The sequence below is a fragment of the Homo sapiens genome, chromosome 9 (genome assembly GCF_000001405.40).
Source record: "Homo sapiens chromosome 9, GRCh38.p14 Primary Assembly".
Classification (NCBI taxonomy): Eukaryota; Metazoa; Chordata; class Mammalia; order Primates; family Hominidae; genus Homo; species Homo sapiens.
The window spans coordinates 13788980-14077337 of NC_000009.12; the positions used below are offsets into that span (position 1 = coordinate 13788980).

Here is a 288358-nt window from a genome sequence, read left to right on the forward strand (position 1 = left end):
GTTTGAACCATGCCAGTCCACTTATATTGTTTGTTTGTTATTTTTCAACCAAATGCTAGATGGAAAAGATACAGTATTCATGAAACCTGCCTATGTAGATGCAAGTTCCACAGGGCTGACTGTGGGACTTGAGCATGCACAGATTTCGATATACAAGGGCAGTCCTGGAAGGAATCCCCCATGTATACTGAGGGACCACTTTATTAACCTCAATTGTCCTTTAGTATCTTAAAAATAGATCAAAGCAGAGGTTGGCAGTTTAGAATGTCTACAGGTTATTACTAAAATAGAGTGAAAAATAGAGGGAAAAAATGACAAGGCTCCTTCTCTCTTCATATGATGGTATGAATGATGCAAATCTTAACAACACAAAGAAAGAGTCCTTCCAGAAAGATTTCTGATGACTTTGGAGCTTTACTTTTTTCATTATACTTTGCAGTGCCTGCAAGTACTATAAGATATTTGTTTAAAGAGAGGCTTGTGATGGCCTGCTAGAGTTTAATTACTAAGGTTACAAACAAATAAAGCTTTAGTGTATTGTAAAGCATCGATTCATGGTTTTCACAAATACCATGAAATTACATAATCAGAAAGCTTAGAGCCCAAAGCAACCTTTAAGGATCACCTGGTCTTGTCTCATAGCTTCAGAGAAATCAGGTATTATTTATGTTTGGTAGATAAAGCACCTGAACTTCAAAAAGGCATAGCGTCTTGCTCAATCTCACCCAGTTAGTTTAGGGAATTTGACCTCTTCTCTTTTGCTGCTAATACAATTCTTTGTATGGAATGAAAGTCCAGCCAACCTTAAATCCATAGAGATAGAAAACATATTAGCAGTGTGCAGAGGTGAGAAAACTGTTCCAGAACTAGATACTGGTGGTAGTTGCCTAACATTTGGAATGTACTAAATGCTGCTCAACTGTTCACTTCAAATGGTTAAAATGGTGATTTTATGTGAATTTTACCTTAATTAAAAAACAAAATCAAGAATAACGTATTGCTGTTCACCGTTCATCTTTCTGTCTCCTCTACTTCCTGTCAAGTTCTCTGAGTTCAAGAACTGTGCCTTATGTCACTTTGGCCCTCTAACACCTGGCACCATGTTTGAGAAAGTCTGCTGGACCTCTTCCCCCAAAATCCAACCAGCCACAATAATAAGTATCCTCACACATAGCAAAACCCTTTTTATTGCTGAGTTTATGACATTGCCATAATTTTTTGTCCAGTTTGCCTTACTCCACTGTTGAGTCAGATAAGATTATCTGAGACCTGACTGGAGTTAGCTCACCTCCAAGAGCGTAAATAAAAGAACATATGGTTCGTTGATAGGACCAGCAGTGCCAAGGATAGTGGCCTGCATGAAGTAGATTCTTATTAAATATTTGTCTTAGGGGTGAGGGATGAATCCCCTGGGATCACCAGGAGCTAGAAAGGGATATTTTTTCACAAGAGTACAACCCAGTTTAGGTCCATGAAAACATCAGGTTTGAAGGTCCTATCCCTGTTAGGTCATTTAGACCCCTGCTCATGAGGTAGCCCACAGGCACTATACCAGTCCCATAACCACTAACACTTACCAGAGAAATAAGGTTGCCAAAGCTCAGTCCTATATATTAATACCATCTCAGACAGTGGAGAAAGACATGCATTTGTTGTTTCAATATATATCTGTTCCTCACTATCAATGTTAATCTTCTCATGAAAACTGTCTCCAAATGGAAAGCTATTAATTCAAAAGAAAAAAAGTACTAATTGCAATGGAAAAAGATATAAATGGAATAATACAGTATGTGTCCTTCTGTGAGGGCTTATTTCTCTCAGCATAATACCCTCAAGATTCATGATGTTGTCAAATATCGCAGAACTTTCTTCTTTTCAAAGGCTGAATGAGGCAGAGCACAGTGGCTCACTCCTGTAATCCCAGAACTTACAGAGGCCAAGACACGTGGATCGCTTGAGGCCAGAAGTTTGAGACCAGCCTGGGCAACATGGTGAAACCCTGTCTCTACTAAAAATACAAAAATTAGCCAGGCTTGTTGCCACATGCCTATAGTCACAGGTACTTGAGAGGCTGAGACAGAAGGATTGCTTGAACCCAGAGGCAGAGGTTGCAGTGAGCCAAGATTGCACCACTGTGCCACTGTACACTCCAGGCTAGGCAACAGAGTAAGACCCTGTCTCAAAAAGAAAAAAAAAGGTTGTATAATATTATACACACACACACACATACCTCACATATTTTCCTTATCCATTTATCTAACAGTGGACATTTAAGTTGTTTCCACTTCTTGTCTATTGTTAATACCACAATTAAAAAAAAAAAGACATTGTTATGGTTTGATTTGTGTCCCCACCCAAATCTCATTTTGAATTGTAACTCCCACATTTCCCACATGTCATGGGAGGAATCCAGTGGGAGGTAACTGAATCATGAGGATGGGTCTTTCCCATGGTGTTCTCAGGAGAGTGAATAAGTCTCACGTGATCTGATGGTTTTAAAAATGGGAGTTTCCCTACAGAAGCTCTCTGCCTCCTGCCATCCATGTAAGACCATGACTCGTAGGGTCCAGCAAGATGGCTGAATAGGAACAGCTCCAGTCTGCAGCTCCCAGCGAGATCCACCTAGAAGGCAGGTGATTTCTGCACTTCCAACTGAGGTACGTGGTTCATCTCACTGGGACTGGTTGGACAGTGGGCAGAGACCATGGAGGGTGAGCTGAAGCAGGGTGGGGCGTTGCCTCACCCAGGAAGTGCAAGGGGTCGGGGGATTTCCCTTTCCTAGCCAAGGGAAGCCTTGACAGTCTGTACCAAGAGAAATGATACACTCCTGCCCAGATACTGCACTTTTCCCATAGTCTTCACAACCAGCAGACAAGGAGATTCCCTCGGGTGCCTGGCTCAGTGGGTCCCACATCCATTGGCTTGAAATCCTTGCTGCCAGCGCAGCAGTCTGAGATCAACCTGGGATGCTTGAGCTTGGTAGGGGGAGGGGTGTCGGCCATTACTGAGGCTTGAGTAGGCGGTTTTATGCTCACAGTGTAAACAAAGCAACTGCAAAGTTCAAACTGGGAGGAGCCCACCACAGCTCAGCAAGGCTGACTGCCACTCTAGATTTCACCTCTGTGGGCAGGGCATCTCTGAACAAAAGGCAGCCCCAGTCAGGGACTTATATATAAAACCCTCATCTCCCTGGGACAGAGCACCTGGGGGAAGGGGCAGCTGTGGGCACAGCTTCAGCAGACTTAAACATCCCTGCCTGACAGCTTTGAAGAGAGCAGTGGTTCTCCCATCATGGCATTCAAGCACTGATAAAGGACAGACTGCCTCCTCAAGTGGGTCCCTGACCCCCGTGTAGCCTAACTGGGGGACACCTCCCAGTAGGGACCGACAGGCACCTCATACAGGAGAGCTCTAGCTGGCATCTGGCATGTGCCCCTCTGGGACCAAGCTTCCAGAGAAAGGATCGGGCAGCAATAGTTGCTGTTCTGCAGCTTCTGCTGGTAATACCCAGGCAAACAGTGTCTGGAGTGTACCTCCAGCAAACTCCAACAGACCTGCAGCTGAGGGGCCTGTTAGAAGGAAAACTAACAAACAGAAAGGAATAGCATCAACATCAACAAAAAGGACATAGACACCAAAACCCCATCCATAGGTCACCAACATCAAAGAACGAAGGTATACAAAACCACAAAGATGGGGAAAAACCAGCTGAAAATTCCCAAAACCAGAATGCCTGTTCTCCTCCAAAGGATCACAACCCCTCGCCAGCAAGGGAACAAAACTGGACAGAGAATGAGTTTGGTGAATTGACTGAAGTAGGCTTCAGAAGGTGGGTAATAACAAACTCCTCTGAGCTAAAGGAGAATGTTCTAACTCAGTGCAAGGAAGCTAAGAACCTTGAAAAAGGGTTAGATGAATTGCTAACTAGAATATCCAGTGTAGAGAAGAACATAAATGACCTGATGGAGCTGAAACATGCAGCATGAGAACTTCATGAAGCATACTCAAGTTTCAATAGTCGATTGATCAAGCGAAAGAAAGGACATCAGTGATTGAAGATCAACTTAATGAAATAAAGCGAGAAGACAAGATTAGAGAAAAAAGAGTGAAAAGAAATGAACAAAGCCTCCAAGAAATATGGGACTATGTGAAAAGACCAAATCTACATTTGATTGGTATACCTGAAAGTGACAGGGAGAATGGAACCAAGTAGGAAAACACTCTTCAGGATTTTATCCGGGAGAACTTCCACAACCTAGCAAGGTAGACCAACATTCAAATTCAGGAAATACAGAGAACACCACAAAGATATTCCTCAAAAAGAGCCACCCCAAGACACATAATCGTCAGATTCACCAAGGATGAATTGAAGGAAAAAATGTCGAGGGCAGCCAGAGAGAAAGTTCAGGTTACCCACCAAGAGAAGCCCATCAGGCTAACAGCGGATCTCTCAACAGAAACCCGACAAGCAAGAAGAGAATGGGGGCCAATATTCAACATTCTAAAAGAAAAGAATTTTCAACCCAGAATTTCATATCCAGCCCAACTAACTTTCATAAGTGAAGGAGAAATAAAATCCTTTACAGACAAGCAAATGCTGAGAGATTTTTATCACCACTAGGCTTGCCTTAGAAGAGTTCCTGAAGGAAGCACTAAACATGGAAAGGAACAACTGGTACCAGTCACTGCAAAAACATGCCAAATTGTAAAGACCATTGACACTATGAAGAAACTGCATCAACTAATGGCCAAAATAACCACCTAGCATCATAATGACAGAATCAAATTCACACATAACAATATTAACCTTAAATGTAAACGGGCTAAATGCCCCAATTAAAAGACTTAGACTGGCAAACTGGATCTTTATCAACTCAAGACCCATTAGTGTGCTGTATTCAGGAGACCCATCTCATGTGCAAAGACACACATAGGCTCAAAATAAAGGGATGGAGGAAGATTTACCAAGCAAATGGAAAGCAAAAAAAAAAAAAAAAAAGCAGGGGTTGCAATCCTAGTCTCTGATAAAACAGACTTTAAACCAACAAAGGTCGAAAGAGAAAAGAAGGGCATTACATAATGGTAAATGGATCAATACAACAAGAAGAGCTAACTATCCTAAATATATATGCATGAATATAGGAGCACCCAGATTCATAAAGCAAGTTCTTAGAGACCTACAAAGAGACTTAGACTCCCATACAATAATAGTGGGAGACTTTAACACCCCACTCAATATATTAGATCAACAAGACAGAAAATTAACAAGGATATCCAGGATTTGAACTCAGCTCTGGACCAAGCAGAAAAAATAGACATCTACAGAACTCTCCACCCCAAATCAACAGAATATACATTCTTCTCAGCACCACATCACACTTATTCTAAAATCAACCACATAATTGGAAGTAAAACACTTCTCAGCAAATGTAAAAGAACAGAAATCACAACAAACTGTCTCTCAGACCACAGTACAATCAAATTAGAACTCAGGATTAAGAAACTCACTCAAAACCGCACAACTACATGGAAACTGAACAACCTGCTCCTGAATGACTACTGGGGTAAATAACAAAATGAAGACAGGAATAAAGATGTTCTTTGAACTCAAATCTACAAGAAAAAAATAAACAGCCCCATCAAAAAGTGGGCGAAGGATATGAACAGACACTTCTCAAAAGAAGACATTTATCAGCCAACAGACACATGAAAAAAATGCTTATCATCACTGGCCATCAGAGAAATGCAAATCAAAACCACAATGAGATACCACCTCACACCAGTTAGAATGGTGATCATTAGAATGTCAGGAAACAACAGGTGCTAGAGAGGATGTGGAGAAATAGGAACACTTTTATACTGTTGGTGGGACTGTAAAGTAGTTCAACCATTGTGGAAGTCAGTGTGGCGATTCCTCAGGGATCTAGAACTACCATTTGACCCAGCCATCCCATTACTGGGTATATACCCAAAGGATTACAAATCATGCTGCTATAAAGACACATGCACACGTATGTCTATTTTGGCACTATTCACAATAGCAAAGACTTGGAACCAATCCAAATGTCCAACAGTGATAGACTGGATTAAGAAAATGTGGCACATATACATCATGGAATACTATGCAGCCATAAAAAATGATGAGTTCATGTCCTTTGTAGGGACATGGATGAGGCTAGAAACCATCATTCTCAGCAAACTATTGCAAGGACAAAAAACCAAACACCGCATGTTCTCACTCATAGGTAGGAATTGAACAAAGAGAACACATGGACACAGGAAGAAGAACATCACACACTGGGGACTGTTGTGGGGTGGGGGGAGTGGGGAGGGATAGCATTAGGAGATATACCTAATGTTAAATGACGAGTTGATGGGTGCAGCACACCAACATGGCACACGTATACATATGTAACTAACCTGCACATTGTGCACATGTAGCCTAAAACTTAAAGTATAATTAAAAAAAAAAAAGAAGTTCTTTGAAATCAATGAACACAAAGACAAAATGTACCAGAATCTCTGGGACACATTTAAAGCAGTGTGCAGAGGGAAATTTATAGCACTAAATGCCCACAAGAAAAAGCAGGAAAGATCTAAAATCGACACCCTAACATCACAATTAAAAGATCTAGAGAAGCAAAAGTAAACAAATTCAAAAGCTAGCAGAAGACAAGAAATAACTAAGATCAGAGCAGAACTGAAGGAGATAGAGACACAAAAAGCCCTTCAAAAAATCAATGAATCCAGGAGCTGGTTTTTTGAAAAGATCGAGAAAATAGATACACTGCTACACTGCTAGCCAGACTAACAAAGAAGAAAAGAGAGAAGAATGAAGTAGATGCAATAAAAAATGATAAAGGGGATATCACCACTGATCCCACAGAAAAATACAAACTACCATCAGGGAATACTATAAATACCTCTATGCAAATAAACTAGAAAATCTAGAAGAAATCGATAAATTCCTGGACACATACACCCTCCCAAGACTAAACTAAGAAGAAGTCGAATCTCTGAATAGAACAATAACAAGTTCTGAAGTTGTGGCAGTAATTAATATCCTACCAGCCAAAAAAAGGACCAGACCGATTCACAGCTGAATTCTACCAGAGGTACAAAAAGGAGCTGGTACCATTCCTTCTGAAACTATTCCAATCAATAGAAAAAGAGGGAATCCTCCCTAACTCATTCATGAGGTCAGCATCATCCTGATACAAAAACCTGGCAGAGACAAAACAACAAATTGTTAGGCCAATACCCCTGATGAAAATCAATGTGAAAATCCTCAATAAAATATTGGCATACCAAATCCAGCAGCACATCAAAAAGCTTATCCACCATGATCAACTCGGTTTCATCCCTGGGATGCAAGGCTGGTTCAACATACGCAAATCAATAAACATAATCCATCACATAAACAGAACCAATGACAAAAACCACATGATTATCTCAATAGATGCAGAAAACGCCTTTGATAAAATTCAACTCTCCTTCATGCTAAAAAGTCTCAATAAACTGGGTATTGATGGAACGTATCTCAAAATAATAAGAGCTATTTATGACAAACCCACAGCCAATATCATACTGAATGGGCAAAAGCTGGAAGCATTCCCTTTGAAAACTGGCACAAGACAGGGATGCCCTCTCTCACCACTCCTATTCAACATAGTATTGGAAGTTTTGACCAGGGCAATCAGGCAGGAGAGGGAAATAAAGGGTATTCAGTTAGGAAAAGAGGAAGTCAAATTGTCTCTGTTTGCAGATGACATGATTGTATATTTAGAAAACCCCGTCGTCTCAGCCCAAAATCTCCTTAAGCTGATAAGCAACTTCAGCAAAGTCTCAGGATACAAAATCAATGTGCAAAAACCACAAGCATTCCTATACACCAATAACAGACAAACAGCCAAATCATGAGTGAACTCCCATTCACAACTGCTACAAAGAGAAGAAAATACCTAAGAAGCCAACTTACAAAGAATGTGAAGGACCTCTTCAAGGAGAACTACAAACCACCGCTCAATGAAATAAAAGCGTATACAAACAAATGGAAGAACATTCCATGCTCACGGATAGGAAGAATCAATATCGTGAAAATGGCCATAGTGCCCAAGGTAATTTATAGATTCAATGCCATCCCCATCAAGCTACCAATGACTTTCTTCACAGAATTGGAAAAAACTACTTTAAAGTTCATATGGAACCAAAAAAGAGGCCACATTGCCAAGTTGATCCTAAGCAAAAAGAACAAAGCTGGAGGCATCATGCTACCTGACTTCAAACCATACTACAAGGCTACAGTAACCAAAACGGCATGGTACTGGTACCAAAACAGAGATACAGACCAATGGAACAGAACAGAGCCCTCAGAAATAACCCCACACATCTACAACCATCTGATCTTGGACAAACCTGACAAAAACAAGCAATGGGAAAAGGATTCCCTACTTAATAAATGGTGCTGGGAAAACTGGCTAGCCATATGTAGAAAGCTAAAACTGGATCCCTTCCTTATACCTTATACAAAAATCAACTCAAGGTGGATTAAAGACTTAAATGTTAGACCTAAAACCATAAAAACCCTAGAGGAAAACCTAGGCAATACCATTCAGGACATAGGCATGGGCAAGGACTTCATGACTAAAACACCAAAAGCAATGGCAACAAGAGCGAAAATTGACAAATGGGATCTAATTAAACTAAAGAGCTTCTGCACAGCAAAAGGAACTACCATCAGAGGGAACAGGCAACCTACAAAATGGCAGAAAATTTTCACAATCTATCCATCTGACAAAGGGCTAATATCCAGAATCTACAAAGAACTTAAACAAATTTACCAGAAAAAAGAAAAACAATCCCGTCAGAAAATGAGCAAAGTATATGAACAGACATTTCTCAAAAGACATTTATGCAGCCAACAAACTTAAGAAAACATGCTTATCATCACTTGTCATTAGAGAAATGCAAATCCAAACCACAATGAGATACTATCTCACGCCAGTTAGAATGGTGATCATTAAAAAGTCAGGAAATAACAGATGCTGGAGAGGATGTGGAGAAATAGGAATGCTTTTACACTGTTGGTGGGAGTGTGAATTAGTTCAACCATTTTGGAAGACAGTGTGGCGATTCCTCAAGGATGTAGAACTAGAAATACCATTTGACCCAGCATTCCCATTACTGGGTATATACCCAAAGGACTATAAATCATTTTACCATAAAAACACATGTACAAGTGTGTTTATTGCAGCACTGTTCACAATAGCAAAGTCTTGGAACCAACCCAAATGCCCATCAGTGATAGACTGCATAAAGAAATGTGGCACATACATACCACGGAGTACTATACAGCCATAAAAAGGATGAGTTAATGTCCTTTGCAGGGACATGGATGAAGCTAGAAACCATCATTCTCAGCAAAGTAACAACAAGAAAACTAAACACCACATGTTCTCACTTATAAGTGGGAGCTGAACAATGAGAACACATGGACACAGGGAGGGTAACATCACACACCAGGGCCTGTTGAGGGGTGGGGGACTGAGGGAGGTATAGCATTAGGAGAAATACCTAATGTAAATGACGGGTTGATGGTTGTAGCAAACCAACATGCTACGTGTATACCTATGCAACAAACCTGCACGTTGTGCACATGTACCCCAGAACTTAAAGTATAATTAAAAATAAATAAAAATAAATAAAATTATCCTTTGCAAAGAAAAAAAATTCTGTAAAATTCAGTTCCTAGTCTACTCCTGACACTTACTAATAAAAATCTTTTTAATGTAAAATTTAAAAAACTGTGACTTGCTCCACTATGCCTTCTGCCGCGATTGTGAGGCCTCCCCAGCCATGTGGAAATGTAAGTCCATTGAACCTCTCTTTCTTCTCAGTCTCTGGTATGTCTTTATCTGCAGTGTGAAAATGGACTAATACAGATATGATACATTTCATCCCAACCCAAATCATACAAACAATTTCACAGATAGAATATATTCTTAAAGAATGAAAACAAGTTTATACAGTAAAAATTTAGAATTAGTTTGTATATAAGACATAATAAAGTTTGTTTTGCCCAATATATTGTTCTACCATTTTCTTCAATTTTTTAAACTTTGAGTTCATAATTATAATTATGCTTAACTTAAATTACTTAAAAATAAATGTTATAGCACAATTCACCTTTACAGCAAAATACAGTGTAAATATGAAAGTGCTTCAAAGCATGTGAAAATAGCACACACACATAACAGAGCCTTAGAAGATGCTACCTACCTCTTCATTCCTTTCACTCTACCTAGGTATCAGTAGTGTACCGGCAAATGTTTAATAACTGGTTCTCCAGAAAAAAAAATACATGCATACATAAGTTTATTAATTACTGTTACTGCTATAAAGACTGAATTGCACACAATTTACATATAATAAGAAAATATACAATACTCTTTTACTGTAACTTTCACAGGGCTAATTGATTCTCAAATAATGCAGTAATTGGAATTTGCCTAACTCTTGTATCTGTAGCCAATCTGTGGTTGTAATTGACAAAGGAGTGTAGGACAAACATGAATGTTTGTTAATATTTTATTTATATTTATGTTAATGAGTAAAGACAAAAGTGAAAGAAGACACATATAAAAACTTTCCATGATTATCAATTACAAATTCTTTTGCTGAACTGAACAATAATAGATTTTGAACATGGGAAAAAACTCCTCAATTTTTCTGTGTTATTTGCCATGTAATAGTGATTATGTATGTACAGCATAATATTTCATCTCATAGATACAATATATGTAAATCTATTAAGAGGATAGGTAATAAAATATAGTAAAATAATCAGGAAATGATAACTTTGGGGTGTTTATTACCTTGTTTTCAGTATAATTTTTTAAGCTGTAAGTTTATACATTAAGTTTTTAAATGGCAAAAGTTAAAATTAAACTCTCAGTTCAAGAGATTAAGAAATACCCCAAAAATCCCTAAGAAAATAAAAAGAAACGATAAGAAAAGTAGAAGCAAATTAGAAAATAGAACAATAGATAAGTAAATCTAAGATCAGATTTTTTAAAGTAACATAATACATTACCACAAAAATAGCAAATCTAGTGGAGAAAAAAAGAAGAAAAAATACATTTATAAAATTAGGGAGAAGGCAGAGTAAATAAGAGCAGATTCACAGGTGTTTTAAAATATTGAAAATCATGATGAAATGATCATTTATGGAAAAGTAATATTTATTCAAACTAAATCCAAATGGATACAGTGTGAACTGAAATACTACCTAGAAGAAACTTGAAATATTACAAAGAATGTCTTCTAAAATGTTTCTAAACCAGATGTGCCTTCCAATGAGACTTTCACATTTTCCAGAAATGTAATTTCCATACTGTATAAAATCTACTTCTGCTCATAGAAACAGATGGGAAGTTTTAAAATTAATTTTGAAAGGCCAGTGTAATCTTGAAAATAAAACCTTATAAGAACATAGAAGTAGCAAGAACATTATGAATGTTATTGTTGATTAGCAATAAAAAACAAAAATCCTAAATAAGCAAGTTGCAGTAATAAAATAATCCATTATGATTATAGACAATGCCAGGAATGAAAAGATAGTTCCTTAATGTGAAATATATTAGTAGAAACATTGTATAAATAGATCAAAAAAGGAAAAACAACCAATCATCTCAAAAGATAAGCAGTAGGCAACTGATAAAATGCAATATCAATTTTGGATTAATAGTAGTGACAACAATACAAAATTTCCAGCCAATTAAAAAATCTGTCTGTACTTCTTTAACATGAGTTAGACTACCCATCAAACAAAGGCAGATCCCACTATTGCTTAATATAATGTTATTGTGGGTCTCAAAGTTTGATTCCCTGGACCAGCAGCATCAGCATCACCCCGGAAACTGTTAGAAATGCAAATTCTGTGACCCCACTCCAGTCCTACTAAATCAGAAACTCTGGGGGTGAGGGCGGAGTGGGGGTGGTTCGATCTATTTTTAAAAGCCTTTCAGACAGTGAGGTGCTAGAGCTGGCACATACTGGCTTCTGAAAGAAGCAAGTTGTGAAAAATTTAGGGATTTTGTAAGCCAGTTATTAAATACAGACATTATTTAAAAATTAAATACATAAACTTACAAAGTATATTAAAACAAAAAATAATAAATACTTAAAATGTATTGCTACCTAATTATTTTTTCTATATGTTACTATTATCTAAGCTTGTGGAACTATTTAGCACTATTGTATCAGTATGGTAGGAATACTACACAGTTACGTGCTCTGCACTATCTTCCCAATTCTGCCTTCAGTGACTTCACATCGGTGGCTTGAAATTGCTCATGATGTGAATACTTACAGCACTGAAATTGGCAAACAGTAAAAATCAGGGTTTGAGGTTTTGTTTTGTAAATTGTCTAGATTGGGGCTGGCAAAATGTTTCTGTAAAGGGCCAAATAATATTAATATCTTGGATTTTGCGGGACATACAATCTCTCAGCCAGAGCTGCCACGGTAGTGTGAAAGCCACTACAGACAATCTATAAACAAATGAGTGTGACTATGCCCCAGTAAAACTTTATTTACAGAACAAACATTTAATCAAATTTTTCCCGTTGGCCATAGTTTGTTGACTTTTGACCTAGACTTTTAGAAATGATGAAGATAATGTTAATAATGCAAATTAAATTTAAAAGTATGATGTGAAAATACTCATTACATTGAGAAAAGCAGAAAAAAAATGAGGAATATTTTTCCAGAATTAGAAAATGCATTTGATCCTGCAATTATTGCCAATTAAGTGAAGTTTCAACATACTTCTTCATTTTTTCATGTTAGTCTTTCACTGTAATGTATGTAAAGAAAAATGTCAAGTAACAGTCACATTAGAATGTTCGTTTATCAGTTGCAACCATAGGTTGACTAAAGGTACACAATTTTTGCCAAAATTAACAAAAGCTTTCTGTATGAGTCAATTGGCTCTGTGGAATTTGCAAAGACGAATTTTGAGAATCACTATTGTAGACAATAAGAAAACAAAAGGAAATGAGATATTGCTATTGGTTGGAAGAATCAAAAAAATCATTATTTGTGGATGCCTGTATTTCCTGCATAGAAAATCCAAGAGTCAACTGAAAACTATAAGAACTAATAAGAAATTTTACCAAGATGGTCAGATTCAAAACAAAGAATGAAAAAGGCAGTAGGTTCCCTGTCAATCATGAAAAACCAGTTAGAAAATGCAAATGGGAAAAATAATTAATAATTACAAAACTCACAATAAATCTATATTTTATAATACAAGTAAGCTTCAAGAAGTGTGTAATATTTACATTTAAAAGTTTACCAACACTCATGAAAAAGATTTATGTAAATGGAGAAAAAATCAATATTTCTGAAAAAAATCCAAAGTTTATTGTTTTTTCAATCAGTATATCAACAGAATTTTTGGGAAACTTGACAGTATGATTTTAATATTTCCTAAAAGAATAGAAGAGCAAAAATTTAAGAGAGTAATTAACGGGAATAAAGGGGAAGGGTGTAAGACTTTAATAGATTTTAAATGCACTGAAAACTTATAATTTAAATAGCACAAAAATTGTCAAAGAATGGCTGAATGTGAAATCAAATACAAATAATAACTGAAAGCTACCACTCTTTGCTTAATTAGCAAAGTTCCAAATTTTTATAGTGAAAAAATATATTTGAAGGAAAAGTAAAGTATACAGAATTCTAGAAAGCAAAAGGGAGTTTTCCACCATACCCCTCATCTCCCCACCCCACCTACCTGCCATTAACACACCCATTCCCCAAGGTAGTCACTTGCGAAAGCTCAAAATCACGTGTTTTCCACCCATTCCACACATGTGCGCATGCATTATACTTATATATCTCTACGTATGTTCTTCATATAAATGGCATCATAGCATATACATTATTCTGTCACTTGCTCTTTTTAATTACTGGTAGTTGACATTTTTTATACTGATACATTTATGTCATCTTTTCTAATGTTATTATAGTTTTCAGCTGTATGTTCATACCACAACTCATTTATTTTGTGCTACTTTAATGAGTATTTAGGCAGTTTCCAGAGTGCTGCTACTGCTATCTATGCTGTAACCAATACGCTTATACATATACACATATACATATATATTTTGAAGAACAATCATACAGCCCAGTTCAGAGCAAATTCTTCGATGTGACATTACTGGGTCAAATGATGTGTGCATTTAAAATTTTCACAGATATTGCCAAATAGAATCAAAGAGGTTTTACAACAATTTTTATTTTTACCATCAGTATATAATGATTCATTTTTACCCTAAGAAATCATCAGTCATTTTGTCATTGCTGATATGGTTGGTGAAAATACGCCTGTAATTTTAATTTCCATTGCTTTAAAGTTAGGTTGAATGTCTTATCATATATTTATAAACTACTTTTTTCTGTGTGTTACTTATTCATGTTTCTAATTCTCTCTGGAATTGTTTTATTTATAATTTTCTTCCTATATCAAGGAAATTATCCTTTCATGCTAATGTGTTTTGTAAATATGCTTTTGTGCCTTTACTATGGTGAGTATTCTTGCATTAGAAATTTTAGTTTCAGATAATAAAATATAATTGCTCAAGCAGGCTTCCGCATTCAAAGATTATGTTTTGCAAATTATCTGTAATTTCTCCTGTTATTTTTATAGTTTCATTCTTGTAAATAACTCTAATTTATTGTTAATTTATGTTATATAAAATGTTACTTATAGATTCAACTTCTCTGGCACAACATTTGTTCAAATTCTTGCGAGTTGTTAAAAGAGATTTAATCATGATCAAAAATATATGCAGATTCCTGTGTCAAGGGGCTTACAGTCTAGTGGGGGAGACTTCCAATAACTACACATTCCCATCAGAATTGAGATCCATCCTAGAAGCGAAGGGTATATAATACCTTTAGTAAATAAAAACATACAATTGGCATCAAGGAAGCCTCCCCAAAGCATTTGAGCAGAAATCAGAAAGAATGTGCTCTAGTTAAGAGATTTGGTTGCATGGGGAAGGGAGCCTTCCAGACATAGCCTGAATGAAACTGTGTGGGAAGAGTATAGCATGTCCAGATAACTGCAAGGAGAACAGAGAGACCAGGTGGAAGAGCTAGGGCAACAGTGGCAAGAGATGTGCCTGCAAATGTCAGCAAGGGCCAGATCAGGAAGGTTGAAATTTATGGTAAGAATTCTAATTTTTATCTTAACAGCAAGAAGTGGCCTGTTAAGAATTTTAGGCTGGATGATGATATAATCACTTTTGTATTTTGCAAAGATTATTCTTACCACAATGAAGAAAAATGGATATGAGAAGGCCAATTTACCATAGCCCTCCTGAATAAGGAAACAGATAAAAGCTCTCTCTCCTTTATAGAATGCCCATTAAATGCCAAGCAGTTTACATGAATTATTTTATAGATTTGTAATAGTCATATGTTAGATACTGCATTGTTTCCTTCAGGCTAAACTGCTGCAGCAAGAAAACACTAAAATGAGGAGTTTCAAGAACAGCGTTTATTTTCCTCTCACAAAACAGCCCAACGAGTGTTTCCGCTCATGAGGCAGTGCTGTGCCATGCAGCCATTCAGAGATAAGACCCCTTCCTTCTTGTCTCTCCACATCCCAAATTGCATTATCTTGTACATGTGCTGAAGGCTACACCACCAAGTTTGGATTCCAGCCACCAAGATGGAGAGTGTGGACATAGGAGTCCCACTGTTTTAAATGCACTAGACCAGAACTGGTACACACCCTCTCTGCATATTCTACTGATGAGATTCTAACCACACAGAAGCTCATCGCTGCAAAGGAAGCTGGGAAATATAGTCTAGCTTTGAGCCCAGGAAGGAGATACAGAGGTTTATGAATAGTTAACAGCCTCTGCCCTAGTTAAGGATTGCCTATAAAAGCATGAGGAGAGTGAAGATCAGAGAAGTTAAATAACTTTCCCAAAGTCACACAGGAGAAAGTGGCTGGATCAAAATTCAATCACTCACCTATCTGATTCCAGATTTTTTATCTTTTACTATACAGCTGAATTTCCCACCTCTCTAACCTCCCTGCCTCCATACCCTCCTCTCAGCTCTTAAGAATTCATAATCTAAAGTGCGGGAACAGAATTGGCCCCCTTCCCTTGAACTCTCTACAGTGTGGGTTGGTAAGCTACAGCTATCAGGCCAATTCAGCCTGCTGCTTATATTTGTAAATAAAGTTTTATTGGACCACAGGCTAGCACATTCTTTTACATATCGTCTATGGCACCTTTTATGCCAAGATGGCAGTGTGAAGTAGTTTCAACAGGACTGCAAAGCTGAAAGCATTTATTGCTTGGCCCTTTACACAAAGTTTGATGACCCCTGCTGTAGACTACTTTTTGTTCATCAAAATGCGCTTTTTCCCTCAGGGAGTATTTGTTAAATACGCTGTAAACTTTTATAACATAAATAGGAAATTATGAGATCTCCACTTGCTCAACAAAGAGGCTGAATTGCAACTTACCAAATAAAGAAGGAATTCCAGGATGAAGCCATTTAAGAGAAGAAATAAATGTTAAAATAAGCATTTCAAACAGGACCAAAGAGAGGCAGTATCAGTGCCATGCTGAAAGGCAACAGAGTAACTGTAAGAATAACAGAAACACATTCTGGAGCCGTTCCCTTTATACAGTGTTGATAAAATTTGTTAATACCATATGTTAGTCTTATGGAGGGAGGCATGGTCTGACTATGAATTTTGGAATTTTACCAGCAAACTTGTAAGATCTGAAGTCGCAGATTTGCTGAACTGCTCATCTCCGTGCAGTCTGTGGCTGAAGGTTAAAGAAGGAGAACAAGAGGGAAGGAGTAAAGCTGTTCTGCGTGCAGCTTGAGTTGAGTGAGGCTGGACAGGACACGTTCTTGTCAATCTCAACAGTTTTACGTGTCAACATTTAAATGGAGGAAAATGCTGCTTCCTTTGTAGATTTTTTTGTTTAATTAAATTGGATTTTAACAAAGAGTGATCTGATTGGCTGTCAAGCTATCATCTAGCTGTGAGATTAACAGGACCATAGCCACTAACTGGGACTTGTTAGGTACATCATCATTCATCAAATCAGTATGCCCATGAAAGGGAAGAAAATAAGCAGAAAGATCTTTCTGTGGACCTAATTTTGCTCCCACTTTTTGGACGTGATACCTAATAGGTTCATTGTATTTCAGTCTTTGTGCTATGGCTTCTATATGGTTTGTCTTTAGTTCTTCACGTCAAATGAAAGCCTGGGGAACCAGGACTTCTTCATTTCCTTATTTCTGATGCCAAAACCTGACCCCAATTTAATGTGGGATACAGGGAAGCAAGGGAAATGGTATTCATTTCATGGATCAGAAGACTTGTGTAGCTGGACCCCCACCTCCCATGAGCCGTGAATTCTGATTCTTAAGATATCTATTTCCCCAGAATCAGAGGGCAGAACGAGAAATGTCCAGAGTTATTGAGAGATGAGTTATTTCCCACTTTGTGTCAAAAAGAATCCACTGCAGTTGCTGAACCCCAAGTGCCCATACTTCCAGCAAAGCATTTTCCTCAGCATATGGTACCAGGCCCTGAGTTGGAAGCTTGTAGTGTTTTCTTAAAGCTATGAGAAGTGATAAAAAGAATCCCAGTGTCCTTCATCCTCAAATGCTTGTCATAAATGCACTGCTTTAGGGGGAGCATATGCAGTTCTCAACACAACTCCTTTTCATCCTCTTACTTATTAGAGATCAATTTTTGTCCTTCGTTTTCTTCCCCAGCTCCCAACCCCTGCTTCATTGGAATGCTTCAGGGCTTGAATTATTGTAGCATAATTCATGCCCAGATGCTGTAGGGGTACTTGGCCTTCAGGTTTGTGCCTAGCTACACCAAAGGCATGAGTTATTACACAATAATTCACGTCATGTCATGTCTTATTGCTTAATTAACTTTCCTATCAGAGTAACACATTTTTGCATCAGCAAATGTGGTGCCCTCATATGACTTAAAAGCATTCCTTTATTTTATGCTAGTGGGTCAGGAATACTGTGGGACAATTTATTAGAGGTGAGTTGAATCTCAGGGCTAGAATAAAACCTATCACCTTTTACGTAAATAAAATGTCAAAACTGCCCTCTGGATTAGGGGAAATGAAAAGTCAGGACTGTTAGTCTTTGTACCATATTGAGAAGAGGAGTTACTTCCTAGGATTTGTACTGACAAAAAGTAGAATAGTTTTGGTGGGGTTTTTTTCCATGTCCAATAACATAACTGTTCCAATTTCGAAACATCTGCTATCCTGTTGTGTGTGTGTGTGTATGTTTTTTTTTTAACTGGTTTTAGGTCTGCAGGTGCAATTGCAAGGGATAAAACATCTGTGGTTTGCCTTAGAAAATGAAGAGAAATATATGCAAAACTGGCAGATGATATCAGCTGCCACTAAGTAACAACCGTCACAGTATTTATTCTATAGCCTCACAAACTCACAAATCGGGAATCCATACTTTAGGATTTTTCCCAGCTGCATGTTCCAAGCTTATGTTCTGTCCACAGATCAGGAGAAAACTGTACATTTACTTTTAACTTCTCAGACTCAATTCACTCTCCGCCTATCAAATAAACTGTTTGCTCCCCTGTGCCAAAGAGAAGTACAAGTTACATCCTCAATTCTGTAGGAAATTGCTTTGTGTTCTTTTATGTGATGGTCAGTCAAGAGTGGCCACAAGAGGAGACAGGAGAGGCTCAGGAAAGAAGAAACTTTATTATATTCACAGATCCTAGAGAGAGGAGGCACAGCACACCGTGTAGTGCTATGTGGGAAAGACACCAGGGTGAGCAGGAGGCAGAAGACAGGAGTGAGGGGAAAGTTTAGACAAGAGCCTTTAACTGAGATTTTCAAGGGAAAGACAAGGCAATGCAGCATAAAGAGTTTCACATTGGCTAGTTTGAATAGTTTTGGTGGGCTCTAAGCTATAATGGTGGTCTTAGTTGTCTGGTACCTGGCCCTGGGATGATTAAGGCAGAAAAATATTGCCTCCTGGAGTGTACAAACTGGACAGAAGAGGGATGGCTCTATATTAGTTTGCATATTGAAGTCATGCTCAGCAGAGTCCTAGCAGTCTTTAAAAATTGGCTAGCCCCCTACCTCCACCACAGGGCAGGCTATTCTGAGCAAGAAAGTATTTTTAAGATGTCGAAACATCGTAATATAAAAACTACACAAACACGCATATATAATATTTCAATGTAGGTGCAATAACAATTGTGGTTGATAAGACAGGTTTGTCTCACTTACTGGTGACCAGCAGGAAAAAACAGTGCTGAGGGGAGCTAGCTGGTTAGCCATAATGAGGTCGTGCCAGTCCCGAAGGTCCTTACTTTATAAACTTGAGGAGTACTAGGAATGAAGAGAAAAGTTCCCATTAGTCACTAAAATGGCCTTCAACTTTGAGGGGAGAAAAATTTCACTACAAGAGATCATCCTTAGCCATATAGATTCAGTGGAAGGAACACAGAATTTGAAATTAGAATTTGGAACAGACTTTCATCTGAACCCTAGAACAACCACAGGCTGACTACATGACTTTAGGCAAATTATTTAATATGTCCAAACCTCAATTTCTTTAACCATGATATAGGGCAAATAATTACTATCTTGAGGGTTTAAGATGATAATTAAATGAGATATGTTCAAAATATTGTAATTATCATAATTACCTTGATCACCAATAAAAGAGCATAAACAACTATTCTTTATATTCTTTAATAATGAGTTTATGCAGAAAGGGAAAATGGCCCATGAAAAACATTTCCCATGAAGTTTGATATTTATGAGCAAATGGCATGGTTCTATGAACAAACACTGACAATGTGAATCGGGCAGTGTTTGCTTGTTGGAGAGGAAGAGAGTCCACCTCATCACACTTCCCAAAGATCTAATGCATTGATAAGTTAGGAATATCAGAGGGGTGGCAACTAGGGAGACTGAATTTCTATGTTTGGGCCCCAAGTAAAAATGTAGGCTTCACCCTGAAGGCAGTGAAAGAGTGTGGTTATACTGAGGGTTATGATCTCAGTCCTTGGAAAAGCAGGCATTATGTGGAAGAAGAAAGCAAATAAAAATAATATCAGGAGACCAGGTATGTGTTGGGGCAGATCCTGTAGAGACTGAGAATTTGGCAAAGTGTCTTCTCATGTCTCAGTTCAGAATGAAGCTGCTTTCCTCTGAAATAATTCTTTCAGGGAGCCATAAATCTGATTAACCACCTAGTAGTCATTTATACTTTAGTATGAATTCTTACATTCAAGTGCATTCAACTGGTACCCTCCAAATACCACAGTGAGAGAAGAATTTTGATGGGAGGTATTGAAAAAAAGGGTTAATTCTGCAATACAAATAATTTTTAAGCTGTTTCTCATGCAAACTCCCATGCAAGAAGGGAATCACATAGTGGGAGATCATAATTTCCAGCTGCTAGAGACAGATGCATTCAGTTTATGGATTTATCCATAGCAAATATGGAGATTGAAGTCAAGCTGAGAAGGCAGCTGTTGCTGAGGAGATGGCCAAGTAGGAGTGAAATCAAAGATGTGTCCAATCCCATTGCTGGATCAGAGAGGGAGCATGTCAACTGGGGTGCAAGATAGAATGAAGGAAAGGGTGCTAAGGGCTCTAAATTTGGGAGATGAGTGCCAAACAAATGGATGCCGAACAGATGGTTTTTAATTACTAAGCCTGGGTCTTTCTGCAGCCACAGGTCTTTCTATAGTCACAACAGTACTATTGGTGATAATTAGCCCTCTGGGACATTGCAAGTGGGAGATTGTTCTGGATAGAGCCACTTGGTGGAGGTCTGCCTAACAGAGAAACTATTGAAGGACACTGGTCATGTAGGGAAGAATAAGACATCAAAAAACCTAGGATGGGGTCTTCAAAGTGTTAGTAACCTACAGCTAATTGAGTCTTTTAAAAAATAATCTCACTAAACAGGAACTCTTACATTAAAGGTAAGTGACCTTGGAGCTTGGGACTGCAATTGGTATTTAATTACCAAAGCTGGGTTTTGCTGACTCGTTTATTGGCTACATCTCATTTATCGGCTCCAAATATCAAATGGGTCCCAGCAATAATAAAGGTCCCTGACTTCCCTGGTCTCCTTTGGCCTGGAATAAGTAAGCTGGAGCAAGAGGACAAAATTGAGTGTGGTGTGAGATGACCTAAACAAGGCTCTCCAACTGAGAGATCTTGCTTCTCAATGAGAGTGAAAGCATTAGCTTCACAGGCAAGGAGAAGCTGTGTGCAAGGGAATCAGACACATTTAGCCAATCCCTGCTAACTCCCAGCTTTTCCTGCGAGTCAGAAATCTTAAAAAAAAAATTATCCCCAAGGCCAGTTGTCTATGTGTACAAATAAATGTGTATGAGGAAGTGTGTCCTTACACATGTATGATCACACACTGGCCCTCAAAGAAACTCAACAAACTTTGCTAATGCCATCTAACCAGAGATGGGCGAGCCAGCCGCTTCCTACCATTACACAAGGGCATTGGAGCAGTGCTTACCCTCTGGGGATGACCTGGTGGTGCCCTCCAGACCACAGCAGCTGCTGCCTCTGAAGCTAAGCGCTACCGTCTCATTTTCTTTGCATCATCAGCACACAGCTGCCCTCCATCATCCCACTGGGGAGGGAGGGGAGCGTCTTCTTAAAGAAGGGACATCAGCTGTGCCCACTCTCCTCTGGCTTCACCCACATTCCACAGCTACTCTCAATAGTGCTCACTCAACCACCTCTAACTGGCTCTTGGCAGCAAGTCCTGGCCAAGTTTCTAACCACAGCTGTTCCACCTAGAGCATAGCTGGTCGGTCAGAGAATGGCCTAAAACAGCTGCATAACTCAGGATAGGCTGGAGGAGAAGAAAAGTTTGTGGGAACCCAAGGTTTGGTGAAGATGTGTGCATTTGATAGGCACGTGCTTCTGTTTGTAGGTATAGATGAGTTGGAGGGGTGTAAGATCATGTGAGGACAGCTGTGTGCGTATCCAATGGGTGTGGGGATGGCCAAAGGTATATGTGGTTGATTATTTGTGGAATGGGTAATGTACGTACGGTATTAGATCTGGCTCTTAAAAATTAGCAAGCCAAGTTGAATTTAGGTATGTCAAGATGATCTTCCAAATATTTCTAGAGCACCATACATTTACGTTAGTCTCATTGTTTATAAGGTTCAGGCATGTCAAGTGAGCTGTTTAAAGAACATCTAAGCCTTTATTTATATAAATCAGGGCTTTTTAGTGTAGCCAAAGACTTCGGGTGTTGCTCAGAGGTTCCTGAGCCCTCTTTGAAGCCCTCTGCCTAAACTCACCATTGAAGATTAAGTTTATCCAGAAACACCACTTGTTAGAGCACAGTTGCTCAGATGCCTGATGACACCAGCCACATGGCTGTATAATGTTGGATGCTCAAGCCACCAATAGACATCCATCTGAACTTAATTGCCCCCTACCAGAATTTGGTCCTGGTTACCTTATTTTCTGCTTCCTCACCACTCCACAGCTGAAACTAGCGACAACACCCACTTTACCCTCCCACCCTGACCCTGACTCCTGCCCAATTTGAGTCCTGGTATCAAGCATGGTGTTAATTCTGGGGGACACCCACACTTGATCTTCTTTTAGATTCCATGTCCCCACTTGTTGATTGTGTTTTAGATCCAGAGCACATGGTTTTCATTTGTCCTCTAGATACTAACAAGCATAGAGCACCCTATCAGGAAGACAGGCACAATTCGTGAGTTGAATTTTTTGTTATAGTTTTTTGGCAATATGCTCACAAGCTATTGCAATGGGAGCATTTCTATAAATTGCAAAAATCAGTGAAAGTTGGCTTTCCCAAGTCTTTAATAGAAATCAACTGAAATAGTATCCAAGGTCATTTAGTCATTTAAGACTCCTCACATGATCTGACTGCACTTCCCCTGTCATTTCAGTCTGACTGAACTGTTGAACATTTGCTATGTTTAAGGCACCTGGCTAGGCCACTTCACTGTTTCTTATGATGTCAAAGAATCAGACAAGTAAAAGCATGCTGCAAATGGCATAGACAGGATTGATTCCTGTTGAAAGAATGGTAAGACATTATGGAGATGACATGGGAGGTTGACCTAAACAATGAATAGAAGAATTTTCAATAAAAATTAAAGAAGGGATGTTGCAGGCAAAGGGAAAGGCATGACCAACATCATGGAACATTGATAGGGCAGGATCTGTTTGATTATTGCCCATATTATTCAAAGAGCTTATGGTAAGAATTGAGATTGCAAAGGTACTTGGAGGCCACAATTTTAAAGGACTGTGGAGGCCAGTCTGAAGGTATTTGTCTCAACCTTGGGGAGTCATCGAAGTTAAAACATTTAGGAAAAATATGTGAGAGAGACAAGAAATTGTATCATGGTTACCAGTTAAAAGATGGTAACATGAAGTTGTGATACATACTGAGACTCCTTCCTAGGGAGTTACCAAGTAGAGGCACCTCAAAGCTGAAAAACAACAAGGCCATACATCCCTGACTGGGGACCTGCTAACAAGGTGACCTTTCAGAAGAATCAGTAGAGCAGCCCCCCTGAAGGAAACAGAGAGGGGAAGAGGAGTCATCTTTTGGGAAGAGGTGAGTTTGTGAATCAGTATTTACTTCTCTCCATGTGGAACGGGGCTGAGAGGGAAGCAGTTTGGCTATTTATCTGTGCCCAACCAAGCCAGATGTTCCCTGGAGAATCACTCATGAAATCTGAAAGCATCATTAGGAAGTGAAGATTGTTATGAACCTTTGCTGCACCTGAAAGTTAACAGTCCCAAGAAAATGCATAGAATATTTTGGGTGTTGAATCCTAAGAGAGAGTAAATGAGTAAGTCCTAGTACATTAAGGTTGCTACCCCCTCACAGTCTCATACAAATTGAGGCAGGTGTACCAATGATCCCAAGTTTTCTGTGGACCTAGCCCAGGTCACCAAATAAGGGGTGGGCACCACTATGGGTGGGCCATATTGATGAATGATGGGTTGATGTGAGGAGGATACTGAGAGCCACCCACCAGGAGGGAGAGAAGGAAGCTGTTCTACCTCCATAAGACTGCTGGCTGGGCATCAAAGACCACCTAAGATGTAATGCTGTGTAACTGGAGGCTGGTTACCACCACCCAGAAATTAGACCAGGTATTGGCTGACTTTAAAGAAAAGATTGCCAGCTTGCCATCTTCAACATGCTGGCAATCACATGAGTGAATTCTTTTCAGTCACCCTGACCTCTCTGATACCCCCATCAGCAGAACAGTTGCCTGAGATCAGAAGAAAAGAGGTAAAGAACCAATTACACTCTACTCCTCCTCAATCAGCTTCTAGCAGCCTAGTCATATCTAATTTAATTAAAGATAAGATGTTTTGAATAGAGTCTGAGATTTTAATAACTGGATTGCAAAAAATCAGTAAACTAAGCTGATGATTACCAGGAGGGGCTGACAAAGTTAAATTTTCTTGCTGCCCATAAAGGTGGGAACTCAACTAATATAGTTGGTAGCAGTTTGGAGAAAAAAAATATGCAGTTACATGTATTAGAAAGTTGAGGGATTCCAATGTAAGTTCTTAAAGTTACAAGCAGTAAGGATCTGAACTAGGAGGCTAGCAATGAGGAAAGATAAGGGATATAAATATGACTTCAAAGATAAGACTGAAGAACACGACGCATGAGTAAATATAAAGAAGAGAGGAAAAGAGACAAAGACCCCAAGTCACTTTGGATTCTCTTTGTTTTGGGGGGACAAGAGGGAAGTCAAGTAACCTTTTGCAAATTCCATAAAATTCTACATCTCATGGTACTAGAAAAAGGCACTTATTCACTTATACCCAAAATTGTGCATGCAATTTCAAGGAGGTTCAAGAATCCTATGAAGCCCATCCATGGACCCCTTAGGGAAATATGAGTTTCTAACCTGAGCAAATAAGAGGGTGTTGGTACCACTAAACAAAATAGGATGGAAGTAAAGTGAGTGGTTTATTAGTAGAAACCCCAAATCTATATTGCCACCCCAAAAGTGTCTTCTAACTTCCAGACCCACCTATTCAACATCTCTGCTTGATTATCCCCAGGATTCTCAAAACTATCACGTCAAAAACTGAGTAATCATCTGTTCCCCAATCTCACTCTTCCTCTCATGCTCCCTAACTTGATGAAGATACCATTACTCCCCACCCTAGTTGCTTAATGTAAATTCTTCAGTATTATTCTCGACTTTTTTATTCTCTTCTCCCAAAACCAATGAAACTCCAATTTATGTCACTTTACCTTCACTTCTCTCCATTCCCACCATCATTTGCCATGTGCATAACAAAGCTTCTTAGCATGTCTATCAGCATCCAGTTTGGTCGAGACCAACCTATTCAAACTACTCCAACTAAAGTAATGTTTCAGAAATAATCCGATCAAGTAATTTTAATACTTTAGTCAACTAATGGTTATCATGGCCCTAAAGATGCAGTCCATACTCCTTTAATTACAGGGTGGTCCCTGATCTGGCCCGTTTATTGTCCACCCTTGGTCTTTCTGTCCTCCACACACATCAGTGATACTGCACCCCTCACTTTCCTCAAAGCACCATGCATCCCCACAATTATTTTCTTGCACTCTCCTTCACCTGGCTAAATTCTACCCACTCTTTATGTCTCCAATAAGATGTCACTTCTTCAGGAAGCCTTTTTGGACCTTCCCCCAAGTCTGGCTTCCATGCCTCTCCTTTGTTCTCTCCTAGCACCCTATGCTTACTCTTAAAGTACCATGACAACCCTGTATTGTAATTGTCTGTTTGCTAATTTTATCTCTCTGGAGACTGTCAGTTCCTTGAGAACAATGATGGGTATTCTTTTCATTCCCATATCCCTAAGACATAATGCAGTTCTTGGAACAGTGTAGGTCTCAAAGAATATTTGATTACTGAATTAATAAATGAATGAAGAATAAATGGAAATAGGATAATGGGATGGAAATATAAAAAGGAAGTGAACTCAGGGGGAACTTATTTTCTCATGTTATATCTCCTGGCAAATAGTAGTATCCTCATTACTGTCTCCACACCTTTCTTCTTACCTCTTCTCCCACTTGGAATGTCTTCTCTCCTGTCCCTCCCACACACACCTATTCCTCCAAGACTTGCCTAACTCACAAACGCCCACATTGATTTCTTACTTCTCTGAATTTCCTTTGGAACTTATTACCTATGAAGTACATTTTGTCATGTGAACACAGTCTTATATTTTCATTGTTTCATTTGAGTAAGTTTTATCTCCACATGAAGATAAGATTTTTTTTTTATAAGATAAAAGAGGTTATTTTCTTCATCACAGTTACCACAGACCTGGGTGTTTAGTCACATGCTGGGAAAAGCTGGCACTTAATAATCCCTGTTGATTAATTAACATCATTAACAATCATCAATGTCTTTCTATTCGACAATAAGCCTTATGAAATTTTCCCACTTATTTTGTTTCCAATCCAGGAGTGAATCAGGGAGCCCAGCCCTGCTTGAGAAATAGATCTTTTGAAGACAGCTGTGCTACTTTTAATCCAAGCATCAAGCCTGGAAAATCCACTCATTTAGCAAACACTTATTAGGGTAAATTATGTGCTAAACCCCCTCCAATCCCATTACCACTCTCAGACTCCTACCCACCTGCCCTAAATGTTCACAGTCATGATGATTGGCAGGTTCCCTTGAAGCAGGGCCTGGACAGGGACTCTTGTGTTAGTGTTCTCAGGGGAAGAGAAGTGAGGGCAGCAGGATAAGGCAAAACAAGCTAAGCATGCATGTGGCCCAGCTAGAAACTAACTGTAGCCTGGCCCCACAGGGAGCTCTGGAGCATGAATTTCACTTCAGAATTGGCCCTACCTTGAGACAAGGGCTGACTTTTGTCTTCCCTTAATCAATGGCTATAAGCTGGTAATGTATACTAAAGGATATAGTGGCTCCTACTTAGCCAAGGGTGACTCTGTAGAAAAGGAGAATCTATAAGCTAACAGTGAACATTCTTAGAAGCTAGAGTGTTCGTGCATCAGCCTGGTAAAGGAGGTCTGGATGGGGCACCAAGAGCATCCACAACAGATGAGCACAAATATGTTGTTTATAAAGAAAATGCTCCATCCAGAGAATCTGGGAAATAATAAAGAAGAATCTTGAGTGAGAAACACAATGGAGGCCTAATTTTACAGAAGATAGGGCCTGCATGAGATGACATGAAGTATAGTTAGAAAGGTCATATATTGCTAGGGAACTGGTCCTTCTAAACAATTCTCTGTTTAGAGAACAATTACAGAAGTGTAGATAAAACAATTCTTCAAGAACGCTATTCTGTTTTTAATAAAAAAGAAAAATACGGAGATTCAGGGAGATGATTCAAGATGTGATCAATATCACGCTAAATAAAACTCTTCTAGCTTTGTAATTGACCTACTTTATTAATTACTTTATGTACGGCTAGCCTGGTTATCCTGAGCCTTCCATGACAGTATAATAGTGTGAGGGGAATCCCTAAAGCCCGGTCTTGTTTTGGTTTTAATTCCTAATAGTTTTCTATGTCTCTATCACAGAGTTCCCAGTTATCAGAAGATCAGAAGCCAAAGTTATTTTTTAATCATCTTTAAACTTTTGCTTTGGGGTTCCTTGAGAATGAATTATTCATCTCAGGTATAGAAAAATCATGTACCCAAAAATACAGACACTCCATTAGACAGAGATAGCTTTACTCGCTGCTGTGTCTACTTTTAATTCTGTCTCTCCCCTCAGTGCTCAGAACCAACTTTGACAGAAAGAGAACAGGATATTCATGGCCATTTACATTTGCCGTTGGCAAGTGACCTTCTCCTTTGGCAGAACTGGGTGGCTGTATGGTAGCATCTTTCACAATTCTGGCTAATCTTCCACTTACCAGTCTGTGTGTGCACACTGGCATGACCCAACCATCTATCCATTTCAGGGTGTGGTAGGATTATGTGTCATGGGACGAGGTTTCTCCTTAAGCTTCCTCAGGCCCCTGCATGCCAGCCAAACACTTTATAGGCTCAGAAAGAAATGTTCCGAAGTACACAGAGACAGCAGTCACTGCCCCTAAATTACAACAAAGAACATCCCATTAAAAATGTTTGTAGCTGGCTTATGGATAATGCAGAGTAATTAGCAATCAAATTGGCAATGTGATGGCACAGGATACAGAGGGAACTGTAAGACTGAAATTCACCATTAGCTGGTTTAAAAAAAGTTTTCTTAAGCTGCTCTCTAAAGTTGAAGTGTTTGTCTCAGGGATCTATGTGAAAAATCTAACAAGTAACCACAATGATTTTCATCCACCTACCTGGCAATGCAATAGGAAAAGGCAGGGATTAAATGAATGCCAAGGTCCCTTGGTATGCAGAGACATGTCTTTCTTATCTTTAAATTCAATGCCTGTGCAGCCCAAAGCCTGGTGTAAAGTAGGCATTACTATAAAAAACAGGTTCATTTCCCCTAAATTTTTAGGAACATAATGAATTATCTAGCCCTACTCTGGGTTACTAGATCTAGAAAAGCTAGTAGAAATGCCCAGTATAATTAAACTTTGCAAATGTCTACAGGAGTGTTTATATCAACCTTTCTAATTATTGACATCTTCTTCAAATATTAGAAACAAGAACCTCTCTCATAATGGAGGTTGGAATTGGTGGCCTAATTTTAGTCTTCTAATTGGACCACCATTTAGAATCTGGTTTGCTGAGAGATACTGGATGCTGCCAGATACCTGAGAATGTTAAGCACTGATATACCTTAATCAGGGAAGCAGAAGTATATCCAATATCTTACTCCCTGATCTGTCTTCATCACCAAACCCTCCACTTACACACAAAACATGAAAGAAAGGAGTTACGCAAGAGCCCTTAGAAAGAAATAAAACATTATTTAGATGACTTTCACAGTAACATTCAAGGTTATCTTAAAGAGGGAGATTGCCATTCCAATTTTGACCTCACTATTTTGAAGCTAACAGAATTCTTTGGGTTTTGTCCATTTTGCCAGTGATGATGACAGGACATACCAGAGGGGAATTCCTCACAATTTTCTCAGAGGTTAGCCAAGAAATAAACAAAAGTATCAGTCTTTTAGCTTAACTAATAATAACAACCAACACAAAATAAAAATAACAAAAATAGTACTTAGTAAAATTAGTTAGAAATTTAAAAACTTAATCTGAAAAAAATAAGACTTTATAGGAAAACAATGAATAAAGTGTAAAACTGAAACTGTGCATGGTAAATTTGTGTTTCACTAAAACTTAAATAGAAAAAACAAATGTTTTGCTTTCCATATTTTTATTTTTAAATTGGATTGCATGCATGTGTATATGGATAAAATTAAGAAGACATGAAAGTACAAAGAATAAAAAAATTAATCAAACTCACTCACTCGTATAGTTTGGCTCTGTGTCCCCACCCAAATCTCATCTTGTAGCTCCCATAATTCCCATGTGTTGTGGAGGGACGAAGTGGAAGATAACTGAATCATGGGGGTGGGTCTTTCCTGTGCTGTTCTCATGATAGTGAATAATTCCCAGGAGATCTAATGGTGGTTTGTTTTTTGTTTTTGAGACAGAATTTTGCTTTTGTCACCCAGGCTGGAGTGCAATGGCGTGACCTGGGCTCACCACAACCTCTGCCTCCTCGGTTCAAGCAATTCTCCTGCTTCAGCCTTCCAAGTAGCTGGGATTACAGGTGCCCACCACCACACCCAGCTAATTTTTGTATTTTTAATAGAGATGGGGTTTCTCCATGTTAGTCAGACTGGTCTCGAACTCCCAACCTCAGGTGATCTGCCCACCTTGGCCTCCGAAAGTGCTGGGATTATAGGTGTGAGCCACCATGCCAAGATCTAATGGTTTTAAAAACAGGAGTTTCCCTACACAAGCTCTCTTTATTTTTGCCTGCTGCCATCCATGTAAGATGTAACTTGCTCCTCCTTGCCTTCTGCCATGATCGTGAGGCCTCCCCAGCCACACGGAACTATAAGTCCTTTAAATGCCTTTTCCTGTATAAATTACCCAGTCTCAGGTATGTGTTTATCAGAAGCATGAAAACAGACTAACACACTCACTATCTTGCCCCCAGACACCCATTTTTCCTCACAGGAAACAGCAACTACACTATTAGCAGGTTCCTGTGTACCTTCCAAAGATAAATTTTAATAGAATCCCAGAAGTATAATTGTTGTGTCAAAGGGAGTGTTCATCCTAAATTTTAATCAATTTGGATTAATTGCCTATAGAAATTGAACTAGTTTACATTCCCACGAGCAGTGAATGAGTGTGTTGATTCCCAACACTCTTGTCAATGTTTTCATCTTCATGAAGTTTATAGGTGAAATTCTCTTACTGTAAATGACGTTGATCAGCTTTTCATATGTTTACAAACCATATAAATTTCCTTTTATGTGAACTGGCTACCTAGTTGTCTCAGGACCATTTATCAGTTACTCTAGAATTTTAAATGCCACGTTGAATACATACTAAATTATTTTATGTATTTTGGGTTTATAGATTTTGTGTTCCCTAATTGATTTATAGTTGTATTCCAGGACTATGCTGTTTTAATTATTATAGATATATAAGTTTTAATATCTGATAGGTGTAGAACCCTCTCATTTTCATTTTCAGCATTATTTCAGGAAAAATAATATTCAGGGACTTTAGAATCAAGTTGTCTAGTTAAAACATAACCCATCTATTGATCATCTATCTTTTTAGTATTTCTATGAGGAAAAAAATCTTGAGGAAATTTAGACCTGCATTGTTAAATTAGATAAAGATGACAACTGAAATAAAGACAAAATTCATAATTTTGCTTACCGTGCCTGGTAAAAGTTGATACGTGCCTCATTCTTGTAAAATTTCCTATGACATTATCTTAATACATTTCATTAAAATAGATTTTAATAAATTTTGAAAGTAGCTTAATGTCACATGAAGGGAAATTGATAAGATATTTGGTTAGCTAAATATAGGTTCTTCTAAAAATCATTTTAATAACAAAAACTGATTATCATTAGTATAATTCTTAATAAAATAGACAATGAAACTATTTTGGGGGAAAAAATGAGGAAAATAATGTTCCAACATGTAAAAATGATACAGTTACAATCTCTCCCACTAAGTTGAAGAATATATTTTGGTGGAAGTTTAGAGACTGATATAGTATAGATGTCTGTCCCCTCCAAATCTCATGTTGAAATGTGATTTCATTGTTGGAGGTGGGGCCTAGTTAGAGAATTTTCAGTCCTGGGGTTAAGTCCCTCATGAATGACCAGGTAGCCTCCCTGTAGTAATGAATTCACATGAGTTCTGGTTGTTAAAAAGAATCTGGCACCTCTCCTCTCACTCTCTTGCTCCTTTTCTTGTCATGTGTGTGCCAGTTCCCCCTTCACCCTTCAGCACGATTGTAAGCTTCCTGAGGCCTCACCGGATGCAGATGGTGGTACTATGCTTCTTGAACAGCCTGCAGAACTGGGAGCCTAATAAACCTCTTTTATTTATAAATTACCCAATCTCAGGCATTCCTTTAAAGCAATGCAAAATGGACCAACACAGAAAATTGATACCAGGAGTGGAGAGTTGCTATAAAGATGCCTAAAATGTGGAAGCAGCTTTGTAACTGGGTAATGAGCAGACATTGGAAGAGCTGGAGGTCTCAAAAGAAGACAGGAAGACAAGGGAGAGCTTAGACCTTCTTAGAAAATTGTTAAGTGTTGTGACCAAAACACTGATAGAAATGCGGACAGTGAAGTCCAGGCCAATGAGATCTCGGATGGAATTGAGGAAGTTATTGGGAGCTGGAGCAAAGGTCACCCGTGTTATGCCCTAGCAAAGAACTTGGCTACATTTTGTCCACACCCTACAACTTTGTGGAAGGCTGAACTTAAGAATGATGATCTAGGGTATCTGGTAGGAGAAATTTCTAAGCAGTAAAACATTCAAGAGGCGTTGAGGCTGTTTCCAACAACCTATTATCAGCTACAGGAGCAAATAAATGACTTAAAGTTAGAACTTATATTTAAAAGGAAAGCAGAGGATTAAACTGTGGAAAATTTGTAGGCTGGCCATGTGGTAGAAAAGGAAAGTGCATTTTCAGGGGAAGATTCCAAACAGACTGCAGAGCAACCACTTGCTAGAGAGATGAGCACAACTAAAAGAGAGCCAAGTGCTAATAGCCAAGGCAATGGGAAAAAGGGCTCAAAGGCATTTCAGAAGCCTTCAAGGCTGAGTCTCCCATCATAGGCCTAGAGGCAGGAAGGAATAGTTTCAGGGACCAAGCCTTGGCACCATTTCCCCCTGCCACCTGGGAGGCTGCTCCCACTACCCTTCTGCCACTCCAGGTCCAGCCATGGTGCAAAGGGCCCCAGCTATGGCTCAGACTGCTGTTTTGGAGAACTCAAGCCACCATAAGCTCTAGTGGTTTCCATGTGGTGTTAAGCCTGCGAGCACACAGAATGCAAGACTGAAGGAGGCTTGGCAGCTTCTACCTAGATTTCAGAGGGTGTGTGGGAAAGCCAGGATTTCCAGGAAGAAGCCTTCTTTGGGGACACAGCACCAGCAGAGAGACTCATGTAGGGCAGTACTGAGGGGAAATGTGGGATTTGAGCCCCCACACAGAGTTCCCATTGGGCAGTTGCCTAGTGGATTTGTGGGAAGGGGGCCACTGCCCTCCAGACCAAAGAATGGTAGAGCCACTGGCAGCTTGCCCTCTGAGCCTGGAAAAGCTGCAGGTGACACTCATCCCCAACCTGTGAGAGCAGTCATGGGGGCTGTACTCTGCAAAGCCACAAGGGTGGAGTTGCTCAAGGTCTTGGGAGCTCGACCCTTGCACCAATGTGCCCTGGATGTGGGACATGAAGTCAAAGATTATTTTGGAGATTTATTGTCTGATCTGCCATTTTGAACTTTTGTAGAATCGATTGCCTCCTTTTTTGGGCTGATTTCTTCCTTTTGGAATGGGAATGTTTACCTAATGCCTGTACCACCATTGTGTCTTGGAATTAAATAACTTGTTTTTAATCTTACAGGCTCATAGATGGAAGAAACTTGCCTTGAGTCTCAAATGAGATTTTGGACTTTGGACTTTTGATTGCGTTGATGCTAAAAATGAGTTAAGACCTTTGGGACCACTGGGAAAGGATGATTATAATTTGCAATGTGAGGAGGCATGAGATTTAGGGAGCCAGGGGTGAAATGATATAGTTTGAACATTTTCCCCTACAAACCTCATGTTGAAATGTGATCCCCAGTGCTGGAGGTGGGGCCTAGTGGGAGGTGTTTGGATCATGGGGATAGATCCCCTCATAAATGGCTTGATGCCTTCCCCATAGTGATGAGTTCATGCAAGATTTGGTTGTTAAAGGAAGTCTTGGACCCTCCCCCTTCCTCTCTTGCTCCCTTGTTTACCATGTGATACACCGGCTCCCCCTTTACTTTCTGCCATGATTGTTAGCTTCTTGATGCCTTACCACAAGCAGATGCTGGCACTATGTTCCCTTTACAGCTTGCAGAACTGTGAGCCAAATAAACCTCCTTTCTTTATGAATTACCCAATCTCAGGTATTGTTTTATAGAAACACAGAATGAACGAATGCAGAGACTAAAGTAAAATACTATTCTGTTGGCAATTATTTAGAATTTCAATTTCCTTTGTGTATTAACAAAACATTTCTAAACATCTTTATTTCAGTAAATCTAATAAAAATATATATCAGTATAAAACAAATTTTGTTTACGTTTTCTGAATTACAGTATTTTATAAAATAATCCAGCTATTTCAGTGGTGATCTCCTAGCTGATTACCATTATATAGGGAAAAGAATCCTGAAGTTAGAGTCAGAAGACCTGGCTTTGAATTCTTATTTTACTTTTTGCCATACAGCACAGATTTGGGGTTTTCTCAATCATTCAGACCCTGAGGAAGGAGATAATGAAATTCTTGTGAGAATTATATAACATCATGGTATAAAACTCTACTCAACACAGAAAAGTTGTTCAGAATGTTTACTGAATAAAGCAATGAGTGAATAAAGAAAGGAATGAATAAAACCTTTGATTTACATCAGCAAGGCATGAACTTCTTGCACTGGCTCACACTTTTGCCTCACCACAGCTGGTACAGTTTAGTAACTGTAAAAGAATCCAGCCAGTTGGCCAGTTCCAGAAGTTACAGCTAAGATTGTGAATGCAAGAAAAATTAACTTACACACTTTTTAAACTCTAATTTTTCCTTCATTAACATAATTTTCTAATCAACTAGGTTAATCTAGACTGAGAAACTTTTTATTAAAGTATAAATAATTCTCAGTGGTAAACTGAGATCATTCACCTCTGACACTGAACTCAATTGCTTTTAGACTAACACTGAATTTCATGACTGTGGACTGGCCCTATAAAGTTTATAAAATATTAATAAGGTATTTGTTAAAGAAATTAATACAAAGTTTTTATTTTATAGGTTCTTGGGATAAGGTTCACTTTAACAAATTTTAGGGGTCTTTTTGGATTTCACATTTTAGTGCATCAAATGCATATGATTTCAAATTGGCAATAACAGGGCTCTGACTAGGAAATCACCTACCCAAAGACCCTATTTCCTAATATAATCACCTTGGGAGTTAAGATTTCAATAAGAATTTGGGGGAGATGAAAACATTCAAACCATAGCACTAAGGTTACACTGCCCAATATAACAGGTTTAGAATAACCCGGATCATTCTAGACTCTAATTCCTGATGAGAGTGGAGCACCTGGGCTACTTCCAGTCCTAATCAGCTCTGCACTAGAGAGCCACGGGGCTGTCGAACATACAACTAAGCATTTATTACCCGGAAAGGCAGAGACAGACATCGAGAATTTTTTTTCCAACTAAAGACTTCATCACTGGGGCTTTACTAATCCATTCTTCACCTTCTTGCACCTTATTTCCTGCAGGACACACAGATTTTAAAGGAAGAGTAAAAACCAGTGATTATGTTTCTGTACTAGATATCTGAGAGGTTTCTATGTTAAGATGGAAGGCTGAAATGTGCCTCTCCTATTGCTTCATCTAAAACTTCACTGAAGGATTTGTTTAAAGACACATCTCAAGGACGGGGAGAACAAGAGAGCACACACAGCAACCAAATTTTATAACTGGAATCAGGCGGTCCAGTGGCCCCTGACTTAGCCAACACAAGAGTGCCAAACCCTGAGCTGACAGTGGAGAAAGCAGAGGACCAGTGTCATTCCTGCCGCCCAACAATCTTCAAAAGGTACAGGATATAGAAGCAGAAGGGATCTCTGAATCTAGAAGTGAACAGTCAGAAAGGGCTAAAATAACAACTTTCTGAAAGCTGTTTGAGAGCTAATAAGAGGTTAGTAGAACTAGCTCAGCAAGAAGTTAGCATTCATGAAAATTCTTTAAAAAATACCTCCTCAAACAGATACATTGCAAAATAAATACATTACAAAATAAATACACTGCAAAATAAACCCCTTCTATTGCCTACTTCTTGGGGAAAATTTCTAGGCTGAACTTCGGCACACCCTCCAACCCCCATCTTGTTGCCATTCTACCAGGTTTGTGCAGTACAAAAACTGTACAGCTTTATAGCCATGTGCAAGAACCTTGAGTCCCTGTATCCCCTCCCAATCTATCTGACTATGAAACTGTCCCTCCTTCACCCTGGCAGGGACACATTCATAATTGCATCAACTTTGCCAGAATAGAGTCTTGTAAACTCTCAGAAAGGGGTTGCCAGGGAACAACTCTGTTCAGTTCATCTTTTCTTGGGAGCCTTCATCTTATGGAGGGAATTAGGTTTGTGCTTTGTACTCCATGTGTTTATTTTAATTTTGTTTTCTATAAATACTCAAGAGTGCTTTCTAAAACAAGGACTTTCTATGACTTAATCACAGTGCATTTAACAAAATGAGAAAACTGAACATTGCTGATGCAATACTATTATCTAATACATATTCCAGATTTAAATTTTGCTTGTTGTGACAAAAAAATTTTCTTTATAAGCTTCTTTTTTTTCTGGATTGAGATCCAATACAGAATGAAGCATTGCATATCATCCTAAGAATAAATAGTATCTTGTTAGGATATCTTTACATATGGTTAAGCTATAAAGAAATTATAGAGGCTAGCACAAAAGTCTGTATACTGGTTACTTCCAGGAGGTGTTGAAGGTGCTGGGAAGGAGGGATGTGCAGGCATCTTCAAAGGTACCAAGAACAATTTATTTCTTGGGTGATAGTTTCACAAGCGTTCATTTTATCATTATTCTTCAACTAATACATATTCATTTTTATACTTTTTAATAAATAGTACATTTTATATTTTGTTTTCTTTTTAAGAGGTATAATTTAAGGGTCTGCTTTAGGCACAAAATAGTGTTACTTTTAGTTAAATGGGCTCATATTACTCAGCTTGATCCAAGTTAAAAATTTGATATGTTCTTAAGCGTCATCTTGGTGTCAAGAATGAAATATGGTGTTTCTGAAACAGCGTAGGACTGAGTTAACCTCGGTTCTACTACTGGCTAGCTTGGAACTGTGAGCCTCCTTTTGCTAATCTGAAAAATTATGACATTAATTACTTCAAAGCTTTAGTAAAGATTAGAAGAGATAATTGCATATAGCGTTAAGATACCTCATTCATACTATGTTATTTTAAAAACATACTTTTCCTCTCCCTACTTTGCCATTCTGTCTCGATGCATCAGCAAACAAGTTTAACATGTGGTTATAAGGTTTTATTTTTAGCTAAATTTTATTATTAGTTGTTCTTTATTTCCCATGACAATGACTTTTTTCACTCTCTAAGTTGTTTAGGAAATAAAATCTTTGTATACGGAGGTAAAATTCTGGTTCTTTTTCGTCATAATAGCTTTTCCTGAATTTTATGCTCTATTTCTCTCAAAGTTGCATTCAAAGCATAATGAATCTCTTGGCCTTGCTATACATATTTTCTGAGTTGTTTTACTTTTAGTATTGGTTCCAGAGTCAGTTTCTAGCTTTTTGAATTTATACTAAACTATTAAGTGGGGAGGTTCCCATTTTTTATTTTTGAAAGTAGGTATTTGTGAAAGAATGTAATTATCTCTGCCATGAAAGTCCTGTAGAACTCACTCCTAAAACTGGACACCCTTTTTGTACTTGTTTGTGTGTGTGTCGGTGTGTGTGTATATAGTTGGAATTTGTAGATTTTCAACTACTGGTTCAATTACTTTAATGTTTGTATATTTATTCATTATTCTGTTTTATATGAGGGTATCCATTTTGTCCAAATTTTTAGAATATTAACATAAAATTTTAAGCATACTACCATTTGTTTGAAAAACCTTCTTTTAGTAATTTAGCTGTTTTGTCCCTACCATTTGTTAATCTCTCTTTTCATTCAATCTTCTCCAATTTATCTATTCTAGCAGATTTTGAAAGAATTGAATGTTGATTTTTAATTAATATTATCAAAGAGCACAGTTAGTATGATACCAGTTTTCTGAAATTTGTTGATACTTGCTTTGTGGCCCGGTGTGTAATCAATTTTCACAACTATCTCCTATGTGATTGAGAAAAAACATTTATTCTTCAATTGTTATGCAGTTGCTCCTCAATATACATGGGAAATTAGTTCCAGGACACCCCCACGTATACCAGAATCCATGCCTACTCCAGTCCAGAATTCAGCCCTACAGAGCCCACATATACAAAAAGTCAGCCATTGGTTTACTCAAGTTTCACATCCTGTGGACACTGCATTTTTAATCCACCTTTAGCTGAAAAAAATCCACATGTAAGTAAATGCACACAGTTCACACCTGTGTTGTTCAAGGGCCAGCAGTATATGACTATCAGATCAAGCTTCTTAGTTGTATTTTTCCATATTTTTGTTTTTATTTTTTTTTACTTTTTAGTTTTACCTACCAATTAGTAGGATACAGGCCTCAAATTCTCTCAATTTAATTGTGAACTTGACAATCTCTTTGTAATTCTCCAATTTTTGTTTTAGATATTTTGAGCCTACGTTATTCATTAATTTTTAAAATACAACGTGAAAATCTGTGTGTTGTTATATTTATTGTGATTAGGACATTTGGATTTAATTTTTTCATCTTATTTTGCAGTTTCTACCTAGCCTCTTTGTACATGCTTTTTTTTTCTTCATCTTGTGCCTCATTTTGAATTCACTGGCATGTTTATTACATATTTCCCTCTAGCACATTAAAAGTATTATCAAATACTTCTATTATTTTAGGAGTTACCTTAAAATTTCAACATGCATTCTCACATAACACAAACTAAAGTTAAGCTCACTGTCTCTTCCCAAATGATCAAAAGCTCTCAGAACACTTAATTACTCCCTTTTGCATTCTAATCCAGATTTTTCATTATAATGTTTTTTTCACAATTGGTCACTGTGATGGTCTTAGTTGTTTTATCCAGCCAATGTTTGATCACATTTACTTATATGATTTCCCAATCTATTTGTTCATTACTCCATTTTGCATCTCTGTCCTTCCTTGTGGATTCAGTTCTCTTCATCCCGAAGTTTGCTGTATATCCTACAATGTTCCTTTTGTTCCTTTAGTACATGTCTGTTGGTATTAAATGCTCAATTTTTCTTTGTCCAGAAATGCTGTGTTTCAACTTGTTTGTCAGTAATAGTTATGCTGGAATTAAATTTTCCTTGATGGATCTTTGAAAATACTATTATACTGTTTTCTGGTTTCTATTGTTGCTACTCAAAAGTCTGTTTTCAGTCAGTTATTCCTTTGTAGGTAATTCGTCTTTTCTTCCTAAGTTGTCTCAAACATTTCTTTATCTCTCGTATTCTGCAGTTGTATTTATCCTGCTTGGAGTTCTTCCACCTTCTAAATTTAACGATTTAAATCTTTCATTAATTCTAAAAACCTTCAACCATTATCCCTTTGAATATTACCACTCCTGGACTCTGTACTCTTTTGTTCTAAATTCTCACTGAATATATATTAGACTTTCTCATTCTTTTCTCCATCTCTTATTCTTTCTGTCATTTTTCCATCATTCTGCCTCTGTCTGTGTATCATTATCGGTGATTTATTCAGATCTAATTTGCAGTTCACAAATTCTCTCTTTAGCTATGACCAATTTACTGCTTAAACTCTCCATCAGACTTTTCATTTTTGTGATATTTTCCTTTACTTTTGTATTTTTTATCCAAATATGCCCATTATGTTTGCCTGTCATTTTTGATAGTACCTTGTTTCTTTTTCATGTCATTAGCTCTAGTTTCTATTTCCATCAACATTTTGTCCATATATATGTAACATTTTGAAATTAATAATTCTAGTATCTGAAATCTTGGGTGTCGATTATTGAAATTTACAGATTCTGCTGACTCTTGTTCATGATGGCTTGTACCCATTTGTGTTTTATAATTTCTGTTAGTGAGTTTTTATTCATGGGGCCTTATCTGTAGTAATCTTTACCATACTAAGTTAAGGGCTCTTACTTCCAAGAAAGGCTTTTTGTTTGGTTTCCCCAAATGTCTGAGGGGCACTGCAACTGAGGACCTCTTTATGTTAATGCCTTGGGCTTGACTTTGCAGAAACCTTACAAGTGGTGTGGTGAGCTTTTTTCAGCTATCCAGATCTCTGACCAGGACAGATCAATTTTTTAATCTCCCTTTGCCAGAAAGAATTTTCAAAGCCTACCCTTACACTGAGTGAGATTCTGGCATTATACAGGAGGGTCTTGACTCTTCATTGCTCAGCCTAAGGTTTACTTTCTATCCCCAAAAGACTCTTTAAAGATAGATTCTTGGTTACCAAGATTGGCTAATTCCCTTTGAGTACCTGCAGATTTATGGCCTAGTTACTAGTCTAGTTTCATATTTTTTGTGACTTTGACCCTCAAAAATCTTGTTTTACTTTCTATAGGCTTAGCTGTGCACTTGAGAAAATATTTCTTATACTTTATTATTTATTTCTAGGCATTTTCAGATCATCTTAATAGTCATATTGTAGCAAATATAAACTTTTAATCATTTTCTTAACTCTCCGTTCCAAACCCCATTCTGTGGTAGTCTTATTCTTTTTCATGCCCCACTAACCCATCCCAGGTACAGCAGTAGCCACCACAGCAGGAACAATCATCTTCCCATAAAGGATCATCACATTCCTCTTAGGGTCCACTTCTCTACACTCTGACCTAAAACATTTCTTTACTGAGACAACAAGTCTTGATGATAGTACAGCTCCAACTCATCTGCATTTCATTTATTTCCCAAGATTCTTGTCAGCCTGCGGATGTTCTCAAATTCACAGACGAATGTGGGGAAAAGGGGGAGGAGGGCAGCAGTGTTGACGACCTTCAGAATAGACTTTAATGAGAATTCTTTTTTTTCAATCCTGCTTCATGTCTGCTAAGATATATGGGGATGAAGAAAAGTAATAAATTCTCTCAATTGTAACCAAACAAGTACAGTCATGGGTCACTTGACGACGGGGATACATTCTGAGAAATGCATCATTAGGTGATTTAGTTGCTGTGTGACATCATAGAGTGTATTTACGCAAACGTAGATGGTATAGATTACTACACACCTAGGCTCTATGGCATACCCCATTGCTCCTATGCGATAAACCTATACAGCATGTAACTGTGCTGAATACTGTAGGCAATTGTAATAAAATGGTATTTGTATATCTAAACACAGAAAAGGTAGAGTAAAAATATGGTATAAAAATATAAAATGGCACACTTGTATAGGGCACCCTTACCATGAATGGAGCTTGCAGGACTGAAAGCTGCTCTGGGTGAGTCAGTGAGTGAGTGGTAAGTGAACGTGAATATCTACTACACTACTGTAGACTTTATAAACATTACACTTAGGCTACATGAAATTTACACTAAAAATGTTCTTTCTTTAATAAAAAATTAAACTTAGCTTACTATAATTTTTTTTACCTTATAAGCCTTTTTAACTTTTTGACTGTTTTGTAATAACTTAGTTTTAAAACACAAACACATTGTTCCGTGTACAGAAAATGTCTTTTCTTTGTATTCTTATTCTATAGGCTTTTTACTATTTTTAAATTTTTATTTTTTTACTTTTTAAACCTTCTTGTTAAAAACTAAGACAGAAACACACACATTAGCCTAGGCCTACACAGGGTCATGATCATCAATATTACTGTCTTCCACCCCCATATCTTGTCCCACTGAAATGTCTTCAGGGGCAAGAACATGCACAGAGCTGTCATCTCCTATAACAACAACGTATTCTGAAATGTCTTCTGAAAGACCAACCTATGGCTGTTTTACAGTAAATTTCTTAAAAATAAGTAGATGGGGGACACTCTAAAATAATGGTAAAAAGTATAGTAAGTAAATACTAAACCAGTAACACAGACGTTCATCATCATTCTCAAGTATTATGTACTGTGCTTAATGGTATTGCCAGACTTGTATACTACTGGCAGCAGAGTAGATCTGTTTACACCAGTATCACCACAAATACATGAGTAATGCATTGTGCTATGATGTTATGACATCACTAGACAACAGGACACTTTCAACTCCATTATAATCTTATGGGATCACTGTTATATATGCAGTCTGCCATTGACCGAAACAGCATTATGTGGCACACGAGTGCACTTCAAAAAGAAGTGCTTGAGTTATGATTTAAACAGATAACATATAAAATGGAACTTTAAAATAAACATACATTCTAAAACCTTATCATAGACCCTCAAGAGCTCTTTTAAAAATCTAATCACGGAGGAAAGAAAATTAACATTAACATACATAATTTTCCTTACATGGACATGAAGATGGAAAGAATAGACACTGGGGACTCCAAAAGCAGAGAGGCAGGGAAGGGGACAAGGGTTGAAAAAATACCTATTGGATACTATGTTCACTATTTGGGCATAGGTTCAATTGAAGCCCAAACCTCGGCATCAACAATATATCCACGTAACAAACCTGCACATGTATGCCCTGAATCTAAAAATAAAATAAGATAAAACATGTGTTTTTCCTGACAGCTTGTCTCCAAATTCACTGTCAGTATTCTCTCAAAGGCCAGGTGTGGTGGCTCATGCCTGTAATCCTAGCACTATGGGAGACTAAATTGGGAGGATCCCTTGAGGCTAGAAGCTCAAGACCAGCCTGGGCAGCATAGTGAGACTCCATCTCTTAAAAAAAAAAAAAATTAAGTTAGCCAGGCACAGTGGAGCATATCTGTAGTCCTAGCTACTTGGGAGGCTGAAGGAAGAGAATTGCTTGATCTCAGAAGTTCATAGTTACAGTGAGCTATGATGTGCCATTGTACTCCAGCCTGAATGACAGAATGAGACCTTGTCTCTAAGAAATATGTATCTATATCTATCTAGCTAGCTATCTAATCTATCCTCTCAAAATTTTGGTTTTAAAAATTTGGGAAAGACCTGATGAATCTCCAGTACAGCATTAGTTTTGAAATTTACACAAATATATAGGAAATATCCTTCCTGAGGTGTACAAACATATATGAATGTTAGCAACATAAGAATGGTCACCCCAAGTATGTAACACAATATATATGTGTTCTTTCGTACAGACTGTAGTCACACCTGGATTCTTTCATACAAATTTACTCCAAACTCTTAAATCCATGCCATAAATTAACAATGAATGACTAGCTAATGAATTTTCAACACAAGGACTAAAAGGAATTCCTATCAGTTCTTTCAAACATGCAAACCAGTAAACCTTAACACCTGTCAAGAATCATAGGTCTTGCCAGGGAAAAGGAGCAACATATTTAATTAAGCACACCCCTCTCCAAAAATGTTTCCTACTCAAATAAGGGTAGAACAGTACTTTATTCCCAGAGAAGCTTCTAGAAAGAGTTAACTACATTTGTTCTCTTCTTCTTCAACTCCTACTCAGTTCTCCACCCAAAACTATAGTTTCTGCCTTCAATATTTCACTGACACTGCCCTGGGTAAGGCCAACACCAACCTTTGTTTTTGCCAAATCCAGTGAACATATTTCCATACTCATTTGTGATTATTTGCCCACCTGATTTTCATAATACTTCCCTCTCCTTCTCTTTCTAAACAAATCTCCTTTCTGTCTCTCCCTTAAATGCTGCTGCTTTCCTGGGTACTGACTTCTTTCATTCTCAAACTACATCATCTAGCTGAGAAATCTAATGCAAACCTAGCGTTTTAACTAAGACTTTCATATTGATGCTCACTAAATTTCTACCTGTAGCTAACATTTTTTTCTTGAAATCAAGACCTGCCCTCTGGATACTTTTCTTTATATGTCTGATAAGTACTTCAGGCTGTACAAGACCCAAAATGAGTTCATTATCTAGTCTGCTATACCACCTCATCCTGAATCCTTGAACTCTGTGTCTGAAAGTCAACAGGAACATTATCCTACCACCCATCAAGTGAGACATTTAAAGGAGAATCCACCTGTTTTACTCTCTAGAGGCAATTACTCATTGGAGCCTACCAATCCTAGCTCTGTAACATCATTTCCTCTCAACCATTATTTCTGCTGTCATGACTTAGGAACTCATTATATCTCCTATTGACTCTTGCAGCACCCATCTGATTCATCTTCATACCTCTAGCTTTGTACACCTACCTTTCACCAGTCTAACCTCTCTACTGCTGTCAGGGTGGTCCTTCTAACATGCAAATCTGAACACATCACTCCTCTGCTTAAAATTCTTCAGTAGTTCCCAAGTCATGTTTCCCAAACTTTTCTTTCCCCTAGAGGTTCTGATTCATTAGATCAGAGCTAGGACTTTAAGGTCCTATATTTTAATGAGAGCCCCAGGCGATTCTTATAATTAGGCAAGGCAACCTTGATCTAAATAATTAAGTCTCAACTTTTTGCATAGCATGTAAGTCCAGCCTCATCATTCCTGCCTGTTTTCCCCAGAACCCCTCGATACATACACTGAAGTTAACATTTAACTACACTGAGTCATATATAATTCCCCTAAAGTGCCAAAATGCCATGCTGTCTTACACCTCATCACCTTTGTGTGGGCTGCTTCTGCTGCCTACAATGCAGTCTCTGGCTTATTCATTGGTCCTGCGATTTTTGGTCAAAATATTACCTCATGTATGAAGCCTTCTTGGATTTTCTCAATAAAATTTAGAGATGCCTTCTCCTGTGTACCCATGAATTTTGTGTATACCCTCATTACAGCACTTTACTCTACTCCTATCCTTCTATTATAATTATTTAGATCTACATTGAACCATTAGACTAGGGGATTTTCAGGAATAGAAAGCTTTATCTTCTTATCCATAACATTTTGCACAGATGCTAGTATTAAACATTAGAGAAATTAGCAAATAAATGACCAAAAACCGCATTAATGAAAAGTATTGGCTTGGATCCTAGCTTCATTCTGGCAAGAACTAGGTGTCTCATCAAAGAACAAGTAGCACACCCTCTCATAACCTGTTTCCTCACATATAAAAGTGACAGATTTCACACATGATTTCTTTTGGTTTATTATTTAATATTTTATTATGAAAAATTCAAACATATACAAAAGTACAAAGAATGGTATACTGAACCCTCTAGGGCACACATCTACCTTTAATCATTATAGACTCCTAGCCAATATTTTCCTCTATACCTCCACCCACTTCTCCTTCTTCAGATTATTTTAATGCAAATTCCACCTATCTATCATTTAACCCCTAAATATTTTGGCATGTATTTCCAAAAATAAAGACTACTTTAAAATCTTTAACATAATACTATAATAACACCTCGGTAGATTGAATATCAAAGGTCCTAATTCTTAACACACCCCCTCTTATTAGTATTATTCATCCATACCTTGATTTGGCATCAAATATTTCCCTACTTCTTGAATCTGAGTTTGGCCATATGATGTGTTTATGCTGTGTCCCCACCCAAATCTCATCTTGAATTGTTGCTCCCATAATCTGCACGTCACGGGAAGGAGCTAGCGGGAGGTAACTGAATCAAGGAGTGGGTTTTTCCCATGCTGTTCTCATGATAACGAATAAGTCTCATAAGATCTAATGGCTTTATAAATGGCAGTTCCCCTGCACATGCTCTCTTGCCTGCTGCCATGAAAGATGTGCCTTTGCTCTTCCTTCACCTTCCATCAAGATTGTGAGGCCTTATCAGCCATGTGGAACTGTGAGTTGATTAAACCTGTGTTTTTGTATTAATAAATTTTCCTGTCTCGGGTATTTCTTCATAGCAGTATGAAAATGGATTAATACAGTAAATTGGTACTAGGAGTGGGGTGCTGCTACTAAGATACCCCAAAATGTGGAAGCAACTTGCATCTGGGTAACAGGCGGAGGTTGGAACAGTTTGGAGGGCTCAGAAGAAGACAGGAAGATGTGGAAATGTTTGGAGCTTCCTAGAGACTTGTCGAATGGTTTTGACCAAAAAACCCAGGCTGAGGTAGTCTCAGATGGAGATGATGAACTTATTGGGAACTGGAGCAAAGGTGATTCATGTTATACTTCAGCAAAGAGACTGGCAGCATTTTGCTCCTGCCCTAGAGATCTGTGGAACTTTGAACTAGAGAGAGATGATTTAGGGTATCTGGAGGAAGAAATTTCTAAGCAGCAAAGTGTTCAAGAGGTGATTTGGGTGTTCTTAAAAGCATTCAGTTTTATTTATTCACAAAGATACGGTTTGGAATTGAAACTTATGTTTAAAAGGGAAGCAGAGCATAAAAGTTCAGAAAATTTGCAGCCTAACAACGCAATAGAAAAGAAAAACCCAATTTCTGAGGAGAAATTCAAGCCAGCTCTAGAAATTTGCAGAAGTAAAAAGGAGCCAAAGGTTAATTGCCAAGACAATAGGGAAAATGTCTCCAAAGCATGTCAAAGGTCTTCACGGCAGGCCCTCCCATCACAGCCTGGGAGGCCTAGGAGGAAATAATGATTTCTTGGGCTAGGCCCAGGGCCTTGCTGGTTTGTGAAGTCTCAGGACCTAGTAACCCGTGTCTTAGCCATGGCTAAAAGGGGCCAACATACAGCTCAGGCTGTTGCTTCAGAGGGTGCAAGCCCCAAGCCTTGGCAGCATACATGTGGTGTTGGGCCTGTGGGTGCACAGAAGTCAAGAACTGAAGTTTAGGAATCTCTGCCTAGATTTCAGAGGATGTATGGGAACACCTGGATGTCCAGACAGAGGTGTGCTGCAGGGATGGAGCCCTCATGAAGAAACTCTGCTAGGGCAGTGCAGAAGGGAAATGTGGGGTTGGAATCCCCCTAGAGTCCCAACTGGAGCACTGCCTAGTAGAGCTCTGAAGAGAAGGCCACTGTCCTCCAGACACCAGAATAGTAGATCCACCAACAGCTTGTACTGTGTGCCTGGAAAAGCCACAGACACTCAATGGCAGCTCATAAAAGCTGCCAGAAGCAGGGCTGTATTCTGCAAAGCCACAGGGTCGGAGCTGCCCAAGACCATGGTAACCCACCTCTTGCATCAGTGTAACCTGGATGTGAGACAGAGTCCAAGGAGATCATTTTGGGGTTTTAAGATTTGACTGCCCTGCTGAATTTTGGACTTGCATGGGGCCTGTAGCCCCTGAATTTTGGCCAATTTGTCCCATTTGGAATGGGTGTATTTACCCAGTGCTGTACCCCCATTGTGTCTAAGAAGTAACTAATTTGCTTTTGATTTTACTGTCTCATAGGCAGAAAGGATTTGCCTTGTCTCAGATGAGACTTTGGATGGTGGACTTTTGAGTTAATGCTGAAATGAATGAAGACTTTGGGGGACTGCTGGGAAAGCATGATTGGTTTTGAAATGTGAGGATATGAGATTTGGGAGGGGCTGGGGTGGAGTGATATGGTTTGGCTGTGTCCCCACCCAAATCTCATTTTGGATTGTAGCTCCCATAATCCCCACATGTCATGGGAGGGACCCAGTGGGAGGTAATTGAATCATGGGGTGGGGGGGGGTTCCTATGCTGTTCTCATGATAGTGAATGCATCTCCCAAGATTTGATGGGTTTATAAAGGGCAGTTCCCCTGCAAAATATACGCTCTTGTATGCCACCATGTAAGATATGCCTTTGCTCCTTCTTCACCTTCTGCCATGAACTGTAAGCCCATTAAACCTCTTTTTTAAAATAAATTACCCAGTCTTGATTATTTCTTCATAGCAGTATGAAAATGGACTAATATATGTGAATTGCTTTCATCACAGGGTTGTTAGTGGACATCATCCGAGCAAAACTTGAAAAGTGCTTATATGACTGGGCTTACCTGTACATGTTCCTGCTTTTACATGAGAGGCACATGCCTCCAATATAACCACTGGTCCAAGAAAGATAGGAAATACATGGAGAAAACCTGGTTTCTATCTGAAGTTTGGAGCCACCCCAACAAAAAAAAGCCTGAAGAAGGGGCACTCCAAGCCACTCAAAAACACATGAGCAAGAAATAAATGCCTATTGCTGATGCCACTGATATGTTATGGTTGTTTGTTATTATGCTGAAAAAACAGACAATAAAAATTAACAATAATTCCTTAATATCAAATACACAGAATGTTAACTAAATGATTTTTTATGTACAGTTATTTATAGGTTTAGAGGTAAAATTTGCATATGATGAAATGCATAAATTCTAAGTATATCATTTATTGAGCTTTGACAAATGATATACAACTATGTAACCCCAAACCCTGTCAAGATACAGAACATTACATCTCTAGAGAAAGTTCCCTCAGGTCCCATCCAAATCTATTCTCACCCACCACTCACCCCCTCAGGCAAACACTGTTTTTGTTTTCTATACCACTAGAGATTAGTTTTGCCTGCTTGAGTACTTTGTATAAATGGAATCCTACAGCCTGTATTTTTGTGTGAGGTTTCTTCAACTCAGTATGTTTTTGAGGTTCATCCATGTTGCGTGTATCAATAGTTTGTTCCCTTTTATTGATGAGCAATATTCTAATGTATAGATATGCAGTGGTTTGTTTAGCCATTTTCCTATTAACAGACACATGAGTTGAATCCATTGTTGGCTAAGCTATGGTGCACATTTTTATAAGTCTTTTTATAGATATATATTTTCATTTCTCCTGGGAAATTACCTGGTTGGGAAATTTTTGAATCAAAGGTTAGGTGTATCTTTTGTTTTATAGAAAATGATGGTTCCTGTTTCCAAAATGATCGTACCATTTTACATTCCTACTCACAGTGTCTAAGAGTTCTGGTTACTCCACATCCTTGCTAATATTTGATGTCAATCTTCTTTACTTCGGCCTTTCTGGTGGGTATGTAGTGGTATTTCATCATGGTTTTAATTTGCCTTTCCCACTTCCCTGATGATGTGGAAAGCTTTCCTTATGTTTGTTGGTTATTCATGGATCTTCTTTTATGAAGTATCTGATAATCATTTGCCAACTTTTTATCAGATCATTTTGGCATATTATCATAGAACTATAGGACTTTTTTTATAAATCTTGAAAACAAATCATTTGCCAGTACATATTTTGAAATGTTTTCTTTCAGTCTATAATCTACCTATTCAAGTTTTAAATTGTCTTTTAGAGGTTAAACTTTTTATTTTGCAATCACTGTTTCTCCAATGGATAACATCTTGAATATCTATGCTACAGTATCACAACTACTGACAACCATATAGTCAAAACCCAATGAAAAAAATAAATAATATATCTTAAAATATTCAAATAATCTCCAAAAAGCTAGAAAGAAGGAAGAGGAACACAATATTAAGGAGATTAATAAAAATGAATCATAAAATATAGACCTAACTAGATCGAATGTCTTTTCATTTTAATAGACTCAACAATTCATGATTATCCTAGTAAGTTTCTCAGAAGAAATCAATAAGCTGGTTCTAAACTGCATATAGAAAGGTAAAAGACCTAGAATAGGCAAAAATTTTTTTTAAGTTGGAATACTTACCTTGTCTGATTTTAGGACTTACTTTAAAGCTACACTTATAAAAGCAGTACGATATTGACCTAAGACCTACAGATCAATGAGACAGAACTCAGAAGGAGTATCAAAGTATCTTTGTTAATAAATAAAATTGAATTACCCCTAAGTAATTATATGGGGAAGGGAAGTTTTTTCCAAAAGATGGTGCTGAAACAACTACTTGTCCCACAAGGAAAAAAAAACAAAATCCAAGCCGTTTTTTTTCCCCCGCCTGTGGCAACATATAAAAAAAAACAAGTATTATGAAATACATCATAGACCTAACAGTAAAAGCCCAAATCATAAAATGTCTAAAAGAAAAAAAGGAGAAAACCTTTGTGATATTGGGTAAGATAAATATTTCTTAAACAGGCCACAAAGAATACAAACATAAAAGAAAAAAATAAACTAGATGCATTCTATCTAAATTTAAAAACATGAGCTCTTAAACATGGTTAAGAGAGCAAAAAGGCCAGACACAGACTGGGAGAAAATATTTTCAAAACACACATCAGGTAAAAAGTTTATATCTAGAACATATAGAGAATGCTTAGAACTCAATAATAAGACCGTCCTGAATTTTTTTAATGGGCAAAAGATTTAAACAGACATTTCATGAAAGAGGATCAACATCCAATACATGTGTGAAAAGATACCACCAGGCATTAGAGAAACATAAATTCAAATTGCAATGAGATATCACTACACACTCACTGGAAACAAATATTAAAAAGGCAGACAATACAAAGTGTTGGTGAGGATGTAGAACAACTAGTATCTCATAACTTGCTGGTTTCATTTGCACAGTGATACAATCACTTTGGTAAAAACATTTTGGCAGTATCTTATAAAAAGTTAAATGTTTACTTATCTTAGACATTTATCCAAGATAAATATTTTGTGTCACTTGAGTCAAAATAACTTATGTATATATGAATGATAGTAGCAGCATTATTAAGAAGCCAAAACTGGAAACACAAATATCATTCAACTAGTACAAAAAAGAAATTGTGACATATCCATATTAAGGACTATATTCAGCAATGAAAAGGAACAAACTGCAGGTACATGCACCAACATGCGTGAATTGTAATAGCATCATACTAAGTGAAATAAGTCAAGCATAAAGGTGATAAGAGGGCAGATCAGTAGCTGCCTGTGCATAGTAATCATCTGTGGAGGTAATCAACTGCAAGTGGACAAGAAAAAACCTTTTGAAGTAATGGAAATTACCTGATTGTGATATTGGTTACACAACTGTACACAACTGCCAACTTCATCAAAATGCACAAACTGGGACAATGTATTGTACCTAAATTATACCTCAAAAAAGTTAAGAACATACATATGAGAAATGTAATAAATCATAATATCAACAATAAAATCCCCTAATTATGAGACTATTTTGTTTTCCTCATAAGGGAAAAAATAATGAATGAGCAAGAGTCGCACCCATTCCTTCTTTCTACTAGAAATAAATGAATCAGTCTGGATGAAGTATTCATCAAAAATGATGCCATGCTATAATTGAGCATAAGAAGAGTACAAATTAAAGTTATTTATGTCTAAAATTTCCTTCCAAAGCTTCAAATGATTCAGAGGAAAAGAGAACATTGACATAATCATGTGAAATTCAATAGCTTTTTAGTCCTGGTTTCTCCATTTGGGTTATCTTTATTTTGGTGCTCTCTGAGGTCCTTTGTCAAATCCTCAGCCTCTCTCAAAAACAGTACACACTCCCTTCCCCCAAGTACTATCTAGACCTGTGGTGTAAGGGAAAGCCATCAATTGAAAGCTTCAGTATAACACTTTCACCGTTATTAAGTCATTGCTTCATTCATGTGAAAAAAAATTTAGTCAGTGCTTGAGTGTTAGGGGCAGCATGAGGAGGAATGAGGCTGTTCAGGAGTTACCTATGTAAGTACCAAGTGTAAATTAATGTGGGGGGATATAAAAGTATGCTTATATAAAATATTAAACGTATATGTCTGTCTTTGTTGAACAGTGACTATATGCCACAATTCTCTCATTTAGTGTTCCCAACAACCCTATCACCTAGGTTTATGCTTTTATCCCCATTTTACAGATGAGGAAATGGAGACACAAAAAAAGTAAGAAACTTGTCTGACCCATGCATAAACCAAACCCCCTGCTCTTTCGGCTGTGCAGCATAGACAACACAACCCTAGCAGAAATAAGGAAATGAGTAAGTGAAATGAAAGAAGAGGCATTGTTCCTGCCTTTCAGCAGCTCACAATCTTACAGTCTAACAATATAAAACAGGCCCTTGAGAGCTTCGAGAATAATGAGATGCCACACTGCGTGCATGTGTACGAGTACGTGTCTGTATGCGTAACAAGTAGGTTACTGACAGACATGTCAAAAGAGATAGATAATGAAAATACAATGGCCACAATTTGAAATTAGATATGCAAATTAAAGCCATTTCTCCCTACCTAGGAATTTTTCTGAGTTGCTGAGAAAATAGCAAAAATCGGATTGGGAATAGTTTTGCTTTATTTTCAAAATTATCTGTAATATTTCTTCTATTTATTGTAAACACCTTAATGATAGGTAGAATGCCATTTAAGCACTTTGAAGTCCCACAATGTGTTATTGAAGCTAACATGAAAATATTGCTTAAATGCTAATTGTGTTTGTGGACATGTTAAGTTTTTAAGAAACAGAAATAAGCAGGCATTTGCATTCTGATGCTTAAAAACCCCTGTTTAGGCCGGGCGCGGTGGCTCACGCCTGTAATCCCACACTTTGGGAGGCCGAGGCGGGCGGATCACGAGGTCAGGAGATCGACACCATCCTGGCTAACACGGTGAAACCCCGTCTCTACTAAAAATACAAAAAATTAGCCGGGCGTGGTAGCGGGCGCCTGTAGTCCCAGCTACTTGGGAGGCTGAGGCAGGAGAATGGCGTGAACCCGGGAGGCGGAGCTTGCAGTGAGCCGAGATCGCGCCACTGCACTCCAGCCTGGGCGACAGAGCGAGACTCCGTCTCAAAAAAAAAAAAAAACCCTGTTTAGTGTTTTAATCTAATGTTGATGTCACCTTTTCTCTAACATGTCTATTCCAACTAAATTCATATTAAATTTCAAATTCATAAGACAATGCAGAAAGCACAGGGTGTGCTTGTCACACGGGTGGCTTCAGGAAGAGCCATTTTAACCTAAAACCTGAGAGATTAGTCTAGACCCAGATAAAGAAAAAAGACAGAAGGAAAAGACAGAAACAAGGAAAGAGGGAGAAAGACAGGGAAGGAGGGAGAGCAGGAAGGAGGGAGAGAAAGGAGGAGGGAGGGAAGAAGAAAAAAAGGAAGAAAGAAAAGGAAGAAGGAGGGAAGGATTCCACTTTTCCAGACTCCTGAGGTTGGAGGAAAGGACCTTCCACCAGAAGTTTGTTCCTTATGTATCCATCGCTTCTGAACTTCATCTTGGCCATGGACTCTTAGTCAAATCATTAACCTCTTTGAGCCCTAATTTTCTCATCTGCAAATTACAGGTAATTGCAGTGATTCCAGTCTTTTCAGGCAAGACTTAACTGTGACAATATGTGTGAAAGCGATTGAAAGCCTCTAAAATATCTTACAAATATTCATCTATTGGGGGCCTGTGTGTTTAAATAGCATTGCCACTGCCAAGTTTTTGGGGAATAAGCATAGAACTTTACCCTGTGCAAAACTAAACTCCCCTGATTCCTCTCTGCAAGCAGCCCGAACGTTGGGAGATCCAGCAGGAAAGGAAAGCAACCCTCAGAATCAGGATGGAACGTGATGCCAAAGATGGGAGGAGAGTGGAAGCAGGGAGAGCTGGACTGAGAGACTGTTTAACGTTCAAAACCAGTGCCAAGCTAAATTAGAAACAGGAGTCTACATACCTGTAACTTACCTCATCGGTATATAATTTGTAACCTGAGATCCCCTCACAGAGAAGTAAAAATAGCAAGGCTCTCAAGCAGACTTCTGCTCTGCTGAGTGCAAGGGCAGGGTGAGGGAGGGCCAGCACTGGGGAAAGATAAAAGGGCCAAGGCAGAGAATGCCAATCATGTGGTCTTGGCAAGAACACCTTCTCTCCTATACCCTGGGTGATGGTATGGAGAATATAGCCAAGAGAGGTGACATCAGGAGGCTGACAAGCAAACCTTCCAGGCAGAGGAGGACCTGTTGCCCTAGAGTCACCTGTTTTTGGTTTTTGTCATAGGTCGTATGACATTTCCTCAAAGGGAAGTGTCACTGAAGTTCTGAGCCTGCCTAATCCTGCCATGATCAAGGCAAGTTAACTAGTCCAGGAAACGCCAGTACTCAGGCAGGTGCAGAACAGATGAGTCTGTTTTCAAGTTTTGTAGCTGGCTCCCAACACCCTGGAAGAGATGATTTGCTGCATAGTTGTCTCACTCTCTGTGAACACATTTTTCCCTCACTGGGTCAGTGAGCTTGGGAATCTTCAGAGAACAGTTAGCTTCCTTCCTTCAATTTAGGGTATAGTCCCTCTCAAATCAAGTCTATGCCATTTTAACATCACCAATTGTGCAAGTGATAGAGGAAAGCTTTGTCCTTCCTTAACTCCTGCTACATGGAAAAAGTGACAAAGTAGAAAGGAGAGGAAGCTTATTTTTTAATTAATCACATCAAAAAAATGGGCATGTCTCTGCATTCTTTGTAATGATTATATATTGAAAGCTATTAATATAACAAATGCAATACTGAGAATTTCTAATGTGGAATCAACACCATCTTTGTAAAGGAAACCTTACTTGTATTATTTTTAAAAAGGAAGAAGAAGAATCATCATCATCATCATCATCAGAGATGTTAGATCTCGGAATGGTCCCACAATTTCAAATTCTCTAAAAAAAAAAACCAAAACAAAGAAACCCAACCCAAGATATTAAACTAAATAATCAGTGCCCATTGGCTAGGCAAATTGCTCTCTAATGTTTCAAATATGTTTTTGTGTTAATTTGTAAAACTCTGTTCATGTAAATGGGTTTTGTTCATTCGTTTTGCAAGAATTCAAATATTCTTCCAGTTACCATTTGAAGAGAAGGTAATTTTTGTTTCAAACTGCCTCCTGTTCATAAATAGGTTCATCAGGTCTTATTTATTACGAAGAATCAAGACAGAACTGCAAGCTCTTCATGGCTTTCCTAAAAGAAAGCAACCAGGAACAACACAACAGAGTAGAAACAAAGAAGAAGTGGGGCTATCCAAACCTGGCTTTGAATCCTGGCTTTGCTCTATAAGAAATGTAACACCTGAGAGACTTAAATAACTTTTCTGAGCCTCACTCAATTGCCTTTCCTATAGTAATGGGAACAGTAGTGCCTACCATACTGGGTTATTTTAATGATTTGGTAAAATGGCATATGTCAAAGCCCCTAGAAAGAAACTGTCCAATAGAAATATCACGCAAGCCACATATGTCATTTTCTAGTAGCCACATTTTAAAAAGGCAAAAAGAAACTGGGAAAATTAATTATAACAACATATTTTCTTTAATCCAATATATTCAAAATATTATCATATCAAAACCCAATCAGTAGAAAAGCTTATGTTAATGAAATATTTTACATTCATTTTTTTTCTATGAAGTCTTCAAAAGCCAGTGTGTATTTCACACTTACAATACACCTTAATTTGGACACTAAATTTTCATAGGAAATGCTTGATCTATATTTAGATTTCTTAAGATTTTCAGTTGAAAAAACAGATTCACATACCCAGGTTGTTCCAAAAGTACTTAAAGTTTTCCAAAAACTGAACCAAGTATCAGTGTTTTAAATTTAAAATAATCAAGATTAAACAAAATTTAAAAGTCAGTTCCTCAGCCACACTAGCCCCCTTTTAAGTGCCTAATATCCACATGTATCTAGTGGCTACTGCATTGGACCTTGAAGCCCTAGAGCAATGTCTGGCACTTAGTAAGTGCCCAGTGAATGACATATTTTCTTCTGCCCACTAATATCTTATTTTAATCCAAAATTTGCTTAGCACTGAAGTTTCAACTTTGAAAGTAATGTGAATACCAACTATGACAGGCTTTCCCTAGCCTGGGAACCAAGCACTGAGGTGGCATAATTTCCATTTGCCATTCCACAAATCACCCAAAATGATCTTGTGGAACTGCAACCATCAATCCGCTCTAGTTTTTTAATGCATTTCAGTACTCCATATTGTTCATACCACACCCTCATGGTTTGTCATATCTCAGATGACAAATAATAATATGAAAGTCTCCATCGCATGCAAAATATGAAAATACCAGTGAAAGAATCAGCTTCACCACTCAAACTCTACTCCTTTGGAAATCTGTGAATTTTGGGGCTAATCAAAATATCTATGTGCCCATAGCCAGAACAATTAGGCCAGATAAATAGACAGATAAACAGCATCCAAGTAGGAAAGGGAGAAGGGAAATTGTCACTGTTTGCTGATGTCATGATATTATACATGGAAAACTCTAAAGATTCCACCAGAAAACAAAAAAAAAACTGTTAGAATTGGTAAGTAGATTCAGGAAAACTGCAGGATACAAAACCAATATACGAAAATCAGTAGCATTTCTATATACTAACAATGAGCTACCTGAAAAAGAAATTAAGAAAACAATCCCATTCAGAATGGCGTCAAGTAAAATAAAAATAAAACATCTAGAAGTAAATTTAACCAAGGAGGTGAAAGATTTGTATGCTGAAAACAGTAAAACGTTGATGAAAGAAATCAAAGAAGACACAAATTAATGAAAAAATATCCCATGTTCATGGGTTGGAAGAATTAATATTGTTAAAATATCCATACTACCCAAAGCAATGTACAGGTTCAATGTAATGTCTATCCAAATACTCATAATAGTTTCACAGAAATAGAAAAAAAAATCCTAAAATTGTATGTAACCACCAAAAACTTTGAATATCCAAAGCAGTCTTAAGCAAAAAGAATAAAGCCAGAGGCCTCATACCACCTAACTTTAGAATATATTGCAAAACTATAATAATCAAAACAGCATCATACTGGCATAAAAACAGATACAAAAGTGCCAAGAGCACACAATGGAAAAAAGGGCAGTAGTTTTAGGAAAGCTAGATATCCACATGCAGAAGAATGAAACTGGACTCCTATCTCATACCTAATGCAGGGATTAAACACTTGAGCACAAGACCTGAAACTGCCACACTATTACAAGAAAATACAAGGCAAAAGCTCTACAACATTGGTCTGGGCAATAATTTTGTCAATATGACCCCAAAAGCACAGGTAACAAAAGCAAAAATAGACAAATGGGATTATATCAAATTAAAAAGCCTATGCACAACAAAGTAAACAATTACCAGAGCAAAAAGACAACCCACAGATTGGGAGAAAATATTTCCAAACCAAATATCAAATACAGGGATAATATTAAAAATATATAAGGAACTAAAACAACTTAATAGCAAGAAATCAAATAACTCTATTTTAAAAATAGGCAAAAGACCAGAATAGACATTTCTCAAAAGACATACAAATGGCCAACAGACATAGGAGAAATGCTCAACATCATGAATCATCAGGGATATGCAAATTAAAACCACAATGAGATATTATGTCATAACTGTTGGAATGGCTATTCTCAAAGGTGAAATATGGCAAGTGCTGGCAAGGATGTGGAGAAAAAGGAACCTTGGAACGTTGTTGACAAAAATGTAAATTAGTACAGCCATTGTGTAAAATGCTATCGCAGTTCCTCAGTAAACTAAAAATAGAATCATCATTAGATCCAGCAATCTCACTACTGGGTATATATCCAAAGGAACTGAAATCAGTATGTTGAAGAGACATCTGCATTCCCATGTTCATTGCAGCATTATTCATAAACGCTAAGATGCGGAATCAACCTAAGTGTCCATCAACGGATGAGTGGATAAAGAAAATTCTGTATACATACACAATGTAATGCTATTCAGCCTTAAAAAAAAAAAGTCCTATCATTTGTGACAATATGGATGAACCTGGAAGACACTATGATAAGTAAAATAAGGCTGAAAAAGACAGACAAACACTATATGATCTCACTTACATGGGGAAGCTAAAAAAGTCAAATTTACAGAAGTATTTAAGTCAAATTTATATAATGAGGGTTACCAAAGGTTGGGAGTGAGGGAATGGGGAAGACATTGACCAAAGGGTACAAAATTTCAGTTAGACAGAAGGAATACAAACAGCATGATGACCATTGTAAATAACAATGTATTATATATTTTTAAACTGCTACAATAATAGATTTTACAAGTGTTCACTAAAAATATCTGAGGAGATGATATATTAATTAGCTTGACACACAATCATTTCACAATTATCAAAACATCACATTGTACTCCATAAATAAAAAATATATAGCCATGTGCCAATTTAAGAAATCCATAATTCACCTTTATAAAACATCTCCTCCCTGGAATTGTACAAAGAGCTTTTTGAATGCCACAGCTGTTAGTCCAAAGCTTTCTGAGCCATGAATATCTGACCTGCTTTCAAGAAGGCAGGCCAGTAAAAGAACTAAACCCCACTCTGCTTTTTTTTTTTTTAATTCCTTAAGGATGTAGAAATCTGAGAAAAAAATTAATGGAAGATTCAAATGTTTGGACTAGATGTGTAATCACAGTCCATGGTTCTTGCACCAAGAATGTGCACTGAGTTGTGAGGACCCAGATACTTTCCCCAGATCTCCACAAAAGGCAGTGTTAGGTCTGTCAGATGATCCAAAATCCACGGCACAGTGGTTAATAACTTCTTAGGTGTAATGAATATCTGCTCTTGCTGCCTACCCAGTATCCCTTCCCCATACCATTGATAACATTGCCCTGTTCCTTCAGGGTAAGTAACCTTTTATTGGACATAGACTGCTGGGATTCTCAATTAAATTGTCCTTTCCTCTCTGTCAACAAGTATGTGTTTGGCCAAAACCAAGCCAATCAATTTCTCTCTTCTTGAAATTTGAATCTTGAACAAAGTGTCACAAGGATTCATAATGGCTAGAACTTTTTCTTTCTGACATCTTGACATCCTAGCCTTAAAGAGTCTATAAGTTCTGTCTCTAGATTTCAAAAGCTTCCTTGCTTCTTCTTTCCAAGGACTGGTCTTACTTCATTTCGAGCTTTTTATTCAATCCCATAGTTCCATAGCCTTCAATAAATTCCCTGTTTTTCCATTCCTGACATTACCTAGAGTCTGTTTGTTGCTTGAACCCAAACATTCCTATCTGAAATAATAGGTAATGTTCTATTATCAAACATGAATTCTCTCAGGCCCATGGCTGCTTGGCCAAAATGAACTTGCTGCTCTTTCTCCGATTATTCAGACAGAGAGATGCCTGTTAATGAGCTCATGAAGTTGAGTAACAGTTTCAGACAATTGCTTTGCAGACTCCCAAGGGCCCTAATTAGAATCCTTTATTTGTCTCCAACTGAGGCAACCTTCACTGTGGAGGTGGGGATTTTTGAAGGACATGAAGAAAGTCTTCAGATTATTTTGACCTGAGAAAAACCCTTTGGCGTGATTCTAACTGATAAGATTGTAAAATACAGCCATATTGCAAAATCAAGTATTACTGAGCTAGACCCCAGGCAAATAGTTTTTCCATTTTTAGGGCAAATTATCCTCAATATTAAATTCCTTACTGATGTTTCACCTCCTTGCTAATTTTTATTTTTCTTTATCAAGTTGTGTGGGCTTTTATATTTCTTCTTTGGCAGTTCTATGACTTCCTAAAATAATTGCTGAAAAAGAAATATAAAAGGCCATTCAACTTGATAAAAACAGTCAAGCTGCCTATACTATCTGAAACAAAAAATGTGCACAATGAAATGTAAATATTGTTGACAGTCAATGGCTTCTATGTATAGAATACAGTGTGACTGTTAATGATGGAAAAATATTTGTGTGCTCAGAGAAATACAGGCCAATTGTTCTGCAAGCATGTTACAAAACTACTTCCAAAAGTTATACATAGTACAGGGTATAAGCCAATTTTTTGGCAGTCTACATTACCAGGGATCATTTTTAAATTAAATCTCATAATTCTATTGCTGTCCTCTGCCACCATTCATATTTCCTCAGGAATGATTTTCCTCCAAAACATTATTACCAGCTCCCATATATCAGTTCTCTGTGTTGATCTTGAGATCAAGCCACAGGTTTTTCCCCTTCCTCATTAGCAAAAGACTTGCTTGGCCTTGGGATAACCCATCTCTTGCCACATTCTCCCAGTATATTGTTTATGCCTTTTTTAACAAGAAATATACATTTGGAGGTTCAATAAATTCTTTCAGGGCACTCAGGTCACATTTGAAATCCTAATGAAGTAATGTGCAGAGCTGAAGCCCAGTGACCTATAAAGGTGAGTTCAGCCTTGCATAGTTTTCCCCGGAGAGTAACAGCTACACAGGCCTGACTTAGGCAATGAAAGAATGCTGTCCATAATGTTTCCCATTACTCTTATGTATCTTATGCATTAGTGTCATTCTTAGGGACTAAGGTAAAATGACATTCTGATATTGGAAAAACACATTATGGAATAGTTTATCTAAAGCACTTTGTATAAACAATAAAATAATTAAGTATTCACCTACAAAAAAGATGCAGTTGTTTCATTATTATTTGTCAAAAAATGTGAAGGGCCTGAGATTTTACTCAACTTGCAAGCTTACAAATTAGCCTGGTACAGTTTCATGGATGCTGGCAGAAGACACAAGACTTTTGAGTCAGAGACAAAGACGTTTATTATTCACAGCACAGAAAGCAGCAAGAACAATATATTTGTAAATTTCCCTTGTCCCCCAGTATCACGGGAGCAACACAAATGGTTCTAGTGGGTTTTGTTGTAGAAGTAGAAGCTCATGCTTAGGGAAACCATATCTTTTATAATGGGCAGTATACTGTACTGTAGGGAAAGATGCCCTAAGTGACCTATGCCCAATTTTCTAAAAAAAAAATTAGAGATTGCTTTTAGATAAATAGTAACCAAAAGTAGACAATAGCTATTTAGGCTTAGTTCTCAATAAGAAATCTATTACTTAGCCTTCCCACCCAGGGCAACATCATCTAAAATGTAATTGTCACTAGAATCAGGAATCTCTATTTAAGGACAACTGCAGAGCTTTTTTTAAAAAAAAAAAATTCAAGATATTAAATATATTCTTTGTGAATGACTTAACTACCTTATAAAATGAACTATAAATGACTTACTGAAAACATAGATATATTTTCCACTTATTATGGGCATAGCACAGCAATCACTGTGCTGAGTACTTTCTATACATTATTTTATTAAATCCTTCTAAAATTACTGGGTGTTATTATCTTTATTGTTGACATGAAAAAAAACAAGACTCACAGAATAAACTGCTCAGTACATCTATAAATGGCAGGATCAGGATTTGAACAGTGGTCTGGCCAACCCCAAATTCAGGTGCTTATCTGCTGTACTACATTGTGTCTTCAAATAATTACCTAGTGCTTAAATGTATATGGACACACAGAAAAACACAATACAATATGGGGGTCTGTTGTAAACTATCAATTCTGTCTCTCTAAGGTATTGGTAAAACCCTTAATCAGGATCAGGCAGTGTCATATCTTAGTTCTGCTACTCAGAACTGAGCTGGAACTGAAGATCTTCACTTTAATCTCATTCCTATATGCTTAGGGCTGCAATGAGACAAAGATATTCCATGCAGATATGCCCAATAAAAATGCTACCATATATACTGGATTTTTAAAATGTAGATATACACAATGAAGTACTATGCAGACATAAAAAAGAATGAGATCATGTTCTTTGCAGGAACATGGATGGAGCTGGAGGCCATTATCCTAAGTGAACTAACTCGGGAACAAAAAACCAAATACTGCATGTTCTCACTTATAAGTGGGATCTAAGCTTTGAATACATACGGACACAAAGAAGGGAGCAATAGTTACTGGGGCCTACTTGAGGGTGGAGGATGGGAGGAGGGTGAGGATCAGAAAACTACCTATTGGGTACTATGCGGATGACCTGAGTGACAAAATAATCTGTACACCAAACCCCCACAACATGCAGTTTACCTATATAACAAACCTGCACATGTACCCCTGAGCCTAAAGTAAAAGTTAAAAAAAATGCTACCAGATCTTACAATCTAGAGAATAAGTTTCCTGTAGCTCATTGGCCAAAATCAACTTACCGATTTTTCTTAACTAGTACAAATTTAACTAGCTATCCAGTAATAGATTTAGATAGCCTGTGTTCCGGATCATGTTTTGATCATCTTTGACCAATAAATTCCCATCCCTTTCTGATCTACACTGGCCCCTTGCAAATGATCTCATGTTTGTCTAAGAGGTGGTACATCAAACGCAAAAGTTAACATTGTATTGGAAACAGGGTGAGGTGGGAACCAACGTCACAGGATATTTCTTCATAAAAACAATTTAATAGAAGCTGACCCTAAACCTTGATTAACATGGAGGGTAGCTCTTAAATTCTTTGTTGTAATGCCAGACCACTACAGGTCAACAGAAACAAAGCAAACATCCCTACAGGCAAAAAATGAAAACTATCACTTCCAAGAACAAGAGCCATGCCTTAGTAAGAGAAAAATATTCTTTCATCATCATGGTTAAATAGTCTTGCCTTCAAGAAAAAAAATAATGTTTACCCTTGAGAAAATGTTTATTTAATAGCTCAACTAGTAAAGGAACTAGCATTGGAAAGTTTGCAAAGAAACTTGCCTTTGTATCCATGCTTACCATTGCTCACGAGACTGAAATCCATCCTTCTTCTCTGCCTGCCCCCACTTTGGGGAACAGCAAGAAGTATTACCCTTTTGGCCAAAGTACAGGGTGCTATTCAGTATTTCCAGATTCACAAAAGGGCAAGACTTTGTGCTATGAAAGAAGTGGCAATGTCTCTAGGAAGTCTTTAGGAATATCACAGTGAGAGACTTTAAAAGTAAGCATATGGAGCATGAGTATAAACATTAAAGCAGGAAAGCCTGGAATGTGAGAGATCCCCGTAGAGGGTCATCTACTTGTGAAGAGCTAAGGCTTAGGGAGTCTTTCCTTTGAGATGGAAGAGAAAATTGAGTTAGCTAGACTTGTAGTCTTTGTTTTTTTCTATATTATAATATCTCTCTAAATTGTCCTAACCCTTCAGTAAAGAACTTTGCACGTGTCTATGAAATGTGATGGGTAAGACTTTTGGATACTGAAATAACAAGGCTCACCCCATTTCCTCCCAGACTTGAACGTAGAAGGGAATTGTGCCCCTCAGGTGGCTCTGAATCACAGACATCAGTTAGTAATGATTCTGGATCCTGCAATCCTATTCTGCGGGCAACAACCTATGAATGGTCCCAAGCCTGCTGGAGGCAGCTTTTGCAACAGGGCCTCACTGACCTCCAGGCTACATCCCCAAAGATCAAAATCCAGCTTTTAAAGTGCACAGTGTGCGGGCCGGGCGCGGTGGCTCAGGCCTGTAATCCCAGCACTTTGGGAGGCCGAGGCGGGCGGATCACGAGGTCAGGAGATCGAGACCATCCTGGCTAACACGGTGAAACCCCGTCTCTACTAAAAATACAAAAAATTAGCCGGGCGCGGTGGCGGGCGCCTGTAGTCCCAGCTACTCGGGGGAGGGGGCTGAGGCAGGAGAATGGCGTGAACCCGGGAGGCGGAGCTTGCAGTGAGCCGAGACTGCGCCACTGCACTCCAGCCTGGGCGACAGAGCAAGACTCCGTCTCAAAAAATAAAAAAAAAAAAATTAAAAAAAAAAAAAATAAATAAAATAAAGTGCACAGTGTGCTTATTATTGTTGTAATCCTTTCTGCCCCTGTTTGCCATTACATTCATTTGTGCCAACACTGGGTGTGCAAAGTGGTGAAAACCAGAAATGATGGGCAGCAAATGCCCCATTTTCCAATAGGAGATACTTTAAGGAACCATTTGCCCTTTGCCAGGAAGAAAATGACTTTCTGGAATACTTCTTATCGGTTCTCTGAGATAGTTCATTTAATTGCCTCATGTAAATCTGTGTGTATGTGTGTGCACATGTGTGTTTTACAGAGAAAGCATAGATTAATGAAGGAAATGATTAAGAAAAAGAAGACAACAAAAAGCTAACATTTACTATCTTTTTAGGTGCCTTATTTATATTAGCTGATTTAATGGTCATCTCAAACAATCACTAGTATGCCCATTTGAAAGACAAAACGAAAAAGGCTCAGACATATTAGATAATGTGCCAAAATTCATATGACTACTCAAGGCAAATGCACGATTTAAACTGAGTTCTGAGTCCGCACCCTTTGCTATTTTCCAAAACTGCATGAATGTGTTTTGTAAACCATAGATATAAAATATTCCATGAAGGTGGGCTCTGCTGAACATATCTTTGGAGAGTTTTTCAGGAAACTGAGAAGAGAGATTTGGAGCTAGCCTAAGGGATTAAATGATTTCTGACAGACATACAACAACCCCAGCCTCCCTACAGATTAAGGAAGTGCTTGACCTCCATAGCAAGTTCCAGATCATGACCAGTTTTCCCTCAAGCAAACCAATCCTCACTAAAAGAACTCCAGGGGCTTATCAGGTGACCTAAAATTTCTAACCCAGGACAGAAAAAGTCAGCAAAATCTAGGGCCAGAGGCAGGTATGAGAATGTCTAGGGCAGTATTGTTACCAGATCTTTTCCCTAGGCACTGAGAGTGTCACACAACTCTGCAGTTAACAATATTTAACTACTATCTACCAGGGTTCTGGGGATCATTAACATACAAATAATTGTTCACATTTTCTTGTCAACAGCAAATGGTGAAAACCAGAAATGAAGGGAAACAAGAAGACAATGAACAGGGTTTCTAAATAAAGGTGTGGGGGATGCGGAGGTGGGAGTGGGATGGGCGGCCAGCAGTCACAGGAGAAGCCAAGGAGGCACAGAGGCATTTTCTCTATTTCCCAGTGTACAACTTAAGACGTCAACAAAAAAACTGCCCATTATCCCCAGAATCTCTGCTCTACTCACAGTCTAACTTTCCACAGGCTGAGGCCTGAGATCAGGAGGTTATTAAGGAAAAGTGATGTTTACAGATCAAGCCTCCACACCAGTCTGGAAAGTAGTTCAGGAGGTTGTTGTCCCCAATGGTTCCAAGAGAAAAATTATAGATCCCTAGAGTTTAATGTTCTTGAAAAAATCCATGAAGGTATTATGAAATACACATGCCATAAAATGCTTCACCTGACCTCAAGGCTCCAGTTAGTTATGATATTTGTTGAGTGGTTACTATGTGCCAGGCATTCTGCTAGATGCTTTGTGTGCTACATAAAAATATATCATCTTCACCAGAAAACCTCAAGTGGGTATTAACGATTCTCATTTTATAGATCAGCAAACTGAGTCTCAGAAAGCTTAAGAACAGAGCAAAGAACCAATCAGTGGTGCAAATAAGTTTCAATCCCAGGTTAGTTTTAATCCAAAGCCAGCACAAGTTCCATTAAATCAACAACTTCTTGAGTACGTGTGTGGCATGGGCAGGGGAGGGTATGAAACAGCAGGAATTATCTTTAAGTTTTGCATTAAAACAAACCTTTAAGCCTAAGATATTAATAAAGGCATCTATAGTTGTGCATTTTCAAGCAGCAGTGGTCAGACCAAAAGAATTCTTTAGGAACAGCAAAGAATTATCCTGATGGCCCTGGACATGAGGCCAGCCAGGTGTGGGGGCTGAATCTCTTAAAGCATTTCAGCTGCACCCAGAAGGCAAAGAGCCAAGTATTTGTACACAGAGCAAAATATATCTTTTCTCTCCAATGCCTCTGTCCCAACACTGATCAGGAAGTTGACACCAGCTAATTTCCTAGGGAAGGTAACGAGCTCACTCCAGGACACTTTGAGCCCTTTCCACCCAGATGCTTGGGGCTTCCCTGACTGAGTAGTCCTCCCACTCCACCTGTTTGCTCTCATGAATCAATAGAGTTCATGGTTATATGTTCAGGGTTATGGACTCAGATGGCCCAGCCACCTCATATTCCTATCCTGGATGACGGTGTTCCAAGCACATCCCAGAATAAGTATCTTGAGGAGCACTTGTCCTCTTCTCATTTGTGGTCCTGATGTAACCGAAGGAGTCAGAAGTCCTTTCAGAGATGAACTTGCCTTATCTTGCATTTGCTCTAATCACACTGGACTTTGATTCCCAAACGTACCTCACAGTTTTCAATTCCTCGGCCTTTGTGCGCACCATTTCTTTCCGCTGAGTGACCAAATTCTCTGTCTCCATTGAATAAAATGCAAATACATTTTCCTTTTCAGCATCAAACCATCAGTCTTACTATGACAAACGCTGGATTAGAGAACTTGGCTTGGACCTGTGACCAAGCCTAGACCTTGCTATCCACCCAAGGGGATAGTTAGATACTGCTCCAGAAAACTGCAATCAAATAAAATAAAAAATGCAGAAACTGGAAGTCTGTTATTATAGTCTGTGGTGGGGATAAATAAAATGATTACATTTTTAAATTGGATTTTCTCTGATAACCAGAACTAGGGATCCTTTTTGAGTGACTTCTTTCATTTCTATCAAACCTAGAAATGTGACAGCTTTAGGTCTGCTTCCTAATTTATGTACAATTTTGCTCATGAATCTATATGTAAGATTTTTACCAGAAAATTTATTATTTTGACCTGTTATTGCTTCATAACCTTAATATTTTTAGAATTAATATCTAGGAAAAACGTATAATTGTGATATCATGGGTGAGTGCTACACTAAATGCCATACTTAAAAGTTTAAAGTAATAGCAGTTAACATTTATTTAGCATTCACTATTACGCCATGTACTGTTTTATACACTTTATACAGATTCATTAATTAATCCTATTGATTAATTTATTCCTATTCATTAATTCACTTATTGCCTAAGATTGGTACTAAATTATCCCCACGTGATAGCTCGGCACAGAGAGGTCAAATGCATTTCCCAAGGACATGCACAGTCCGACCTCAGAGTTCTTATTCTCAACACTACGTGACGTATGTCTTCAATTTTCAAATTCTCCAACACTAAATTATAATTTATTTTGCTTCTGCTAGCATGCCATAAAATCCAATGATGCCCAAAGAAGTATTAGTAACAATAAGCACAGTTTAAATAAAGTTTGCTTATTCATTCATTCTCACATCAGTTAACATCTATCCACTGTCTACTATAGAGTGGCCAGTCTGTGCCAGGTATACAAGAGACAAAAATGAGTAAAACAGAGTCCTGGTTTCAAGGAATTCAGTTAAGTAGTAGAACGCTAAGAAGTCTGAGGTCGCTAACCCATTGCTTTATGCTTCTTGCTCTCGGCAACATTTTCCTGCCTTCCACCTTCTCTGGCCCTTCTGACTTTAACATCACTCTAGGCAACTTGGTCATTTCACATTGTTAGCCATGCTGAAAAACCAAACTTTACATAAGAAGAACACAATTACTACCATACTATCAATTTCAAGGCAAATTCTCATCTAATTTACACTTATTTATTTACATGCCATGTTCATTGCAGCTTGATTTGCATTGAGTATTCTATTCACAATAACTTGCAAGGGAGGCATCATTATCCACTACTTTTCAAAGCAGGAATCTTGGGGAAGCTCAGGTAAGTTAGGTGGCTTTCCCAGGTCACAAGCAGCAGCGCCAGAAGTTATCTGACTGTAAAATCCAAACTCTTTCCACCAGACTGTGGTGCCTCTTCTTCATATATCCTTTACGTATCTGGTCTTTTTTTCCTGGGTGTGGTTGGGCTCTGAATGTCTGCTTCCCTTCATTCCTTGGTAAGTGGTTTGAGCAAAGTTCTATGATACCACATACATAACACTGGACTCAACCGACCACAGAGGCAACTGGAAGGTTTTCTTCGCCTGCTTTCCTGTTAAGGGTGGAGGGAGCCTGAAGCAGCCAGAGCCCTTCTTCTCTCATCTGACCCCACCCTGACCTCCTTGGAGATGTCCAGAGCCAAACCCACTTCCCAAGCATCAAGCAGCCTCAGCCAAAACCTGTGTCTATGTAAGGAGCATGTGTCTGTATCTTCCTTTTTTCAGGCTGCTATAATAAAGGACTATAAACTGGAGGGCTTATAAACAACAGAAATTTATTTCTCACAGTTCTGGAGGCTGGGAAGTTCAAGATTAAGGCACCAACAGATTTGGTGTCAGGTGAGGGCCTGCCTTCTCATTCATAGATGATGCCTTCTGGCATTGTCCTCACATGGCACAAGGGACAAATGAATGCCTTTGGGTCTTACTTATGTGGGCACTAATATCATTATGAGGGCTCCTATCTCATGACCTAATCACTTCCCAAAACCCCCATCTTCTAATACCATCACCTTCAGGGTTAGGATTTTAATATACAAATTTTCAAACCATAGTAGTTTCTATGTGTACAAGAAGGGAGATTGGCTATACGAAAATTCTTTTGCCCCCGGGATGGGGTATGCTCTACATCCTCTCAGCTCTTGAGCAGTAGCCCTGGCTTGCTCCCCCATCTTTCCTACCTCTTCACAGAACATACCCATCACTGTCACTCTCTCCTTGAGAGGCTGGGACCAGGAAGATCGTGTGAGGCCAACCCACCACACCTGCTTCCCCTATCAGGTATAGTAAAGTGGACTGGCTTTCCTTTTTATTGGTTTCTTACTACAAATTTTCCTGTCATTTCCTATTTCGACCTCTTTTATCTAAGCCTGGAATGCAGTCAGCACATGTCATCCTTATTCAAATTTCGTACTTCAATATGAAATGATTGGGCTGTTGAATTCAGTCTTTCAGACATGTTCTTAACAGTACGTAGCCTACTAATACAGCTGAAAGCATTGGCGTCTAGCCCTGGACATCCAAAATGGAAGACTGCTTCCATTCAAGAGAAAGGAGACCACTCATTGCACAAAGAGTAGAGAACGACCCTGTTATACCTTATCTTGAATCTGAATTAACACTGAATTCTGCTTTTCACCATGACCTGAGTCTCATTTTGCAGGACTCAGGCTTTCAGACATGTACTGACACACTGTTTCTTTTTGTGAGTCTGTGCTTTGCTACACATGCAAGCACACACACACACCCCTACCTTCTCTACAATACCTGTATATTGAGTAAAAGAATACCAGTAATAAGTAGCCACAACATTTCTTAAGTGCATGTGAGTTTGTAAGGAACTTTACCTGTATCATCTCAACAAACCCTCAAAGTGACATAAGTATCCCCTTAAAAAAAGGAAGAATTCGTTCCTTAACAAGGTCAAATAACCTGCCAGTGTAACAAAGACATGTACCAAAAAAAGAGCTGGGAATGGGCATTTCAATATAAACCTGTGCTTTTGACTACCACAGTGCACTGCCAGTCAAGCTACGAGCAGAATTACTTGCAAATGGAAAGTATAGTGTAAAAGCACAAGGGAATCAACCTTTATTGAGGACCTACTATGCCTCTGATACTGTATTTAACATTGTATATGCTTCAAACAATTTAAGCCTGCAGGATCAGGTATTAAGAGTATTCATGTGCCCAATGCTCATAACATTTGTAATATATTAATAAGAGGATGTTTGGAGTTCATACTCATGATGAAGAATGCTGTGACTAATTTCAAAGCTGATGTTAGGATTAGAAAGTTTATTGGGTAGAAGGCTTTCTCTGCTCCTGTATTTCTTCCACATTGACCTCTGGGATTCTGTGCTAAGATTCAGTCACATGAGGCAGGCTTCCCCTTGTTATTTCTGTAATGAATGACTAAATTATGAATGTTTTTAGAATATGCCTCATCTCAACAACTAGTATATTGTCTAAAACTAAAATGAGCTCAAATAAATATTAGATAAATAAATGAGTGAATATGTATTTCTGGTAAGTATTAACATGTTCAATCCCAACACCTTTGTGCAAGTTTTTGTTAAATGGGTCCCTTGATTGCCTGTATCAAATTCATCTCACACACTTGTTAAAATCAATTCATCAGCACCTCCCAGACCTCTTGAATCAGTCTCTGAATTGAATCTCAAAGGCCTACCTTTTAATAAGGCGTAGCATATAAATTGTTTAAATTTATATGCTAGAAGCATATAAAATTTCCAAAGCATATAAAATTTGTGACCTGGACTGTGGAGCAAATCAACTTAGTAAACAAATTTTCTTTGGGAAATACAGGCCTGGGGTAAGGCTAGGGCCTCAAGCTTTTGGAAGAATATTTTAAAAGGGTAAAGGTGAGCTGGAAATTGAACTACATCAACATCTAACCTGTGCCCAAGCTGGTCAACAATTTGGAAATTAGTGAATTGCCTTGATTTATTCTTAATTCTTTTTCAACCCTAATTAACATTTATTTGACTTTTAAATTAATTGTAATTTTATTAAAGGAATAAATATAATTTAAAATATCAAATTGTGCTAATAGGCTTAGCAATAAAAACAGTCCCCTCTGCTTCCTTTCTTACATATCCTCCTCCCTGAAGGTAACCACTTTTAACTTTTTTAAATATTTGCTTAAGAATTTACCCTTATTTATCTAAAACTACATGTATTTACTCCCATATCATAATTCATCACATTTAGATTTTCTTTTTATCTGTGTTGATAAATTTTTATGTATTTTGATAAATGAGAATTTTAGCTCTCTTACACTCACTCTTCTCTACCATATGGCTATAACACAGTATCTTAATTATTAGATAAGGCAAATATTATTCATTGCTCAGTCAAGTGATACATACTATGGTTACACACCCTTTATCACACACCTTTTTTTCCTGGTGTTAAGAGTTCCATCATTTTTTTTAAATTCTATTTGTTTATTCACATCTCTAATTAAACCTCTTTTCATCTACCAAACTTTTTGAAATATGCCCCTTAATCGCTTTTGAACACGATTAAGCTCATTAGATAATTTATCATTTCTCTTTTAATGGATATAATCCTATTTGAATTTTCCACTCGACTGCTCCAGTCTATATTTAATACATTGCTCTTTTGAGTTTCACTTTTGTTACCTGGGAATTTCTCTTTGCAAATTTTCTTTCCTTCACATCTGTATTAGATCCTGGTTCTGGTATATTTGTCTTTCTCGATTTACTCTTATCTTACTAGAAAACATCTTCCAGCAACTTGCTGAAAAAAAGTGCATTGGAATGAAAATTTTTGAGACCTCACATATCTGAGAATGCCTTTTGTCATTACATTAGACTTGTAATTGTTATGAGTAGAAGATTATGGATTGAAGATCACTTCCTTCAAAATTTCAAAGGCACCATTGTTATCTACTTTTCAACAAAGTTGTTGGGAAGCCAACTGCCATTCTCACAGTATCCTGAAAACCTGATCCATTTTATGTTTGAATCCTTTTTTTCGATTTTCTATTCTTGGAAGATTTTTTAAGCTTGTTTTTATTGTGAATGTCTTGGTGTCAGTACTCAGTGGGCCCCATTCATTTGAAGATATTTGTCCTTTGGTTCTCTTGTTTTGTTTCTTTGCTCATTTTTCTCTTACTTCTCTGCTTATTTTTTCATAATTTCTACTAGATCTATCCTCTAATTTCCTTATTCTCAGTCTCTTTTTGTCCGTCTATTTGTTTTATTTCTGAATAACATTATTATCCAAAGTTTAGTGATTTTTAAAATTTTAAGCTATTATATTTTTAATTCCTAAAAGTTCCAACTCATTCTCAGATTATCCTTTTTAAAAATACCGTGTTCCAGAGTTCAGATATCTCCTAGTTTTCTCAAAGATAAACTATGTATTTCTTTTTAAAATTTTTTCTTATGTTTGGAGATTTTTAAGAGATGGAGTTAGAAAGTTCCTTATTTCGAAATTTTGAAACCAGATGTCTTGAATCTGATTTTAAGAAATTTTACCTTAATTACAAATGGTTCCCAATCATTGTTCACTAATATAGTCACCTAAAAAGCTCAAGGACATCATTGGGCCTTATCTCAGATGTATCAAATCAGAAATCTCATAGGGGAAGATCCCGAAATCCGTTTTGTTTTGTTTGTGTCCCAGATGACTACAAGGCCAAGTTGGCAAATTGCTACATGGATATTTTGTTGTGTTCTTAACCCTTCTCATGTGATAGTGACTAAACCTTTTTATCTGTTTCTCACAGCAATATTCCCTCCAGACTAGCTTGTTCGCAATTTGGAACAGAAGGGAAGGATTGCAGGGATGTCAAAGGTCTATTGCATCACTTTGTTATTGAATGTACCCATGAAACTGCACGTCTCCTTTGCCTTACATTCTATTTGCCATAGGCCAGAAGTAAAGGTCTTCATCTAGTATGACTACATTTTATTTTTCTTTGTCCAGCGTCATCCAGTGCCACTCTTTTCCCTTTTATCCATAACGTTCCTTTGCACACGAATGAATATATATTCTGTATTCCAACCACAGCGATCGCCCTGCCTTCATTCTACCATAACGCATGGTATCATGTCTCCTTGTCTTTCCACATACTGCAACAATAAATAGATTACTATTCCTTGTGCTGCATCTTTCTAAAAAGTCCAGAATAATATGTGGGATAGATTAGGTGAAGGAGCTTCAATGTACATGGACCCCGTTTTCTGTTTGTTATATCCCCTCAACCCACACACACAGATCTCCAGCTTTGTTCATTCGGTTCTAATATGACACTCCCCAAAAATGTCCGCCTCTTTATCACAGTCACCTGGAGTTACAGCCGTTAAGAAAAACATGCTTGAAATCAATGTTTCTTATGAGAGACTAACGCTAATAAAACTGTACAACAACCAATTTTATTCTCTCCCCAGCCTTGCAACTGCTGGGGAAATTAAGACATTATAGTTATTAGTCTGATCTCGAAACTCCGTTATAAATAAAATGTGACAGCAGATTTAATTGTTGAGAATCAGATCCTTAGTTCCTTAGAACAATACTCTACCAGGAAATTTGCTGGAAAAACTAAGTGCTTTTATGGCAAATAGATCTGTCCTGCCTCCTTCTCATTGCAAACAGAGTCGAGTATGCATGTAACCTATTGTCAGCCCCTCACCCACTCACCAGGCAAAATTCCAGGGACATGAAGTCAAAGTTGTCATCCTATGATACACAACTGAATTACACTTTCCTTTGCCACACATAAAAGGGGGCAAAGGTGGAAAATAGGCTGGGCTTAGAAATAAAAAAGGACACTGTCATTTTGTAGGGAATTTGAGTTAAAATAGGGTCAAAATGAAATGACACTTTCAACGACCAATTCAGAGTCAATGAAAATACCAGATAGTGTTTGCAAAGCCACGGCCTCTTGAAAAGCATTCTAAGGAAATTGCTTAAAGTGTCTATATGTGCATAATTGTTTATTCTCAGAACTATGGGCCAGTTCTCTCTGAGCACATACTCAAATCACAGCACACAGTAACATATAGGCCTGGGGGCAGTCAAAAACAAAACATGCAGTTCTCTTTGTAGGTCAAATTCCAAAGCTAAGAACTTTGGGAATATGTCTAAATGTTCCCCCCCTTGAGAATAGAGGCCTTAGGAGGACATGGTCATATAACCTAGGGGTCATTTACAGAAATACCCCAGGACCCTGTAGGAGTTAAAAAGACCACCTAAGAGAGCCTTGAAGATGAAGTTTCCCATAAATGGGGGATTAATGAATTTGGAAGACAATGAAGTGCAAAGAGATGAGTCAACCTTTGAGCCATAACTTGAATAAAGGGGTAAACAATTATTAGGAAGTGAGCTCCAGATTGTTTGTCCACTTGGGTTCACCATCTCTGGTGCAGATGTGGCCCCTTCCCTAATGTGATTACTAACAGGTAATCCAGCACCAGGCAAGTGTGAGTTTCTGACAATTTGCAGAATTCTTACCAAGCAGGAACTAGAAATCACATGGGAATTTGAGTGAGACCTGGCTATTGAGGACCTAAATAAATCCTTATGGAATCAAATCAATAATATATATATGCGTATCTAAATTTTCATATTAATAATTAATTTGCCTATATTTGCAAATTGTATAACATAAGAAGCTATAAAATGTATATAAAAATTAGTGTTTATAACATTTGTAACACTGTCCCATTTAATCCTCACTTCCATGTAGTTCCATTTTACAGATGGGAAAGTTGAGGCCCAGGAAAGGTTAAAAGGAATGATCTGAGATCCCGTAGCTGAGACCTGAGATTCCAAATAAGTTTTTAATCTCAAAATCAAAGTGGTTTTTTTAATCAAGGAAGAAAAATTCTATTTGAACCAATTCTAAGTTTTTCCATGCTTTTTATTACTTATACCTTCACCTCACATCTTTTCACATGAAAATAATTTAACTATTTAAATAATTTAAGTATTTAGGGCTAAGGGAGACCATCCACATTCCCAAATATCACACTACTAACACTGTGTTAGAGCCATCTGCAAAAAAATGGCCAATGTTATGAACTGAGTCTTCATCTTTTACTGAATGTCAAGTGTTAAATTCCGTGAGAAGCGGCATCTTACAGAATGCACAGCATTTTCAGCATTTCCCCATTATGGATTCCAAGTCTCTGCATTAATGCAAACATAGGGTCTGATATCCTTTAATATTAAATCCCCACTCTAGCCATCTCTAACAGAAAGTGGCCTTTGGGTGCCTGCCTGAAATAAATGGGGCTGGACAGGCACATTGGTCTTTTCTGGCACCCCAGAAACCAGAGATATTCCTCCCACAGTGATTTTGTGTGCAGCACTGAGTGCATGAATCTTGGATGTTGTTTCAAAAGGAACCATGAGCCATTTATTCTTAGCCTGAAATTGGCAGGCTTTACATTTTGGAGAATTTTTAATAGGACTAGCAGAGGAACCAACATTAGGGATTATTTTCTCAGTGTGGGGTTAGATGTGTAATGCATATGTTTGCCCTGAGGACCCCAAGCCACATACTGTAAAACTCTGTTAAAATGCCTTTCTCTGCAACTATTAACATTTTCCTGTGCACATTGTTCATTTATAATAGTCCCAGCCAAAAGTTTAGAAAGCTATGTTCCCCCATAGACCATTATTTTTATGCTAATTAATTAGCAAAACCAATATCTCAGCTATGAGATTCCAAGCTCTAGCTACTCAGTTTGGCTGAAATCTGTTTTTCTAATTATTGACTACTTTCTGCTACTTTAAGTCCGCCACCTAAGTTCTTGGACAGAGCTAGCTTCTGGGAGCAGGGGATGTCTCCAATGGCAACACAGTTCCACACTGAGTGGTGGAGTGGGAGGGAGGGATTGCAGCTGTTGGAGTCACTGTGGATTTGGGAGGAAGTAAGAGGAAGAAAGAGAGGAGATTTGTAGGACAGACTTAAAAAGGAAAAGACTAAGATCTTTTGACAAAATTTCAGTGAGGTGCAATTCTCTAAAGTTGCTAATACACTTCAACACTCTTAAAGGGAACATAGTATTAAAAACATATACAACAAGGAGATAATGAGTTAGACTCATCTGGAAAATAATTCTGTGTATATATTCTTGTGTTCTTAGGCTCTTGATTCTTTGATTTTATTTCTGAATTCCTGGAGCTGACTATATTTTTATTTCCAATTTGACAGGAATTTAGGCAGATTGTTTTCTCATTATTTCCCATATTTACAATTTACATTGCCTGTCTGATTGCTTACATTTGGGCATACAGATATACAGATATGAATATACACACATATAAATAGATACAAATAGATATAATCTCTCATGGATTTTCTATCTGATTATGATGGTTTTTATAAGGGTAAGAGGGAACAGAGCAGCTACTAATACTCTGAGCATAAACCATGCCTCATGGGCTATGTGTTCCATCTCATTCTAACTTTATAACAACCAAAGAAGAAAGAGTGATTATCCCTAGGTAACAGATGAGAATAATGAAGACTAGAGAGGTTACATATGTGACTAAGGTCCTAGTATGTGGTAGAGATAAGACTTGAATACAGATTTGTCTAGAAGAACACTGAGGCTCTTTCTCCTAAAACATGTTTCTTGGAAAAAGACTTGCACAACACGTGTATGCCTGCAGTTTGTTCTTAAAAGGAAAGTTCTCCTTTTAATTCCTTATTATGAACATTTACTTTTAACTCCTAAGACCACTCTCTGAGTGTGTACAAATGTATCATTGTCATAAGACATTTTTACACCTGTCAAATGGGAAAGGTCATTTCTTAAGAGCAGCCAGCTGTAAGTCAGGGGTTTTAAAATTAAAGAAGGAATTATGGGGCGTGACAGGCAATAAAGAAGGGGATTGTGTGGGAGAAACAAAACAGTTTGAAAAAGAAGAATCAGAGACCAAAGTTATATTTGGGGGATAGGAGGCAGGGTTGGTGTTTGGTGGTTTGTTTCTTTTTTTGCTAAGGGCAATTTTTCTCAGGAATCTATCCCACCCTTCAATATTTGGTGCCTTTCTAGGCACACATTAAGATCAGCGATTCCCTAAGTTCACAATATAGCGCTACAGCAACTAATTCTCCAATAATCTGATAATTTACTCTGTTAGTAATAATAACCAGCAAGGACTAAAGAGCTTAACTCCTTATTTTCCTCACTTCCAGATGATTTCCTTAGCTTTCAATAGAACCTTGAATGCTTTTGTCAGGAAAAATAATTCAACTGGCACCCCTTGAGGAATCGTGGAGGAAATTTTGCCATCATTTGCATTTTGAGTATTTCCCGAATTTTAATTATCCGTGATTGAACCACTAGTATGATTTCACCATCTTATATTACAGGTTTAGTATGATATACTATTTTTTATATTGACCCCTACTTTTACTGATATAGTTTTGGTTCTATTTGTTTTTTAGATGATAGCTGAGTGGTTTATTGAATTGTCTCAGCTTGGAGGAGTAAAAACATGTTATTGTTTTATTTTTCTCGAATCATTGCCCCTGGTACTATGTCAAATCTCTCTAACCCCTGAAAAAAGTATTGAATCCCGTCTTGGGCAGATTTCAAAAATCTCTCAGGGGCTTTTGGTTATTAAAGTTGCAATTGTCCATTTTCAGTTTTTAGTTATGAGCCAGTATAAAATTTCTTTCTCTACTCCATTGAAACATATATATTCAACCACTGCAGCCCAGGTTACTGGCATCAGACTTGAAGAAGGAGAGGGCAAAATTGACTCTTACTCTTTTCCCTAATCCTTGACCTTGGAATGCAGGCTATCTTATCTGTTCCATCCTCCTCTCTACATTTTTAAGGCCCCATTCTGTAGACATCCTCTTGGAGTTAACAGTCTCTGTTCTCTGGTAGCTGTGAGTCTTTTTGTGCGGGCACCAAGCAACTCTAGGCTCAATCTCTTCCAAATATCTCCAGTTCTGTTCCCCATCAAAACACCATATGACGCCTGTAATCCCAGCACTTTGGGAGGCCGAGGCAGGCGGATCACGAGGTCAGGAGATCAAGACCATCCTGGCTAACACAGTGAAACCCCGTCTCTACTAAAAAATACAAAAAATTAGCCAGGCGTGGTGGCGGGTGCCTGTAGTCCCAGTTACTCAGGAGGCTGAGGGGGAGAATGGCGTGAACCTGGCAGGCGGAGGTTGCAGTGAGCCGAGATCGCGCCACTGCACTCCAGCCTAGGCAACAGAGCGAGACTCCATCTCAAAAAACAGAAACAAAAACAAAAACAAAAACAAAAAAAACATATGACATCCTTTATTTTAACACTTCAGTGGTTTTTAGTATATTCACTCTATTGTATAGTCATCACCACTATATGTTTTAAAAGAAAGTTTTATATCACAACTACAAACATTTTTTTAAAACGCATCATTTGCCCTAATTAGAAGGTAATAGAAGAAAATTACAATGAAAACAAAACTGTGTTATTCATTCTTTGTTACTAAATAGTGCTGCCCATTGAAGTCTTTGGGCTTGAGATATATTCTTATTGCTAAGGAGAGATGTCATTGAGGGCTACATTGATATTGAGCAAGTGAGATTTTCTCCATTCTTATGAATCATCAAAAAGATTAAAGGTGAAAAAATGTTTTTCAAACGTGATTTCATAATTGAATTACTCAATGTCAAGTCCACTTAAAAATCACCAAAGACATGTGTTGTACACTTGAGGAAAACATTGTGTTGGGTATTTCCTGCTGTGTTTAGAGATGGCCCTCCTTTTTCCAGGATCCCTATGCTTTCCTCATTTTCCTTAGCCCTTTTCATGTTTGGATCTCTACAGTTACACCATTCTAGCCATAGCAAATGGCACGTGGGGAATAATTAAGGAACCCAGCCAACAAACAGAACTGAGGCCCCAGACATAGGGCCCCAGTTGAGTTGTCCCAGCATTTCCAGCCATTCCCACCACCCCAGCCAAGATCCAGTAATTACGGAGCAGAGGCGAGTGACCAATTTCACCATTCCTTAATTATCGACCCACAAACTTGTAAGTATAGTAAAATGGTTATTGCTTCTTGGCACTGGATTTGGGGATGATTTATTATACAAAATTAGATACCAAAACCAAAAATTCATAGGGTGACTATTTACCCATGTTTTCCCAGAACAGTCCCAGTATACACCTGTCGTCCCAACATAATTATGATTAGTGCTGGTTTCATTCACCCTTTAAGGCATCCCAGTTTGGATGACAGTTATATGTTCACTCTTCTAATATGCCATGTTCTGTACTCAAATTATGGTCTTGCCAAATGTCTAGTCTTCTAGTATCTTAAAGTTTGCATAACAGAGAGCCGAATGTTGCTTGCTTCTGAATTTGGACCACCAGTTGTGACTGAGCATACATATTGCTCTCAAGAAAAATTCAGAATTCTTTAAGTTTGCCTGAAAGAAAATAGATGCTTAAAATATATATTTATAAAAAGATTTCTCAACCGGTGACACTGAAAAGACCACATACCAAAATGTTATTTACATTGTGGTACCTAGTAACAGAAGAAACAGGTGTAAAGGAGAGAAAACAAAATTTTGTTGCCATGTTTCAATTTTCATTGCCACACATTATTGAAAGAACCCAAAGCAATAGACACTATTTTCAAGACTATCAGGCAAACTACGTGTTCAAAGACAAAGAAGGAAAATGTTGTTCACGTTTACTAAAAGCTGTTCCTTCTTCATTGCATCTATATAGCAAGCACAATTACATGTGTTATTTAATTTTCATGGCAAACCTGTGAGATAGGTACTACTATCAACCCCATTTTACAGATGAGGAAATGGAAGCTTGCAGAGTTAAGTAGTCTGCACAATCAATGCTGATAAATACAAGAGGCAGGATTTATACCCAGGCAGTCTGATTCCAGATCCTGTTCTCTTAGTCTTTAGCACTTACCGTCTCTCTATTCAAATATAACATAGAGAAATTAATTTGTCTGCATCAAATCAATTTGTAAGTATCATAAAATGCTAGATATGATATAATTTTGTGAAGAAAATGATTCTGTATTTTCTCATTATTTCCTTCTGGTGAATCTATTTCTCTTCTATTACAATCTGATCAGTCTTACAGGAAAGCAAAATCAAATATTACTGGGTACATTGTCTGTGGTAAATAACAATTTTAAGATGCTAAACCTACCAGTATTTAGCAATATTTCACTTAGATTATATACTAATTATACCTACATATTATGCTGCTTAGGATGTATATTATTTATAACAAGCCATTGTTGAAGAGTGATTAGTTCTACAAGGGCTGGTCCTTGGCTTGATATTTGTCAATTTTTTTTTCCTTTTCCTTTTAGCTGACATGTAATAAGTATACATTTTTATGGAATACAGAGTAAAGTTGCAATACATGTATAAAATGTATTATGATCTAATGAGGGTAATTAGCATATCTATCACTTCAAACATTTATCATGTCTTTGTGTTGGGAACTTCAAAATCTTTTCTTCTAGCTGTTTGAAAATATACAATAGATTATTAGTAACTATATTCAGCTTATATTGCTACAGAACACTAGAACTTATTCCTTTCATCTAGGTATAATTTTGTATCTGTTAACCAACTCCTCCTTATCTTCTTCTCTCCATTTTACCCTTTCCAGACTCTAATAATCACAATTTTACTCTCTACTTCTGAGCTCAACATTATTTTAGCTCCCACCTGAGTGAGAGCATGCAGTATTTATGTTTTTGGACCTGACTTATTTCACCTAACAGGATGTCCTCCTGACTCATCTATGTTGTTCCAAATGACAGGATTTCATTCTTATGGCTAAGTAGTATTCTATTGTGTATTTGTGTGCGTGTGTGTGTGTGTGTGTGTGTGTGTGTGTGTGTGTATGTAATGTATGTATGTATATGGCACATTGTCTTTACTCACTTAAGTTGATTCTATGTCTTGGCTATTATGAACAGTGCTGCAATAAACATGGAGGTGCAGATATCTCTTCAATATACTGATTTCCTTTCCTTTGGATAAATACCCAGTAGTGAGATAGCTAGATCATATGGTAGTGTTATTTTTAGTTTTTTGAGAAACTTCCAAACTGTTTTCCATAATAGCTGTACTAATTTACATTCACACCAACGACATATGAAAATTCCCTTTTCTCTGCGTCCTTTTCGGCATTTGTTATTTTTTTAAATAGTAGCCATACTAACTGGGGTAAGATGGTAGATTATTGTGGTTTTAATTTGAATTTTCCTGATGATTAGTGACGTTGGGCATGTCTTCTATACTTCTTGGTGGTTTTCCTGTCTTCTTTTGAGAAATCTCCTTTCAAATCCTTTGCCCATTTTTAAATCAGATTTGGTTTTTTTCTGCTGTTGAGTTTCTTGTATATTATGAATATTAGTGCCTAATTGGACAAATAAGTTAGAAATATTTCCTCCCATTCTACAGGTTGTCTCTTTACTCTGTTGATTGTTTCCTTTGCCATGCAGAAACTTTTTAGTTTCATATAGTCACATTTGTCTATTTTTGGTTTTGTTGCCTGTTCTTCTGAAGCCTTGCCCATGAAATCTTTGCCCAGAACAATGCCCTGATGTGTTCTCCCTATTTTTTTCTAGCAGTTTTATAGTTTTGGGTCTTATATTTGAGTCTTTATTTTGAGTTGATTTTCGCATATGGTGAAAGACAGGGGTCTAGTTTCATTCTTCTCTATGTGGATATCCAGTTTTCCTAGCACCATTTATTGAAGAAGGTATCCCTTTCCCAATGGATGTTCTTAGCATCTTTGTCAAAAATCAAGTTAGCTGTAAATACGCAAATTTATCTCTGGGTTCTGTATTCTGATCCTTTGGTTTATGTGTCTGTTTTTATACCAATACCAGGCTATTTTGGTTACTATGGCTTTGTGGTATATTTTGAAGTCAGATAATGTGATGCCTCCAGCTTTGTTCTTTTGCTCAGTGTCTCTTTTGGTTCCATATAAATTTTAGGATTTTTCTACTTCTCTAAGAAATGTTGTAGGTATTTTGATAAAGATTACATTGAATCTGTATATTTCTTTGGGTAGTATATTTTAATAATACTAATTCTTTTTGTGTTCTCTTCAATTTTTTCATCAATGTTCTAATACTTTCATCGTAGATATCTTTCACCCCTTGGTTAGATTTATTTCTAGATTTTTTTGTAGCTATTGTGGATTTTTTTTCAGTTGGTTTGCTATTGGTTTATAAAAACACTACTGATTTGTGTATATTGATTTTCTATCTCACAATTTTCATGAATATGTTTACTAGTACTGAGTTTTTGATGGAGTTTTTAGGATTGTCTATACGTAAGATAATGTCATCTATAAAGTGGGACAACTTGACTTTCTCTTTTCCAATTTGGATACCCTTTATTTCTTTCTCCTGCCTAATTGCTTTGGCTAAGAAGTTCAATACTACACTGACTAAGAGTCATGAAAGTGAACATCTTTGTCTTATTCCAGTCCTTAGAGGAAAAACTTTCAGCTTCTTCCTATTCAATATGAAGTTAGCTCTGGGTTTGTCATATATGGCCTTTATTATGTTATGTCTCTTCTATACCTAATTTGTTGAGAGTGTTTATCATAAATGGATGTTGAATTTTATCAAATACTTTTTCTGAATCTATTAAGATGATCATATGGTTTTTCTCTATTCTATTCTGTTGATGTGATGTGTCATATTTATTGGTTCACATATGTGGAAACTTCTTGCATCCATAGAATAAATCCCATGGTGTATTAGCTTTTGATGTGCTGTTGGATTAGATTTGCTGGTATTTTGATGAGGATTTTTTAGTTTATGTCCTTTTAGTTTGTTTTCTGTTGCTTTTAACAGAATACTCTGAAACTGGGTAATTTACAAATAAAATATTTATGTCTTACACTTATGGCAGTTGAGAAGTCCAAGGTCAAGGGGCTGCATCTGTTGAGAGGCTTCTTGCTGATGGGAGTTCTCTTCAGAGTTCCAAGGTGGCACAGGACGTTAAATGGCCAAGGATGCTGTATGTACTAGCTCAGGTCTTTCTTCCTCTTCTTATAAAGTCACTATTTCCACTCCTATGATAACCCATTCATCTATTAACCAATAGATCCATGAATTAATTTATTCATGAGTGCAGAATCCTCATGACCCAATCACCTCTTAAAGACGCCATCTATCAATACTGCCACATTGGAGATTAAGTTTTAACATCAGGCGGGGTGCGGTGGCTCACACCTGTAATCCGAGCCTTTTGGGAGGCTGAAGCAGGTGGATCACTTGAGTCCAGGAGTTCGAAGCCAGCATGGGCAACATGGCAAAACTCTGTCTCTACAAAAAATTTAGCCAGGTATGGTGTCATGCACCTGAAGTCCCAGCTAACTGGGAGGCTGAGGTGGGAGGATTGCTTGAGCCCTGTAAGTTGAGGCTTCAGTGAGTCAATCATGCCACTGCACTCTTGCCTGGCTACAGAGTGAGACCCTGTCTCAAATAAATAAATAAATAAGTTTTAACCTGAGTTTTGGAGGAGACAATGATGTAAACCGTTGTATACATTCATCTGAAATATGGGCCTGCCCTTTTCTTTTTTTGTTGTGTCCTTGTCTGGTTTTGTTATCAGGATAATTCTAGCCCTGTAGAATGAGTTAGAAAGAATTCCCACCTCTTCAGTTTTTTGAAATAGTTTGAGAAGAATTGGTGTTAGTTCTTCTTTAAAAGTTTGGTATACTTCACCAAGAAAGTCATCTCATCCTGGCCTTTTCCTCGTTGGGAGACTTTTTATTAACGATTCAATTTTGTTACTCATTATTGGCCTGTTCAGGTCTTCTATTACTTTCTGGTTTAGTCTTGGTAGATTATATGTGTCTAGGAATTTATCCATTTCTTCTGGATTTTTCAAGTTGTTGGTGTATACTTGTGTACATAATAGTCTCTAATGAGTCTTTGTATTTCCGTGATATCGGATGTTGTGTCTCCTTTTTTGTTCATGATTTTATTTGTGTATTCTGTTTCTTAATCTAATGAATAGTTTGCCAATTTTGGTCACCATTTCAAAAAAAAAAACAAGTTTTCATTTTTCTGATCTATTATTTTCTCTTTCCCTACATGCATACCTCACTTTATTGTATTTTGGTTTATTGCACCTCACAGATATTGTTTTTTGCAAATTGAATGTCTGTGACAACCCTGCATAAAGCAAGTCTATTGGCACCATACTTCCAATAGCATGTGCTCACTGCATGTTTCCATGTCAGCATTTTTTAGCTATGAACTTTTTAATTAAAATACATACACTTTTAGACATACTGCTATTGCACATTTAATAGACTACTATAATGTAAACATAACTTTTATATGCACTTGGAAGCCAAAAAACTGGTGACTCCCTTTATTGTGATATTCACCATATTGAGTGGTCTGGAACTAAACTGCAATATCTTTGAGGTATGCCTATATTTCAGTTTTAATTCTGCTCTGACCTTTATTATTTCTTTCCATCTAATAATTCTGGGTTTGGCTCCTTCTTGCTTTTCTAGTTTCTTGAGGTGCATTGTTAGGTTATTTGAAATCTTTCTGCTTTTTTGATGTAGGTGTTTACCACTATAAACTTCCCTCTTGGCACTGCTTTTGCTGTATCACATAGGTTTTGGTATGTTGTGTCTCTATTTTAAATTGTTTCAAGAAATTTTTGATTTTCAATTGTTTCATTGACCCATTGGTTATTGAGAAGCATGTTATTTAATTTACATGTATTTTTACAGTTTCCCAAAGTTTCTCTGGTTATTGATTTCTCGTTTTATTAAATTGTGGTCTGAGAAAAAACTTGATACAATTTCAACTTTTTTGAATTTGGTAAGGGTTGTTTTGTGGCCTACCATATGGTTTATACTGGACAATGTTCCTTGTGCTGATGAGAAGAATGTGTTTTCTGCAGTTGTTGGATGGAATGTTCTGTAAATGTCTATTACCTCTACCACGCAGTTTAAGTCTGATGTTTCTCTGTAGACTTTTTTGTATAGATTATCTGTCCAATGCTGAAAATGGGATAAGTTCTCAATTATTATTGCATTGGGGTCTATCTCTTTAGCCCTTATAATATTTGTGTTATGTATCTGGGTGCTCTTGTGTTAGGTGCAAATATATTTACAATTATTATATCCTCTTGATGAATTGATTTCTTTGTCATTGTATAATGACCTTTTTATTTTTCTTTACTTACAGTCTGTTGTGTCTGATGTAAATATAGCTACTCCTGTACACTTTTGGTTTCCATTAGCATGGAATGTCTTTTACCATCCCTTCACATTCATTCCATATGTATCTTTATAGGTGAAGTGCGTTTTTTTGTTTTTTTTTTTTTTTTTTGAGATGGAGTCACTCTGTCGCCCAGGCTGAAGTGCAGTGGCGCGATCTCGGCTCACTGCAAGCTTCGCCTCCCGGGTTCACGCCGTTCTCCTGCCTCAGCCTCCCGAGTAGCTGGGACTACAGGCGCCTGCCACTGCTCCTGGCTAATTTTTTTTTGTATTTTTAGTAGAGACGGGGTTTCACTGTGGTCTCAATCTCCTGACCTCGTGATCCGCCCGCCTCGGCCTCCCAAAGTGCTGGGATTACAGGCGTGAGCCACCGCGCCCAGGTGGTGAAGTGTGTTTCTTGTAGGCAGCAGTTAGTTTTTAGTTTTGTTTTGTTTTGAAATCTACTCAGCCAGTCTATACCTTTTAATTGGCAATTTAAACTGTTTACATTCAAGGTTGTTATTGACAGGTAAGGACTTAATCTTGTCATTCTGTTAATTTCTTCTATTATTTTGTGTATGTTTGTTTCTTTGTTCCTTTCTTCCTTTCTTTGTTCCTTTCTTCCTATCTTACTGTTAATCTTTGCGGTTGGGTAATTTTCTGTAGTAACAACATTTGATTCCTTTCCCTTTCTTATTTGCATATCTGCTCTGAGCTTTTTACAGGCATACCTTGAAGATAATACAGGTTTGGTTCTGGCCCACTGCAATAAAGGAAATGTCACAATAAAATGAGTCACATTAGATGTTTAGTTTCTCAGTACATATAAAAGTTATGTTGATCCTATCTTGTAGTCTATTAAGTGTGCGATAGCATTTTTTTAATTAAAAAATGCCAACAATCACCCGACCCATCAGTAAGTCATAATCAATTTGCTGGTCAAGGTATCTTGCCTCATTGTTGACAGCTATTGACTGATCAGGGTGGTGATTGCTAAAGATTGGGGTTGTTGTGGCAATTTATGAAAATAAGATACAAATTAAGTATGCTGCATCAATTCAGTCTTCTTTTCACAAAAGATTTCTCTTTAGCATGTGATGCTGTTTGATAACATTTTACCCATAGAACTGCCTTTAAAATTAAGGTTGATCCTCTCAAATCCTGCCTCTGATCTATCAGCTACGTTTATGTACTATTCTAAATTTGCTGTTGTCATTTCAACAGTGTTTACAGCATCTTCACCCATAGTAGATTCCATCTCAATAAACCATCTTTTTGCTCATCCACAAGAAGTAACTTCTCATCCATTCAAGTCGTATCATATTGCAACAATTCAGTCACATCCTCATGCTCTACTTCTACTTCTCTTGCTATTCCTATAACATCTTTAACATCAAAGTTACATCAAAGATCACTAATCACATACTACCATAACAGATAAAATAATAGAAGTTTGAAATATTGTGAGAATTACCAAAATATGGACAAGAGACACAAAGTGAGCACATGCTATTGGAAAAATGTTATCAATAGACTTGTTCAATGCAGAGTTGCCATAAACTTTCAATTTGTAAAAAGTGCATTATCTGTGAAGTACAATAAAATGAAGTATGCTTATACTTTTGTGTGATTTCACGATGGTAACTATCATCCTTTCACTTCCAGATGTAGAACTCCCTTAAGCATTCCTTGTAGGGCCAGTCTAATGGTGATGAATTTTCTCTGTTTTTGCCAGTCTGGAAAAGACTTTAGCTCTCCTTAATTTCTAAATGATAGTTTTCCTCGGTATAATATTCTTGGCTGACAGGCTTTTTGTTTGTTTGTGGTTTGTTTTTGAGACATGGTCTGGTCTGACTCTGTCACCCAGGCTATAATGCAGTGGCACAATCTCAGCTCACTTCAACCTCCACCTCCTGGGCTCAAGTGATCCTCCCAGCTCAGCCCCCTGAGTAGCTAGAACTAAAGCACACACCACCATGCCCAACTAATTTTTGTGTTTTTTGTAGAGACGGGGTTTTGCCATGTTGCCCAGACTGGTCTCAACTCCTGAGCTCAAACAATCTGCCCGCCTCAGCCTCCCAAAGTACTGGGATTACAGGCATGAGCCACCATGCCCAGTGTTTTTCTTTCTTTCTTTCAGAACTGTGAATATATTATTCCAATCTGTCCTATCCTATAAGGTTTCCACTGAGAAATCTTCTGTTAGTTTGATGTGAGTTCCCTCATATGAGATGCTGTTTTTAGAAATCGCTCCATCTTTGACTTTTAACAGGTTGACTATAATGTGCCCCAGAGAAGATTTGGGTTAAATTTATTTGGGGATACTTGAGCTTTCGGTATCTGGATATCTGTGTCTCTTCCCAAACTTGGGAAATTTTTAGTTATTTCACTAAATAGGTTTGCTATGTCTTCTTTGACCTTTGCTTCTGAAACTCCTGAAATACAAGTATTTGTTCACTTAATGGTATTCAGGATCCCAGGTACACATGGTCACCAGTGATGGCACATCTGGGGAGATCAGTCTTTGGGCCTCCAAGCAGCTTGTTTAGATGTTGGCACAGGTAGCAGTGAGCAAGGTAGGCAGGCAGGTTTTCAGGGACCTAGGCAGCATGCATGGCATCAAGTGGGGGAAGTTGTAGCAGTGAGCCAATCCTTGGGCCGCTGGGTGATTTTTTTGGCTATAATCCGTGTTAGTAATATCTGCAAGTTTCTCAGTGACCTAGGCTATGGTTGTTTGTGGAGGCCACCAGTGGGCCATCGGTGTGTTAGGGGGGGCAGAGTCACTGTGGGTGACAATGGCCCCAAGCAGCCAGACTGGGAAATGTACACTTCAGCTCCTTGTAACTGGGGACAGCTTTCCTGATGTGCTTGACTGCCTGTTATCCAGGGTGTAGGGCACTCCATGGGTTCAAGTGCCAGGGATGTAGCAGCACCACTGGGTCCAGCTGGTCTCATGACACTGCAGCCTTCTGGGTAGATGTGAGAGGATGCTAGCAGAACCTTGGGTATGTGGAAATGCAGTGGCTATGGGACCCAGGGCATGGTGTAGTCTGGTTGTTCCCCTGATCTCAAAATAGCGCTATGCTACAACAGCCTCTGACCTGGGCAGGTTAGAGGGGCCCCACGACAAATTTCCTCTCTGGAATAATGCAATTGTGTAGACTCAAGGCACCTTCCTATCCCACTGCACATGTCTGGTAGAAATACAGACTTCTGTGGATCTCCTGCTTACCTTTCCCCCATAGTAGGGAGTCCCCCCCTTGACTTGGAACCAATCCTGGCCAGCTGCTTCACTTCCCTTTATATGCTGCTCTCAAGTTTCTGTGCCTCAAAGGGTCTTTGTCATTTCTTTCCTGTATTCTAGTATTCTCTCTTAGATGCTCTAGACATGTGGTTATTTATGTTTTGCTCCTTCTCTGTGAAGGAGGTAAGCACTGGGCACCTGTAGTCAGCCTCTTGATCTCCAATTTTTTTTAACAGCAACTTAACTGATAGGATATTCTCCTCATATTGTCTAGGACACTGAAAGTGATACAAAAGTTATATTTGAGGCCGGGTGCAGTGGCTCATGCCTTTAATCCCAGCACTTTGGGAGGCTCAGGTGGGCAGATCATCTGAGGTCAGGAGTTTGAGACCAGGCTGGCCAACAAGGTGAAACCCCGCCTCTACTAAAAATACAAAAATTAACTGGGCGTGAAGGTGCATGCCTGTAATCCCAGCTACTTGGGAGGCTGAGGCAGGGGAATCCCTTGAACTGGGAGGCAGAGGTTGTAGTGAGCTGAGATTGTGCCACTGCACTCTAGCCAGGACAACACACAGAGAGACTCCATTTCAAAAATGTATGTATATTTGAGTCTTAAAATAACAGAGATAGAAGAGTGAGAAATTATAAGGCAAGGCCTCAAGAAATTGCATAGTTGAAAGAAAATATATTTGTCCATATACAAATTGGTTAAGTATAGCCCACCTCAGTGGAAGGTGGTATGTCTAGAATTACTGGAAAAAGTGCTTATTAGTAATTTACAGGAAGAAAAACAGCCTTCGTGTCTCTCAACATTAGGAAGAAAGAGTTCATCTTCAAACCTGTCCACCCCAAATCAGGACATCACTCTTCCCAAGAAAAAGAACCAAATACAGAAGTATACATCCCTTTTCATTGCTGTAACATGGGACAGGACTCTCTTTTGGCCAGAACAAAAAGGCAGAACACAGAGGACTTGCATTAGAGGCAGAGAGATAATGTCAGGCTGTGCAGATAGTAAAAGAAGCCAGACATTCTGTAGAGTAACACAGCTGAATAACAACAGTGATATTAAAATAGAGAGCCTTCTATGGCCATGAACAGTACTAAGTGCTTGAAATATAATAATCCATTAAATCCTTTTAACAACCCTAGGTGTTAACGATCCTTTCTGTCCCCATTTTATAGATTAAAAAACTGAGATATGGGAAAGTTAAGTAAATTGCCTAAAATCAGAGAGCCAGGATTTGGTCTAGATAGTCTGTGCTCATAACCACAGCATTATGCTAAACAAAGAACAGAGATTTCTCTAGGAAAGAACAAAGCTATTATTTTACCTTATATAAGGTTATTTTCTATTTAATCCAAATTCATGGGATGAGGCATAAAGAAGATGGAGGGGGAGATTAGAAATAAATATCAGGACCTTAGAGAACCATATCTGTAATGCATTCTGTAGGGTTACTTTTACGTACACAATATTTTGTGTGATCCATGATATGGACCCTTCTCTCTGGCTGTGTTCTGTATTTCAGAAAGTGATTCAGAAAGACCTCTAAGTCATAATGATTCCAAGCTTAATTCAAGCCAACCATCCAGTATGGTTTGCTTTTAAGTTCAGATGGGCAAACTGTATTAAGATGATGGGGAGGAGAGGAGGGAAATTATTTTATTCATTGTCGTGATAGATATAATTAAGTTGTAAATAACTCAGAAGTACCAAGGGAGAACTGCTGCAATCCTAAATAATGATTAAACCAAGCCTAAAAGAGACCAAAAAGAATCAGGCTTTCTGAACAGAACAGAAGGCTACACAGAAACTGTCTTTAAATGTGAGAGCAAACATATACATAAACTGGTGACATTCAACTTCAGGATGAATTCCTTACTCCAGATTTTGTAAAGCACAGAAATGCAGTGACTTCGTATTTTTAATTTTTTAAAGAAAAAAATACATAGCCCTGGAGTGATTTTAATGCATTCTTTCTCTGAGACTGGGACTTGATTAGATGGCAATTCAAGGTCCTGCAAATGCTGATCATGATGGAACCTAACTCCTCTACATATAGCCACAGCAAATGTTGGCAGGCACTCTGATGGTAGGCACTGCTGTTCCATTGCTCCATAGGCCATTATTACAACCCCAACAGTGCCAAGAGCAGATGTGTTTTTTTGTTTGTTTTTTTTTTTTCTGTTGTTGTCGGTGGCATGGAGTCCTATATCCCATAAATGTAAACTAGGTTTAATTTGGACTTTTAGTTAGAAAAGAAAAAGTTGGTTCTTAAGGGGAAAGATTTCTAAGGACCTCCCTTCAATACTGTATAGCAAAAACACAGAACATGCCATATGAACCTCACTTGGGAAATTTAAATAAGGAGCTTTAGAAACATAACGTGATTTGGCAAGAACGTAATTTGAATGTGGTTGTGAGGTCCCACTAGCAACATATGCTTTTACTAAGCTGTACTATTCCTTTCTTTCACAGTCTGAGCTTTTAAAATGTTACTTTATATTTTCTATGATTATCATTCAGAACCAAAACCAAAGTAGTTAACTCTGAATAAAACTATCCTATTATAAAATTAGAGCTCATCCTGAGGAAGAGAGGTAGGGGGGAATGTTTAAATGTGACCCCTTTCTCTTCTCTCCACCCCTTCCAAATACACTCATAAAAACTAAAACCGTGATGGGGGGGGAATGGAGGAAAAGTCTGTTTATGATTATGAATTGAACTTTGAACCATTCCTATTGTTCCTGCCAAGGATTTTTGAATGCTAATGTAAAAAGATATATATAAAGTAAGATCTGCTAAGGTATTTTAAGAGTCTACAGTAATGCACCAAGCTTTTTTCCTTGCTTCATTGTTAAAGATAATATGCCTTTCTAACAAAAATGCTTTCAAGATGTAACCATATTTTGAAATGAATATCATAATACATCCTTTGCAAGCCTGGAATTTGGAAACAAAGAACTTGCTTTAATCTGTTTTTCTTCTTACCTGATAAGCAGGATGACAGTGCTGCTGGAGGAGGTTTAGACCTGTCCCCAGTCTCATTTGCTTTTCTTCCTCTTTCTTCATCGTGTGGGCCCTGACAACCTTTCTTTCTGAAGCTACATAAATTAAACAGGGCTAAGACTATCAATTTTTGTACCAGCTCCAAAACAAGCCAAGACAAGAAAGAATCCTCCAGTTGATCGACAGACTTCCAGTATTTCTGCTAAACTGGTAGAGCGGTGAAGTCTCCATGCTTTCCTCTCTAATGAAATAACATCAGAGGTTGGATCCTTGGCTGTCTTTAATTTTTTCCCTTTTACGTAGCTAAAAAGATATTTCAAATGATGTAGAAAGACAAAATAAGCCAAGTTTATATTCTCCTTTATTGTTCATTCCTTCTATTTCACAAATGCTTCTAGTCTTGGGGTATCAGCTCCCCTGAAAGTCAGATCTAAGAACCTCAGCACACAAGCCCTGAAGTGGCCTGAAGTTCACAGGAAACCAGTGAACTGTGCTGCCTGAAATGGTCTTCAAACACTGATGAGTTGATTTTTCCTTTATGAGGTCTGGATCAACAAAATAACTTGTGATTTTTCAGATAGGTACATAAAGGATGGTTTATAATAGGTAATCAAAGGAAAAGGGTGGTATGATTCAATTTGCAAAGTAAATGATACATCAGTAGAGCCATCTGATTAGAAGACATAATTAGTGAAGGCAATAACATGAAGGATCTACTAGCTCCTAAGAAAAGACTCAGCAGATAGAAGGGTCCCAATATATTTTAGTTGAAACTGGATCTTAGATCTGACTTTAAAATCTAGGTTTCTGTGTGGACCTTAAGAAAAACTTCTATCAGCTTTCCTAAGAGAGGTTTTGGTAAAGATTTCCAGCCTTTAGAGGAAGGCTTAAGGATCCAATTTTTTCATGAAGAACATTAACCACCATAAAAACCTTTCTATTGTCAACACCCTTCAGCCTTCTAGAAAGAAGAACACTGCTATGAATTGTAAAGCCTACCAATCTTCTCCAACAGTGTACAACATTGCATTAGAGGAAATTTGATCTCAACAGAATAAATCTCTATTATTTCCAACAGACATAAGAATTTACATATGGTAAATTTCTAAGATTATGTGGGGGTTTTGGCACCTTTCTCCTACATTCTGCCTAATTAATGGTGGTATCTGGGTTCCAACAAAGCCCTCCTCCATGGGAAGCCTATGGGCCCCTCTTCTTATTCCACTCAGAATCAAAACATTCGCAATATTATTTCAAGATTGTGGAATTTCACAAAACCACTGCATTACCAGACAATTATGCATGCAATATTGTCTAATTGGCTAACTCCAGGAACAAAAGATGGACAACTGTTACAGTTATATTCTGATGAATTCAGGCTAAATGTGGCTTGAATCAAGGAATATGGTGACCCTAAAATTATAATGTTAAAAACAAATATGCAAAACTAGTAGTTTTATATCTTGTTCTTTCCTCTCATATCTGTGGACATTAAAAAAAAAAGCCTATGCAGCTTTTCACTAGTCTGAAATGGTATAGGTTGGAGAAGATTTTAGACATTTTGGACTTAATAGACAAAAACAATGCAGTTAAAATGTATTAAGCAATTTACATAAATTACCAAAACATTATCAAAACTACTCTATGAAGTAAGTGCAAATGGTATCCCCCTTTATGAATGAGAACACTGAGGCTTTGAAAAGTTGAGTGAACCAATCACTTACAGCTAGTAAATGACAGAACTGTCTCTGAATCAAGGTTATTTTTATATGTGTTTAGACTCCTGAAAACAGTGACTTGGAAAGTGTGTTTGTACAAATGAATGTGTGTATGTGCACGTGCTCGTTAAAGAGAGAGGGAGAGATTGAGAGACTCACCCTTGCCCCTCTTTGCTTTCTTATTAGTACCATCTATAAAATACCAAGTCTTTCGACCCAGCAATCCCATTACTGGACATCTACCCAAAGGATTATAAATCATTCTACCATAAAGTCACGTGCACACATATGTTTACTGCAGCACTACTCACAATAGCAAAGACTTGGAACCAACCCAAATGTCCATCAATGATAGACTGGGTTAAGAAAATGTGGCACATATACAGCATGGAATACTATGCAGCCATAAAAAAGGATGCGTTCATGTCCTTTGTAGGGACATGGATGAAGCTGGAAACCATCGTTCTGAGCAAACTATCACAAGGACAGAAAACCAAACACCACATGTTCTCACTCATAGGTGGGAATTGAACAATGAGAACACTTGGACACAGGAAGGGGAACATCATACACCGGGGCCTGTTCGGGTGTAGGGGGCTAGGAGAAGTATAACATTAACAGAAATACCTAATGTAGGTGATGGGTTGATGGGTGCAGCAAACCACCATGGCATGTGTTTACCTATGTAACAAAACTGCACGTTCTACACATGTAACCCAGAACTTAAAGTATAATAAAAATAAATAAATAAAATAAAATAAAATACCAAGTCTTTGGCGAACTGGAACCCTGGGCTTATAAACTATGCGCAACATTGCTTAATTAATCCCTATTCCCCATGGGGTATTGTGTTATGACTTATGATAGCACTGTCCATAGCAGCTTCATGGCAGAATGAAACCCAGAGGAAGAAAAACCTCTAAGAGAATTTAAAGCAAACAAACAAACAACAACAAACACCATCACGGGCAAACAGCATAATCAAGAATATGCTTCCTTGACATTCCCTCCTTAGCATTCCCTAAGTACCCACTGTCCTCTGTGAATTTCACATTTCTCAGTGTGGGCAAGAACTGAGTATTCTGTCCTTCTACCACTTATTCCAGAGAAATCAGTATTTAGTAGATACATATTCACCATTCTTGCCAACCATAATGAGAAATATGTCATAGCCAGTTGACTATGACAAAATAAAAATAGAATGTGTCAAAATTGAAGAAAGAGTCTGGTGTGACTTACATTTTTACCTTCACAGAACATGACGTGTTCAAAGTACATTGGAGTATCGTGTTGAATGTCCAACAGGAATCATTTTTTGTACATCACTACACCTGAAAATGACAAGGGAAGCAGAAAGAAAAGGGTTAAGAAGAATTAAGACAGAAAATGAGATGAAACAATGATAAGGCATCACTCCGATAGGCAAGACACAGGGTAGTATAGAAGACAATAAGTGAATTTTGGAGTAAGAACTAGGTGCAAATCCCCCCGTTAATACCTATTAGTTGTGTCTCATTGAACATATTAGTTCACTTCTCAATATCACTTCTAACCTCAAAAATAGGAAATGACAATACCTAATTTGAAGGATTGTTAGAATTGAACAAAATTTCCCTTATCCTCTGTGGGGAAAGTTGAAATTTTTCACCAACATTCATTATCCTTTTCTTCCATAGCAACTGAGTTGTAATTGGAGTGTAGCTATCCAGCTAAAAACTACATGTTCAATCCTCCTACCTCTTATAGTGTAGTGTGGCCATGTCATTGAGTTCTTGACAGTGGAATGTGAATGAAAATGGTATGTGCTTCTTCCCAGCTTGATCTATTGAATCTTGCACACACATTCTCTATATCATTTCATTCTTTCTGCTGGCTGGAATGGCCATCCCAAAAGCAACGCCGAGGATAATAAAACTGCATTAGCATATGCCCCAGGAAAATGGCATAGTGATGAGAGCTGCTGCTGAACTGTAACATCTTCCCAAGGCTATTTTGAGGCCAAAAAAGCCTATGTTCTTTAAGGTATTAAATTACCATTGAGTTTGTTTTTACAGTAGTTTAAACTACCTTAACTAATATACCTGGGCAATTTAAGCATTGCAAGTAGTACCATATAAAGCATAACTTCTACCTTTAGGAGCGTGCAATCTAGTTGAAGATTTAAGGTGAACACACAGGAAATTGTACCCCAAGACAGTATGTGGACAAGGGTGAGCTAATGGCATTGGAAAAGATCATTATATGTGTTGAACAAATAATTTCATTTTCCTGTTGGTCACCAAATAATTCTACACTTCCTATTTCTCTTTGTATCTGCATGGGACAGTATGTCTAATGATGGCCAACAGGATGTGGAAGAAAGTCGTATATGTCAGTTCTAAGCCTGGCTCTTCAAATGCCCAGTGAAATCCTCATATTGTCACTCCTTGTTCTATTGACTGCAGAATCTCCATCAGAGGCCTCTGAGTGGGCCTATGGGATACCATGGTGGAAGGATCCAAGCTCCTCATTGAGGAGGGCAGCCAACAGAGCCACCTGCCCAAGAATATTGGTTCTGAAGCTTGCCTAAAAAAGAAGTCATCTTTATAATGCGATAAGCCACTGAGACTTGGGGTTGTTTGACATAGCCATCAGCCTAGCCCGTCTGATGTAATGATGGAGATAAGTGATCAGAAAAAGAAGCAAAGAAAATTCTTGTGTGTGGGAATGATTGGAGGTGGTTTCTTCAGGGGTTAGTATTTGAGCTCATTTAGTTAGTAGAAATGATGGAGGAGGACAGATGGTGAATGTCGTTAGTAGTTTCAGATTTTACTGTGGTCATTTTCCCATCTTCTCCAGACCAAACATTTACTCAATAAAGCATTTTCCATTTAACTTCTCAGATGTTATTAAGCCAAGAACCCCTTCTTTTCAAATGGAATCTCATATAAAATCCTGATATTTAAACAGATACTACTTTAGATACTCTTACTGAAATAAAAACAGGGCTAGTTCTGACTTCTTGGCCACTTTCTTACTAATTACATGCCCCTAGATCACTCCCATGGAACCCCAAAATGTTGAAACAGAATTTGAGCATCAGTGTATCAGAATACACTCAGATGTAATATAATAGGTTTGCTCTAGCTCTTCATGGGGGAACCGCAGTGTGCAATGGATTACAGAGGATGCATCAGCAAACTGTGGAGTTGAGCAGAAAGCCAGTCTAATTACCCAGGAGAGACCACCCTTAAACAGCCTCATCAACAGAAGTAACATACCCAATCTGTCTGTTTCTCTACTACATACATTCACTTTTTAAAACTAAAGTTCCGCATGATTCTTTCCTATGAGAATGATAATTTAAAACTGAAGCTAACATCCTCTCAAAAGTAGCCAGTCTGGAGAGGATTCTGGGAAGAAGGAGCAGGAAACGCCAGGAATCTGTCTCCCCACATAGACAACAATTACACTGGCAGAATCTGTCTAATGTAATTATTTTGGAACTCTGGAGTCTTGCAGCTTTTACAGGAAGGCTTTGATAATAAGTTGCTTAGTGACAGATCAATTCAGCTTTTAGCACAGCAGCTCCCCACTCTCACCACCAGCCCTGTAACAGGCAACTGTGCATGTGATCCTAGAGCAACTTGTATACACCTTAAGGAATCCAGGGTGGGCAAAAAACTCTATCTTCCAACTAGTAAGGATTTGTGCTGTCATTGCTGCTACTGCTTTCGATCACAGAAGTGTAGATAAAGGGGAGGGAGGTCATTGTTGTTTCACCTCCCCACAATCCCTTATTGCAAGCCCCACTCTTTTTGGGTGAAGTGACTCCAAATAATTTAAAGGGAAAGTGCCCCTCTTTTGTTTCCCTGCTTCATTTTTCTTTTTCTCATTTGAAAGCCAGACACTGAATCCTAGGACATTCAAAAGCAACTGCATATACGGGGAAAATTAAGAAGTGATCATGCATGACTAGGGAAACGCACAGGGTCAGAAAAGAGCTGAGGAAACCTTAGGTTTATACCTTAGACTAATCTTTGGCACAGAGGCAGACTACAACAATAAAAATAAAACCAAAAAAAAAAAAAAATCATACTCTGGGTAAGGAGAATCTGATTTGCAGAATTACTTCATTATTAGATTCAAATATCCAGTTTTCAACAAAAACAATTAGAAGCACACAAATAGACAAGTATAACCCATTCAAAGGGACAAAAACTAAATAAACAGAAAGTGTCCATAAGAAAGACCTGCAGAAATTCTGCTAGATTAAAGATGCTCAAAGAACTATAGGAAAACATGGAGGATGTTAAGAAAATGATGTGTCAACAAAATGGAAATAGCAATAAAGATAAAACCTAAAAAGAAACCAAAAAGAAGTTCTGGAGCTGAAAAGCACCATAACTGAAATGAAAAACTTATTAGATGAATTCAAGGGCAGATTAGAGTAAGCAGAAGAAAGAATAAACAAATCAACAAGACAAGACAATTGAAATTATCAGGTGTGAGGAACAGAAAGAAAAAGATTGAAGTGACCAGAGCCTTAAGAGCCTGTGGGACACAATGAAGTAGACTAACATATGCATTGTGGGAGTCCCACAAGAAAATGAGAGAGAGAAAGGAGAAGAGAGAATATTTGTAGAAATGATGACTGAAAATGTCTCAAATTTGATAAAAGACATCAATATAAACATCCAAGAAGCTCAACAATCTCCAAGTAAGATGAACTCAAAGATACTCACAATGAGACACAATATAATTAAACTTTCAAAATCCAAAGGCAAAGGGAGCATCTTGAAAGTGACAAGAAAGAAACAACTCTCCACGTACAAGGGATACTCAGTAAGATTATCATCAAATTTCTCATCTGAAATTTTGGAGACCAGAAGGCAGTGAGCCAATATATTTAAAGTCCTAAAAGCAAAACAAAACAAAATAAACAACAAAAATCAACAAAAAATTCTATACCAGCAAAACTCTTATTAAAAGTGAGGGGAAAATTAAGACATTCTTAGACAAGCAAAGCTAAGAGAGTCCATTACCATTAAACCTGCACTGCAAGAAATACTCAAGGGAGTTCTGTAGGGTAAAATGAAAAGGATCAAGACAGTGATTCAAAGCCATATGAAGAAATAAGGTATCAGTAAAGGGAAATACATGGACAATTATAAAAGCTATTATTATCTTAATGACTTATAATTTCACTTTTTTATATGATTTAAGAGGCTCATGAGCTAGTATTATTATAACCTTGGATTCTAACTGCAAATTTTGTTTTACACATGGCTGAAGAGAATAGTACATTTAAAAGCATTATTAGCTTATATTTTAGGGCACACAATGTATGCACATATAATTTTGTACATACATGTGTGCACATATAATTTTGTGCACACAACTGAAATGGATAAATGGAGCTATTAAAGGATCATCATATGTTATTGAGGTTAAGCTGGTATAGAATCAAATTAGAGTGCTGTAACTTTAGGATGTTAAATGTAATCTCCATGGTAACCACAAAGACAATACCAATAAAATACATACAAAAGGAATAAAAAAGGAATTTAAACATTTCACTATAAAAAATAACTAAACATAAAAGAAGACATTAATGTGGGAAGTGATGGACAAAAAGGCTATAAGCCATCTAGAAAGCAAACAACAAAATGGCAGAGGTCCGTTTATACCAGATATTAACTGAAGTGTAAATGGATTAAACTATCCAATCAAAAGACAGATTGGAAGAATAAATAAAAACATATTATCCAACTATACGCTACCTACAGGAAAATCACTTAGGATCCAAAGGCATACATAGATTAAAAGTGAAAGGGTGGAAAAATATATTGAATGGAGAAAGTAACCAAGAGATAGCAGTAGTGGCTATGCTCTCATATCAGACAAAATAGACTCTAAATCAAAAAAGTTTATAAGAGACAAAAAAGATATTATATATTAACAAAAGTTTCAATACAGCACAAAGATACCATCAACATTTACACTTCTAGCAGCAGACCATCAAAATATATGAAGCAAAACCTGACAGAACTACAGGGAAAAATAGATGCTTCTACTATAATACTTGAAAATTTCAATACCTTTCTCTCAATAAGGGATAAACAATCAGAAGATAAGGAATAGAGGATTTAAAGAACACAATAAATCAGCTAGATCTAAAATTATGTGCAGGAACACTCTACTCAACAACATTCTTCTCAAGTGCACATAGTATGTTTTCCTGTATAAATCACATCTTAGGCCAGAACTTGTCTCAATAAATTTAAAAAGATAAATATACAAAATATCTTCTCTGACCCCAACAGTATAAAGTTGGAAATCGATAATAGAAAGAAAATTGGAAATTTCAAAAACTTGTGGAAATTAAATGACACAGTCTTAAAGAACCAATGAATCAAATAAGAAATCATAAGGAAAGTTACAAAATACTTAGAGACAAATGAAACTGAAAGCACACATACCAAAACTCATGAGATGCAATGAAGTTTACACTAAGGAGGAAATGTGTAGCTACAAATGCTTACATTAAAAAACCAAGATTTCAAATCAATAGCATAACTTTATAACTTATGGAAGTAGAAAAAGAAAACACTAAACCTAAAGCTAGCAGAAGAAGGAGATAGTAAGGATCACAGCAGAGATCAGTGAAATAGATAATAGAAAAATAAGGTATAAAAGAATCAATAAAATCAAACTTTGGTTCTTTGAAAAGATCAACAAAATTGATAAACCTTTAGCTAGATAGACTAAGAAAAAAAGAGAAAAGGCTGTAACTACTAAGATCAGAGGCAAAGTGAAGACATTACTAGTGATTCTATAGCAATAAAAAGGACCATTAAGACAGTATTATGAACAACTGTGTGCCTATAAATTGGATGACCCAGACAAAATGGACAATTTCCTAGAAACACAAAACCTACCAAGACTAAATCACAAAAAATAAAAAATCTGAATAGTCTTATAACTATAACTAGGAAGGAGATAGAATTAGTAACCAATAATCTCCAATAAGTAAAGCCCTGGATCTAATGGCTTTACTGATGAATTGTACCAAATATTTAAAGAAGAACAAACACAAATTATTCTCAAAATGTTCCCAAAAAAATGAAGAGAATGGAACACTTCTTGACTCATTCTACCCTGATACCAAAGCAAAAAACACTACAAAAAAGAAAACTACTGATGAATATCCTTTATGAATATTGATGAAAAAATCTTTACCGAAAGACTGGTAAACCAAATTCAGCAGCATATTAAAAGATTATACACCATGTCCAAGTGGGATTTATGCCTGAAATAAAAATGGTTCCATATATGAAAATAAATGTAACCTACTACATTAACAGAATTAGAGAGAAAAAACATATGATCATCTGAATAGATGCAGAAAAAGTATTTGACAAAGTTCAACCCCATTTCATGATTAAAAAAAAAAAAACCACTCAAGCTAGAAATAGAAAGAACTATTTCAACATAATAAAAGCCATATATGGAGAATTCACAGGGAACATCTTACTCAATGGTAAAAGACTAAGCACTTTTTCTCTAAGATCAGGAACAAGACAAAGATACTCACATTTGCCTTTTCTATTCAACATAGTACTGGAAATTTTAGCCACAACAATTAGATAAGAAATAAAAAGCAAAAGAAATAAAAGATATTCAAATTGGAAAGAAACGAGTAAAACTACCTCTATTTGCAGACGATATGATCTTATATAGAAACCCTCAACATTTCACACACAAAAGAACTGTCAGAACTATTAAATGAATTCAGCAAAGTAGCAGGATACAAAGTCAATACTCACAAATTAGTTGCTTTTCTATACATCAACAATGAACAATTTGAAAAGGAAATTTTTTTTTTAAATTCCATTTACAATAGCATCAAAAAATACTCAGGAAATTACTTAGCTAAGAAAATGAGAGACTTCTACAATGAAAACTACAAGATACTGTTGAAAGAAATTTAAAAAGATATAAATAAATGGAAATATAGCCTATGTCCATGAATTAGAAGACACAATAGGTTAAGATGTCCATAATACACAAAGCAATGTACAGATTCAATGCAATCCCCATTAAAATCCCAGTGATGAAATTTTTGCAATCTACCCATCTGACAAAGGGCTAATATCCAGAATCTATAAAGAACTTAAACAAATTTACAAGAAAAAAATCAAACAACCCCATCAAAAAGTGGGCAAAGGATATGAACAGACACTTCTCAAAAGAAGACATTTATGCAGCCAACAGATACATGAAAAAATGCCCATCATCACTGGCCACCAAAGAAATGCAAATCAAAACCATGATGAGATACCATCTCACACCAGTTAGAATGGCGATCATTAAAAAGTCAGGAAACAACAGATGCTGGAGAGGATGTGGAGAAATAGGAACACTTTTACACTGTTGGTGGGACTGTAAACTAGTTCAACTATTGTGGAAGACAGTGTAGCGATTCCTCAAGGATCTAGAACTAGAAATACCATTTGACCCAGCCATCCCATTACTGGGTATATACCCAAAGGATTATAAATCATGCTGCTATAAAGACACATGCACACATATGCTCATTGTGGCACTATTCACAATATCAAAGACTTGGAACCAACCCAAATGTCCATCAACGATAGACTGGATTAAGAAAATGTGGCACATATACAGCATGGAATACTATGCAGCCATAAAAAAGGATGAGTTCATGTCCTTTGTAGGGACATGGATGAAGCTGGAAACCAACATTCTAAGCAAACTATCACAAGGACAGAAAACCAAACACCGCATATTCTCACTCACAGATGGGAAGTGAACAATGAGAACACTTGGACACAGGGTGGGGAACATCACACATCGGGGACTGTTGTGGGGTGGGGGGCTAGGGGAGGGATAGCATTAGGAGATATACCTAATGTAAATGACGAGTTAATGGGTGCAGCACACCAACATGGCACATGTATACATATGTAACAAACTTGCACATTGTGCCCATGTACCCTAGAACTTATAGTATAAAAAAAAAAATCCCAATGATGTATTTTGCAGAAACAGAAAAACCCATCCTAAAATTCATATGGAATCTCAAAAAACCCCAAATAGTCATAATAATCTTGAAAAAACAGAACAAAGCTAGAAGACACGCACTTCCTGATTTCAAAACTTATTACAAAACTACAGTAATCAAAACAACGTGGCATTGGCATAAAGACAGACATATAAACCATTGAACTAGAATATATGGTCAAATGATTTTGACAAGAGTGTTAAGACCATTAAATGGAGAAAGGACAGTCTTTTCAACAAACAGTACTGGGAAAACTGGATATCCACATGCAAAAGAATGAAGTTGGACCCTTACCTAACACTATAAAAAAAATTAACTCAAAAAAGATTAAAAACCTAAATATAAGATATAAAACTATAAAACTTTTAGAAGGAAATATAGAGTCAAAGCTTCATAACATTAGATTTGGCAATAATTTATTGGATATGACACCAACAGCACAGGAAACCAAAGAAAAAAATAGACAACTTGAATTTTATAAAAATTTTTAAAATTTGTACATCAAAAAGCAATAATCAAGAGTAAAAAGACAACCTGCAGAATCAGATAAAATATTTGGAAATGATATATCTCATAAAAGGAATTAATATTCAGAATATATATAGAACTCCTAAAACAACATAGAAACAACTTGATTCAAAATAGACAAAGGATCTAAATAGATATTTCTCTAAAGAATAAATACAAATGGAAATAGCACATAAAATGATGCTTAACATCACTAATCATTAGGGCAATGAAAAAACAAAACTATACTGAAGGCTGGGTGCAGTGGTTCATGCCTATAATTCCAGCACTCTGGGAGGCTGAGGCAGGAGAATTGCTTAAGCCCAGGAGTTTGAGACCAGCCTGGGCAACATGGCAAGACCTGTTTCTACAAAAAAATAAATAATAAATAATTAAATTTTTAAAAAACGACAATGAGATCCTACCTCACCTCTATTAGGCAGCTAAAAATTAAAAATTTAGCATTTCAAGAGGAAAGCTTCTATTCCTCAAAATTCACCTATATGAATCACTTTATTACCTAACATCATATAAATGAATTATATCAATTTTATATTATTAATAACGGTTACCATTTATTAGTTGCCTACTATTCATGAAGTCAGGCATTAACCTCTAAGCCTTTCAGCAACCCCAGAATTAAACATTAATATCCCTAATTTACAGGTGGAGCTATTCATGAAGTCAGGCATTAACCTCTAAGCCTTTCAGCAACCCCAGAATTAAACATTAATATCCCTAATTTACAGGTGGAGCAACTGAGGCTCAGTCAGAATTCCTCTTTACCAGCCTCACCCAGCTTGCTTCTAAGCAATAAAGTTGATATTCAAACCAAGCTTTCTCATTTCAAAGGTTATCCACCTTCTATTGAACCAGAGTTGCCATCTTTCTTTCCACTCAGGGAGAAATATATTTTGTAGGTGCTCACAAAGCTCATTTTCAAAACACATAGTAGTATTTTCTGTAAGACAAGCCTGACATAGACCTGTGCTATATCTGTGAAAATTGTCCGAATGAAGTACAAATTCTGTCATTTGTCAATGTCAGAGTGATGACCACAGGCCCAAATATGAAAGCTGAAAAATATAAAGATTATTTCCATTGTCATTTGCTGATGTGCTATTGCCCTAAGTCTCCCCCACCCCATCCTAACAGCTTTTAATACCCTAAAGTTTCTTACTAGTGTATTACATTTTTAAAGGAAGAGTTCTTGGCTGTGTCTCCAGAAGAGACTGCACAGAGTCACTGACCCACAAATGTCCTTCTTAAATTAATACTGATTGTTTGTCTCATCAATCCATAAGACACGTTTGGTTTGTTCTAGTTCCAACATTTCCTTCTCACCAAAATTTAGATTCCTTTCCCTAGAGACTTTAGTTGAAACTCTACCCCATATTATATCTAATTCATAACAAACCCTCTCAGTGCAATCTGGGATTTAACAATTAGCTAAGATCCATATTTCAAAAATATGTAAGTTGATGGAATAATTCAGTAGTCTCCCAGACTTGAAATTTAAATCTGAGCAGTTGAACTAGACTATCATTGACTGGGTTCTTTTGAATGCCAATGGAATTAGGGGCCTCTATTTGTACATGCCCTCAAATGAATGGTTTGGGGTTGGTTTGCTCTTGGTTCTCTAGTTCTTTATTTATGATGTTAGGTTGTTAATTTGAGATCTTTCTAACTTTTTAATATGGGTATTTACTGCTATAAATTTTCCTCTTAACACTACCTTAGCTGTGTAGAGATTTTGTTATGTTGTATCTTTGTTCTCATTAGTTTCAAAGAATTTCTTGATTTCTGCCTTAATTTCATTATTTACCTAAAAGTCATTCAGGAGCAGGCTCTCTAATTTCTATTTAATTGTATGGTTTTGAGTGATTTTCTTAGTCTTGAGTTCTATTTTTATTGTGCTGTGGTCCAAGAGAGTGGTTGGTATGATTTCAGTTATTTTCCATTTTCTGAGGATTTCTTAATATCTGATTGTGTGGTTGATCTTAGTGTATGTGACATGTACAGATGAAAAGAATGCACACTCTTTTGTTTTCAGGTGGAGAGTTATGTAGATATTTATTAGGTTCATTTGGTACAGTGTTGATTTCAGGTCCTGAATATCTTTGTTAATTTTCTGCCTCTCTGATCTGTCCAATACTGTCAGTTGAGTTTTGAAGCCTCCCACTATTATTGTGTGAGTTTACATCTCTTTGAAGGTCTCTAAGAACTTGCTTTATGAATCTGGAGATTTATAAATTCAAAGGTGACATTTTAAAGGTTGTTGGGTCCCTTAAGAATATGATAAAAACTGGCTGGGCACAGTGGCTCATGCCTGTAATCCTAGCACTTTGTGAGGCCAAGGTGGGCAGATCACCTGAGGTCAGGAGTTTGAGACAAGCCTGGCCAACATGGCGAAACCCCATCTCTACTAAAAATACAAAAATTAGCCCAGTGTGGTGGCACACGCCTGTAATCCCAGCTACTCAGGAGGCTGAGGTAGGAGAATCGCTTGAAACCAAGAGAGACAGGTTGCAACAAGACAAGATCGTGCCACTGCACTCCAGCCTGGGAGACACAGCAAGACTCCATCCAAAAAAAAAAAGAAAAAGAAAAGAAAAAAAGGAATACGATAAAAACTATGATTTATTTCCCCAGAAAATTTGCATATGCACCCAAAGTTTTGGCAATAATTTCATGGAACTCATAGAGCCACTGAAGTTTCTAATTCCAGGTTAAGATCCCTTGCTTTAAAAGAGAAACTCAGACAAAATAATTTGTTCGCATTCTTTTTCTTATGATGACATGGAGTCAGGAGATTCCAATTTTTAGTGACATATAAAATGAGAATTATATGAGAATGACTCTGCTATTAGCTGTCACAACAACTGCGTTGAGGACCTGGGTATGTACTCTTCTACATTGGAAGCCTTACAGACCAATTCAGAGGACAATGGTCTCCACCCAGCAAGAAGTTACCTAGCACATTTGGTGGAATATTCATTCACTCATTCATTTCACAGATCAACTGATACTTACTGAGCACCTTAAGCACCATGTCTTTAACAATATATTGAGGATTCAAAAATGAATAAGACAACCCCTGAATAAACTCTGTTGTCGGCCCTTCCTCTCCTCCACATTTTTGCCCAGTCTTATTGCCCTCTCCTACCAATTTCAAAACAAGAAATTTGTCAAATTTATGTCAGATGAAATAAGGAAAATCTTGAAGGTTAAAAAAAAATCTCAGGTGTGCATAAAGGCAAGGCAAAGTTCTTATTCATTTTCATATAGCCCCCTTGCATTTAGCAAAGTACTATGAAGAGAGCTGAAAAATTTGATTGAGCTGGACTTGTGGAGTGAGAAGTGTATAAGGAACTCAGGAAGGATAATAGCTCCTATAAGCCTTGATGTCTCAATGTGCAAGAGGCAAATAATCTGACTTGTCACACCTACATGAAGATCTGATTATATGAGGGTAGCTTATTCTTCGTCAATAATAGCGGAAACCAACTGTTCTATGTTTATGGGACACTATGTGGATGACACTGTGCTAAGTAAATGCTTTATATGAATTATCTAATTTATTGTTTATAATGCTAAGGATTAGACATGACTTTTTTAAATTTTTTTCTGAAATTCCAGAAAACAAACTGAGGCTTAGAGAATTTAAACTGGTTTTGTCAAAGTAGTAGAGATATAGATATTAGAATAGGGGTCAAAGTAGGGAAATCCAAAGCATTCTAACCCAAAGTGAATGCTTATAACTTCACCACTCCAATAGTTTCCTACCCTTAGCAGAGCCCAGAGAGAATACATCAAACATATAAATTTTTAAATTAGGAATTAAGCATGGAGGAAGAAAGTCTAGACATATAAGAGTTACCTATACAGTGTATGCATATATACATTTGTCTGTGTGTGTACACACTGGCATGTGTGTAAGCAGGAAGGAGGGGAAGCTTATAGTGATCTGAAGACAAGTACTACCAACATCTAGTAACATCTGAAGTGAGTAGAGCCAGAAAGAAGTGAGAACAAAGAGCACAGGAATACTACGTACACAAACACCCACTTCATCATTTTCACAATTGTGCTGAATGCTACCCCTTCAGGAGAGTAAAAGCTGTAGCCAGACTGACATCCAGGCGAAACATCATTTTGAGACTCTCCTGGAGCAAAAATAAACGATACCATTAAAAAGTAGACAAGGAGCATGAACAGACACTTTTCAAAAGAAGACATACATGCAGCCAACAAGCATATGAAAAAATGCTCAACATCACTGATCACTAGAGAAATGCAAATCAAAACCACAATGAGATACCATCTCACACCAGTCAGAATAGCTATTATTAAAAAGTAAAAATAACAGATGCTGGTGAGGTTGTGGAGAAAAGGGAACACTTATACACTGCCAGTGGGACTGTAAATTAGATCACCCATTGCGGAAAGTGGTGTAGTGATTCCTAAAAGAAATTAAAATGAAATTACCATTTGACTCGGCAATCCCATTATTGCGTATATACCCAAAACAACGTAAATCATTCTACCATAAAGACACATGCATGCATATGTTTACGGCAGCACTATTCACAATAGTATAAACATAAATGCCCATCAATGGTAGACTGAATAAAGAAAACATGGTGCATATACACCATGTAATACTATGCAGCTATAAAAAAGAATGAGATCATGTCCTTTATAGCAATATGGTTGGAGCTGGAGGTCATTATCCTAAGCCAGGTAACACAGGAACAGAAAACCAAATACTGCATGTTCTCACTTATAAGTAGGAGCTAAGTAACGAGAATACATGGACACGAAGAGGGGAACAACAGAACCCGGGGGCTACCTGAGGGTGGAGGGTGGGAGGAAGAGGGAATCAGAAAAAAATACCTATTGGGGACTATGCTTATTACCTGGATGATGAAATAATCTGCACACCAAACCCCCATGACACAGTTTACCTATATAGCAAACCTGCACATTTACCCCTGAACTGAAAATTAAAGTTATAATAGCATTTAAAAAAACCTGTCTTCAGCATATTCTATCCTTCCTTGCTCCAATTCCCATCTCTCAGATCCCCTAAGCCCCTGGGAAAGGGCTTAATTCTATCCACACTATTCTAACTTCATAACATAATCCTTATTTCCATAGTCTAAAACTGAGGTCATAAATTACTGATTGTGCCTCTTTAAGTCTCACCCTCTTCTCAGTACCACGGAGCATATCACATTACTATGGAAACTAAGGAACCACAGAGAAGTTGGGGGAAAATATCCATTTTAATGCCAGAATCAAAACAAAGCTACTAATTCCCGTTAAACCCCCTTGGGGTGACAATGGTAATGAAATTATTTCTTAGAGAATTCCTTAGGAAAGAGCAAGTCACAAAAATTCAAATGGTAGTCTTCAGTTCTCTCTGTGGAAACTGAGTGGCCACTGTTCAGTATGTAAGGATCCTCATTTGTCACAAAGTTGGCAGAAGGTGCCAATCAAAGACCTTGGTTTTTTCTTTCCATTTTCTAAAATAAAATACAATCGGTAACCCTTAATTAACATTCTTTGTCAATGTCTTTCCTCAATCCTAAGGGTAAAGCTATAAGCTTCTCAACTCCCCTAAGCACTGTTAAGGCAACGTGTACCAAGTTGGAAAGTAACTCTTTGTTTGGATGTAATAAATTGCACATTAAATAATGATCAAAATGCTTATTAAAGTCTACATAAGAAATAACAAGCAATATCAATTGCATAGCTCTTAACCTTCAGTAATTATGTCATTTGTAATCAATTGCCTTTTTCATTAGTCATATTATATTCTGGAGCTGGTTTCTATTACCTAATTGTTTATCTTCAATAAATATGTTTTAATAAGCGATTGTGTTTATACTCCATGAAATAACAGTCTTAATTAATCTATGTTGAATACTCATTTGGGAACTTAAATTCAAAGACCTGCCAAACATTCTAAAAGCATGATTCATATCAAGATGAATAATAAAAGTTATACAATGTGCTAAAAAATACATATTTCAGTGACTCCATTTTACAGGAAGGCTGTGTAGAAGCTATTTTTTTTCTAATCTTGTGATATTTTAGAGAAGAAAGGTACATTTCCTAAGACTTTATGACAACATCCCTGAAGGTTTCCTATATGCTACTTACCAGGGCTGTATCACTAAAACAAGAGCCCTTTTTTTTATTATTTTTGGTTTTTCTACAACCAAACTAGACAAAGATACTTTACAATAGCACAAAAAGAAGACGGCTTTTACCATATGATAGTTTTGGACAGCAGCACTGTAATATAGTTAGAGGTAAAATATCAAATTTCATTTAACAGAGAAATATTAACCAATGGCAAAAGTACATGGTTCATTTTTCATTTCTCAAAACTATTAGACTGAATTGTCTGACTAGCAAAATAGATTAATCAGAAAACAGTTTTTTTAGTAACTGGACTGACTTTTCTCAGACCATCCTTAGATATTGAAAACTAACTCTAAAAGACTAAGAAACTTAAAAGGAACCAAAAATACGTATCTAGTCTTCATTTTTTTCATCAGATAATCAAATCTTTTTTGCTTCACTCTAAAGAAGCTGAGGACATTATAAGACTAGAAATGTTCTAGAATTACTGAACCAAAAAATAAATGTCAGCGATATTCCCATGGGGAACATACTTTTAAGTTCATTTAATCATATCATACGTACATTGACCTAGACAAATTACATGCAGTTGATGACAAAATTAGCCTATAGAAGACCTTGAAAAAGTGGATGTAAATAACCGAGGAGCTTGACATGACTAGAGAAAAGCGTGTCCAAGTGTGAAAACGGGCTATGTCCTAAGTACACTAAGGTCTGGGCAGAGCAGAAGTCCTTGGGCAGATCTTTCAGCCTTTGGAATCTCATTCTTAAAACATGACATTTCTGAAATCCCTGAGTTCATGGAACCATTGCCTTTCAACACATATTTTTAAAATCTCTAGAACCATCAAATAACTTCTAGTGATTTCTGTGAGGTCATGTTAAGGTTAGCATAGAAAAAGGACCACCCACATAGCCAAACCGGCATGTCTCTTTTCAATTTTCATTGTCAAAAGGACAAAGGAACTGTTTTAATGAAGTGTTTTTCAGTTGTCTTTTGTTTCACATTTTACACAGGAAAAAGGAAAATGTTTCTTCAGTTCAGGGCATCTGAATCATATTTCCAAGGGGACAGGCATTTTCAGGACAGTAAGTACTAAATTATAAATAACTTTCAATAAATTAAACTGTAGTCTGGCTTTTTTTTTCTTCCTTGGAAACATTTAGCCTTCAGAAGACTTAATTGTTCTTCAAGATAAAATGACAGTTGCTTCTAAAGTATATAAGGCAACTGGGCATATGTCAGTTATAAAGCAGTGACGAGATAATGTGGCACAACATACTTCAGCGAGAAACTCCACTGAACCAATGAATGCAAATGTATTCTAGCTTTCTGACTCGTGTCAACTGATCCAACTTGCAAAACTGGATAAGCTCTCTATTAGTGGTTTGAAGACCATAACAATCTTTGTTATAATTCAATGCCATCTTCTCACATGTACAGTGAAAGGAACAAATAAGGCAGTTATCCTGATGATCAGGGGCCAGAAAATAAACTGTATCTCAATTGTGTAGATATTTTCGGTGAACATGTTTAGGCTTTGTATTCATTAGTTAAATTTTTTCTATTTACTTTTCATCACAGATATGGTCCAGAGTTCCACAGAAAGAAGTAAAATGAATGCAACAGTCTGTACTTTCATAGTTATACAGAGTCTAATGAATGGAGTTAGATGATATTTATAAAAAAACAAAACTCTGATTTGCCCATCTTTCTCAATTCTACAGGAAAGTGATTTTAAGAGACAGTTTTCTCAAGAGTTGATGATTTCCCATATAATCCTGCATTCGAAAAAAATAATAGGACCAAAGAGGGCAGTAATTGAGACAAAGAATTAAATCACTTATCTGAAGATTTCTGGAATCAAAGAGGGAAATATTTTTGGACTAGGGCCTTTCTCTTACTCTTAAAATCCTCTCAAATAGCGGCCCCTCCATAAAATTGGTCATGATTAGATGCTTCTAGGAGTAGAGAAGAGAAGAGAAAAACGAATTTGTTCTCCTCTTCTACAACACAACCAAAACTTACCTCTGTGTTATTATTTCATAATATGCTCCCAATCAGTTTTTCCCAACTCTGTCATAATTCCCCTTTCATGCCTATAACTCAACTCAACTTATTATAATAAGAGAGGAATCTTTATATATATATATATACTCAAATTTAAAAATGCTTTTAGATATAGGCTTAGCTGCTTACTTACAAAAAAGAGTAGGAAGCATGAAGTAGCAGCATACAAAATCAAAGAGGTGGTCAACTGGGAAACACACACCAAAATAGAAGAAATATAGCAAAGCCAGCCGCTCCAGCATTTCAGCAAGACCCCACTCCCTGTATCCTGGGTTATAACTCTTCCTGAGTATTGCTGGCCTTTCTTATAAGGGTGATTGGAACAAGGAACCTAGCTGTATTCATCTTCTTACCTCTACAGCAGCATTTAAGTTCCAAGACTAGAAACTTAATATTTGATGAATGAATGAACAAAGGAGTGAATAGAATGGCAAATAACATGAAAGAAGATAGCAGGAGAGTTAGAACAGGAGAGGACAAGACGACGACAAAAGTTTCCGTTGTTTCCACCAAGAGCAACACAACTTTGCCTGAGAGCCTGAGCAAGTTTTCTTCACACCTGGCCATCATACAGTGTTTTTACAGACAAAAGATCAGCACTGCTTCCCTCTGTTTTCTTCCCCTGCTTCCCTCCCTTTCTTTTCAAACTAGGAAAGTTTGTATAAGTATGTTACTGCACAGACCACTGGGCAAATGGCCAACTGTCCTCTGGGGAAAAGCCAAACCTGATTCTCATTTTAAAGCGATACTGACTTTTATGGCCCGAGATTACTGTAATCAGAGAATATACATTGAGCTTGAACTCTCTCAGACATGTCCAAATCTTTACACTATAGAAGGTAGATCTTTCCAGTCTGAAATTTTTAAGTCAATATAATCATATGAACCCTGTTGTCAATATATGAAAAATAAAGAGATGTTCACCACGGGACCTTCATCTGCAAAGTCTTCTCTGACTTCCCTCAACTAGATTATAATCCTTCCTTCTTCTTAAGTCCAGTAGCACTTTAACTACATTCTCTTATAGCTTGCCACTTTCTACTTGGTGTTGTTATGCGGATGCATGTCTAATCAACTCAACTAGAGTCATGCTACTTGAGGGCAATAGCCCCTGCAAAAGCTTGAGAGTGCTTTATTCTTGTCTATAGAAGGCCCTCATAATTTTTGTTTATTTATATATAAGTAAATCTATTCTGATTGTAGTTCAGTTAAACCATTGATCAAAAGAACCCCTACCAATATCTTATATCCTAACATGTTTTGAGTTAACCATAATAGTTAACTCTCCTCGAGGGCTCATTTTATGCCCAGTGATACACTAAGTGCTTCTTTATTTCCATTTTTCCATGTTAACCCTCACTGGAACTCTCTTAGGTAGTCTTATCCCCTTTACAATTGAGGCAGCTGAAGTTTAAAGAATGAATTAACTTGCCCAAGCTCACCCTACTAGGGAATTGGCAAAACTGGGATTGAACCCAGGACGTTTGTTTCCAAATTCCACATTCACGGCTATTGTATAATCCTACTTCCTCGTCAGCTGAGTAAGGCCTTCCGGTCCTTATTCCAAAAATCATTTCTTAGAAGAAAACTAGGCTCAACAGGCAGCCAGATGCAGCTGTCAGAAAAAGCAAGATACTTCCTCACAAAAAGAAACACATTCTTCCAGGGCTTTAAATGCTGCCTCGCACCAGAAGTCCCAGTACCCTTGAAGGGAGGGTGACAGTAAGTCAGGCTTAAACCCAGGGTGACCTGGAAGCCCAGATAAACTGCAAGCTCCTGTGATACCCGAAAGGCTATTGTGTTGGCAATTTATCATCTAGGAAGCCGAGTTTTTGTTTTTGCACAGGAAATGCACTTCAAAGCTCCTGCTCTAACTGAAATACATCTTTCATAACTTAATTTACCCAGATTTATTTTTCATGAGCCATGTACTTTTTTTCAGAGAGATTTTTTTTTAACATTTCCTTATATGTAATTTTCTTAAATATTCAAGGCCTTGAGCTATTGTGTAGAAAAAAATTATGCTTAAGAGAGGTTAGAGTCTACATTTAGGCTCACAGTTAACATCGAAACACAACAGGTATGAATTATTACCCAATCTTTCAGGCTCTAACGTGTCTTCTTGCTTAATTGGAGCAATAAGTCCTAGGATTCACTGGGGATTTTTTCCTGATTGACGTCACCCGTCATTCTTGAAGCAAGATACTTACAAAGAGATCCTCAAAACAATGGAATATTTATTCATGTGCACTAACATATCCCCAGGTGTCAGGAAATCTGCAGCCCTGGGAATGAATCTTCTTTGTCCCAAAAAATGCCCTGTGGGCTGTGTTACTTTCTTGCTTTTTATTCAAAGCTTCGAATGAATGAAATGTTGGTGAAATTTTGAGGAGGTTCAGATTTGTTTTGGTACAGTGGGATGTGGCTTTTTTTTTTTTCTTTTTGCCTTTGCTCTCTCTTCCAGGGAATACCTGAGACTCTCTGGCCTTATCAGTGTCAAAAATTACTTTCTTAAAAAATCTTTTTTGGACTCAAGCCAGAGTTGCCTTTTAAGCATTTGAGGGGTGAGAGGTTTTGTTCCCTGTTAAAGGCCTTTTGAGCACTGCTGAGCACGTGGAGTAAGACTTTGGGGTTTGGGATTCCTTGGTAGAATCTCCAAAAGAACATTACCCAGGAAGCAACACAGTCACCCTGGGCATGAGACAAGAACAGGAACAGCACAGACATCATCAAAAAAAATTCTTTTTGCATAATAAATTGAATAATAAGATAATTTTGAATATTTACTATGTGTCAGTCACTGTTCCAGGGCCTTAGTTGTGTTACCATGTTCAATCCCAGTAATAACGCTCTGAGAGGAGGACTCTTCTTACTCTCATTTTACAGATGATTTAAGTAATCACCCAAGGTTACACAAGTAGCAACTGCTGGAGCGAGGATTACAAAACAAAAGTAGAGGAGATGCCATGTTAGAAGTATTATCTGTTTGATCCCTTTCATTCACTGTTAAATTGACTCACGGAAGGAGGAAGGAAATACATGAAGTGTAACATGAAGCTTTCTCAGTTACTTATCCACCATTTTGTCTTCTCTTTAAAATGTAAAAATAGACTCTCTTGCCTGCTCCCTCACCAAGCCCCACTTAAGTCTAGAATGTCTTGGGTAAGTTTTATTGAGGTGATTTACATTTTGTTTTTAGGAAGACCAGAAATTGTCCACTGCCAAGACATAATGAGAGGTTGTATTTGCCTAGAATCTTCCTTGATGAGGTGCAAAGGTAATTGTCAGATAGCACTAACTGGCTCTTTGATATCAGTTTAGGAAGTGCTGCACAATGTTGTTCCATTCCTTTTGCTGTGGAGGATGATGAAAAGTTGAGATCTAGAAGGGTACTTTTTGGAAGATTGGCCAACTACTTGCTCACTTTTTTCAAAAACAAATAATCCATTAGCAAGCACAGTAGTCCCCCTTATCCACGATTTCAACTACCTGTGTTCAACTGCAGTCCAAAAATAGGTGAGTACAGCGCAATATTTTCAGAGAGACCATATTCATATAACCTTTATTAAAGTATATTGTTATATTTATTATTATTGTTGTGAATCTCTTACTGTGCCTAATGTGTAAATTAAACTTCATCATAGGTATGTATATAGGAAAAACACATAGTATATAGTCAGGTATTATGTACAATTTCAGACGTCTACTGGGGGTCTTGGAACACATCCCCTGCTGATAAGGGGGTACTACTGTATACTTGGAATCCTTGTAAGTCCAAAGTCCAGTGCTAGGCTTTAGGAGGGAAAGAGGAAAAAAATCGAAAAAGACAGAAAGGAAGAAAGGAGGGCAGGGGGAGAGAAGGAGAGGAGAGGAGGAGAGAAAGAGAAAGAGAGAAAGAAAGAGTAAGAGAGAGAGAAAGACATAGAGAAAGAGAGAAAGAGGGAGAGAGAGAAAGAGAGGGAGAGAGAAAAAGAGAGAAGAGAGAAAAAGAGAAAGAAAGAGTAAGAGAGAGAAAGACATAGAGAAAGAGAGAAAGAGGGAGAGAGAGAGAGAAAAAAAGAGAAGGAGAGAAAGAGAGAGAGAGAGAAAGAGAGAAAAAGAAAAATAGACAAAGAGAGAGAGAAAGAAAAGAAGGAAAGGAAAGGAAAAAGAAAAAGGAAAAAGGGAAATGGAAAAGGAAAAGGGCAGAGTGGAGAGAAGGGAGCAGAGAAAAGAAAAACTCTTTAGAAACATCCACAAGAATCTGAAATACCTTTTCAGCTCATTACTGCTCCCCCCTCATTGAAAGTAATTCCAAAGAAATCCTTCATTAGGCCTATAAATTCCCTTGTGATTGGATACATTTTGCATATTTGTTTGGCCTGTTATCAATGAATATAGATAGAAAACAGAAGACAACAGATGCAGTCAGCATTTAATCTTTAAAAATCACTTTATGTTCTCCAGAACCTTGTGCATTTGTTAAATAATCCCAGGCTGCCTTGAAAATCCTGTTTAGTAAACTTTTATAAAGTCTTTCAATATGTTTCTTAGTCATCTTGTTAACATACAATGGCTCTTGCCTTTGGTGGGCATTTTCAGAATTGACCCAAATTGTATCTCAGGGAATTCATCTGAGGAGTAAAGGACAAGTTATCTCCTATACAAGGAGAAAGAATGCAATTAGAAAATCAAAAATTATCTTGTGTTCTTTGGCCTTGTGTCAAAAAGTATTTTTAAATTTATATTCCCTTTCTGGAAAATTTTAAAGTTCAGTTTTTAAATAATACTTTTATCTGTCAAAGGAGGTCTAAAAAATGAGACTGAGAGACTTCATATAGATCATCCAGTAGCATAAAACTTGGATTTTATCAAGAGGGATTTTACCAATATGTTCATATTTTCCCAAGACAGTCACAGTTTATGTCTATGGTCCTGGCATAATTATTTATGTCACCTCCTTTCGCTCCCTAAAATGTCCCAACTTGGATGATGAATTTCATGGTTACCTAAATTTTATATTGGAATATATGCATACAGCAAACATACTGTAGTAGAAAATATGAGTGCCTTGGACTATGGTATTAGTTAAATGATCTTACACAAGTTATTACCACTTTTAGCCTCAGTGTCCACATTATAAACTGGGAAATATAATCATCCCTTAAAGGGTTGAATGAGGATCCAAAAAGACAAGGTCTATGAAAGTGCTTTATAGACTGTAAAGCTCTCACAACTGTTGGCAATCTTTATTATTCTAATTCAGTTTTCAATAAATTATGCGGAAGAAAGGACCAGGAAACTACAAAAGCTGCACATCTGAGGAAGTAAGACTTTGTAAGAAAGAGCTGAATTTGTCTTCAGACTGGACAAGAAAAAAAACCTTTATGTTCAACTTCTAGGTCACCAATCTGGCCATTCAGAGATTAACAAACATTAATAAATGTATAAAAAATTGTGTTGAATGTTGTACAGGCTACCAATTTACTATTTTATTGTTTATCAATAAACAATTTACAATATCTTTATTCTTAAGAGTGTGAAAGAACAGATTAGAAGTGAGTGATGAGTAGTGAAGAGACTTTTCCAAGATTACATCTCTAAAAGAAGTAGAGTTGTACCTTGATCCTCTGCTAAATAAATATCTGAAGTGAGCTCGTTTGTCCAAACCACGTTTCTATAATGTGCTAACGTTTAATTTCCTGATTTTTCCTGTATTTAGAGACCTAAATTACTGGCACATTTTGATTAATCTGAAAGAATAAAGTGAAGGAGATCTCATAACTACCCTTTTAGGTACCTGAACTAGGTCACATTTTGATAACAAATTTAATCAATGGTGCTGTTTGGGGTACTTTACAGAACCATATAATAACACATTTCTATCGCTTCTCAACTGCCTCAAAGACTTAACAGTATGTTATGTTTTTGCTACTGGCCATAAAAGCTGATTTCACTATAGTTCATGATATAAGCCCATCGATTTAATTTAGCATTAGGAAAACAGTGTGTCAGTGTTTCTTCACCAGTTCAAACAGGTTAACAAATATGTGGCTTGTCAGTTTTCTGAGAAGGTTGCGTATTTTTTTTGCAATCCAGCACCACAGGTCATTGTGATTCTCTTTTTAACCAATCGGTGCTTTTAGAGAACCTCTCAGCAACAAGTAAACCAAAGTAATAAGGGTTTAACTTGCATTATTTTGGTCAGCAGGCCAAACTTAAGCCAACTATCAAACTTGTTTTAAAAATAAAAAGCAAACAAAACAAACCAAAAAAAAAAATAAGATCATGAAGAGTATCCTTTCCAAACTTTTAAGATTATTTATTTTGAACCCTAAAGGGTTTTTGTTGTTATTTTATTTTGACTATAAATTCTTTCTGCTCAAGAACAGAGTAGTAAATTTGGCTCACTGTCCCAGAAAAGGGGAGAATTTCTGGCAGTGAATCATTATAACAACACAATTTTTCCAGCTCATGCCTACCCATTCTCTAGATTAGAGTGACATTTGTTTGTAAAGCAAATCTAGGTTCCTTTTAATGAGAGGTGGTAATGCTCCATGATAAATAATCAGCTTAAGGATTAACCCTCTAAGCAAGTGGCTTATGGTGAGTCAACTGCCAGCCTAGAAATAGATGAGAATCTTAACATTTATATTTAGTGATTTCTTCTGTCATTATTGTGTTGACAGGAGTTATAAAGTGGAAAAGACACACAAATATAGATTCTAGAGACCTAAACCATTAGTGCTAGTGGGAATAATCCTAGACTCCCTCTGAAAGGCCAGATCTTTCAAAATCTGACCCCATCCACATGTGAAACTCTACCGAACTCACCTCCACTGACACAAATTTGTCATTCTTCCTTGAGCACAACCTGCTTTTTCACATCTTGGCTCCTTTATACATTTATTCTTCAATACCTTGAATTATTTGTCTGCCTAGAATATTCCTACAAAAACGGCTAAGTGTAAATATCATCCTCTCTACAAACCCTTCTCTGATTTCTCTACTTCCAGAGGTAATTAATCACTTCATCTGTAATATTAATTTATGGTAGCCCTTATCACTTTGCAAAAAACACAGAATCTATCTATAAGTTAATCTCCTTTTCTAGACTATGGGATTTTTGAATCCAAAGATATCATTTTAATAATCTGTATTTCCATAGCATAGCAAAAATTTTGGTACATAGCCGGAAAACAAATATTTGCCAAATTAGGAAAGTCATGATTTGTATCATGTGGTAGCATAGTACATAAAGCACTGGACATGAGATCAGAAGACTTGGGTTACTTTACTCTTTGCCACTTATAAGTTTTATGAACACAAGAAAACAACTTTATGCCAATAAATTTGACAACTTAGATAAAATTTAAATTTTTTTATAAGAATTACAATACTCCAGAACTGATGGAAGAAGAAATAGGGGGAAATTACATATTTATATATTCATATATATGAAAAGACATCTCTAGTAAGAAAATTGAATGAGTAAATTTTTTAATCCCACGAAGGAAATTTCAATGTTTTGCCAGTGAATTGTATCAAACATTTGAGGAAAAAATACCAATCTTACACAAACTTTTTCAGATAATAAAGTTGTTTAGAACACTTCCTAACTCATTTTATTGCCCATAATATTACCCTGATACTAAAACCTAACTAATACATTATAAGAAGAAAATACTAAAGACCAAGGGGATATACACAAAATTCTTTAACAAAGTATTAGGACACCAAACACAACAATATATAAAAAGGATAACACATTATTCCCAAGTGGAGTTTGTCCCGGGAATGCAAGGTTAGTTTAACACTAAAAAAATCAACTGATATGATGCATGATATTAATAAACCAAAGGGGCAAAAGTATATGAGCACTCAATAGATATACAAAAAGCATTCAACAGAATTCAACAGCCATTTGAGATTTTTTTTAAGAACTCTCGGAAAACTAGAAATAGAAAACAGCTTTCTCAATCTGAGCAGATCATTTAGAAAAATCTACAGCTAGTATAACTAATGATACAATATTTAAAAATGTTTTTCTAAGATTGAGAAAAAGGCAAAAAAGTCTCCTCTAACTGCTTCCATTCAACTCTGTACTTGGTGTGCTGGCAAGTCTAATGAGGCAAGGAAAAGAATTAAAAGACAAAGCTTGGAAAGAAGTAAAACTTTCTACTCCAGTGTGAGCCTTAGTTTCTACAATTGTAAATTAAGAAGTTGGGGTCTTAAATAGTTTACGTTCCAATCTATGTTATACTTCAGTAAAATTATAATCAGTTCAGTCACTGAAATCAGGGAGAAATCAAACATGACATCTTAAAACAATCATTTTTCAGGTAATTTATAGATTCAATGCCATCCCCATCAAGCTACCAATGACTTTCTTCACAGAATTGGAAAAAACTACTTTAAAGCTCATATGGAACCAAAAAAGAGCCCACATTGCCAAGACAATCCTAAGCCAAAAGAACAAAGCTGGAGGCATCATGCTACCTGACTTCAAACTATACTACAAAGCTACAGTAACTAAAAGAGCATGGTACTGGTACCAAAACAGAGATATAGACCAATGGAACAGAACAGAGCCCTCAGAAATAATAGCACACCTCTACAACCATCTGATCTTTGACAAACCTGACAAAAACAAGAAATGGGGAAAGGATTCCCTATTTAATAAATGGTGCTAGGAAAACCTGCTAACCATATGTAGAAAGCTGAAACTGGATCCTTTCCTTATACCTTATACAAAAATTAATTCAAGCTGGATTAAAGACTTAAATATTAGACCTAAAACCATAAAAACCCTAGAAGAAAACCTAGGTAATACCATTCAGGACATAGGCATGGGCAAGGACTTCATGTCTAAAACACCAAAAGCAATGGCAACAAAAGCCAAAATTGACAAGTGGGATCTAATTAAACTAAAGAGCTTCTGCACAGCAAAAGAAACTACCATCAGAGTAAAAAGGCAACCTACAGAATGGGAGAAAATTTTGGCAATCTACTCATCTGACAAAGGGCTAATATCCAGAATCTACAAAGAACTCAAACACATTTACAAGAAAAAAACAACCCATCAAAAAGCAGGCAAAGGATATAAACAGACACTTCTCAAAAGAAGACATTTATGCAGCCAACAGATACATGAAAAAATGCTCATCATCACTGGCCGTCAGAGAAATGCAAATCAAAACCACAATGAGATACTATCTCACACCAGTTAGAATGGAGATCATTAAAAAGTCACAAAACAACAGGTGCTGGAGAGGATGTGGAGAAATAGGAACACTTTTACACTGTTGGTTGGACTGTAAAGTAGTTCAACCGTTGTGGAAGAGAGTGTGGCGATTCCTCAAGGATCTAGAACTAGAAATACCATTTGACCCAGCCATCCCATTACTGGGTATATACCCAAAGGATTATAAATCATGCTGCTGTAAAGACAAATGCACACATATGTTCACTGCAGCACTATTCACAATAGCAAAGACTTGGAACCAACCCAAATGTTCATCAATGATAGACTGGATTAAGAAAATATGGCACATATACACCATGGAATACTATGCAGCCATAAAAAAGGATGAATTCATGTCCTTTGTAGGGACATGGATGAAGCTGGAAACCATCATTCTCAGCAAACTATCGCAAGGACAGAAAACCCAACACCACATGTTCTCAGTCATAGGTGGGAATTGAACAATGACAACACTTGGACACAGGAAGGCGAACATCACACACCGGGGCCTGTTGTGGGCTGGGGGCTAGGGGAGGGATAGCATTAGGAGATATACCTAATGTAAATGACGAGTTAATGGGTGCAGCACACCAACATGGCACATGTATACATATGTAACAAACCTACAGGTTGTGCACATGTACCCTAGAACTTAAAGTGTAATTAAAAAATTAAAATTAAAAATCATTTTTCAACAATCTCTCTGGAAAATTGTCTTCATTGAAAACCTACTACTTATTTCTGTTCTAAGCATTAAACAGGATAAAGAAGAAAATGAAGGACTCTCCTGCTTGAACTTATAGTCTAAGTATTGATGCAAAACTAACAACCAGTTTACAAGTATACATAACTATATATTTGTGCATTTAAATATCCACGTTTCCATCTGCCTCTAACAATTATATTGGGTCAATAGCATATTGCACATTTCTTTGCATTAATCTAACCACTTTTTTTAATTCATATTTTTGTCTTGGCTCATACTAGGTTATTTTCCTCTCTTCCCTTATGCTTTATAAACATTTAGAATGATACAGAATATATTTTCTAATTGTTAGAATTTAAATGAGCAGGACAATGAGAGCTGGAGTAACTGATTTTTAGAGGAACTAACTAATATGTCTTGAGCAAATACCATGAGTGGGTAAGAAAACTAAAACTTGTTTGAGCTCTTACTATGTGCTGGAAATCTTTATATATATATATATATAATCTCATTTATGCCTCATAGCAACAGTACGAGGAATGACTGTATGTCTGTTTGTATTATTAACATTATCATCATCATCATTACCATTTTACAGAAGAGGAAATAAAGATTCAGAAAGATTTCTGAAAACTTCCGCACAGTCACACAGCTATTATAATAAATGACAAAGTCAGAATTTCGATGCAAAATTCTTTTTTAAGAATATAGAGGTGAAATAACATGATGTCTCAGTTTTCTTGTAAATGCTTCAGTGGAAGAGCAAGGGGAAGAGTGGTAGTAAAGACAAATAGATGAATCAAAGTCTGAAAAATATTTATAAATGCTAAAGCTGGGTGACCATTGTCGAGACCACTCATTGTTATTCACTCTACTTTTATCTACAAATGAGATTATTCATAATTGGAAAAAATGGGAAAAATCTACTTTTTTTTTTTTTTTAAAGAAGACGAGTTTTCTCTGTTCTGCCCACTACTCTGCATAGCCTTCATAAAGCCTTGAGCTGAGTTTTGAATAATGTGGAAGGTTTGATTAGACAGAAAGAAAGGGAAGACAGAAAGGCCTAGGAACAGAATAAAAACGAGAACAGATTTTCTATGAAGTAAAGGGAGATGACTTTTTAAAGAAGAAGATATGAGCTGTGGAAGAGAGGAGAAGATGTAAAGTAAGTTTGGGAATGTTGGCTTAAATTCAATTATTAAGAACCTTGAAAGCCAAGCAAAGAACAATAGAACTTTAAAAAAAATCTTTATTCTAAGCTCCATCTTAATCCATCACTGAAGTATATATTGAGAATATTCAAAGGCCTAAAAAAATTTTAGATCAAATACTATACTAGCAAATATCATTAGAACAAAAAAAAAACCCACACATATCTTTTCAAAAAGGGACTTCAGTGTGGCAAAACCAGATTAACACCCCATTTGTTACAAGTCATTCTTAATTCAACAATATTTCATCATAAATTGGCCTTCCCTTGGAGTTTACTGTTGACCTTCTCTTGGAGTTTACTGGGTTTTTTTGTTGTTGTTTTGTTTTTGTTTTTGTGTTTGTGTTTTTGAGATGGAGTCTCACTCTGTCGCCCAGGCTGGAGTGCAGTGGCGCGATCTCAGCTCACTGCAAGCTCCACCTCCCGGGTTCACGCCATTCTCCTGCCTCAGCCTCCCCAGTAGCTGGGACTACAGGCGCCCGCCACCACGCCCAGCTAATTTTTTGTATTTTTGGTAGAGACGGGGGTTTCACCGTGTTAGCCAGGAGGCGTTTACTGTTTTTGTGACTAGTGAAAGGTCTAATAATGTCAACTCCTCGTAGGTTCTGAATTTACCAGGCTTCAGCGGGAGAAAAAGGTTGGTGTATCTGGAAGAAGTTTTGAGCCAGACAGACTAGAGACTGAATTCCATGACTTCCCTGCCATAAACCTGAACAGTTATTTAATAGCTCTTCATGTGTAAAATGGAAATGATAATGCCTCTCTCACAGTTGGTACACTTAAATAAAGAAAAATAGCATATGGAAAGTTAACCTATACGACTTAGTACAGTGCCTAGCATCTTGAACTGTATCCTTTCGCTTTGACCCAGTGTCAAACATTCTGATCCATTGTTACATTTGAGAAGCTGCCCGCTGTGCAGCTGCCTTCTGTAAGGAATATTATGACGGTCTGATCACAAAGCATCCCATCAATCTGCTTTTTCTTCCTCTTTTGAAATGTCCCCACACTGCTCCCTTGCCCCCTTGTAGCCAGCTAAGGAGGGCCAAATACACCTGTAGACAAATTAGAACATCTCCTCCACTTCCCAAATCCCACCCTACTTGAATGCTTGCCAACCAGAGGCTGTCTCAGTATTTCCTCTTTTTAGTCTATAAAATGTACCCTCCTTTCTAAGACCTTTGTATACCTGCTGAAAGGAAAATGACCACACATGAGTTCTGGATGCACGGTTATAAGTAAATAGCTTTCATTAATTTTGCATTGGACTTTGTTTTATCTTTGACACATTGTATGGCAGACCCACTGACCAGGGTCTGAAAATGGACCTATCACACTGAGCACAGTATCATGGCATGAGCAGTCCAGGGTATTATCTTTCTACCAAAAGAGGTTCTGAAGTCAAAAGAAGTATCCAGTTTGTTTGGCACTGTACACTAATATGTATCCATATCTTAAGGAATTATAGCAATCATGAGTATACTGAAGGCATTTGGTGAAAAACCTTTTGTTTAAGCCAATATATTTCAAATTTCTTCCGCATCACAGAATGCCCACCCCTCCATAATGCTATAATAAACTAATCACCACCTTCTTCATTCTGAGGTCACCTTCACATGGCTTAGTAGTGCATCCAGATATTACTAAGTAGCTAGTTAGAATAACAGGGGTGAAAACAAAGGCAAAATCAAGTTTATAAAGGAAGAGAGAAAGAATTATGAGAGAAAATAAAAGACAGTGGAATGAATCAAACAGCAAGGACATATATGGCATAAGTATATTGGAAGCAATTGCATGAGTCTCTTAATTCAAAATCCTTTTAGGGTTAGGGATACCATGTTAGAACCACTGAAATGTCAGTTACTGTAGTCAAGCAGAATTTGAGCCCCTTTCCCTAATATTCCTCCTAAAATAGTTTTGGTCATCCTTTAGTCCTATGTGGGGGTAAGTTTCAAATTAGAGCTTTAAATGTTGTCTGGCTTTGAAGAGCACTTAAGCTTATAAAAGAAATAAACTGGTACATTGCAGTGTCAAGCTAAATAGATGATTTATTGACACTTTTTCGGAACTACTCTAGGTTACTTTTTGTGGCATATATCCAAATGGAACAGCACCAAGGTATTTATATAGGCTCCAATTTCTGCACTTCTCCAATATCTGGCATGAAGTGTTTTTATGTTATATAACCTTTTCCCCTGAACTAGCTTTTGCTCGTCCTTTAAGCTGAAAATTGATCAGTGTCTGAGTATTTGGGTAGGCATACTACCACTAAGCAACTTACATGCTGGAGACAAACAGCCTGAAAATTCCTTTGCATTGTACTACTTTGAGCAAATTTAGGAGACTGGAGAGCTGACCTGTATATAGGTGGGTGTAAAACAAGAATCTGGCTGTATTAGAGTTCTCCAGAACTCTATGTAAATAGGACATGTAAAGCTATATAGGGAGGTATTTATTGTAAAGCATTAGCTCACAATTATGGAGGCTGAGAAGTCTCATGACCTGCCGTCAGCAGGCTGGAGGCCCAGGAAAGCTGGTGGTGTAGTTCTAGTCCAAACCTGAAGATCTGAGAATAAGATATGCTGATGTCCAAGGGTAGAAGAAGATGGATATTCCAGCTCAGGAAGAGAAAACTAATTTTCCCTTCCTCTGCCTTTTTGTTCTATTCAGGCTCTCAACAGATTGAATGTTGCCCACTCGCATTGGTGAGGGTGAACTTTATTCAGTCTACAGATTCAAATGTTAGTCTCTTCTGGAAACACCCTCTCAGACATATCCAGAAATAATGTTTTACTAGCTATCTGAGCATCCCTTAGCCCGTTCAAGTTGACACACAAAGCTAATCATGATACTTGCTTAGCTGTATGTGTGCTCAAGGTCCTTCCCAACAAAAATGCTCTTATTACTCCATCCAGGGATACTGCATCCTCAGTGCAGGTTCTTCCCTGTACAACGGTGCCAGACTAGATGGGAAGAGGACAGTGAAATCTATAGCACCTTCTTCTTGCTAAGACATGTGTCTGAGAGGCTGCATAATCTCAAATAAGTCAATTTCTCCAAATTTTCACAGAGATGTCACAAATGACCTGCAGCCCAGTTTCCATTCATTCGTTCATTCACTCAATCAATTAATATTGTCTCGGTACCCATTGGGTAAAAAACATTGTTCTAGCTATTGTAGGAGACTAAAAAAACAAAACAATGCAGCCTAGGGAGATTCAGCATGCACATGAATATAAAGTTTAAAGGGGTAAAAGAAGCAAAAATGAAATACTAGGAATGGGCTTCAGATTGTGGGTCTCATCTCTCAATTCTTCGTGGTAGGCCCCTTTATTCTCATCCTGTCTTGATCTTGTTTCCTTTCCTGGATTGAACATAATACAAATCACTTCTCCTAACTTTGATCACCATCCCCTCTTCTCTTTCTCATAAATCTTATCAGGGATTAGGAACATGGTCTCCACTTGCCTTTTCTTGTCCCTGACCAGCACAATTACAGCTTGTTTATCATACCTTTATCCCACAGTATAGGCTCTCCACTGTCCTGTGACCTAGACCAGTGATCTGCAACTTTTTCTGCAAAGCGCCAGATGATAAATATCTGGGGCTTTGTGGGCCACACAGTCTCTGTTGCAACTGCTTACCTTTTTAGATATCGGCAGAAGCAAGCAAAAATTTGTATTTCATATAATTTTTAACATGTCATCAAAAATTCTTTTTTAATTTTTTCCAAACATTTTAAAATGTAGAAACCATTCTGTTTAAAAAATAAAGAGTACAAGGGCAGTTTTGTTACATAGATATATTACATACAGGTAAAGTCTAGGCTTTTAGTTTAACTATCACTTGAATAGCATCCATTGTACCCACTAAGTAATTTCTCATCCCTCACCCCCCTTCCACTCTTCCAAGTCTCCAATGTCTATTATTCAACATTCTCTGTGTGTACATGTTATTTAGCTCCCATTTATAGATGAGAACGTGGTATTTGACTCTGTGTCTGAGTTGTTTCACTTAAAAGATAATGGCTTCCAGCTTCATGCATGTTGCTGCAAAAGACATGATTTCATTCTTTTTTATGGCTGAACAGTATTCCATTGTGGGTGTATGATGTGTGTGTGTGTGTGTGTGTGTGTGTGTGTGTGTGTGTGTGTGTGTGTGTATTAGACACATTTTCCTTATCCAGTCATTCGCTGATGGACACTTAGGTTGATTCCATGACATTACTATTGCGAATGATGCTGTCAAACATACAAGTGCAGGTATCTTTTTGATATAGTGATTTCCTTTGGGTAGATACCCAGTAGTGGCATTGCTGGCTTGCATGGTAGTTCTATTTTTTGTTCTTCGAGAAATCGCCATACTGTTTTCCATAGAGATTGTACTAATTTACATTCCCTTATCAACAGTGTATAAAATAATGTAGGAACCATTCTTAGCTCCTGGGTCATGCAAAAAGGCCCACAGATTGCTGGCTCCTAGCCTAGAATGTATGTAAAGAGTATGTATGTATAGAGTGGCCCCAAGCCATAAGGATACAGGCAAGATGAGGAGAGGAAGAGAGAAAGGAAAAGCAATGGATAGGAAGGTATAATACTTAAATCTGCTAGGAAGTTAAATCTTATAACAAGTGCTCTGGCCCAGGGTTTGTGAAATTTTCATACAGGCATAACTACTATGCCTGTTCTGTGAACAGGCAAATGTTCTGTGAACACTGGTAATCGTTTTCGTAAAGCCAGTTGTAAATGTGTGTAGAAGAAAATGCTACCTGTTTACCAAAACTCTGTTTCTTTTTCTCCTGGTCAGGCAAGTAGGCTACTTTTCCCAACCTACCTTGCAGTTAGCTGTGGTCATGTAACTAGCTGTCACAATGAAATGGGAGCCCAAGTGAGATCAATCACTTTTAAGAAGAGGGGAGGCCTCCTCCAGCTTCTCTTTCCACCTTCTACCAACTGAATGTTATGGAAGATGGAGTTCCATTAGATGGTGGAGTCACACAAATGAGGGAGCCTTGGTCCCTCAAGAACCACATATAGAAGAGCTGCTCACTGACCGGGAGTTAACCTTATTTATGCTAAGGTATAAATTACTAAGAAATGTTGATTGTGTGACCATTACTTATAGAATAAAAAATACATATTCATAGTTTTAAAAAGTTATGACTTAATATGAAGAAAAAAACAGAACTTTTCACATCAATTGTGTTCAAAGAGCTATGTTTTGGGACACACAAAATAAATTACTGCCTCCCACCTAAATAGAATAGGAGCAATCACAGGAAGAAGGAAAGACCTATTTGCCTAACATATCCACAGAACTTAATATCAGGTTTTTACTGTTTTTAAGCCCTTAATGGGTCTGAAATTTCTACTCTAATCCTAACTCTTCCATTCTTCATTTTCAGAGACATGAAATTTTAGATTTTGAAAGGACTTGAATGGCAACACGTCTAACCTCTCTCCTTTAGAGAAAAACATGTTGTCAATATCAATAATATAATCCTCAAATTATATTGAGAATTATATCCCTCAGTCTCCTCTTTACCAGGCTAACTATCCCCAATTCCTACGGGATTTTTTTTTTTGCAAATGTATTTTAATCCATTAATCTTTCTCATTCTTCCTTCACTTGTTCACTCTTTCTCAGGTTACAAAGTTCAGAAAGGGACATGAGATTCTAAATAAAGACATAACCAACAAGGCCAGCCAGGCCTATGTATAGACAGAGTTGAAAGCTGCCAGCCTGGTTTGATTTGAGATGCAGAAAAGCTCCTGGTTCTCTTCTTCTCCAGCCCCAATCACCCAGACAAAAATAGTCCCCCTATCTTGCTTGCCAAGGACAATTTTCCCATCATTGGAGGGCCTTTGGGAAAAGGGGCAGAAGAAAGGCAACTATATTTCTTTTAAAAATGTGCTTGTCTGTATGCTAGATACATTATATACATTACTTCACTTAAACTCTACAAATATCTTAAGAAGTTACTAGTGCATATATCATAAAGAAAGCAATTAGTAAGAGATAAGAACATAAGCTCCACAATCAGGCAGACCTAAGTTTGAATTCCAGCTCCAACATTTACTGGCTGTGAGACCTTAGCTAATTTGTTTACCCTCTCAAAGCTTCAAGTTCCTGACCTAGACAGTTTATTCAACCTACAGCGTAGGATGATGTCATGAACAAGCAAGATAATCTATGTGCCTGTTCCACTGCCTGCCTCCGGACAAATACTCAGTATGTGTAAGCCAGTATTATTATCCCCATTTTACAGATAATCAAGTTGAGTCAGAGAAGTGATTTGCCTCAGAGCACAGAGCTAAGAAGTAGCAGAAACATCTGAACCCAACTCTCCCTCCAAAGCTTGTTTGTTCCACTACCATTTCCAAAAGACTTCTCATGAATTCATATGAATGGCCCAGGAGAAGCAGCACAAAAGTTCCACCACCATAATTTTAGAGTATCCAACTTAGGAACGAAGTATGTAGCCCTGATATGTAAGTAAGTAGGTAAGTATTTAGAGTTGGAAAGAATGAGTCAGAAGACAAGTTTCCAAGAAAATGTGGCTCAATTTGAAGGAGGGAGCAAAAAGGCCTCAAGGGAGCTTTACTGTTCATGGCCACTGGTTATGGACACTGGGAACATTTGAGAATTGTGCACCAAAAGTAGGGTGGGGTAGTGTTGAGAGCCCGCTTCACCTAAGATGCAAGAGCTCGAACAGGAAATTAAAAGTTAACAGAGTTCACACTCTGATCTGCACTTGCTTTGGAAAAAAAAATCTCAATTTTATAAATTGGTACAAAAGAAATATATCAAAGATAGCCAGTTATATAGTCAAAGAAAAAGAAGACAAAAGGAAGCCTGAAGGTAAGCCTGCTTTGTTCATTTTCATAGTTTCAGCAGTCAAGCTAGAGCCTGTCATATGCTAGATTTGCTATTTCATTTATGCCTTGGAGTATACATTGTACAGTCACTCAAAATTTGGTGACAAAGTTCTTGTCTCTAAAGCGGGACATGCAGAATCCCAATCACGGTTCCTTCACTTGGTGGCAAGTTGCCTCATTCTCTGTGCCTCAGTTTCCTCATCCTTACAATGAGGATAATAAGAGTACCTACCTCATAGGGTTGAGTAGGGAGTCAGTGAGTTAAAACATATAGCAGAAGGTGCTCAACAGATTTTTTTTTGTTTGTTTTTGAGATGGAGTTTCACTCCTGTTGCCCAGGCTGGAGCACCGTGGCAAAATCTTGGCTCACTGTAACCTCCACCTCCCGGGTTCAAGGGATTCTCCTGCCTCAGCCTCTCAAGTAGCTGGGATTACAGGCATGTGCCACCATTCCCAGCTAATTTTTGTACTTTTAGTAGAGACAGGGTTTCACCATGTTGCCCAGGCTTGTCTCGACCTCCTGACCTCAGGTGATCCACCCACCTCGGCCTCCCAAAGTGCTGGGATTATAGGCATGAGCCACCACACCTGGCCTGCTCAACAGATATTAACTGTTGTTATTCTCTCATCTAATCCTCACAATCAGTCAAGAAACTGAGACTGAAGTTGCTCAGTGGCTTGCGTGAATCTTCCCCAGATAGCAATCAGAAAGATCAGATCCCAAAGGCAGGATTTATGTCTCCAAGCATCATCTTCCTCCTCCTTGCCATGCTACTTCTGTGATGTATATTCTGTGATGTGTAAGAAAAAGCTCAATAACCTATCAGACAGTGCTTTCCAAATAATCTGAAATTTCCTTTATTGCTTTACAGTCATGACTGGGACTTGGAGATTTGTCTTGACTGAATAGCTGAATGAGTATCTTCATGTGGCCAAATGTCGTTAGTGACAAAAGGTCAATACATCAACCTACTTGCTCATAGTACAGAAAAGAACAATTAAAATAAGTGGGGTGGGCAAATACAGAGCATGTGCATTTTCTCCCTAAGATACCCTGGACAAATTACTTGTTGAGCAGCAACTGCTAACAGCAGTTACTCATACTGAATTAAAGAAGCCATCACTATACTCTTTTGTCATCCTCCCCACTAAAAAAAAATACTGAAGTGGTAGATGAGCCCTGCCTAAAATAATGAAGGACCCTTCATTATTAAATAATCATTTAATTATTATTATAATTAATAATAATCATTATTATCATTTAATTATTATTAATAATAATCATAATTATTATTAAATAATCAATTTCAAATCTTTGAATGGGTCATTGTTTAGTAAAGGGAATGGTTATTGAAAGCAGGGAGATGAATAAATGGAACTAGCCCAGCTCTCCATAAAAAGTTAGTTACTAGCTTATTTGTGAAAGAATCTGCCAATCAAATTATAGACAGTTAAAAAATGTTTCTTTCTCCCTATTGCCAACTGAATTAACATTTGCCCTCAAAATGTACATGTGTGCATGTTTGTATTTGTGTGTGAGCCTACAGCTGTTGGCTGGACATGAATAAACAAACAAGCAAGCATGTCTGCAAGCCATTTCCACTCATGCTGGTAGAAATACCTTGAAAAGATGCATGCTTGGGGAGACCACATCGCCTCAACCCATTGGGAAGACTTGGAGTGCCAATCCTTTGTAAAAACTGTAAAAAAAAAAAAAAAAAAAATTTTCATCTCTGTTCTATGTAAAATCTGGAGCACTACTCTGGACAAACTAGATCAGAGTTCAGGAAGTTTTTAACTATAAACACATAAAATTTCCATCTTCATAGGTCAAAACATGTTGAAGACCAGCCATTTATAGGGTTTTGTTGCATAACATTGCTAGGGTAATGGAGAGAAGTCCTGGGGTAGATCAATCCCGAATAGAAGGGAGGGTTTCTCAAATGATAGATGTTAGTAATTAGAAAAAAAAAAAGTTATATTGTAGAGAAACATATACCTGTGCATATAAGATCTAGATTAGCAACTGGGTATCCTTATGAAAGACCTTCCATGAAAGAGTTTCATAACCAGAAGCTCTCTTAGACCACAGAAAAACTCATGCTCAGTAAAATTTTTAATGTCTTCTGATATGTAGAATTTTTTTTTCCCCAGAACAATCATCAGCCTTCATATACCTTAAAGTGTATATTTTTTTAGTCAGTGTTGAAGGACGTGAATAGAAGCAGTTCAATTTCAATACACGATCCCTGATTCTCCCAAACATTCCAGGGTTATAATTTCTAATGGTAAGAAGAAATAAAGTCAGATGAGTTAAAGCATATCTCTACTGAACAAAATAGATGGTCAAACATTTTATTTACTTTTCTCTGGAACTTCAGTGTTTTCACAGGATCAGACTATTTACTGAAGATGCCATCCCTCATTCACCTTTATTTGGCACTGGATTTTATTAAAAAGGGAGAACAGATGACCTACTAGGCTTGAGGTATGGTCAGAGTTTTCTTAAGGAGTCTTCTTCACACAATTTAAAAATCAGATCCAATCTGATCATTCTTATCACTCAGCAAAGTAAAGTGAAAACATTTTGTCAAAATTCAACCTCTTAGATGAAGGAGCCAGCAAACCTGGTTTCTGCCTCCATGCAATTAGGTGGCTCAATTTGGAAAAGCCCCACCATAATGGCTCAGAGGACTCCCCATTTTGGTTGATGCTGCTTTTCTCTGAAACACAAAAGGTTAACCCCACCCATAGGTTGGCACATCCCTAAAGTCTCAGCCACTTCTAGAGGTCTCTCAATGACAAGTTCTTGCTCAGAGTGAAAACCAGCTGTAGGCAGAACAAGGATGGCAGGTGCAGGGGGAAATGATCACCCTAAGTACATGGTGGCAAGAACATGAGAGCTACGGACTTCATGGTGGAGGAATGCAGGCATTTCTAGATACCGTAACAGCCTCTGCAATGGCAAATAATTATGTTTGTGATCGTCTGAAACCCTGAAAATAAGGCTAACCAAGTCAGGGTTGCCTAAGGGCCACAGACACAGAACTCCAGCCAGTGTCAACATAAGGCTGGTAACTGTGATCACCACAGGCATGAGCAGGAATAAGAACATCCACTGTGTAACATGCACCCAATACCACAGACCTAATACCCAAACCCCCACATCTGCCTGGCTTTCACTAAGCCCTGAAATAATGGATTTAAAAGATCATAAATCATCTTTCTTAGACTGGAGGTTGCACAGGGAAATTCCTAGATGAACCTATTAGTTGAGAACAATCTGAAACCTTTCACCAAAATATGTAAACTGTAATATGTGATACCAAGAAAAGTCGTGTACCCTATTTTTGGTGCATTGTATTGCACTGTATTTATACATGCTTAACTTTCCCATTTGTCAAAGAGGTTCTTAAGAACAATAACAATGTCTTGTGTATCTTTATATCACCACACCTGCATAGAGCCTGACACATAGTAGAAACCCAATATATATTTACTGACCGAATGGATGAAGAATAAGCTTTATAGTAGTGCTAATAAGATGTTTTATGTTGACATTGAATACACATTACTTTATTTTTCCTTCAAAGATACAGAGAGCTCTGACTCCAAAGTAGGAGACATGATTTGTACTTATTACATTTTAGCCTAAGATCTACTATATGGTACCAAGTATATTGAGAGCTAGGAAAAAAACAAAAAGAAAAAGAATCACTACCTGTCAAGATATACCATCTATGGATAAAGAATATCATCCCATCTCACCACAGTAAACAGTTCAGCCTCTCCTATCTGTGCTCCTAGATGGCTTTCTACTCGCGGAAGAACAAAATAAATGATATGAAGTTAGGCAAGGTCCCTAAAGAATCTAAACTAGCTCTTAGCAATACAAGCCTCAATAAGGTCTTGAGGAGCTTTATAAGAGAGAAACAGTAGATTCTCTCCAAACAACTTTCCAAACAACTCAATTTTACAAAGTCAGTGCTTTCTGAATACAGTGAACACTGATACCAAAGGAAACAAAAAATGTGACAAGAACATTATGGAATAAGGCATAAGGGACACTAAGGTTATGAACCCAAAGAAAATTATACAATAGGAAGATTATATTTCTTTCAGTTCAGAGCAGGTAAAATAAGTTCAGGGTAAAACAAGAAAACCAACATTAAATCAAAGAATTCAGTAAAATGAATAAGCACTTTGGAGATTCAGATTTTACAGTTAAGAAAGACCAAGAATATTAGCCAAGTAAAGATAAGAGACTGCCAAGGAAAAGTAATATCCAGTAAAAGTACAGAGGGAAAAAAAACAGTATTTTACTTTTCCTTCCCATATTGAAATTTTTATAGAACTTTAAAAAGCATGTTGGAAGAAATTTACTTTTCTTTCCTTAATTATATAATTCTGGAAAGACACAGTCACTGTCAGCAATATCTGGAAGTATTGCATTAGAAAAGTCCATACTAGAAATTTTGAAAGAAAGTTTTAAAATGTCTGGAGAGTTTAGCTGTGGATACAGAAAGAAAAGATCATTTTAGCTCCAATGCTAAATTATTTTTCAACCTATCATGTTATCAACTGTGTATATAAAAGATAATATGAACCAAACAAGTTAAATGACATGTTCACATTTCTGTGCTCATTGACCTTTCAAGAATTTTGTAAAAAATATTGTAAGGATAATTCTTGATTGCTCTAATTCTCCCACTAATATTTAATATCATCAACCAAATAGTTCATGGTCCTGTCTTCCCATGCATGTAATTGTCTATTTCTATGTGGACACGAATTAGTATAGACTGATTGTTTTATTGTTCACATCAACAATGTTAACCAAACATGTTTGAAATGCTGGCCCTAAACTAAACACAAATTTCAACACAGCCACACTAATCAAGCCTGACTACATGAATTATGCAAAATATAAAACTGAAACATGCTTTTATATTAAATAACTAAAGTTCACTCTCTGTCTATAACCAATAGTATCAACAGAGTAAACCTGAAAATAATCATAAATGTTTCATGTAGTTTTAATCTTGGGAGAAGCAAGAGAAGTTTCCACATGGCTATCATAAAATAAATGTCAACAACATATGGGCAAATGAGACCAGACCCAGTATATGTGTAATTCTCTTTATTAGCAAAAATTAACCTAGGTTAGATCTCTTAGGTTAAGTGGTAGTAAGAGCTGGTAAAAGCAGTAACAGAAAACAGGCATAGAAAAGTAGAAGAATAAAAATGGGAACAAATCAAGAAAAGTCCTGCAGAGAGTGTGATTTAGAAGGCTAATATTTTCTCAACAGCAAAACAGATTATAATCTTGACAAATTTTCTGTTGTATTTTTTAGCATCTTTTATTAGAACATCAAAATTTTTAAAATAAATTTATTCACTAATATGTTATCTCATAAAAAATATTGAATACTGTCATCTCTCTTTCATAATAGAAAAAAACTTACATGTGGAGATTTCTGTGAGCATCTACCCTAGACCTGAGTCTAAATAAAGGAGAACAAAACAAAAAACCAAAATAAAAAAATCTCAGTCTTGAGACAGTTATTTTTTATTAAGTGACCATATAAACACATCTGACTTACGTTTTTTGTTGGTAGCATCAAGCAAATTCCCTGTACATCTTTTTCTTCAAAATACTCTTTGATCTAAGAACAAATTTAAATAGTATTGAAACTAGTATTATTACAGATACAAGGCATTCTTCCTTGGTTTCTGTGATTCTTTTTAGTATTGCTGAATAAACATTAGTAATGTCTATGTCTTGAGGAAGCTGAATTTGAATAGAAAATTACTAGCTTTATTATAATCACTTACAGACTTTTAAATTATGCTGTCAATATTTTCAATAATACATTTCACTTGTTTTAAATGTTTGGTTAGATAACCACCTCCTTTCTCCTCTTGCTCCAGCTACTCCTAATTCAATATAATCATTGAATAGGGTATCATGGTTCCTCCCAAACAGGCAAGAATTAAAGTCACAATCCTTAGGCAAAGACTCATTATTACTGGCTTGTTGGAATTAATCACATTTAAGGCAGCCATTTAACCTGATAACCTTCAACCTAATTGTCTCAATCATTCTATTCTCTTCATACCATAGCTACTTTCCCCAAAACTGCTACAAATCTGAACTGATGACCCAAGTTCTGTCTGTTGGCTGGCATCCACGGCTATTTCTATGCAAAGAAAACACCATGGGGTCATTTCACTACATTTATACTTAGGTGGTTCCAAGAGAAAAGTTTCCCCTCAATACAACTTCACCAGCAAAATATACCTGACGTAGTTTAGTACTGATATAATTGGCAAGGAAATTAAATATCTTTACACGTGTTAGTAAAACTACATTTTTTCCAGTTTGACTTCTCCATTTATACCTTAAAAAAGGAAAGACCCTGGAGTTTCCCTTGAACTGTACATTTTAGGTGTCTTGTATTAGATACTATTAAGGGAAGAATAACTGATATAAGAATTCTTAAGAATTAAACTTACATATTTTGGCAGAAAGGATCTGGACTTAGTGTCTAAAGCCTTAAGGTTGAGCTCTTTTCACTAACAGACCCATGCTGGGCTTCAATTTCTACACTTTTTGAGTAGTTTGAACCAGATGTCTCTGAAATTCCCTCCAACATCCTAAGCTCATTTAAGACTTTTGATGTGATGTAATGATTTATTTTTTTAAAGGTAGATGATCATAAACTCCTCCCTTGAGCCCCACTTTTCAGAGAACTTTCTTTATATAGGTAACTCCTATCAATCATTAAGGGAACAAAGAGATACAGTGTACATAGAACAATTGATATTCCAAAACTTTTTATTCTGATTTTGAAAGGCAATTGGAGACATAACTCTCCTGTAAAGATCCAGGTTGTAAAACAAAGTATATTATAGTCTTTATAGAGCTCTTATAAACTGTTCTTCCTCTCCCTTGGACTGCACAATTGATGACAATCTGAGATCTAGCAAAGTGCCGGGGCATGTTACTGAAAAACCAGGGTTTCGGTCTAGGTCCTGCTGCTCACCGCACAGAAAACCAATCACTAAGATGACAAGTATTGCCAAGGAAGAAGACTTTAATCGGGTGCTGCAGCCAAGGAGATGGGAGTTTGGTCTCAAATCCATCTCCCTGACTGACTAAAACTAGGGGTTTATATAGCAGGGAAGACATGGTTCAAAAGCAGTCATAGACTCCTCCACATGCAATTCCATGAACTAACACAGATAAGCACACACATTAAAAAATGCAATAAAAACAGGCACCAGAACCAAGCAAATCCTCACACTGGAATGGGTGCATTTATTTTTCACAGTTATTGTTAATTCCATATGAGTTGTTTGTGTATTCAGAATACTTGTTAAATTCAAAAAGAAAGAGGCCCTCAGACCAGGATTAGCAGTCAATGGAGTATAATGGCAATGAGATAGTATGGAAGTTGAAATTTGAAATTCTGCTGCAAAATGGTCCTGGAAAGCATTCAAGCAATTATCCAGCTAAACCAAAAAGAAAAAGAATTTCTACCATACAATTAAAAATAAAGGCAATGTTGAGGTAAATGGTCCAGATTGCCTTTCATATTGATTAAATTGCCTTCATGAATATGAAACTCTGCTTTGTCCACAGCCAAAGACTAATAAAATCACAGGATGTCAGAAGAGAAGGAACTATATAGATCAACTTATTCCATCACACCATTCTGTAGATAAGAAACCTGAGAGTAGTGTTTAAAGGATTTTAAGATGTAGAACAGAACCCAACTAGAACCTAAGTCTTAGAACCTTCTAGCTAGTTCATTCCAATTTACACAACATGAGTTAACTAATAGCTCATAAGGAAGAAAGATTAACATTAAGGGAAGAAAAGTTACGTTGAAAAACAAAAGAAGGAAAATATGGTTGTTTCATTTATATAGTTTGTTATCACTTTGAAACCATTATGTTAAATACACTTAATACAAAGTTTTAGAAAGTTTTATAATGCCACAAAGAAGAAATGCCGTATGCTGAATATGTTCTAAAAATGCTAATCTCTAAATACAGACTTCTTGAGGATTTGTTTTTCTGTGTTGATTGATATTTTATATCCATTCTTTAAAAACCAACTGGCAAGAAACACAAAATCTTTAATGTCTGGAATTCTGATTTTTATATTTTAGTAACATTTATTATAAATATTCAATTAAAATAATTGTCTTTATTTAAAACTATATCTTTAGAACAGCTGTAAATAAGTAGACAAACCACGACACCTTTTTTTCTTTTTTTTTTTGAGACGGAGTCTCGCTCTGTTGCCCAGGCTGGAGTGTAGTGGGCACAGTCTCGGCTCACTGCAAGCTCCCCAGGCTCACGCCATTCTCCTACCTCAGCCTCCCGAGTAGCTGGGACTACAGGCGCCCGCCACCATGCCCGGCTAATTTTTTTTTTTTTTTTTTTTGTATTTTTAGTAGAGACGGGGTTTCACTGTATTACCCAGAATGGTCTCGATCTCCTGACCTCATGATCTGCCTGCCTCGGCCTCCCAAAGTGCTGGGATTACAGGCGTGAGCCACAGCATCCAGCCCAAGGCACCTATTTTTAACTCACCCTAATTAAATGTCCCAAACTCCCTAATGCATTTAAAGAGAGTATAGAGAAAGTGAGCAAATGAGTGTGATTGTATATGTGACCTCTAAACTTTGAATAATGCATCCTCAGATGTTTGATAATGCCTATTATGGTCCTAAATGCTAAATGCACTTAAAAAGGAAAAATAAGACTGTCTGAAGAATAATTGTTATGCCCAAATACTGTTAAAAATTTTAAAGTTGATGTTGCCCAGGAAGATACCAAGGAGAGTCGAGCCCTCCACCCGGCTCACCCCAGTGTAGGTGTTCTTATCACACTTGTCTATGGATCTTCAACGAGGAAAGGAGGGGACATGGGATCTTCCACTACCAAATCTGGAAAGCTCTTCAACATTATAGTCATCACGCCTATTTTACAAGGAAGAGAACATTCACAATTTCGTATCTAATGACAAATAGCTCAGTGGCTAAGATCGAAGCCTTCCACCTCCCAGGACACATTCAACCTTTTCTCAATATATCTCATTCTCATATTTTAAAAATATAAAGTCTTATAAGTTGGGCAGTACTTTTCCAATAAAGTCAAATTTTTAAATTTTTTTATTTCATAGAAAATCTGAGAAAATCAAACACAAAATGTTTTTGTAAAATATACTTTCATGTCATAAGTTTAACATAAAAATCTAATCTGATTAATGATACCTCGCTACATTTGTCATACTGAGGCTAAAGCCTTGGACTTTACATAGAAAAGTTGTAAATGTGGATATTTAAAGGAAATGTCTCTTCACTCTTTAAAATATCTTATTTTAACTAGAATTCAACCAAGGACTCACTGGAGCAGTTAATGGAATATACTGTACTTTATTTCCATAATCGAAGCTTTTTTCTTACCGAGGTTTCCATCTCTGTTCCTCTCCTTTGGTTCTGTTCCTTAGTTTATTCCCTTCAATAACTCCCTCGCTCAGTTATAAGATTTTTTTCTCTATCATCCAACTCCATATCTTTCTACCTCCTTGTCTTCCCATTTTATTGTTGTAAACAACCTTACGAAGAACATTTTCATCTTCCAAGGACCCTTCCAACAATCAAATCTTCCTCTTTTGTGGGAATGCTGCCAAACCACTATCAAATCTTAACGTGTTGCTCATCCAAGTTCCTGCCTAGTGCCACCTGTGATCCCTTCACAATTTCTTCCCTGAACAGAAGCTACTACTTCCCATGCAAACTGCCTCCAGCCTGGACAAGCAACAACTGAACCAACAAACCAACCCAAACCTGTGTCTGTTTATAGAGCTACGACATCAGCCATGTCAGGAAATGGAGAGTCAGAAAACAATCTCGGTTATTGACTTACAGTAGGTGCTTGACAGGACTGTTTCTGAGTACCCAAAAGGTATCAAGCACACAGTCCTGACAACAACTCTGTAAATAGAAATTTTCTCCATGTCACAGTTGAGGAAACTGAGGCCCAGAGGTCCTTGGAGTGTAATTTTGGCCAGTCTCTGTATTATTTTTATTTATTTATTTATTTATTTATTTATTTATTTATTTTTTGAGATGGAGTCTTGCTCTGTCACCCATGCTGGAGTGCAGTGGCATGATCTCAGCTCACTACAACCTGTGTCTCCTGGGTTCAAGCGATTCTCCTGCCTCAGCCTCCCAAGTAGCTGGGATTACAGGCACCTGCCACCATGCCCAGCTAATTTTTGTATTTTTAATAGAGATGGGGTTTTCCCATGTTGCCCAGGCTGCTCTCAAACTCCTGAACTCAACTGATCCACCCACCTCAGCCTCCCAAAGTGCTGGGATTATAGGTGTGAGCCACCACACCTGTCCTGGCCAGTCTCTTTAAATGGAGTTAGCCCACCACTGAAAATTATGAAAGAGTTGTATAGCATTTCACTTTAATGTCTCCACAAGCCATGTTAGTCAGGACCGCCTCCTGCCATCCACAAGGACACTCTGCCCCTCCTCCTCCTGTCTCCTCTCTGATTCTCCGACCTCCACTCCACATATTCACCAAGGGCTCTCTTGTATATTAACCTTTTCTCACTAGACCACTTGAGACATTCTTTCATAGGAAAGTGATACCATTATTCATGCCCCACCTTTTAAAGATAGATTAGCTGAGAAATCATGAAACTGGCCTTGCTTTCAACTAATCAGTGTTGAAACTGGAATTAAAACCCATTGAGATGAATGGAACACACAAGCTAACACTGAAACTTCGTATTCTTTCAACTACTCCATGGGACAGTTATTCGCATCAGTTCCTTTTTATATCACACAGAAATTTCCTTTTGAGGTTTTCTTTAAAGAAATTAAGAGCCATAGCAATTACTATGTTAAGAATTAGAGTAATAATAAATAGCTATCATTTTATGTAGTAAGTATCAAGCATGAGCTATGTGTCTTACAAATATCTCATTTAATCCTCATAAAAATTATTATGTAGGTACTTCTGTTATATGTCACTTAACGATGGGATATGTTCCGAAAAATGTGTCCTTAGGTGTTTCATTGTGTGAACGTCATAGAGTGTATCTTCACAAACTAGATGGTATACCCTCCTACACACCTAGACTATATGGTATAGCCTATTGGTCCTAGGCTACAAACCTATACAGCCTGTTACTGTACTGAGTACTATAGGCAATTGTAACCATAAGTAAGTATGCGTATATCCAAACATAGAAAAAGTACAGAAAAAAATGCCATATTATAATCTTAAGAAACCACTGTCATATATTTGAACTGTCATTGACCAGAATGCCATTAATTGATGTATGACTGTATTATTTTTATATTATGAATGACTATTTTTTTGCCTTTATTTTCTTAAGTATATAAACTTCACTATTAAAGAAGTGTAACTCTGACAAGATCTCTTTGAAGGCAACATGCAGAATCTCAAAAGGCCACATGTAGAATATTCAAAAAGTGTTGAAGTTTCAAAAATCTTCTAATATTTTAAATGCCTAATAGACATAAAACAAAAGGTAAGTGGAATTTAAAACATATTCAATTTGGGGACAATTCTTTTGAACAATTATATATAATACTTTGATTTTTTCACTGTCATAAAAAATGTCAACTATCTACCATAAATGTGCAGGTAAACTGGCTGAAGGAGAAGTTTGTATTCTGCATTTATTACCAGATGAGTTCAATTTCTGTCCTCCCTAAAATCATGGTTATCAACCTTAAGTTTTAAAAACAGAACACGGACTTTATGAAAACAAAATATTTGAATGAGCATTAAAAACATTGTTCATATTTATACATCCACAACTCACATTGCCTTAAATATAGATTAGATTATACTAAGGGCTCACCTTACAGCTGTTTCAACACAGGCCTAGTGAAATGTGTTATTGTGAGTAAAGGGGATGGGTAGAGGTTTTAATACTGACAATCAAAATTGAGACTGACATAGTCACCAAGTAAAGAACATGCCATAATTTAAAATTAGTCAATGAATAATTTTTTTAATTATTGAAAATACAATGGGCTACGAAGATACATGCTTGATATATTTCCAGTCTAAATGCATAGCATGACGTCTTTGGCTGAACCACTTAAAACTGCCATGTTAAAGATCAAAACGATCACTTCTCCGCCTTTTGGCTAAGATCAAGTGAAGACTGAAACATATTAAATACTATATTTATAAAAATAAATTAATGAACAAATAAACACAGAGTGGAGAAGGAAAAACCTCTTCCTTACAGTACAATGCCAATCAACAAAAGTAAACAGAATGATGGAGTTAGAAAATCCCCAATGAATGCGTGAACGTTTGAGGAGGATTAGGATATTTACATGGTTTCAAAGTAACTCTCCACAAATTCCTTATTACTTATAAAGGATAACTTTACAATAGAATTTTAGAGTGGAGAAACTTGGCAGATACCACCTGAATCAGTGATGCAAGTTACCACCAACACTGGGACAAACTAATATATTTTACCTCCTGTTAGGATTATCTGCGAAGGGCAAAACAGCACCCATCACTTCTGTGATATTTTTTATAAAAAGCATAGCCTGACTCTAATCATAAGGAAACATCAGGCAAACCCAAACTGAGAGTCATTCTGCAAAACAACTGGCCTGAACTCTTGAATAACAAGGTCAAGAGAGACAAAGATAGGCCAAGAAACCGTTCTAAATCAACAGAGACTACAGAGACACAAATATAGAGCATGACCCCAGGTTGGATGCTGGGCCAGGAAAAAATTTTTCTAAAGGATGTTGTTGAGACAATTGAGAACATATGAGTTTGGACTATGAATTAAATAAGAGCATTGTATTAATGTCAGATTTTCTTATTTTGTAATGGTTCTGTGGGTAGAAAAGAGAATATCTCTTCTTAGGAAATCTTTTCTAATTTCTTCTTATTGTCTTACGAAATACAAATTATAGCATTTAGAGGTAAGAGGGCACAATGTCCCCAAATTATATCAAATAGTTCATAAAATGTACAAATACATGTAAATACATAAAGAAATGATAAAGTACATGGGGCAAAATGTAAACATTTTATGATTTATCAAAATAAGTACAAAGAAGCTTATCTTTAATATCATATGGCTCAATCTAACATCCACATGTTTATTGACATATATAATCAACTAAAAACCACTTAGGGACTAGAAACACTTACTAATATGATCGCAATTAAAAATACCTAAGAACAAGTATGTGAACCTGAATGAAATACAAATCAGTATATAAGTATGCTGAATACAATTGTCATAGTTGACATTCTCACAGCAAACATTGCATTTTTGAAATTATATTCTTTCAATAGCTTTTTGGCCCAAGACATAACACAGGAAATTATTTGAATGCTTGAGTGGGACATCTCCAAAGGACCAATCACATCATCACTGATATTGCATCTCACTTTTTACTTGAGTTTGTTGCATGGAAAAGTAATTCATCTCTTTGAATATGTTTCATAAGAAAAACAGAACTCTTCTAATTCTCTTCCAAGAAACCCTGGGGCAATAGTAAATTCTGCATCCAAAATTTGAAAGGAATTTTTTACAACTTGAAATCCCACCGTCAAAGTGTAGCCTGGAAAATATTTTTATAAAACTAAAGGTAGAACAAATAATGTAAAGAAAAAAAATCCGGATGCATTCGTACGCTAGCCAAGCAACATCAGATTATTCAGCACTGTACCTATTGATCTTCTTAATAAGCCAGACCCTGACACACTGCACCACATGGCACTTAAGATTCAGGGTGGACACACTGCAACATCATTAAATATTTTCTAAAATGATCATTCATTTTGTGGATGGATTTAATGCTAAATCCATCCGAGCCCCCAAAATGGAATTTTAATCTAATCCTAGTAATAATGCATTTTTCTCTAAAATCTTCAAAAACTAAACAAAATCAAGCCAAAAATGAAAATTGTTTAAAATAAAAGTCACCCATAATCTCGGCATGTAAAGATAACACCATCACTGTTAAAACTTTGGTATGTTTCATACCAGCATAAACCCATACATGACTCCATCCATCCATTTGTTTTTATATACAAAATAAGTGCTTTGTATACACAGTCTGTACGTTGTTGGTTTTCCAACTCCAAACATTTTCATATGTTTTTACGTATTTCTTTCATAACAATTCAAATGAAGATGCTATGGAAAGTGGACCAATATCTTCAAGACACAGAAAAGCAGCCAACCAATGGTGGAGGTGTTTAAGGACAGTTCCCAAGGTTTGTTCACCTGTGGGAAAGTCCAAAGTTGAACCTCAGTGTTAAGACTGCACAGGAATGAGAAGGTTCTTCTTCCTTCTCCTTCTCCCAGTAAGACCGCATGGTGTACTGATCCTTACTGTTAGGGAATGCACCGTAACTCTGTTTGTACTGGGACATTCACATTCTTTGTGTGGTCTGTCTTGGCCCTAATCTCAATTACCTGGTGAGACTAGAATGACAGTTTCTAATTATTTTTTTCAGTGTAAAAAACCCATAGACCTATATGACCATTTCTCCTATTCCATTAGTCCTATTTCCATTAGCAGTTGCTACTAAATAAACTGCCCATACCACAATCTGGTCTTAGCTCCTTTCCAATAACACCTCCCTCCCGTCTGCATCTCATACACCAGTCACTCTGTTCTAGCCACTGCTGCCTGAACATGCCATTTGTTCTCCCTTCCCTATATATCATTCCTTGCTCCAAAAATATCCTTTGATCACTTCTCTGTATATTGAAATTACACACACACATACACATATATACACACACACGCACTTATGTGTATCGTGATCTTCATTACCTTTCGTCATCCTCCCAATGTGAACTATATTTCCTTCCTCTGTTCTCAAACATTTGTTGTATCTCAATGCATTTTTTTCTTTCAAGCTTGAGTCAGATTTTGTTTTTGCAATTTTTAATTGTATCATTCCCCATAGAGAAACTTTCCTGAGGGCACGGCTGTGCTTTAGTCTTTCCTATTTCATGCAATTTTAAAATAGTATCATGATCATATTAGAAGTTTATCTAATATATGAACTGAAGAACTAAAACAGGAGAATATCAAGAGGCTTTGGACAAGCTAAACAAAGTAAACTACGGAAAATCTGCTATATTGTGGGTCAGTTAATTATTCAAAGAACCAAAACATGGCTGAGATAATTGTACAACTTTGTGTTTTAAGGGGAAGACTGGCCTCAGCATATATTTGTTTTATTCTAAATTTTAACTACTTCCAGAAACAATATTGGCCCAGAAGACATCAACTTTTTCCGAGTTTGGTATTGGCTTCACCAACCATTAATATGTTTCACTTTCCAGTGCCCCTATACCAGAAGGACTACATAATGTACAAAATGAAAATGTGGGGCCATTTGTTTAAGGTTATTCAGGGCTTCAGGATGTTCACAGCAGAGCATTAAACCAAGTACAGGGCCCTTCTAAGCACAGGAGTCTGCACAACCACACATGTCATGTGAAGCCAGTGCTGTCTGTATAAAATGTCTGTCTGCAGTTTTCCATTCTTTCAATTGAGGTAAAAACCAAAGATTCTCACACAAAGTGAATACAGACTTCCTAAAACAATCCAACAAGAAATGGAACAGAAAGAAGGGCCCAGAATTTTCAAAATATTCCTAGACCTATTATGCAAGTTTCTTTCTTGACCTGTGCACAGAATTCTCTGGGTTATATTTCCTTTATATATCTACTTTTAAATTATATTTTTGTAGGTTCCCAGTCATGCAACAAAATGCTTGCAAACCTTTTCCAAAAGGAGAGTGGGGGTGCGTTATTACATTCCAGAAACAATATTGGCCCAGAATATTTTGCTTTTGCTGATGAATATTTTACTTTTTTGGTTAAGGACTCTGTTCATCTAAGTTTTAGCTATTTTTTTTTAAATGGGCCTTCTCCGACCATCTCAGTCTTCAACACAGGACAATTCCTTTTGCAAAAAAGTGAAATGTATAGAATTGACTCCAGTCCTATAAGACCCATTACTTTCAAAAGCATTTTATCTCAGAGTGCAGCCTGCAACATGAGCCTTTCGGTGGGGTGGGGACTAAGGAGGGAAGTGGTGGAGAGGGAGGATGAGGGAGATCAAGGCCAACGGGAGAGCCCACCAGAGCTATGCTGGGTTATAATTAATGGCATGAGGTTACAACCTGCAGCTGACTTCGGTTACAGTAAAAGGTCAACCTTCTGCTGCAATTTGCATTTACTGATTTGGAGTCTGCTACAGTCTTCTCTTTCCCTCACTCCCTCAGGGTTGGCTGTCTAGCTGATCCCTGTTGCATGCCTTTCTTTATTCCAACAAAGATTCTTTTTTCACCCTTTACACAAACATGCATCCACACCCATACCTCCACCCTCACCCACGTTCCCACAGAGGCACACGGATTCAAAGACTGGACACTTCCACGGCTTTTATTGTACATCAGGGGATCCGAGGCTTTTGGATGCTTCTGCCAAAACCGACTGCATTCTTCTGCCAAGTCCTCTCCCTCATCCAGTGACATTTGGAAGGACAAAGGGGGCAAATTCAAATAGGCCTTATTTCCAAGTGGATAGTACATTCTCTGGTGAGCATAAAGCAATTTTGGTATCAAAATCGTTTCATCTGAAATACTCAAGGGCTTGAGGAATCTATCTCTGGTGGAACTGAAAATGGGGAAATGATATTGGAATGTAGGAGAGGGTAGGGAAGTAGCTAGCTGGAAAAATCCTGAAGCTATATGCTGCCAGAGCTGGTGCAGACATTCCCCAGGGAGCTGGGTATTTAGGAGACTGGAGATCTCTCTCACCACACCAGGTTCCCTCACCATGCTTTACTCTGAAACCACTGCTCCTCCACAAGACAGGGACTGCTTGCAGACATCAGCCTCCTGTCAACTCCCTTGCCTGCTCTTATGCTGGCAGGTGTACATATCCCTCTGCTTCTTTTCATTCCCACTCCACACCCTCCAATGAGTGCCCTGCCTTCTATAGCTCCCCGTAGCCTTTATTCAAATCACTGCATCTTCTATCCCAAAGATTCCCAAAGTCCAATCACTTGTGTAGCATCTTTCATGACTTGACATTTTCAGTTATCACTGACTGGTATTGTTATCAATATTTTTATTTTAATGACTCACTTTCCTTAATACACACATTTTTAATGGAAAGTTTTCATCACTGCTAAATGGAAACCGATATCACTTGCAAGCAATAGAACAGAATATTAAATGCTAGATTAGAATAATAAAAAGGCATTCATTCAGGGACCTCTAAAAGCCATCTCGCCTGTATCTATGGTACCCATACCCCTCTTTGAGAAGCACTGCTCTTACCAAGGCCTACTTGAGACAACTAGCTAGTCTAATCAATTTATTTGAGGAGAGGTGTATCCATCAGTTGTATTTTTACCTAGTATCCTTCACAGATAAACAGACACATATGCCTGGATGCCTTCATGGTCAATCCAGAAAGGAAAAAAGTCAAAATTCTCAGAATTTAGCTCCTTTGACTGAAAACTCTCCACCTCCCTTCTCTAAGCTTCTCTCAGAAAGACTGAGGAATGAATGAATGAAGACATCTATGTTGCAATACTGACCAGAGCCAGTGGAAAGTACATTTTGGATCTTATAGCTATGCAAGCTACCCATAAATATTGGGCTTTTCATTTAATTTGCAAGTATTTACTGAATTCAAATGAGGACTTAGACCTGGTACCTAAGATCTCATTAGAGATTCAGAGTGAGAATTCACAGCTTAACAAGAGAATTGGGCTTAGGAAATCCAAACCCCTTTAGTTTTCTCAAATTTGGTTACATTCACAGGTGAATAAAAGGAAGATCATTTCAAAGTTCAATTCATGTGCAATCTTCAGATTTAAAATTCAAATCTCAAGTTCATCTCAAGGCTTCCTGCTACAATGGTAGTCAACATAGTGACACCAAGAACAGCCTGATCTTACTCTCAGCATCCAGACCTTTCAGGGACTGGGATAGCTGGCTGATGGATGGTTTACGGTCGGAAAAGGTGGCTGCACACATGGATGGGATACACAAGGTGGCTTGTAAAACTTATGAGCCATGCTCTGTAGTGTGACCTGGGTGAAGTATGGTTAGGCTCCAGAGGAGGGATAATTAAAAGCAATTAAGTGCTGCTGGAGAGATGGCAGAATTCAGCTCAGACTTCACGGCTGTGCAAACCCAGTCTGGGTGAAGGCCAGAAGCCCAAAACCCTCACCTTATTTACTTAAGGAAAAAAACCAACAGATTATGAAGCCATGAGTGCCATCAATAGGACAACATTTAATAGGGTCTGAAAAATATTTTTGCGCCCCCGTGCATCCCAAGGAGCTGCACTGTCTGCCTATCAGAGGTACACCCTGGGGTTCCTTCACTATGTCCTCATACAATGCCAATGCAAAAGAAAAGAGTCATTCACATCTCAATGCATTCTTTTCTCTAATTTCTTGGCCATCACCTTAAAGAGAAGAGCCTCAGGGAATGAGAGGACAGAGGAAAGTGGTCTGGAGAAGAAAGTGGGAAACACAATATTTGAGGACAGAGAGAGTTCTGTGTAGAAACGCAAGAGGTGGGATTCTGGGGTATAGGATAGGACAGAGTCAGAAGAATCCCGCAAAACCAACGGGTGGGTGCCGCTTTAGGATCAGGGCCAACATAAGCCTAATGGAGTGCCTTGGTTTCCTAGGCAACTGGGAATAATAATACTCAGAAGGTGGTTACAGGCACCTGGTTAAGTGCTAGCCTCTCTAATAGTCATCTATAATTACCATTTTATTACTCTTAATATTATAACCTACTTGATATGTTCTTAATTCCTCTTATAACTGTCTTCTTTTTCTTTGGGCAGAAATAACAATTGTTATCATGTCATCCCCTCCACAATGAAGTAAGGAAGCATAAGTCCTGGATTAAGATTAAATGTGCTCAAATGTATGCAGAAAGCAAAAACACTAGGAATTCTGAGTAACCGGGCTCTTCACTGCCTGTATCCCCCCAGGAAAACAAAAGCAAAGCTTTTACACACAGGATGTTAGTTATTACCCATCTCCACCTGCTTAATGTTGAAAGGGTGGGGGGAAGAGGTGAGTTTTTCCCCCACCCTTTCAACATTAAGCACTTGGAGATGGATAATAACTAACATCCTGTTTGTATATCACAACCATGAGAATATATTGTTTGTTGTATTCCTTCTAAGAAAGGCAAAAATAAGATTTTATCTAGTCCTACCTACCCCAGGCACCTCAAAGAACTTCAAAAGCTTTCAAGAAGTGTCAACAGAGAACAGAGTTTATGTCTTATAAGCATAAATGAATTTCCTTCTGAAACGAACAGGAACAGTCTTACATGAGAAGGCTATTTTCAATATCAATTATATATGGATCTATGGGAGGATGTATATGAATATATACATATATGAAGCTAAGGGAAGCCTGTGAGAATAAGTGGGTCTGTGTTTACAAATTGAAGGAAAAATAGAGAAATAAAGTCACTTTTGAATGTGTCTTGTTGTCTTGAAGAAATAAAAAGGAAAAGCACAATACAATTCAATCAGGACTCTATCAACCCCAAGTCCTCCTTACTTTACCTACTAAATGTTTCTCCAATTCATCCAGCTCTCTTTATCTTTCACTGTCAACATCCTACAAAATGGTACAATTGATTCTTTCATATTATATTCTAAATGCTTCCTAACTCATGTCTCCACAGTTACTCTGATTTTACTTATAATCAATTTTCCACATGCCTGTTGGAGAGATACATTAAAAATTCAAACCCGCTCATGTCATTCCCTTGATTAAAACCTTTTCTGTACACCTCAAATTTCTTAAAGGCCAAGACTCTCCAGAAAGCACAGCATGACCCAGGCCCTGTCTACCTCATCAGCTTCCCATACACCCTTTGCTGACCACTTGCTGAGCTCCAGCCCCCTGGACCTGGCTTGCTCTATCTCCCATTCCCTATTCCCCTTCACCTAAAACTCACCTCCTCAGGGAAACCTTCTTGACATCCCATCCCTGGTCAGGTCTTCCTAAAAGTAGCTTATACTTCTCCATCCATAGCACATATTACAATTTAGAGTAATTATAAAATTAATTATTGAATATCTATTATTCCCTGATAAAAGACCTATGAGAGCCAAGATGGTATTTTTTTGTATTCCCATTTCCACAAAACCTAGAGAAGTGCCAGGTACCTAGTAATAGTCACTACTTATTGAGTGCTTACTACATGCCAGGCACTGTTTTAAGAACTTACGTGCATTAATTAATATAACCCTCATCACAGGCCTATAGGTTAGGTGCTACTCTTATCTTCATTTTAGACACAGGGAGGAGAAGAAATTTGCCAAAGATCTTGTAGCTTTGCACAGTGGAGCTGGAACTCAAATCCAGACAGACTCATTTTATCTCTTAATTACAATTCCACATTACCACATAGTTGGCATTTAGTAAGTATTTGTTAAATCAATGTGTTTGTTTGACAAAAGATATTTTCCAAGTAGCTATGGTCAGACACTATACATGATATGGGAGAGCAAGCAGCAAGGAAATAGAGAGTCCAACCCTCATGAGGTGTGTACTTTAATTCTTAGTTGTGTTAAATGCCCTTTTATTTTTTCATCGTTGTCGATTCTTATTTTTCCAGCACAGTTCAATTGTTAATGCTGTGCAGTATTAACTGTTTCACAGATCTGTCCCAGAAATTTTGTCTTTGGAGAGTTTTGTAATTGAATGCCATATTCGTAATAGTTCTGAGCTTTTTTGAGCCTTGCACATTAAAAAAAAAGAAGGGTGGGGAGGAGACAGGAAATTATAGAGTGCTCATTGACAAAAAGAAGCATAATAGTCCATCGGACACTTCTTTTTTTAGTGCCCTAAAATTGATAAGTGATATTGAACAACACTGTGGACGAACTTGTACACCTGTTTGCAGAAGATGCAAGAACAATTTAGTTTACACTCAGCAGAAGCTCAGAAAATTAAATTCCATTATAATTTTATGATAGCATTTTTATGTCCGGAGTTCTGTCCCAGAGCACTACCCAGAGAAGTGCATGGCCACTATAAATAAGAAGACCTTTATTAGTATAGTTTGCAACATTTTTGAAAAGCTGAAAAATTATGAATCCTCTTTACCAAAAACAAGGATCTACGGGTTAAAACACAAACATACATAGCCACACCTCCAGATTCAATTTTGCATTTAATTGCAGTGAGTTGATAAACCTGAGGCCAATTTATGGACTCAAAGGACCCCAAATTAAGAATTTCTGATCTAGAAGAATACACGTTTACAACGTTAAAGTTTAATAGGCAAATGAGTCATTAAGTTGACTCAAAAACAGTGGAGTTTTTTAAATGTAGATTCTGATTTAGTAAGTCTGAGTTGGGGCCTGCGATTTGGCATTTCTGAGAAGCTCTCAGATTATGTCACTGCTGCCAGTCCATAGATCATATATTGAGTAGCAAGGCCTGAGATAATCTCTCAAATGTCAGTGATCTCAGTTCGGCTTTTGATAAGACTGGGGAGTCAAGGATTTGAAATTGAGTTTCCTGGTCAGTACCTATAATCCAAATTTTTAGAAGCATTCGTTAAGAAGTAATTCATTTGCTGTAGACATTAAGGTTGCTAGAAACACTGAAAACATGACATGATTTCTCACTCTGTCCAAATGCCTCAGCACTTGTGCACAGAAGTGGCCTTCAGGAGAATCTGCATACAAGGCTAACATTGTCTACATGAAGAATTTGGATTTGCTCAAATACTTGAGTACTTGGTAAAGGCACGAGTGTTTTCTGCCATAAGATAGGGTATTCTTTGGCAGCTGTAACCAAAGGTTTTGGTATTAATCCAAAAAAATTAATATATTAAATCATTGATAGACACCAAATCAATAAAGTAAATTGAAAACTAAAATTGCTTTAGTTGTAGGTGGTGGGACGTGGAAAGGGAAAGCCAGAGATTTCTGGAAACTCCCCAGCTATATTTGTACCTTGAGGGTGCCTCTTGAAAATCTTAAGTAAGCTCATTGGAAACATGTCTTGAAAAACACTGCAGAATGACCTGAAATGAATGGTTTGGATCTATGTTACTAACAGGTCACCTCAAGAGTGTGAGTATCCATTTCTGAAGGTTTGCCCAATATATTCACTTCAGGGATTGAAGAGTTAAAGAAATCTGGATTTGAACCATCCTTTTCACACTCAGATCTGCTACTCTAAAAGTCTATGAGTCCATTCTTTTCTAACTTAATTAGGACCTGGAATTTAAGTGCAGTGTCAAGCATTTTGATATTTGTCCATCCTTCCCTCTCCCAGGGTGAAGAGGCTTTTTTTTTCATGGCCAGAAGTCACTGGTAATGAGTTAGATAATTATATTCTATTGTTGAGAACCTAGACCTGCTCATTCTTTTCCTCACTTTCAATTGTGTGTGTGTGTGTGTGTGTGTGTGTGTGTGTGTGTGTGTGTGTGACAATATTAACTTCACTTAACTGCTGGAAATTGCAGGGAGCAGACAACTGCAGCTGAAAGAGGTGAAACAAAGAAAAGAAGGAAAAAAAGAGGAGGGAAAAGCTTTGCTGCAGAGTTTTTTTCTTAAGGGAGGAAGAAAAAGATTTTGTATTTCATAACACAGAGCATTAAAATGATGTAGCCCCACACAATGAAAACCTTGTGTTTTATTAAAGTGAAAAGCCTTGCTCAAGGCCTCCATTACTCATTTCCGGATGGAATGGCAAAACTTCAAGTTTGAAAAGACTCAAGTAGCTACAATCAAACTTTCCCTGGTAGCAGCTGATAACACAGCACTTTCCAGAAATCCATTTTGTAGATTCTGCAGATCAGCTATTTTCAGGACTCTCAGAGGCTGAACTCTGCACAAAAGGGGTAGCAGCACAGAAAGCCTGGAGATACTTAGTGCTGTAAGAATGTTTTCCACTACTTTAGGGTGGAAACTGATGGGAAATTCAATGGGTGGGTAAAAAGGTCACTACCATAATGCGAAGACCAATGTTTCAGTATCTCCATCCCACAACTCAAAAGGACCAAGGCAAAAGTACCCAAAACCCTGTTACCCCACTCACCTTCCCCTTCAACCAGAAGGACGGGGTTCAGAGACTCAGGGGTAGACGTCAGGTAGCAAACAGCAAATCTCCTGCCAGTTCCTCATTTATGCTGGAGAACAGGCACCTGGTCTTCATTAACATTGCTGCGGTAGTTAATGCGTTGCAGGTGTGAAAGTGTGTGGCTGAAATCTGACAAAACACCTGTCTTTTGTGGCACCATTAGATCTGCCTAGTGTGGGACACGACCCCCTCGGGTGTGCTTTCTCCTGCCTTGAAAGCCACAGTAAGCATTGTCCTGTAATTACAAAATCAGAGTCATCATTGCTGGGAAGAATTCCTTAACAAATTATACCTAATTAGTCTGAAATTACCTTTAATTCATGGTGAAACCATAGGCTTAACTGTGTTCTATAACACCTTCCTTTTTATCTTTATGCAAATATGATTATACACTATCAAACTGGCACCACCAGGCATAAAAAACAGCTGCAGCTAGTTCTTTGGTTACTAAATGGGAACTGGACGCATGCCATTGATTATGTTTTCTGAAATGCTGCATCAAAAAAAATAATAATAATATCAGCCAGTTCCTTCTCTGTGAATTCTAGTTTTCTTCCCCACCCACAGAATCCTACTTGAAAGCTGTGAGATTGATCTCCCTTGCCCAACCCCCTACCTCCTCACCACATTTTCTGCAGAGACGTGTGTACATCTTGCTGCCGCCCAATCTTTTAGAATGTCATTAAGTGTCAAAACATACCTCATTTTATTTCTGATCACAGCTTCTTATGATATGGCTTATTTGGCTCTCATTCTCATCTCAAATCTTCACAAAACTTTTGATTCAATGCAATTTGATTCATGTACTGTGGATTAAAAAGTTACTCATGTAGCAGGCATTGATCTACGAGATTTACATATACTCTGTTATCTAATCCTGGCTGCAGTCCTATCCACTATGTACTACTATTATTATCCCCTTTTTGCAGATAAGGAAACCAAGGCATAGAGATGTTATATATCTTACATGAGGTCAGGAAGCTAGAAGAGACAGAGCCAACAATCTTGCTCAAGCCATCTGTTTCTAGCATGCTCTTATCCCTTCTAATAGGCATTCCCAATGATGTCCAAGGTCTTTCTAATTGACACTGATTACTTTCAATTCTCCTATCACACTTCTGAGCACAACATTGTAGGAAAATTTTTCCAGTTAGTTGGCATATAAAGGTGAAAAGTTTCATTGTCATCAGAGAAAGAAATCATAGCTGACTCCTCCGTTGAATCCATACAATTTGTGTAGCAATTATATTTCCTCCTCTACTCCAATGAAGGCATTTTTAGAACCAAAGTCATATTTTCTGTTTCTTTAAAAACAAAAACAAGCTGAGTGTATCATAGGTATTTTAAAATATGCATGTCTTCTAACTGGATCATACTTAGGTAACTTTTGCTCTGATACGAAAAATGTTTGAGATGCTTTCTCAAATTAAACCAGAGTTTAATTCTTCAGAAAGCAATTAAAAATATTAAATGCTTTTAGATTTTAAGGTCTGTTGCTTCTTTCTGCATCTTCTAGAGAAGTTCCTTGAAAAATTAGCATCGGCTTTACAACAGTCATTCCCATCCTACAAAGAATGACAGACCATATTATTCCTAAGTACGATCCAGTCCCAGGTTCTCTGAAGATTGTTCACTTTGAAAATGAACCCCAGACCACATCTAGGTTACTTTCCAGATAGGATTTTGCAAGTATATAAGAGATTAATTTTCTTGAACAATTTCAGGCTTGGTATGCAAAGTCAAACATGTAATCAGGTGCAGACGTTGTACCAGACACCTCAGTAGGATGTCTTGAAGTTCCCCTGGAATGTAGTGGTGAACTGGTTAAAAAAATAATTATAAGACTAGCGGTAAGGTTTTGGCTGAATACTACTTTTGTCCAGTATCAATCAATTAAAATGAAAGAATTTTTATGGTTGTTCAAACAAATATCCGGGTCCATCTGTGGCTATTTTATTTATGGCATTGCTGTTTTTCACCAACAACAAGTTGGCTAAAAATCAGGTTTTAAAATCTTAATTAGAATCAAAACATGATCTTCTCATTTAACGCCTCCGTTCAAGTTCATGTTACTGCTGTGTAGAAAACGGAGTCTGCTTTCTGGAGGCAGATCCTGACTCCTGCACCATGGTAATCTACACAGCCGGCCCACAGCTGAGGGATGAGCTGTATTTCTTTAAGTATTTTTATTAGGCTGATTCCCACAAGTTTAAGAACACTGTAATCGGAGACACTGCAAGGCCACATTAAAATAAGAGGAGGAAACTGAACTCTCATTCAACCCGTTTCCATGAAGTTTAGAATTTTCAACTCATTTCAAAGCAGAGGATGTTCCTTTTCACATCCTTCATGTTTTGTAAACACTGCAAGTGCTACTGGCTTCGTTTTCATTAGTAGGAGCCACCAGCTTATGTTTATTATTTTTAATTATTAGACCTTCTGCAAAGAGAACACTACTGCTGACAATTTATATTAGTGATGATGCATCCTGATTGGTCAGAGGTGTTATTCCCTCCTTCTTTCCTCACTAGTAATGTTTGTGATTATTTATAACCTCCACATTTTGGTGTGTCGTGTTTTTCCCCCAAACAATTTTCTGTGACACCAGTTAACAATGCGTAATTACGATAACCAAGGCTGGGTCTATCTGATGCCGAAGCATCCGGTTGGAAGGCGAAATTTAGTCAAACATCTGAATGTTTGAGCTGCATAGGGCCAAACATCTGGATGTTCCCAAATATTTTCTCAAATATTTGGAAACATCCACAGATTTCTCCTTGTGTAGACAAAACATCCAGATGATTAACTGAATGCTTCTCTTTTCATCTGGATATTTGGCCACTGAATTTTCTTTGGGTTCTCTATATAAGAATATCTATCCAGCTGTTTTACATAGCCATTGCTACACCAAAACAAGAAACACAGGGAAAAAACACATCCTATTGCTCCAAGGCAAGTCTATCTAGTTTTCAGTAATTGTGACAAACACCACACTGAAGCATAAATTACCTCCAGAAGGAGAAATCTTTCTGTAGTCTCCTCTTATCCACGGTTTTGATTTCTGTGGTTTCTGTTACCTGCGGTCAACCATGGTCCAAAAATATCAAATGGAAAATTCCAGAAATAAAGAACTCATAAGTTTTACATTGCTCACCATTCTGAGTAGTGTGATGAAATCTCACACCATCCCACTCCATCCCGCCTAGGATGTGAATCATCCTTGGTTCAGTGTATCTGTGCTGTCTACACTACCCACTTGTGAGTCACTCAGTAGCAGTCTCAGTTATCAGATCCACGGTTGAGTTATCACAGCACTAGTGCTCAGGTTACCCTTGTTTTACTTCATAGTGGCTCCAAAGTGCAAGAGTAGTGATGCTGGCATATTGTTATAATTGTTCTATTTTGCTATTATTTATTGTTGTTGATCTCTTTCTGTGCCTAATTTATACATTAAACTTTATCATAGGTATGTATGTATAGGAAAAAACATAGTATGCATAGGGTTCAGTATTATCCATGGTTTCAGGTATCCACTTGGAGCCTTAGAATGTATCCCCTATGGATAAGGGGGAACCACTGTATATCCTAAAAGCTAGGAAGAAAAGAGTTCAAGTGTCAAGTCTCAGAAAAGGAAATTACTTATCCAGTGTTAACACCTTGCAGTAACTATTTTTGTTGGCACTAATAGTAACTTCTGAAGCTCCAGTCTCTGTGTTCCTTCCCCAGCCATGTTCTTTGGGCTCCCTTGAATTGTCCTCCAACTAGAGATTGACAAAGTTAGACTAGAAGCTATTAAAACATTCAAAACTCTGGTTAGATGATACTAACTCAAAACTGTACAGATACATAACCTAAAAAAATTGCAATTTTTGTAAGCAATAGCCTCTCATCCAGAAGCTGGTAGCCACACTACAACATGTGAACTCTTCCTGAAATAGTATATAAAGATTTATACAAATAGGCATTTTGTGCAGAGGAGGGAGAGTACCTAGAGATTTCTCTAGTCTCTCAAGGGCTGTTTTTCAATGAGTACCTTCTCCTTAGTAGGCATATTTTTAATACTTTCTAAAATTATTTGTGAGTTGGGAGAATCGATGCCTCTTATTGTATGTGGTTGTTTGTGATGAGTTCTAGCAACATTTTGTTTCCTTCGTTGGGCTGGTTTCAAAGATAACATGAAAAGCATTTAAAGATATCAAAGACACTTTATGTGTAGTCACCCCCAGCATATACTCCCTCTTAGCCAAGGATTGTTCAATTGCAAGAAACTGTTAGCCACTCAAGCTTGTGAAGAACAAGGAGTTTAGCTTAAGGAGTCAGAGTAATCTCTTGGAAACAGATGGCAGGACATACAAACAGGCCTCACAAGGGACTAGAACTAGGACCTGCGATGCCCAGAGGCACAGGGGAGCCACTCTTCTGGTCTCTGCCTCTCTGAGACCACATGGTCCCTCATCTCTCGGCCCTCTGCACTATTCTGTAATTCATCTAATCTCTCTGTCTTGGTTCCTCACATGTACAATGAGGATAATGATAGTATCTACCTTAAAAGTTAGATGTGCCTATCAATGAGTTAGTCCATACAGCGTGCTTAGAAGACTGCCTGTCACATAATGAGCACACAATGAATGGCATCCATTGTTATTGTTACTATTGATTATTCTCTTTGCAGACCAAACTCTCCTGCCTGCTCAGCAGTACATATGGCTTTTGAATAGCCACACTCAAATGACAGCCCCTGTTCCCCAGGTTTGTTTGTATGATTCTCATTCTCATAGTTAACTAACTGCTGATTCTGAATCCCAATTTGAAATTCTCGAGAGAGGATCTAATGAGCCCAACTTTGGGCAGGTGTGTACCTCTGGCCCCATCAGCTGCTGCCCTGCCCAGAGATGCCACAGAGCTCACTCACCCCTTCATGACCTGGTGGGCAAACTCTTAGGGAAAGAAGAGTGGGTCAGGGACGAAACAGAAGGCATTCTTATGCAGATAGCAACATTTTAAACTTGCATTATATGGCATTAAAGTTAGAACACATAGCTGAGCGTAAAGGAAATAATCTATGATCTCTCTACTTAGGGAAAATTTTATTTTTAATATTTTAGTACATATTTATCATGCATTTTATACATATTTTTACCTATTTTATAAATGTAAAATGATACTCTGTATTTTGTTTGCAGTTTTTTTCTCACTAACAAACTGAAATTTTCCATTAACTATTTAGTATTATTCTACAATATGTTTCTTAATGACAGGATGGCATTTGTTTAAATACATATAAAATAGAATATATTATAATAGCCCATCTTTGAACATTTAGATTATTTTCAATTATATAACTTATAACTGGTGCCCTCACATAGCATCTTTTGCATAAATTGTTATTCATATGGTTTTTTCTTCACTTTTAATTAAACAAGAAATAAACTCATGTATGGCACTTTATTTTCCATTTTTACTTCTATTGCATTATCTAGGAGTTTGTCTATTTTTATTTGTTTTTATCAAAGAGCCACTTTTTGGATTTATTATCAGTCTATCAATCATTTGGGCTGGCTTCAATGGTGAGCTGCTAATTAAGTTAAAAATAAAAGTCAAAGACACAATAAGATTCAGGACATGATGAGGATATCTATGGAATATATAACTCTTTTTAAAAATGAACTTAATGATCTGTTTTGTTTAGTTCAAACTTTCTGAGACTGCAAGCCTACTTTGCAAGAGGAAAATCTCCACAGCTATGTCATCTACCTGCTTATAGGGTGTAAAATTCAATCTATGACTAACAAATCAATATTGTAAATTATATTACTTGGATACTCATTTGTCTTACATTTATTTATTTAGCCTGCTCTGTGGGTCAAATAAGAGGAGAATCTTAATAAACAGTCTTACTACTATTGAACCTGACCATTTCTCCTTGTTTCTCTGACATTTTCCACATAATTTCTTTCACTGATATATTCAGATTCTATTACAGTATAAATTAATTATAGATTGAAACTTTAAATACTTACACTGCCTTTATTTGTCCAATATATTATTACTTGATGTAAATTCTATTCAGTCATATACTAATATTGCTAATCCTTGCTTTTATGTCTGAACGTGACCAAGATATTTTTGCCTAAACTTTTATTTTTGTACCTTTTGAGTTCCTTTAATATGGCAAATATATATATATATGCTGTTTTAATTCTGTCTGATATCTTTTTTGTTCTGCTCAGAATTTAATTCATTTATAACTAATCAGAACTGATCAGTTTTGCTAAAAGTTTAGTCGTGACTCTCTTAGAAATGAACACATATTAAGATTTTATTTAACACCCAAGCAAACCAGACAGATGTCCTAATCAGTTCAAAAGAGAATCTGAAGAACAGATACATTTGATCAGGAATAGACATTAATGTACAAATGGGAGCAAACTGGTTTCTTGAGGGGAAGCTGGAGGTAGGTCAATTGACCAGGTCAGGGCAGAATTTGTGTTTATAGACAAGAAATATTTAGCATTGCTATCAGTTACCAACAACTTACAGTTGTGAACTAACTCAAAGACAACTAGCGGCTAGAACTAGATAACTTACAAGGGTGTCCTGTATGGAGCCAAGCATAGTTTTTCATTAAAGCTCATATTTCCCTGAAGTTGTTTTTCGGTCATTCTGAATGCTTTCTGTTTTTTCAATTCTTTCCTATTTTATTTGTTTTCTATTTTATTCAAGTTATGTTTCTCCCTCTCTTCCATCTAGTTATTTATAGGAAATTAACCTCTCACTATGGTTGAACTGTTCGACTGTGCATTCTAATTTATTTTCCTCTAATTATTAACTTTAGATTACAACTTTTACTTCTTCCTACTAGTTTTTGTGATATAGTCCAGAACTTGAGGTCTAGTTTCTTGCCTTCAAATAATCACTGTCACTTTAAAATATGCATATTTTCAAGTACTAACATTTTATTGTTTCCTTAATTTATAATTATTAAGATTTATGTTTTACAGTGATAGCCCTCATCTTTCTATATTTCATTACTTCCCTGTTCTTGAGTGTGTGTGTGTGGGTATACTCATTTCTTAGTCAGAAAAGTTTTGCATATATTTCTAAAAGAAACATATGTGTAATTCATGTATTGGCAGTCATTGTATATCCAATAAAGTGTTTCTGGTACCTTTGTATGTCAACAAAACCTATATATATTATAGAAATCTTTGGTGATAGTCTTTTTTTTCCCATTTAAAACTCTGAGGAAATCACTTCATCGTCTTCTAGCTTCTCATTACAAAGGGAAAATCGAAATCTGAAACTGGATGTTTTTTATTCATTCACAGATGACCAGTCTTGTCTGCTTAGACGCATGTCAGATGGGTTTTTCCCCTTGAACTTTAAGACTTTCATCAGCATATATCTATTTGTTGTTAATTTCATTAATATTTTTTGGGATTTTTTGAGCTCATTCAGTTTACAAAACCAGACCTTATTCATTAGCCCAGCCAAATGTCATTTAATTTTTCTGACTATTGCTTTCTTTCTGTTTATGCTGATATCCCCTTCAGTAACAGTCACTCTCATGATGTCAGTAATATATCCTCCAAATGACTTACCTCAGCTTTGATTGTCTTTATTTTTTTGTCATTTACCTCTGCATTCTGAAATATTTTTTACCAAGCATATATTCAATACCCTTCATTTGACTTACTATGATGTTATTTCTACTCCTATTACATTTTTAAACTCTGTTCTTAAATGTTTACTTTAAAAACATTTTTTCCCTTGGAACTCATTTTAAATTTCTGCCTCTCTGCAACCAGTTCCAATTTCAAATCTGTTTATTGTATTATCATCTCATCTTACAGGTTTTATTTTATGGAACCCATGTTTTTCTAATATTCATAAGACCACAAAATGGTGTATAAACTGTATTTCTGTTTCTTTCTATAATTTTTTAAAATATGCTTCTGTCTGTGAATAGTATGATCCTGGTTGTGTATGTGCCTGTGTGTGCCTATATGTGTATCCAAAAATCTGAACCCTAAGACTAGAGGAAGAGGACAAAGTCAGCCAGCAAGATCATTTGTGTCACACAAGTCTAGAAACTCATAAGTTCATTAACACATGTACTTCTTAAAAAAAAAAAAAAAAGGAGAAAGAGAGAGAGTCCCAAGGGAAGACTAAAAACAAAAGAAATGGTTGAAAATCTTTTCAAGGATGTTCACCTCATATATCCAGCCAAAACCCACCTTACCCTAGAGGACTCTCCTCAGGTAGATTTACTCCCTGGAGAGACAAAACTAGTGCAATTCCAGAGTCAGGGTCCTTGGGCATAGTTGAGGGTGAAGCTGAGGTATCGTTCTGAAAATGGGGCTGAGGATCTAGGCTAGGAATGCATATTGAGCTATGAGACTCACGTTACCCATGCAAGAGACTGGAAGTTTCCTCTCTGAAAAATGGCTCCTTACAAAGACTCAGATCATGACACTCAGAGGCCACCAGCTGACAGGCCCTGCCCCTGCACACAGAAATTCTGATCTTCATTATAAATATGAACATACAGCCAAGGCTCACCACACATTTGAGAGAAGTCTCTAACAGGAAAGACTGGCCAAAATAAACAAATAAGACACGCTTGCAGGAAATAAAGACAATACAGTGAGCAAAGAAAGGTTTAAAAATTTTTTTAATATAGTATTAATAGTCTCATAGTAACCAGAAAAGATTTTTTGCGTCATGAGATAATAACACATTGCTATTTTTTAAAAGACTTTTCACAGAACAATTAAATAAAAATGCTATAAAGAAGGGATGATAACTGAGGAAATCTTCAGAAAGTAAAGCAAACCCACAAGAAAGGATAAAAAATAGGAGAGGAGGGAAAAAGTTAATAAAATCTGAGGAAGCGTCCGGGAGACCTAACATCTAAATAAGAATTTTAGAAGGAAGAAAATCTAAAAGTTGAAAACTAAGAAATTATCAAAGTAATAATACATAAAATTTGCCACATCTAAAATAAATGGCTTTCTGGATTATGAAGACCCAAGTGCACATCGTGATGAATAGACCCACAACAAAGAATATCTTTGTGAAATTTCACAATACTATGGGTAAAGAGAAGAGCCCAAATGCCTCCAAGGAGAAATAGCAGATCCCCAAAGAAGGATGAAGAATGAGAAGAGCATTTGACATAGCAACATTGGAAGCTAAATGATAAAGGAGCAAGGCCTACACTCTGTCAGCAATGATTTTCAAGCCAGAACCCTGACTCCAGCCAAATTTTAAACCAAATGTCAAAGTAGAATAAGGATAGTTTCAAGCAGTCCAAGTATCAAAAAATTGTTCTGTCATGTTCCTTTTTGAAGAAAGCCACATAGAAACATACTCCATTACAACAAAGGAGTAAATCACAAATGAGAAAGATGTGGAAATCAGGAAACTGGAGGTTCCACACAGTTAAAGACTAAGGGAATTCTAGAAAGAAAAAAAAAAGTGGTAAAAGAAGACCCCAGGATGACAACTGTGCAGAAAGCCCAGAGGAAACTCAGTCCAGATGTGGGGCATGGAGGGCTCCAGGAGCTACACGCCAGCACCGCTTGGTTGTAATGAGGAGATTTGCATTTCATTTGGAGAGTTTAGCAATAGTACACAGAAACTAAGCAAACCCACAGAAAGGAGGCAAGTCTTAGCTCTAGCCAAAACAAAAAGTTGTACAAGAAAGGTTATGATACAATGTAGCTCAACTGTGAGCATTCTTTATATGATCGTAATTATATAAATACTGACGACTGATAAGATTAAGTATTGATATGATTATACTGAGGGAGGTGGGGTGTATTAATTAGTTCAGGCCACTTTAACAAATTACCATAGACTGGTTGGCTTAAACAACACACATTTATTTATCATAGTTCTGAAGGCTGGGAAGTCCAAGATCAAGGTGCCAGCAGATTTGGTGTCTGGTGAGGGCCCTCTTCCTGGTTTGTAGGCAGCCAGGTTCTTGCATCCTCACATGGGAAAGAGCAGAGAGAGCTCTCATGTCTCTCCTTATAAGGCCACTGCTCCCATTCGTGAGGGCACCACCCTCACGACCTAATTATCTCCCAAAGCCTTCACCTTCTAACTTCATCACATTGGGAGTTAAGGTTGCAACATACAAATTTTAGGAGGATGCAAACATTCAGTCCATAACACAAGGGAAGGAACCTAATTCCTATAATAGGAAATAATATCTAAACTAAAAAATTAGCAGTAGAATGTGTTAGTTAAATATGGAGACAGCAATAAGAGTTATGTGATTGCCTTAGAAGGATGAGGATGGGGATAAGGAAAAGTAGACAAGCATTATAAGTTGTTCAGTTGCTTTTTAAAACTAGAACTAAATATATTACTTTGATTAAAATAAAACTTTAAATTTAAATTTATAATAAAGGAACACAATCAAAATATATTTTCCTTCAGATTATTCAAACTATATGCTCATTTCTTTATGATTCAGAATTATTCACAAGATCTTTTTTCCCCCTAGTTTCTCATACTGAAATAGTAAAAAGTTTATTCAGGGCTGGTATTTCCCTCAGAAACAGGGTGGGAGAGTCTTCTCGGCTTGCAGTTAGAGGATATCTTCCAGATTTCAAGTGATGGGCTTTGGGCAATATCAATGACCCAGTAGCTTGAAGGACATAGGAACAGAGATGGGGGTCTGGAAATCCTGGAAGGTGGGGAGTAGGAGGTTTTAACATCAAGGATTTCTTCTTCATTTCTAGGAAAGCTCCTATTTCAGGGTTAAACCAATTGTGGGGCAGCTTCCTTCCAGGAGTGGAAATGATCTCCGTGATTGTTCGAGAAAAGGTTTCTTTACTGTCTTTGTTGGCCCTGTGCTTCCAATGCCCTGAAGCCTCTAGGCCCATTCCTCAAGAGCAACTCCACGCCTCATCAATAAATGAGCCCTCTTAGGAAGCTGCCTCTCTGTAACTACTGCCACTGCAAAAGCTGGCTTTTTGGTATTACTGCCCACATTCATGGATTTGTGGGTCAGATTTCTCTAGGCAGCTCCCTGCTGCATCAATTAAGACATCTCAGCCTCAGGAAATGACTTGTCCAGAGCCACTGCCACAGCGCCTCTGGAGGCTTCAGCTCAGTTCCTCCAACCACCCAGAACTCTGACCTCAATTCTGCTCACAGTCAGTGGGAAAGAGGATCCAAATTCTGCTTTCTCTGTCATCCTAAACTCTTGTCTACAGTATGGGTCTCTCTGAGTCCTAAAGTTGTCCATAAGCCCCAAGATTTCTTCCACTTGCTTGTCACAAAATCACAAAACGTCCTTATAGCATGCCACCGGGGGGTCCTTGCTTTTGACCACCATTGAATCCAGTAGGAATTCCTCAGGTTTTCTGACATTTGAATAGCTCTATTTCCCAGCTGTCAGTGCTAGTGAACAGGTTTTTTCATGAATTTTTAAATTTTCTAGATCTTTTCCACGGAGGAATAGCTAAATATTGTCAGCCTAAATCAGCATACAGCAAGTATCAGTTAAAATTAGGTTCACTCGCCAAGGTCGCGCCTTTGCGCTCCAGCCTGGGCAACAAAGCAAGACTCCGTCTCAAAAAAAAAAAAAAAAAAATTAGGCTAAGCAGTTGCATGTTACAGAAACTCAAAACAAGGGTACTTAAATGAGATTAAGGTTTACTCCCCCCTCACATAAAGAAGTAAGGAGTTCAGCAACCAGAGAACCAGAGTCGATGTAGTGACACCTTTTATATCATTGCTCTGCCATCCCTACGAAATGGTGCTTGTACTCATGATCCAAAATGGCTGCCAGGACTCCATCCAACAAATCTGTTTTCCGGGCAGAAGAATGGAGGAAGGAGCAAGAAACTGTGCTCACATTTCCTTTAGAGGACACCTTCTAGGGCCACATCCAATTCTACTTATTTCTCATTGGTCAGAGCTTCGTAATGTGGCTTCATTGAGCTTCAGAAGAAGTTGAAAACCAATATTGGAGTCATTAAAAATCCTTGGATATGAAATGAAAAACAGTGATTCTAAGGAAGCTAAATGTATTTGATAAAAAGTTTTTTTAAGGACAAAATAAAAGAAAAAATAGAAATTATAAAAAGTATGCGACTTCTGGGATTTACAGGCTTCGATCTCTCTATCACGAGATTAAACTACAGAATAAAATCAGACAATATAAAGAAAAGCAGAAAGAAAAGGGATGGAAAAAGTATTGCTTTCACAAGAAATCTAATCTTCTATTCTTAGTGTCTCTTCATTCTATCTATTTACATACATATTACATAATTTCTGTTAAACCCAATTCTCAATATTAGAATAATTTTTTACAACTTAGTGTCTCCCAGGCTTGAGCAAAAATCCTAGCACAAGGGAGAAACCTAGTAAGTTTATATTAAATGGACGGTTGGATAAGGGGATATATGACTGTCGACAGCATGAGTTTAGCAAAACACATTGCCATGCACTAGTTATCAAGTATTAACAAAGCTTCTATTGTATGCATATTATAGTAATGATTATGACAAAGAAAATAGAATCCATGGATTATGCTATCCTGGATCTTAAAGTAGAATCTGTGGAGTACTTTTAAACCAACATCAGGAAGCAAGTATAATCACCAGTCTAACTTTCTACCACCAAATGTCTGACATGAGCCAACAGCCAGCCATGAATCCATATTACATATAGGTTACAATGAATACATTATAGAATTCAATGGAAATAGAGAAGGTGCCAGAAAATGTAAAGTCTGTTTACTAACCTCTGGTTATTTTTTACAAGACTGATAGATTCTGATAAACTTCAACCTCATAGCATGAGACATCTGTAATGACTTTCTTATGCTGCACCCAGTTGTGGGGCGATTGCTGTGACCTTTGAGTACGCACTTAGATCCTAAGATGTTTACAATAGTTCTCAAAGATAAAGTTTCACAGCATAGGTTAATTTTATCCTTAAAAATTATTATCCTTCCTTTGATTTATCTTTCCTTGTACTCTCATTAAATGACCTAGCTCTTCACTGGCCCCAACAACATCTTAGCAGACTCAGGGCTCAAGCTTCATAGGTGAAAACCATCACCCTAACTCTGTGATGCACCTTATGAACTCACAAATCTCCTTTCTGCCAACTTATAGGAGCTAGGTGACAAAACTAGGAATAGAGACTTCTAGGAATTGAGACTTCTGAACAAACTAGAAATGGAGCCCGAGTCATCAGCATTTTCACCTGTGGCCCTGATAAGTGGCACCCTCATCTGACCCACACAGCAACCCAAGTACAGCATATGGGTCAACCACACTCTAGAAATGGTTTCTGCCTCTCCTGCAGCCTGATACTTTGATTGCATTGTGGTTGCTCTAAAAGCCCTAATACAGAGGTCTGTGGATTCTTCTCTTTACTATGCGGTTTGAAACTGGGCAGAGGGGAGGAGACTTCGGAAAGAAAAATTGCCCAGTGCGCCGTGACAGCTGTATAATTAGGCAAGGCAGGCCAGTGCTTACAGCATTTGTCATTCAGCAATTGTTCACACTCCAGGTTCCATAGCCAGGTGCTTCGAAGAATGAGGTGATGATAATGTCTTTATGTGACTTGAGCCCAAAGGACATTCAAGCTCACATAGGCGAAGCAGGAACCCCAGCAGAATAAAATGAGCACTGCTTTACTTTCTTAGTGTTCACCAGTCTATTTGTCATAAAAAGTAAATGCACTTTGGTAGGAACTTTTAAACATTACTAAAAACACGTTCAACCAAAGGAGGGCTGTAGGAAAGATTTGTAAACATTTGTTCCCAATTTTTTCCCCAAAATTTGAGATTTGTGATTTGTGACTCCCTTTGTGAAAAGAGGGATTGAATGCCAATGAATAGAAAGTGGACTGGAGGGATGGAATCTGCATAAGAGTTATTGAAGCAGCCTGCGCTTCTTTGGTCTTCTATTTATCCAGAAAAAGAGGAATCTCTCCCATTTTTAAAAAGCTTAAATGTCATAACTCTGACTGTTTCGTTAAACTGTACAATTCTCCCATGAATCGTGATCTCCTAGCACCCTGTGTACACAGAAGAAGACCTCGGTTTCTCACAGTTAAAATTCAAATAACCATGTCTGCAACACAGGTCGTTTTTACCCTAAACCATGTTATCTCTTGGACTTATTTTCAATTTGTTTTTTTAATGATGCTCATCCTTTTTATTGTCTACTGGTAACCAAGATTACCTTTCCTCCATCTTGCCTTCTTTTACTCTCAGTTTAACTGTACATCATGCAGTCATCCACTGAACTTTACTAGACTCCTTGTAGTAATGCCAGACTGTGCCTGAGGATCTGTGGATCACAGTGCAATTGTTTTGGATTTTAATCTGCGATTGACTCCTATTTTGAGAAGGAACCCAGCTCAGCCTCATCTCTTAAAACTGTCCTTCTCCACCTTCAATGGTAGGCTCACAACAGCCTCTGTTTTTACTATGTGAACTCTGACTCTCATGCCTGATGGGCATCAAATCCAAGGGTATGAATCAGGTTCTCTGGAAGGGAACTGAGGATGCTTGAGCATCTGAAATGAGACTGGAACTGGCTTATATAAATTTGGGAGCTGTAAGGCAGCCGTGCATGTAAAGATGCCGGAATAGCCGGTGTACTGAGAGAAATGATGAAGTGCAAATACAGGAGGCAATACAAGAGACATGCGGCCACAGAAACGCAAGAAAAGACCAAGAGGACGCTGACTAGGCTCTGGACTGCATTCCAGTTGCTTGTTCCAGTCCTTCAGGGCCAACCACTCTTCCTATTCATGAATTCTGAGAGATTCCTCTCTGATCTAGTAACAATATCTAAGGTTTTATTAATTCTACTTCAGTTAATTGGAGTAGGATGCCGTTGCTTCTTGTGACAGGGAGGTGAAAGTTTTATTATTTGAAAATTTCCAGAGAGGAAATTTTCTTTGTTTTGAAAAATATCTTGATGAACTGCTTGGACTAGAAGGTTAGATCTGAGGACACAGCAGGTGTTAAAGCAACAAAGGAGAACACTTAACTCGTCTGCATAAACAGGATTTTTTTTTCCTTCTGAAAGAGAGGGAATAAAGAGAAGAAGCAAGCAGAGGAAATAACAAAAATAACTAATAAATGGTTTGAGGCTGAATGACTTTTCAGAGTACGGACAATGAAAATTCCCTGGTGGTGGAGTTGTTAGACCATTTTAAGGATGGTGACATGTAATGTTCAGTTTGAAATTCTTTGTTGCTGCCATGAAAACATTCAATTTGTCTACATCCCACCCGCCTATCCTCTGCGCCGATGTCTGCTTTGTTTGCATATGAATTTTTGTAGAAATTGAGCAATGAGCTGTTTCATAAATGTTTATTTTGGTACAGAATGTGTATAGCAAATGGGAGAGCAGGGGCCCAGATGTATAGGTAAGCATGATCTCTTGTTCTGATCTTCTATTTTCTACATAGTGTGAAATAAAGATTAAAGACCATTTTATTAGAATGCAAGGGACTGATGGGGTTCGGGGCATGCCACCCCAAAGTATGGCACCTTGGCATTGGAGAAAACCACAGAAGCAGGAAGGTCTCTCTGACCTTCTCCTGCCCTCTCACCATAAAACTTAGAAAGAATTCTCTGACCTTCACCAGAAGTAGGTCGTAAGACCCTCATGTAAGAGCTGCCCACCCAGAAAAGAGGAATGTCCTTATCTCTGAAGACATGGGAACACAGAGTAGAATCTGAACAAACAGGCCTTGCTAAGTCCCCGGTGAAACCCCAGTTTATTATCGTTAGATCATACCCCTTTTATCCAAGCATACTTTTCCACAGCTCTCCACTTCATCAAACTTAGCATAAAAACATACTGGCTTTCCCATTTCTGTGGGGTCTCATTTTCTTATGGCTCCCACATCACATAAAATTTATATTAAATAAATTTGTATATTTTTCTTTTGTGAATCTGTTTTTTGTTATAGAGGGCTTGACCATGAACTTAACATGGGAAGAAAAGATACTTGTCTCTTAGAGGACTGTAAGTCCCTCGTAACCCTGCATTACATGTGCAACCCCAAGAATCTTGATTCAAATGTAGCCCCTCCTCTGCTCATAAGTTCATTTTGGATATGTAAATCTGAGTTAAATCTAAAAGCAACAATCCAAACACATTACTTGCAACGGCTTTTGAGGTCTTCAGGTGTATAGGGTGTAATCCGCTAGAGAGATAAACAAGATGAGTACCACAGTTAAAATACATTTACTCAATGGTTCCATGAACTTGGAGCAAAGATATGTTAGATTTGTGATTTCATTTCTTAAAAAAAGTTTTACTTTTGCTTTTCAAAAAGATTCAGACTAGCATTCCTTTAAATAGCAAACTCATCTAATGCATTTAAAATATGATTTAGTTTTGCAAAACGAATTTACAAGTAACTTTTCAGGCATCCATCTATTTACTAAAGAGAGGTATGTCTGTTATGAAAAGCACTGTACTTAAGTACCTTAAGGAATAATCCCAGTCCATTATTTCTTAGCCTATCTAGTGGGTGTTTGTATTTGTTTTATAGCTTTTTCCCCTCTTTGATTTACATTTACGAGACAACTGGAGACAGATGATGTGAGATGGTTTTTATTTTTATGAGCGAAAGGAACCACATCAACCACAAGTAGCAGAACACTGCCACGACTGAATTATGAAGGTCTCCCCAGCAGAGGGAAAATTAAAAGGGCATTTTGTCCCTACTTTCACTTGTTATGGTGAAATCATGCCCTACAGATGTCTACCAAGCAATTCAATTGTAAGTATGCAGCTGTGGTTGCATCTTCATTCACTTGCTTAAGTTACCAACACAACTTGAAACTAATTTAAATGTATTAAACTTCCATTCAGCTTTTGGGTGTTCATTTGTGATTATCTGCTGGCAACTGATATGGCTCTAATTAATCAGACAAAATAATGAATAATGGCCTAATTCATCTTTTTTCATGACTCCCTGAGCATATACCGTCATGAGACTATTGAGTTAAAACTTAGATATGCCCACCCTTCCTAAAATTAAAGTGGGCTTCGAAACTTACTACCAGCTACACAAAGCTAGGTACAAATATATTTAATTGACCAGAAAATCTAACCCCATAACTATTACTGCCCTATCTTGCCTACACACACACACACACACCCCTCCATTTCTCAGAGGGTGCTGATTGGCAGCACATGAGCCAAACCTAGCCCACAGATGAGCTTTATTTGGTTTGCATGTTAGAAATCACATTGTTATAAAAGCCTATGCATTAACATTTGAAAATTAGGAGATTTCACATAGAAATTCACATTTCTAACTTCTCTTGAAAAAAAAAAAAAGAAAATCTGGCAAGACTGGATTGGAATTCCACAGGGCAATTATCAGCTGGAGCTGAGACATAAATTCCCTCGGTTGGGACTTTAGGCTCTCTCAGCTTTGCCGCAGTCCCCCCATACTCCATTACCTTTCTTTCACCCAGTCCACAGCACACATTTACCCTCCTAGCAGATGTTTGAGTTTGTAATTCCTGTGCTACATTGTTCTCCTTCTCTGTGTTTTTGGAAAGCACCTTCTCTTTAGATGCACTAAATGCTAAACTGCTTCCCCCACCTCAGGAAATCTGAGCCTCCATTTTCACTTTCAGTGCTTTTACATATTTAAATAGGTATCCCTATATATAACTTAGCCTTAAAATTTAGGTGTGTGGGACTTTAACACACAGACTCTAATAATAAACATATTTAGGCATTTTTCTCCCTGCAACACAAGTTTTCATCTAATTTATGTTAATCGAATGAATTTTAAAAGTAGCATAATTGTTTAAAATTGGTCTGCTTGGGGAACTAACATTGAGGTAGAAAAAAAATCACTTCACATATAGCTGAACATCTCATTTGAAGAGTGTTGTTTCTGTGTGTAACAAAAAGTAAACATGTTTATTAAAAATATGTAAGAGGCCAGGAGCCGTGGCTGATGCTTATAATCCTAGATCTTTGGGAGGCCGAGGTGAAAGGATCACTTAAGCTCAGGAGTTATGCCCAGCCTGGGCCAACATAATGAGACTTCGTTTCTACAAAGAATTTTTTAAAATTATCTGAGCATGCTGGCACGTGCCTGTAGTCCCAGCTACTTGGGAGGCTGGGGTGGAAGGATCATTTAATCCCAGCAGTTCAAGGCTGCAGTGAGCCATGATTGTACCACTATACTCCAGCTTGGGCAAGACTCCATCTCAAAAATATATATATTTTTAATATATATAATATATACACACATATATATAATATATACTTATATATAATATATACTTATATATTATATATACACGTATATATAATATATACTTATATATTATATATATATTATATATATATACACGTATATATAATATATAAGTATATATTATATATACTTATTTATATATTTATATAAGTATATTTATATAAGTATATATAAGTATTATATAAGTATTATATAGTAGTACATAAGTATTATATAAGTATATATAATTATATATATATATAACCCTAACCCTAACCCTAAACCTTACTTTTATATATATATATACTTATATATACTTATATATATATAAGTATATATAATATATACGTATATATATTATATATAGTGAGTGAGACAGGAATGTATATGAATAAAAGAAATATATGTATATATATACAGGAATATAAGGAATATATAGAGAAACATATATGACTCATATATATATAAGAGAGGTCTGTATTAATAATAGTGCTATGTTTGGAAACTGATGGTTGTTATTTTTAGAAAAAACTCAGTGTATTCAAATGTTGGATATAGTCAGTGATGTTAGGGTTTTGAAGCTATACAATTATAGCTATGAAACACCTCTCCTATTGACATTCTCTGACAAAAATAATAATAACCTTGTCGTGGTGCATCTGAAATACATAATCTCCATTTCTTTCTTTTCCCATTGAAAGAATTGTCCTATGATATATGCTTTCCAGAGAGTTCTCTTATTGTTTCTTGGCAAAACAAACTGTATCAGAGGACATAGTTTGTATCACAAAAATGTTATTTTTACTCCAATTAAGGGTTGTAGTATTTTATGTCAAGATTGCCCTGGTATATTCAAAGTATGCCTCATTGAGAAAATTTTCTCTTTGCATAACTCTTCAGGTTGTTATGTACTTAGTAAAGTACAAGTGAATGACATAGCAGTATGTGAGGAACTCCAAATTCCCTAGAAACCATCTCCTTACTTTTTTGTCACCAGAAAAATGGTGAAATACACTATTACCCTCCTTTTTCAAATAAGACTAAGATTCTGAGTAATTTGCTGAGGTCATATGGCAAATTAACGGAGGAGACTGGTTCTCTGGCTTTAAGGCTCAGTGTGTGTCTAGATCTGGATCTTCGTTACCTCCTGATCTAAAACTCTTCATAAACCAGTCTTAAGTAAACTTGTCTGCTCCGAAGGGTTACAACTGTTGGTCCCATAGACTAATGCAGAAAAAATGGACTGTGTTAATGTCATCTCTTTAAGCTTCAGTACTCTCAGCTGTAAAATGGGTGTGATGATTCTTCCTTACTGTGGCAAGACTTAAATTTAAGACAATATACTTGTTAAGTCTCTTTGTTATAGTAGCCTAACCTTGCCCTAAGACAACAGTTAGAGTAGTTATTACCTACTACTAACTCACTCGTTCTCAAGCTTGAGCATGTGTCAGAGTCACCTGGAGGGCTCATGAAAATGCAGATTATTACGTTCCATCTCCAGAATTTCTAACTCAGTAGCTCTGGAATGAGACCTGAGAATTTTGGTTTCTAACAATTTCCCAGGTGACACTGATACATCCTAAGCACACACTTTGAGAATTCTGCCCTAACTAACATTGTCAGTAAATCGCTAAGTATAGCCTGGCAGTGTAGACCCTCACAAAACTCATCATCATTTCATTATTTATTGGCCATCCTATGCGCAAATACAAAATGACTTACGGGCCTTCCAAAGGAATCCTAATAAAAGTAAGGCTAAAATAGCAATATAAAAATGTACTTTAATCTCCGCTTTATTCAGTAAAGCATACATTTGGTGGAGTAATAAGTTATTAACTTTTCACAGCAATATATTGATTTCACCGCTGTTTTCTTTTTATCTATAGATAATTCTGTGAGTTCCCAATTCTAGTGATTCAATGAAACCCATAAAAATAGGTTCACCTATTTACTAAATATAGTTCTTTGATATAGATGATCCTTGATTGATTTTTATATTATATGAGAGAATAAGTAACTCTGGCATTCAGAAATGACAATATTCTCCTATCTTTGATCAAATTAGAAAGCCATGTGCATTAAAATGGGTTAAAAGGAAAAACTTGCATGTCTAAAGTTAAAGCATGACTAATGCGTTGAAGAAATTGTTCAACACAGTTCATCCTGGTAAAAATATTACTTCTGTAGCCAAGCCAAGGTTAGTGTCGGGTTAGGTTATCTGCAATTCAAGTGCCAGATGTGCGTGTGTGTGTGTGCACGCATGTGCGTGCTTGAGCACGTGTACGTGAACTTCCCACTAGAGGGTTATAGACACTCACAGGAATGACTTTACAGAAAGTTGTCCTTACATAGAGCTAAGTTTAATACTCTTTGGGTAACTTTGTCCCCACTTCATTTTTTCCCTATCTTCTCTTGACACTCGTCGTTGAGCCAGCTACTGTTTTTCTCCAACCTGCTAGGTTTTCAATAAATTTCCTGTTGTGCATTGGGATAGCAGTGTTCCTGGAAAATTGCTTTTCGTAGGTGAGCTGCACCAGTATCTCCCATATACACTTTTTAAAATAATTTAGAGACAAGTAACAAAGTGCTTACAGTGCAAAAATTTACTCCAGAAGACTCCAAACCATTCACTGACATTTTACAGTTTAATCCCAGCTTCAATTTCATAACTGGTGCTCAAAACAGAAGAGGCGCACTGAGGTGTACACTTGAAAAGACATTTAAAGCCTTTCATTTGGAGATTTCAAAAACATTAACCAACATACTCAAATGCCCTTAAAATTCATATGGAGAACTAATACACTATGTTCTTTAAAAAAAAAAAAAAAAAAAAAAAAAAACCTTGTGGAATTAGAGCTGAGAATCCTTCAATAACCAGTTGTGAAAGTAAAAAACATAAGAATCAGAATTGTCACGGGAGCCTGTGATTTGTAAGAAAACCTTGAGAGTTCAAGTAGTTCATTTTCTAGCCTTCAAACAGTACTCTATTAAAAAACTGCCAATTTTAAAAAATATATTTTTTGGCCTCTGTATCAAATTGTCTGATGGATGGTGTGTAAGCAAAATGACAATAATCATAGTTAGCACATAGACACCATTTTAACACTTTTACATGTATTTAATTCATTGAGGCTTCATGATACACCTGTAATTTAAGTGTATCCCCATTTTCCAGTTGAGGAAGCTGAGGCTCAGAGAAGTTAAGTAACTTGCCCAAGGTCACAAAGCATGTGTGTGGCAGAGCCAGGATATGAACACGAGCATTATAGGTCAAGAGACTCTTGCCATGGAAGCCTCTTGGGGAGTGGGGAGAAGAATCACAAAAACTCCTCCCGAAATTGCATCATGGAAAAAATAATCCGATACATTTAAAGTAACCCTAAAGCTCTAATTACTTCTTCGTTTACTTGATTGGTGATCAAATTCCCTTCTAGCCTTCTGGGGAGGTTACTAAGAAGCTATGACACAAACACCACCAGCTACCCACAATCTGTGTTTCCTTTGGTGACCAGTCAGCTTCTTTATATTGTCTTCTTAAGGCCCAAATAAGGGCAAGGATTAGAGGCCTCCTGGCCTCCCAGCTGCTGCTCTCATACTCCCTGTCCTCTGGATCTCACAGCTCTGGTGGTCCAGGAGCAAAGAGAGAAAAATCACAAAGATGAAATTCTTCCCTGAGTTGAGAATAATGAGAAAGGTGTTGTGTCAACAACACAAACAAGGAAAAGTTGCCCTGAATCCCATCATTTATGCCCCCTGAGATCATCTGTGTAGCTCACAGCATACAAAAAGACCTGATGTTGAGCTCAGTTCCTGCCTTTGATGACACACAAATAGAAGTCAATTTTACACATTCACTGATTCTCCACATATTTATTGACAGTCTAGGGTAGGCTGGGTACTAAGATGGTTAAGATCCAATACTCATGCTTGAGTTCTGAGTTTAGACTGCTCTATGCCTTGGTTTCTTCCAGCCGGAAACAATAACTCTATACCCCACTTCTCCCCAGAGGTGCCACTCAGATTTCTGAGATATGAAAAATGTGGGAAGGAAAGTTCCTGCAAAGCCCCAATCCTTAGAAAAGCAAACTTCGCCGCCACAGTACACAGCACACACTCCAGAGTCGCCCATTGCCAACAGGCCAGCCAAGACACAGACTCCACCGGAGCGCTGGTGTCTCCAACTAATGGCCCGCTTTCATTCCTCTCTTCCCTGAACACTTTTAAACTTTTTTCTGGAGTCAACCCAAACTCAGCAGAGTTTCCAGATCTGTGGAAGTACAGCATGCAAGCAGCCCATTTCCTGACAATGCTGCAAAGCTTCAGGGAACACATTTTGTTATTTCCACATTTATGAGTCAAGCTGAAGCCCTGAACCTGACTCCTGACCAGGCTGTCCCCCACCTGGGAATGCTGCAAAGCTGAGGGGGGAAGGAAAATGGCACTGAACATGCACAGAGAAGTTAATAAAAATAAATGTTCCAATGGCTGCCTAGACAAAAACATTGGCATCCAAGGGGTCTCTAAAAGGGACTGAGGTGTGAAGATCATTTTCTGAGCCCTATTCAGGTTCTTCCCATGATAACTTGTTCTGGTGTGATTGCAAAGAAAGCAAAGTTTCAGGAAATGTGGCTCAAACTAAATGACACATTCTCTAAATGAACCTTTTCTTTCTTAAAGCAACCTGAAAAATGAAGCAAAGGGACTATACATTATTTCATCAATAATAAAAATGTTTAAGCACTTAATATGCACACAGCATCATGCTAGGCACTGTGAATGGTACAAAGAGAAATGTAACCATTGAACAAATTATTTTCAAATACCTACAAGGTGTCAGACATTGTATTAGCTATCGGAAATGAAAACACAGGTAACGCATGGCTCTAGCCCATTCTGCAATTTTTAATCAGTTTTAAAGCAACAATGGGAAAAAGAAAACTGGTCATGCTGACTGCTGGTATTTAGGAATAAGGAGAAGTTCTTAGATCTACTATACTTTTTCCATTTTCTTGAGAAATAATGTTGATTGGTTGAGGTGGTTTGTCAAGAAAAGAAAGTCGTCTTTTAGTTGATAAGGTAATTAGGAAGGAAGGAGTCCACTCCACTTCCAAGCTGTAACTAAAATTTTCAGTGGAGGAAAACAAATTTATAAAGATGAGTCAAAACCAAAACTGAACACTGATAGAGTGCTGGTTCCTACTGAACTTCACTGCAACAATACAGCTGATGCTGTCAGTAAGGATGGTGCTGCCTCATATTGCAAGTTGGTGTTTGTTATAGATATGTAATGCAATGTCAAGTAGGACTTTTCTTGTTGCACTGACATTTACCTAAGACCCAATCTGAGCACCTGACAGTAAATTTATCACATTCTAATTTCAAGGAAATTCCCTAAGAGTTATTGAGAGGCACCAGAGCAGAGCCAGCCCTGCCAACAGCCACCTCTCTCTCCTCCCACTCTGGTTCCTATGAAAAGACGACTGAGAAGTGAGAAGTGTGGGACTTCCCACTCAGAAGTGGGAGTGCAGCATTACTCTATGCAGTTAGTTCCTCCCTTCTTCATTGCAAAAGGGTTGTGCAGTGCTACATTTTAGTGCGAAAGAAACCCCTTGCAGGAAGCTGTAAGACAGTGAATGGCTGAAGGGCAAGAGCTATTATGGTATATAGGAAAATAAGCTGGAATCAGAGTTCCCCAGTCAGGAAACTGTGGAGTGAGAAGCTTCTACAGAGACTCTTGAAGAACCACATAGGCAACCCACAACAGAAGGAACACTTAAGATATCTGCAACGCAGCCGGGTGCAGTGGCTCACGCCTGTAATCCTAACACTTTGGGAGGCCGAGGCGGGCGGACCACCTGAGGTCGGGAATTCAAGACCATCCTGACCAACATGGGGAAACCCTATCTCTACTAAAAATACAAAATTAGCCAGGCGTGGTGGCGCATGCTACTCGGGAGGCTGAGGCAGGAGAATTGCTTGAACCCAGGAGGCTGAGGTTGCGGTGAGCCGATATCGCGCCATTACACTGCAGCCTGGGCGACAGAGCGAGACTCCGTCTCAGAAAAAAAAAAAAAAAAAAAAGATACCTGCAACACAGAGAGGCCATTAATGGATACCATAATCACCCAGCGCCTTCCCACCTCCCACTTGGACAAGAGGGGAAGAACACAGAAGAGAAAGAGGTAAGATGATCTTATAATTTGTTGTGCATACCAAGACAAATGGTGAGAGTTGCTATTAATAACTACACCAGGACAACAGGCATAAACTGGAACTATCCCTGGAAAAGTGGCTGGGCGCAGTGGCTCATGCCTGTAATCCTAGCACTTGGGGAGGCCGAGGTGGGTGGATCACCTGAGGTCAGGAGATAGAGACCAGCCTGGCCGACATGGTGAAAACCCATCTCTACTAAAAATACAAAAGTTAGCTGGGCATGGTGGCGGGCACCTGTAATCCCAGCTACTCGGGAGGCTGAGGCAGGAGAATCCCTTGAACCAGGGAGGCGGAGGTTGCAGTGGGCCGAGATCGTGCCACTGCACTCCAGCCCAGGTGACAAGAGCAGAACTCTGTCTCAAGAAAAAGAAAGAAAGAAAGAAAGAAATACACAAAATACACAGTAAAAACACACAAACAGTAAATGAAGTTCAAAATCCATCCTTCTCTGCTTCTCAATGGGGGATCTGGAGTGAGCGACTTAACCTCTCTGAGCATCAGTTTCCATGTCTGTAAAACAAGAATCATATAATTGCCTTAGAGAGTTGTGAAGTGATATAAAAGCATCTAGAGAGATGCTTGACAACAAGGGCTAATTGTGTTGTGGTCAACAAAGGCTAGTCTTCAGTTTCCCTCTCCTCTACTCTGCCATCATAACACTCCAGAGTTCTCTGGAGAAAGAATGAGATGTGCTTAACAGACAAGACATAGCACAATGAACATTAATTTCTTTCCTACTGACCCAGATGCTGAGCTGCTGTGCAGCTGGACTCTTGACAGTGCCCAAACTCTGTGCCATTTCATGTCCATTTTTTGCTTTCCTACATGGTCTAAGACCTTTGAACCAAACTCATTGTGAATGTGTTTGTGTGTGTGTGCACACGTGCACACACACACACATTAGGGGCAGAGGAAGGAGAAAGTTCTAGGACCCCAAAAATTATACCCCCCCCCCCAATGCTCACACCCCCGCCCAACTCAGAAAAGAAAACAGGTGAAAATGATTTAATCTCAGGAATGGTAAGAATTAGTTCTTGTGGGGTTCAAGCAAAAGGAAATTCATATATGCTTTCTTTCTCCAACAAAATCTCAGGCACAGGCAAAATGGATTTAAAATAAAATCAGGTTGAGTATATAAAGAAAAAAAAAGGTAAGCAAACAAACAAGGCACAACGTTCAATCAGAGAACTATGTAGGGAAGAAGTAAATCCACCTTCCTCGTGTGGGAGATAGGAGTGGGTATTTATGACCACATAGTAATGAATGAGTCTAAACTCCTCTCTTGCATCCATGTGATTTCTTTAGACATTTCCCAGTAGAATATATTTGATATTGTGCAGTGGCCATTCACCTTCTCACCCAATAACACGTGTTGAGCAACCTCCATGTGCCAGACACTATACCAGGTGTTTTACATATTTTGGCACATTACAGTACATATATGGCATTGTAGGGCACAAGAGAGAAAATGGTTGACTGCATCAAGGTAGGATTTGAAGCAGAAGCAAATCCTAAAAGAAAGACCATTATAGTATTAAAAGGTGAGAAAACTTGGATTAATGTCTCTAAATTTTATGAGAAAAATGACACTGCCCAATTCATGCTCCTTCTTATTTTAAGGGTGTCACGGGTATTAGCAGGTTAAGGTATATTACTGTAGCAAATATTTGATGACCAAAATGGGACAATATTATCTGCTTCTGCATGTGCTTGTTTCTCTATAGCAGAAATGGGGCATAATAATAGGTGATTATGCGATGCTCTGCAGAACCCCACTTGGGCCTTGAGTAATGCCCATTCAGATAAGAAAATTGAGACCCAAAGAGGTTAAGTAATGCTAGCACAAAGCACTCTGAGATGAGATACAAAACCAGCCTCTTCTATTAATTCCCAAAACCTACTCCACTGGGAAGGTTGGTAAAAGTGTGGGGACATTATGGTCATCAAAACTGAAGCTGGGGATTACTATTGGCATTTAGTGAGCCAGGGCCAAGAAGGTCAAAACTCACGTTATGCACAAACATGCCCACATATCAAAGAAGAGAGATTCAAGGGAGAAGAAGTGTATGTGTTGCTCAAATGCCAACAATATACCAGATGAAGCAATAGGGGCATCATATATAATTAACTTAATATTTAAAACAACATGTGAACTCTTTCATTAAAAATGTCAAGAGCTCCCTGCTGAAATATTTTTCTGAGTTTTAATCAGCGTCCATGATCAGACTCTTTCCAATGGACTAGGCATGTCTGTCTCTCAAATTGATTTCACAGGACATTTTAATTTTTTAAAAAGTATTTAAGGGGAATCGTCTACTTTCACCATCATTTCATAAAACAACAAATGCTGAAACATCAAACAAGCAAGAAGAACATAATCTCAGGAAAAAAGACAGTCAGTATGGAATGCATTTAGTGTTATGAAAAGCTCACTCAGTTGTTCCAGTTCTTCTCATTCTACCACAGGGCACCAACAACCTCACCATGGGCTGCATCCAACCTGTGGATCAGCTTTGGTGACCACTGACCTAAACGTCTTGGGCAATTTGCTCTTGGCAAAACCACTTTTTAAAGAGTGGGGCCAAAAAGTCAAAGACTGAGCTATGGCTCAGGCAAAACAGGAAGATCCAAAACCAGTGACCCAGAGCAAAAGAAAGGGAGTTGAGAAGGAATGACAAAAGGCAAAAAGAAAGTAGCCATCTTTGAGAAAAGGGTATCTGAGGTTTCCTAGAGCTTTCCTCTGCTTTTTAATAGGATTAGTAGAATCAGAAACCCTTCTTTTGGAAAATCCATGCCTCAGGAGTACCATTTTCTTTTTTCTACACTTTGTCAGAAGCCTAAAGTCCTTCCTCTCACAGTCTTTCGTGATTTCCATTGGTTGGTTTTTTTCTTCCTTTTCTATTAGCCCTTTTGTTCCTCCCTCTTTCCCCAACATAATGGCAATGTTTTCTTGGCCATTTTGTGGTAATCTTCTGGCTCAGCAGTAGCTTCTTACAAGTCTGCAGTTTAGTGAGAGGTAGAACAGAGGTTACTAGCCACAGAATGGAAAGTTCACAGGCTTGGGAGTAAGTGGAGGAGGCTGGTTTTTCCTCCCAGCTGAGAATGCTTCATGGTAGCATTACTTAACCTCTTTGATCCTGAGCTTTCTTATCTGCAAGATGTGTTTAGCATTACCTCATCCATTGCAATGAATACTAAATAAGACTATAGATATTCAGCATAACTTGCATTCAATAAATGTTAGCTGCTTCTTCACCTCCCTTTTCCCTGTCTTCTACATTGTTCACAATCGTTCTGTCATTTGCCTGTGTGACAGGTCTTTCCCAGTCTTTCAATTGATTCTTCTGTCATTTTATACTCACTGTGACTGAAGACAAGCAGGCTACAATCCAAAGACTCACCCAAGACCCTCCATCTGTATGATTTTCAAGCACAGCTAACAACTCACAGTCTGCTTCCTCTCGCCTCTCAGATATTTTCCCACATGAAAGGTCCTCAGCTTCATCTCAACATACTAAATGATTGTTGTCAACGGTCCATTCAACCACAAGCCTCAGCTGACGTTGTCTCAATATGATTTTGTCTGGATTGACTTGTTGGGATTGTTTTTGTTTGGTTTGGTTTTTGTTTGGTTTTGCTTTCTTTTGGATATTGGATAAAACCTCATTTAAAAGAAATATCTATTAATTCAACCGAAGGGAACTAACTCTTCTTTCTGCCTATATTTCTTCTAATAAGAAGAAGTAAATGTATACACAGTTCTTATGGAGGGGAAGTAAATCTTGGCAGTTAGCCAGACTATATGAGTTTCAATTCCAGCTCCACCTATGTTACTATGGGAATTACTCAATTTCTCTCTGCCTCAGTTTTCCTGTCCATATTATAGTGATAATAATAGTATTTGACTTATGGAGTCACTATAAGGAATCAAAAGCTAATACAAGTGAAATGTTTAAGACATCACCTGACACGTGGCAGTGCTCCAAAATTATCACTATTATTAATCAGTAGCTTTTCAACAAACAATTAGTGAGTACCCACTAAGTCTTAGGCATAGTCCTAGAGACTATAAAAGATTAAAAATGGATCACCTCCTCTTCTTAGCTTTCAGAGATCTTATAACTGGGAAATAAGAGAACTTATTGAAGTTGAAGGCTATTTATTAGCTTACAAAGCACTTCTCACAGTCATGTGGTATAATTACTATCCTCATTTTTTGCAAGGAGCAAATTAGGTGCCCTGACCTGTGGCACTTAGCAAAAATGCATCACGCCAACACTGTTTCCAGGATATTTTACTCCAGAGACCCATGCTATTTAACTTCTAGAACATCAAGGCTCACAAGATGTATCAGAGAGTATCTCACATTTTTTTTTAAGAATTTACTTAGCTCCTAATAATTCAAGTAAAGCCATAGGACTTATGCAGATAGTATCTCTGTCTCCAATTAAGAGGGTCTAAGTAGGCCAGGGCATTCTCCCACTTCAGGAAGGAGTACCTGGAAACATGAACATTGCTCTTTCTGGAGCCACTAGAAAAAGCCCTCCTTGCCCACTCTCAGTGTGAAACTGCAATCAGCTTTCTAAGGGAGCTTTAAAAGTTTCAGATCAATATTAATATTGAATAATTGAGCCTTTACATGATTTCTCTCTATGGGAACACATACATGTATCTATGATGACAAAAGAAAACACCACTGATAAAACAGACAAGATCCATGGGCTGCTTCTTTTGGTGTCTCCAACAAATGTTTTTACCACCCTAGTAACTCTTGCATCTAGCACAGTGCCTGGAGCATAGGAAATGTTCAATACATAGTTGCTGAATTAATGAATGAATGACGGTGTTCTATACAAACTATTTAAAAAGGCTTTGAAAGTCAGTTTTTGACATTTATTAAAATGAGAGACATGGTGAACTTTTAAGAATCTTCGTGGAATTGCAATGGTTAATTTTAAACTTTCTTTTCTTTTTGTAACTGCGAACAGAGAAGAAGCATGGTACAACTGAGAGAACACTGGAATAGGTGTTGGAAAACCTAGTCTTCAAGCCCTAAAACTGGGTTATTTTGTGACATGGAGCACGTTAAGTTATCCTCTCAGGGTCTTGGTTTTCAGTTTTGTAAAGTGCGAAGAGCTGCAGTAGGTTACTTCAGCAATCCTTGCCTGTGCATTTCAAAATACCATAACTTTTATATGTGTATAACCTGAAAAATCGGGATGAAAAGTATTTGATGAAAGTGAGCAATAGGCAAATGATGTCCCATGTGCACCTCCATCCTTTTAAGGGCTCCTTCCCTTATGGAGTTGCCCTTCCTACCTGAGGTCCTTGCCCATCAAAACCTGCACTCATAAGGGGTTTGGTTTCACGTTAGCTATCAATTGCTGCATAACAAATTACCCTAAAACTTAGCAGCTTTAAACAACAAGCCCTTATACTCTCACTGTTTCTGTGGGCCAAGAATTTGGCACATCTTAACTGGGTGTCTGTGGCTCAGGGTCTCTCATGAGGTTGTCAATCAAGCTGTCAGCCAGGGCTGCAGTCATGTCAAGGTTTAACTGCAGCTGAAAAATCTGATTCGAAGATCACTCATGTGCCCATTGCCAGGGCTCAGCTTCTGGCTATGTGGACCTCTCCATAGACTGCCTGAATGTCCTCATGACATGAGAGTCGGTGTTCTGAGCGAGGAGAGTTTGAACATGCCCAAGATGAAAGCCACAGTTGTTACAGAAATAATCTTGGAAAAGACACTCCATCACTTCTGCCCTATCCTATTTGTCAGAATTGGGTCAACAAGCCCAGCATACACTCAGGGTAAGGGCATTAAACAAGGCAATACCAGCAGGCAAGGACCGGTGGGCCATCTTAGAGACTGCCTCCCATAGCTCTCACTTACACACTACTATGAACCCTAGACATGTGGTTCATCAGGAGGTATTCATTTTAATTGGGAGATATTAGTCTCCCAATTAAACAAGACATTAAACAAGGCAACACCAGGAGGCAAGGACTGCTGAGTCATCTTAGAGATTGCCTGCCACAGCTATCACTTACACACTCGTACGAACTCCAGATATGTGGTTAGTCGGGAAGTATTTGTTTTAATTGGGACATATCAGTCTCTGTCCACTCAATGAGAAAATTCAAGCCTATTTGATGAAAGGCAGAAGTTAGCTAGTAAGGTAGAAACAAAGGTGGAATGGGAAGAGAAAGGATATGGCTCACATTAGAAGGGAAACTGTGGCCATATATATTGAGTCCCATCACATGTTAATCATGGTGATGGGCACCCTGATGGCTTTGGCTGACCCAGCTCTCCCCATGTCTCACATATAACCTTGAGAATCACTGTAGAACGTGCTAAGAGTGCAACATGCTGAGCTAAGGAGAAACTGCCTGGAACAGCTTTGTTCCCACCCCTCCTAGAACATGATGTCCTACAACACTTTGGCCCAGTGATCCTAGTGTCCCCCCAGAGTATAAAAACCCAACACAGAATGCTTTGGAGATACCTCAGCTGCAGCATGATGTGGATCACATACAGATGAGACCCCATCTGCCCTGGGCAGCTTTTCTCAGCCTTGGGAAATGAGCGTGTGGTGAATCTGAGGCTTCTGTTGTTCCTTGCTGTTTAATCCGTGAGTAATAAAGTTGCTTTGCTTAGCTTGTATGAGAGTTCTGTCTCACCAGACTCATGTACGTGCTAGAGTAACCCGTACATGGTGAACCTGTTTCATAACAGGGTCAGATAAAATTTAGTATTCCCTGAGATACAATATATTTGTTGTTGGCTAGTTCCTGCAAACTTCCATCACCCTACAAGGAGAATTAACTGAAAAAATTGTCTCAACCTATTTGAAGACCAGAGGCAGGATATCATAGTGAATGGAGCATGGGCCCCTTGTCACCTTGCAATTGTAGATGTGTCATTTAAACTCTCTAAATCTTAGTTTCCCCACCTGAAAAAAAAAGAACTGTGTCACTCAAACTATCTATCTCACAGATGTATGATGGAAATGAATACTTATTTCTGAGAAAGTTCTTTACAAACAATAGCACCATCCAAGGGAAGAAGATACTATGATTATGCAATTTTTCTCAGGCACAGTGAGAGAACTAACTCTTGACCTCTCTATATTTTACAACAAATATGTGCAAATGCTTAGACATTTACAGAAACCATGTTATTGCTAAAAATCATGAGCCTATCAAGGATGCTTTACTCATGAGGATTAACTAAATTATGCTATCAAAACAATCCCAAAATTGGAGCCACTTAAAATGACAAAACATTATTTCTTTCTCGTACTATATGTCCATCCCACATTGACTGAAGCTCTGCTCTGTGACATCATAATTTGATGGTGGGTCCTGAACTAGTGAAGCAGCCATTGGCCCAGCCAGCCTGGAGAGGTGAAAATAGAAACATACACACTGGCTCTTAGGCAGCCCAGAAGCCGCATAACCCATTCCCTCTTTCACTTCATTGTCCGAAGCAAGTCATACAGCCAAGACTAATTTCAGAGAGAGAAAGAAGTACAATCTTCCCACGTACCCATGAAGAGAGGGGCTCTGTGAGCATCAGGAGACAGCAATAATGTCTTCCACAGTGCCTTCTGAGAAAATAGAAGGTTTGTGTTTTCAAGCCACAGGAGACAATTAACCCGTAACAGAGTTCTAATCTGTGGGCAGGGCTTCTAATTTATGAATCATTTAAGATTATTTTTTTCTGCAATGAGTGATTACACCAAAATTATTTTTTATTAAAGAAAACACAGGGCCTATTAGGAAATGTTATCATCAATACTTCCTGCAGTGTGTCTCTAACTCATATTTCTGCAGAGAGAAGTCTGAAGTGGTGCTGCGGTGCCTGTGTGCATTCATCTGTGAATGTGTTCTTGGGACACTGGGAAGTGGAAACACGTGATTGGCTTAAGGTCAAGTTTAGTCAATGCTTATAAATTTCTCTTTGCAAGGTTAATGACTTAGCCCCTTCTAATTTAGCTGCACTGAAACTTGTTATAAATTTGTTAGCTCAGTTGCGTCTGTTTTAGGTCGGCCTTCAAATTGCAGGCTGCTCTCACTCCTTCCCCAAGCTTCCTCCTGTAAGGTTTCTTTGCGCTACGTCAATCCAAATGAACACTGAATTTAGGCTTCATTAGTTCTGGCTTCTACTCCCAGCTCTTCCATTAGCTAACTGTATTGCTTTGGAAAAGTTGCTTTACCTCTCCAGGCCTTATCTGTAAAACAAGGGAGTTGGCAGGGAAAAGATCTTCTAGCTATAACTACGTGTGATTCTAAGTCATGCTGTGAAGGCAGATAGAGAATATGTTTGTTTCTTCCTCTTTTCTGAGTTTATCAACAACTGGAGGAGCTATCTCAGTGCGAGCTTGGCCTCCTAACATACAGCAAAATGCCTTTGAAGATCAGTCACATTTCAGCACCTCCCGATGCATTATTTCCTCGGTTCCCTCCTTGAGAGCATTGAAGTACAGACCTCAGCCATAAGGTGCAATTTGTATGCAGTGTACTTTTTAATACCCTTTTCCTTACTTAAAACAAAAAAGTATACACACAGGTTGCAAAATATTCCTCTACTTATATTATCTTATGCTTTTAAGGGTTTTTGCTAGGATGATGATGTTGTGGATTTTAACCACAGGTTAAGTAACTGCTCTAGCTTTTAATTACTCATCGTTCTTAACATTTTTATAGTCACATATGTAACATTCAATGGATTCAAACATTCTGGAGCACCAGCTAGGAAAACGGGGTCATATTCCTTCACATGGTTTTGTTGGTATGAGGCCATTGAAGAAATGATTTCAGTAAGAGAAAAGTGTTTCTCAGGTGCCCAACTATAAATAGCTTCCTAAAAAATGTCTTTAAGGACAAGTTAATGTTTCGCTTGGAAATGCCTTCAGCACCTTAAAAATGTTAATCTCAGATTCACAGTCTTTTCTGGATTTTCTCAGCTCCAATGAGTAACTTGGAAATCCTAAAGATTTTGAAGTCGTGTACATTTTGATTAAAACCCTAGTCACCGAGTAACCTTGAGCAAGTTATGTAAATTCTCTGAGCCTCGGTTTCTTCATCAACAAAAATGGAAAGGTACCTATCTAATGAATCGTTGTGATGGTAACTAAAAAGTAATCTGAGTATACATTATCCATGACAGATGACCAACATCTTCATTCCCACAAAACTGTTGGGATGAGGTTTGCGTTATGTATGTCAGTACCGAACTTACATCAAAAGATTAGGTCAGACATTTAAAAAGCATGAAAAACAGGTATAAATTGGTTTAGGCAAATCTATCTCATAAGTAAAGAAAATGATTATTTGAATTTTGTCAAAATTCAGCTGGAGTGTTGTAAGCTTCCTGGTGATCACTGAGTTAGTAATCTTCTCCTACGTTCTGCTTCATTCTTTGACTTTATTGTTTCAATGGGCTACACAGATCCAAAAGTGAGGATAGGAGACTTCTATTAGGCTGGCCAGCATGAAAAAATACTGCATATGCAACTCTTTTTATTTTATTTTATTTGAGACAGAGTCTCGCTGTGTCACCCAGGCTGGAGTACAGGGGCACAATCTCGGCTCACTGCAACATCCACCTCCCAAGTTCAAGCGATTCTCCTGCCTCAGCCTCACGAGTTGCTGGGATTATAGGTGTGTGCCACCACGCCCGGGTAATTTTTGTATTTTTAGTAGAGATGGGGTTTCACCGTGTTGGCCAGGCTGGTCTCAATCTCCTGACCTCAAGTAATCCACCCCACCTCAGGCTCCCAAAGTGCTGGGATTACAGGTGTGAGCCACCGTACCCAGTGTCTTTTTATAAATTTTATAAACAACTTTAGCAATCAAACATTTCTTCATCATTCAAATGACAACTCCAAGATATGTCCATCACCTGTTTATACCTATTATATCTGAATTAAGCCATACATCTTTTTATACTTTCAGTATTTTTAAGTAGAAATCTTGAGAAAATACTGAACAGAAGGAAATTATGCTGTACTGGAGTTCTATCTGTACTTCAACTTAGCATCTATAAAATGTTCTTTCTTGTTATCCACTGGTCAGTTTATAATTCAATTTTGTTTTTATTCTATGCCTATGGTTCTTTCCTAATATTTTTTTTAACTTTAACAATTTTCTGAGGAAAAGAACCAAGCTCACTTTTCCTAAGTTTCAGGTCTTTATAAAAAGCTCAATTCAGGTACTATTTCTGAGTTTCTCTTCATTCCCATGCATTAAGATTTCTTGATTTCTTCCTTCAAAAACAGTTGTCCCTCTTGCTGTTTTTTTGTTTTTTTGTTTTGTTTTTTTTTTTTGGCTCCTCTTCCCAAATTCAGTTTTATTTTCTCAGGCCCCAAACAAAGAACACAGAACCTTAGAGCTAGAAGAGATCTCACATATTATCTAGTCTTCCTGCTACAGATAAAGAAAGCAAGGCCCTGAGAAATTACATGAACTATCTTCTAGCTCCCAATCCTTTTCAGTATGAACCCCTCTTGACCCCCCTTCTTCCTGTCAAAATAGAAGAAAGAAGAAAGAAAAAATTAGTTGTTTTAACTTGGGCAAGTAATTTTGATTCTTCGAATTATTTTCTCATCTACGAAATGTGGGTGTTTGGGTTGATGGGCAACATGAAGAGGAGTCTGGGGAAATTAGATACATGGCCTATGAATCCTTTTCCAAGTTATAAAACCTACGATTAAGGTATAATGGAGTCATTTAATCTATCTACCAGGAAGTGGAGGGATCTGACAGGCTTATTTCCTTTCTTCCCAATGCCACCTTACAGCTGTGGTCTTGTGGTAATATGGCTGCTACAGTTAGAAACCAAAATTAGAAACCAAGCAACCACAAGAGGAAAGGCTCTGGAACAATTCTAGGCCCTGACCCAGCATTTCCAACCAAAGACACTGCAGGCGTCCACGCTTTGCTGCACATATGGTCTCTAGTCTGCAACTCTATGAACAGTGGGCAATCTCCACATACCTCAAATGCATACCTAGAAACCTTCATGCTCACTTAACTGAGACTTTTCAACAAATCTTAGAGAAAAAGAAAACTAGATAACCAGTTACTTAACTACGGACTATAACTCAACTCATAGCAGAGTATCATCAACAGTTCTGCTGCCATGATCCAACATCAGAGAAATACTCGTTTTTCATCAGAACCACTGATATGAGCTTCTCTGACATTGAGCTATGGATTTTATTGTTATTTTAAAGAGAAATTACTGTCAAGCACATGAATTTTATAACATCTGTTTTCATTCTGAAACCCTTTTTCCCAAAGAAGTTTCCTTTTTTTCTCAAAGAAGTAAGAATTACCATAGAAGACCCAAGAATTCTAAAAACTTCACAAACTTATACATAAAAATTAAACAAGTTGTCAAAGTCATGGATTTGGGGGTGAAAGGGAGGAGGTTGCAAACTAGTCATACTGATGACCTAACCTTAGGAACACCAAAAGAGAAAAGTACCCACTGGATTCTTCTCTTCCTATCCAATTATATAATAACATAGAGATAAATTCCAAGATTCACTTCAGTTTAGAATTCTTTCATGATGATTCCCAGGTTGTCTGAGGTATAAACCATTATGTTCATCCCCCAGAGAGCCACAAGGAATTAGAAAAATACAACAGATCCCTGGAGTCAAGAACTCTTAGCCCTTTACCCACAAATGACACTCAGCTGGGTCAATAATACTTGCTTTCTAAAAAAATACAGGGATGTGATATTACTCCTTTATTAAAACAACTTTTTGAGCTGGCCTGTTTATGTGATTTTTTTTAAAAAAAACAGTGTGTTGGTGAATTATGTTACAATTAGTGAAATTTCAGGAAGGAAACCACTCAGGACTCATATTTTATGACTGTGTCACTTGAAATATTATGGCTAGAGTCTGATTTATCAACAATCTGCTAGAGGGATGATAGTCTTCTTCTGTATTTTTAAGAGTGCAAAAGGAAGACTTGAGTAGTTATTATGTGGCCAGCAACTGATTTATATTGCTTCCCATTGCAGTCAAATAATCTTGAGCAAAAAGGGGGGAAAGGGTAATTGTAACAGTACAACCTCGCTGTAAAACATAGAGTGTTCTCTTTATACGGAGTTTCTCAATGTGAAGTTTTGTGTGACATTTAATATTGTGGCTGGACTTTCATGTCAGCTGAAATCAAAATTCTCACGTAATTACAAAAGGTACATCCTGTGGTTCTCAAGCCACAAAATGATGGCCTAGAACAGAAGGGAAAATATACCTGGGGGATGGGAACGTGTGAAATCCTTGCTTTTTTTTTTTTTTTTTTTTATCATAGCTAACAAGCAAAAGAAACACCACCCCGGCACCCATGGTTTTGACTCAAACATGTAATGTGTGGGTTCAGAGGATGCTACCGAAATCCCACTTATGTCTGTTGCCGATCATGTTTCTCTAATGGTATGTTTTAGACATAGAGCTCTATGACTAGGGACAGGCTTAACTCAAACTACACTGAGGTTTGGAAGAACATGCCTGCCAGGAGCCTAATGTACTTAATACAACAGGGCTGGGTCAAGAAAGTGTCATTTGGTATTGCTACAACGATAGGAGGCACAGGCTATTTTAAGAACAATATGGTTTGGGGTGATCTCTGTGAAGTTTATGAGTAGTCAGAGAAGAGAACATAAAACTTGCTCTACACATGTAATTAAAATACAGGGTAACTAAATTCATGTGCAAGTAATAGGAGAGCAGAGTGGAGCCAGGGGATCATAATCAGCATCCTGGTTGAAGTGAAAAGCAATTTGTGGTGGCGCTTTCAAATTCCTACTTTAGTGGACAGATTTGGAAAGCTCACGTATAGTCTTCCTGGCTGGGTGGGTTTACTATCATAGCCCTTTCATTTTAAAAATGTCTCTAAAAATAGCAGTTGGGTTTGGTTTTGTTTTTTTTCTCCAGGAGAAATCACACCATTTTATAAACAAATCACTGTTTCATAGAAGCAAACATCTAACAGCTAAGCTGCACAGTAATCGGTGTTTCTATTCTCCTTCTATGTGGGGTGGGGAAGGTTACTGGGCCTGAAACTCCAGCATTCAGAGATGGCCTCCCACACTTCCATGGGGCCTATCAAATTCCAAAGCGTATTCTACATGTGGATTTGTGAAACAGAGACAATAGAGTTGGGGAGGAGACTTTACGAAATAACAGATATTACTAACTACCCTGCAGTTGGCTATTCTGTGGTCCAAACATCTGTATGATGGACTGAATTATTCACTTTGTCCTGGAATATCAGGAACCACCCATCTCTCCTGGCCAGATGGGGCAGTTGGGATGGCTTAGACTGTTAACCATGCACCATGCTACTACCAATTGGCAGACTGCCTACGTGACCAAGACTTGGCTCCACACAGAAACGTTCAACTGTTATTCCTAATAAGCCCTATAAAACAGACCCCAAACAGCCACAGACCAGATTTATAAGGTGGTTGGGGACGGGGAGATAGTAGGATTTGAAGAGATCGTGAAAGAACAAAAGATCTTCCACATGGGTTTGGATTATAAGTGATCTGTAAAAAGAACAATCATGCACAGAATACTATCTGTGGACCATGGCCTCCAGAATGTCAACATCTAAACCATACATGCATATTTTGGGGAAAACTATCTCTCTTGTTTTTAAGTGAATTGTTAGCTTGTACCATGAACTATATCAACTTGCAGAACATTAAAGTGAAAAGGGTATTAGACCCCATCTTAATTAATGTCATCGTTTTCCCCTAAGGGGAAAAATGTCCAAAGACACAGCACAGTCAACTTTTAATACTGTGGACCAATCCTGTGTTCTGGAGATAGAGCATAAATGTGAAGAGACAAGCATGGGCTCTGGATCAGACAGATTCGGCATGGTGTCCCATCTCTGCCACATTCTAGACGCTACTTCCCCTCTTAGAGTCTCTGTGTCTATGCCTCCTAGGTCAGAATAAGATCAGATCGAGGTCAGCAATGGCTGCCTCTCTCTAAATGTGGCACTAGCCCCTGCTCAGGCAGCATTCATAACAAGAAGAGTGTTTGCATTAGGTAAGATGAGAAGATTCCAAGAAAAAAAAAATAACTTTTAGTGGATTGGCAGAAAAAGAAAAAAAAAAATCCATCAAATATTCTGGTGCTTAAGTTTTCCCTAGATCCCTGGGGCTTCTAGAGCCTACCTTCTAGGACCCACTGGGGCAAAGAGAGACTGAGGGGGTGGGATTCCAGGACACTCCTACCCACCTCTACTCCCACCTTCAACTAGAGCAGCTTTGTGTCTTTCTCTTTCACATATTGGGCTCCTCAGCTGTACCCCATTAAGAAATATGTACGTTTATGTACATATCAATTATCCTCCCACCTTCACTCAAAATGCTCGTGGTGAGAACAGCACAGAACTGAATATAAAATAGCTGGGCAGTCTCAGGCAAGTCACTTGCCATCTCTGGACCTTGTACATCTTATCCCTAAAATGGGAGGTTTGGATCAACGACTCCTCAGGTCTCCTTCTGGTGCTAACAGCCTCCCCTCCACCTGTCCTCCCCGTAATGTGCAGCCACCAGCATAGTGAGAGGAGGCATTTTCCTTTCCCTTTCCTGGTGCAGAGAAGCCATTCTCCTTCCCAGCGAACACATTAGACTTGGGCACGAGCCACTCCCCTTCTTCTTTTTCTTCATTTGAAGTTCCAACTTCTCCCAGGATAACAAGCCTCTCCAATCTGACTGACTTAAAAAACCTTTTCTGTCACTCACTTCTTCATGCTAGGGTGAAGTTTTTTCTGCGCACCTTTCTCCCTCCCCTCAAGGGTTGTGAAGAAAGGGAGGAGAGGAGTTCTTGTTTCTCGCTCGCTCTTTTTGTTTTGGTTTTTTGTTTGTTTTCGTTTTCTGTTTGTTTGTTTGTTTGTTTGTTTGTGACAGTCTCACTGTCACCCAAGCTGGAGTGCAGTGGCGTGATCTCAGTTCACTGCAACCTCCGCCTCCTGGGTTCAAGTGATTCTCCTGCCTCAGCCTTCTGAGTAGCTGGGATTATAGGCGCCCACCACCACACCTGGCTGATTTTTGTAGTTTTAGTAGAGACAGGGTTTCACCATGTTGGCCAGGCTGGTCTCGAACTCCTGACCTCAGGTGATACGGCCGCCTAGGCCTCCCAAAGTGCTGGGATTACAGGCATGAGTCACCACGCCCAGCATTTCTCGCTCTTTTTGACTTGCCCTAGTCTGTCTAATATTGTCCTGGCAAAGAGAAAAGGAAGCGGGGCTAACTCAGTGTGTTGGGGAGACAAGCGGTTTTAAGCAATCCTGACTACACTTGCCATAAAATGCCAGCTGTCCATGTTTGTTGAACTCTGAGACTTGAATAATATTGTGCACTTTATCTTTATGGCCTCTTTTATGCTAACAGGCCTAGGGGTAGCAAAAAAGGGCAATGTACTGTAGTCTGCTAAAAGCTTTGCCATTTGATTGCTTCATAATTTCACCATTCATCTAATTTGGAGTGCACATTTGTGCAACAAACCTGTCTGTCACCCTTAACAAGCTCTTTGGTACAGACCGGAACAATCTCCCATAATGTAAACAACCTTCTCCTTCAGCAGAGAAAGAAAACACACAACAGGTTTTCAACACTTGCAGAAGTAATTGCCTTGGACTTTCCCACCCCTGGTATTGGATTTCTCAAGTCCCAGGACTCTTCATCAAGGAATATCTTTTAAAACATTTTCCCCCTATTCTTTCTTCAAAGCAATTCCATACACATTTTCTTAACACCTTCTATGCATAAGCCCCCACACTAGGAAATGCAAGCTATGGGACCCTCTGTAAGATCTGGGCTTTGCTTCCTGGAGAAAGTCCCTTCTGTAGTAAAGAGAGCACATGCTTTAGAGTATGACAAATGTTGTTTTGACTTTGAGTCTTCCACTTGGTAGCTGTGTGACCCGGGCAAGTTAATCATTTTCTTCCAGCCACATTTTCTCATTTCCAAAATGAGGTCTAGATATTAGCTGCTATAGATTGGGGGACACCAAAAAGGACGTTAAATGTATGTGCATACACATAATTAATAATATAAAGTGAATTAAATACATTTAAGTGTCATCTACTGTCTGCTCACCCAGCCTACAATTTCCTATCTCAATTCCTTGAATCAGCCACCTTTTATTTATTCACATACAAATACACACAAACACCAAAGGAAAGAGAGAGTAAGGGAGAGGAAAAGAGATGTGGATTTCATTTCGCTTCTTCAGCAGCTTCCCTTAGGATAAAGACCTTTCCTCAATTAATGAAATTTTCTAATTTGCACAATGTAATAGCTGACACAATTGAATTGAAGGAAGGATAGAGAGTAGACCATGCCACATTTCCATCAATCTGTAGAAACATTTAAAGGTCTATAAGAATTGAAATGGTTTAAATTGAAGAAAATTCTCAAAAGGGATCTAACAAGTCACAAGAAGGAAATCTGGGGGCTACCATATCAAAAATGACAATGAACATTGTGATTTAAAGTTGAAAATAAGCTTGATTTTTTTTTTTACTGCTTTGACAAGATTGACTATTGGCTTTGATGTCATATTAAAAAAATTCTACAATAAAAATTCCATAAGAGTTATGGGACCATTTCTTAATTATAACCATCAAAAGTAGGTAAACAAGGCAAGCACCTTCTTTCTAAATGACTGAGTAGAAAAGCTAATGACAGATAACATTTAAAACATAAGGACCTGAAGAACTTCTTTACCTTCTCTTTTATGAAAGAGTTCAAGAGTGATGAGATAACGAGTGAGATAATGAGATGTGAAATGGATAAATTATAGGAAGGTAAAAAATGGCTAAAGCATTGTAGAGAAAAAAACAATATATTCTAATTAGCTGAGCCTGGAAGTTGGCATTTAAGGGAAGCTAAGGAGCTTATAGGGTTATTTATTTGGGTTTTTCATTTTGTTTTGTTTTAGATATGCTGAAGACTGCAATTTATAAAATTATGTGTCTGTCACTCCTACCAAACCATGAGGTCCTGGGGAGAAATGAGACACTATAATGAACCAGGGTCTTCAACTAGGCCCAGCCTACAGGATGCATTTAGTGATGATGATGACAAAGACAACAATGAAAGCAATAAAAAAAAAAAAAGAATAGCTAATGCAACTGGAATAATAACAGTTAACATGTATTCAGCTCCTACTGTGGCCCCAGACACATTTCTACGAATTGTATATGATGTATATACATATGTATATACATACATCCTAATTAAATACTTAGGTGATCCTCAGTAGAGACAATATTAGTTTTCCAACACATTTGCAGAATATCTTCTTTTTTTTTTTTAGAGACAGAGTCTTTCTCTGTCCCCCACGCTGAAGTGCAGTGGTGCAATCACAGCTCACTGCAGCCTGGAACTCCTGGACCAAGAGATCCTCCCACTTCAGCCTCCTAAGTAGCTGAGACTACAGGCATGCACCACCATGCCTGGCTAATTTATTACTTTTTGGTTTGTTTCGTTTGAGACAGGGTCTCGCTCTGTGGCCCAGGCTAAAGTGCAGTGGTATGATCTTGGCTCACTGCAATCTCCACCTCCCGGGCTCAAGTGATCATCCCATCTCAGCCTCCTGAGCAGCTGGAGCTACAGCGCACCACCATGACCTGCTAATGTTTCTATTTCCAGTAGAGACAGGGTTTCGCCATGTTGCCCAGGCTGGTCTGGAACTCCTGGGTTCCAGCAATCTGCCCCGCTCAGCCTCCCAAAGTGTTGCAAAGTGCTGGGATTACAGGTGTGAGCCACCACGGCCAGCCTCTTTTTGTTCTTAATAATTCATGATTCCTTGTCACTCCACCCTTCAAAGAGCCATGGCTGTCTAACTCAGATTACAGAAAGTCTTACGAGACAGAAGACCATGGCTCAAAGAGGATATCCCTGCCAGAGGAGAAGAAAAAGCTAGTCTGTTCAGCCCTGAAGACTGTGAAGCCAAAACTTCAATGGGGGCTATCCATGAATAGAGGGATTGTGTGCAATTTTACTTCTCTCTTGTGTACTTACTTATATATGCCTATATGAAACAAGGAACGTGTATTACTTCTAAAATAAGTAAAGAAAGACATTATGGAGCCATTTTTTTAAAGAGAATGATATGCTACAGTCCATGAAATGAATTTCAATCAACAATAAAATAGTTAATGCTAAGACACATTACAATCAGTATTACAAAAGAAAAACAAGAAGCAATGTCATTATGAACACTGAGTGTCACTTGAGATTTCTGTCTAGTTTGAGGCCTGAATGCTCTGAGCCCTGAAAATAATAATAAAAATGATTTTGAGAAAGTAAAACAGGACCTCTCTTGAAAGGTTAAGAAAGCTGGGATGAAAGAAGAATTGAGGGACAATTTATCAACAAATTCAAATTGTCATAAAAATGATATTGACCAGCTGTTCACCACCTCCATTTAGGACAAAACAAGACAAACATATATCAAATTGCCATGAGTTTGTTGTTCAACAGTAAAACAACCTTCTCGAACATAAATGTGATAGATACTGAAATTCATAGCTCTTTATCCCTGGAAATACTTCAAACTAATATATATGGGCAACTCTTGAGGGTCTGCATATACAGTTTTGCACAGAAGCTAGACAAGTTACATTCTTGCAAGTCTAACATCACTCTAATCCAATGGATTTAAACTATTTGAACCATGATGAGAGGCCTTCATGTAGTGCTGTATATAAAACAAAGTTTCTCCTATTGTATTTAAGTTAACTCAACCATAACCACACAACACCCAACTTATGAAACAGTTGACCAAAATTTAGGCTTCTCCAGAATATTTTCTCTAAAAGAAACTTTGCAGCAGACAGATTTTAGAATAATATTTGACCTCCACTTAGGTTTTCTCTCTTGCTAGACTATAATGAGAACTGGAATTATAATTGGACATGATGGAGTCATTCAACCTGAACCCATTAAATTGATGATGCCAAAACTGTGGTATTCTGGTTCCTTGGGGAGGGAAGGGGGTGTAAATTAAAAGAAGATCTATGTTCCTGTACCAATGAACTCAATAAATCTAGTTTCCTGTGTTTTATATTTATTATATTTAATATTTATGCAATGATTTTTCATTAAACATACCACAACAGGCCAAATATATATATGTGATACTTTACAGCACTCAAACTTTTCTATCTGTGCCCTTACCTGATCCTTGCAACAACATTAAGCAGGCTCCATATTTTATCATTTTAATGATTCTGGAACTAAAGTTCAGAAAAGTTAAGTGATTGGCTCACGTTTATTCAGCTAGTAAGCACTAAAGATTAAACTGGGGTCATATGACTAATCCTTCAAGTCTCTTTCTGTTTCACCATTCTTCTTTACATTCTCCATTCTTTAGAAGTTCACAGTATAGTTGGTGACACACAGTCAAAATGGTAAAGAGTATCAATATGTAAATAACCCCGTGAGGCCATGCAAAAGTCACAGGAACCCATATAATCAAAGAGCGAGATTGTGGCATAAGTTACAAGGGCTGCTAGAATCTAGACAACAAAGAAATCATGGTGACCAGAGGAGGCAAAGATTGATTAAGGAAATGACGTCATATGCTAAAGTATGGATAAAGTTTTTTAGACTAAGAAGGGAAGGAAAAACATTTCAGTTAAAGAGAATGGCAGAAGCACTAAGTGGGAACCTCAGTGGTAGCTTCAGAGGACTATGAAGAGATTAGCTGGAGTGCAGGGTCCACACAGAGTCAGGACGATGTATGGCAGGATCTGGGAGAACCTTGAATAGGGTAGAATTAATATTGACTAAATATCATTTTACTCTAGGCACTTTATAAGCCTGACATCATCTATTTCTGAAATACTCTCAGGGTAATTACCATCCCTATTTTCCAGATGAGGAAATTGATATTTCAGCCATGTTAAGTGGTTTGTCCAAAATCCTGTAGCTACCAGTGTGAATTACCAAAAAATGGTCACAATTTCCTGTCCTAGAAAGCATTCCCCTTTTCAATATGCTTTGCCTCTTATCCCAAACAGAAATGTAGACTATGTCTCCCACCCTTGACTCAGGACTGGACTTATGATAGAAATGTGTCAGGAGTAGCATGGTTGCCAAGGCTAGGACCTAAGACACCTTGCAACATAGGTTTTTGTCAACTGGGAATGCAGCAGCCCTGTGAGCACAAAGCAGCTGGCCTAGACTCCTGGAGGATGAGAGGCCACATGAAGGAGAACCTCAGTGCTACAGCCAAGAGCCAGCAGATACTGCCAGAGATGAGTGGCACTTACATCCATCTGGGATTTTCCAGTTGACCATCCCTCCAGCTAACTGCAGCTGCATCAGTCAGACTGAGTGAGACTGGCAGAGGAAACACCCAGCCAACACCCAGGATCATGAGAAGTCATCATTCTTATTTTCAGGTATTTCTTTTTTTTTTTTATAGCAGCATGATTTATAATCCTTTGGGTATATCCCCAGTAATGGGATGGCTGGGTCAAATGGTATTTCTAGTTCTAGATACCTGAGGAATCACCACACTGTCTTCCACAATGGTTGAACTAGTTTACAGTCCCACCAACAGTGTAAAAGTGTTCCTATTTCTCCACATCCTCTCCAGCACCTGTTGTTTCCTGACTTTTTTTTTATTATTATACTTTAAAGTTTAGGGTACATGTGCACAATGTGCAGGTTTGTTACATATGTATACATGTGCCATGTTGGTGTGCTGCACCCATTAACTTGTCATTTAGCATTAGGTATATCTCCTAATGCTATCCCTCCCCCCTCCACCCACCCCATAACATTCCCCGGTGTGTGATGTTCCCCTTCCTGTGTCCATGTGTTTTCATTGTTCAATTCCCACCTATGAGTGAGAACATGCGGTGTTTGGTTTTTGTCCTTGAGATAGTTTGCTGAGAATGATGGTTTCCAGCTTCATCCATGTCCCTACAAAGGACATGAACTCTTCATTTTTTATGGCTGCATAGTATTCCATGGTGCATATGTGCCACATTTTCTTAATCCAGTCTATCGTTGTTGGATATTTGGGTTGGTTCCAAGTCTTTGCTATTGTGAATAGTGCTGCAATAAACATACGTGTGCATGTGTCTTTATAGCAGCATGATTTATAATCCTTTGGGTATACACCTAGTAATGGGATGGCTGGGTCAAATGGTATTTCTAGTTCTAGATCCCTGAGGAATCTCCACACCGACTTCCACAATGGTTGAACTAGTTTACAGTCCCACCAACAGTGTAAAAGTGTTCCTATTTCTCCACATCCTCTCCAGCACCTGTTGTTTCCTGACTTTTTAATGATCACCATTCTAACTGGTGTGAGATGGTATCTCACTGTGGTTTTGATTTGCATTTCTCTGGTGGCCAGTGATGATGAGCATTTTTTCATGTGTTTTTTAGCTGCATAAATGTCTTCTTTTGAGAAGTGCCTGTTCATATCCTTTGCCCACTTTTTGATGGGGTTGTTTTTTTCTTGTAAATTTGTTTGAGTTCATTGGATTCTGGATATTAGCCCTTTGTCAGATGAGTAGGTTGCAAAAATTTTCTCACATTCTGTAGGTTGCCTGTTCACTCTGATGGTAGTTTCTTTCTAAGCTTGATTCTTTCTATCATATGACACCACTAGTGAAATTGAAAAATTTCCAGTTATTAATTGGGAGCTATTTAAAGTATTTGAGCTACAGAAAGAAATGAAGAGAATACTATTCTGAACAATGAAGTTGGCATCCTAAACTTGCAGAGAAGAAAGTTGAGGTACTTAGTAATTATAACAACTTGGGTTTTAGTTACTGAGTATCATAAAGGTGGTTTGAATTGAGAAGGCAACCTTCCCGCCTACTAATTTCTCTCTCTCTTTGTTAGTAATAAAAACCTCGTCAGGAAGAAGTGGCACTGTCTGTCCGTGCAGCTCTAGTCGGCTCCTCAACGTGGAGCCATGGGAGGCCTTGGGAAGAAGAATTATGAACGAGGCTCAGCCACCAACTACATCACCCAGAATAAAGCCCAGAAGAAGCTCCAGCTGAGCCTGGCTGACTTTAGGCAGTTGTGCATTCTGAAGCGCATTTATCCCCATGAACCCAAACACAAGAAGAAGGTTAACAAACGTTCTACAGCAGCCCAAACTTTTTACCTTATCGAAGACATCAGGTTTCTCCTCCATGAACCCATTGTCAACAAGTTCTGGGAATACAAGGTGTTAATCCGGAAGCTCCTGAAGGCCTATAGGAAGAGCAAGTGGAAACACTGTAGAGTATCTAAAGGACAATAAGCCCAACTACAAACTTGACCGCATCATCAAGGAATGGTACCCTACGTTCACTGATGCCCTGCGAGACCTGGACAACGCCCTCTCCATGTGCTTCCTCTTTTCCACCTTCCCACGGACTGGCAAGGGCCATGTGCAGACCATTCACCATGGAGTTCATGCACTACATCATCGCTGCTAGTGCCCTGCCACAAGGTCTTCCTGTCCATCAAAGGCATTTACTACCAGGTCAAGGTCCTGGGACAGCCCATCACGTGAATCACCACTTATGCCTTCTCCCATGACCACCCAACAGACATGGACTACAGGGTCATGGCCACCTTCACCGAGTTCTACAGCACCCTGCTGGGCTTCATCAACTTCCACCTCTACCAGTGGCTCAACCTCCACTACCCACTGAAGCTCGAGGGTCAGGCCCAAGAAGAGGCAAAGGCCAGTGAGGGCACCCATGCATTGGACTCTGAGAGCTCCATGGAGAAAATGGCTGCCCTCACTGCCAGCCTGGCCCGCGTGGTGGTGCCTGCCACAGAGGAGGAGCCCGAGGTGGATGAGTTTCCTGCCAATGGGGAGATGTCAGCACAGGAGGAAGAACGCAGGAAGGAGCTGGAGGGGCAGGAGAAGCACAAGAAGTTTTCTGAGGGCCTAAAGTTCTTCCTGAACCAAGGGGTGCCCCGTGAAGCCCTGGCCTTCGTCATCAGTTTTTGGGGGGAAGTGTCCTGGGACAAGTCTTTGTGCATCGGGGCCACCTATGACATCACGGACTCCCGCATCACCCACAAGATTGTCAACTGGCCTGGGCAGCAGACCTCCATCATTGGCAGGTGCTACATGCAGCCCCAGTGGGTGATTGACTCGGTGAACGCTAGGCTTCTCCTCCTCATGGCAGAGTACTTCCCTGGGGTGCAGCTGCCCCCACACCTTTCACCTTTTGTGACCAAGAAGGAAGGAGATTACATCCCACCTGAAAAACTGAGGCTGCTGGCTCTGCAGCAGGGAGAGGACCCAGGAATCCTGAATGCACCCGAAGAAGAGGAGAAAGAGGACGACAACAATGAAAATGATGGTGATGAAGGGGGAGAAAATGAAGAGGAGGAGGAGGAGAAAGATGCAGAGGCTGGTTCAAAAAAGGAGGAAGAGGCCCAGCTGGCAGCCCTGGAGGAGCAGAGAATGAAGGGGAAGACAGGCACCTTGAAGGTGGAGGATGAGCAGTGACTAGCCCAAGAGGAGGAGAGCGAGGCCAAGCACCTGGCCATTATGATGATGAAGAAGTGGGAGAAGTACCTGTACCAGAAGATCATGTTTGGCAAGAGGCGAAAAATCCGAGAGGCCAACAAGCTGGCAGAGAAGCGGAAAGCCCACGATGAGGCGGTGACATCTGAGAAGAAGGCCAAGAAGGCAAGGCTGGAGTGAGTGCCAGTGGCCCCTCACAGGGCTGAGGCCAGCTCCTGGCAGCTGGACGTGGCAGAAGCAGGCCAGAGGACCTAAGTGTGATGGACATAGTCGCTTCTCTCCTCCTCCTTTCTCCAGCCAGCCCTGACCCCTCATGCTCTCTGAGGGCAGCCCTGGCCTCTCTTGGATGGAGCTGCCCTGCCGGTGCCTAGGCAAAGAAGAGGCCTCTGTGCCCAGCCTGATTCTGTGCTCCCAGGAGCCAGTGACAGGAGGTGCAGGGGCCCACCCAACCCCTTACCTGCTGCCCCCATTCACCCTGGCTTTCCACAGCCCCCTGCCACACAGTTGGACCCATGATTCTCACGGTGCTGTGATGGGGTGAGGGTGGGGGGAGCATTTGTTATTAGATGACTGGATTTTGTGCCAAAAAAGAAAAAGAAAAAAAAACCTCAACATTTTCTGATGACATGGGCCATCAGGAATAAAAGCTACATTTCCAGACCTCCCTTGTAGATAGCAATAGCCATCAGACTAAGTTCTGGCAATTAAATCACAGCAACAGTGTTAGACAGGAGCATTTTTGCCTCATTTCCTTGTACTTTAATAGCACTTCCAGCCTGAAATATAGATATAAAGGCACATCCTCTGCCACCATCCTGGATCAGGAAGATAAGAACCACACATTAGATACAGTAGTGTTGAAAAATGCCTGCATCCCTGATGACCCCACGGTGCCACCATGCCGATCCTTCTACCTTTGCATTATTTTTGTGAAAAAGTGAACTATAATATTATCTTGATGAAACTACCATAATTTTGGAGTTTTTGTCACATTCAACTCAGCAGATAAATTGGTAATTGGTGCAGGAAAATTCTGGGAAGGAAGCATCAGAGGATTTGGTTCTCCCCAGGTACAGGAGACAAAGATGATGTCCAAAAATGAGAGAACTTTTTAGCCTGGATAATTCAAAACACTATAGTATTTTCCCTTTTATGTATTCAGTTCCCACTCCTCCCCTTAGCCAACCAACACATCAGGGAGTCTTGAATCATGGGAATTTATGCAGTCTTCTCATTCTGTAGTTTGAACCCCATGAGTACCAAGTCACACTAGTTGCCCATTCCAAAATGCAGCCAAGTAGGAAGAAATTCATAGTATGAGTAGAATGGCCATAAAAAAAAGGTTGGCCAAGATCAACACTCCAATCCTTCTCTTACTTGGAGTAAAGTTGCTCTTATCCCGGAAACACTATAAACCTGTACAACTGAAACCTGTACAATGAAAAAGTGTCATTTGGGATAGAAAGAAATGGTGCTCAAGATGCCTGGTATACATCAGTCAACAAACAAAAGACACAAAACTTCTGCCTTCATGGAACTTAGATTCTGCCAGGGAGAGGCCAATAATAGAAGAATAAATATAATCAGTAAAGTAAATGATATGGTATGTTAGACAATGATACATTCACTGTAAAAAGAGGAAAAGAGCAACTTGGGCAAAGCAGAAGTGTCCTCAGCAGGAGTTTGGAGGGAGCAATGTTCATTTCTAAGGATACATATTTCATTAGAAGGTAGGCTAGCTGGAGTATATAGAACTTTCAGGAAAAGAGGTTTGTAAACATCCACAAAAGAGATGAACTTACTGCAGATAATGTGTTCAATCCCTTTAGGTCGGTGAGATAGCCTGAGTGGTTAAATCAAATATGGGTGAGATCCACATATAATGGTTCCCAGTTTAGAAAACTAAGGAGCCCAGTAGAATTAACATTATCAACAGTACTGCTTAATAATTAAAGTCACATAATAACTATAATCAGTTGAACATAGCTCACATTTATTGAGCTTTAACTACATGCTAAGCACTGTGCAAATTGATTAAGAGAGATGAGCTCTCAGAGGAGATGGTACTTGAGGTAGAGGGAATCCTATTGAAATACTTTTTTTTTTTTTTATTAGACGGAGTCTCACTCCGTCGCCCAGGCTGGAGTGCAGTGGCACAATCTCGGCTCACTGCAACCTCTGCCTCCTGGGTTCACACCATTCTCCTGCCTCAACCTCCTGAGCAGCTGGGACTACAGGTGCCCGCCACCGCGCCCGGCTAATTTTTTTGTATTTTTAGTGGAGACAGGGTTTCACCATGTTAGCGAGGATGATCTCAATCTCCTGACCTTGTGATCTGCCCACCTCGGCCTCCCAAAGTGCTGGGATTGCAGACGTGAGCCACTGCGCCCGGCCTTGAAATACTTTTTAAAGAAAATAATCAGAAACATATTCCTAATTACCACAAAGAAAGTATGACTTGCTGTGTGTGTGTGTGTGTGTATGTGTGTGTGTGTGTGTGTGTATACTTGCACAGCCTTGTAAATACTGGGGTACTCTACATGCCCTGAGCACCTGAAAAATTTAGTAAATATTTAGACGTCAACTGGTTAAAATGACATTAACTAAAACCTTTTTGAACATGCTATTGGGATAGGGGATGGGTTATGGTATAAATTTACTGGCTGCTATTTAAATGAAAAGAATTACAATGCACTTAATGTTCATTCTAATCAAGTGATGCTAGAAGATTGAATTTCAGACTGTAAATGTGGTGTGCACATTTGTCTCTGAGTGAGACTTTGCATCCCAGCTGTTGAAACATTTGTGGGAAGGTGAAAGTTTTGTGGACTAATAGATTCCTGCAGTGGGGCACAAGCTTAATGCAGCAAAAGATGTTTTCACTGAAAAGACAAGTCATCTCATCCTTCATAGAGACACAGTCATTCTGGGTACACTTAAGCAAAACTTATTCTCCCAGGAAGAGTCTGTGACAGTAGAGAATATATATCAGTAAGAAAAAGCAGTTCATCCTTCTGAAACACAGAGGGTAACTTAGGAAAGTAAAATTTTGTACAACTCTCAAGATACTACCTGATGCTGACAGCTAGTATCTTGAGAGTTGTATAAGAGTTAATGTTTAAAACATCAATTGTTTATAAGCAAGTGTTTAATTATCATGAAATGTTATTTTTATGTATGGCAGGAGTAGGCAAGAAAGAACAAATGAGATTTTTAATAAATTGCTTGTTTCTTTAGATATTATGCTGAGTTAACCCTACCTTAAATTGTTATAGCATAAATATAAATCAATCCAAAATTTTAAGGAACTTACAAAAAATTCAAAAAGTTAGTAACTTCGAGAATTAGGATATGATCCCAGGATATCTGACCCTGAAGGCAGTGTGTTTAATCAGTGTCCTTGCCAATACACACACACACACGCACATACACACACACACACACACACACACACACAGAAAGAGAGAGAGAGAGAGAGAGACTTTATGGAACGGACCAGGTTACTTTGTTACTTTTGAGCTTATAAGACTCTTGCAGTGGATAATTTTTGGACTGTTCTTTGGATGGCCAGCCTCTGCTCCCTCTTCCTTTTAATAACAGCACCCAGACTTTTCTCTTAGAAACAACCTTCTCCCAAACGTTAACCCATGAACTTCAGACTGACTTCTACCCCAGGTTTAGGAATAGGATGCTTTTAGTCCTGGACAGAGTATTTCATTCCCCTGGCCACAGGGATTGACTCATTGTTGTGCATGTAAATCAATCTAAGCCAGACCCACTAAGACATTTTCTTGAGCTACTAGGAGAAAGACATGTTCTCTTTCCACCAGGACATGAAATTGGAGGGGATTAATTCGCCCATCATGCCACCATATGGAGCCTGAGAATGAAGCCAGACTTAGAAGAGCAGAGAAAATTTGGAGTCACTGAATTCAGCCATGTCCAAAGTCAGCTCCACCCCTACCCCACACATTTATGTGAACTCATAAAACACATTTTATGGAAGCCAATTGGACTATGTTTTCTATTGCCCCCAATACCAAGACTCCCAAGGGAATCAGTGTTCCTTTACAGGCAAGAGAGAGACAGGCTTGCTTGTATCAGCAGAGCACGGTGTGGAGCCTTAAAGACGGACATGTGGCAGAAAATGTGATTTCAGGAGCTGACAAAAACACTGTACTAAGTAATTCCTGAACCTTAGGCTCTTCACTGTATGGTGAGACCAGGCCTCAGCCCTGTCCCCATCATCTCCAGTTTTAGGTTCCTGGAGTTTCAGAAAACAGAACAGAGAACTCAGATATCCTTAGTGAGAAGATAAAGAACATCATCAAGAGGCAAGAGCTTTGTTTCGTGGCCCAAGACTTTTAATCTTTTCCTACTTCTCTCACTATCTCTTTCACTCTATCTCTCTGTCACTCTGTCTCTCTGTCTCTCTCTCTCTCTCACACACACACACACACACACACACACACACAAAACCATGAAACCCCTAGCCCCAGAGTCCATGATAAAGGAACTTTGTGAGGAGACGCCACACCTTTCCTGTTTCTCTCTTTTATCTCCCAATTGTACATAGAAAAATATCCCAGCATGAGTTGGCTGTAACATAATCCGGGCTAAATGCGGAAATTGCAAAACTGAGGCTTAAATAGACACCACATCCTTAGCTCAATCTCACTGAATCTCTTTAAAACAAAATAAAAAGGAAAAGACAAAGACAAATCATACCTGGGGGAATGATTGCCTAAGTAAACTCTTGAGTTTGGTTGGTCTGTCTTTTGTCATTTTAGGCCCAGACTGCCTGCACTGTCAATGTACTTTTGTTGGGAATTATCAATAGCTACATAAACAGAGCATATCTTTTCACAGCAGCAATAACACACACACACACACACACACACACATACACACATACACCTCCCCCACATTAATGCTTTCTGGTTTTTCTATTGCTCTGTCCGAGATGGAGACAAAAGATTTTTGAGGACTGGATGACTTAAAGGAGAAATGCTGCATTTCCTAAAATGAGGGCATTGTACTGCCTTTTCTGTCCCACTATTAGCATCTGAGCCTTCAAACAAAAACGCAGGCAAACAAAAGCCAAGGGAACCAGGGCAACCATCTCCCAAGGGTTAAAACTAGATCAAAATCAAATGGCACACTTCACCATGTCTTCTGCATGACTGATACTGCAATCGATCTGCAGCGGTTCATTTTCTCTCTGGAATCTCTGCCTACTGAGAACAAATACAAACACATGTGGAACCAATAGGAAGCAGACTAAGGGCTTTAAGAGTTCTGCGCCAACCTGTGTCAGAGAGCTCTCACTTAGCAGATGGGGCAATTAATAAAAGAGTCAAACGGTCCAACTGTGTCAAGGTGCCTTAAGTGCTAACAATCCCCTTTTGTCTTCCCACTGTAGAGTACAGATGGATTCCAATTCAGAATAAGAACTGTATTGTGCCGTAGTTTACTCTTGTACAGTGTCCCTGTATTAACAGAGGCCAGGTGTCCTATGTCTCCCATTTTAAAGACAAACATGATACTGATTTATCCCCCTGCCAGCATTTTAAGTGCTGACATGACCACTAATCTGGGGGAAATTAAAATTTATAAGTAAATTAGCCTTTCAAAAATATCTGAAAAGGAAGGATTTGCCATCAAAGTATTGCCAGTTTGTGTACAAGCCTTGCTGCTCATTGATTCTAATCACAAATATATGATTCTTGCCCTTCAGCCGACAGCTTGGGTTTATTGAAGTCACTCAAGACTGAGCATCCCGCAGGTGCTACTTTATTTTTTTAAGATCTAGAAAATGAAAGGTCAGGGTCAGAAGTGGTTGCAGGAGTCAGAAGTGGTTGTACATGGTTCTTTTTTTTCGAATATGAGCCTTAGTGTTCTGGTGAATTTTCAGCTCACTGAATTGCATTCTGCCTCAGCCCCTCACCCCGTCTTCATTGGCTCCCTAAGCTACTGCAGCCACAGACAGTAACCAGTGATCTTCCTCTCTGAACCAGGCCCAGAATAGTGGAAATGTGTCTGCCACTCCCAAGCCAGCTGCATGAAACTGAGAATGTGCTTCACTGCCCAAACTGAATGCCAACCCCGAGAGACCTGGCGTGCGCTAGTTTAAATGGGCAATCCCTCATAATTCTTTTCCCATAGACATCAAAATACCACGAGGAAAAGAGCACATTAGATGTTCCATTGTGTCCTCTTTAACTCTCCACCTTTGTGATATATGAGATAGACTCCAGGAGGCCATGGGCTGTGCAGGGGCCTTCTCTTGGAATTTCCCCTTCAATCATCGTTCAGTGAAATCTGCATCTGGAACAGGCAGATAAAAAGCAAGCTCATCTACTCACTTACATAAGTCATCAGAGGCTGTAGAAAGCTCACGTAGATGTTTGTTGTTGTTACTGCTGTTGTAATGTTAGGGGTGGTTTTCCCATGTGGGCTGAGGGTCAAGCAATGATTTACTTTGCTAAAATAAAAATCAGAAATTTAATTAAATTCAACAAACATTTCTTGGGCTCTAACTCTAGCTGGTTCCAAACTTCAGTTTCAAGACCTATTCAGAGTAAGTTAAGCTTTTAAGCTGAAGGGAAACTTCTAGATTATTTTGTCAAATGTCCTAATTTAGAAGTAAATTCCAGAGAAGCCAAGCAATTTGAGAAAAGTCATAAATCTAGAGGCAGAGCCAAGGCTGAGCCGAGCACAGTCTGTTGACTGGACCCAAATGACTCCAACACTCTTTCTTCTACACACCCGCATATGTTAGGTTGATGCAAAAATAATTGCGGTTTCAGGCCTTGAATTTTAAATCATTATAACTAGGCTCAAATACAACTTTGAATTGAAATAGGAACAATTACAGTCAACACATTTTTGCCAACAAGAAATAGGTTTATTTCTGCAGCATAAAAATCCATGCTTTGGGATTGGATGAACTCTTAGAAAGCATTTTTTGCATCCTGCTGGTTGCAAAAGTGTTTTCTCTGCAAAAAGTTGTCGAGATGCTTGAAGAAGTGGTAGATGGTTGGGGAGAGGTCGGGTGAATTTGGTCCCTTCAATTTGGTTGAAGCAAAACTTCATAGCCCAATTCATTACACTTTTGAAGCCTTGGTTGTACGACGTGTGGTCAGGCATTGTTGTGGAGAAGAATTGGGCCTTTTCTGTTGACCAATGCCAGGTGCAGGCACTGCAGTTTTTGGTGCATCTCATCAATTTGCTGAGCATACGTCTCAGATGTAATGGTTTTGTCAAGATTCAGAAAGCTGTAGTGGATGAGACCAACAGCAGACCACCAAACAGTGACCATGACCTTTTTTTTTTTGGTGCAAGTTTGGCTGTGACAAGTGCTTTGGAGCTTCTTCTCAGTCCAACTGCTGAGCTGCTCATCACCGGTTGTTGTATAAAATCCACTTTTTGTCGCATGTCACAATCCAATCGAGAAATGGTTCATTGTTTTTCCATAGAATAGGAGAAGATGACAGTTCAAAATGATGAATTTTTTTTAATCTTCATTCAGCTCACAAGGCACCCATTTATCAAGTTTTTTCACCTTCCCAATTTGCTTCAAGTGCTGCATGACTGTAGAATGGCTGACGTTGAGTTCTTCAGCAACTTCTCATGTAGTTGCAAGAAGATCAGCTTCGACAGCTTTGAAGAGAGTAGTGGTTCTCCCAGCACACAGCTTGAGATCTGAGAATGGGCAGACTGCCTCCTCAAGTGGGTTCCTGACCCCCGAGTAGCCTAACTGGGAGGCAACCCCCACTATGGGCAGACTGACACCTCACACGGCCGGGTACTCCTCTGAGACAAAACTTCCAGAGGAACGATCAGGCAGCAGCATTTGCGGTTCACCAATATTCGCTGTTCTGCAGCCACTCTTGCTGATACCCAGGCAAACAGGGTCTGGAGTGGACCTCCAGTAAACTCCAACAGACCTGCAGCTCAGGGTCCTGACTGTTAGAAGGAAAACTAACAAACAGAAAGGACATCCACACCAAAAACCCATCTGTACGTCACCATCATCAAAGACCAAACGTAGATTAAATCACAAAGATGGGGAAAACACAGAGTAGAAAAACTGGAAAATCTAAAAATCACAGTGCCTCTCCTCCTCCAAAGGAAAGCAGCTCCTCACCAGCAACGGAACAAAGCTGGATGGAGAATGACTTTGACAAGTTGAGAGAGGAAGGCCTCAGAAGATCAAACTACTCCAAGCTAAAGGAGGAAGTTTGAACCAATGGCAAAGAAGTTAAAAACTTGGAAAAAAAAATTAGATGAATGGCTAACTAGAATAACCAATGCAGAGAAGCCCTTAAACAACCTGATGGAGCTGAAAACCACGGCACAAGAACTATGTGATGAATGCACAAGCCTCAGTAGCCGATGCGATCAACTGGAAGAAAGGGTATCAGCGATGGAAGACGAAATGAATGAAATGAAGCGTGAAGAGAAGTTTAGAGAAAAAAGAATAAAAAGAAATGAACAAAGCCTCCAAGAAATATGGGACTATGTGAAAAGACCAAATCTACATCTGATTGGTGTACCTGAAAGTGACAGGGAGAATGGAACCGAGTTGGAAAACACTCTGCAGGATATTATCCAGGAGAACTTCCCCAATCTAGCAAGGCAGGCCAACATTCAAATTCAGGAAATACAGAGAACGCCACAAAGATACTCCTCGAGAAGAGCAACTCCAAGACACATAATTGTCAGATTCACCAAAGTTGAAACGAAGGAAAAAATGTTAAGAGCAGCCAGAGAAAAAGGTCAGGTTACCCACAAAGGGAAGCCCATTAGACTAACAGCTGATCTCTCCGCAGAAACTCTGCAAGCCAGAAGAGAGTGGGGGCCAATATTCAACATTCTTAAAAGAATTTTCAACCCAGAATTTCATATCCAGCCAAACTAAGCTTCATAAGTGAAGGAGAAATAAAATCCTTTACAGACAAGCAAATGCTGAGAGATTTTGTCACCACCAGGCCTGCCCTAAAAGAGCTCCTGAAGGAAGCACTAAACATGGAAAGGAACAACCGCTACCAGCAACTGCAAAAACATGCCAAATTGTAAAGACCATCAAGGCTAGGAAGAAACTGCATCAACTAACGAGCAAAATAACCAGCTAACATCATAATGACAGGATCAAATTCACACATAACAACACTAACCTTAAATGTAAATGGGCTAAATGCTCCAATTAAAAGGCACAGACCGGCAAATTGGATAAAGAGTCAAGACCCATCAGTGTGCTGTATTCAGGAAACCCATCTCACATGCAGAGACACACATAGGCTCAAAATAAAGGGATGGAGGAAGATCTACCAAGCAAATGGAAAACAAAAAAAGGCAGAGGTTGCAATCCTAGTCTCTGATAAAACAGACTTTAAACCAACAAAGATCAAAAGAGACAAAGAAGGCCATTACATAATGGTAAAGGGATCAATTCAACAAGAAGAACTAACTGTCCTAAATATATATGCACCAAATACAGGAGCAGCCAGATTCATAAAGCAAGTCCTTAGTGACCTACAAAGAGACTTAGACTCCCACACAATAAGAATGGGAGATTTAACACCCCACTGTCAACATTAAACAGATCAACGAGACAGAAAGTTAACAAGGATATCCAGGAATTGAACTCAGCTCTGCACCAAGCAGACCTAATAGACATCTACAGAACTCCCCACCCCAAGTCAACAGAATATACATTCTTTTCAGCACCAAACCACACCTATTCCAAAATTGACCACATACTTGGAAGTAAAGCACTCCTCAGCAAATGTAAAAGAAAAGAAATTATAACAAACTGTCTCTCAGACCACAGTGCAATCAAACTAGAAGTCAGGATTAAGAAACTCACTCAAAACCGCTCAACTACATGGAAGACGAACAACCTGCTCCTGAATGACTACTGGGTACATAACGAAATGAAGGCAGAAATAAAGATGTTCTTTGAAACCAACAAGAACAAAGACACAACATACCAGAATCTCCGGGACATATTCAAAGCAGTGTGTAGAGGGAAATTTATAGCACTAAATGCCCACAAGAGAAAGCAGGAAAGATCTAAAATTCACACCCTAACATCACAATTAAAAGAACTAGAGAAGCAAGAGCAAACAAATTCAAAAGCTAGCAGAAGGCAAGAAATAACTAAGATCAGAGCAGAACTGAAGGAAATAGAGACACAAAAAACCCTTCAAAAAATCAATGAATCCAGGAGCTGGTTTTTTGAAAAGATCAACAAAATTGATAGACTTCTAGCAAGACTAATAAGAAGAAAAGAGAGAAGAATCAAATAGACACAATAAAAAATGACAAAGGGGATATCACCACCGATCCCACAGAAACACAAACTACCATCAGAGAATACTATAAACACCTCTACGCAAATAAAATAGAAAATCCAGAAGAAATGGATAAATTCCTCAACACATACACTCTCCCAAGACTAAACCAGGAAGAAGTTGAATCTCTGAACAGACCAATAACAGGCTCTGAAATTGAGGCAATAATTAATAGCTTACCAACCAAAAAGAGTCCAGGACCAGATGGATTCACAGCCGAATTCTACCAGAGGTACAAGGAGGAGCTGGTACCATTCCTTCTGAAACTATTCCAATCAATAGAAAAAGAGGGAATCCTCCTTAACTCATTTTGTGAGGCCAGCATCATCCTAATACCAAAGCCTGGCAGACACACAACAAAAAAAGAGAATTTTAGACCAATATCCTTGATGAACATTGATGTAAAAATCCTCAATAAAATACTGGCAAACCGAATCCAGCAACACATCAAAAAGCTTATCCACCATGATCAAGTGGGCTTCATCCCTGGGATGCAAGGCTGGTTCAACATACGCAAATCAATAAACGTAATCCAGCATATAAACAGAACCAAAGACAAAAACCACATGATTATCTCAATAGATGCAGAAAAGGCCTTTGACAAAATTCAACAACCCTTCATGCTAAAAACTCTCAATAAATTAGCTATTGATGGGACATATATCAAAATAATAAGAGCTATCTATGACAAACCCACAGCCAATATCATGCTGAATGAACAAAAACTGGAAGCATTCCCTTTGAAAACTGGCACAAGACAGGGATGCCCTCTCTCACCACTCCTATTCAACATAGTGTTGGAAGTTCTGGCCAGGGCAATCAGGCAGGATAAAGAAATAAAAGGTATTCAATTAGGAAAAGAGGAAGTCAAATTGTCCCTGTTTGCAGATGACATGATTGTATATTTAGAAAACCCCATTGTCTCAGCCCAAAATCTCCTTAAGCTGATAAGCAACTTCAGCAAAGTCTCAGGATACAAAATCAATGTGCAAAAATCACAAGCATTCTTATATACCAATAACAGACAAACAGCCAAATCATGAGTGAACTCCCATTCACAACTGCTTCAAAGAGAATACCTAGGAATCCAACTTACAAGGGATGTGAAGGACCTCTTCAAGGAGAACTACAAATGACTGCTCAATGAAATATGAAATAAAAGAGGATACAAACAAATGGAAGAATATTCCATGCTCATGGATAGGAAGAATCAATATCGTGAAAATGGCCATACTGCCCAAGGTAATTTACAGATTCAATGCCATCCCCATCAAGCTACCAATGACCCAATGACTTTCTTCACAGAACTGGAAAAAAAAACTACTTTAAAGTTCATATGGAACCAAAAAAGAGCCCACATTGCCAAGTCGATCCTAAGCAAAAAGAACAAAGCTGGAGGCATCACGCTACCTGACTTCAAACTATACTACAAGGCTACAGTAAACAAAACAGCATGGTACTGGTACCAAAACAGAGATACAGACCAATGGAACAGACCAGAGCCCTCAGAAATAATGCCACATATCTACAACTATCTGATCTTTGACAAACCTGACAAAAACAAGCAATGAGGAAAGGATTCCCTATTTAACAAATGGTGCTGGGAAAACTGGCTAGCCATATGTAGAAAGCTGAAACTGGATCACTTCCTTACACCTTATACAAAAATTAATTCAAGATGGATTAAAGACTTAAATGTTAGACCTAAAACCATAAAAACCCTAGAAGAAAACCTAGGCAATACCATTCAGGACATAGGCATGGGCAAGGACTTCATGTCTAAAACACCAAAAGCAATGGCAACAAAAGCCAAAATTGACAAATGAGATCTAATTAAACTAAAGAGCTTCTGCACAGCAAAAGAAACCAGCATCAGAGTGAACAGGCAACCTACAGAATGAGAGAAAATTTTCGCAACCTACTCGTCTGACAAAGGGCTAATATCCAGAATCTACAATGAACTCAAACAAATTTACAAGAAAAAAACAAACAACCCTATCAAAAAGTGGGCGAAGGATATGAACAGACACTTCTCAAAAGAAGACATTTATGCAGCCAAGAAACACATGAAAAAATGCTCATCATCACTGGCCATCAGAGAAATGCAAATCAAAACCACAGTGAGATACCATCTCACACCAGTTAGAATGGCAATCATTAAAAAGTCAGGAAACAACAGGTGCTGGAGAGGATGTGGAGAAATAGGAACACTTTTACACTGTTGGTGGGACTGTAAACTAGTTCAACCATTGTGGAAGTCGGTGTGGCGATTCCTCAGGGATCTAGAACTAGAAATACCATTTGACCCAGCCATCCCATTACTGGGTATATACCCAAAGGATTATAAATCATGCTGCCATAAAGACACATGCACACATATGCTTATTGCGGCACTATTCACAATAGCAAAGACTTGGAACCAACCGAAATGTCCAACAATTATAGACTGGATTAAGAAAATGTGGCACATATACACCATGGAATACTATGCAGCCATAAAAAATGATGAGTTCATGTCCTTTGTAGGGACATGGATGAAGCTGGAAAGCATCATTCTCAGCAAACTATTGCAAGGACAAAAAAACCAAACACCGCCTGTTCTCACTCATAGGTGGGAATTAAACAATGAGAACACATGGACACAGGAAAGGGAACATCACACACCGGGGACTGTTGTGGGGTGGGTGGAGGGGGGAGGGATAGCATTAGGTGATATGCCTAATGCTAAATGACGAGTTAATGGGTGCAGCACACCAACATGGCACATGTATACATATGTAACAAACCTGCACGTTGTACACATGTACCCTAAAACTTAAAGTGTAATAATAATAAAAAAAATAAAAAGAAGATCAGCTTCGATGATTGCTCTCAAATGGTCGTTGTCAACTTCGGATGGCCAGCCACCATGCTACTCATCTTCAAGGCTCTTGTCTCCTTTGCAAAACTTTTGTTTGTTTGTTTGTTTTTGAGACAGAGTCTTGCTCTGTCACCCAGGCCTGATTGCAGTGGCCTGATCTTGGCTCACTGCAACCTCCGCCTCCTGGGTTCAAATGATTCTCTTGCCTCAGACTCCCAAGAAGCTGGGATTGCAGGTGCACACAATCATGCCCAGCTAATTTTTGCATTTTTATTAAAGATGGGTTTTTGCCATGTTGGCCAGGCTGGTCTTGAACTCCTGGCCCCAAGTGATCCACCCACCTCAGCCTCCCAAAATGCTGGGATTACAGGTGTGAGACACCATGCCCAACCTCCTTTACAAAACTTCTTGAACCACCACTGCATTGTACATTCGTTAGCAGCTCCTGGGCTAAATGCATTGTTGATGTTGTCAGTTGTCTTCACTGATTTACTACCCATTTTGAACTCAAATAAGAAAATTTCTCAAATTTGCTTTCTGTCTAATATCATTGCCATAGTCTAAAATAAACATAAAATAAACAGCAAGTAATAATTAGCAAGAAAAATATAACAAAAAATGCCCATTAAAATGATGTATAACATAACCACATTTATTTAAGAATGTATTCCAATGTCAAATGGAAACTTCCAACAATGCAAAAAACACAATTACTATTGCAGTCAATATTACCAGATGGTGTTCTACTTTTTGTAACACACAAAGTCTCATCCTGAGGCCCTGTCCCTGCATTTTTGGGAGTGGGAAGGCAGAGACTACTCTGATAATTCTTCTTTCAAGGAAAGGTTGAGAACAACTCACCCATAGTTTTTTTGGAAGGAACAGCATTCATTTTTTCCCTGAGATCTTTTCCCTTTGTGAGGAGAAAACAGGGATCAGAAACATTGCCCATTTTCAAACTAGAGATCACATCTGTTATGGAAGATACTGTGACAAAACAGCATTTCCACACAAAAAGTCATATTGTTGCTTGGCTGGCCTCACAATAATATTCTGTCGTATAAATGATTCACTATTTAATTCCTGCCCTACTCAATGGCTCCCCACAATTTTCAAAAGAATATTTCAACATCCTAGCTTAGCATTGTTTATACATGAAGTGAGTCCTGCTTTCTACCTTAGCCTCCTCTGCTTGGCTGGAAGTGTTGCCCATCAAAATCTGTTCTCCTTCTTCTATAATAACAGAGTTGAGGCTAGGGGCATAAGTTAGAGACTGTATTTTCTAATATCCTCTATATCTAGGACTAAGTTGTCCCAATGTGAGCCAAAAGGGTGAGCTTTAGAGCAATGGACATTTTCTCCTCCTATGATCTTTTCCTTTTCCCATAGGTGGGAACATAATGGGAAAACTTCAATCAATCAAATGAGGTAACACTCAAGGAAGAAGCGGATCAATGAGGAAAAAGGAGCCTGGGTTCTTGAATGACCTCATGGAGCAGAGTTGCTTGTGAGCCTAAACCATCTGGACTGTTGCATCGGAGAGAAATGGCATTCTCTCTTATGAAAGCTGTTTAATGCTTAGGTCTCTTTGATACACTAGCTTAGGCTTTGCCCCAACTCACACATACCCTTTTGTCATAGGTGGGGTTCCCTAGCAATCAGTCTCTGAGACTTTGATACATATGCATGCAGGTGGTTTAGTAGCGAGTGCCCTCCTTAGTATCATGGATAAGGACAGTAGGATTTGGCAGAGGGAGAATGTAAACCACTTGAAGTGGTAACAGAGGCCACAGATGACCCTAGAGGAAGTTTTAGATTTGAAATGGCCCTTCAGATTTGTTGAGGCAAGAAGGCCAGATAGTCATACCTCCGTAGTGACCAGTCATTATATACAGATGGCCTTGGCGAGGAGAGGAAATATGAGTGAGGACGCTGTCTTTGGCTAAGAGAAATACCTAACTAGGGGCTCAGTTGAGAGCCTAGAGCCATCAATATATCCAGTAGTTAGGGATGAGTTCCTCAGCCCAAAAGGGGATCTTGGTGACACACCACAGCACCACAGCCACTTCAGTTTACATCTTGAACTCCTCAGATCCACTTGATTCATATAATAATACATTCTTGAAACAGCAAATTGTGGATTCTGGTTGGCCTCTTTCCTCAAGGAAACACAAACTTCAGCCCCCACACTGCTGCTGGTGTCAGTGGTTGAAACTGGTTCACATCATTTCCTCCTCTATCACCTTTTCCAAATTCCTCTCACTCTCTGCAAACACCTCTGTCGATCTCCATCGCTTCCATAGTGGGATGACTCAGAACTTCAATCCTAAAAGATCCAAGCCCTGGTCTCCAGGCTGTCGTTAGGCTTTTGCTGTAGTACTTGTCCCTTGGCAGGGGAGTACCAAGAAATAGGCTTTTGCTGTAGTACTTGTCCCTTGGCAGGGGAGTACCAAGAAATAGGCTTTTGCTGTAGTACTTGTCCCTTGGCAGGGGAGTACCAAGAAATGCTCCATGGATTACGTGGGTGCAAAACATACAGTTTTCTTCACCCCTAAAGTAACAGCAGCCCTACCTCCACCTGATGATCAGGGTCAAGTATCCACGGCAGAATGGTGACTCCTTTTTTGCCTACTGGTTTGTTGGCATAATCAAGCCTAAGTGACCAGATGGCAATTCTTGCCTAATAATGGAACTTTTGTTATATCCTCCAGCGAAAGTGCTGGTTCTCGAAAACCAGAAATTGTAAACACACTGATCACAGAGTTGTGCAGGGAGAAAATGCAAATTTCCCAAGTGGGTCACTAAGAGTGACAGTAAGAGAATTCCCTTCCGCTTCTACTCTTCTGTTCCTGGACCAATGTATTCTTTCTATTGTGAACAAAACATTAAATCATCATTGATGTAGAGTAGATACCACATCGTATAGGATGGGGCCACATTCTCATGAGGTATCATCTCCAAATTGGTGCCCACTTCGACTAAGCCAATCAATAAGTTGATTAGGTTGGCAACTTCTGGGGTTGGTGGCAGGATCAATGGATTCCATGGCCATATGCCCACTACAACACTTCCTTTGCCAAAAAAAAGCCCTTGGTATTATATAGGATTCTTTGTTGGTGTACCATATACCCTAATGATGACAAAGACCTTGCATAAGTCAAATTCATACACAAATATACAAAAATAAGTGATGATTCCAATCAACATGAATAGTTGCTTCTCCCGGGGTGGAAGAGTTCTAATGTAATCAACTTGCCACCACTCAGTAACTGATCTACATAAGGGAAGGAACTATGTCAGCAGCTGAGCATTGATTGGGGTTGCTGACACATTAGAGATTAGCCAACAAAAGTAGCTAGGTCAGCCTTGGTGAGTAAGAGTCCATGATATTGGATCCATGAAAAGCCTCTTCCTTGCCATCATAACTACTCCATTATGCCAGCACTGAGTGGCTGAAGAGAGAGCTAGCTAATGTCAACTGCTGAAATCCTTCTGTCTATTTAGTTATTTATTGCTTCTTCCTTGATGGATGCTTTATGGAGGCTTTCACATGTGAAATAAGGACATTTACTCTTTTTACTCACTCCTGTAAGTTTTTACATATGCCTCTTCTCCAGATCATTTTGTTCCACATCTTCTAATATTTCTTCTTCTTGGCCCCTGATCAACCGATGAAGCTATTCACCACTATCCATGAGTTTTTCTCTATTTTTATATTGGACCACTTTTATTTTCATACAAAGTGCTTGTCTAGGTGTGCTGTTAGAATCTCCACTCATTGACAGAGTCCCCTCTTACTACTATCTCCATAAAGGTTATCCCTGAATGGGACTGTAATGCAGCTATGATCCATTTTTGACTTGCACCCACATGTTGAGCTGATTCACACATTAACCAAAATTGATCTTTTCCTCTGCTTTCAGCTTCTGTTGGAGATCTGGCATCTCTTTCAGGATTTCAGGTTCAGAAACCATCTGAGGTCTAGAGACTGGGCAAGGGGCTTGGCTGCTGTGTTCAGCCTTTTGATCATCCATCTTTGATTTCTTTTGATTGTGTAAACTGAGTAAGCTCTTGTTGGCCCTCACCCCATTTATTTTGCCCCCAGGGCCGCTGTAGTCTATTAACCATCTCTCAATTCCGTTTTTGTCTCCATTATGCCAGCACTGTTTTGGAAAAAAGAGCTCGGAGTCGCAGGGAAAACGAGCACTCAAACAAAAGATTTATCATGTCAACCACTAAAGTCCTTCTGCCTATTTAGTTATTTCTTGCTTCTTCCTTGATGGATGCTTTATGGAGGCTTTTACATGTGAAATAAAGATATTTACTCTTCTTGTGAAATGTTACTCCCATTCTATTAACTTGGCTCCCAACCAAGCTAACACTTCAACCTTGCCCCTCATTATAAAAAATATCCTTGCCTCTGATAGTCAAGGGTCACCACCTGACCTCTATTTCTTGGAATTCTATTACTCTCATTGTTATCAGTCTACTCAGTTTTCTAACAGCATCCCCTACCATCAGTCACTGCTGAGTTTCTCTGCCATGCTGGAACCTGTCTCACCAACGTGTTCCTGATCACTTAAGTAAAATGAGTATCCACCAGGTCATCCTGATGAAGATATTAGCCAGCAGGTTTCCCAGCCTTACAGAGTATTTCCATTTGAGCATGACTGCCTCTCTGAGCCTTATGTTCCCTTCTTGCACCATCTGCCAGGGCACAACAACAGTCAAAGGTGTAACCAAGAATCTCAGAAGGAGAAGTTGAGCTATGGTCCAGTTGTGTCAGAGGCTTCAGAAGACCTTACTGACATCTCTTGAAATGGGATGAATATTCAGAATTTTCTGCCTTAAATTAAGGGGAAGAGGTCTTTGTACCTTTATATTTTGGATGTATACTGTCCCAGGGGAAGGTGTGTAAACTTAGACAAGGCAGCTCCCTTTGGTTGAGGGCAATTTCCAAAAGAAGGTAAGCGGAGATTTCACAGCCATCATCACTCCCAGCAGCTGGAAGGTTGCGTGTTACAATCTCCAAGTGGCAGAGTGGGTCATACACTAGAGCACCCATCTCAGCAGTATTCACTACACTTCACACAAAGATGATCCTCAACAGCAATTGCCAAAATCATCCCCTCCTATCTTGGCACCTGCAGCTTTCCCATCTCAGCTCTTCTCCATATAGCTAACTCCTACTTACTCTTCAAAACAGCTCAAATATTGCTTTTCTGTCTTCCCTGACCCCTCTTAGCCTACTCTGCTTTACTGTCTCTCCTGTTTTGCTCCCACAGTAACTTTTATCATCATTTTATCACATTATATTGGAATAATTATTGAAACCCACTTTAAATAGTAAACTCCTTGAGGGAAGGGACAACTTCTTGCCCTCCTTTACACCCCTCAGGTTGACATGTTGCCTGGCATATAGCAGGCACACATCCAATGTGATTTATTAAATGTGTGAGTGGGTAAATGAATGACTGAATACATTAATGAATGTTCACATACGCTCTCATTTTATTTCCAAAAAGAATTTGAGGCAGCCAAGTTCCAAAAAACCCAACATACTGCAGCTTATGGAGTAGTAGCTCAAAATATGCGAAACCTGGCAGAAATGCACGTCTCACTCTATAGAATGGCACACTATTGGGGTATAAATATGAATCTTGGAAAAACCCTGATTTCAAGCTACAGATGCCCAGATTGGTGACAGCAGGGTATCTTCTCACAAGGACCAGAGATCCCAGCCAATAGCACTTTCAAGAATGTGCAAGCAAAGAGTTAACAGTCTCACAGCTGCCTTTCATTGGAGGTGTTAATGAGGTGACAGGGGGGAAGGATTTTAAAAAGAAATTGCCTTCAGTCATTCCAGTTAAATTCCAGTACAATGGAAAGGCACGAAGCTCTCTCCACTCCTCCTCTCTCTCGACCCCTCCCCTCATCTTAATGGGGTCTGACCTTAGCTCTGTGGTTGCATGCCTCAGTCCACAAAAGACTTGGAACGGCCCCCTTGGTTTCCAAACCTCAGGTTGCCTTGGGGAAGTTACTAAAATTTGGTTGCCGGAGATACTTAGGTTAGAGAAAATGAGTCAAAAAATAATGTGTGGTGAGACAGTCGTAGGATGTCATCTGCGAGAACAATCAGGAACCCAGGCATGAAGTCATTCCAATGTACTTTTTTACTTGTCTGTTTGGAAATTCTGTTTCTCTGGCATGAATCAGGAATAGACGACAATGTTTTAGAAGGAACGGATACTTTTCTGAGTCTTTGAAAAAGATCCCAAGCATGGCCAAAAGACAAAATGGCCACTCCAGCCAAAAGTTTTCAACGTCCCACAGTAGCCACCTCACAGTGAAGTTAGAGATAAAAGGATGCTGCAGTGGGTAGGTATGGATATGGAAGGGAAGTGCTGGGAAGGGCAGGGTGTGGTCCCTTTAAATGATAAGCCAGGGAAGTCCCGGGTAGAGGAGGGCGTGGTCCCTGGCTAGGGCTCCAACGGGGGGGGGGGGGGGGGGGGGAGCCCTGGGCCCTGTGCCCACGGACCTAGGTGAAGACAGGCATTTTTATTTGCATTTCCCAAGGCTACCCTGGCCTGCCACGCCCCCATCCTGGGCCTATGAAAGCTCGGAGACCCTAGCCGGCAGACACACAGGTGGCTGGACGTATAGAGGAGCACATCAGTGGAGGAACACGTGGGTGGCTGAATGTCAAGAGGAACGCCCAGACAGACACCGGCACGCGGGCAAGCCATCCACCCGGGGAATGAAGCAGAGTTGGGCGGGGCAGTCAGAAGAGAGCTCGGGCCACTGAGCAGCCCGATTCCAGGGGAAAACCTTCCCACTCCATCCCCTTCCACCTTCCCCCATCTGCTGAGAGCTACCTCCACTCAATAAAACCTTGCACTCATTCTCCAAACCCAGGTGTGATCCAATTCTTCCAGTACACCGAGGCAAGAACTCTGGGATAAAGAGAGCCCTCTGTCCTTGCGACAAGGTAGAGGGTCTAATTGAGCTGGTTAACACAAGTCGCCTATAGACAGCTAAACTAAAAGAGCACATGGTAGCACATGCCCACTGGGGCTTGAGGAGCTGTGAACATTCATCCCTAGACACTGCCCTGGGATCGGAGCCCCACAGCCTGCCCATCTGTATGCTCCCCTAGAGGTTTCACCAGCAGGGCACTGAAGAAGCCAACCACTACCCCATCACACGTCCTGCAAGCGGGACAAGGGAACCTTTCCCGTTTCGGTATTGCTTATGGCACCAATGATTTCAATTTCTGAGGAGACTACTCCCTTGAGGAAAACATCTATTGTTGACGCCTATATGATATATAGAGAAGGACGCAGGCTAGGGAGTCAAAGAGATACATGTGTGTATAAATTTGGGCAAGCAGAAACTGTCTCATTTCTCACCTGTAAAATGGGGCTTATGATCCTACCTTTAGGATTACTGCAAGGCTGAAATGTGATAAGATGTGAAAAATATTTAGCACAAGACCTAAGGACATAATCAAAATTATTATCAATGAGGAGGATTTGCCAAGGAATTCTCGGCTCGTGGCAGAAGATGTATGCTATTTATGTGTACAATACTGACATACCTTATGTACCATGAGTACAGGAAGAGGCTCCTTCATTTTCTTCGGACCTGTTAAGAGAAAAAATGAGAAGAAATCCTAGTTGTTCAACCAGGATGTATCACTGCGTTCAGAAATTACTTAATCTCTTTGAGCCTTGATTTCCTTCTCGATAAAATGGGGCTCTTATGACCTACTTCGCAGGGTGTCTATGACATTTAAATGAGTTAGCAAATTTAAGCAAATAGTACAGTCCCTGGCTCAAAAAAACCTCCAGTCGCTTACTAATGATTTGTTCCAATGACAAATAGCCTTCAATCTGACTTTTATTTTCTAGTAAACAGATTCATAATTATTAAACAATATCTATTCCAGCTCCTCATCAACATCAACATGTGTGAAGTAAAACTTTTTCATGGTCATCAAAAAATTTGTAGAGCTTAGGCATAGGCCAGAGCAACGGCTATGCAAGCAACATTTTGCACATTTTACAGAGCGGATCTGGATTCTAGAATGCTGAGAGGGGAGAGCAAGAAGCCTCTAGACCAGCTATTTGCTTTTCCATTTACTAAAAACAAACAGCATCAAGAACAATCCATAAACGTTTAGACCAGCAAAGGAAAAATATTACCTTTTTTTGAAATGGTGGATAAATCAGGAAATCCTTTTGTCGTATGTTAGTTTAAAATTAAAAATAGAAGAATTTCTGTAACTTCCATCCAATTTGCTGTGAACCTAAAACTGTTGTAAAAAAAATAAAGTCTATTTTTATTAACAGAAGAGAACTGGATCAGTTCAGGCATATTTTCAAAACAAAAATAGAACTTTAATGTATCTTATTTTTAAATTTTTGTATCAGATGAAAGTGTATTGAAATCCATTTAACAATAAATAGATACCTTTGAAAATAATAACATTTGAAAAGTACTTGCATAGTTAATATTTTATTTTGTCCTCATTACAATCCTGTGAAACAGCTATGGTGAGTTTATTATTCCCCATCTTTTTACAAATGGGACTTGGAAAGATTAATAATAGGACCAAGATAACAGCAAGTTGTCACAGTAGTCAAAATCGCCATTCACATCTCCTTACTTCTTCCCCCAGCAAATCACAGTGCATTTCACACAGAAGGAATATAATGTAAGGAATTGGCTACAAAGATACTGGAAGGGCTGGAGAGGAAAAATAGGAGAAGACACACAAGTAGAAAACGATGCGTATTCTTGTGGTTAAAATTATTGGAAGGAGAAAAGAAGAATGAGACTGAAAGAGAGAACGAGATGTTCTTAAAGTCTGGTGAGAGGTCTTGGTGCCAATTCACCATCCAAATATATGGTTTCTCAGGGAAACTTAATACCCACATCTTGTGACACTGGACCTAGCCTCATTATTGATTTTTGCCTTAGAATAAAAATACAGAAAATTAAAAAATTACTTTTAAAAAAACAACATAGCAACAGAGAACATACACAATTTAAAAGGCATTCCTGAGAACTAAAATCATTCATGGCCTCCTGTTTCGGTCTGGTGCTGCAATCCCATCAGCTCTCCTGAGCAAGCTGTGGTGGGCCCAAGCTAGGAAAGAGGACTAGGACCCACTGAGGTACATTGGGAAAGTGGGGGTCTCTGGATGTACCTTGTTTCAGGAGCTCCTTGATCTAGGAATAATGCAGTGTTGAAGGCCTGAGTGCTCTTAGTGAACCCATAAAACTGAAGTACAAATATTCTGGGTGTTAACCATATACTCAAGCACAGACTGAAATAAAAATTGTAGTCGTGATGTCATCAAATGACTGGGATTTTCCACAATTATAATTGTTATTTATTGACTTTACTATTTGCCAAATATTTTGCTGAATGTTTTCGTGTATAATCTCATTCGGTCCTCACCAAAACCATATGGGGTAGTTATTTTTACTATTCCCATTTTAAAGATGGGAAATTGAAGTTAAGAGGTTAAGTGCCTTTCCCAAAGTCACACAACTAGTGGAAAGAGGAACTGTGATATGAGCCCAGGCAGTTTAATAGTAGGGACACATTCATAACCAGTACCATTTTCTTTCTTTCTTCCTTCCTTCCTTCCTTCCTTCCTTCCTTCCTCCTTCCCTTCCTTCCTTCCTCCCTTCCTTCTTTCTTTCCTTCTTTCCCTCTTTCCTTCCTTCCTTCCTTCTTTCTTTTCTTTCTTTCTTTCTTTCTTTCTTTCTTTCTTTCTTTCGTTCTTTCTTTCTTCAGGGCCTTCCTCTGTCATCCAGTCTGGAGTGCACTGGTGCCATCAAGGCTCACTGCAGCTTCAACCTTCCAGGCTCAAGCAATCATTTTCCCGCCTCAACACACACCACCCCCACAACCCAACCAGTAGCTGGGACTACAGGTACATGCCCCCAGGACTGGCTGATTTTTGTATTTTTTGTAGAGACAGGATTTCACCATGTTTCCCAGGCTGCTCCTGAATCCCTGGGCTCAAGTGATCCACCCATCTCGGCCTCTCAAAGTGTTAAGAGTTACAGGTGTGAGCCACCACATCCCACCCAGTGCCATTTTTTTCCTTCATTGGAAGGGTGACTTTTCCTTCCTAATTCCTGTTCTAAACCCCTCAGTCCTTCTTGGCATGAAATACCTACTGTTGTTTGGCCAGGGAAAGTCATAAAGAGTATAAACAACAATTTGCTTTCCAAATACTTTATACTCATAGATATCCCATCAATTACAGTTCTTTATACCAAGCAATGGGTCACTTTCTTTTCTGCACACAGTGCACTGTTCTTTCCCAAAAGGGACATGGCACGTAACTGGCACAATTGACTCATGACCTTTTTAAATATTTTGTTTTGTTGCTGTTTTCCTCCTGGAGGAACTCACCCCTAAAGCAACATTATAGCTCTGACTTAGAAGTTTGAATTAGGGAATTTAAAATGTCATTTTATAAACGCACCTAGGGTCAATTCAGTCTTAAAAAAAATAGACACTAACATTAAGACTAAATAAAGGGTAAGATGGGATGGCAAGCTGACATCTCAGGGTGTGAACGCTTTCAACCAGCTTCACAGAGTCTTGTTTTGTTTTGTTTTTTATTTTGCTATCTCCATCTATGTTCATTTGTGTGGAATATTTAAACAGTAATACATTTCCTAAACTTTTGTTAATACAAAGGAATTTCTAACTCCTATCCAAAACCATTACAACAGTAACTAAGATTGTATTATGTCAATGAATGTGTTAGCTACAAATTATTAATTTTTTCTAGGCATAAATAATGGACATAAATTTGGAGAAATCCTATCAGAAAAGAAAACAGAAATTTAATAAAGGGAATATGCCACCTTCCATTTAATATAGGACATTTGCCAAAACAAGATAAGCATGCTAACCAGAATTTCAACACTTTCTAGGTGTTAGAAATGTTCACCTTTATTGCTAATATGTAAGTCCTCCTCTTTCACCTCCTAAGCTCATGCCAAGGCTGAGAGCTACACTGCAGTGATTGGGGAGCTACTATCCTGGCCTTGAAAGATAATCACCCTCTGCACAGCTAAGCATTTGGCAAAGCCATGGATTCAGGAGCACCGAAGAGCTCTGAAATAGTAATATTTTAATTATTGCTTTTTTAAACATATGCTTAAATTGCATTTTCCAGCTAAGAAGCAGTTTCAACTATCATTCATATCTCACTCACAAAAGAAGGTTCTCAGGCCAACTTGGCAGCTTTGAGCAATTCGGCTGATCTGGAAATCTTTCAGCTCCCCAGTTAGAATCCTTCATGTTCAAATCCAGGTGTCAAAACTTTTACTGAGTGACAGAACTACTGCTTAACGGCCACTCTCACCTGCTACTGTCACTGAGATATAACTACCACTATGTTTAGAGCTACCTCAGGAAGAGGATTGTCAAGCCATATGTTGCAAAGTCACTGCTACATGTCTCTTAGCTGTTTCAGTCAGTACAACTGTGAGATTTCTCACCCAGCAGCAGCTTTGAGTCCATTAGATAGATCAGTTAAACCAGGGATTTAGCTCAGGACTAACAGCACATTAGGCCAATCCATATACCTAGAGTGACCGCACACTCACTTTGCTGGGATAGCCCTGGTCTATGCGTATTGTCAAAATACAATTATCAATACTGCCCACTTCCACTGTCAAAGTTGTACCAGTTTGGATAACTATAATATATGGTCACTTGGACAATACCTATTAAAGACCAAGAGACCAGGTTGAGATATATCTTAATGCAAACACCCACACTAATAGGCTTCATAGCTCACCTCACCTCCCTCCTGGCAGTTGCCAGAAATTCCACTGTTAAATCTTCAAGCCATAGCGTATTGTACTTTAGTACTTATCAAAGTGTCTGACACGAAGTATTTATCCATTTTGTGAAATGGAAAATGTCAAATCACAAGGCATATTGCTCATTCATACAATCAAAAGAGTATTTATTGTATCTCTACTGTTTGCAGGCATTGCGCTAGGAGCTGGGGATCTACAATGAAGCAGGTATAATTACTGTCCTGAAGGAGATAACAGGCTCATGGGATAGTCTGATTTAAAATACAGTTTTAGTGAGATCAGTGGTATAAATCTCATGTACTGTAGGAGTATACAGAAGGGCCAACTCATCCAGCCTTGAGAAATCTAGGGAGACTTCTTGGAAAACGGGGACATACAACTAAAGGAGAGGAAATAAGATAGAGCCAGGTTCTTTTCTACATTTTATGTGCAAAGGCACATTAAGAGACCTGAAAGTCTTCAGCATGGCTGGAGTGAGGACAGAAGTAGTGAGGGATGAGGCTGGCAGCAGGAGGCAGAGGAGCACAGGGAAGGCCATATATGCCACATTAAGAAGATAGACTTTATCCTGGGGTCATAGAGAGCCAGAACAAGGTTTTACATAGAAAAGCGACTTGATCAGATTTGATCTTACAGTGGTATCTCTGGCTGCCATCTTATGACTATAGGTAGTATGTTTGCTCTTAGGCAAAGAAGAGGACATCACTTTTGTGTTTTATTTGAATGCTCTGAATCTCTATGGAGAACATTCTCCTTCATCAAGTCAACCATAACTCAATAGTGAGACATTCTGGAGCTCCAGGGCTTATTTTTCTGGTGCCTTTGGCCAAACCACACTAGGCTGACTTGTACCTCAATTTTCTAGTCTGTAAAATATGGACTGTTGTATTCATCTTTCACATGGGGTGATGTGAGGAAACGCTAATGAGAAGCAGCCAACTTAGAAAACAAGTATTACAGAAATGCTTAATAAGTCCAAATAGCCAAGAAAGATGAAATGTGTGTGTTCAAGTGTTCAAGTGTGCAGTAGAAGTGTTTCAACTATAGATTTAATGATGTGGAGGCTCATTTTCACTAGGGCTGTCTGTACCAGCTTAAATCTGAGCCTGGGGTGGCAGCCCTGCTCACCAATTAAGAGCAGGTGACAATCTGAAACCATCCTGCTTAAGATATTTCAAGAGACCAAACATTTAGTTTTAAAAGAGTTACCAATAATAATAGCCATCATTTATTGAGAGCTGGCTATGTGCAACATGCTGCTCTAAGTATTTTGCAAGCATTCACTCATTAGTTCTTTACAACAGAAAGTTATAATTCTTCCCCATTGTATTTTTTGTCTGAATACTTGAGTTTGAAGAAATTAAGTCTGCCCATCCAGAAAGCAACAGAGCTTGAATTATAACCCAGGCTTGTAAAAGTCCAGGTTTATTCTCATAACCTCTGCACTGCTCTGCTAAAAACTATTAAAAGGCCTCTGGCACTGCCATCTTCTTGCTGGTGTGTTCCCACTCCTACCCATCCCCATGGCTCATATCATCACTGGCATGTGAAGTTGCTGTTTCTAGAATGTGAGTCAGTCAAGATAGACAAGTTAATTTATTTTAGTGGATATGTGTCAGTGACACTATTTTTAAAAAGTACATCATGACAACTTGCACATAACACAAAATCTCTTCATTGGGCTGAACCAATATGACCCTGAAAGGGAGTGAGTGATCTGTCCCACTGTACATGTTCCCTCAAGAGTGCCCCTCAGCAATTGGTGGTTCACATCTGCATATTCAACAATGTAAGAAAAATTTAGCTACTTTTCTGAGAAATGGATCAAACAGTGGAGAACAGAAATATTACTTAGATAAGTCCCTTTGGGGCATAGATTGGTAAATCCTATCATTTCTTCTTGCCATATCACATACCAAAGAAAATTGATTGTGATGATTGTATTACCAAACAGTACTTTTTACATCAAGAGCACACCAACATTTAAAACTGAGCCCCATGCAAGTTCTACAACTATACTTCAGGAATTTCACAGATATGATTTAAATTCATTTTTAAATAGATTTCTTAAGGTATTTTAAGGCTTATTCTAATTAATTTTATCTAATTTATATATTTAATTATAAATAAATTAATAATTATTAATGTATTTAATTATGACTTATTTTTAAGACAATTCTAAAACATTCAAAACTAAATCAACTCAAAATTTAAATGACATTCATTAAATCTAAATTTAAATTAAATTAATTCAAAATTAAAAGCATATTCAAATTTATACACCCCCCACCACATACACACACCCATCCTAAACTCCAGGCTTATGTATCCAGCTGCCTACTTCAAATCCATCTTAACCACAATATGTCCAAAATCAAAGTCTTGATCTTCCTCACCCCTGCCTCCTGAACTTGTCTTTTCTGCAATCTTCTACAACTCCTTAAGGGAAACATCATGTTGCCAGTGTCTTAGAGTCTTTCTTGACTGATCTCTTCCCGCACATCTCAGATCCAAATCTAGCATCAAATGACCACTTCTGATGACCTCTACTGCCTTCACCCTATGCGGGTCACCATCATCTGTCATTCGGAGTGCTGCAATAGCTTCTTAATTAATCTTCCTTCATCTGACCTTTTTCCATGATAGTCCATTCTCAACTCAGCAGTCAAAATGATTCTTTTAAACCTAAGTCAGATCTTGCTTCTCAGATCGTATCTCTCAAAATCTTCCAATAGTGGGTCGTCTTCTGAGAAGGCTAAAGCCCCTTCTGTGACCTACAAGAGCTGGCCCACCCCTATCCCATTTGCCTTGCTGAATTCATCTTCCAGGGCTAGTCCATTTAGCCAGCTCCACCCCAGCCACACAGATCTCCCGGCTGTTGCTCAGACACCCAAGGCATGCTGCTGCCTTGGGGATTTTGCACTGGGGATATTTTCTGCCTGCTCTTCCCCAGAGAGGAGGTTTCTGTCACCTGTTTTGGGTCTTTGCTCAGTGAGGCCTACCCAAAACACACTATTTAAAATTGCAATCTCCCACCTCACACTCAGGAGGTAAGAGATTCTAAATCTATTCCCTGCACTATTTTTTCTCCGCAATACCACTAACTAACGGACTATATATTTAGTATGCATTTGTTCATTGTCCGTCTTCTCAACTAGAATTTAAGCTCCATGAGATAGGGGTGTAGATTTCTCTAATTCTACTATCGTACTTGCCAGCACAAGATGTGAGCATTGAGTAAATATTTGTAGATGAGGCCGGGCATGGTGGATCACACCTGTAATCCCTGCACTTTGAGAAGCTAAGGTGGGAAGACAACTTAAGCTCAGGACTTCAAGATCGGCCTGAGAAATACGGTTAGACCCCATTTCTAAAAAAGAAAGAAAGAAAGAGAGAGAGAGAGAGAGAGAGAGAGAGAGAGAGAGAGAAGGAAAGAAAGAAAGAAAGAAAGAAAGAAAGAAAGAAAGAAAGAAAGAAAGAAAGAAAGAAAGAAAGAAAGAAAGAAAGAAAAGAAAGAAAAGCAAGCAAGCATGGTACCTACACCTGTGGTCCCAGCTACCTGCGAGGCTGAGGCGGGAGAACTGCTGGGGCCCAGGAGGTCGAGGCTGCAACCAGCTGTGATTATACAACTGCACTTCAGCCTCGGTGACAAGAGTGAGACCCTGTCTCAAAAAAAAAAAAAAAAAAAAAAAAAAAGAAGGAAGGAACCACAGACAAAGAAAAAAAAAAAAGAATGTCAGATGTAAGGTTGTGAGTTTCATACTGTCATACCGGATTGGGTGGCTAGAATCCCTGTACCAAACCCTGGTTATGTAGCTAGAGGATGGGTTTAGTGTCCTCAAAAGCAGAGGGTACTTGCTGTTCATTTCCTAATTGGGCTCAGAGAGTTGAAGGACCCACCTGTCTCTAGCAACCAGAAAGGGCAGGAGCTGGAAGGTAAGCTACAAGCAATCTAGCAGAGTGGTCTTGGAAACATTTATCATGATGCTGAAGTGGTCAATTCAACAGATTGTTTCCCGTGTGCCACAGAGGGCATGATGACATGAAGAGAAGGGAGGGAGAAAATAGAAAGAAGTTGAGTCTAGAGAGGTTGTACAGGCACCACTAGAAGGAAGTGATGTGGGTGAACAAGAAACCACTGTCCAGATAAGGACATCATATCTCAGGGGAACCAGCATGAATGGTTGATAATGGGGGACCAGATGCCCCACCTCGCCTGGACACAACATAGCACCCAGGAGAAATAGACACAACCCCATGGAGAGGAGAGAAGACCCTGAATTGCCTGAAACTTATTTCAAGCCTCCTGGGTTAACAAGGGGCTTGAAATAAAAATAAGTCTAGTTAGAGAATAACAAAGATTTTTTATAGACCCTAATCATATGGAAAGTCTCATATGGGCTATGCATAAATGTTTTAGTGTCTATTGAAAGTCTGGGTCTTTTTTATCAACAATGAATATGAGCAATTCATCTGCTCTCAAATTATTTGTGATTCAATTTCAAAATAAAATTTTCCTACTACCCATCTTCAGGCTACTAGGTCAGTTTATTTGAAGTGTATCTTAAGAATTGCAAGGTAAGTTTTTTTTTTTTTAAGTCACAATCAGCAACTGCTTATCTGTGTGCACCAGGATTTTCTTGATATGTTGCACCCAAAATAAAATGTAGATATGAGCTGGATGCTGGCGTGGGTATGAGACCAGCACTGTCACCTAACTCCCATTTGACGTATTCATGTTCATCCAAACAGGTCCATGGTTCTCATCAACTGGCTTTTTAAACAGTTTGTATACATTTAGTTTTTTTAAAAATATATTTTAAATCATTTTAATATTATTTATGTATTTTATAAGTTGAAATTGTTTGAAATTTCATTTGAATAAAGGGCTGTTGCTGAAAATACTTACAAGCTACTGTTCTAGACAATATAAGGGTTTTCATTTTAAATACAATATTTTGAGAACTCTTTTGTTATATAAACTGTTTATATATCTTATTATTAATATATTCTAGCTTGAGGCTACTTACAATAACTATTTTTATCACTGCTCTGTCCAAGGAGTAGTACTAAGAATTTACATTGATTATCTCTTTTAGTAATCCTCTTGACTCTGTTAAACAAACCATACTGTTGTCTACACAATAACATTTAAGAAAACTGAGATTTAAATAACTTGCCCCAAGTCAGACAGGTAAGAACTGATGGAGCTACTTGGCTTCAAAACCTGAATCCTTACCCACTGCATAATTTTTTCAATAGACTCTCAAAACCTTATTTATGAGAAATAAGTGAAAAATTCAAAACAAGAAGCCCAAACACCAAATTAAGAATACAAGGCATGTGATATTGACTTACTTTAGAGAATACTGGCACTTTATCAAGCACTGTGAATCACACTTCAAAGGCACAAGGTTCCTCCCTCTTGGTTTGCCAGGGCTGTGGTGATCTCACAGAAGCGACTGTAGAACAAAATCTTCTCACACTTGGAAAGTAGAGGGATCTGAGTTTATCTATGGGATGACCAACAACGTAACCACATTGTTGATAAAGCATCTTGAGATATCAGAAATAAACAGAGAGCTTCTTTTATTATGACATTAGTGAGGCCAACAGAACACAGCTGGAAGAAAAAACTAGGTACTATGAAATAGGCTTGCACTAGGGTAAACTGTGGTACCCCAGATTACTCCTTCTGCACAAAGTGCCTTCTGCACAAGGGACTGTCATCTCAGGGTGGTCCACAGACCTTGGGGTTTTGTATCCATAGCACGCACTCTGTCCATGTTCTCACCTACATCTATTGCATCCCCACGTGTAACCAGCAGGTCTCAAGTTATTTTTTTTTTTATTTTTTATTTTTTTGAGACAGAGTCTCACTCTGTCACTCAGGTTGGAGTGCAATGGTGCAGTCTTGGCTAACTGCAACCTCTGCCTCCTGGGTTCAAGGGATTCTCCCAAGTTCTTTATGACAAGGAACCTTGAACAAATCCTGGAACATAGAACCTGTATGGCAGAAAAATTGATGCCATGAACTTCTGGAGGCTGATGATGGGCTTTGAATGCAGATAAGTCAGAGCAAGCCACTCTGAGCTTGCTTCTCTATTTGTAAACTGAAGATAGCATCACCTGTTACCATGAGAATTAAATGAGATATAATATGTAACTCTCTTGCTTTTCTTCCTTCTTCAGATCTCTCTCTCCCTCCCTCTCTCCAGGCTCATTTATCTATCTTCCTATTTGACATTCCACTTGGATATCTAATAGATGTTTCCAATACAATATGATTAAAAGTGAACTTCTAGCCTCCTCCCAAAATTGTGCTATATCTGTGAGCTTTACCATATCAGTTGATGGTAACTCATGACAAAAATCTTGGAGTCATTCTTATGTAAAAATAATTTCAACTTTTATTTTGGATTCAGAGGGTGCATATGCAGGTTTGTTACATGAGTAGATTGCATGACACTGAGGTTTGGGATATAAATACTCTTTCACCTACATAGTAAGCATAGTACCCAATAGGTAGTTTTTCAGCCTTTGTCCTCCTCCCTCCCTCCACCCTCAAGTCGGCCCCAATATCTATTGTTCCCCTCTTTGTTTCCATGTGTGCCAACGTGTAGCTCCCACCTATAAGTGACAAGATGAAGTATTTGGTTTTCTGTTCCTGTGTTAATTCACTTAGGATAATGGCCTCCAGCTGCATCCATATTGCTGCAAGGGACATGATCTCATTCTTTTTTATTGTTGCATAGTATCCCACACTGTATACATACCACATTTTCTTTATCCAATCCACTGTTAATGGACACCAAAGTTGATTTTATGTCTTTACTATTGTGAACAGTGCTTCAGTGAATATAAGTGTACATGCATCTTTTTGGCAGAATGATTTATTTTCCTTTGGATATATACCCAGCAATGGGATTGCTGGGTCAAATGGGAATTCTGTTTTAAGTTCTTTGAGAAATTTGGAGTTGTTCTTAACTTCTCTTTTCCTCTGACATCTTATGCGCAACCCCTCAGGGAATCTTGTCATATTTATTATTCAACACAGCATTCAAAGTCATACTTTGTGAGGCCAGGAGTGGTGGCTCACGCCTGTAACCCCAGCACTTTGGGAGGCGGAGGCAGGTGGATCACCTAAGGTCAGAAGTTCGAGACCAGCTTGGCCAACATGCCAAAACCCCATCTCTACTAAAAATACAAAAAGTAGCCAGACGTGGTTGCACACACCTGTAATCCCAGCTACGTGGAGGATGAGGCAGGAGAATTCCTTGAACCCGAGAGGCAGAGGATGCAGTGAGCTGAGATCATGCCACTATACTCCAGCCTAGACAACAGAGTGAGACTCTGTCTCAAAAAAGAAAAGTCTTTACTTTTTGAAACATGTATCAGATCATTGTCTTTATTGTGCTCAAAACCTTGCAGTACTGCTGCATTTCAGCCTCACTGAATGAATGCCCTGTAAGGCTTTATCAAATCTCTATCTCCTTTTCTCCCTTTCTCTCTCTCCCTCCCTCACTCCCACTCACACCAGTCACACTGGAAGCCTCAAGCACACACTCACCTTCGAGCTTTCATTCTGCCTATAATCTCTGCATGGAAGGCTCTTCTCTCAGCTATCTCTTGGCTGACTTCCCAACACCATCAAGTCCTTAATCAAGTATTACCTTCTCAATGAGGATCACCCTGGCCATCCTACCTAATCCCCTAAATTTATTTGCCTCTTGTTCTTCTAATCTCCATTATATTATTCTACTTTTTTTGTATTTCCACATTTACCACCTTCTAATTTGAGTGTTTATCATATTTTTTAATGTCTCATTCCCCTGCTAGAATGTAAGGTCCTAGAGGTCAGGAGTCTATGTCCGCATTGTTCTCTGATAAATGCCTAGAACCTAAAACAGAGCCCACAGAGTAGGTGTTCAACAAGTATTAGCTAAATGAATACCAAACATTTGAGACCATCCAATGAATGTTAACTCTCTTCTCCCTTCTTTGTTGCATAAAAGTTAGGTCAGTTGCCAAAGAGAGAACTAAGATATTCTTAAATCTCTCTGAGTAGCCATAAGAGCAGAATCTAGAAACCTTCTGATTCCTGAGCAAGCAAGAAGTTGGGGCAAAACAGATAGCTTAAAAATCATTAAAGGCATTTCCCATTTTAGGGAAAGGACCAAATGATAATTTGACAAGTGGTTGGGAGAAACAAGCACTCTCATATATGTTTTATGGGAGTAAAAATTAATTCAACATCTTTAAAGGAATATTTCTAATCTCTATCAAAGTTGTGAATACATATATGCCCTTTCACCCATCAATCACACATCTAGAAATTTCTCCTATAGATATACTTACATATGTAAAGATGATAAAAGGATATTCCTTTCATCACTGTTTTAATTGCTGAAGATTAGAAACAACCTAAATATCCATTGGTAGAAGACTGGTTCAAAAAGTTAGGGGACACTTGCAATGAAGTATTCTGAAGCCACCAAAGAGAGCAAGGCAGATCTGTATATACAGGTATGGAATTATGTCCTACAGAAAAAACAAGGCAAAAAGCACCATGCATCACAAGCTGCCATTTGTTTATAAAAGGGAGATATACATAGAGTATCTCTAGATAAATAAGCAAAAATACTAGTAACAGTTGTTGCCTCAGAGGAAGGAGACCCGGCTCTGGGGAGCAGTGCTGTAATGGAGGCTTCTTTTCACTGGGTACTTCCTGTGTTGTTTGAATATTTTTTCCAAATGGAAATGCTCCTTGTTCAAACAAATAACTTTTAAAAATCATATCACCCTTGAATACAAATTATTTTGGAGAACCCCTAATTCCTGGAAGTTTCTTTAGGCCAATATTTGCTTCTGAAAATTTGTCTTCTCAACTACTGTAAACCAGTCCTGTCGTGGTTCATTTCTATTACCATGGACGGCATGCTATTGGATTGGAAGTGATTTGCAATTTCCACCTTCACTGTTTTTAGTTTGCAAATGTGATGATTGATCCTGATGTTTCTGGTACTAATGATTAGTAGGATGGTCAGGATCTAGAGCACCTGGACAGATCAGGAGTCCATCTGGGACAGCAATACCAACTTCTTTTTCTAACTAGTCTTGTGAAAAAAAAAAAAAATCAAAACCTAAGTAAGTGAAGCATCATGTTTCAGAGGCACGGAAAGTACTTCTGGAGTTGAGATGTCATGGATTCTACTCTTTATTTCTGGGCCTTTGGTGATCTCACCCAAAACACCCCTGGCCCTGCCTGGATCTCTGTTTCCCTGTTTGCGAAGTAAAAAGTTTACACCTCCTAAGCTTACACAAACACTTTCAGATTATAAGCATAATTGCCAAATATAATATACACTACTATTTCTCAATCTCAACAACAAGCATGCCAAAACAGTGGCAGGAAACCACAAAGCTAAAAATGAAAAAAAAAAAAAATTAAAGGTCAAGAACTACAGCATTGACTCCTACTCAGTTTAGCCTTTGCTTTCTCAAAGGATGATGTCACTAAAACACTGTGGGCTTTGGAATCTGATAAATCAAAGTTCAGCCCACTAAGTGGCAAGTACTTTCAATCCAGGGACTGAGTATCATTAACATTGTGTCCTCGATGCCTCCAGGAGTTCCTGATTCAGCATCACTCCCCCATGGATCAGTTCTCCTCCAGCCACCTCATGCATGTTCATGACTTTCAAAACTACCTCTACATAGAGTCATAAATTCCTATCTTCAGGACAGACCTCTCATTTAAACTTCAGACATGCATATCCAAATTAGCATCCCATTTCAAGGTCTAAAATATACCTTGCAATGCATCTAAATCTGTTATAAACTTCCACCTCAAATCTGATTGCCTTTCACAGTTTCCTATATAAAGAATAGTCCTACACTTCAGCAAGCTTTGCAGGCAAAAATTCTAGTGTCATCTCTGTCACCTTTTCTTCCTCATCTGTATATCCAATCTATGAAAAACTCCTTTCAATTGGACAACCTAAACTACTTTCCAATCCATCCCTTTTTCTTCATTACACTCCCACCACTCTTCCTTTATTTACTAGTCCAGCTATTTTTGTTGATCACCATGACTGCTACGATAGCCTCCTGCTTGGCTTACCCTCTTCCACTCTTGCCTCACTTCCATCTGCTGTCTGCATTAAAATCATCATGTCATTCATAGACTGCAATCTCTTGAATGGATTCACTGTATTATTTATTTATTTATTTAGAAACAGAGTCTTACTTTGTTGCCTAGGCTGGAGTGCAGTGGTGCAATCACGGCCCACTCCAGCCTCAACCTCCCAGGCTCATGCAATCCTCCCACCTCAGCCTCCAAAGTAGCTGGGACTACACGTGTGCACCACCACACCTGGCTAATTTTTTAAAAATTTTTTGTGGAGATAGGGTTTTGCCATATTGCCCAGCCTGGTCTCAAACTCCTGAAGTCAAGTTATCTGCCTGCCTTGGCCTCCCAAAGTGCTAAGATTACAGTTGTGAGCCATCATGCCTGTTTTTAAGATAAATGGAGAAACAACCAGAAAGCCTTATATTTCTAGCCTCACACCTTATCTCTCTCTCTCACACACACACACAATCACACCCAGGCACACACACTCCAGCCACCCTGGAATCTTTCAGTCTTCCTTAGTTGCCATGCTTTTTCCTACCACAGGGCCTTTGCACTTGTGGGCCTCTCTCCGAATATGACCTTTTGCCTTTCACTTAATAAACTCTTACTCAGCCTACATATCCAGCTCAAGTATGACTTCAATAAGGAAATGTTTCCTTCCTTCCCTGAACAGGTCAAATACCCTATTATTATATACTCTCTTAATAGATGGATCTCTGTGTCCTAGCACTTTTCACATTTGCAGCTTCACATTTATTTAGGTGGTTGTTTGGTTTGCAGATATTTTCCCACTCACCTGACTACCATGAAAGCAAGCCCTGGGTAGATTTTGGCTCATCATTGTTTCTCTACTACCTGACACATGCACTCCAGTGAACATTTATTTCATGGCTATTTCAATGAATACATTTTTGTGGGGAAAAAAGATAACCAAGCTTTGACACATATTCTGTATGCTCCCAGGCAAATAGCACAAAACTTCTGAGTGAAATGTCTGTATCTGTAAAATGGATATAAAAATAATTAATTTACCATGTCTGGGAATACATTAAATAAGATTATATCTAAAAAATCTTATCCCTGTGCCTTATTATGATATCTTGTCAATAGATATCAGTTCTCTCCTCCTTGACCCCTCTTCTGGTAGTTTAAGTGAAGAAAATGATCTCTTCAATAAATAAACAAGTGATTTATTAAAGACATATGATTTGCTCAGATTACACAGTGTTTCAAGCAGCCAAGGAGATAAAAATATAAAAGAAAAGGTCCCAGCTCTTACGGAGACCAGGAGACAGTGGAGAATCTGAAGTGGAAAAATAAAATAATAACCTGAGTTCCACAACAATACAATAACAGCAAAGCAAGCTTTTTCAGAAACCTGCACAGGACAAGTTGCCAGGTAAGCTGGAAGTGCTAAGGGGGAGGCACTGGGAACCAGGTAGGGCCTTTTAAGAGGATAGACCGGAGGTAGGTAGAGAATGCGGTATATGTGGGTGTTGGTCAGCGCTGGTCGACGTAACAGCAGGAACAAAGAGAGTAGGAGTGTTCCAAGATCAAGGAGACTAGATTGCCTCAGACAAGGAGTCAGAGTAGATAATGCTGGGAGGTGTATGAAGTTTTTAATGCCAAATTATGGAAATTTGATTTTGTTCTCTAAACAGAAGTATTGAGAATGTAAACTTTTACAAATCTAGATGTATCACAACCATTTCAAATACTAAAGAAAATACAATATAACTTCCCCAATTTGGTCTCTATGATTCGCCAAAATCAGTACTTCAGAGGAAGAATAGAAAAGAAGAAGGAAGGGAGATAGGCACCTGGCAAGCAGCCTATGTCTCATGAAGGTTTCACGTTGTGTATGAACATATGGTTGAATCATATCTCCATGACTTCCCAGAGAATGTGGATAAACAGCAGGTTGGCGTGTAGTGTCTTGGGAGTGTCATCTCTGCTCCAGCGTCTGCCTCTGGCATGCTAGCCACTGGGCCTCTCCAAATCATAAGTTCTCTGCAAGGCTCACACAGCCAGAGAAGGCCCCATATGGGATGTTCATGTGAAAGGCTACAGTCCGTGAATTATCCCTAAGTATTTTGATGCATAGGATAATTCTGAGTGGGCCATTTGATCACCTCCACCACCTCCATTCCCATCCCTCATTTTCCCTCCATTATCAACAATCCTAAGAATATATAAAACAAAAAACAATTAGTCTTGCTGCAAATTGAAGGGAAGAGGTTTAATAAACAGACAATGATATATAACGTATATGTGTGTGTACATACATATATATCTATCACAAAAGCTGACCTTATATAGCCGTAGGAGGTTTTAGGGGGAATGCAACTTGAAAAAAAAATTCATGAATTTCATCATCAACTTTCAATGTTCTACTGTTTTTCTGACTGAGCATGAAAGAATATGAAGTGGGCACCTTGCTATTCTTTCCATTCTGAGAATAGGAGGTGTGCCCTTTTCTAATTTTTCTATTCTGAGATTTCATCATAGGAGCCGAATCTTGGCAGTGCCAAAAACAGAGCATTCTCTTATGAGACTGTTATCTCTCCTCCTCCTGATGGAAGAGGCACTCCCTCTGTACCTTGTCTTCTATGAACAAGAGCAACACCTCTTGCCTTTAAAGATTTAGTGGCAACCTGATCACTTTTCAGATCGATTTAACTCCTTTTCCTGAAAGTTCACTTTAAACTGTCAACCACCACCTACCTGTTCCTGAGACTAGGTCAAGTCCATCAGAATTAGGTTCATGTAGCCCCTTTGTCATTTTTTTAAATAGCATCTAGTACAATTCACGATTGTATATTTTGTGAGTTGTATTTGTAATGTTTGTCTTCCTCAATGGACCCTAACTCCACAGCAGCAGAAGAAGTGTGGGTTCTGCTCACCATTGTGTCCTCAGCATCTACCCTAGCACAAAACTCTTAGGTGATACTTAGTAACTATAGAAGGAAGGAAGGAAAGAAGGAAGGAAGGGAGGAAGGAAGGAAGGAAGGAAGGAAGGAAGGAAGGAAGGAAGGAAGGAAGGAAGGAATTAGACAGAGATTCACTTTTCCACTGTTCCTCCAATGTCTCTGCCCACCCTTTCTTCTTATATTAATTCATAAAGTATCGTAAGGAATCAATTGGGGACTCTCAGAGATAGAGGGATAGATCTCCTTCTATCAATGTTAGGATTGAAGCCTAACACTTGCCCAAATGGGCCACAATCAAGTCACCAAAAGATAGGTCTAGATTTTATGGTGATTTCAGTTATTGTTGTTCATGATTTAGTAATAACTAGGGATATTCAGATTCCAAGTAACATGTGATAATTATAACAGAGATAGACACAAATTACTGTAAGACTACTGTGTCAGGAAGGTACTGATCCTCCTTGGGAGAGTGAGAGACAGTAAGATACACGAGCTGTTTGAAGAAGTTGGCATTTGAACTGTACTTTGAAGGGTGCATGGTAGATTGTATTAGGGTGAATGAAGAGAAAGTCATTGTAGCAGAGAAGACAACATGATAAAGACCCAGAGATATGGAAATACCTGATGATTCAGACAATGGTGAAAGGTTTGGGAAGACAGGAATGGAAGATATAAATTGGAAGTTGTAGGAGACTGAGCTAGGGTGATAAGTTCTCTTCTATATATTCCCCACCAGGACTGAAGCAGAGAAAGAAGAGGGTAGGATTTAGACAAGTTTAGAGAGGAAATGTAATAGAGGAAAATGCATGGGTTTTGAGGGTCCAAAGGACTGGAACTCAAATACTAGTTGTGCCATGGTCTAAGTTTGTCACATTGGATAATTTTATTTAGCTTCTCTGAGCCTCAGTTTCATCTGAAAGAATTCATATAATACCTGCCTCAAATACCTGCAACAGGACCAAAAGCAAACACATATGCAAAATCCTGGCATATAGCTGGATTTCTTTTAAATGTTCATTTTCTTTTACGTGTGAGTTTCATTTCACTTCTTTTCACCCTTCCAGATCTCTCCTCACTTCTGCTCACTTCATCAAGCCCCATTCCACAAGGTGACCAGTGTTGGCTTTAGCTTTGGATGGCTCCTTTTGGCTCACTGCTTGATTCAAGCATCATCCCAGATCTCTGCATAGCTGTATCTTCCTATCCCTCAAGTTGAAGCATTATCGAAAGGTTTTGGTTGGTTATTTGTAATTGCTGGGTGGAATTCCAAGGTTCCTCTCACCTCCTGCCCAGCCCACATCCTCCCTAACCCCCACCACCCCAGTAGATGGGAAAAAGAAGGTGTGAGGCTCCCTGGGAGCTTGGCTATTGTTTGAGGGAACTGGAAGCCACCGTGCTCAGAGTGTCCATCCTCCCTCCTCCCAGCACATGCTGCTTCCTGTCAATCATCCTGGAACACCGAGTGCTGGGCCAGACAATTTTGTCCACAGGATGTTTGTTTGAAGGCGCTGCCTTGCCAAGTCTCAAAGCTCAAGACTTCCGCTGACAATCCAAACACCAAAATGAGAAAAGGGGAAAAACCTCTGGGCAGTTCTTTTAATCCCTAATAAGGCCTATTTATATTCAAAAATAGCAACAGGTTATCTGAACTTGCAGAGGCTGAAGAGGCTAGGAAGCTTGATCTTTAAAATCCTGAGCTCCAGGGAAGTTGAAATACAGGTTTCTAAGAGTGGACACTAAAAGCATGTCCTCAAAGCACCTTTAGCTTATTCCACAGTCAGCTTTCATAAATGATCAACTCCTGTTTTTATGGGCACACCTGACTGCACTGTCCAGAGGGTAAATGCCTTGCTACTAAGCCACAAAGCAAAAGAATTTGCAAGACATATATGGATATAAATTTAAGGTGCTCAACCCAAGCTACAGGATAAATCTAACTGTCTGGGGTCACTGTGTAAATTTCTGCTATCATTTCAGGGTTTGCACACAATCTGAGAAATGTTGGGGTCTCTCACTAATGATTAACCTAAAGCAAGAAAGTTTGGAAAATGACCTTAAAACATGTTATATTTTATTCAGGGAATAGGTAAAAGATTTTTCCTGGATGTAAATAATTAAAAGATTCCCAGTTGACTTTTGGAGACTCAGTAGTTGAGAGCCCTTGACATGTCTATTTCTACAGCCTCTGTAATTACCAAACAGGAATCTTGAGCCTCTGTGTATTTATCAACCATTATTTATAATCTCTATGTCTCCAGGCAAATGACTTAATCTCTCTGAGGTTACTTTTGTCTGTGAAAATGCATCGTTATCCAAACTCTATTGGATTGTAATAATGCTTAAGCGAGATCAAGTGTGAAATGTGCATGGCATGCAAGAGGTGCTCAATAAATGGTAACTTAGAAAATAGAAAACCAGGGAGAATTTGAGAGGCATTCCTAGGACTGACTTTAAAGTGACTTCAACTACCACTTTCACCTTCTCAACAAAGTATTAGGGACACATTAGCAGTAACCCTGATATGTGAAAGCAAGCCACAAAAGCCTCTAGTAGAAGCAGTTTTGAGATAAACATGATCCAAATATGCCTTATTGAGAGCATCCTAATCTCAACAGTCAGTGGTCAAATAAATGACAAGTTTGTGAGCAGAATCAGGAATAAAAAAGCAGTACACTCCAGTATATTCCTGAAACATTAACACACACCTGTCAGGAAATGATACCAAGAAGCAGGACTTTCACAGTCCTTGCGGATGACCTTGCAGAGGACCCCAAGTTACACTGATGTTTAAGTTTAAGGTACCCCAAGTTTTGGAACCATCTGTTCAAGTTCTGGCCAGATTTCCATGCAGTATGCAAATGTCCTAAGAGAAAAATTATTTCCCAGGTTACTACAAAGAGATGTATATTCTGAAATTTTTCCAAAGAAATTTCTGTTATACAGAATATGGGTTTGGGGAAAGGTTATTAAACCAAGCCACTAAACTTCAGCATTAATGGACTACATACAAGGGGAAAAATACATTGTTTTAATAATTAGGAACATATTGATATTAATTTTATTATTTTATATGTGTTGAAATGGCAAAGATGTAAAAAAAACTACCAACTACTAGAATATTGAAGAATTTGAGGATGAAATTCACATACACTCCACATATAGTGGTGGTAGTAACATATAGCAGAGACTTTATAAACCAATACAAAAGTATGTAGCAAGGTTATTAAAACAGATTCATAATTTCTGACCTAGTAATGCCAGTTTTGGAATATCTATCCAAATGAAGTAATAAGGAATATAGTCAAATATACATATTCACAGTTATCACATTATTTATAACAATATTTCCATTAAAAATAGAAATACCCTAAATATCTTATAAGAAAACAGGCACATGGTACTATTATTATAAATTATGGAGCCATTACAAACCATGTTTTCAGCCGGGCGTGGTGGCTCACGCCTGTAATCCCAACACTTTGGGAGGCCGAGGAGGGTGGATCACGAGGTCAGGAGTTCAAGACCAGCCTGGCCAACATAGTGAAATCCCATCTCTACTAAAAGTACAAAAATTAGCTGGGCGCGGTGGCAGGTGCCTGTAATCCCAGCTACACGGGAGGCTGAGGCAGAAGAATTGCTTGAACCCGGGAGGTGGAGGCTGCAGTGATCCCAGATTGCACAACTGTACTCCAGCCTGGGCGACAGAGCAAGACTCTATCTCATTAAAAAAAAAAAAAATGTGGTGACACTGAACAAAATAAGGATATAAAACAATTTGGAAAACCAAACGGGGTTATTGTACATTGTCTTCCATGTACTCTCCTGCACTTACCAAATTTTCTTCAGTGAACATAGACTTATTTTATATTTAGAAAAAAGCAATAAACATTTACACCAAAAAAAACCTCTCAGCATTCACAGACAATCAAAACAACCTGTAGAAATGCCACTAACAGTATCTTTGAAAGCCAAACCATCACACTATTCTTTGTATTGCAGTTACCCAGAATGCCACAGAGATTTTCATATGAAGGAGACTGGTTGCTTTCTTTTTTTTTTCTTTTCCTTTTCAGGTCCATATTGCTTGATCTGAGCATACTGCAAAGTGTCCTAAAAGCCATATGGGAGATAGACTTCTTCGCAGCTGCAAAGGAAACATTTGCAGAACAGAAAACACCAGAAATCACAATACATTCTTAGTCATAGTAAAATGGAACGCACGCGAAATATTGAAAACATGGAGTGGAGATTTCATTTTTAAATATTTTAATTACCAGAACAGAGCTGTTTGATTCTATTTCAGAGCTCGGTAGATGAGCAGCAGCGGGGGGGGGGGGGTGGCGGCGGCGGGGCCAGGGAGGGGAAATGGAGGAAAAAGAACAACAGCCACTCGGAGTGAAAACAATCATCAGTTAACAAATGGCAAAGAGAAATTAAGTCTTTCTAGCTGAACCGTGTTTTGTTTCTTACAGAAGTTTTACTGCTGTAAAATGTGGCACGTTTTGTACTGTATGTTCTCTCGGAAAAGCCAAACAGAAACCAGTCATCATGGTTTCCAGAGAGCAAGGCCTCCCCTTTCTCATGTTTCAACTACGCAGTCTCCACTTGGGCTGGGGACCGTATCATATATCATAAATCACTCTCTGATAGATATTTGGCAAGCAGTCAGCACCCCAGGCTATGCAACAAACTATAGTATGGAAAATTTTTAAGGTGGAATCTTGATTTTGTAACTTAAGGACTTAACAGCATCTCAAAACATTTTACTACTTCCTGGTACACACACACAAAAAGCCAAGAAAGCAGAATTCTCCATATGGTTTTCGGTTTTATAGGATATATACACAATAAGCCATACAACTGTAAACCTGGAGGCGTTCTCTTGCTGTTGTTACTTCAACTCCAGTGAAAATGAAAACAAAATTAGAGAGTTTTATCTCAACCTAGCCCATGAAAGAGTCAAGTCACCAGGAACTTCTAGAATCTGCTTTTTAACTATCCATCCCCCTACAGTTAACTGTTCCACACCTTCTTAGAAACTAGAGGAGGCAGCAGGACTAGGGGGTTGGGGACAGATTTTATTGTAAGATAATAACATGCTGTCAAAAGTACTGTCAGGGATTTCAACAGGAAGGCTTATACGTTGACAAGAGTCATAGAAACCCCAGTAGAGTCTTCCTCCTGATTTCAGGCCCAAATCCGAGTGTTTGAGAGTCCCTGAGCATGCACTCCCACCTTCTCAGATGTTGCAAACTCTTACTCACATGTTCTTCTTCAGGAGCCTCTTTCAACAAATCATGCTTTTCTTTTTTGAAACTGCAAACTGCATTTAACCCCCAAGTCACATCATCCCAGCCGACACTAGGGGCTGTTGGAATACCGCAGCTCCCAGCAAAGCTACTGCTAAGAAGCCAGTGAGCCTTTCTGTGCACGGAGGGGTTAAGTCCATGGTATTTGGACGTGCCCAAATGTTCTCAGTGTTCTCGGGCTGAGCAATTCTTAGAAGGGCTAAATAGAAACGGGGGAAATGTGGAGTGTGCGGTGTGGTATTGTGCTTTCTGTGAGAAACAATGCATGGAAAAACAAAAGAAAGAAACTGAATAAATCCTTTTTGAAGTTTAAAATAAACGCTGCTTTTTGGTTGTTGTTGTTTTGGTTGTTCACAAATTACCCATAGTTTGGGCAGGCTAAATATAAAATTTGCAATGTCGTTTATTTAAAGTGTTTCTGTCCAATCTCAATCAATTTGAAGAAGAAAATTAAAGCCAAATTTAGACAAAATGTATAAGTGGTTATATGTACATATGCTAATTCAGAAATAACATATATTCTAAGTATATTATGTGTTTCCTTCCCCACTCCACCAACCCCAGTTGTCACTGACCAATTCATTCTTGAGATTCTGTTAATTCCCATCAATGAAAGTCTCGCGCTTTGTACTGATGAAACTCATAGGCTCACAGGTCACCTCACAGTCACTTGTGACCCCACTTGCAGTTGATCATCAAGTTCCAGACTGGACCTGCCAACTGCTTCTAAAAGAAGAGAAATTTCTTTCTAAAGGAAGCACTGGAGTACGGTCCTGCCCAAGCCCAGCCAGCCTAACAGTCCTTCAGTATCTTCATTTCTGCCTCTCTTACATCAGTGGTTCTCAGGCTTGGCTGTATATGAGAATCCCCTGGGAAGCTTTTAAAAATTCCAAAGCCCAGGCTACATCCCAGACCAATTACATCAGAGTCTCTGTGGGTAAAACAGAGGCATCCGTACTTTGTGCAGCTCCCCAGCAATTCCAGGTGTAGCCATGTTGGTAGCCACCCTCCTGGCTGGGATTCCTGCATCCAGTCTTGCTCTCCTGTCAGTGGATGATTCTACTAAAACTAAGAGTGAGGTTACTCAAGTAGTATATATGGTCATGTTTTCTCCCTGTTTAACAGACCGCAAGGGTTCCTTCCTGCCTACAGAAAAAAATGTCCATATACCTTCCCATAACAGTCAAAGCTTCCTGGCCTCCATGTCCCTCTCTATCTTCCTGCCAATCCCTGCCTCCACACTCCCCAATCCTGTCTCATGGAGCCACCTGAACCCCCACATGCACCATTCTCTCACTCACATATCCAGGCCTCAGAACGGGCTGCTCCTTCCAGCTAGAAAATTCTCTTTCTCCCTGCCTAGTACATTTCAAATCTAAATTCTCCTCATCTATTTTTGGACCCAAGTCAGGTGTTTCTTCTTGGGAAATCCTGCTCACCAACACACCCAAGATGTCCAGCTGTCACCAACGCTAGTATGTCCCCAATATCCTAGACTTACCTGGAGTACAGGTAGAGAAGTTGCCCATGACCACTGGTACTCTTCCCAATTTTGAGTTTACCTATAGTACAGGTAGAGAAACTGTCCATTTACCTGCTTTCACTCCCACTAGTTGGTGACCACTTAGGACACAGAAGATTCCTTGCCCACCATTGTAACTTTGGTGCCTGGTTCAGCACCCAGCATGTGGTGGGAACACAGATTGAGCAAAAGCTGAGTGGTCCCAGCCAGCTGTAAGCATGGAGCTTCACTTTCCAATTCAATCAGGTATACTGTTTGTATTAGTCTGTTTTCATGCTGCTGATAAAGACATACCCGAGACTGGGCAATTTACAAAAGAAAGAGATTTATTAGACTTACAGTTCCACATGGCTGGGGAGGCCTTACAATCATGATGGAAGGTGAAAGGCACATCTCACATGGTGACAGAGAAGACAAGAGAGGTTGTGCGGGGAAACTCCTTTTTATAAAACCATCAGATCTCATGAGACATATTCACTATCATGAGAATAGCATGAGAAAGACCTGTCCCCATGATTCAATTACCTCCCACAGGCTCCCTCCCACAACACGTGGGATTTATGGGAGTTACAATTCAAGATGAGATTTGGGTGGGGGCACAGCCAAACCATATCATATCCCTGGCAGAGAACACTTCCCTGAATGTTTGAGTCAACATTAACCTATTTTTTCTAAGGTACATAGAAGTGTCAACGTTCTGTAGCTCCAATGAACTGGACACTGAGAAGTAGCTGGGAGAAGGTGGAGTTAGATTTGTTGTTAGGAATCAAAGGGTCTTGCAAGCTACATCCTCAAAAGTGAAAGATTTTTGCTGAATATATCAAGAATCAAATAATTCTAGTTGTTGACAAGACTTCCACAAACTACTTCCTATTTGGTTCTCACTAAAAAACGAAAATGCCACCAGTTGCAATTGAGCATGGGAAGACATGTAAACCATCAAATCACACTCTGCATTTATGATATCCTTGGGTTCAGCAACACTGCATTTATCTGTGGAAGAAGATCGCAGATAAATGCAGGTCTGCCTTCAATTCTGTTTTGTTTTGTTTTGAGGCAGAGTCTCTGTCAACCAGGCTGGAATACAGTGGCACAATCCTGGCTCACTGAAACCTCCGCCTTTCAGGTTCAAGTTATTCTCCTGCCTCAGCCTCCCAAGTAGCTGGGATTACAGGTACACACTACCATGCCTGGCTAATCTTTTGTATTTTTAGTGGAGATGGTGTCTCACCATGTTGCCCAGGCTGGTCTCGAACTTCTGAGCTCAGGCAATCTACCCACCTCAGCCTCTCAAAGTGCTAGGATTGCAGGTGTGAGCCACTGTGCCCAGCCTCTACCTTCAATTCTGAAAGGCTTACTCAGGGCAGCCACTCCACCTGCCATAGCAGCCAAGGAGAGGTGGCTAGACCATAGAAAAGAATGTTCCAAAGTGGCTTACTGAAAGCATAAAGCTAAGTTGATGAGAGACAGTTTTGCACATAAGGAAGAGAGGAGAGGCCGAGGAGAAAAAAAAAAAAAAGCAAAAGGGGGGTCAAGCACAGTGGCTCATACCTGTAATCCCAACACTTTGAGAAATCAAAACAGGAAGACTGTTTGAGCCAAAGAGTTTGAGGCCAGCCTGGGCAACATAGTGAGACCCCCATATCTAAAATTTCTTTTCTTTTTTTTTTTTTTTTTTTTGGAAATTAGCCAGATATGGTGGTGGGCACCTGCAGTCCTAGCTACTGGGGAGGTGGAGGTGGGAGGATCACTTGAGCCCAGGAAATAGAGGCTACAGTGAGCTGTGAATACGCCACTGCACTCCAGCCTAGGTGACAAAGCAAGACCCTGTCTCAAAAGAAAAAGAAAGAAAGAAAAAAAATGAAAGAAAAATGGAAAAAAAACCTTTAAAGAAAACTGATAAGGAAAATATAAGAAAAGAAAGGAAAGGGAATCAACAGGTATAAACTGCCCTCAACCTCTAGTAAGTGAGGATCCTTATTATTACTTTACACATAAGGAAAATGGGACACAAAGCAGTTAACATACTTGCAGGGGCAGGTGCGTTAGCTCATTCCTGTAATCCCAGCACTTTGGAAGGCTGAGGCAGGAAGATGACTTGAGCCCAAGAGTTCAAGACCAGCCTGAGCAACATAGTGAGACCATGTGTCTACGAAAAATTTAAAAAGTTAGCCAGGCACACTGGTGCAAACATATAGTCCCAGCTACTTGGAAGGCTGAGGGAGGGAAGATTACTTGAGCCTGGGAGTTTGATGTTGTCGTGAACTATGATCCTGCCATCGTACTTCAGCCTGGGCAACAGAGAGAGATACTGTCTCAAAACAAACAAACAAACAACAAAACGAACAACAACAAGAACAAACACACCACTTGCAGAAGGTGTGTATCCATTAAGTAACGGATGGAAAGAGGAAAGAAAGAAAGAGGAGTGGGATTCTGAAGAGTGAAAATGTATGAGGATGAGGGGAAAATGAATGTATAAAGAGAGGAAAGAGGAAGAAAGGCAAGCAAAATAATCCAATACTGTAATTCAAAAGGAAAGATTGCAACACTGACATTTCCCAGTCATTCAGCTATGAAGGCCCTGTTGCCCTGGGACCATACCGGGCTGGCCCTTCTCTGAGTATAGGGATCTTTCTTAAACACAAGCCCAGAAGGTCATCCACTGTGTGAACAGGTTGTATTCTTACTCTGTGGAATTTCAGGAACTGCTTCAGAGAAAGAATTTTCCTTCAAGTCCTGACCAATCCTTAGGTAGAATACTGTGGAGGTATAAAATGCCAGGACATACACAAGGCCAAAGAACCTGTACTTCTTCTTCCGTCCCAGATCTCAACCTAGACTCAGGTGGTCAGGCCGATGTCTCCCCGTTCATCCAACTGTGACAAAAGGTCTTTCTAACCGCCTCACCCCCACCCAAACAAAAAACATACCACTGGGTGAGCACTGCAACCTGGTTCTCTGGAAATTACAGACCAACTGTAATGTGTTTTGTCAGCATCCTTGCTTTGGGTTTTTTGGTGTGTGTCTGTCTATCTTTAATGTTAATGTGAGTTTAAGAAACCTCCTACCTTTTCCTCTTTTCTGAGCACAGAAACTCCTGTTGACACATAGGGGTCAGGGCTATAGAGAAAATCTGGCCAGCTAGCTAAGAGTGATAAATCCAGACTAGGGGTGAACAGCCCACAAATTTCTCATATTCTTCTTTTTGGTTATCAGCCATCATTTTTCAATAGGTTCACATAACCTCCCAGCTCTAACACACAGAGCTCCAAAACTCCAGCTCTTGGCTATGGGAATGTTATTAAAACAACAGAAACAAGTTGTAACCAAGTACCAAGTTATATCAAGCATTGTGGAAGCTAATAATAATATTGACTATAACTATGATAACAAATAGTATATACCATTCCTTGTTCACAGGTGACTTTCACATATATTGTTTCATTTCATCATCATTAGTAGTCCTGACAAGTAGATGAGGCAAGTATTTTTCACTGTTGCCTGGATAAACAACCTGAGGTCCAGGCAGATTAAGAAATGACTAGTGAGGGGAGGACATAGAATTGAAACTTCTAGTCCTGACCTTGGTCCTCTTTTCACCATATCATAGCTTTTAGTATATTCAGCTCTCTCTTGAAATAAAATTTGCCTATCTGCAACTCTCACTTGGTGGTATTATTTCTGATCTCTAGATTTAAACAGAAAAAAAAAGTTCCTATTGGTTTGTTTGTGTGTTGCATTTCAAACAGAACTTGAACTGGCTAATACCTTATGTAATGGCATCTCTTCTTCAAGCTAAGCATAGTCATTTCTTTCAAGCAGGAAGGTCCAAAGAAGTGAAAAAACAGAGATGTGGAGGAAAGATTCCTAATACACTTTCCTTCCAGGAGGACTCAGCAGGAACACTCTCTGGCTTCCTGGGCAGCAAATCCAACCAGGAGGATCTTAATTAAGAGTCTTGCTTTAAGTGTATATAGATTTAAATTTTAAAAAAGAAAGATATGTGTGTGTGTGTATATATATGTATATATACACACATATATATATATATATTTAAGTACATTTGCTCATGTATGGTTGCTGAAATGAAAATACCATCATGGGCCATGCACAGTGGCTCACACCTGTAATCCCAGCACTTTGAGAGGCCAAGGTGGGCAGATCACTTGAGGTGAAGAGTTCGAGACCAGCCTGACCAACATGGTGAAACCCCGTCTCTACTAAAAATACAAAAAATAGCTGGGCATGGGGGCAGGCATGGTGGCAGACATGGTAGGCATGGTGGCATGGTGCCTGTAACCCCAGCTACTCAGGAGGCTAAGGCACGAGAATCACTTGAACCCAGGAGGTGGAGGATGCAGTGAGCCCATATCACGCCACTGCACTCCAGCCTGGGCAACAGAGTGAGACTCCATCTCAAAAAAAAAAAAAAAAAAAAAACAGAGAAAAGAAAAGAAAAAAAAATACCATCATGTACTAAAGGTGTTTCCCAACTTATTAAAGTGAACTGACCCTTTTAAACCATCCGAGGCTTGCTGATTACTTCCAAACTTCATCTGATCCCTACTCCTTTCCAACTTTAGAAGATGGTGAGCAAATTATTCTTACTGGTGGTAGTGGCGGATTTAAAAATTATTATTATTATTATTATTCTCATCATTGAATAAGTGGTGACCACATATATTTGACTAATTTTTAAGATTGCTTTTATAATTCTTGAAAGTCCCTGTCTCCCATGGATACATCATTTGCTACGCCATGCCAGTATTGTCTCCACAAACATATTTTCATTATAATCATTTCCGTTTCAATCCTGCTTGAGAATAGCATTTCCTCATAGTAAGGAACTACCTGGGTTTCCCCTCACATTAGAGAAAAGTAAACAGACAAGTTACAAGCATGTAGGCAAATGAATTATAGTCAGCCATAACTTCTTCATTATGCCACCATTTAGTGAACTCTTGAGGTTAAGTGCTGTGCTTATCCATAGGAAAGAGGTAATAGTGAAGCCACGAAGCCCTGGGTTCCAATTTCTCTCTGTCACTTACTAGATTTGATCTTGGTTAAATCACATGATTTCCCCAGAACTCAGTTTCCTCATCTGGGACACCAGCTTTGAAGAGGTATTGTGAAGACTGAGTAAAATATGAATATTTAAAAGCTGACACAGAGGAAACAATAAATATTAGCTTCTTGTCCCATTATTCATCTTAGCATCCTCACAAGATGAGCACCCAATTATTTATTTGTTAAATTGCTCTGAGTACAGGCATACGTTGGAGATTTTTCAGGTTTGGTTTCAGACCACTGTGACGAAGCAAATATCACAATACAGCAAGTCACACAAACGTTTCGGTTTCCCACTGCATAGAAAAGTTATGTTTACACTGTACTATATATTAAGTATGCAATGACATTAAGCCCAAAAAAGTAATGCACATAGCTTAACTTAAAAATACTTCATTGATAAATAATGCTAATGATCATATGAGCCTTCAGCAAGTTATAATCTTGCTGACGGTGGAGGGTCTTACCTCTATGTTGATGGCTGCTGACTGATCAGTGTGGTGGTTGCTGAAGGTTGGGATGGCTGCGTCAATTTCTTAAACTAAGACATCACTGAAGTTTGCTACATCAATTGACTCTTCTTTTCGTGAAAGATTCTCTGTAGCTGCTGTGTTTAAGAGTATTTTACCCACAATAGAACTTCTTTCAAAAGTGGAGTCAATCTTCTCAAACCCTGCCACTACTTTATCAACGAAGTTTATTTCTATCCTAAATTCTTTGCTATCATTTCAATAACGTTCACAGCACCTTCACAAGGAGATTTCATGTCAAGAAACCACTTTTTTGCTTATCCATAAGCAACCCCTCATCTGTTCAGATTTTATCATGAGATTATAGAAATTTAGTAACATCTTCAGGCTTCACTTATAATTCTAGTTATCTTGCTCTTTCCACCACATCTGCAGTTACTTCCTCTACTAAATTTGTGAGCCCCTCAAAGTCATCCATGAAGACTGACATAAACTTCTTCCAAACTCCTGTTAGTGTTGATATTTGGCCTCTTCCCATGAATCACCATTGTTCTTAATAGTATCCAGAATGGTGAAGTCTCTCCAGAAGGTTATCCATTTAGTTTGCCCAGATCCATCACAGAACAACTATCCAGGGCAGCTGTAGCCTTAAAAATCATATTTCTTAAATTATAAGGCTTGAAAGTTGAAATTATTCCTTGATTCATGGGCTGCAGAACGAATGTTGTGTTAGCAGGCGTGAAACCATTCATCTCTTTGTACATCTCCATCAGAGTTCTTGGCTGAACCCGGTGCATTGTCAAATAAGCAGTAATATTTTAAAAGGAATATTTTCTTTAGGCAGTAGATCTCAACAGTGGGCTTAAACTATGCAGTAAACCACACTGTAAACATACGCTGTCATCTAAGCTTTGTTGTTCCACTTATAGAGCACAGGCAGAGTAGATTTAGCATAATAATTAAGGGCCTTATGATTTTTAGAATAGTAAATGAGCATTGGCTTCAATTTAATGTCACCAGTTGCACTGAGCCCCTAAAAAGAAAGTTAGCCTGTCCCTTGAAGGTAAGCATTGACTTCTCCTCTCTAGTTATGAAAGTCTTAGATGGCATCATCCTGCAAGAGAAGGCTGCTTCATCTACATTGAAAATCTGTTGTTTAGTGTAGACACCTTTATTGGTGATCTCAGCTGGATCTTCTAGATAACTTGCTGCAGTTTCTACATCAACACTTGCTGTTTCACTTTGTACTTTCATATTATGGGGATGGTATCTTTCCTTAAACCTCCTGCACCAATTTCTGTTAGCTTCAAACTTTTCTTCTGCAGCTTCCTTACCTCTCTTGGCCTTCATAGAATTGAGGAGAGTTAGGGCCTTACTCCGGATTAGGCTTTGGTTTAAGGGAGTGCTGTGGCTGGTTTGATCTTCTATCCAGGCCACTACAACTCTCCCCATAACAGCAATAAGGCTGTTTTGCTTTCTTATCATCCATGTGTTCACTAGAGTAGCATTTTTAATTTCCTTCAAGAATTTTTCCTTGGCATTCACCGTTTGGCTAACTTTTTGACACAAAAACCCTAGCTTTCTGCCTGTCTCAGCTTTCAACATGCTGTCCTCACTAAGCTTAAACATTTTTAGCTTTGGTTTAAAGTGAGAGAGATGTGAGTCTTCCTTTCACTTGAACACTTAGAGGCCATTGTTGTGTTATTAATTGGCCTAATTTCAATATTTTATGTTGTAGGGAATATGAAAATCCAGGGAGAGGGAGAAAGATGGAGAGCTGCCAGTCAGTGGAGCAGTCAGGACAGACATATTTATCAATTAAACTCACCATCTTATATAGGTGTGATTTGTGGTACCCCAAAAGAATTACAATAGTAACATCAGAGATCACCATAACAGATATAATAATAATAAATTTGAAATACTGCAAGGTTTATCCAAATATGACACAGAGACATGAAGTGAGCTCAAGCTGTTGGCAAAATGGTACACAGTAGACTTTCTTGACACGGGGTTGCCACAAACTTCAATTTGTAAAAAATGCAATATCTGTAAAATATAATAAAGTGAAGTGCAATAAAACAAGGTACCTGTATATCAAATCTCTGCTTTGAATTTTCTTATCTCTTCGTTTTTAAGGAGAAAAAAATGATTAAAAATTAAGGCCACATGATTCTAGATAGCGTAAGAGAATGTGGGGTGGAGAATTATGGGTGGGAGTAGCTGGGGAACAGGTTTGCCCACCTTCAAACTCATATTGCAGTTCTAGATATAGGGAGTGGTTTGTTATAATTTTGGAGTATTTTTATTTGTTTTTTGTTTTGTTTTATAAATGGAAGTTATAAAGCACAAAGTAAAATGAATGACATCAACCAACCTTATGATTCAGAGTTTTTGTTCTGTTTTTCAGTAGAAAAAAATAATTTCTATTGATACCCCACTGGCTGCGCCATCTGCTCCTGACATTAAGCTCCTTCTTCCTCTGCTGTTCCATCTTTCATGAGTGGTCCCATGAATGCTTTCCTCTCCTCCAGGGTCTGGAAGCCGCCATGGCCAACTTGGAGGTGGTGTTAGTGTTCTCCAGAGGACACTGCTCTGTACCAGCAAAGACTTGCAGAGGCTGAGCACTCACTTCTTGGTTCCCACCACACAGCCTTTCGGCATGACAAACTCATTGGTCACTTCACCATAGACAAAGCCATCCAGAGGATTGATGCTCTTGTCAGACAGATCATAATCAGTGGATGCATTGTTCTTAATCAGTTTGCCATATTCTTGCTGATCTCAGTGCAGTGGTAGCAGCCTTTCTGCCCGGTGCATATCACAGAGAAAACGACATGGACAGGATGTCATGCCCCAGCACAGGCAACCTTGTGCAGCCCTTAGTGGGTCTTCCAGGACAGTTTGTTGGTGTGCCAATGACTGGTGACCACTTTGTAGCCTTTGCCCTTGGTCACCCCAGTGACATTGATCATTGCATACTGCCCAAACACTTGGTTCACAGGTACTTGCTGCTCTAGACTCTTCTGGGACTACTCTCATTTCTCGGTCACAGTGCTTCCATTCATCTGCATCTCCATCAGGTGCCTTCCGGCATAGAGGAAGCAGGCACATCTGGGTGTGAGCAATGATGCAGATGACTTGGCAGTACTTTTTCATGCTGTTGAAGTTCTTCTCCAGCTGCTTTTCACCATCCTCATCCTGCCATTTCTTGCAGTACTCGGTAAAGGCCTTCTTCTCAGATTTATGCCAGTTCTTATAGAAGCACCTCTTGTACTAATCCTGGATGTGCTCAGCAAAGGTGGTCTTGAAGGTCTGGAAGCCTCAAGGAGTTTCCACATAGCCCACAATTCCTACAACCACCATGGGTGGCATTTTCACAATGGCCCAGCTTCTACTTCCCTCTTGTTCACCTTGGATCCTGGCCTACAGACTTCCCACACAATGTAGGTCATGCCAGCCTTGTAAACCAGAAATACCATGAAGTGGACTGACTGGGAAGGGTCAAGCTTGGAGAAGCTCTTCACCTTCCCATGATGCCTGCTGCCATGCCTCCCAGGCAGGAAGCTCAGGGACCCCTGTCTGGGAGCAGAGAACTTCCTGTGAGACATGTTGTCATCGAATCCCGCCAATAGAGCAGGAGTTCTTAATAGCTTGAGTGGATCCTCCTTTCCCAGAGATGCATTATATAATTAGCACCAAATATTTAAAACAAAATGCTTCAATTGTTTCTGTTACAGTGCGTTTAAAGTAGTGAAAAATTAGAAACAATGTAACATCCAATAACAGGAGTATGGCTATATAAATTGTAATCGCTCACACAATGGAATGGCACGTCACCATTATGAAGCAGACTTGTATTTACTGATACGTGAGTGAAAAATTCAGGATACAAATACACACACAGAGGAAATGGACACTTTTCAGTATATTTATAGGTAAACTTGCACAAACTTTCTGGCAGGTTATATAGTAAATTATCTCCTCTGGGTGGTAGCTTTAGGATGATTAAACTTACTTCCCTTTTACTTCTTAGTAAAATATATTGTACTTTCTCAAGAATATTCATTACTTCTGTGATTTAAAAAGGGAAGGATGAGGCACACAATTACTTTTTAAGAAATTCAGTATTTATCTACAGCCTCTTCCTCCTGATGGCCACTGCTTTGAAATAAGCTAGCCTGAATTAAATAATCTGAAGGACTCTAATTTGGTCAGCAGCATTTCATTCTCTATCCTAAATATATCTTTGGAGTTTTATTAGATAAAAATAAATATTTATTAGATATTGTGAGAGGAAAAATAAATAAACAGTTCCTACCAAACATGAAGTCTAATCAAAATTTTGAGTTTTTAATTATTTGCAGTGAATCTGCTTCTAAAGAAAAGATTGCAAAAAGGTCATAGTTTCTAAGGGAAGAATCACGGGAGGGTGGGACTAAGCAGCTATAAATGGGTGCTGAATAAAGAGACGAACATCTAATCATTTTCATAGTTCTATTACTAAGAAATTGATAACAGGTCAGGCACGGTGGCTCATGTCTGTATTCCCAGCACTTTGGGAGACTGAGGCAGGAGGATCACTTGAGACCAGGAGTCCAAGACCAGTCTGGGCAACATACTAAGATCCTGTCTCTCCAAAATATGTTTAAAATTACCCAAGCACAGCGGTGCATGCCTGTAGTCCTAGCTACTCAAGAGGCTGAGGTAGGAGGATCACTTGAGCCCAGGAGGTCGAGGCTGCAATGAGCTATGATTGCGCCACTGCACTCCAGCCTGAGCAGCAGAGCAAGACTCTATCTCGAAAAGAAAATTGATAACAAGAGGCACAGTTAAGCATCACTAGTAATGCTTTCTCTCTCTGTTGGAATCCCTGATATCTCCTCCATGGTGAGTTGAAGGACTAGAACCCCGTTTGAGCAAGTAGTAGATGGAGATTGTCTTTGGCTTTAAATTCAGAGAAAGGGAAATGAGTATTTGCCACCAGCTAATAATGGTCTAGGAAACAAGTTAAGTCCCCAGATGTTCACCTAAGGGGATCTGATGACCTCCAGGGAAAAGGACATAACAGGGCTGAACTTTTTACAGAGGGTCTGGTTGGTTCCAAGCCTGTGTACATGGAAGGAGCTGGAAACAAAATAGCTAATCATGGCAGAGTAGGATTCCAAGGAGTCCAAAAGCACCCCACTGAGAAAGCAAGAGAACAGTGCACACTCCTTGGTTGGAATCTTGATTCTACCACTTAAAGGGGCGACCTACAACAGTACTGCACAACATTGGCCCCCATTCTGGTGCCAGTCTACAAATGCATTACTACTGGACCACAACAAATACAGAAAGTAAAAGTAAGTATTTAGAAACAATTTGACTTTGCTGCAACATCCAAGACCATGATCAGGCAATAAATCTCCTTGAACAGTGTACAAACTAGCTGGGTTGTTGAAATTGCATGATGAATCACATGTGGTATGACATGTGACAACACTTGGCATTTTGTTAGTTCATTAACTGAATGCCAAAAGCATATAAAAATTTGTGGAACAAAGCATGTATTTACTTTTATAATTTGTTCTTTTGTAACCACTTTCATTTTTAATCAAGCTTATTTTTAAGTTTATGGTTCATCATTATTAGCTAAATTGGGGAAGTAATATTTATATTTTTATCCTTAATATACTAAAGTTAAGGTGATCTTCAGTGACATTTTGGGGGAAGGAGAGTCAAGAAAAGATCCATTTTTTTCTGAAAACAGTAGTAGTAAACTAAATAATGATAATAAAGCTGATACTGAGAAAATGAAGACTAAAAGGTTTAAGGCTTGTTTTACTCCAGAGTATGAGTCCTATATTGAGTTACTTTGTGTGACACAATTGATGGAGAAGTGGTAAGATCACAGTACAGTATTTACAGGAGATGTACTGGCTAGTAAAGCAATGAAACCAGCAAACCTTAAGCAGCATTTATATACAAAACATAAAAACATTCAAAACCAAGCAATTATATTTAAATATAGCCACCTAAAATGTAATAATTACTATCAAAATTAAAATCTATCTCTAAAACTAGAGTTAGCCCAGGCAACATCATGGGTATATATATCTAACTTTCAAAGGACAGATCATTGCTATATTGTATAATTGTTTCCAAAGCATAGAAAAAGATGGAAAACTTCCCAGCTCAATCCAAAAATCTAGTATAATAATCTTTATTTTAAAATATAAAGCCATTTATGCAAACGTGTAGAGAAAGATTTGGAGGAATCTTTCTCTGAGGCCAATCTCATTTGGTACATGAATAAAAAAATCTTTGGTGTAAGAAAATCTAATCCAGCATTGCATGAAAACAACAACCAAACAGGCTTTTCATAGAGGTGTAAGGATAGTTCAACATCAGGGACTCCATTACTATAATTCTACAAAATTAATAGATTAAAGGAGAAAAATTGTTCGGTGATCTAAAAGATGGCAAAATTATTTAAGAAAAAGATAAATTTTCAAAGTTTCAAGAAGAAAAGACACATAATTAAAACTATTATAATGCAAGCTTACACAATTAGATTAATTAAATAGAATAGAGAGCTTCAGAGATAGAATCATGTGTCATTGAAATTTAATATACAAAATGCTATACTCAACAACCATAGAAAGGACTAAATTAATTTTTATAACCATGTTGAAATAATTTGCTATCAATTTGGGAAAAAAAGTTAAACTTATAATTCCTATCATATCCCCAAATAAACTCCAGATTACTAAAAAAATTCCTTAATATACAAAACAAAACAATAAAAATATTAGAAAAGCACACTGGAAAACATAGAAGTCACAAAAAAAGAACAAAAAATGAAAATTTAAACTTTTATGACAAGTGGTATCATTAATAAATTAAAACACATGTAATAAGTTGAAAAAATATTTGCAACATATATAAGGGACAAAAAATAAAGACTCAAAAACTGTAAAGAGATTTTAACAAATCAGTAAGAAGCAGACAAATCATCCAACAGAAAACAGGTGAAGGATATGAACAGGCAATTCACAGAAGAAGAAACGCAAGGATATATAGAAAGTATGTGTAAAATTTTGTTTCACTTCACTATTAACCAGTGAGTTATTTTCTCTCATCAAATGAGCCAAAATTAAATTTTGAGAATGTGCATTGTTGTGATGGTGTGGGAGAAAAGGCATTTCATGTTTCGTTGATGGGAGTGCAATTTGGAAAACCTAAACTCTGCCTTTGGGAGATAATTTGGCAATATTTATCTAATTACATGTAATAAATATTTGCTTGATCAATTACATTCTTAGAAATCTCTCCTTCAAAAATACTCTCACATAATTACACAAACCTTAAACAACCTAACTGTGCATCTATTAGTTGAAACATCTTTAATAACCTTAATAGTATATCTATTTTATGGAATAATATGCAACAATTAAGAATAATCAAATATGTTGTATTTACTACTCTTAAATGATCTGTAAAGCATGTTCTTAAGTTAACCAGCAAAATAAGGCAAGTTGCAGAACACAAGTACAGTATGATTACTTTTGTGGGAAAAAAACACCTAAATACTTATATAAACACATGAAAAAAGATGTAGAAAGATGCATTCCAAATGTTTCTCCAAGGAGGGGGAAGCTGGATGAGAAAGGATGAAGGAAACATTTGCTTTTTATTCTGCCTAGTTTAGTTTGTTTATTTGAAGAATATATATTTGGATTACTGGTATAACTTTTAAGTTCTTGAACATGCAGGGGAATATAAAGCAGAACAAGTATATACGAACATTAAAAGAAAAAATGCATCACAGCCACCTTTTTTTTCCTTTTTTTAGACGGAGTCTTGCTCTGTCATCAGGCTGGAGTGCAGTGGCGTGATCTCGGGTCACTGCAACCTCTGCCTCCCGAGTTCAAGCGATTCTCCTGCCTCAGCCTCCCGAGTAGCTGGGACTACAGGTCGCGCCACCACACCCAGTTAATTTTTGTGTTTTTAGTAGAGACGGGGTTTCACCATGTTGGCCTTGATCTCTTGACCTTGTGATCCACCCTCCTCAGCCTCCCAAAGTGCTGGGATTACAGGCGTGAGCCACCACGCCCAGCCACAGCCACTTTTTGACATGTCACATATCTCATTGGCAGAGTTAGGATATTGGAACACAGTAACTGGTGAACAGAAAACAATCATCCCATTCTCGCCTCTGGTTCCTTGTAACTGGCACCAATCACATTTGTAGACTTCTTTAGAGTTTACTTTATAAAATATTTCAATAATAATAACGCTTTGTATCTGTAAAATACAAAGCAATTTCTTATTTATTTTTGTCTTTGATCAGGAAAATTGAGCAAATATTATTATACACACAGTTTTCTAGGGAAGGAGATAAGACTCAGTGGAATGTCTAAAATTGCAGAGCAAGTATAGTCTTCATCCTTGCCTCTTGTTCCTACTTCCATTGCTTTCATACAACACCAGAGTGAAGTTCCTTGAATCAAAATACTGTAGTTAATAGACTTATATATTCTATGAGTTGAACTTATATCTGACAGCAGGAATATGGTTATTGATGAACAACAACATTCCTATTGGACATTTCTACACGTAACATTGTCCCAAAGTCTGAAATTAGCAACAAAATGCCTGTTCACATCCTCTATTGATATTCTATTGGTTTATTTGCCTGTTTTTTATTGATTTGTAATATCTCTGTATATTTTTTAGAACTTTATCCTTCGTCCTTTAGATATGTTGCAAATCGTTTTCTAATCTGTTACATGTATTTTAATTTGAACTCATTTGTAATAAAACGTTTAATTTTTATTGTTCTTGTTCTTTTTTTATATAACATATAAAATGTTTTCCAATATACTTTTCTTATTCTCTGGCAAAGCTAAGAACTCACATGACTTGCCCAATATCACATGGCTAATTAAGAGCAGAATCGAGCTTAGAACCTAGTTCTCCTGAACCCAGGGCCAGTAATCCCTCCACCACAGTATGTCTTACCTTCTTACCACAATCCTGCCACACAGTTCATCTTTATTTTTTGTATTTGAGGTATTGTGCGTACAGAATATGTGACCAGAGATGGATGAAATTTGAAGTTTAAGTTTCTTGGCACTTCCTCTTAAAAGCATTCAAAATATAAGAGATTATGATAAACTTTAGCCCCATGGCATAGGTACAGAGCCCAGGCTTAAAGGGATCCTAGGCCTGAAAAAGGCTTGGAGAAAATTCATTCCGGTGGATTTATCTTTTACATGAAGGAATAGAAGCCTAAGGAGGTAAAGAGATGTTTTTTCCACGTTCACTGCCAAAGTGTCGTAGATAGATGCAAAATGCTGTTCTCCTCCCATTTTCCTGTTCTGTCTCATAGATTAGATTTCACCAAGCAAAGGAATTCCGGGACAAGCTAAGAGAGGAGAGGATACTCTCTTAAAAATCTGGAAGAAGGGAAAAATCCAAATTTGAAAAACTACAAAAGAAGGATAAAAAAGCAGAACTATTGAGATGAAATTGGTCACAATCTCTATTTTATAATTGGAGATTAGTTCATTTATTTGAGTTTGAATCTGTCATCTAATACTTTTCTTTTTTCTACCTATTTTATGTTTATTTTTCATTACTTTCTGGCTTTCTTTTTAATTAATTAACATTTTATTATTTTATTTTCCCCCTTATTAATAAGCTTTGTTAGTTTACCCTTTTTAAAGTGGTTAAAAGATTACACTATGTGTCCAACAATGATAGACTGGATTAAGAAAATGTGGCACATATACACCATGGAATACTATGCAGCCATAAAAAATGATGAGTTCATGTCCTTTGTAGGGACATGGATGAAATTGGAAATCATCATTCTCAGTAAACTATCACAAGGACAAAAAACCAAACAACCCATGTTCTCACTCATGGATGGGAATTGAACAATGAGAACACATGGACACAGGAAGGGGAACATCACACTCTGGGGACTGTTGTCGGGTGGGGGGAGCGGGGAGGGATAGCATTAGGAGATATACCTAATGCTAAATGACGAGTTAATGGGTGCAGCACAGCAGCATGGCACATGTGTACATATCTAACTACCCTGCACATTGTGCACATGTACCCTAAAACTTAAAGTACAGTAATAATTTAAAAAAAAAGAAAATACAAAAAAAAAAAAAGAAAATGTGGCACATATACACCATGGAATACTATGCAGTCATAAAAAAATGATGAGTTCATGTCCTTTGTAGGGACATGGATGAAGCTGGAAACCATCATTCTCAGCAAACTATCGCAAGGACAAAAAATCAAACACCGCATGTTCTCACTCATAGGTGGGAATTGAACAATGAGAACACATGGACACAGGAAGGGGAACATCACACACCGGGGACTGTTGTGGGTTGGGGGGAGTGGGGAGGGATAGCATTAGGAGATATACCTAATGTTAAATGATGAGTTAATGGGTGCAGCACACCAACATGGCACATGTATACATATGTAACAAACCTGCACATTGTGCATATGTACCCTGAAACTTAAAGTATAATAAAAAATAAAAAATATATAAAAATAAATTTAAAAAAAAGAGAAACCTCTGATTGCAACAATGAGCATTTTTAACAAAAAAAAAAAGATCACACTATGTGTAATCTAGTATAAATTAGGAATCTAGTATAAATTAGTATTTTCTCCCATTCCAAACAATGGGTCTTTCAACATTTTTTTTTTTTTTTTAGGAAAAAACAGGGTCTCACTGTATCAGTGCAGTGGCATGATCAGGGCTCACTATAGCCTCAACCTCCTGGGATCAAACAATACTCCCGCCTCAGCCTCCCAAGTACACAGGACCACAGGTGTGCACCATCATGCCTGGATGATTTTTGTACGTTTTGTAGAAATGGGATTTTGCCATGTTGCCCAGACAGGTCTTGAACTCTTGAGCTGAAGAGATCTGCCTACCCTGGCCCCCAAAGTGCTGGGATTATAGGCATGAGCCACCACGCCCGGCCTAAACAGATGCTTTATGCTTGGCGTCTCAGCATTTCTCCCCATCCCCCTTATATATAAGTGCATATATCAAGGAGAAAAAGTTGCCTAGAATACCAGGTTTATCTCAATTTTTCCTTTTTTTTTTTTTTTAACAGTATCTTAAACCCACAAATACTGGCTGTCTTGGTAGAACTTTGTGGTTTAAAACAGTTTTTTATTCCCAATTACAAATATCTTCTTTAGTTATTATCACTGCAAAGTTGATCTACTTTCCAAGTCTGATCAACTGAGATGTTCAATCATTATCAGAAGCAGAACTTCTGTTGAAGAAGCTAATGTTAGAGAAAAACACTATTGATGTTTTGTACATGCCCCCAATACAAATTTCTTTATAGCTTTATTTTTAAAACACATTTTCATGAAGCTACTTATGGTATGATTACATTGAACACAGACACAAGTGAGTCTATGTATAAGGAGTGAAATCTGAAAAAGCTCTGTGGATTGTACCAATGGAATCGACTGGTTTTGGCATTGTACTATAGTTATGCAAGGTGTCAACACTGGAGAAGGCAGAGTGAATTGTCCTTTATCCAAGTTACAAAGCCAATGAAGTAGATAATTTATATAATTCTTTGCTAGATTCTTTTTTGCTTGATAACAATAGAAAATGTTTGCTTTTTTAATAAAATTGGAGTATTACAGAAATTGAAACATAGGAAATTAGACTTACTCAAGTACCATAATCCAGAGGAAATTGCTGTTAACAATATGACGCAGCTTTATCCGACTTTTTGAGGATAGTTGTGGTTTATGGAATAATTTTAAAAGTAACATTTCCTGATTCTTTTTTTGTGTCTTTTTAATAATGTGGGGTTTTTTTAAGTTTCTTTACAATAGCCTCAGGATGTATTTTAAGTTTTGAATTCCCAGAGCACATGACTCTGTTTTACTCATTTTCATTCTAACATTTTTAAATCCCCATGTACTCAGATTCTTCCATATTTGTTAGTTATCTTTTAACAATCTATTATTATTATTGTTGTTGTTATTATTTTTGAGACAGAGTCTCACTTGTTGCCCAGGCTGGAGTACAGTGGCGCGATCTCAGCTCATTGCAAACTCCGCGTCCCGGTTTCATGCAATTCTCGTGCCTCAGCCAGCCTCCTGAGTAGGTAGGATTACAGATGTGTGCCACCATGTCTGGCTAATGCTTTTATTTTTAGTAGAGATGGGGTTTCATCATGGCTGGTCTCAAACTCCTGACATCAAGTGATCCACCTGCCTCGGCCTCCCCAACTGCTGGAATTACAGGTGTAAGCCACAGCACCCAGTCACAATAATTTATTCTTAAGATGGTTTTCATCTACTATGTTCAGAGGTTTAATGCTGTCACTTGTTTTTCAGTTAGCACAATTAAATGTATATCATGTTATGTTTTTAATGTTCCTAGTTCTTGTATGTATTCATGTCTGCTCTTATATTGTGGCCAACAAATAGCCTATGGAAAACACATGGGAAAGTTTGTGTCTCTCTGTGCATTCCTTGGCAACTTCCAGTGAATATATAGTTATTTCAACATTGAAAAAAATACATCTTCCAAAAATTATCAAAAGAAACAGCATCTTTCAGAACTGTCACAGTTTTAGTCAAAATGTACCCTTCGAAACATAATAGGATAACATTTTGAACAATGCATCTAGATTACATTTGCTTTAAATTTAGAGTATTCTCTGCATAGACAAAAGGAAGAAACAATTTTCCTTTGCCATATAAATTAATGAAATTATGCCAGGGCCGTAAGTAGACTATGGGCCCTTCAAGAAACATTTTTTAAAGACAAAGATATTGGGTGAAGTTCACTGATTTCACAGATTCGTTGTTTGCAAGCATGCAAATTCAACTGGAGTAATTTCCTTTAGCCTATTAGAGCAAAGTTACAGAGAAGCCCAGTGTAATCTTCTGAATTTATGCTATCATCTGAGAAGGGATATTCTGTGACTATGAAAAGGTATAGTAGTTTGAGGCTATAGGGATGGGGGCAAATGGTATGATTACACTTTCTTTTGTGAATCAATTCCAGATGTGCCATTAGATTCTTTGAATGCTGAAGGAACAAAATATCAGTGCTAGAGAACCCATACTGGTAATCTAGTTGAATTTTCTCCTTTTACAGAGGAAGAAACTGAGACCTAGAAAGACAGATTGCCTGCACAAGTCATACAGTTTTCTTACAAAAACTAAAATACCACTTGAACCAGTGTATCATTCATATTTCAAATTAGATTAATTTGTCTTATCTTTTTAAAATGTTAATAAGATATATCAGTTCAACTTTTGTTTATTTTGGAACATTGGGGATGTTTCTTCAGTCTGACTCATCTAGAATGACAACTTTACAAACAGCCATTTCTTTTTCTTCCCTCCCAGAAGTACTAGAGTCTAGTCAGAATTTCCTCATACAGCTTAGAAGGCATGTTTCACATTTTATGAAAAACCATGCTGGAGTCTACATTATGGTGGGATAGACAAGGATGTGAGCTGGGGGTTGTGGGGAAGAAGGAAAAGAAGACAAAACCTCAATATACAGGATTATAATTCATTTCGATTCAGATATAAATTGCCAACTGATCCTCACTCAGGCTGTGAAATATAGATTACATCTGAAAAATTCTACTATTTCATTGTTACATCTAAAGAAGTAAATTGTTAAGTATTAATATGAAAAGCAAATATAGGAAAAACTCAATCTAAAGGCATATTTTGCAGTTCTACTTTGCTAAAAAGCAAACTACTTCTAACTCCCAGTTTTTAATGGTGATAGTAAAAGTCTAGCTCTTTCTTTAGGTCAAACAAGGTAATGCATATAAACGAGCTATTGAACAATAAGTAGACTGTTGTGGGTTTGTTGTATTGCTGCTGTTGTTGTTAACAGCAGCTTCTCATCTTGTAACTACAAAGTAGCTGCTTTAACGCCATAGTACTTATTAACATTCTCTCATTATTGTTAATAAAATCTTCATTTCTGAACACAGCAGGGCAGAGAAAGAGAACAGCATAAGGCAATGGCCACATCCATGCCATAGAATACACGTCAAGCATATACAATCATTTAAGCATTCAGAATGCCCAAGGAGAAATTGAATATCTGGAATTAGGTTTTAAAAAGATGTGGAAGGGGGCTGAGAGTTCATAAATTAGTATTCATCTAGAATGATCCTGTTACACTCAAAAGAAATCAACCTTTGGAGCTCACATGACATCAAGCACAAGAGGGTTTAAAAATAATACTCAAGTCAATACACATCTACGGAATGCCAAACAGTGTTACACAAGCAGTGCCATGGTGATTAAGGGAAAATCTGTGTTTAAAGCAGAATCTCTGAAGAGCAATTACCTCCTTTTCACCAAAGGTCTTCATCTGCCCCATACCCAGGTACCTAAAGTGAAAGCAAATACAACTGAAAGAAAGCAGTGGCTCTCAAGTTAGAGAATTTTAGCTAACAGACGAAACAGTCAAATATTTGCAGAACACAATTGAGAAAAGCTGTATCAGTCAGGTCAGAACAGGAAAGGTTATTCTGTGATAACAAACAGCCCACAAAAATCTCAGTGTCTTAAAACATATATTTATTTCTTGTTTAGGCAAAGTTTGCCGCCGATCAGGGAACCTCTCCAAGTCAGGTGTCCTCTGTGTTGTTTCAGCCTACCATTCAGCTTCAATCCTTCAGTCCCTCCACATCAACACATGCTCCCATGGTCATTGTAGCAAAAGAAGAGCAAGTAGAAGGGTTCAACAATGGCAATGCAATGCTATGCTCTGGCATTTAAGTGACACATGATTTTTCTACTCATGCCTCACTGGCTAGAATTAGTCACATTGCCCCACGTGACTGTGAGGGAGTAGGCAGCGAAGTATAATCCCACCACATACTGGTGAGTCTCCTTAAGCCTTTGCCAGAGAAGCTCACCTTCTGTAGAAAATAATTGAAACACTCTATACATAAACTGCAAACTTTGCCTGTAATCCCAGCACTTTGGAAAGCTGAGGTGGGCGAATCACAAGGTCAGGAGTTTGAGACCGGCCTGGCCAACATGATGAAACCCCATCTCTTCTAAAAATACAAAAACAAACAAACAAACAAAACGCTGAGCATGGTGGCTCACGCCGGTAATCCCAGCTACTTGGGAGGCTGAGACAGGAGAATTGTTTGAACCTGGGAGGCGGAGGCTGCAGTGAGCCAAGATCACGTCGCTGTACTCCAGCCTGGGCAACAGAGCAAAACTCTGTCTCGGGGCGGGGTGGGAAGTGTAAACTTTGAGCAGCTACAGAAATAAAACTACAACATCCTATTTTAAAAGGGCCACTTATTTAAAAAGGGCCACAACGTGAGCACACATTCCAACACAAAACATGGAGAGAGAACATCAAGGGACACACAGATGTTAAAGATGGTTATCTAAATTACAGAAGACACTGGCAATCATTTATTCCTACAAGAGTAAGAAAAAAGAGGAGAAAAAGAAAAAGAAAAAAGAGTAAGAAAAAAGAGTAAGAGTTCTTCTGTAATTCTTATTTTGTGATACTTGTACATCTTCAATAAATTCTACTGAAGGAACACTGCAGAATATTGTTTCTGTCATTCTCTAAATATCCTTTTTGTTGGTTTCATAAAGTCCAAATAAAAAAACTATCTAGATGTTGATCTAAATATCTTGATATTTAGATAACACCTATATTGCCAGATCCCTGGACTGGCATTATAACCAAGATGTTGGTATCCAGAAACAGCAAAACAAAGCGCATAGAAGCCCTTATAGAACGATGCCCATTTCACACCATCGAACTTAGTCCTTGAAATTTCAAAATGAATTAAACTTTAGCGGGAAATATGCCAGCACCTTTAAGCATTAGGCAAGAAAAGCTTTGTCTGATAAGTTTTCTCTCCTCCAGGGCTTACTCTGAAATAGGTGTCAATGTTATTTGCATTCTGAACACTCTGGAAACTTTTTCTTCTTGTTCCCTCCTGAGGCAACACTCCAAGAGCTTAAGGCAGGTTGAGGCTTTGATCTTTCTGTGCTCTTGTGAGTGAACAAAGAAACCAATGAACTCTTGTTTCTTAGGAAGAAATGGTGATAGAAAGTGCTCAACAGTCAGCATCCACCTAGGCGTATTCATCTGTTGCCATTTTAGGAACTAGCAAGACTACAGCTATTTACTGTTGCTACTTTTCCTGCTAATCAAAGAAACTTTTACCCAAGTTAACTTAATCAGGAGCTTGAAAGTGTAGTTTTGTAAGACAGGATTGTTAGAATCTTTAATCTAGTTAAAAGGGTTGTCAAAGCTCCTTTGAATGAAGGGTCCTCCCAAGAGAGACATAGCTAGGGAAGCATAGAAGGTTTTGGGGGGTTTGTGTGTGGCTGTGCGTGTATGTATGTATGTATGTGTTGTTTGTTTTTTGGCTTGCTTTCATAGTACAAATTTACAAGAACACTGAAAATCAGATTCTGGCAAATTAAATCAAAGGAGAGTATATGTTTTGGGAGGGGTAAGAAATTAAAGTGTGCTTTATAAAAAAGGTTTTGGAAGGGAAAACTGGACATTTTTTTTTTAAAAAAAAAAAGAGAATTGCCTTTACTGCCCAAATTTTAAAACTTCTCTGGCAATCTAGACTAAAGTATTTATTCAAACATGTATCCTTTTACGGTCAACTTTGTTACCTCTAAGAAAAAATTAACATTAATGTTATTTTTGGAAAAGGCATTAACAGTGTTTTTAGAGAGTCTCACAGATAGCTGATGGGTTTTACTCAATGACTTATAAGTAAAAGAAACAGCAGCATAATTTATAGATCAAATTTCCCCTTCTTTGGATCCAATGCCTAAACTCTTGACTTCATTTGATGTCTGTTAATGAAATGTAGAGAAAAACAGCAGGCAAGCAACATTCTAGTTTTCACTGACTCTTCCATAACTGGACATTTGTTTGGGGTAGTTAAAGAAACTAGTGTTAAACAGTGACCTGTAATATTCCTCTCAACAGACAGAGACCTAGAGTATTTTTTAATGTCTTCAGACTCTTGATAGTGGTTTTCAGTAAAAGAGGAATTGGATTATCTGTTAACATTATTCCAAACATATTTAGTGAAATATAAAAACCAAAGGAACTACAGACCATCTCATTAAATTCTTGTTCTCCACAAGTGTGTTAGTTTGCGCTGCCATCACAAATTGCTATAGGTTTGGTGACTTAGACAACAGGAATTTATTTCTCATACTTCTGGAGACCTGAAGTCCAAGGTCAAAGTGCTGGCAGGGTGGGTGGATGGTGAGGGCTCTCTCTTTGAACTACAGATGGCCACCTTCTTGTTGTACCCTCATATGGCACAGAAAGAGTGAGCTCCAGTTTGTTCTTCTTCTTTTAAGGGCATTAATCCCATTATGGGGGCCCCACCCCCATTACTTCATCTAAACCTAATCACCTCCCAAAGGCGGCACTTCCAAGGACCATCACATTGGGGGCTGGGGTTTCAACATATGAATTTGCAGGAGACACAAATATTCAGTCAATAACAAGAGATATTCATTGTTAATATATTTCTCTGTGATAAACAGAAGAGATCTAAGGCTCTAGGACTGCTTGATGCTCAAGTGTTGTGATTAGAGTAGTTCTCCAACACCACTTTTATGAAATTTCATACCATTTGCAAGGTTTTTAACTTTGCCAGAAATTGTTATTATATTTTGCATTTTATTGCTGGATGCTGTAAGAGACTGACCAATCAAGAGATCAATGTGAAATACGCTTGTGTCAAATGATGTTCAGATAGAGGCAGATTTTACATGTGTTGAGGATTGCAACTGTTTATTTTGTCCTTGTTGTCTGTTTGTTGCTTTCCCTTTCCATTTCCCTATACAACTTCTAATTTCAGGAAGCTAATTAATAAATTCTTATGTGATGAGGATTTTCTGTATAAATATATGCACACTGTCACTGTAGTGTTAGTTTTTTTCATTTAAAAATTTAAAAAGGACAAACCACCTCACTAGATCTGCTGAGTCTAGAGTAGTAGAAAGTCTCTGCTCTGGTTCTGTCCTAGGCTATCTCCTTTTGTCATCTTGAGAGGCAGGATTGCCCTGTGAATGACCTTGTCCGCATCAGCATCTCATATTGGACTCATCCTTTCTTGAAATCGGAGCTATCAACTAACTGCAGAGTTCTCAGTCATCCCACTGCAGCCACTACAGCTTCCTCAACACTCTATTTGCTAGTTTATAAAGCCACATTATGCAGGATGCTCCAAAGTTGTCACTTCTTCCAGGCTAAAAGTGTTTTGTTAGTTCTCTCTGCAAAATGACCCTTCCCATGCTGCTGTGAAGTAAGGAGTTTTGTAAATCTCTCAGGACTTAGGTGGGAAAAGACTACTTTCAGGCTGACGGCTTACAGGAAGACACCCCCATTACTCTGAATTCCTTTCCCCAGAGACTTTTCCTGACTGACTCCCTCTATCAGATATCTCCAGAAGCAGCTGGAACTAACCCTTCTCTACTCACTGCCTTGCTGAACATTTCCTTTTTAACTCTTTCCTGTCCAAGGATGTTAGCTCTGCACCAAATATAATGGGCCAAATTGTGAGCTAGCAAGAACCTAGCCTACAGTAAGTCTACTGTCAGCCAAGGGAGGCTCCATTGCTCTTGCTTCATACAGAAGATGTATATATCATGACCAGAACAGCATGGCATGAGTTATTCTTGTTGGTTTATAATTTCCATTTTCAAAGCTTATTCAGTTATGTTACATGCAAGATAAAAGTTTCCCAGGTCATAACAAACCAATGGATAGAAGAAGTCTTTATAGACATTTATATGTGGATTCAAATTTGAGTTCTCTCACTTACTAGGTTTGTGAATATGGCAATTATTTAATATTTTTGAGCCTCGGTTACCACATCTCTAAATTGGGGTAACAATGTCTTCCTTCTGAAGCCTCTAGGAGGATCAGAAAGTTTATACATAATGCACTTAGCACAGACCTTGGCAATAAGCATGCCCTTAACAATTGGCAACTATTCTTAATATCAACTTATATGTTCCAAGGCAAAAACAATTTTTTATAACAGTAAAAGCCTTAAAATTGTAACTAGAATTTTATAATCCAAGAGTGCAATGGGTCTCTCAGCCCAGGCTCCAGCTACAGTTGTTTTGAAGACAGGCTTGAAAACAGATACCTCACCCAACCTCTGCCCAATAAAGACACCATCCAATGAGCTACAGCAACAGAAATTCCTCAAACCTTGGACCTCGTGGGGCTTCACACGTTTCCCACTCAATCAACTTCCTCACTTAGGCCTATGGGCGAATACTTAAAAGAGATCAGTATCTCACCTTAAGAGGCCTATGACAACCAGTGAACAAATAACCGAATGACTCTTCAATCAGCACCCACCAACCCCTCCCACTTGACAAAATGTGAAAGCGCAAAACAGAAAAAAGGTTTTCCCCTCAAGAATTCCTGTTTGATATACTGCCTTGACCTGTACCTAACAGTTCAAATCATGAAAATAAGAATCTTTTATGGTTACTGGGAAAATTTATCATAGTTTATCATATTCTGTCGGCTGGAGAGGAAGAAAAGACTTGGCCAGGTTCCTGCGGGAAAGATAGCCTGTCATATTTGCTGAGATTTATGTATGAAAAAGCATTCAGGATGATACTGTTGTGCAAGATGTCCCCCTCCTGCTCAGAGCTCCATCCATGCAAAGCGAATAGGAGGGGCTTCCCAAACTGCCCAGAGCTGAAGGTAAAGGAGGAACCAGAACGGGGGTGGAGGCAGGGGGAGGAGAGAAGACACTCAACTGCCATCATTTAAACCTCTTGATTATTTAAACTTCTGCAGAATAATGATTGCATATTTGAAGGAAATACATCTGTTCCTTTCCCTCCCCACCCCCATGTGGTTTTCTAATCCCGAGGTAATTACGTTTTGACAAAAATTTATTGGGACATCTGTTTTTTCCCTTAGATCTGCAGGTCACTGTGCGACTCTAACAGCAGCCCAGCAGAGAGCTGTGCTGGAGAAACCGAGCACAATGGCTGGCCAGGTCCAGGGCATGCACGCTGAGCAGGGGTTGAGTTGGAGACAGAAAGGGCAGGCCCTTGGTGCCACCAAACCCACATCTTCTCATGTGTCACCTCGCTTGGTTCACCACAAGGGCTCAGCATGCGATTCTGGCCTAGGAGGGTGAAGAGTTCCAGGATATGGCAGAGGAGGAGAAGGAGGGGGGCTGGCTGGTAACAGGCTGGCAGTGTGCATCAAGAGCCAGGCATTTCCTAAGTTGGCATCCAATATAAAAATAATTGATGGAGGGAAGGGGATGGGGGTGTAATGCACAGGCCATATGTTTGAAACCCCTGCCCATAATGGCTGGCTGCGGTTACCAGCGTCTGGTGCCACCAACTACATTAAATTATGGTACCCTACGGAGGCACAGAAATCAGAAAGATTTCTCTTCCTTCCAGCATTTGTTAAAACATGGACCGACCTAGGAACTATACCCACACATAAAACTTCTCTTTAAAAAAAAAAAAGTAGCTTCATTTTAGTCTACTCATTTTGGTGACAAAATCACCCAAACTTGCTAAATTATCTTTTTTCACAAATCTCAGTTCCCATAGGAAATGCCTGTATCAGAATTCTACAGGGAACACCTTTTCTCCATGTTTGAGTCTTCATAAGTTTATTCTCTGAGGTGTCCAGACCAACATCTTGACCCAATGTTTGAAAAAGTGTCTGAGTGACTTGTCTTTGTGCCAAATGAAACTTTGAAACATTCTGAGATGTTTGTGCCATTAAGAATTTAATTGGGAATTTCAGCAATTAAAGTTCCATCTCCCTTTCCTCTGGCTTACTGATTAAAAAATAAATAGACAAAGTTATAACCCAGGTATTTCATTTTCATAAAGACACCAAGCAACAGTCAACTAGTTTCTTTTTCCCGAAGAGTATCAAATGATCATTTCAATGGTTACATATAAATATCTACCTCTCCACACCAAATTTAAGAAAATTAGATGCCTCTGGGTATAATAGAGCTTCTCTTCCACCAATGGATAAAAGACATGCTATTTCCTGAATTTCTTTACAAAGTACTAAGAGCAAATTCACAACTTTCAGATGAAAACACTGAGGCAGAGGCAAGTGCTTCCTGCCTCAATTGATCCTCCCACATCAACCTCTCAAAGTGCTGGGATTACAGGTGTGAGCCATCATGCCCACACAGCTTAAAATGAGTTTTTAAAGGGTGGAACTGAAGGATCTGAAGGGCTTTAAGAAATGCCCCTCCTTCCTAAGCCTCCTGAGTAGCTGAGACAACAGCTGTGTGTCACTGCACCCAGCTAATTTTTTTGTTTTAATTTTTTGTAGAGATACGGTCTTGCTATGTTGCCCAGACTGGTCTCTAACTCCTGGCCTCAAGTGATCCTCCCATGTCAACCTCTCAAAGTGCTGGGATTACAGATTTGAGCCATCATGCCCACACAGCTTAAAATGAGTTTTAAGGGGTGGAATAAGGAAGCTTAAGCAGGCCTCATTAAAGCTACGAGTCTTTTTTCTTTAATGTAAATTATAAGCTCAAAGGGAGTAAAACACTTTGGGGTATGTCTTAGCTTGGCCTGCCATAACAAAATACCATAAATCTGGTGGCTAAACAACAAACATTTATTTCTCACAGTTCTGGAGTCTGGAAGCCCAAGATCAGGGTTGTCAGCATGGCTGGATTCTGGTGAGGGCCCTGGATTCTGGTGAGGGCCCTGGATTGAGGGCTCTGGTGAGGGCCTTGGATTGCAGATGCCCACCTTCTGGCTGTGTTCTCACATGGCAGAGAGAGGAAGTTCTGGTCTCTCTTCCTCTTCTTATAAGGACACCAGTCCCATTATGGGCCCAACCCTCACGATCTCATATGAACCCAATCACCTCCTGAGGGCCTTACCTCCCAATACCATCACACTGGGGGTTAGGGCTTTAAAATATGAAGTTTGGGAGGACACATTCAGTTCATAACAAGGTGTTTAAACTTTCCAACTGCAGAATTGAGGTTCAAGAAACATTAGACTATGTTTCATTTTTGAACTTCGATACAATATCCTAAATTTAGGATATTCCTATATTACAATCTAGGAATATCCTAAATTGTATCATGGAACAGGGCACTCAAATTTTTTTTAAATAAATTTGTTCACTCTTTTTACACTATCGATTTTTTGCCAAAATATATAGAAAATGAATCATGGAAGCAGTACTAATCATGGTTCAAAAATTATAGAGGACAGATGTGTGTGTGTATGTGATGGGTGGTGGTGGTTAGTGTGTTCAATGTAGTTTGGAGGACGGCAATAAACATACTTATGGCTGTAACACTGGAAAATCAATCCTCAACACACACCGCTTATCTGCACACTCTAATCTGGGAGCTAAGAGTGTTGCATGCCTCATCTTCAGGTGACAATGTGCATGCATGCATTTGTGTACATGTGTGCTGTGTGTTGGGGTGGGGGTTACGTGGGATAGGAGTCTCCAAGACTCTCTTCTCTGTTGCTCTTCTAAGGCTTCACCTCAACAAAAGTTATAAACACTTCAAAATTAAACTGCCTAAAACCCATTGTTCCACTCTTTCTTACTGCATCATTTATTCATAAATACACTCACAAAGCCCTTTTTTAACTAATATTTTTTTCTTTGTTTCTCCTCCAAAGCAGAGAACTAGAACAAGAAGAAACTTCCAGGATTACAAATTTCAACTTTTTTAGGTTAGATCTTGCAGAAATACTGGGAGAGAGAATGGATTTTGACTTCTCACTTAAAAAGACAATATTAACAAGAGGTCCTAGAATCCATGCTATTTCTCATGCTGTTTCTTGACATGCCATGCTGTCTTCTTCCACCTCTTTCCACCAAAATCCTCTCCCACATCCCTTAAGAAACAACTTAAACATCTCTCCCAAAAGCCTTTCCTAGCCCTCTCCCCTTTAGGGCTCACATAACATTTTTAGCTACCTCTCTGTGCGTCGGTTTCATTTTCCATAACATGAGAAGAACAATAGTACCATGGCATAATGAGAAATCTGTGTACCTTACAGTCTCCCATGCTGGACTGTACTTCCCCGTTCCTCAAGACATGGAATAGTACCAGGAACATTTAGATATTTAACAAATGATGGTTTCGCTGACTTTAATAGAATATAACCAGGGAATTTCAAATGGCCAGGCAGATCTCCCCCACCCACCCTAATGGAAATGGCAAGGGATGCTGCTTATCCTTATCTTGGAGGCAGTGTGAGGACTAAGGAGCACAGGACTGAGAATTAGCAAAGTGAGGTTTCAGCCCTGCCTCGGCTTCTCACTAGCTGCTTGGCACTGGGAAACTCACTCCACCTCTCTGGACCTCTCTGGTTTATCCTCAAGATGAAGGGGTAGGGCTAGGTGATCTTGGGCTCTGACACTACAGGACTCTCAGATAATTAAAACACCTGAACATTTTCTTCCCAGAGGCAGTTGGGCAGTCAGTCCTGCGCATCAGAGGCTGCTGCTCCCCAGGAAACAGCCAGCAGCCCAGGGGAGAATACTTGGTGCACAGGTCCCCCATTAGCATTTAGGTAAATTACAGAAATCTGTGTACCTTACAGAGGAAAAAAATCTCCCGCTCCCAGATGAAAATAATTTGGTCCTTCTCAAGCCTATTTTCCTGTCGGTGACGTATTTGTAGTCACTGTTTCAATTTTCCATTTTGAGACATCATGGGGGCATCTTTTAACAAAAACAAGTTGCACCCAAACCCGCCAGCCTGCTTGGACGTGTTCAGATGCACTCACTAGAACCGATGGGGTCTGCGCATGCGTCTGAGTGCTCTCACGAGTTCAGGCACACAAAAAAGCAGCAGCTGGATGGATGGTCTGCGGAGGGCTGAGCAGAGGGCCCTCTGCCAAACCCTGTTCCTTTAATTCACCTAAACACTGACCTTGAAAAATTGCCCTTTATGGGATGTGATGAGGTGTGAATTCAATCTCCATCCTCACTTGGGTCCTATCATTTTCTGCGCTGTGATTGCCAGTTGTGCCAGACAACATCAACTGGACCGGCAGAGGGTTGGTGAGATTGACGAGGTCCTCCGGGGAAAGCTGAGAGCAAAAGGCCCTGCAAACTCATTTCAGTCATGGGCCTCTCTCTTGCCATATTTTTCTCCTTGGCTGCAATCAAACCAGCAAAGGCTGGTACTGGTTCAGTGGAATCACCCTTGCAGTTTAAGTATGCTGTCTTTGATTGTTGAGCAAAAGGAGTGTTCGTCTGAGACGAGGCTTTGGAAGGTTCTCTGTTCACCCCTTTCCTCCTTAAATTCTCAGGCTCATGACCCAAACCAACTCACTGCAAACTTACTCTGAGTGAGTAAGAGTGAGAGATAGGAGCAAGCATTCTGCAATTTTTCGTGGGCTCGAAGAATCAGATGCAGTCGATTTAACTTCATCAAATCACTGACAAGTGCTGATAGAGAAGATGGAAAATATGCAAGGCCAGAGAACAGCCAAAATCCTACAGTTTCTATCAGTATTAAAGCCAGATGTTCCACTGACTGTTCACATTTGATAAAACCCGATGACAAAGGCTTCTGCCTGGGATCTGTGGATCCCAGGTTCCATTCATCAGCGCGTGATTCATGTGGCTATACACCAGGCCAACTGGATAGCATTTAATGCAGCACTAGGCCTTCTGTGAAGACAAAACTGGTCCTGCTTTGTCTGTGGGCTTCTATAGGTTGTTGTGACTTGAACAGATCTGTTTACGCTACATTTGCTATGGCAACGTTTATCTGATATGGACAAAAGATTCTTGAATTAATAACACTTGACTCAGGCCTATGATTCAACAAGAGGTATTCAAACCGTTTAAGTGAAGGCAATGTTTTCTCTGAAGCCAATTAATACAGCAACAAACCTTTGGCTGAAGTGATCCAAAGTGCAGCAAGTGTTACCATGTTCTGTAAACCATCAAGCTAACCCTGCAGTGAGTGATTGAAGAGGGAAAAAAGAAATAAATGCACATTCAGTTGGCATAAACCTCAGATCATAGCCCAGGCAATTTCACGTTTTAAGAGGGGACTTGCAGAGGTGGCTTTTGTTCATTCTGACAACACTTTTTTACCTCAGCTATTAAAGTGTACCCCTGAACACAGAAATGACTGTGAATTCACCTTCCAACCTTCTTTGCCGCCTTGACAATTGAAGGCTATAGCTGGCCCAGTCCTCCTTCAACCTGTCCCTGAGCTGTAGCCCCTACAGGGGTCCGGTGGCTTGATTTGATGGCAGATCTTTTCTGAGAAGCAGATGTAGCCCCAGGGGCTCAGGTAAATGGCTTTCCCTCCTTTCCCCCTAAAGCTCCCAAACAGAGGTTTCCTTTTCTTTCCTCCATTGAAAAATTGCCAGCACTCTATACTGTACAGCTAACCCAAAAACAGGCAATGGAGAATGATGTTAATTTAAACTTCTGCCTTATTAAGTAACAAAACCCAGAAATAATGTGATCAAAGCCAAAAGACACAAACTTCTGCCATCTTTCTTGAGATAAAAGCAGTAAAACACCCATTAAATGAAGGAGGCTTGGACACTTAATAAAAATAGCTAATTAAGTGTTGGAGTAACTTAGCATTTTGCCTCATGAGTCCTGCAATACTCAAGACTAGCCTGTATCCCTTCCAATCTCACTCCTTCCTGCTGTGGTTCAGGCCATCACATAATTCTTTTTTCGTTCCCTTCATTATGTGCCAGACTGTTGTATGTACTGGGAGTACAAAAGTCAACAGTAGACCAGATTCTGGCTCTAGAGCAGCTTATACTAGTAGTAGTGGATTTGGTGAGCAGGACAGAACAAGCAGGTGTTAAATTCTTAGACAAAATAAATCAGCATAAGAAGAATGAATGGGGGTGGGAGGAGACAGGAGCTGCGTCTTGGCCATCTCATCAAAACCCTGAAATGCCCATAACCCCTCTCTTTTTGTGTGTCCTGTTACAGAGTCTATTTTTCAGTGGTGTGGGTGAATTCAGTGCTATACAAGTTTTCTTCTCTCCTCCTCCTCCTCTTCTTTTTCTTCTAGTCTGCAAAATTTTTGAAAGTGCCTACAATACGCCAAGTATACAAAAAATAAAAGAGGCCCAGTGCTCAACCAATGAGGGCCCACCATCTGGCTATGAAGGCAGAAGTTCACATCAATAACCCTGATCAGGATAAAGCTGTAGTTTCCTAACTTTGCCAGGTGACAGAGCTATGAGCGGTGAGTTTAAACTGCAGATGCCTGGAATCCACTCCAGATCCTGCCGAAATGAAGTAGTGTAGAGTGGGAGGGGGACAGAAACACTGGAATTTTAATCAACCCCCCCATTAATTTCAACGTATAACAAAAGTTGAGACAAAGATTGAGATCTACAGTATCAAGGAAAACACACTGGACTTAAAGGGCAGAAGTTACTAAAGCTCCTTAGGACAGACCCGCAGCCTTATTAGGTTTGGGATTCTGAGCTTAGAATAGTAGCTAGGCCCAGGTGCAACTCATTCAATGGAAACATTAATGAAAGAAGATATAAGTTCTAATCCAGAATAAATCTGGTCCAGGTTCCTGTATAATAAAAGAAATAGTATCACCTCTGATTAGTCTTGTGTAATTTAAATGAAATAAAATAAAATATGAAAGAACTATTATTGTATTTTGCACATAATAGATGTTCTGAAATCGACGGTTTTCACTAGCCTTGGCTTCTTTCTATAGATCTAGATCATTGTGATAAATGCTGCAGTGGGATTTGAATTTCACTCCAACTTTCCTTCAGTTTTTTTTTTTTTTTCCTATGAGCAGGAAAATATTTAAGAGAAAAGCATCCTTATTTCCCATTTTTCTTGCTAGTCAATACTAATGGATGGATTTTTTTTCTTTTGCCTCCAGCCAATTTGATGAGAAAAGCACAGATAACACTCATCACTAGAAGCTGACTATATACACACTGGTAGCCAGGAAAATCCTAGAAACATGGGCTAGATGGACTTTTCAGGATCAACTGACTCAACCCTTCTGTATTTTACATCACAAACCTGGGGGCCAGAGAAGGCAAGTAATTTGTCCACGGTCACAAAGCCAGCTAATGGCAGAGCTAAGACAAATACCTAATGAAATGATGATTTTCAGATTTTCTCTCTGTGGTCTTGCACCCCAAGGATCATGAAGGAGATAGGGAGTGGGTGAAAAGAGTGGCGGGGTCCCTCCAGTCTTACTTCAACTAGAGAAAGTCAGCTTTTTATCTCTTTTGTATAGTTAAATGTCCTCAGTATAATTTCATTTGAAGACACAATTTTACCACTAAAGAGAATTGAAAAACCCTGCACTATACCACCCTGGAGTTTTTGTCACAGGTTGTATTATTTGTTTCCTTCCTACTACCTAACTCATTGCAACCATTATAAGAAAGCAATAAAACAATTGTACGCATGGTGCTTGGAGCCTAGAGTTTCCATGTTATCTTCCATCCAAATGTCCTTCTTGCCTAAAATAAGATCAAAACATCACGAAGCTTTCACTGAACATGTACAAGAGAACAAATTAATACAAGAGACCCCATAGGTTTAAGATTCCAAGTGCTTAGGAGATAGTGAAAACCAAATAAGGGAAGTCTTCTCAAATATAGTGTTGTAGATTTGGAAATAATTAATTAGCTCTTCATTATTAGAAAAGTATTTCAAATCTGCTTATGGTTAGAAGGTTAAGTCTTAAGGTTCCCCTTAAGACTTTTTAACCAAGATAAGTAAAATGTCTAGCTAGGATTAAAGGTAGATGTGCCAGGGGCTGCTACTTGCTTACCCAATGGCCATTCTCTCCTTGTGAACAAACATCAGTTTTACTAAAGGAGGAAATGGGCTTATCCAAATATGTATCCAACCTCCCTTGCAGTTGGGGGATGTCACGTGACCGTATTATGAGTAATGTGATAGGAGTATAAATGAGAGAAGGACTCCCGAAATATCTCTTAAAACAAAAATTGGCACATTTATTTTTGCCTTTTACTCACCCAGTTTTTCCTGTGTGAACATGGACATGATTGCTGGCATACCAGCAGTCACCTTGAGAGCAGGAGGATAGGAGTTATGCCCTAGGGCTGGGCGTGGTGGCTCACACCTGTAATCCCAGCACTTTGGGAGGACAAGGCAGGTGGATCACTTGAACCCAGGAGTTCAAGACCAGCCTAGGCAACATGATGAAACCCTGTCTCTAAAAGAAAGGCAAAAATTAGTGGGGTATGGTGGCACAAGCCTGTAGTCCCAGCTACTTGGGAGGCTGAGGTGGGAGGGTCACTTGAACTTGAGCCAGGGAGATCTGATTGTGCCACTGCACTCCAGCTTGAACAACAGCGCAAGACCCTGTCACGAAAAAAAAAAAAAAGTTGTACAAATGGAGGAGCACAAAGCTAGAAAGGCCTTAAGTCTTTCACGGCCTCAGCCTGAGTGCCCATCTCCAAATGTGTTTTACATGAGACAAAAATAAACCCCTAATGTCTTCAAGCCACCATTTTGTCATTGTGGCTGTTGTTTGTTTTGCTTTCTAAGATTTGTTACTAGCAACCAAACAGAATTCATAGCTTCGTAGGCAAACCGAAGTACTATAAATGAAGCTAAGCTTAAAAGCATTTCCTATGTAACAGGAAGCATTACCTGCCAAAAATCTGCCCAAGAAAGCTTGTTCAGGTGAGACTTCCTGACTTTTTTATGTTTTTCCAGCACTGAAATGTTGGAAAGTGCACATGAACAGTAAAGTACATGGGCAGCTATCCAAAGAGAATCATTGTATGTTTACCCAGCACCATACAATGAACAGTGCTGGATACGTGTTGTCCATGTGTCTATATTCCTAGGACTCAACTGAATAAAAGAAAGAGAAAATTCAAATCGTTTTCAAGACAGACTTATGTGGCCATTTAGGCCACACCACTAACTTTGACAAGACCATTTTCAGACTTGCCATATGACTGTAGTATTAAATGACATCCATATTTACCACCCCTTTGCTTAGCCTCTGTATCAGTTCTCTTAGGCAATGTAGACTAAAAAGCATAAAACCACTGAGTCTCAAGTAGGGCTTCCAAAGCCATGACGAAGCATAGGAAGTGTGCATTGAACACATTTGTATACGTGTCAGGTATAGAGAACAGCAGAGTCAAACAGAGCATGCCTTTTGAAGTCCTGAAGTTGACTAATGAGCTGGGTAGAAAATGGCATTGCGAATGTTTCCCTCTGGCCTCTGCAAGACGGAGGCAAGCAGCCACCCTCAGGATATCTGCTCAGCAAGGCACTGGGAAGATCACTGGGGAGCTCAGAGGCACTCAGATACAGTTATCAGCAGACACAGCAGCAAACTGGAGAGCCAAGAGTGTGGTCATCTAAATGCCAGAAGCAGCCTGCCTCAAAGACCTTCAGTGGAGACCCCAAATAGGAAGGACCAATAGTGGCCAATGATGCTGATGGACACATAAAAGATTGTGATTTACCTAGCGGCATTTTTAATTTCTATAGGCAGGCAACACTCTATACTTACATAATAAGACAGATTATAAAGTGTGTAATTGACAGATATACAATATATTCTATGAGTTAAGACTATACTGACAGACACAACAGATATACAATATATCCTGTGAGTTAACCACAGAAAGTGAGGCTTACAGAGATTAAATAAGTTGTCCAACATCATATAGCTCATAAGTGGCAGCCAATATTCAAACTCAAGCCTGTCTGCCTCTAAAGCCCATACCAATAAATCCTATACCATGTAAGCTCTCTAAGAGGAAGACCTTCCCAAAGTTAGTGGCTAGGGGCCCTTACTGAAGAGTTGTAACTAAAGAAAGGGTCCTTTTGCTTCGATGAAAAGGTTGGTGCTAACCTTTTAAGTGGTGGTAAAAAGTGATGCACAGCATTGGAGTGTGGAAACGTCCTTGTGTTCTGAGAAGAACATGTGTTGTGTGTTGACTTCTCCAGTGGATGCATGAGGTATATGCGAACAGTGGGTTGGAAGACAGCCTGCAAAGCTTTAAACTCCAACCAAAGTAAATACATGCATCTTATTGGGGTTTTTTAGGGCAGTTGTGGCCATATATTAAAATTTGAACTTTGTGCTTCAGGAATGGGGAATAAGCACAGGGAAAGTAGAGGAAGCCATAATCTAGAAAAATAATGGAATTGCTTCATAGAGGGCACCACCAAAGCTTAACTATCTCTGTGATAGTGATAGTCAAGTGCATAATTTATTTCAGCTTATTGCAATGTTGAAAATACTTCATGAATCCCTTATTTCCATCTTCATGAATCTGCAAGGAATCTAAAGACTCTAAGTTGGAAAACAATGGGCCTGGGGAAATTCACTATGGGGAAAAGTGCAGAGGGAGAAATCACTATCACAGAGACAGTTAAGCTTTGGTGGTGCCCTATACCAAGCAATTCCATTATTTTTCTAGATTATGGCTTCCTCTACTCTCCAAAACCTGTGATTGTTCCCCATTCCTGAAGCATAAAGTCCAAATTTTAATACATAGCCACAGCTGCCCTAAAAAATCCAGTAAGAGCCGCTAGGTGCTGCTGTGGACTATGGGCCGCTGGGGTCGGTGAAGGATCCCAAGATGGCTGGGCAAAAACTTGCTCTAAAAATCATTGACTGGGTAACTTCTTGGGAGAGCATATCCCGAAACCAAAAGGCCATTGCTAATTCCCTGACATCCTGGAATGAGATTCTTACCTCCAGACTGGCTATTTTACCTGAGAATAAACCATCTATTGACTGGACTTACTACAAGGCCAGTGTGGCCAAGGCAGGCTTGGTGGATGACTTTGAGAAGAAGTTTAATGCCCTGAAGTTTCCTGTACCAGAGGATAAATACACTGCCCAAGTGGATGCTGAAGAAAAAGAAGATGTGAAAACTTGTGCTGAGTGGATGTCTCTCTCAAAGGCCAGGATTGGACAATATGAGAAACAGCTGGAGAAGATGAGGAACTTAATTCCATTTGATCAGACGACCACTGAGGACCTGAATGAAGCTTTCCCAGAAACCAAATGAGACAAGAGAAAGTATCCCTATTGGCCTCACCAACCAATCGAGAATTTATAAAGTTGAGTCCAGGAGGAAGTTCTGGCCCTTATATTACACATTCTGGACATTAAAAATAAAAATACTTATGTAGAAAAAATCCAATAAGATGCATTTATATACCTTGGTTGGAGTTTAAAGCTTGCTAGATATCTTCCCCCTCCCCCGACTGCCTTCATGTACCTCTTGTGTTTACTAGAGAAGTCAACACACAACACATTCTTCTCTGAACATAAGGACGCTTCCACACTCCAATGCTGTGCATCACTTTTTACCACCAACTAAAATGCCCTTCCTTGTCCCCACATGGCAAAATATTATCTGTTCTTAAAGGCCTAGCTCAAATGCCAACTCCTTCTAGAAGCTTCCTTCAGGCCTGATGCCCTACTTTACCTCCGCATTGCCCAAACTGAATTGCCCCAAGAGAATGTATTGCCCTTTCCCCTTTTCACTTTTTTTAGGTCTCTATTTGATACTGTATTGCTACTTCTTTCGCTTAAGTGTGTCTGTGAGCTAAGTACCATAATTTATTCATATATGAATCTCTAAAACTTTGCAAGTTTCTGATATATATTGAACCATGAAGATAGAATGCTTGAATAAATTTTTGTAATATATAAAAATTATATATATTTATTGAGTACAATATGATTTTTTTTTAAACAGAGTCTTGCTCTGTTGCCCAGGATGGAGTGCAATGGCGTGATCTCAGCTCACTGCAACCTCTGCCTCCTGGGTTCAATCGATTCTCATGCCTCAGCCTCCCAAGTAGCTGGGATTACAGGCATGTGCCACCATGCCCGACTAATTTTTGTATTTTTAGTAGAGAGAGAGTTTTGCTATGTTGGCCAGGCTGGTCTCGAACCCCTGGGATCAAGTGATCTGCCCTCCTTAGCCTCCCAAAGTGCTGAGGTTACAGGTGTAAGCCACCATGCACGCCCAATGTGATGATGTTTGGAAATAAGCATACACGTAGAACACTCAATCAAACTAACTTTTGATTGGCCAGGTGAATGTCTCGGGTATAACCAGTAATCCAGGTGCTCCCCTTTTGGCACTCACCATTCTGACCTTCGAGCACTGATTGCTGAACAGATGCTATGGTGTGATCTCATTCATTCCAACTTCAGCCAGCAAAAGGGTCTCCTGAATACTCGGTGGAAATGTGTCTTACTGTAACTTCTAACCCTTAGTCCAACTTGTGTTTCCTTGAGCCTAAGTTACATCAGTCTTCCATGTGATAGAAATTCAGTATTTTACACTAATGGATGACCCAATCCTTCCAGGTAAGCTTCAACAGTGTTATCAAGCTATCAACAGTGTTATCGAGTTCAGTTTTTCTTTATACTTATTGTGCCTACAGTAACTTTCACATTAGTTCTTCAGAGTAAAATAGAGCTTCCCAAAAATTGGGGGATGTCACAGCTTCATCTTTGCAACGAGAGTAGGAACTTGGTCAACCATTAGTGTTCAGGCTTCTGGTCACAGGTGTGTGGATTGGAGAGCATCTGCTTTTTCACAAAGAGCAGCTTAGACAATGGAGGCCTCACGGGAGACAATCATGTGTAAGGCTTTGTGTCGGGGCTAACTGACCAGTTCAGAGAAATAGAAGAGTCATCTAGGAAGGTTTCCTCAACTTCCCCTCATCAAGATATATTTAATACTCTAGATTATTCTCTGCTGTTTTTCCAGAAAAGAACTTAATGACTTTCTTCTTCCTTTTTCTTAAATTGGAAGCAAGAAATATACTACCTGAGCAATATGACCATACCATATTAGGCTGTGCTTGTTGGAATAAGGAGTGTCTACCTTTAAAAGTAAATCAATACGTGGTTTTAAAGGATGCCACAAGTTAAGCAACATAAATACTTACATTAAGCTTCAGTAATCATTTGGGATCCATCCGGGGGAGAACAGCACAACCAAAAACCTAAGTTTGCCTCTGCAGGAGAAGCTCCAAAAAGCTCAGGCTGGGTCTCAAACAGTGATTCTCAACTCTGCACATTTGATTCACCTGGGGAGCTGTTACCATTAGCCAGGCCCACTCCTTTATGAGATTCTAATGCGAAGCCAGTATTGAGAATCACTGGCATAGAAAGAAAATGGCGGCCTGTGGAAGTGGGGGTCACCAGAGAAGCTGGGAACCCCTCAGAAAGAGAGTCCCCAACATCAGCAGAGAGTAGCTAATTTTGCTCATTATCCAAGAGCCTCGGACCACTGTGCCTCTGGCCTCCTCGGGTGAATAAAACCCATATGTCCCTGGGTGACCAAGCCAGTCACCACCTGGTGGTGGCTCCAAGCCAAGCAGCACATTCCCTCTGCTGGCTTCTCCCTCATCAACTTCTTGGGCTGCCGGATTTCCTCAGAGGGAGCCTCAGGACACAAAACGAATGGGGAGGTCAAGGCAGCTGTGGTAATAATACCTCCCAATATTGTAGCCTTCCTTAACAATCATCTCCCACCCAAAACTGCACTCAGGAGGAGACAGAGCAGCCCAGTAATAATGATCACATTGATAATTAAGTATCTAAGTATCCGCTATGTGGCACCAAGCTAGATGCTTTATATATATTTTTGCAAAGGTATATTATCTCTATTAATGGGGATATCAGCGCTCAGAGTGGTTAACTTGCCCAAAAGGCTAGAACGAGCCCAAATCTATCTGGCTCTGTAACTCATGTCTTTCTATGCCATATTGCCAGTCCTTAACTCTTACCTTCTACAGAGTGTCATTATCTGATCCTGAAATTAAATGAAGTCAGCCCAAGAAAACACCTCGGGGACAGTGGAAAGGATGGGGCCAAGAGATTAGTGACTAGTGTCATTCATACTTCAATGTGTTAACCAGTGAGTGAGGAACCAGGCAGAGGGAGAGATCAGCTGGGATACTCTGGAGAACCAGAATTTGCATCCTATCAAGCACTAGGGAGGGAAGGGGAGAGGAGAGTGAAGAGGGGAGTGAGTGTTCAAAGCGATCAGATAAGGCCAAGGTAATTTAACACTATAAACTTTGCTTTTTCCCTCCTAAAACCTGCTCCTCCTCTCTGTTCCTGCCAAGGAAAACTCATTTAATTCTTGTAAGATTAACCAATAATCATGGGAATGCCAATAAGTCAAAGGCAGGGAATAGATTTCTAGTTTCATGGCTGCAACTTGAGAAGACTGATCAGGAAGTTGGTGAGAAAAAGAGGCAGAGAGGGAAGGAGGAGTGTGGTTTGGGGTCAAAGGTGTAATAAGAGGAAAAACAAACAAACAAACAAAAAATCCAAAGTTAAATTTTACTCTGTGCTGAGATTCCACTCTTTTTGGCCCTAGCCAGAAAAACAACCTTTGTCCCATGGCAGCCAACTGGAGGGCCAGCGCCTACATTTTAGGTTAAGCCAAGAAGTGAAAAACCTAACTTTTAGTTCGAGCGTGCAACATTCCCAAGATTGGGTTAAATTCTTCCCTGGTCTCCTCTTCTCTCATGCAAACAAGGGGAGGTGGGTGCTCGTGCTGACAGAAGTTGGGATTTCATCTCTCCCTGGAGACCATATCTGCACACTGCTTCTTAGGTCCCTCCTTTGGCATAATCAAAAGGCAACTGCAGGAAGCCAGTGGTCAGACGGACTTTCCCACAATACCAAGTTAGCACCATGTCAGGTCAGAAGAGTTCTCTGAAAGCCAATACAAACAGAGCCAGGCTTATTTCCCAGAGGGACATCCCCTTTTCTCGGGCAATGTGATATCCAGATTGTTTCTCAGATTGGCCGCTGCCCACACATCCAGGCTGGCAAGCCAAGCCCTAGGGTTGATTTTCAAATCTCCCCAAATGACAAGCCTCCTCCCTCAGCAGGGACTGAGAATGACGGTGATCTTGGGAATCAGAAAAGGGGAAACCCTCCCTGTCCTCTATCCCTCTATCCCTGTTGCGCAAAGAAAGAGAAAACTAATGCAGTGTGATGTGGAGGTGATGCCTGATGAAGGTGCACTGGAGGAAGGAAGGCTGGAATATGGTGCTAATCAGAGAGGAGTGTGAGAATTTTAAGAAGCTGATGTCTGTTTTTATCCCCTTGGAAGTTAGAACCTTAGGGGCACTAAGTGTGGCCTCAATCTATAGGGCTGCCCATAAATTCATCTATAAAAAGGTCAAGAGGAGAGAGATCCAAAACTGATCACGACAATGTCTAGCATCCTTTCTGGTCTACTACGTACCAGGCATAATTTTTTTCTTTCTTTTATTTATTTATTTATTTTTTTTTGAGACCAAGTTTTGCTCTAATTGCCCAGGCTGGAGTGCAATGGCCTGATCTTGGCTCACCACAACCTCCGCCTCCCAGGTTCAAGTGATTCTCCTGCCTCAGCCTCTCGAGTAGCTGGGATTACAGGCATGCGCCACCATGCCCAGCTAATTTTTTATTTTTAGTAGAGATGGGGTTTCTCCATGTTGGTCAGGCTGGTCTCAAACTCCCGACCTCAGGTGATCCGCCCACCTTGGCCTCCCAAAGTGCTGGGATTACAAGCGTGAGCCACCATGTCCGACTGTACCAGGCATAATATATGATCTCATTTAATTCCCCACAACAAACTTTAAGGTGGGTCTTATTGTTTCCTTTTCATAGATGAAGATACTGAGGTCTCGAGAGTCTTAGTAATTCACCCACAAATGTTGGCACTCCTTGGGGCATTTGTCATCACTTGCCTCATTTATTTCTATTGAACTCGTATTGCTCTCAGATTCTACTTAACCAGGAAACACTCATTAGAAGCCCTGCCCTGAGCCAAGGAAAAAGAAAGCTTGGGCCGATTTTGCTTACTCTTGTGTCCCCAGTGCAAATCCTGGTGCTGGCATAGTTGTTGTTAATAAGATTTTATCAGAAAATGAAAATGGTCCATCTTGGCTCCTGCTTAAAAGTGAACTATCTTCCCTAAGTTGGAATTCAAGAAGCCTGAAAAACTGATGTCCAAGACACTGTGTAGTGCCAGATTATATGAGATTCGTAAGTGTTTCATAAACGATCTTTCTCTCAAGAGTGTTTCAAAGCAAGACTGGACTACACTCCTATACCCTGCCCCTTTCTAGTTGGCTGGATGTATTTCCATGTCTGTGGCCTCTGCTTATAAGCTTTTGATTTGCAAAAGTGTCAAGTCTGAAGATGAAGCTTAGCCATGTGAAATAAGGCACTTAACAATTCCTCATTGAAAAATCACAGAAATGTTTTTTTCAAAGATACATTTTACCCTCTTATCTATATTTATTTCCTCAGAAAACAAAAAAGAAAGAAATAGGCTGAGTGTGGTGGCTCACGCCTGTAATCCCAGCACTTTGGGAGGTTGAAGCGGGCAGATCATGAGGTCAAGAGATGGAGAACATCCTGGCCAACATGGTGAAACCCCGCCTCTACTACAAATACAAAAATTACCTGGGCGTGGTGGTGTGTGCCTGTAGTCCCAGCTACTCAGAAAGCTGAGGCAGGACAATCACTTGAACTGCAAGGCGGAGGTTGAAGTGAGCCAAGATGGCACCACTGCCGTCCAGCCTGGGCAACAGAGTGAGACTCCATCTCAAAAAAGAAAGAAAGAAAGGAAGAAATCCAAAGATGTTCATGGGATTCCTTTTCCTCTTTTGCAGGAAAGGCAATTCAGATATACCCTCTTTAAAATAGTAAAATACATGTAATTTTCCACCTTTAAGACAAACAGTTCTCCATTTGTGGAGAGACTTCTGAAAATAGATGCATCTGCCCCAATGCCAGAGCTTTGACGCTGGTGTATCTGTCCGAACTCACAGATCAGTTTTTCAATATATTGTAGGTAGTCTGCTCTCCAGCGTGGCCATGATTAATTCTGTCAGCTCTGAGGAGGAGGCCATTTGAGATCCTGAACCCCCACCTGGGTACGCCTCACTGTTGACTTCCATACCTGCCTAGAGCAATATGCGTTGGCTTTGGCATGTGCAGGGCCAGGCATTGCCATCAATGGAGTTCATTGTTTTGCAGCAGGCACCTGCACCTGCACGGCAGGCTCAAACAATAAGTCCATACCCCAAACCCCTCCTTTCTCCTCAGGGCACCTACTGTGAAAGAAAACTTGTTGAGGCCTGGAAGCCCACTTTCATCATAATTAGGCTTCTGGGCCAACAGTTAACCACCAACGTCTCTTGGTGAACACATGAAGCTACTTCCAAATCTTGGGTACCTGCAAAGCCATGGGGCAAGGCAGAGTTAGTGTTGGCTCTGTGCTCCTCTTGCCTCTGAAGAATGTTAGGCTTGAAGAATGCAGAGCACTGCACATGCTATAATTCTGTCCTGTGACTTCTGGATGCTTTAGTTTTCACAAGGGCACAGAGCAATCTTAGGCATTCTCACAATCCTCAGATCTGTGAGAACACCATGAGTAAGAGACCTGGTCACCTACCTGAACCAGGTCTTAACCAGAGCCACAAGATAGCATCCCACACTGCAGTTCATGGCTTTCATATTCAGGTACACCTGGGTTTGAATCTTGGGGCCACCATATTCATAATGCATGAATTTGGAGTAAATTGCTTCATCTCTGAATCTCTCTTTTTTCATCTGTAAAATGGAAATGATTATGCTTATTTTTGAGAATTTAATTTAAAATACTGGCTGTAAAATATTAAGCACAGGTCCTAACCCACAGTAATGAGTCCTTAATAAATTATAGCTATTACTCTGCTGTTTCACTAAAAGCCCAATGATGAATTAAGTTTAAAAATATGGTGGTAGAATAACTGACAATATATTAAGTTTTGAATGTCCAGCCTTCACCAAAATGTACGGAAGGTGTATAATTTTGAAATTGAAATTGGTGACCAAACTATTACACATCACGCAAATCCCAGAAAACAGAGATCAATGGTTGCTTTGGTTTGTAATCAAAATGTGGGATTAAGAGTATTCCGAAATCTTCAAGTTCTATAATATTAAAAAAAAAAAAAGCACGTACTTCATTGGACCAAATTTTAAGACAAACGTTAAGCAGTTTAGGTCTGCTAGTCAGATGCTATTTAAACCTATTATTTCCTGCTATTTGTTGGGACAAATCACTTCGTCTCTCTGTGCCTCAGTTTTCTCATCTGTAAAATAAGAGTATTATCAGTATACTTCTCTTTTATCAGTCTTATGAGGATTAAATAAGATAATACAAGTGAAAGACTTAGCCCAGGGCATGACTCAGTAATAATTCAACAAATGGCAACTCCATTTACTCTTACATTGCTGCCAACAAAACTGTTTCCCTCTTATTTGAACTGTTTCCTGCCCTCTAGCATCCTCTGTGATGGACCTTCGTTACTGTTAATAGGAAAATCTTGACATTGGCGGCTTGGTGATTTCTAACATGTGCTATTAATTTGACTTATTTCTCCTCACAACCTTCCTTTAAACTCAACAGAAAATGTGCACTGAGGCTTCTCACCAGAGGGGCAGCCTGTGGGAATGGCACTGCATCAACAGAGAGCAAGAAGGGGAGACGCACCAAAGCCAGGGCGGCCCACATGGATGGCACTGGCTCAGGTAACACGCTCACGATTTGATCAGTATTCCCAGAAAGGACATAAGCTAGAACCTAGTTTGATTTCAGGCTACCCAGGCAAGAGATCAATGTGAATATTAATGTGATCTCTACCAGACCAATGGGTTTGTGTCTTCACAGGTGAGATTCCAGAACTTTCTGGATTTGGTGGTATACCTTTTATTCCAAACCTCAAAACATATTTGGGTATTTTTCTGCTTAAATAATAATCTTCTATGCTAAATTTTTATAAGGACATAAAATTAAATGTGCTTACAAGTTTAATTAAGTTAATTTTACAGATAAGAGTAGATATAATTGGAACTTCTCAGGAAAACTGAAGATATACGTATATGTTGTATTTGGGAAGGACACAAATGTATCAGAAAAAAAGTCAAGAACATTTAAGAATTGTTTCATCTCTAC

The 288358-nt window shown here is 38.6% G+C and overlaps 3 long non-coding RNA genes and 3 pseudogenes across 5 annotated transcripts, besides 3 other annotated features; 4 read left to right on the plus strand and 2 right to left on the minus strand.

Annotated features, from left to right (window-relative positions):
- Nucleotides 2111–3310: an enhancer, noted in NCBI's record as "BRD4-independent group 4 enhancer chr9:13791089-13792288 (GRCh37/hg19 assembly coordinates)". NCBI's record gives its function as "activates an origin of replication core promoter dependent on BRD2, P300/CBP, MED14 and CDK7 cofactors, and independent of BRD4, by STARR-seq in HCT116 cells {active_cell/tissue: HCT116}" and the evidence as "EXISTENCE:reporter gene assay evidence [ECO:0000049][PMID:35650434]".
- Nucleotides 2311–3100: an enhancer, noted in NCBI's record as "H3K27ac-H3K4me1 hESC enhancer chr9:13791289-13792078 (GRCh37/hg19 assembly coordinates)". NCBI's record gives its function as "activates a minimal SCP1, AML or CMV promoter by ChIP-STARR-seq in naive and primed H9 embryonic stem cells {active_cell/tissue: H9 hESC(naive and primed)}" and the evidence as "EXISTENCE:reporter gene assay evidence [ECO:0000049][PMID:30033119]".
- LOC101929507 (uncharacterized) lies at nucleotides 27244–231113 on the minus strand. 3 transcript variants are annotated; one of them, XR_001746620.2, is made up of 9 exons: nucleotides 231072–231113; nucleotides 229194–229348; nucleotides 220178–220287; nucleotides 219571–219617; nucleotides 153733–153800; nucleotides 151424–151529; nucleotides 150682–150958; nucleotides 92920–93011; nucleotides 27244–28189 (listed from the first exon to the last, which is right to left on the minus strand). It is a non-coding gene; the product is annotated as an uncharacterized LOC101929507 (long non-coding RNA). The 3 variants fall into 3 exon arrangements; XR_001746621.2 differs by lacking the exon at nucleotides 153733–153800; XR_001746622.1 differs by lacking the exons at nucleotides 27244–28189; nucleotides 92920–93011; nucleotides 150682–150958; nucleotides 151424–151529; nucleotides 153733–153800 and adding an exon at nucleotides 203876–205239.
- LOC124902326 (uncharacterized) lies at nucleotides 40901–47596 on the plus strand. Its single transcript, XR_007061894.1, has 2 exons — nucleotides 40901–40940; nucleotides 47334–47596. It is a non-coding gene; the product is annotated as an uncharacterized LOC124902326 (long non-coding RNA).
- LINC00583 (long intergenic non-protein coding RNA 583) lies at nucleotides 138992–156628 on the plus strand. Its single transcript, NR_038194.1, has 3 exons — nucleotides 138992–139082; nucleotides 155396–155472; nucleotides 156413–156628. It is a non-coding gene; the product is annotated as a long intergenic non-protein coding RNA 583 (long non-coding RNA).
- Nucleotides 150569–151385: an enhancer, noted in NCBI's record as "VISTA enhancer hs305". NCBI's record gives its function as "enhancer in: limb[5/7]" and the evidence as "EXISTENCE:transgenic organism evidence [ECO:0001131][PMID:17130149]".
- Nucleotides 197140–199132, plus strand: PES1P2 (pescadillo ribosomal biogenesis factor 1 pseudogene 2; annotated as a pseudogene).
- RPL3P11 (ribosomal protein L3 pseudogene 11) lies at nucleotides 251678–252908 on the minus strand (annotated as a pseudogene).
- Nucleotides 279899–280501, plus strand: ATP5PDP3 (ATP synthase peripheral stalk subunit d pseudogene 3; annotated as a pseudogene).